General features: G+C 44.7%; 1 protein-coding gene across 5 annotated transcripts; it reads right to left on the bottom strand.

The window, feature by feature from the left end:
* Positions 1-19373: 19373 nt before the first annotated feature.
* On the bottom strand, positions 19374-201478 carry BEGAIN (brain enriched guanylate kinase associated). 5 transcript variants are annotated; one of them, XM_033139700.1, is made up of 8 exons: positions 201408-201478; positions 149506-149534; positions 97821-97910; positions 89852-90013; positions 85350-85416; positions 28395-28502; positions 24361-24444; positions 19374-21593 (listed from the first exon to the last, which is right to left on the bottom strand). In XM_033139700.1, the coding sequence occupies exons 2-8, from the start codon at positions 149517-149519 to the stop codon at positions 20223-20225; spliced, it is 1896 nt and encodes a 631-aa protein (XP_032995591.1). In that variant the 5' UTR covers positions 149520-149534; positions 201408-201478; the 3' UTR covers positions 19374-20222. The 5 variants fall into 5 exon arrangements, with proteins under 5 accessions (XP_032995591.1, XP_032995554.1, XP_032995581.1 ...); XM_033139663.1 differs by lacking the exon at positions 201408-201478 and adding an exon at positions 150115-150125; XM_033139690.1 differs by lacking the exon at positions 97821-97910 and having other exon boundaries at positions 201408-201426.
* Between the last annotated feature and the right edge of the window lie 34638 nt (positions 201479-236116).

Here is a 236116-nt window from a genome sequence, read left to right as displayed (position 1 = left end):
GGACTTGAAGTTAGGGGGGGATCTAACAGTTGGGCTTGAGGCAGGAGGTAAGAATTCCTGAGGATTTACGCCTCCCTTTCTGTATTCATCACTGACAATTTTCTCTTAGCCAACCTTCTTCAGCCTTGAGTCCCCAATAGCTATCATCCTCAGCTAGCTCAGCCAATAGCAAAGGTTGATGGGATCTGTGGTCCAACAGCATCTTTGGAACCAAGGCTGAGGAATGCCCGTAGTAAGCAATATTAATTTTCTTAATGAAGTTATCGTTTATCTGGTCCCTCCTTTGTTGTTTCAGAGATCATGGCAGCCATGGACTCCCTCTGTGTCATTCTTCCCATTTTCAGCAAATAGAGAATTGTAGAGTTGGAAGTGTCCCCAAGGGTCATCTAGTCCAACCCCCTGCAATGCAGGAATTTCAACTGAAGCCTCCATGACAGCTGTCCATCCAACCTCTGCTTCAAAACCTCCAGTGAAGGAGAGTCCACCACTTCCTGAGGGAATCCGTTCCACTATCAGAACAGCTCTTACCACCAGAAAGTTCTTCCTGATGTTTAGCCAGAATATCCTTTCCTTTAACTTGGTTCAAGTCCTACCCTCTGCAGCAGCAGAAGAGTAGCTTTCTCCACCTTCCATGTGACAGACCTTTAGATAAGGAATATGGCTATCACATCTCCTCTCTGTCTCTTTTAAGAGTGAGTGGATATTGGCAGTTGTCAGGGACTGGGCAGAGGAGGAATGGTGGAGACCTCCTCCCCAGCCTGACCTTTTCAGAGAAGAAAAAGACAGTTCAGAATTACAACAGGGGTTTGAGGGAGATCACAGCTCAGAGGCAGATGGAGGGGGAAAGCTGGGAAATAGTGGGAGAGGAGGAAGAAGCAACACCAGAGGGGGAGACAGCTGGTGAACACAGTGCCTTTAGAAAGCATTCCAGACTCCCTTTCCCAGAACCCGGTGGGAATTGAAAGTTGGAGAGCAGAGAGCTCAAAGGCAGAGGACACATCTCAGCACCTGTAGTGATGACACATAATTGGAGAGAGGGAAGGGATGAAGACTCACTCAGAGCAACACCATTACTCCAAGAGGCTGCATTTCTAAGCCTCTCTCTGTGAATATTGAATAAAAAGAATTGGTAAGAACTTTCCTTGTCTTATCTGTTCCTGGCAACCTACCATGGGGGTGGGGGTTGGATCCTCTGACGCCTGACAGACCTTTCGTGTGGCCCATGAATGCAGTCCCTTTGCAATAGGTTTTGCAAAATAGTGAAATGTCCAGTGTTTCAAAAATGGATAGGCGTCCCATTGTTGGTTGTGGCTTTATACCAGAACGGAACCTGAGATCTCATGCACACACATAATGCACTCCACCAATAGCCCAAGGGGCATTGCTCAAATGAAAGGTGTATCTCCCCCTGTGTACGCCCCCCCCAATCTCCGGGGGGTTGACAGAACCCTCCAGAGACTGGAGATGGGGAAGATTGCTCCATAGTGCAAGAAGCAATCCTCGTGCTAATGGAATGATCTCAATGCTCTGCTGAATACAACCCAAGATCCCTCGCTTTCTGTGAAATCAGTGCAGTTGCCAAACTGGTCTTTTTGAGTCACATGAAGCAGAATGAGCTTGCAATGCTGTTCTACTGGAACATGTTGCTTCTCTCCTGTGACTCCATTTTCATTTCTGCTGCAACATTCTCTTGAGAGAAGCATGTTGTGGGATTTCAATCACTAGTGTTTGCAAAGCATTTTGAGAGCGTCTACTGGAAGGCAACAAAGGCAAGTAAAGTATCATTATTTATTAATTTGTCTTACTTATGAAGCAATAATTGACTACTTTCTCTGGATTTGAATACTTAATAGAGTTCACATTTTGACCTTTCAATAGTTCAGGGTTTTTTTGTTTTTTTAAAAAACTAAAAACGCAGCTACAGTACAATGTCCTTGAAATTTGAAATAATTGCTAGGTACTTCAATTACAAAACGGGATATTTTAATGGCAGCCTGTAGATGACTCTCAGCATTGAAGCACCACTAATACCCAATGTCTGGAGTTATAGAGGAATTGAAAGCAATGATTACACTGGAGCTTCACACAATAAACATCATGACTAAGAGTCTTTGATAGCCTTATTATCCTCTGTGTTTTGGTTTTTTTGTCTAGTTCCTTTAAAAAGTTTTCCAAGTTGGTGACCATCCACACTTCTTGTGGTAGCAAATTCCACAGTGCTGTACAGCTTACACATTGTTTAAGGAAATGTTTCCTTCCGTGTTGAATTGGAGAAGGCCAACGTACCGGTATGTATAAAAATACATTGCTATTCAAGCCTCTCACTTGAGTTTCTTTTTCTTTTTTATTTCATTATTTTAAAAATCTTGAATAGGTGGTGACTTTCATTATTTTCCTGTATTTTACATTCTTTTTTTGCTGCTGGACACTGCCCTGATGCTTTGTGAGAGGCCAGAGTATAAATAGATGAGAGATACTTCGATAGACACTTTGATAGAGAGATAGATACTTAGGGGTTGGGAAAGAGATGATGATGATTTTATTTATATGCCGCCCATCTGACTGGGTTGCCCTAGTCACTCTTGGCAGCTCCCAACAAAATATTTAAAACACAATAAGGCATCAACCATTAAAAACTTTCCTGAACAGGGCTGCCTTCAGATGTCTTCTAAAAGTCAATTAGTTGTTTATCTGTTTGACGTCTGATGGGAGGGTGTTCCACAGGGTGGACACCACTACTGAGAAGATCCTCTGCCTGGTTCGCTGTAGCTTCACATCTCGCAGTGAGGGGACCGCCAGAAGGCCCTTGGAGCAGGACCTCAGTATCTGGGCTGGACATTGGAGGTGGAGATGCTCCTTCAAATATACAGGGCTGAAGCCACTTTAAAGGTCAGCACCAACACTTTGAATTGTGCTCGGAAATGTGACAACAGCCGCCCGGATATTGTTAGCCCAACATTGGAAAGAAGAAGAAGTCCCCACCAAAGGAGATTGGCAAACTAAGCTAACTGGGAAACTTAGAAATCAAGATGACAACAAATATAAAAAAGAATTGGAAATGTTTATTGCACATTGACAACAGCAAAGTACACAAGTTAATACATTAGCAGGATTTTAATTTTTTTTTAAAACCCAACTTGTAATATAGACAGTGTACAAAAATTGGAAGTAATCAGAGATAAAAGACTTTATTGACATGCATGAATGAAAATATTATAAAGGAACCAGGGGAGGGGGTGGAGGGAAGTCAGGGGATTCAAGTAATCCCATACTGTGGATTCAATACTGATTTTGTATATAGTTGTTCTAAATGTTTTATTTTATGGGGTTTTTTTAATCAAATGTTTTTGCTTTTGTGAAAATTAATAAAAAATATTATACAAAAAAATCATGTTCCCCAGGCAATGCCTTATTTACCATTGCAACATTCTTGGCAACATCGAGAGCCACAGAACCTGAAGCTATTCACAACAACTTAATGTTGGAAGGTTCAGAACAGACAAAAGGGAGTATATATTCACACAACAAACAGTTAAACTGGGATCTGTTTGCCACAGGAAGTGGCAAATGCGACTCACCTGCATGGCTTATCCTCCATGGCTTCTGGCCATGATGGCTATGCGCTACCTCCAGTTTCAGAGATGGCATGACTTTGAACACCTGTTGCTGGGATACGCAACCTGGGCAAGTGCTGCCATGCTCATGTCTGCTTATGGGCTTTCCATGGGCTTCTGGTTGGCCACTGGGAAAGCAGGATGCTGCCCTAAATGAGCCTTGGTTTAGATGCAGTAGACCAGGCATAGGCAAACTTGGCCCTCCAGATGTTTTGAGACTACAGTTCCCATCACCCCTGACTACTGGTCCTGTTAGCTAGGGATGATGGGAATTGTAGTCCCAAAACATCTGGAGGGCTGAGTTTGCTTATGCCTGCAGTAGACCAATGTTGTTCCTCCAGACACTCCTGGATTGCAACTTTCATCTGCCCAGATCATGCTGGCTGGGGCTGATGTAGTCCCAGCAACACCTGGAAAGAACTAAATTGACTTCTGCCTGATCTAACATCCTACCAGGAAGGGCAGGACCAGCAATAAGGATTGGAGCCTCTCAGTTTGTCCTGAGCTCTTACTGAGATAATAGCACCCTACTGAGTCCCCTGGTTTTGTTGGAAACCTATAAATTTCAAAACAAAACAAAATCCTTCCAGTAGCACCTTCGAGACCAACTAAGTATGTTCTTGGTATGAGCTTTCATGTGCATGCACACTTCTTCAGATATACTGAAACAAAAGTCGCCAGACCTTTATATATCGTGAGAGAGCTTTTCAGAGATCTACAACCTCTCCTAGACAATGACAGTTCTCTTTCTCAAGCTCTGGGAGGAAGTCCTTTCATCACCTACAGACAACCACTCAATCTTAAAACAACTCACCCACAATAATACAACAACAGGACTTAACATGGACACTGGTACCAGAGCCTGCAATAAACCCAGATGCCAACTTTGCTGCCACATACACCTGGACAACACCATTACTGGTGCTTAAGGTGTGCAGCAGAAGATCTCGGGATTATCAGTGAATGCTCATCTTCTTGCAAGATGTATTTTTGGAATCATCTGTTCAAGTTTTGGTAAACACTTGCTTTCTATTTGTAGTGCTTGCAGCCCTAGAAGTGTGCCTTGTTTACTGAAACAGCAGGTGTTAATGACACTATCACAGCAGCAGCAATACAGCTTTCCTTCTCTTCCCTTCCCCCAGCCTCAAAGCCTTTCAAGATAATAAGCACTTTTGGGTTCCCCTTAATAAAAAGAGAGTCTCGTCAAGGACAAACAGGCATGAAAACAAACAGATTGACTAACCTGGCACCTAAGCAAGGATGTGAGTTTTTAATTATCTGTGCTAGTCACAGCTCCAACCGAAGTGTCATCTTTGGCTTTAAGCACACCAATCCGATGCAACAGGAAGAAAGTGTCCACTGATTATTTTTTTAAATCATCAAATGCAATGTGGGTGTGTTTGTGTGGCATGGGTGAGAAGGATGTCTTTCTAAACCGATTCTAGGCTTGATTATTGACTCGGTGAATGTCTTCATCAGCAGTGGTTTCAGTCTCTGAGACCATGTCTGGGTGCGTCAAGCGTGAATGCACACATGAATGTTCATTACTCAGCTACTGTAGCATCAAGATCAAACAACGCAGCCAGGCTTTGATATCGCCTTGTTATTCCTCCAAGATAGTCCTTCCAAGCCTACTGCCCTCCACATGCTTTAGATGTAACTTCTGTCAATCCATCTAGTCTAGTATGCTGTTCTCACAGTGGCCAACCAGATGCCTGTAGGAAGTCAGTAAGCAGGACCGGAGTACTCTGTCCACCTGTGATTCCCAGCATTCAGAGGCATATTGTGGAACATAGCCATCATGATGAATAGCCGTTGATAGCCTCATCCTCCAGGAATGGTCTAATCTCATTTAAAGCTATCCCAATATAAATACTGCCCATTTCAATGGTCAGAGGTGATGGGCACTGTAGTCCAAAATATCTGTAGGGCACCAGGTTCAGGAAGCCCGCTCTAACCCAACATCAGTGGAAGCTGTGTGCTTGCTCAGAAGTAAGTATACAGTGGTACCTCGACTTACGAATTTAATCCGTTCCGAATGCACATTTGTAGGTCGAAAAATCTGTAAGTCGAAAAAAGCAATTTCCCCATAGGAATGCATTGGAAACAAAAAAAAAAATCGGAAAAATTCGTAAGTCGAGTAAACCGCATCTAAAATTCGTAAGTCGAGTAAACCCCATCTAAAACCGCCAACGGATGTCCTTCGGATGTCGAAAAATTCGTAGGCGTGCGGGCACTTTTTTCATTCGTAAGTCGAAAAATTCGTATGTCGAGTAATTCGTAAGTCAAGGTACCACTGTATTACCTTCAGGAGACACCTGAAGGCAACCCTGTATAGGGAAGCTTTTTTAAGGTTTAATGTTTTACTATGTTTATGCTGGAAGCCACCTAGAGTGGCTGGGGCAACCCAGTCAGATGGGCAGGGTACAAACAAACAAACAAACATGCATGTGTACCATAAGTCAGTCATCAAATATTGAGATGTGGAGTAATAATCGCCACCTGGCATCAGTGACTGGAAGGGCAGGTTTGGGGCTTCTGAATCTCCGAATCAATATGAGTGGGGTAAATAATAATAATAATAATAATAATAATAATAATAATAATAATAATAATAATAATAATTCTCATCTTCTGTCTACATATTTGCTAAAGAAGCCAGCACAGGTGAGTAGTCTTATTGAACTTTCACAGCACAGCCAAATGAATCCATCTCTCTGGGATATTTCCCCGTGCTTAAAAGTCATGGGCTACTCTTAGAAGAATACAAAGATATATATGATTAAGGTGACCCACTGTGCAAAGTCAGACAAGCCAATTGCTATGGCATGTCAGCTGGTTGGTAAGTCAGCGAGTCTGTCCATGAGTCCGAGTCTGTGTTACGTCTTGAATTGCTGGAGCAACAGAAATGCTGTGTTTGTATATATCTGTATCTGTATCTGCAAAGCCTACAAGCTGTATGTATATATAAACACCCAGAACTGTGTTACTGAAGCCTAATCTTCTACAGCAGTCAACTATTTCGAACCTTAAAAAAAAAGTCATAGGTTTCAGTGCACAATCTGAAGTGGGAGAAGCTGCCCGTGAGCCATAGCTTCAGTGTGTTTTGCTTACAATGTGAGTGACTGGGGCAGGGGGAAGACATCAGCAGCTGTTGCAATGCATGGTTTCACTTCAGATCATTACACTTCTTCACCTATGGCTTTGTCCCCCCAGCAGAAAACCATTTCTTCAGAGAGATATTCTTCCAATTAGCCCAGCTCAGTCTTGGGGCAATTTACTTTTCTAGTTCCAATGGCAAACCATGTCATTTTGAGCAAAGGCAAATGCCGTCCTCAGAGAAGGCATTGTTCCGTGATATTCCTTCCCCTGCTCCTTCCATCCAAAGGTTTTGTGCTTGCACAAAGAGACAAAGGGGCAAACTGGTGTTTGTGTTGCTAAAAGCTTTCTCTCCCAGAGACATGCCTTGAACGCGATTTAAAGATCAGGGCAACATAATAAATGTTTTGACTCGAACGTCTTCTTACAGTGAGGCTGTGCGCCAGCTCCCATTATCAAGCCCTGGAACATGTCAGTGGGAAACGACAGACACCAAAAAAAACCCTACATAATCAGGCAGGTTCGGAACAATAACTTGCAAGATGTTAGCTGAGGGAGCAATTATTTTTGGCCCCGAATGCACACTTCAAAGCAGACCAAGTGGAGCAGCTAAAGGGGGAAACGGAAGAGGAATCTACCATGGTGAGGGATTAGGCTGGGATTGAGCACAGTCTGCTAAAACTAAGGCCGGCACCTGGTTCCATATATATTGTGGTGGATTAATTTAGGGATGAAATCTGCGTAAATTTGCATACATCCCGTAGCTTTGATGAAAAAGATGCTTAGCTGCTGTGAAGTACTCCTCACTGATTTCAGTGGTGCCCATTTATTCAGGGATACATTTCGTTGTTTAATGATTGCCCAAATATTACTAGGTTTGGTTCGTCCAGCGATGGGAACCCTTTAGCCTTCCAGGTGTTGCCAGAATCCATCAGCTGCACCAGCACAGTCAGCGATGATCTGAGTTGCTGTTCAACAATATTGGTTAAAAGCACTGTTTCCCCATTCCTGGATTAGTTGATTAAACGCTGCAGCCCTGGTTAAACAGTTTTTTTTTAATACCAGCCATGATAGCTGTGCACCTTCTCCAGTACAATATGAATTGCAGGGAATACTTACTGCACTCAGGTCCTGCTTGTGTGCTTTATATAGTCATTTGGTTAACTGTTGCACAAACAGAATGCTGGGCTAGATCAGCTGTGGTCTGATGCAGCGAAGTCTTCATAAGAGAAAAGATGATAATATATTCAAAGGCTGCAAGGCTTCTTGTGAGAGCATTCACTTGTCCCTTTTATTTACCTGAAAGCATGCATGCACCATCCAGTAAGAGGTAAAGGTAAAGGATCCCTGGGCAGTTAAAGTCCAGTCAAAGGTGACTATGGGGTATGGAGCTCATCTCTCTTTCAGGCTGATGGAAACCAGAGCACACGGAAACGCCGTTTACCTTCCCACCGCAGCGGCACCTATTTATCTACTTCCACTGGCGTACTTTCAAACTGCTAGTTTGGCAGGAGCTGGGACAGAGCAATGGAAGCTCACCCCGTTGAAGGGATTCGAACCACTGACCTTCTGATCGGCAAGCCCAAGAGGCTCAGTGGTTTACACCGCAGCGCCACCCTCATCCCTACCATCCAGTACAGCATGCTGGAAGGGGAGAGTGCCTTAAAAGTTAGTATGATATCTAATTCTCTCTTTCTCTGATGCCAGCCAGCTCTAAAAGTGGGGAAGGATTGAAACCTCCAACTCACATCAACTCTGAGCCTTTTGAACCGGTTAGCATCCCTGCATGTTAGAATGCCTCTCTCCACCATCTCAGTCTGGCTGGATAGGGAAACCCTGTGTGTGATATTGCAGTTCTTTCAATGTGATCATCTGGACCTATGCATGTTCATTCACATGGATCTCTTGAGTCCTGTAAAACGAATCCGCTTCCTGCTTAGTTTGATTATTCTTTTGCATGCCCTCTGTCTTCCCATGGAAATTTCAGCAGCAGAATTGCCCACTGTAATTATGAGGAGGTGGGGGAGAGAGTTGAGAGATATATTTCCGTGGAATGGGGGATGTAGGCTGGATCGATGCAGCTACCTGCTCAGAAGCAGCAAACAAGTATGTGCAGTTGCGGCATCTTACTTCTATAATCTCCGATTTCTGCTTCATTGACACTGTGCCTCATAGCTAGCAACATAATCCCCAAATACATCTTCATTTAGTACAGCAGGTTGCATGTCATACATATATCACTTTGGTAATATATTGTTGCATACTACTCCTATCTCCACCAGAGTGTGAGATTTCAAGGGTGCATACCCAGGGTCCGTGTTACGATTGGAAAGGAGGCACAGCGGAGATTGTGGTGTCTTTAGGATATATAGCTTTATTTACACATATATACAACTTTAGTCTATATGGAGAGGGGGCAGATAATTCACATCACATTCCTGCCCTTGCTGAAGCCTCAGATTTCTGGAGCCCCCAAACATCATATTTGACCTTCTCTGCAGCATAAACAAACTTTGTTCCTGTGGAGAACTAGCCCAACACCATGTAGGGGTTAAATTTTGTGACAGTTAGAACCCTTAGGGGCGGGCTCAGCCTGGGTATGAAACACCCCTCCCGGTGGTCAGTAGGGAAGTTAGAAGTGTGGAGAGTTAGAAGTGTGGAGAGTTAGAAGTGTGGAGAGTTAGAAGGAGAGTTGAGTTAGTTGAGCAGCGTGAATCAGGAGTGAGAGCTGGGAGTTTAAGAGTCTGAGGTGGAAGTTAGCAGAGAGGGTAAACAGATTGTGAAACGTGTTGTTATTGGTATTTAGTTAACTGTTAGAGGTAATAGGCCGGTATCATTTAGAGGTAATAGGCCGGTATAGGACAACTGTTATAAGCTTATTGAACATCCTTTTATTTATCAGCAACCACAAGCTTTTGTACTCAATAAACAACTTCTTTGTTCACGTTATCCTCGTCGGTGGTATATGAAGCAAGCAGGTTCCAGCTAGCAGTCTGGTGGGTTGCAGCTGGGGACCGTTTGTCGTTGGTGCAGCACTCATAGACCGTGAAACATCCGGGGGTGGCTGTACAGGGTGGAAGGGCCTGCGACAGTTCCCCCCCCCAACCCTCCAGCTGGCAAAAGGGACACTTATTCCTGCTCACTTACCTCATCACCCACTGCAGTTCTGATTGTTGAGTGGTTACAGTTTAGGGTTCATTACTGCAGTGTTTTTCAACCTTTTTTGGGCAAAGGCACACTTGTTTCATGAAAAAAATCACGAGGCACACCACCATTAGAAAATGTTAAAAAATTTAACTCTGTGCCTATATTGACTATATATAAAGTAATTCTCTTGAATAGGAATCAAATAAACACAATTTTTCCCACGGCACACCAGGCAACATCTCGCGGCACACTAGTGTGCCACGGAACAGTGGTTGAAAAACACTGCATTACTGTTCCACAGAAATGTGTATCTCTTTAAAAAAAAGGAAATGAACTGACCTAGTTTTGCAGCTGTGGGGCAGTACAGCAGGTGATGTTAAGTTTGTATTGATTTAAGGCGTATCAGCAATCGGATACAGTATATAAGGAGGTCTGCGTACCTCTCTCAGTACCCTGGGTGGTGGGTCACTGGATGGGTCATGTTTCTGTAACGTTCTTGTACTTTATGTAACTTCTGTTATTTTTCTTTAATTAAAACAACTCCCAATTATACTTTGCAGTCTCCCCAGAATGCTTTTTGTTGCGCAGTTACTCAGTTTAAATACGCCAACACTGACATCTTCCCTCTGGTTGTTGTTGTTGTTGTTTTTGTTTTTGTTTTTGCTAATTGGCTAGAGCTCAGGGCGGGGTCTCTCCCATCTGTGTCTGACTAAGAGTTTTTTGCCTTTGATGGGCTAATGACTGGCCATCATTTTCTTTTGTCCACACCTAGCGAGCTCTGCCAACCTGGCCTGGCTCGTTAGAATAAGTTGAGCTCAGGGATTTCCGTGTTTGGCCCAGTTTAGTCAAACCTTGATTACTTATAATTCTCACTGAATCCAAGCATTATGGGTGACTTGAACCCACATACTCTGGCATCCAGACCCTATATCAATATGTATGCACATATAAACTGTGTGGGTTGCAGAGATGCTTTGCACACCATGCACTCCATGTAGATTGGATGATCTCTGCTTTCAGATACAGGGAAGTGGCTTTTCAGCATTAGCCACGTGACTGCGGGAGTCAGAAATCACTGGTGTCAGTTGTTTTTCAAATATTGATGTCTCAGCTTTGAAAGGGCCGTAGCTCAGTGGATTGGCATGCAGAAGGTCCCAGATTCAACCCCTGGCATCTCCAGGTCGGGCTGGGAAGGACTCTCTGTTTGAAATCCTGGAATGCTGTTGCTAATCAGTTTAGACAATGCATGCACCAGTGGTCTGACTTGGCATAAGACAGCTTCCTATATTGATTAGAATATATCAAACAATTCATTACTGTTATTATTATTTATTAAATTGGCATAGCACCCTTCCCCTGAAGATCTCAGACTACATAGAGACTAGGACTCTTCTTCCTTGGAGGTTTTTAAGCAGAGCTTGGATGGCCACCTGTTATGGAGCCTTTTGTTAAGATTCGTGCATTACAGGGGGCTGGGCTAGATGACACTTGGGGGTACCTTCCAATTACATAATTCTATGATAGCCACCTTCAAATATCTCAAGGGCTGTCGCATGGAAGATGGAGCGAGCTTCTCTTCTCTTCTGCTGCCCCAGAGGGTAGGACCTGAAGTAATGGCTTCAAGTTACAGGAAAGGAGATTCAGACTTAACATCAGGAAGAACTTTCTGACGGGGAAGAGTTGTTCGACAATGGGATGGACTCCCTTGGAAAGTGGTGGACTCTCCTTCCTCAGAGGTTTTGAAGCAGAAGTTGGTTGGCCACCTGTCATGGATGCTTTAGTTGAGATCCTTGCACGGCAGGGGGTTGGACTAGAAGACCCTTGGGGACCCTTCCAGCTCTATGATTCTATGATTCTTTTGAGCTAGATGGACCAGTGGTCCGGCTGAATACATGGCAGCTTCCTAAGTTCCTAGGTTACTATAAAATATCCGTCCCTTCGATCTATGAACCTAGGAACCTTCCTTATAGAGAGTCGGATTTCTGTTTGTTGACTATCTCCCTTTCTCCAGCATCCTGGGAGAATTCTTCCCCAGCCCTGCAGCCTGTGATTAATTGGGGGTTACGAGCACCACCCCTCTGGGACTTTTAAACATGCAAAGCACACACTCTACCACTGAGTTAGGGACCATTTTGCTCATTTCTATGCATTTATTCAAGGCTAAGGAATTTTCAAGTCTCCAAGTGTTCGCTCTTGAGCTCTGAACATTTTTTGGAAGCCAACCAATTTTTTTAAAAAAATGCACCAGGTTTCAGACTGGTTTCAAACTGGCCAAGCAGCAACCCTTGGGTTTAATTATAGAGGCCCTTGGCTCCTTTCCTGCTTTCCTCACTGCTTTGGCTCCAGGTTGGCCCTGTTACCGATTCCATGCAAGTCAATGGCTCCAATGGGTTTTAAATTCCAGCCATGCATGAGATGTGAAACAGTTGCTCTGGGTTTTGGATCCATGCGGAGTACTTTCTGTGTTGCTATGAAACACCCTGTGGGGGAGATAAAACGATGCAGACAACTATTGATGCTGGAAACCGAGGAGAGTAATTAATGGAGGACCTGCTGCTGTTTCTATTTTTAGACCATAGAGCTGTTGTGAGCATTAAGCTAGGCTTTACTTGTGACAAGCACGCACAGCCCCACACCCCCATCCTCTTAGTTGCTAATTTACATCTGCTGTAGGTACAAATCAGAGGTGGGCAGTCAGTGGTCTAGGGGGACTAGGCTATTCCCCTAAATGTTCCCGGGCACCTCTTTCCCAAAGCCCAGGAAGCTTTTGCCCGGCTTAGGGAGGGACATGCGATGCTCCAATGCAGGGGTCAGCAAACTTTTTCAGCAGGGGGCCGGTCCACTGTCCCTCAGACCTTGTGAGGGGGCGGACTATATTTTGAAGGGAAAAAAATGAACGAATTCCTATGCCCCACAAATAACCCAGAGATGCATTTTAAATGAAAGCACATATTCTACTCATGTAAAAACACCAGGCAGGCCCCACAAATAACCCAGAGATGCATTTTAAATAAAAGGACACATTCTACTCATGTAAAAACACGCTGATTCCTGGACCATCTGCAGGCCGGATTTAGAAAGTGATTGGGCTGGATCCGGCCCCCGGGCATTAGTTTGCCTACCCATGCTCCAATGGATCCAAGAACTCTCTTGCTACCTTTCTAAATCCCTCCCTGCTTTGGGAAGGAGGCAGGAGGGCTGCAGCATCCTTTCAGGGGCCTAGCACCTCCTTCCCAAAGCCCAGGAAGCTTCTACCCACCTTAGAGAGTGAGGCACGATGCTCACCTGTGTGCATGAACTTGCTCCCAGAGAAAACAACAGATGAAAGTGCATTGTTTTAGGGAGCTTTGTTTACAAAAAATGTGTACATTTGTAAAAACCACGTACAAAAATGTGTCCTGGGATAAAATCACACTAAGAACATGGATCAGAAGGTCGGCGGTTCGAATCCCTGCGACGGGGTGAGCTTCCGTTGCTCGGTCCCAGCTCCTGCCCACCTAGCAGTTTGAAAGCACGTCAAAGTGCAAGTAGATAAATAGGTACCACTCCGGCGGGAAGGTAAACGCCGTTTCCGTGCACTGCTCTGGTTCGCCAGAAGTGGCTTTGTCATGCTGGCCACATGACCCGGAAGATGAGCGCCACAACCCCAGAGTCGGACATGACTGGACCTAATGGTCAGGGGTCCTTTTACCTTTACCTTTTGGCCACACCAAACTCACTCTCATTTCACAGAAATTGCTTAGTATCGGCACATTTTGCTCCAAATCTTTCATTCTACGAGGGCTAGAGACTTTTTTTTAATTTTTAAAAGAAAGCTCAGAGTCTGGGACATATTAATATTGAGGATTTCAGTTTGTTGCAGGTCCCTCAATAAGATATCAATGGGAAATAGAAGCCCTTTAAAGACATTTCAAAACAAACTCTGGCAGCACTAGCCATGTTTAAATGATGAAATCTTGAAAAGCCAAGCTTTTGGAAGCAGCCTTCCATCGTGCAAAAAGACAGGCCACATTCTATATCACACTCCTTTAATTTTTCATGCTGCCTTCATCTTTCTAAAAAGAAGGCCACTTCTTGTTGTCAATCCGTGTTGCCAGCCTGCCAAGCAAAACCTGTCACCTGCATGGATGCTTTCTGAGTAGAAACCAAGGAAGTAAATGGAAAAACCCGCAAGGCATTCTGCCCGCACTAAGTGAGGACGTGATGGAAAGCCTACAGCGATCCATCTGTCCTGCTCACCACCCCTGGCAGCAATGTACAAACGGTCATCATCTGAAGGCAGCCTGCAAAATGTACGTGGAAATGCTTTTATCTCCCCCGGCCATCAACGCAGTTGTGACATTGACTGTTCCCATTAAGCGATAATGCCCCAAACCCTAACTATCTTTTGTAAACTCATGCTAGTAAGTTGTTTCAGTACAAGTAATTACCATGCCTCAACTCCTTCCAGGGAGGGTTTTTGGAAACCAGTTCTTATGAGCAGTAGGTGTAGGGTCAAATTCAGATGTGCAGGGTCCCTTCTTGACGGTCACCGCCATGTCCCTTTCTCAGATTTTATACTATCTAAGATTACACAAGAATAAGAATTAGGAGTGCATTGCAACCATCAATGCAGTCCCACCATGTGTTGCCTTTCAGCTTGATCTACTCTCTTCTGTGCACATAGAAACATGTTGTTGTTGTTGTTCAGTTGTTCAGTCGTGTCCAACTCTTCGTGACCCCATGGACCAGAGCACGCCAGGCACGCCTATCCTTCACTGCCTCCCGCAGTTTGGCCAAACTCATGTTAGTCGCTTCAAGAACACTGTCCAACCATCTCATCCTCTGTCGTCCCCTTCTCCTTGTGCCCTCCATCTTTCCCAACACCAGGGTCCTTTCCAGGGAGTCTTCCCTTCTCATGAGGTGGCCAAAGTACTGGAGCCTCAACTTCAGGATCTGTCCTTCTAGTGAGTACTCAGGGCTGATTTCTTTGAGAATGGATAGGTTTGATCTTCTTGCAGTCCGTGGGACTCTCAAGAGTCTCTTCCAGCACCATAATTCAAATTTCATAATTCATAGAAACATAGCATCACATAATTGCAGAGCTGGAAGGGACACTGAGGGCCATCCAATCCAACCCCCTGCAATGCAGGAATCTCAATTAAAGTATTCATGACAATCCATCTTCTGCTCAAAAACCTCCAAGGAAGGAGAGTCCACCCCACACCCCCGAGAGTCTGCTGAGCTCTTACTATCAGAAAGTTACATACATAGGCAAATGACTTGGAGTGCTCTAATATCTTATTTCAGAGTGATTTCCATGAAGTTCCAACGTACGTAACAGAACTTGTACATCATCCTCTTGAAACCGAAGCATCTTGTGTTTTCACTGTTCCTAAATGCTTAGCTTTGGAACATACAGAACAAGTCCTCCTTGGAGGTCTTCCTGCATGGCCTCTCCAGAATGACCCTAGGAGGCAATCCTCAGTGACTGACTGATTGGCTCTGATTGGCTTTTAGTGCAGGCTTCTTCAACCTCGGCCCTCCAGGTGTTTTGAGACTACAATTCCCACTATCCCTGACCACTGGTCCTGCTAGCTAGGGATCATGGGAGTTGTAGGCCAAAAACATCTGGAGGTTGGGGAAGCCTGTTTTAGTGGCTAAACCCCCCTCCCCTTTCACGCTGATTGGGCAGCTGTAGGATGATGGAGAAAGTAACCCTGCAGGGACCCTGCTGCAGAAATCATAATGGGACTTTGATGAAACCCACCATCAAATAACATAAAGGCAATAGGGAGTATTCAACTCCACCCCACCCCCCAGAGAAGACCCACTAAAATTAATGGAGCTAAGTTAGTCATTGCCATTGATTTTAATGGGTCTACTCTGAGTTAGTGGAATACAACTCAATATATAATGCCAGGCACAAAAGGACAGCATGTCACATGCTATATTTGAATTAATTTGCTTGAATTTAATGCTTGATAATGGGTCAGAAGATGTTCCTCTTCCCCAGACTTAAGGATCCTCCAAGAGTAATCTTCTGTGCAATATGGACAGTTTTTGTGTGTGTGAGGATGGAGTCACTATGGAAGCTGCTGATCAGTTGGCCTAGGAGAATGGAGAGAAAACTTGGCATATATGGGTGATGTATAGCTAACCTTTTGGAGACCATGAAAAGTATATTAATCTCACAGAAGTGCATTTCCCACCCCACCCACTTCCAATCAGATGCATCTTAACTTCTTTGAAACTTGTTTTTTGGCATGAAATAACTTACTGCGCCGAATGACTGCTCAGAGCCCGCAGATGGCTTGGGAATTGCAGCCAATCCGAAGATTTATTGATCTGGGAATAAAATATTGACCTAGACAAACTCAAAGTTAATTCTAATCTGTCAGGTTCTCTAAGCAGGAGGCTTTCAAAGGCAAAAAGGGCAGTTACAAACTGAATCGTGGGGAATATTGGATAAAATTATTGGCTTGATGGAACCGCAAGTCTAGTCAAACTGTCCTCAAGAGGCTGTGCTTCTGGATTTGGCTGGCACAGGATTTATGCCGTAGGAGAAGCTGTAGCTGGAGAATCTTTGGGGTGATGTGGACACATAATCAAAGCACATTTTAAGTTCAGAGCAGCAAATTTTATATATCCTAAAGTTGTGCAAAATGGGGCCTCCCATGTCCGTCCTTCCAGCATGACAAAATCGAAAATTCTTTCTAGTAGCACCTTAGAGACCAACTGAGTTTGTTCCTGGTATGAGCTTTCGTGCATGCACACGAAAGCTCATACCAGGAACAAACTCAGTTGGTCTCTAAGGTGCTACTAGAAAGAATTTTCGGTTTTGTTTTGACTATGGCAGACCAACACGGCTACCCACCTGTAACTTCCAGCATGAGACTGTGCATACGAGGTAGATGCTCATCTGCTTTCTGTTCTTTCTCCCCCTGTCCTTTTGAATTGTCCTGTACATCTTGCACAATGAATTCTACATTCAGTTTTGGTGGTGTCACTGCGAGGAATGTTTAAACAGCTCACGGTGGCAGAGCGTAACATTTGCGTACTATGAACCCCAGTTTCAGTCCCTAGGCTTTCTTGTCAGAAAAGAATCTGGAGCTGGGAAAGACCTACGGTGCGGTGTAGTGGTTAAGGTGCTGGACCAGAACTCGGGAGACCTGAGTTCAAATCACCTCTCAAGCATGAAGCTCACTGAGTGGCCTTCAGCTAGTCGCTGCTTCTCAGCCTAACCTACCTCATACAATGTTTTTGTGAGGATAAAATGGAGGGTGGGGGGAGACACCTCACATTCACAGCAGATTTGGGGAGATGGTTTGGCTTAGTGAAGAAGAAGAAGAAGAAGAAGAAGAAGAAGAAGAAGAAGAAGAAGAGGAGGAGGAGGAGGAGGAGGAGGAGTTTGGATTTGATATCCTGCTTTATCACTACCCGAAGGAGTCTCAAAGCAGCTAACATTCTCCTTTCCCTTCCTCCCCCACAACAAACACTCTGTGAGGTGAGTGTGACTGAGAGACTTCAGAGAAGTGTGACTAGCCAAAGGTCACCCAGCAGCTGCATGTGGAGGAGCGGAGATGCGAACCCGGTTCACCAGATTATGAGCCCACCGCTCTTAACCACTACACCATGCTGGCTAGAGTGCAACAGGGAGGGTTTGCACCCCGACTCCATATCCTTTGCACCCACTTATGGAGTGGGGAGCATGGGGATTTCACTCAGACCGCATTTCCCTGGCCACTGCAGGGTGCTCTCTGCCCCTGGTGGCCGTTCTCAAGCCTTCTTCATCTACTGTAATTTTCTAGTATTTGGAGACAAAGTCAGACTTTTTTTCACTCTTTCCACACTGCCAGAACTGGGCCTACCACTAGGCAAAGTAAGATGAATGTTTCAGGGAACAGAAGCTAGTACGGGGCAGGCAGCGAGCAGAAGTGAGGTGTTGGAAGTTGGAAGACAGGGTTGTTGTTTTTTTTGTCCCCCTAAGGTACTTTATCCAGTGGTGGAGGATGGTATTCCACTGCTGGTGTTGAACAAAGAAACAGCTGCTAGTCTGGTTAGCTTTGGTGCACTGAAATGGATCGGGGGGGACGGACGGACGACACATGCTGTTTTTCACTTTAGGCAACAGTCCACACTATCTGTCTAGCCCAGTATTGTCTGCTCTGATTTCCTCAGCTTTTTTGAACACGTGAAGCCAGAGATTGAACCTAGGACTTTGTGAGTGCAAAACATGTGTTCTCTGGTGAAGCTACGCACCCTCCCTGAAGACCAGTCAAACACAGAAAGTCCTGTTTCAAAGTGTGAAGTGCTTCTTCTTGAAACAGACTAAGAGACAGTGGTGCATAAAATGCGCTATTGACCTAATTTATTTAGCTTATGATAACTTTATTGTGCTGGAGCCAGAACACATAGGCTGCCCTTGGATTGAGCAGGCTGTAAAGAGGTAGGTGGACCAGTGGTCAGATGTAGTTCGGGAAAAGCAAATGTTTCAATTCAGATTTCTCATTTGTTCAACATTAAGCTGAGGTCTCCACATTCCCTCATTCCTTTGCAACTTAAAAAACACAGCATTTAAGTGCAAATTTCTCTTATTTGGGTTTTTTTTTTTTTGCAAAGCTACTTTCCCATATATAATACATCTTTGTATATTATTTTCATTAATACAGTCATACCTTGGAAGTCAAATGGAATCCTTTCTGGAAGTCCGTTCAACTTCCAGAACATTCAGAAACCAAGGCGTGGCTTCTGATTGGCTGCAGGAAGCTCCTGCAGCCAATCAGAAGCTGCGGAAGCCCCATCAGACATTTGGCTTCCAAAAATCCGGAAAAGTCACTTCTGGGTTTGTGGTGTTCGGGAGTCAAAACGTTTGAGAACTAAGCTGTTCAAAAACCAAGGTACAACTGTATATGCATCTAATACTTTACTGTAGTATTTGCATTTTTCTACACATTACTTGGCTGGAGAACTGCAATACAAAATTCAGAGATGTGCAATTTCGTGGGATGGCTGTGTTTCAGTTCACATCTTGTTCCAGAACTTGAATAAAATATTGGGGTGGGAGTGGGCAGGTAAGCCCCACCCTACATAATTGATTGCCTGATGGGACTCACCCAGACCATTTGAACGGCATTGCCCATCTACTTTGGAGGGGCCCAATTTTATGGGGTGGGACGAAGGGACTTCAGCCCAGGAGTTGGCTCCTATGTTCCAGAAAATGTGAATTGGGTCGGTTCACCTTTAAATGCAAACGGAATTGTCTCCCCCATACCTAGTTGTGACTCCCTCTTAATTGCTCATCTTGATTTGAATCTTTGGGCAGAACCAAACGTAGAGTGGGGGAGTCCATAGGGATAATGAATCAAACTCCTCCTCCATTGCTAGATGCAGTATTTACAACTTCACATGACTATAAAGATTACATCAGTACCAAATTGACCCTGCTGAACACAATACTCATTAACAGCATTCTCTTAGAACATCTTTTAATGACTAAAAAATAAAAAAACAAATAAAAAAAAATTCAAAACATTTCCACTGGTGTCTTTTATTAAGTAATGCAAAATACAGTACTAATTATGACACTCCATGCATTTGAGACAATATAAATGCAAGCCTACAGAAAAATAAGTGACAAAGAAACCCTCAATTAATTTTGAGGTAGTGTACAGGGCAGAAAAGTAGAAACACAATGGGACAGACCAACCAAAATATCTGTATCATTTTGTGCATTTGTCCCCACCCCCCCAAAATTGTTCATACTCTGAAATACATTTGTATTAAAGAACTTAGTGGGTCATTTTTGTTTCCATTGCATTTTAAAAAATATACTTCTTTATAACATCACCATTCTTGTACATCCTGCACCACACACAACCCAAACTTTTAAAGAATCATAGAGAGATTTGATTTGTCCTTGTGATAAGGGTTCTCTCTTTCTCTCGCCCCCCTCCCTCCTCTCTTTTTAAACCCTTCTCCTCCAAGAATTCAGGCACATGTGGCCTCATGCACAAAAAATAAATAAGAAACCTACTTGAAGGGGACAAAAAAGTGTCACTCAAAGCGCTTGAGAGTACTAAGGACAGTCTAATAAATACTGATTTGTTTATAAAAATATCTCAGGATATAAAAGTGGGCAAAGGGTTGGTATCCAAGATGGAAAAGTCATCGTGTGAAAAGTGCCGCGTAATTATTTTTTATTTTTTCCCGTTTTAAATAATCAGATTTGGGTTTCCCCCATCCCTTTAAAACAGTACTATTGTGAATATGAATATATATTTTGTAATACTGTTGCTCAGAAGCCTACCGTATGCTAGAAGTATCAAATGTCACCGTTTGTCATTGTGATGTTTGTCTCCTTATTGCAACTTTGGAAGATGTTTAATTGAGGAGGGTCCCGTACAATTGTGCTTTCGTGAGGCTATCCTTCCGACTCAAGCCTGTACTTCCAGTCCGTTGAAACTGTTGCTGCTTGCTATGGAGGCTCGAATGGTTTCCTTGCTCAATGGAAGACTGGTGGATCTCCGAAGCCTCCATAGAACTCTGGTTGAGGGACTCAGCTGAGCTGTTTGGACTGACATCAACGTATTCTCTTTTCAACGCTGGGCTCCCGTCAATGCTTTTACTACTGCACACCTGGACTGTGATCCTTTCGTTCATTTTGTCTCTCGGCTCTTTCGTTTTGTAAGAGGGCAGCTTGTCCTGTTTGCAGCTACTGCTGATGTCAATGTTCAGGCCACTGTCCGTCCTCAGGAAGCAAGAATCCACAAGCCTGCTCTGACAGATGTCGTCTCCCTCTGAGAAGCTATCACCTTTGTAACTGGCATAAATGGGACTCGACCGGCTGTCGGCTTTCTTGATGGGGCTTCTGTAGTACTGCTCCGAGAAGCTGCAGGGCGAAAGCCTGCCACTGTTCCTGTAAGAATACGCACCGATATCCTCAACGCTCAGCTGCCTCCAACGTCCCGGGAGGTCCTCTTCGGACAAGTTGGTGTTCCTGCACTCGCTGTGCATCTTCTGCGATGCTAAAGCTTGTTGGGTAGTTATGGCCGAGAAATGATAAGGCTCACTTGCATAAGGCGACATAGTCCTAGTGAAGGTCGGGGAGTTGTTGTCGTCAGCCAGCTCCATGTGCTGGATGGACTTAGACTTTGCAAACCTCGGGCTCCCCTGGTGGTCATAACCTGAAGATGGCTTTCTCTCAAACATCTCATCCCGGCTGCTCAGGTAGATTGCTTGCTGAGAGGCGGTCAGCGTGCTAGCCTGGGCATTTTCCTTCTCCTCGGATGTCACGCTGAAGCTGGAGTAGGAGCTAGAAGTTGGCAGAGAGGTAACGTATTCTGGGAAAGCTTCGTGGGAGAAGCTGGAATGGAAGCCGTCTTCTTCGACAGTGCTGTCCGTGGAATTCTGGGACCTCAGGAACCCAACATCTTTGACTTGCATGTCAACACTCTGCCTCCTCTCCCTGCGTCTTTCATCAGGGCAGTAAAGAGCTGTATCGCTGCAGTAGATGTCGGACTTGTACTGAGGCCTCTGGGCAAGCTTTCCGACAGAGTCCTGGAAGGCGAGATCTCTGTTCGATGAGCTTGACAAGTGAGAAGAAAGGCTGTTTGGGTCAGGCTTTTCCAGGACCTTAGCAATGACACAAGTCGGTATGTTGTCTGCAAAGGATGTATGACACAGAGGTACTGAGAGGCTGCACCCGTGCTTCTCCAGGTGGATGCTGACGCGTTCCTGAAATTCAGATGGCAGCTGTAATAAACAGGAGGTGGGAGGAGAAAGGTGGGTGAAATGTGGTCAAATCAGGAGCCCACTAAGGCAGCGGTGGCCAGCATGGCGGTTTTCAGATGTTCTGGAGTAGAATTCCCATCATCTCTGACCATTGGTCATGCTAGCTGGGGCTAATGGGAGTTGTAGTCCACAACATATGGAGGGCACCAGGTTGGCAACTACTGTCTTAAGGCATAGTTTGTGACCCAGAAGCCCTAGCTACTGAAGGCCACAAATCTGACTTCTTTTTTTTTTTTAAAGGAAAGATGGAAACAATATAGTTGCATTCACCAGCGAAATATTAATTCAGGCCCACAAACATGGTTAATTGCCCTGCTTAGTTAAGGATTTTAGCTACTTATTTGAATTATTATCAGTAATTTGCAATATTTTAACATTTCTGCCCTCCCTTGCTCCCCCTCTTCTGAACTCATACACTCTGCTGAGCCTTCACTGTTGAACACAGAAATGCACTTGCAAATTGTCAACCCAGAATTGCAAGCTTCTGTTTTCACTTGTTTTCATTGTGAATGTAAAGCTTGTAGCTCTCATGGTTTGGAACAACACACCAAGGACACAATTGCACTCAATTTTTTTATAAGTGTGGGACTCAGCAATGGCCCCGACTACGGTGTGGGGAGGAAGGCAGGGAGGATAAGCCAGGCACCCCCAAACTCAGCCTTCCAGATGTTTTGGGACTACAACTCCCATCATCCCTGACCACTGGTCCTGTTAGCTAGGGATGATGGGAGTTGTAGTCCCAAAACATCTGAAGGGCCGAGTTTGGGGATGCCTGGGATAAGCACTCACATTGCTTGTGGGTTTGTGGCGTTACAGTAGCAGATTTTTGTGGCATCCGTGCAGAACAAAATGCCGAAAGCAGCTTTCAGCAAAATGGCTTGTTGCCATGACAAATATTTGCAAGAGAGGAGCTGTCCGTGGCAGCAGGATTTCTTTAAAAAATAAATAAAAATGAAGCGCTTTGCAGGAGCAATGCACTGATCTTAATTTGAGTTTTAGAAAAGCTCTCACCTTGCCAGGAAGCCACTACTAGTGTTAAGGCACCAAATTCATTGCAGGGTGTGTGTTAAACTACACACAGTGCTTTTCTCTCTCTCTAGAAAAATAGGTGTCGGTACTCACCATGAAGTTGTTACAGTAGACCTACTTGCCATACTTTCTAACAACAACAAAAAGTGGTGCCAGCACTGTGTACCCTTGAGTGCCCCCCTGGGAAAAGAACACTGACTACACATTATTTTAGCACGTGTGTGTGTGTGTGTGTGTGTGTGTTAAATTACACAATCATGCGGGTTGCCCTTGAGTGGAAAATCTTTCTTTCACAAACAACCAGTGTGGGTCTCCAGTCCAGATTCAGATCTTGGTACATATGAGGTGAGAGTTTAACCATTTTCTACCCAATACAGATGGGGGGAGTGGGATCTGCTATTTGCATGGGGGAAGAAACTCTCAAGGGGTGCTTTGCTCCCTATGCAAATAATAAATTTGAGGTGCCTGATCCAGTTTCAGACTGCAGCAGGAGACAAAGAGATAAAGCTACCATTAACACACACCTGTTGCCAGGGTGCTGAGCCATATATGCATGCACAATCCTATGCACTGAAGTATCTATAGGGTAGGACAGGTGCAATGGACCCCACCTATGAAGGTAGTGGTGGGCTTGTGGCTACAAGACTGCCCTAGCCTTCTGCTGTCTTCTCCTCTTGTTCAGCTCCTTACTCTGACCAGAGGTTTCCAAACTTTCCATGTTGGGGAAACACACATCACACATCATTTTGCGACACAGTGATTCAGTTTTACTAGCAAACAGGAGGTAAAACCAACCCTCTTCCAGTCCCAGGAAGGTGCACGGGGAGCGTTTGGGTAACACACTTCCACACCACAGCCGACACACTCATGTGTTGCGACACACAGTTCGGAAAGCTCTGCTCTGGACCCTGTGGTTGCTACTGAGCCTGTACCACTGCTAGCCTGAATAAAGACCTTACTCTGAAGCAAGTGCTGCTGTGTTCTCGGATGGGAGCCTGACAATAAGTACATTAGAACTGGTAAAAGCTTTTGTGTGGATGCAAAAAAGAAGAAGTGTGCATGCACACGAAAGCTTATACCAGAACAAACTTAGTTGGTCTATAAGGTGCTACTGGACAATTTTTCTATTTATCCCCCCCCCCCCCGACTGCGTCAGACCAACACGACTACCTACCTGGATCTACGTTAGAACTGTACATGCTATGTCAGACTAAAGGTTCAGCACTGTGTCACTAACAGCCAACTAGACACCACCAGGAAGTTCACAAGAAAGATCAGGATTACCATGGCCATCCCATTCAGGGAGAGAATGTTGGGTGGGGTTGAACTTAATTTCTTTTGGTCCAACAAGCATCATTGGGCTTGTTGGACCCTCTTCAGTCTTCCAGTTTGGCCTTTCAGTCCTTGAGTTACGAAAAGACTTCCTTTACTTCCACCCTATCCCTGCTGCCTTGCCACCCAATAATTCCAATCCCAGGAATCCTCTTCCCCTCTAGGACTTCTGATGAGTGGTACACCATATCCCACGGACTACAATGCGCACGTGTTCATATGTTACCCTCCACTGATGCTGCGGTTGCCTTGTCATTCTTTGCCCCAGCCTGCCTGCCCTCTCCCTTCCATTGCTCTTGGGGAGTAGAAGCAATTCGCAGCAGCAGCTGCTTGAGTGATTTTCAGAGATGCGTTTAGTTTACATTACCTCAGAAAGCTTATGCGCCCTGTCGTAATTCTTGCTACACTGGAGCAGCTGAGCAGCTAAATTGCAATCCTTCCTATAGAGCTCCTGTAAAAAAAATAAAAAATGAAAATGATGTGGAAACAGAGATATAAACATTGAACAGCCTGATTCCTACAGCCAGCAATGAAATGTATGTATCTATCTATAGATATAATACCCCATGTATTGGGAAATACACTTATGGGTTTATAGTTCAATATAGTGTGCATGGAATGGTAGAAAGCCACTTCTGCCTTTAGCAGGAGGTGGTGTTGTGGGTGGTCACGATCTCCCCATGTGTGTGTGGGGTGGGTGCCCAGCCGCTACGCAATAGGGGGAATCCCAGCTGCGTCACTTGCCAGGCCGACCAATCCTGTTGGACTGGGGGCGTGGCCTGCCCCATTTAATCAGGGTGCAGCCAGGAGATCTTCCTGTTCCTGGCTTCCAGGGTATTCTGTTAAGGGTTTCTGGGGGGCGTGGCCCTGTCCAAAACCTAGGGAGGTTAGGGCCAAAGGCACAGCCCCTATCGGTGACCCCAGGGGGAGCTCCTAGTTGATGTGCATCAGTGGGATTCCCCCTACTGGTGGTTAACCCTTCCCGGACTCCCAGCGGACGGGCTGGAGTCAGATATAGTCGGTTAGATCCAATGCCTAAGCCAATATCGCTCATCATCTGTAACCAATAAAGTTGTGGCCTTTTTTCTGCCCATTAACCTTATATATTGTGTCATTATTTTACCACGGAGGGTCGGGACATCGCCACACAAAACTATTTTCAGGAACCTCGTGGTCTGAGGATACATTGGAGTCCAGAGAACGTCACTGGACTGCTGTGTGTGCTTTCGGGCTTCCCCATTTTAACCCGGCAACTTGACAGACACATCCTTCCTTGTCCATGTGGGCGGGAAGAAACAAGGATGACATCAAGGGGTTTATTGTCATCATGACCAAGTGCAATGGTTGCCATGGCTATCTAGTAGCCTTGTTTATTTTCGTGATTCGATGCAGTGTTGTAAAACATGCCTGCCGCCCACAATTTCTGTTTCCAAAAGGAGAACGGCAAGCTAAATACTATGCATTGCTTTGCTACAACACTACTCAACTTATTTGATTAAAGAAACACACCATACAAAACAAAACCATTTGTTGTCTCCAGAGGCTCCTGTTTTCCTCCTTTAATGCTTTGTTTGGGGAAAAATGAAAGCCACACTGATTGAAGGTCGTTTGGACGCACACAAATCTGCTATCACAGAAAATAGGGGCAAACTGGGTTCACGGCCACTTTCCTAGTCTAAAGTCTCAGCATCTATTTGGCTGGCATGACCACTCAAACCCCTGTCTCGGGGGCAGCCAATGGGGTGCCCTCCACATGCTTTGGAATACAACTCCCACGTCAGTCCCAGCCAGCCAGCATGGCTAGTGGTCAGGAATGATGCTGTTATCTCTTCTTTACTCTTCATTGCCCATCTGAATATTTTGTTAAAGTAAGTGATAAAGTCCAGACACTGAATTCCAGATCTTCAGGGGCCCTAGTTGGGGGGTTGAAAGAATATGTGATGGAGGGAATAGAAAAATTCAGGGGTGATCAAGCTATCAATCAATTCTGGTCATGAGGACTGTGTAGAGTGCTGTTGCATGCAAGTCTTGCTTGTGGGCTTCCCATGGCCACTGTGAGGACAGGCTGATGGAGTAAATAGGAATTTGGGCTGGTCCAGTTGAGTTTTTCTTCTTTATTTTGCTCTTCTGTTTTAGACTCCAGTTCCTGCCGTCCCTGACCACTGGCCACGCTGGTTGGGGCTGATGGGAGTTTAAGTCCAACAACATCTGGAGGGCACAGGGTTGGGGAATGCTGTGTTAACTTCAGGAAGTTCATGGCAGGGAGGTTTCCTATCTTGTCCTGTCCCAGGTGGTGGTGGTGGTGCTGCCGCGGTGAAAGAGGGAAGAAGCGATGGGAGACTTTTCTTCCATTTTGTTCCTTAATTTAACTTACTTTTAGGATCCAGAGAGAAAACAGGAGAAGCCTCAAGGGCTGAACATGTTCCACGTGCCCCTCAAAGGGCAGAGGGATGCTGTTTACTTCAACCAGTATAGCTGCTGGGAATCTTTCTTGAGTAACAATGAGAACAATGATTTTGAATCGAACGAGCACATGCTTTCTGGCCTGAAGAACTGCTCTTCTATCACTTCCATCTTTCAGCTTGATTCACACATGTAATTAGCACTGTGATTGAAAATTCAGCTTGGGGCCAATGGAGAGACTACGCCCCCCCCCCCGTTTGTTAGTAAAAACCTACTCCTTGCATGGTATTCAACATAGCCAGGAGTGTTTTGTTTCAATGAGGCTAACTGTGCCAGTTTGCATAAATTCAATTGCCATCCCTGTGTAGCCTGGGTGTGTATGGGTGATGCAAGCAGCTAACAATGGTGCTACCCGGGGGTGCCAATTTGAATAAAATATTGGGCGGGGGGAGGGGGGGAGGCAAGCCCTGCCCTGCATAATCAATCACAAGATGCGGTGTACACACACCAGTTGAATGGCAATGCCTATGAACTTTGAGGAAGGACTGGCCCCCTCAAATATTTTATTGATTGGGCCCCCCCCCGAAGGGACTTTGACTCCTAGGAGTTGGCTCCTATGGTGCGACCACCATGCTTCGACTGGAGAATGCAGCAGGGGTCTTCTATGTTTAGCTTGGAGAAGAGAAGGTTAAGGAGTGATAGCCATGTTCAAATATATAAAAGGATGTCATATAGAGGAGGGAGAAAGGTTGTTTTCTGCTGCTCCAGAGAAGCGGACACGGGGCAATGGATTCAAACTACAAGAAAGAAGATTCCACGTAAACCTTAGGAAGAACTTCCTGACAGTAAGAACTGTTCGAGAGTGGAATTTGCTGCCAAGGAGTGTGGTGGAGTCTCCTTCTTTGGAGGTCTTTAAGCAGAGGCTTGACAGCCATCTGTCAGGAATGCTTTGATGGTGTTTCCTGCTTGGCAGGGGGTTGGAGTAGATGGCCCTTGTGGTCTCTTCCAACTCTATGATTCTATGATTCTAGGTGTCCCCACTGTGTGGTCAGTGATAGGACCACGAAAAAATATTGCATGGGGAGGGAACACACCTAGAAGAGATCAGATGCATTTCTGGGGGTGGGTAAGACTTGTCCCACATGTTATATTTCTGAAAGAGAAATAACAGTACAGTACATTGATGGGGGGGGTATGTTTAGCTCCCATAGTAAAGATTTTCCCTGAAGCAAGTCCTCTTGATCCATCCTTAGGATTGCAGCTCAGCACTGTCTTATTTCAATTTCCAATTTATGGTTCAGTTTTTTATTATTATTTGCCTATGCAAAGTGACCACAAGGATCCAACAAAAGAGGTAGAGGATAGAGAGAGGTGAGTTATACCTTGGGGGGGGGGTCACCTCCTTCCTCTGGTGCCACCTATGTGTGTGGATTTTTCTCATGCATAAAAGATTTTTGGCAGCAACCGACTGGGGGTGGGTGGGGGAGAAGAAGAAACACCTAAATTAGTTCTGGATTAGTTCTGGTGATTTTCACCCCCGCATCACACACACAACAAATAGGACAGGGAAGGGGGACTTGCGGACCTCCTTATGTTGGTGTATTCCAGCTCCCAGAAGCCTCAGCTAGCATGGCCAGTGGTTAGGGATTTAATTAATTAACTTATGAATTGCTTCCTGCGAAGCAATTTCCAAAGCAATTTCCACAATAGAGGATAAGGGCAATAAAAGCGTTGACAATGAAGCAGATGTAAAATAATTTCATATATATATATATATAAATGAGATGATGATGATGATGGAGTTTGGAGTGCAACAACATCTGGAGAGCCACATGTTATCCACTCCTGAACTAATAGACAAAACTTCTTAAAGCAGCCACACTGATACAGGTAAGCGGGATAGTTGAATCAGAGTAGTTAATCCAGCAACCCACAATCTCAGATAACATATATTTCCATACGTGATCATGACAAATAGCCACTATTCAAAGTACTTACATTATCTTCTGACAATTTATCAATTGTCACCTTGGCTTCTATCAAATGGTTATTGAGGGCTATTATTTCGTGGCTTAAAGCTCTTTTTTCTTCTTCGTAATGTTGACCCTGCGTACAAAGACAATTCAATCAACATCTTTCCCCTCACAACACGAGCTGTCAAATGCTGTTTCCCCAAGGTAAGAAGAGTTTGGATTTGATTTCCCGCTTTATCACTACCCGAAGGAGTCTCAAAGCGGCTAACATTCTCCTTTCCCTTCCTCCCCCACAACAAACACTCTGTGAGGTGAGTGGGGCTGAGAGACTTCAGAGAAGTGTGACTAGCCCAAGGTCACCCAGCAGCTGCATGTGGAGGAGCGGAGACGCGAACCCAGTTCACCAGATTACGAGTCTACCACTCTTAACCACTACACCACACTGGCTAAAGAGCAATTGTATGAAATGCCATTTCCCCCCTTCCAAATATTTCTTTTCCTCTGCTGTGTTCTCTTCCCCACTAAGCAGCATAAGACGGAGAACTGAAAGCACACTCTTTTTGCTTTTTAAAAGAATGAAACCTTGATATGGGGCATTTTCACACATCTGTTCAGTCTGATTCCAAAGTTGGATAGGTGGAATTGGTCTGTAATTAATAGGTCGAACCTTCATTGACAAGAAAATATACAGGCAATGCTCAACTTTATGCCAGGTTGCCTTTCTGGGGATAGTGCATAAAGCCCAAATTGTGTATTGTGGATTCAGTGGCGGGTGGGGTTGCCAAATTTTTTCCCCCAGATGCCCGCCCCCCCCCCTTTTTAAAAAAGACTCTTTTTTGCCAAGTGTGTAAAGCTAAATGTGCACAAGTTAAATTCATGTACGTTACAACCGTACCTAATTTTTCTCCCATTCATGGTAGACACATTACAAGCCATTATTTCAGCCTCTGATCCAAAGTGCAGTTTTATGTTCCTACAGAAAACCTGTATACTCCATGGAAGTTCCTAAACCACCAGAGTAAAATACGAGTTGACCTGCACAGCTGGATTAAAAATGTCCCAAGGCTCCTGAAACAAAGTTCTCAGTCTATAAAGCAGGTAGAAGCTGAGCCACATGGCTGCTGAATCACATGATTGGACTGTACCATTTCAGGCTGCAGGTAGGGAAACTGCATGTTTGGGTGTTCGTAGTTCTAACCCGCATAGAAAAGGGTTCCAGACAAGCCTTCACCTAACACCCTAATTCTCTATGTCTAGAATTAGATAGGAAAGGCATTGGTAGAGGCAACAGATGGACTGCCAGCATTAGCCTGACCCAGTCAGCCACTGGCACTGTAAAAGGAGACCGACTCCTTTGCTAAGCTGAAAATTTGATAGTATAGAATAGATAACAAACTGGGAATTTAGTAAATAATGCCTGGCTTGGTGACCACCTCTTATCAGTAGATGTCATTGGGACGATCCCTAGGATGAAGAATGTTGAAGCCCATTGCTTAAGGTTCCCTTTCGAATCAGTTGTTTCCCAGTCAAATAATTCATTTACACACTTTTTTTTTTTTTAGTGTGCAAGAGTTATTGTGAAAATAGACTGGACTGGTTCTCTACAGTCAGCCATTTGCTAAATCTGGGAGTCTGCAAAGACAAAATTAGGTTATCCATTCCACACATTTGCTTTCAATATGGATGGCTTGTTTGCTGAAACGTGCTAATTCTGCAAAGCAGGGTATTCACCTGAAGTGTCTTGGGATCTGAAATATCTATTCTTTCTGCTGACACACACATCTATACACTCTATAATTCTCTAGATGACATTTTCAGATTTGGGGGTGGAAGAGAAAGAAACAGAAATTGAGGGAAGAGGCACGTGCAAAATTCAGCAAATTATACGAATACGAAAAAGAAGAAGAAGGGTGTATATTTAAGGCCATTTGCTGTGACTTTCTTTTGCATACATTACAATGTCTATATTAGCATTAGAAGCAACCTTCCTTTTCCCACCCCATTCTCTTTATTGCTATCTTCATTACTCAAAGATGCACCAAGGATACCATCCGTAATGTAAAGCAAAGGAAATAAAAAGAACTATACATTAAAAAGATAAACACAGTAATGGAAGCACAATTCACAATCTGTTAAAACAGAAACTGGGCTTGCAATGTTCACCCAATAATCCATGTGGATTTCTGTTCTCTCGTACTTCACTGCACCAGTAGCCAATTTTTCCAAGCGTCCCACCTGCTTTCTTTAAAGGAAAAGGAATTGATGCTAGTGCAAGTCTAGATAGTACAATTACTCTTCAGCCTAGAAGTTCATTGAGGACAGGGGCTGAGGTCTCCATTCTACACTGCGTTTCACATTATGGAGGGTTTTTTAAAAAGAAGAAGAAGAAGAAGAAGAAGAAGAAGAAGAAGAAGAAGAAGAAGAAGAAGAAGCCTAAATCCTCTAGGTGAGGAAACACTTTTGTTATCTCACTAAAGAAGAATCCCCAATTGGAAGGCACACCATAATTGAAAGCCTGCTTCCCCAAGGCAGCACTGTAGGCAGAGCATTTAATTATGTAGGGCAATTTTAACCTATCTATCTATGCTGTACAAACTCAGAAAAAGACTTCCTCATTTCCACCTGCATGAGAGTGTCATTTTTTGCAGTTGTGTCTTCCCTATCTTCCTTTCCCTTTTTTAACCTCCCTCCCCCTCCCACAACTCTCCACATGTACTTATATTCCTACGGGCGACAACTCTGGTCTCCTCAGGGAAACGTTCCTTAAACTTTGTGAGCTCTGTGGAATTTGTAGTAATATTTACTCTTGATTAAGTATATCAGCAGTTTTATCTGAAATTCACCAGTGTCCTGTCTCCCCAGCATCCGTCTGAGATAAGCATGGCTGAAGATGTGGTTTTATTTAATTGATTTATTCCATTCTTGTTGTGCCTTTCCTCCCTCCAAGGAGACCAAGGTAGCACAAGTGTTGCCCTGACCCCTGCATTTTTATCCCAACAGCCCCGTGAGATAAGATAGGGTGTGAGATAGTAACCAGCTCAAGAACACCCAGTGAACTTCATGACTGAACTTCATGACACGGACCTGGGTTTCCCCACTCTTGGTCCATCACTCAGACCACTATACCATACTGGTTCTTTCCTACATGGCATAAAAGGAGAGCCCACCACCTCCTGAGGGAGTCCGTTTGACTGTCGAACTGCTCTTAATGTCAGAAAGTTTTTCCTGGTGTTTAGTTAGAATCTCCTTTCTTGTAACATAAAGGCAGTGGTTCAAGTTCTACCCTCTGGAGCAGGAGAAAACAAGCTTGCTGCATCTTCCATGTGACAGCCCTTGAGATATTTGACTATCATATCTCCTCTCAGTCTCCTCTTATTCAATGCCATTCTACTCAGAACAGGTCTGCTGAAGTTACCGGACATGACTGAATTAGGTTCACTTATTTCAGTAGGCCTACTCTGAGTAGGGTTTAGTTGAATATACAACCCTCCGGTTAGAAGCCCTGCTTTTGGTGGACATTTGGAGTCAAAGCACTTCTATTTATTACATATCTATCCTGACATTCTTCCATGGGGATTATCTCCCATTTTATCTTCCCAACAACCTAACTTCTGCATTTAACCTACCCAACAGGGTTGTTGAGAGGATAAAATGCTGGAGGGAGAACTATGTTTGCCACCTTGAGCATCCTCAGAGTAAAGATAGGGCATGAATGTGATAAATAAATAAAACCATTGCCCTTTAGCAACCAACTGAGTTTGCCAAAAACCAGTCGCCTCTTCAGTCTTCACTTTGCGACAGTAACATTTTCATTGCCAGTGCCACATGCTGACTATCCCTATACTTTCTTAGAAGAAGCTTTCTTGCTTCGAGAAGTTCAGGGCCCCACTCCCTCCAATATTTACTATTAAAATGAAACATGAAAGATTAGGTATGATAAGCAAACCAGAGTATGCACCAGTCTTCTCCCAAATGTCTTGCTTTGTATCAATATGACACAGCCCTTCCATCATCACCTTCTGTATCACTGATAACTGACAGCGTGGGGAATTATTTGTACTGTGGGCCCTGAACAAATATCAAGGTTAATTATCCATGTGTGTGGAACACAGGGCTATGATATAAAGGAGATTATTAAAATCGGAAAGTGGCAAACTGCTCACACTAAGCAGCTCCGGGGTGATTTGAAAGCACGTCAGAGAGTGATTTCTGCTTCGTTCTCACCCACCCACAGATTGAATTGGCTTTGTCCTGGTTAACAGAAGAGGGACAATTATGGCAATGACAGGTCATGTTGCTCCAAACAAAATCATAGTATATGCATCATAAAACCCATGATGTTAGTTCGGCTTGATGTTTTTCACACACACACACAAAAAGGAGACCCAGCCTTGTTTCAAGCAGAACAATTTCAAGGGGAGAAGGCAAAATAATGGGAGTGTAATTGGCAGGTTATTAGCTCTGCAGACCGGCTCAGAATTCACTCCGCCTGTAAAGAAGCCGTCTCAGAGTGAGCAAACAGTGGTTTCTAATGTTCCCCTGGATGTTAATTTTTGAGAGGTTATAAGATCCGGAAGCCACAAGTGAGTGCATGCAACAGATATAAAGTGGGGATGTGTACGTTAATGAGAGCTGAGGAACTGACCCAGATAAGAAGAAGAAGAAGAAATTGGTTTTAGTGGCTTGTTCTTAGAACATAGGGGTAACTTGGACTTGGGGGAGAAATTCAGTATGGCTCATGTATAAAAACACATCTGCCCAAATTGTGCTTCCTGAAACAATACATGAACTGATAAACAGCTAGACTTAGTAATCTATTTTTTTCTGAATTTTGTAAATTCATTTTTTATGTTATTGCACCCACATTTTTTCTCTCTAAGGTGGCATACATGACTCTCCCCCTTCTTATTTAATCCTCACAGCAAATAACCCTGCCAACTGGACATTTGAACCTTGCATTCCCAGGTCCTGGTCCAACACTCTAACCAGTAAGGCACATTGGCTCGAATTTAGTTCTCTACAATGTAGCTCTCCAACCAAAAATGTGCATGGCAATCCAAGTGTTACAGGAAAGTATGAGTTGAAATGCCTTTACTGGTTTGAATTCAAACCTGCCAATGATATGCAGTCCCTGAAACAATAGGCAAACTGTAACATGGCTATCCTAAGTAATTCACACTTCTCTGAAATTTTGTAATTTAGTTCTCCAACCAAAAATATGCAGAAAAATCCACATAGTTGGAGAAAGTGTGTGCGAAAGTGCCTGCAGTGGTGAAAGTAGATACAAAAATGCATTATGTTATAAATAATGTGCATATTAGGCAAAATGGGATTTTAAATGTATACTTTAGTGTGCTGACAAATTTTTACAATGATTTTTTTTTGAGCAAACTGATGTGGAAATATGGCAAACTAGGGTTGCCATAATTCAAAAAGTGAAAAGTGGACACAAAAGCTGTTGAGCTATTTTTCAGGAAATTCGTCAAAAAATCAATGCTTCCGATGTGGGCTGCCATACGCCCAGACACCATTTCCAGCGGACGAATCCCAGCATACACCCGGGACATATGGCCGTCCTAGGCAAACTGAACTTAAGATGGGGAAAAATAAGAACCAGGAGAAATGAAAAATGAGAGATTTGCTAGTTCCTGGTCAGAGCCCTCATATGAGACGAAATGTGCTGCTCCACTAGCACCACACTACACAGGTACTTACCATGAGGAAAGGCCATAGCAGAAGGTCCCAGGTTTAATCCCTGGCATATCGAGGTATGGTTGGATGATATTCCTCAACCTAGAGAGACACTGCCAGACAATACTGAGCTTGATGGACCAATGGTCTGAATCGGGAGAAGGCAGCTTCCTCTGCTGTTGTTATATATATATATATATATATATATATATATATATATATATATATATATATATATATATATATGAATTGCAGAGGTCTGATTGCATTCCCATCTATTTTGGATGCATTACAGTGGGGAGAGTATTTGGTAGGTTGATAGGATGGATTGCATCATGTTTGTTAAAATGCCCCTACAGTGGTAGATTGGAAGTGAGAGCTGGACCATAAAGAAGACTGATCGCCAAAGAATTGATGCTTTTGAATTATGGTGCTGGAGGAGACTCTTGAGAGTCCCATGGACTGCAAAAAGATCAAACTTATCCATCCTTAAAGAAATCAGCCCTGAGTGCTCACTAGAAGGACAGATCCTGAAGTTGAGGCTCCAGTACTTGGCCACCTCATGAGAAGAGAAGACTCCCTGGAAAAGACCCTGATGTTGGGAAAGATCAAGGAGAAGGGGACGACAGAGGATGAGATGGTTGGACAGTGTTCTCGAAGCGACTGGCATGAGTTTGGCCAAACTGCAGGAGACAGTGGAGGATAGGGGTGCCTGGCGTGCTCTGGTTCATGGGGTCATGAAGAGTCGGACACGACTGAACGACTGAACAACAACAACACAGTGGTAGATTGGCTGGCTAAACGGGGAGTTTGAACCTTGTGGAATAAAGATTTTGTTCCATTTGCTCATGCTGTTTAGAGACATCCTCATAAATATTTGCATAGCTTCTGTAAAATAATTGAAAATTGCTGAACAAATCCTAATCATGTTAATTTCTGTTCGCAAACACAGCAAAGCAACAAAAGCAATGTTTTCACTTTGTAGCTCTGATCTGGAATTGCTAATGTTTAAGTGTCTATTAAGGTGGTAGAACAAGCTAAGATTTATGACACAGAATTATAAACCCAATCACCACTCATATTTCCGTTTTCATCCTATCACCTCATCCACAAGGCTTAGGAACACAATTCTCTCTCTCTCTCTCTCTCTCTCTCTCTCTCTCTCTCTCTCTCTCACACACACACACACACACACACACACACACACACACACAGTTGCTGCCGCCATCCTGTCTGTAATATGGGGAAAATAATAATGGCCTACCTTTCCACATTTTTTTTTTTGCAAGGATCACAGAGAAAATGCATGGGAAGCTCTTAAACTGAACACCTACTATATAGCAAACCACATAGCCTCCTCTTTGGCAATCAGTATTGTACAATATCAGCAATTCAATGATGTCACTCCCAAGAACATCCTGATTTTGTCTCTGGCAAAATTGGATTTTGAGACTACTAAGTAAAAGCATTCTCTCTAAGCCAAAACCCCAGACACATCTAAAACCATTCAGAGCTTTTGCCATTACGGTTAGCTCAATGCCAGTTGTAACTGGGAATCCTATGGAACTCAGACAGAATCTGCTTATTATAGCTGTACACTTAGTGACTTATGCCTACAGGTTTGGCTAAGAAAGGTAATATAATACAAGGCACTAACTTCTCTCTATTTTTTTTTTATATGCATTCCTTTAAAATGCACATCCCACATGACAGTTGAACCCTGTGTAATTTGTACTTCTCCTTTACCTAAACTTATGATTACCCAAGTGATTTAAGCATCCTCCGGGCTATTTGGATAAATGGGGTCATGGTGTTCTGGCCTTTTCTCTTTATGCTAATGGAAAGATACCATGAAAGACATTCCGAAGCTTGCAAATTGCTTCCACTGAAGCACTTAAGTGAGGAAGACTCATAACCTTCACAAGTCAGCTTCTTGCTTGGAAGAAGACAGGAACCCTGGCACAGTCTCTGAAACCTGAAGAGTTGTGAAAGTTAAAGGTGTACAGAAGACAAACACACAGTTTTGAAGCTCCATTCATCTCCTGCAATCACCTGGGTAGGGATGAATGAATCGGACAATTTCAGTTTCTTTCAGTCTCGCATTTCCCCAATTTTGAGTTCTGTTTGCCACATTTCCTTAATCAGCTTGCGATTTATTTATTTTTAAGTCCTGAAGAAAATTTGTCAGCATTCAAGAGTTTCTTTCTCCTAATATACACATTTATGTATGGAATTTTGCCGAATATAAACAATTCGGGCAGGCTATTTCCCCTAATATAATTAATCTTTGCTTGCCATTAAAAGAAAAATGTATATTTTAAAGCATGCTTCCCCCTATTACAAGCATTTTGGGTTGGAAAACTTCCTGGAATGGAGATAGAAAACACGTAGTGTTTGGCAATAGCTAAACTAAATAAGTGAACTATCCATGTCATTCAAAATTACCCTAAATATGCAATTCAGAGTAGAAACGTTTCCGTGTCAAGACCCTCAAACCAACCCCCATTGAATAAAGAACATCACACAGACACAGAATTTAAGTTTAAGGTTATTGGGCAAATTTTGGCCACAACTTTATAGAATTACAAATGTGAGTAATATTGGCTTAGGCACTGGCAAAAAACTATATCTGACTCCTGTCCCCTTTGCAGGAAGTCTGTAAGGGTAAACCACCCAAAGGGTAACTGCTTCGGGGGAACCCGCCAGCAACTCCCTGGTGTTCCCAGAGGCCTGGCATGGCCCTAGCCCCTCAAGCAGACTTCGGACAGGATCCAGGCCCTGAATTCCTTTAACGGACAATGGGAGGGGCGGGCGATGGCTGACCTCCCCTCCCCCACTCAAAATTAAGCCAGTGCCTAACCACCACACGAGCCAAACGCTTGCCGCCGGAGCAAAAACGTTTGCATGATAGCTCAGTTGGTAGAGCATGAAACTCGTAATCTGAGGGTTGTGGGTTTGAGCTCTGTGTTGGGCAAAAGATTCCTGCATTGCAGGGGGTTGGACTAGATGACAGTTGGGGTCCCTTCCAACTCTACAATTCTGTGATTCTATGTACCTGTCATTGAGCGTTTGGGATGCATTCAATTCAAGGCAAAGAACACCAAGATTGCAGGTTTAATCCTTATATGGTATGGCTGCAAATTCCTGCATGCAGGGGGTTGGTCTAGATCAGTGGTGTCCAAACTTTTTTCAAAGAGGGCCAGATTTGATGATGTGAAGGGCCGTGGGGGCCGAACAAAGGGTCAACCAAGTTGCTGAGCTTCTTTTAGGATTGAAGTTGTTGAGATTTTTTTTTTTTTTTTAGGGTTGGAGTTGTTGAGTTTTTTTTTAGGATTTTACCCCAGGAAATAAACTGCAACAGGGGCCGGATTAAACCGACTGGCGTGTCGAATTAGGCCCCCGAAATGGACTTTGGACATGCCTGGTCTAGATGATCCCTTACAACTCTACAATTCTATGATTCAACCTTCATTTTACTCAGATCCCCAATGTGTTCTTATTGTGGATTATAGTAAATAAATCTTGAGATCTAAACAGTGTGCATTCACTGCCACATTTATACTGCAATCCTGTACATGCCCATACAGATGTATGTCCCACTGTGTTCAATGGGGCTTGCTCCCAGGTAAATGGATATAAGATTGCAGCCTAAAAATCAGTCCAAACCCGTGTGAACCTGAAAGGCAATGTGGTGTAGTGGTTAGACTGTTAGAGATTAGGACCTGGGAGACCAGCCTTCAAATCCCCAAGAAGCTCGTTGGTTGACTTTGGGGCCAGTCACTATCTCTTAGGGTTGTTGTGAAGACAAAAGACAAGAGAGGAAGAACTCAGCATGTTACTTTGTGCTCCTTGGGTACCTTGTACCCTGTTGTTGTTAAACTGTTTTTTGTTTTTTGTTTTTAAATATTTTGTTTTGATTGTTGCAACTCACCCTGGGACCTTACACTGAAGGGTGGGCAAATAAATATATAAATAACTTGGAAGAAAGTCATAGACTTGTTGAGCTGTAGAGTCCGAACGGACCCCCAAAGGGCATTTAGCCCACCCCCAGCAACGCAAGTCCCACGGAGGGAGATGAGACTCACACTTGTATATCTTATTGGGGAAAGTGTGTTGTGAGCTTAAACAACACGGAGATAGTTTGTAAATTAACAGTAGCTACAGACCTCATAAGCAGAAGTAGCGCTTTTACACTTGGGAGGATAACACGAGCTCCTTCTCTAATCTATTGTGGTCCAGTTGATTATAGCAGCTAAAATAGCCTCTTTGATGAATAGTGGTTATTTTTGTATTTTTAATTCTATAGAAGGAAGCTCTATTTTCAGTTTGACAAAATGATGGAGAGCCCTAGATTTGCTGCACGACTACTTTGCTGATTGCTCAAAGCTGGCAATTTTGTTGCAATCTCAGCTTTTAACGGTGATGGGTTAATAGAAAGCTGATAGCTCATGGGGAGATTATAACAGCAATGTAAAAACAGGTCGCTTTTTCTCTTTCCCTTTTGTAAAGCAAGAGGGCTCATCCCCTATTTTAAGGATTGCCCTGGATTTTAAGCCTTCTGCTTTTACAGAATAGCATCCCCATAGAACATTTTTGCTTCCCTTCATTTCTACATGCTCATTGGCTTATTATATTCACCGTTATAAATTCTTTGGATGATTTATAGACTACCCCTTACACGAACCATGGAGTGGTCAAATAAGATAAAAAGAGCGCATCAAATAACACCATCCTTAAAATGCACAACTCGTAACAGCTCACTAAATACCAATTTACAAATAACAGCAGCTAATCCATTTATCAAAAAGAGTCCTGAAACTATAAAGACAAGAGGCCAGATGCACCTTAAATCAGAGGTTGGATGGCCATTTGTCATGGACGCTTTAGATGAAATTCCTGTCTTGCAGTGGGTTGGACTAGCTGGCCCTTGGGGATTTTTGTTGGAAGCCGCCCAGAGTGGCTGGGGAAATCCACCCAGATGGGCGGGGTAGAAATAATAATAATAATAATAATAATAATAATAATAATAATAATAATAATAATAGGGGTCCCTTAGAGAAGATTCTATGATTCTATGATCAGCCAGGGACTCAAAGGTGCCATGGCCTTCCAGATATGCTTCACATGACCTCTGGAAACACAGAATATCCATTCTGGCGTTTTGCGTTTGGCAAAGGCAGAAATCCAAATATCAGCTGAAGATTCCTTGTCACCTTCAGTCGTCTTTGCACAGCTATGATCTCGGCTGATCAAGAGATACCAGGAACTTGTGCTTCTTATTAGCACAACAATGCACATTCCTTGAGTATTACACCGTTGCTCAACTCCGTCTTTAAAAGATATGCATGTCTTGTGATTTTTAAATTACTTCTTTTTATACGAATTGATTAAAGGCTACTTTCTCTATCTAAGGAAGGCCTGAAATGACTTCTGTAGATTGGAATCAAAAACCCCAACTGCACCTTATGCTAAGTGCATGGTTTGTAGCTTTGCCTCCTAATTCTTTTTAACTTCTAGACATGTGAGAGGTGGCAGTTTGCTGCTGCTGCAGAAGTCACAGCATGCGGTGAGGGGACATAAGAACATGAGAAGGGCCAAAGGCCTATCTAGTTCAATGCTCTCTTCTCTCAGTGGCCGGTCAGGTGCCTCTGGGAAGCCCCACAAGTTGGACCTGAGCACAACACCCTCTCCACCTGTGAGTCTCAGCAACTGGCGTCCAAAAGGCAGAATACTTCCAGCTGTGCAGGTAGCACATGGCTACTGGGTCTAGTAGCTATTGATAACCTTACCCTCCATAAATGTGATCACTCTACTCCTTCCAAGTTAGTCAGCATAACTCTCACTTGTGGAAACGAATTCCTTAGTTTAACTAGGTGCTGTGCGCACCTTTTTGCCTGTCCTGAATCTCCCAGAGTTCAGCTTCAGTGGGTGGCCTCAGTTGGTAGAACATGGGTCTCTTAATTTCAGGGTCATGGGTTCGAGCCCCATGTTGGGTAAAAGATTCCTGCATCGCAGGGGGTTGGAGTGGATGAACCTCATGGTCCCTTCCAACTCTACAATTCTACGATGCTATGATTTCTATGAATCCTATTGGTTCCCCTTTTCCGGACTTTGTAGGATAATGCTTCAGCTCAGTGTGTGATTGCTTGTAATCCCGTTACATTTTAACAGAAAGTTAAAATAATACGCAGCCTGACATTGATAAATAAAAAGAAAATTTATCTTTTTTTCAAAGCAAATAATAATATTCTGAATTGCACTTGTGTAGCATTTAAATAACATTTGTAGACATGGAGATAGGCGAATTTAATTTTCATTATATATTTTTGCATTTGACAATGTTATTTAACATCACATGAGAACTCTAAGATATTATCTGACAGGAAAAGCACTGTGCGCATCTGAACAAACCTTTATCTCTCCCTTTTATATTAGCAAAAGAAAAAAAAAGAAATGGTTTCTTGAAGTCTGATGCATGACAGGTTAAGTAACTTTGGGGAATTCTGCTGGGTAAGCTAAACTCTATCTGGAACCAAATATAGGAAACTCTCTTGTGATGTATTTATCATGGCCATCATTAGACCTTTAAAAGTTGTCTCTACCATGCCTTTAAGAAGGAAGAAGAAGACAGAATTTCATCCCTAGCCAGCTCTCCCACCCCTGCTATATGCAGTCTGCAGCCAGAAGAATATTAGTGTTTGAGCATTTTTCAGGATGTCAATATGTAGGCATCTGACCATTTGAAGGGGTTATTCAATGTGGGAGAATGACAGGGCAAAGTCATCAGACGACAACTTTTTTTTTAAATTGCCAGCTGTTATTGTAGACGAGCTCTTTGTAGTTTCTACAGGAGGAGAGAGCAGAATAACACAAGGAAGAAGTAGACGCAACGGTCTCGAACTGTTGCTTACCAGTGGGCCCAGAATGTCCTTATATGGGGGTTGCAGACCAATTAGAAAGTGTTTTTCTTGACAGCACTTTAGAGCTGACAGAAGCTGAAACACGCTGAAAAGGGCACCAGTATTATAAGTTTCATGCTTTTGTCAGTTACCTGCTTTTACAGCCCTTTTCCCGATTTTACAACTGAATGATTTGAGGTGCTGTGGGCACATTTGAAATTTTGAGAGAGTGCCGCAGGTGCCAGACACAAACTGGTTGCCATGAGGGGGCATGGCATAACCCCAAATGGCTGCTACCGAGGTGTGGCGCAACACAAAATGGTTGCCACACCTGGAATCGTAGAATTACAGAGTTGGAAGGGACACCAAAGGACATCTAGTCCAACCCCCGGCAATGCAGGAATCACAGCTAAAGCGTAAAGCTTGTTCAGGGTAGGAGCTGCAGAGTCAACGCAAACAGGAATGGAGCAGGAAGAGCAAACTTGTGGATTTTTGAGGGGATATTTTACTGAGACCTTTTGTGGGTGCTACAGCAGGCACCAGTTGGTGCATCGGCACGTCTAGAAGAAGAGGAAGAAGAGTTTGGATTTGATATCCCTCTTTATCACTACCCGAAGGAGTATCAAAGCGGCTAACATTTTCCTTTCCCTTCCTCCCCCACAACAAACACTCTGTGAGGTGAGCGGGGCTGAGAGACTTCAGAGAAGTGTGACTAGCCCAAGGTCACCCAGCAGCTGCATGTGGAGGAGTGGAGACGCGAACCCGATTCACCAGATTACGAGTCTACTGCTCTTAACCACTACACCAAACTGGCTCCTGCCTTATAGGATGACGTGAGATGTATCATCAAGCAACAACTATGCTCCTTATCTCTCTGTTGCGGAGATCTTCTGATGGGGCCCCTCTGGTGGTTCCTTGTGCCTCCAATGTTTGGTTCATGTTCACTAGGCACTGAGCCTTTTGGGTAGCAGGCCCTGCCCCACGGAACTCCCTCTGAGTCGAAGTTCAGCAGGAGCCACCTGAGGCGACACGTCCCATTTCGCCACCTGAGGCGAAATGGGAAGGTGCCGCCCTGATACTGCAGCCTCCCATACCCGAGCTGCAAGATCTCACTGGAAGCCACTGCTGCCGCCACTGCTTCTCTGATAGAGGTGGAAGCGGTGGAGGCAGTCAGGGTGCCTGCAGGCCTGCTGCCTCTTCAGGTTTCATTGCCTGAGGCAAATGCCTCAGCTTGCCTCATGGGTGGGCAGACCCTGACTGGAACCGACTGCTTTCTTTCAGGTGTCTACTGCAAACGGTATTGTTTGGACAGGCCTTTGCAATATTATTTTCTGTTTTTAACAAAACTGCATTAATTGATGAGATTTTTACAGTGGTACCTCGGGTTACAAACGCTTCAGGTTACAGATGCTTCAGGTTACAGACTCTGCTAACCCAGAAATAGTACCTCGGGTTAAGAACTTTGCTTCAAGATGAGAACAGAAATCGTGCGGCGGCAGCAGGAGGCCCCATTAGATAAAGTGATGCTTCAGGTTAAGAACAGTTTCAGGTTAAGAACAGACCTCCAGAACAAATTAAGTTCTTAACCTGAGGTACCACTGTATTTAAAAAAAGCAGTGTTAATATAGATGTGCTTGCTGATTTCATTGTAACATTGTATGCTGTATACCACTTTGTTATACTTTTATGAAAAGCAAGAATTATAAGAGGCAAACAAACAATCTATAGTACTGCACACAAAAGAGGTCATCCTATTTTCTGGTTTCAGTTTTGCTTTTTCTGCATTCTCCCGCTGCTAAGGTCCTGAAGATGTGCATCCCGTTTTTCAGCATCTCTTCCTCATGCTTATTCCACCTTGGCTCTCAGGAAGACATTTAGGGATCTCATCAAGGGTAATTAGCAATGCATTCTATTTATTCTGTAGCATACCAGCTATTTGCTTAAAGAGCTTTGCTGTTTTGCTGTAACTGCCAGAGCCCAAGACATGTAGCCTGTGGAGACAAGTTCTGGGCACAGAAGATGCTATAATACACACTTTTCTTTTTGCAAGGGTCAGGGAAAACAAGTTGTTGATCTGTATTCAATCTACCTCAGGGCATTTATCTATTATAGGAATCTGTTTCCTGACAGGAGCAAAAAACAGATGAAAAGGAAGCAGAAAGAAGCTCTTGGCCAGAGTTCCAAAATGGATTCTCCTCCTTAAACCCAACTGAAGATATTAAAGCAGGGGCGGGGAATTCTTTTCAGTCCAGGGGCCCCATTCCCTTCCAGACCACCTTGTGGGGGGAGGGGAGGGAGGGCATAGGCCAATAGTGGGCGGGACCACAGGAAAAAGTGGGCGGAGCAGTAGATGTGACTCAAATCTTTCTAAAACAGGCTACTTTCTACACATTGACACACCCTTCTCTATCCTCTATCCAGAGAAGCGGTAGGCATGATGAGATTTCAAAGACATAGTCTAGCCAGGCAAAAACATTCAAGGACGGCCTGCTAGGGATATGGCCAAGGAAGAACACCAAGACCCAGATAGAGGGGCCAGGAGGGATGCATTTGGTCCCCATGAGCTTCTTCATTCCCGTGTTACAGAAATGTCATGTTACCAACCCACCACGACTGCTATCTGCCGAGCTTTAAAGTAAAATTGGAAGTCCCCACCTATTGGTTCAGGAGCTACAGAAAATCTGGACACGAAAGTTGAGCTTTTTTTTTTTGGTTTTGATGTTGAACTTTAAAAAATCGTTGTGGAGCTATTTTTAAGGAAGTTCATCAAAATCTAGACTTCTGACAGGGGTTGCTGTACATCTGGATTTTCCTGGACCTTTCACTGATTTCCACCAAGACACTGATTCAGACTGCTTTATTCTGGCTAATACCGTAGGTGAGAGCCCTCTAGATGGTTGAAGATGGCAATCATATTAACTCTTCTCCAGGCGAAACAGACCCAGCTTCTTCCATCTCTCTGCAAAGGACTTGGTCTTCTGGTCCCTCACCCCCTTTGTCTCCTTCTTCCAGGCATGTTCCAGTTTGTCAGTATCTTTCTTAAACTGCTGCGCAGTGGACACAGGACAGGTGAGAAATGACCAAAGCATAGTGGAGTGGTACTACTACTTCTCATGATATCTGGACCCTATACTATGCCAGAACCATAGGTTTTGGGTTCTGGAAACCCTGATCTCTTGAGTAAACACAAGGGGTTCCAGCAGATCCAGGACATCACACTACATAGGCTCAAGTGCCTCTTGGGCTGATGCACATGGTGTAGTGGTTAGAGTGTCAGACTAGGACCTGGGAGACCAAGGTTCAAATCTCCACTCAGCCATGAAGCTCATTGGGTGACCTTGGGATACAGTGTCTCAGCCTCACCTACCTCACAGGGGTTTTGTGAAGATAAGATGGGTCGGGAAGAAGCATGTATGCTGCCTTGAGGTCCTTGTAATAAAAGAGGGCTGTAAATATAAACATGTAAAATGTGATCTGATCACTCAACTGCAGGCTTTAGCATAAGCTTGGTGCAAATACATCAATACACAAGATTATCCTATTGATGTTTTAAGGGGAACAGAAAGAAAGAATGACTTTATTTTGTTTGGGGAAAAGATGAGTGTGTGCAGTAACATATACTGAAGGCAGCTCTGTTTAGGGAAGTTGTTAATGTTTGATGTTTTATTTCTTTAAAAAAATTATTATTAATATTCTGTTGGGAGCTGCCCAGAGTGGCTGGGAAAACCCAACCAGATGGGCGGGGTATAAATAAAATATTACTACTACTACTACTACTGCTACTACTACTACATGAGTTGATCTGGTCAAACTTAGGGAGTTTTAAGCCCCATTTATTTTGATTTTTCTCATGGAACTCTGTCGGAATGTATAATACTTAACTTGGGTCCACATCCATTCTTGTTAAATGAAGCACATATCACATTCTTTTTGTTATACATTATGGGAACACTCCACAATAACAAGTCCCCAACCCCCCTTAATCAGACAAATGAAAACTACAAGCTGAACATAAAAGAGCGTTCTGCTCTGTATACGGTACTATTGTGAAATTTGTATCTCATGGTTTTGTTTTGTTTTTTTGACATTTTGTAGGCAAGGGCAACCCCCCCACCCACCCACCCAACCCAGCAACTTGAGTTAGGCAAAAGAAAAGCTCTGGACTAACTGATATCTGATTCAATGGAAATTGGGGTGCTTTTAGGATATATGGTTTTATTTACATATATATGCAAGCTGATATATATGTAAATAACATATATAGGTTTGATCTTCTTGCATGGACTGCAAGAAGATCAAACCTATCCATTCTCAAAGAAATCAGCCCTGAGTGCTCACTAGAAGGACAGATCCTGAAGTTGAGGCTCCAGTACTTTGGCCACCTCATGAGAAGAGAAGACTCCCTGGAAAAGACCCTGATGTTGGGAAAGATGGAGGGCACAAGGAGAAGGGGACGACAGAGGATGAGATGGTTGGACAGTGTTCTCGAAGCGACTGGCATGAGTTTGGCCAAACTGCGAGAGGCAGTGAAGAATAGGCGTGCCTGGCGTGCTCTGGTCCATGGGGTCACGAAGAGTCGGACACGACTGAACAACAACAACATGCAAGCTGAGCATAGGATGGAGAGGCTCACTGCATGGACACCCCAACAGATCTTGCCTCCTCCTTAGGGTTCTGGGAAGCCCCAAGCAACAGCAGAGCAAAACATGTATGTGTGTCTCCAGCATCCAGCATCACCCCAAATCACTCACACAAAACTCTGGCTTTTGTTCGTCTACCTTACAAGGGGATGTTGCTTCCAACTAGGTTACCCCATTTGTCTCTGCGGCAACAGGGCAACCTCTATAATGTAAACAGAAGTACTCAACTGGCTGGCTGAACTGAGCATCTTGGGCTTGCCAATTGGAAGGTTGGCGGTTCGAACCTGTACAATGGGGTGAGCTCCTGTTGCTCTGTCCCAGCTCCTGCCAACCTAGCAGTTTGAAAGCATGCCAGTGCGAGCAGATAAATAGGTACCGCTGCAGCAGGAAGGTAAACGGCATTTTGTGCGCTCTGGTTTCCATCATGGTGTTCTGTTACGCCAGAAGCTATTTAGTCATGCCACATGATCCAGAAAGCTTTCCGTGGACAAATGGTGGCTCCCTTGGCCTGAAAGCGAGATGAGCGCCACAACCCCATAGTCGCCTTTGACCGTCCAGGGGTCCTTTACCTTTACCTTTTTACCTATCACCTAAACAAGGGAATTGGTTTGTCTGCTTTCCTCTTATAAATTCCACCCTGCATGGGATCACGGGTTCAGAGGGCACTCATTGGGTATCATCAGGGCTTTCTTTCAGTTAGTGTGTGGTACGTAGTGATTTGAATGTTGACTGTGCATAAGCACCAACCATCACACACATTTATTAAGCGTGCACAAAGGACTTGCACAAGCGGAAGATGTCTGGATGATGTGCATAGTCCAGATATAACACAAAGCAAGTTGGGGAGTGACAGTAGGAAGGGATGTCGCCTGGGGGCTTCACAAAAGCATCTAGTTGGCCGGTTGTGTACGAAGATGCTAGACTAGATGAATCTTTGGTCTGATCCACCAAGGCTCTGATGCTGATGCAAACCCCCACACTAACACTATGCAATAGGACAAAAGAACAACACCCCACCTCCCTCTCTCCCTCCCTCCCTCCCTCCCTCTCTCCCCTCCCTTTCCACCCCAATCGCAAGATGTCTATGACAAAAGTTGCATGTAAACAAACTGTGAAAAAGACTCTATGTACTGAAAGTGGAGACAAAAGATGTACTTTCCCCCGTTTGTTTGCTTGTTTGTTTTATAGCACAAGCACAACTTTAATAAAAATCTTACCCACCCTTCATCAAAAAATTCCAGGGCAGTGTGCAAGCGTATGAATAAAATCTATTCGCAAAACAAACAGATGGACAATTAAAAAACAACCAGCAGGTTCTTATTACAATCTACACAATTCCCAGTTGGTTGTGCTAATCCGTGCGCATTAACTGCAACTTCACTTTAGGCTCAGCCAGCTGTTATATATCGTGTTAGGCCAATGGTCCATCTGGCTGAGTATTGCCTACACTGACTGGCAGCAACTCTCCAAAATTACAGAGAGGAAGTCTCTCCCAAGGCTACCTGGATATGCCGGAGATTGAACCATTGATTTCAAGCCCTTTCCCAATGTCGTCATGGATATACAGAACCCATTTTATCAGAGTTTTTACTGATCAAAGCATTTTTGATGCCCACCAGCTACGTACTTAGTTTAGGGGCTGTATTGGGTAATCAGCCAATTGCAATTTTTGCCTGTGCAGCAACTGAGCTTTTCTGTTCTTTTTATTATTCATAATTTCTGCAGAGCTTTCCTGTGGACTATTTCTGTATCTCATTAGTCCTCCTAATCAGGGCTGCCATTTCAGTAGGAAGAGGAGCAGCATTCAGCCATGTCCAAGGAGCAGCTTGTAGATGCATTCAAGGTTAAATTGTGAAAAACTGCAGCAATCTATTTTAGGAGCATCCGTTTCCCCCCATACCTCACAGGAAATCAATAAAGAAGACAGAAATTTGGTTTAGAACAGATTGGCTTGCAATTGGATTTTGGGTGCATGAAGAGTCTCAGCGATTGTACCCAGGATCTGGAACATTTTCCTCTGGGGAGACCTGCCTGCTGTCCTTGTTCTTTGGCTTCCCTAGACTCTTCTATTACTACATTCATTTCCCTCAGATTAGCTCAAGGTGGCAGACATGGTTCTCCTCCCTCTGCATTTTACCCTCACGATAGTTCCCAGGCTGGTTTAACAGTGAATCGCTCTTCACAGGGAACTCTGGGAATTGTAGTTCTGTGAGGAGAACTAGGGTCTCCAAACAACTCTCTCAGCATCTCTTGTAAATGACAACTCCCATAATTCTTGGGGGAGGGGGGGAGGAAGCCATGATTAGATGTGTTGCTTTAGATGTGTGGTGCAAATGGGGCTAAAACCAGGGATGAGAAATCTGTGCCCTTCTTGATGTTACTGAAGTACTACTCCTTCATACCCTCCATCACTTTGAAGCCAAAATATGAGATGCCATTTTCCCGGACGCCATGTTCCTGTTTTTTATTGCAATTTTATGCCATGGTTCCCACCCAAAAGTGCTTTTATGGGGGCATGGTGCCCCAAAACGTGCATTTTGGGGTATTGCACGAGATCGCAGACTGGGGAAAATGCTTTTTTGGAGGGAAACCGCGCCATGAAATCATGCAAGATCACACCAACCAAGATGGCTGCTGTCCTCTCACCATAACAAATGGGATGTCCCTGTTTTTCTGGGACACCCGTTGGGTATAATCCCTGCATCCCTGAACCTTGACTATGCTGGCTAGGGCTCATGGAAGCTGGAGTTCAATAGCGTCTGGAGGGCCACCCCTCCTTTAAAGCACATAATGAAGATTCATGATCATACCATGAAAGTTATTTGCTGTAAATAAGCATAACAAAATGTTTTTAGATTTGCACCCAGATTCACAGTTCACATCTGCTTCTGAACAGAATTGGAAGTGCATGTAAATTCTTCATGCAAAGTCTTCATGTAAATTGCTCATCCCAAACAGCTTTTGGTATAAGGAGTGTCTGGAGTTCTGAAGTCTTTCTTATATGTAAATTGGTCTCTGTGGTCTTATAAAAATAATAACAAAATCTTCATTACAGGTATTCTTTTTGAAGAGCTTCAATCCAGATGATGATATTTAAGTTTTTAAGATTTCGGTGCCCCACCCCAATCATGTGGAGCTCTCTAGGATACAGAGAAAAATAAGTTCATAAACATTTTTCACTACCCAAGGGAGAGAGAGAGAGAGAGAGAGTGAAATTCATTAATATAAATTGCTCCGTTCCGTTCTTCTCTCCCCAATCCTCTTAATTTGAATCGTGTTTTTAAAGCCAATGTGTCAAATAAATGAAACCTCTTTAACCCAAGCACAATAACTATATTAAATAACTTATATTGAAAAATATGTAAGTGTTAAAGCGGGGTTTGTGTGTGGAATTATGTAAATTGCAATCCTGGGAAAGAAAGGAAGAAACAGATTTGGCTTCCGAAACCTCTTTAATATGTTACTCAAGTTCCTTTTGCCTCTGCTTGGTTTCCCCAGAGCAGCCTGTGATCCCAGCTGCTCGTAATAATTATTCCATGATGCTTGTATTAATGGTTAGTTAACACACAGAAGAAGACCAATAATTCAGCTCCTTCAGAGGTGCGGAACACACAGTGATATACAGTACATCATTATATAAGACAGGGGACTGCCAACCTTTTGGGGGGCCACAAGGACATCGGTAAACAGGAGAAACTATTGTGGGTCCCTCCCCCCCTTTTCTATTGGCTACAATGGAATGCTTCTTTCAAGCCTAATTTCAACAGGAACAGAGGTCCTAATGGGCTCTAGTGAATGACTCGGAGGGCAGATGAGAAGACAGCACATTGGCAACTTCTGACGTAGGCCATGAAATTGCTACTGAGGAATCTGTGTGTGGCTGCCCGGTGTGGCACATCACTGAATTGCTCTCTCGGTAGTGAAGGACCTCCTAGACTGAGTCTGCCCACCCACTGGATCCTTCTCGGTAGGTTGATGAATGTAAACTTCTGCACGAACCAGAATTCTGGAGAAGGTAGATCTTGGTTCAACCTTGTGAGGAAATTCTTACATACCACCGAGTCCTCTCAATTGACTTTGCTGCCGCATACGCTCCCACATTTCACAAAAAGGAATCAAGGCATTTCTTGCCCAATCACGCTGCCAACGCCAAAGTTTGCCAGCTTGCACCCCACCCACAATCATGCCAACAATGCTTTCTGACTTGTACCCCCACCACACAACTACGGCGCCTATGCTTGCCCGCTTGCACCCACACCCACATACAACCACGCTGTTGGCACCACTCTCTTGCCCACCACCTTACTGGCTCGTGCATGTGTGTGCCTGTCAGTGTGTGCCACTCTGAACCGCCACTCACCCGCACACAACCAGCAGCCCCCCCACTCGCTGGTACACATGCATGGGGAAGGCCGCAGCGATGTACTTCTGGAAGCAGCACTGTACTTCAGGAAGCTGCACCCCTCCTTGCGCGTCTGTGGCATGTGGTGACCAGATGGACAGGAAGCAAAGAGTGTGTGGAACCAAGAGAGAGTGAAACCAAAACACATGTGTATTTCGGTTCCGTGCTCTTTTGGTCCCCCTTAACTGAAATCCTGGGACATCCTGAGATGGAATCAGAAGCTGGGTCAGCTTCTGTAATTCTGGGGTGTCCTGGTAAAAACAGGACAGTTGGAGGGGCTGGTGTCCTGCTAGAGGGCTTCTCAGAGGCATCTGGTTTGTCACTGTGGGAAATGGGTTATTGGACTAGAGAGGCCTTTGGTTTGATCCAGCAGGGCCCTTTGTATGTTCTTATGCCATGTCGTTAGAAACTTGGGAGAAGAAGAAGAGTTTGGATTTGATATCCCACTTCATCACTACCCTAAGGAGTCTCAAAGCGGCTAACATTCTCCTTTCCCTTCTTCCCCCACAACAAACACTCTGTGAGGTGAGTGGGGCTGAGAGACTTCAGAGAAGTGTGACTCGCCCGAGGTTACCCAGCAGCTGCATGTGGAGGAGCGGGGAAGTGAACCCGGTTCACCAGATTACGAGTCCACCACTCTTAACCACTACACCACACTGGGAAGCTTCTTTAGTTGGGTTATTGGTCCATCTAACCCGCTATCCATCTAGCACAAATGGAAAGCAGCTCTCCAGAATTTCAGACAGGATACCTTAGCCCTACATGGAGGTGCCGGGGATTGAACCTATGACCTTCTGCATGCAAATTATGTGATCTGCCACTGAGCCACAGCCCTTCCCTTCTCCTAAGACCATTCAACAGTCAAGGAACCAAGTAATTACAGAGTCGTGTATCTTCTCCATCTGCCTCACGCCATGCTAAATGAAATTGTTTTGGCTTGTTTTTAAGCCGGCATGAAGGCGGTTTCTAAGGACGGGTCTTGGCTTAGAAAGAACAAAGAGGCATTTGCCTGACAGCTGAGGCAAATGAGCTGCCCGCTTTTCATCTTTGTTTCAAGGCTGGTTCAATGTGCAGGTCGTGTTCATGCCTCATTAGCGAACGAGTGCAACTTGCAGAGGCCATTTCAACGGTTTCTTTGTGCAGCTGTGATGGAGGAAGTTGCTTTCAAACATTTCAGGGCAGGGGGAGAGGTTGGGGGTGGGACAGCGCAGGGGCGAATGTAAAGCAACGCAGAACAAATGAGGTTGAGAGACAGGAAAATGAGAACAAAATGAAGCAAGCTCTAACGAGCCTTGGTGGTGGAGAGACATTGTCAATGAACTGTCCGTTTTTCTGAAAATGTATTGGAAGTTGTTGAATGAGGGAATGGGGATTTTTCCAGCCCACAAATCTAGCATTTATTGTGAACCACACCACTTGAACTCACTTTAAAAAATCCATTTAAAGGATTGCTAAGCTTTGTCTCTTAAACTGCTAATAAATTAAGGAAGGCCAAATCTACGCGCAGGAATCTGGAAACGAAGGCACTCTCATTGTGCAATAAGACCCTGATGCCTGCAAATTATTTATTTGATGCATTTGTCCCTCAATTTATAAACTGCTTGCCAACCAAAAATTACCAAAGCGATGCACACTAAAATCAAATAAGGTATACAATATGAGATACAAAGGCTCACAAGCTCAGTGAATCAAAGGTGACCAAACCATTTCTGCAGTTGTGTGATTGTGGTTCCATATGTACAGGTGAAACTCGAAAAATTAGAATATCGTGGAAAGGTTCATTTCTTTCAGTAATTCAACTTAAAAGGTGAAACTAATATATGACATAGACTCATGACATGCCAAGTGAGATATGTCAAGCCTTTATTTGTTATAATTGTGATGGTTATGGCATACAGCTGATGAAAACCCCAAAGTTGAGATTGTTAATTTGGGGTTCTCATCAGCTGTATGCCATAATCATCACAATTATAACAAATAAAGGCTTGACATATCTCGCTTTGCATGTCATGAGTCTATCTCATATATTAAAATCCAGTAGCTAATGAAAACAATTGCTTACATTAATGGACTTTTCCACGATATTCTAATTTTTTGAGTTTCACTTGTATGTGAGACACCATAATCTCTTCACATCTACTGAATTATAGGGCAGAAGATATAGGCAGATGCTTTAGAAGGTGCTTTTGGGTCCCCATCTGATTAATTTCACTCGTTTTGAAACCACTAATGGTACAGGAGCCATGTCCTCATTTGCACCTGGTCACCCTGCCAGACTGGTGTCCTTTGAACACCAACGGCAACAGGATTGGTGATTCTCTGTTTTATGAATCACATTCTTCTACTATATTGTTACAGCTGCTGGTGGACCTTCCCTTTTCTAAGACAGATTGGTAGCTAATAAGTCCAGGGTGGTCAGCTGCTGCTACATCTATAGGAGCTAATGGTCAGGTGATGGTCTCCTGATAGCCGAGGACCTCTTTGTCTCTTGGAATATGGGATCCATCACAGCTCGCAGAAGCTGACAACCCTCCAACCAAGGGGAGGTGACAGGTGTTTGTGCATTTGAGAAATAGTAGTTGGCAGTTTGGAAGAGGTAATGAGAGAGAAGCTCTGCCTGTTTCAAATTAGCTGGACCTTGGAGGTGCTGCTGGGGGCAAGTGCTGCCCATGTTGCCCTCTAAGGTATCTTCTGCCTTGTAGGAAAGCTTGCTTGCTTCCAATTATGTTCTGCTTATATATTTGTAAACAAGACAGCGACTTAGCCTGTAACTAAGCCCTGAAGCACATGTAACTGAAATAGCTGTATAATGTTTCCTTGCTTGCCCCTTGCTGTCAGTTCTCACCATCCTTGGTTTCCCCTGTATCTATTTTTAGAATATAATCTCCTTGGCAGGAACATAAGGAACTGCCTTATATAGAGTCAAGACGTTGCTCCATCTCTTGCTTAGGGCTGATGAGAACGACAAGCAGTGGCTTTCCAAGGTTTCAGGCAAAGGTCTCTCCAAGCCTTACCTGGAGATGCTGGAGAATGATCCCGAGACCTTCAGCACACAAGGCAGATACTGTGCCATTGAGCTGTTGTCCTTCTCACTGATCCTAGGGTTTCAGATGAGTGGTCTTTCTCAGCCCAGCTGGAGTTGCCTGGGACAGAACCTAAGACTTTCTGCACACAACATGTGTGTATGTGTGATTCTTTTGTACTCTGTAAAGCAGACTTCCTCAAACTCGGCCCTCCAGATGTTTTGAGACTACATTTCCCATCATTCCTGACCACTGGTCCTGCTAGCTAGGGATCATGGGAGTTGTAGGCCAAAAACATTTGGAGGGCCGAGGTTGAGAAAGCCTGCTGTAAAGTACTATGAATGCCGATGACATATTATTGTTATGATATGCCTGGTGCCTTCATTATATATTTTTAGGTGCCAGGCGAACATTTGCCTTCAACCAGGCCTTTGGCTAATTAATATTAAGGTAATATTCTACAGCCTTTTAAATGGGTCTGTGGGAAGGGGGGTTATTGCTTTGTTGTTTGGTTTTTAATTATTTGCTTGTTTTTATGATATATTTTATTCTTTTTGCCCTGAGATCTTTTGATGGAGGGTGGTATATAAATATTATTATTATTATTACAGTGGAACCTCGATTTTCGAACACAATCCGTTCTGCAAGACTGTTCGACTTCCTTTTTTTAAATGAATTTTTAAAATTGTTGTTCATTTATCAAATATACAATATTTACCATAAATGTCTGACTTCCAAAATGTTTGAAAACCGAGGAGCAATGGGCGGTTGGCAAAATCCATTGAGAAAAAAGAAAAACATGCACCGTTTGACTTCTGAGACGCGTTTGAAAACGGAAGCAATTAGGTACTTCTGGGTTTTCGGCATTCGGCTTCCGAAATGTTCGGCTTCCGAGACGCTCGAAAACCTAGGTTTCACTGTAGTATTATTATTATTATTATTATTATTATTATTATTATTATTATTATTATTACAAAGCTGCCATAAGTGAACAACAACAACAACAACAACAACGTGTTAATAATTACTATTACAAAGCTGCTTTAAGTGTCTAGTCCCTTTCATCCAAAGGAAATGATAAGTTCATCCCCGAGCATGTCTACTCAGAAGTAAGACCCACTGACTCCAATGCTCCTGACTCCCAGGTAAGTGTGTGTAGAGTATTGCATGGTTCAGCTGTCAATGGAAATTCTTACAGCATGGGAAGCATTTAACAATCCTGTCTATCCAATAGCAGCCTTTGAACAGAATATTTGCTCTCCTCTGATACTGGCATCGCTCCCCTCCCTTCATATGGCTGCCCTTTGCCTTCCTGTGATTTAGGCACTGATGTACACTATTATTATTATTACTACTATGACTAACACTTTAACACATATACATTGTCAACAGCAATGTATTACCAAAATTGTGAGCCATTTGCCTCTGTTATTTCTTTGCTCCAAGACCTGATATTTAACACTTAGGTTCCATCACTGCACCAAATAACAATGATAACAATAATTTAGACACCATTACCTCCTTCACCCCAGCTACTCCATCCCATTATTCTGGCAAATAGGGCCACACTCTTGCCAATAATTGAACATTAACTCCAATACGAGGGTTGCTCCAGAAAATAAGTAGAGCTGCTTCCCTTAAAAGTCGGAGGCAGCTTGGGATGTTTGCAAGCCTGTCCACCCATCACAGGAAGCTGCCTTGCACCCAGTCAGAGCGTTGCCAACATCTCTCCAGGGCTTCAAGGCAGGAATCCTTCCCAGCCCTACCTGGAGATGCCAAGGACTGGACCTGGGACTTTCTGCATAAAGAATTATCTGCATCCAACCTGCTCCCCATGGGTCTTTCCCTTTCCGATGGCCACAATGGTAATGCTCTATCATTACTTTTGGAGGCAGAATACCTCTGATTACCAGTGTTGTAGTGTGTTGAGGGCCATAGGTGCAAAATTGTTAGGGGTGCAAAATTTCAACAGCTGGTGCTGCCTCAATACAGGCGCACACTTCCATCACTGGTGTCCATTGAAAACGGCTTCTCCATGCGGACCAGGAAGTGACCTCTCCAGACAATGGAACGGCTGCAATCTCCTGGGTGATGTGGATGCCGTTAAGACAGTTGAATGTGCATGTGTACTCTTATCTGTTTCCCTCCCTACCAGCCCGTTCTGTGTGGCCCTGGGTGCTGGCAACCCATGGTATGCTGGGGGTCACAGGTGGGGAGAGTGCTGTTATGCTAAAGTTTTTATTGAGGGCTTCCCATGGGCATCTGGTTGGCCACTATGAGAAAGAGGACCTTGGACTAGATGGGACTTTGGCCTGATGCAGCATGACATTTCTTATGTCCTCCATGCCGTCTGGAGCACAACCGCCCCATGGACTACTTTAAAAGGGGATCCTGGACAATAAAGCTATCTATGGTTATGATGATTAATGGCATAAGTGGCAAGATAAGCTGATTCCGTCTCCCTCACCCCACTCCTCTGCCTTATCTCCCCAAGTACATGGGGATAGACAGATTTGCACTTTATAATGAGTTAAACTGTGCTGTTCAGATATTTTTTAAAATAATAATAATAATAGAGGTCCCTTACTAGAACTGCAAGTGGCTGTGAAGTTGCAGGGTAGTGGTATAAATTGGTTACATGTTAAGCAAATTCCCCTCCTTATTAGGGAACCAAAGATACGGGCAAGAGGTACACACATTCTGAAAATATTTGAAACTTTTATTTCATCTTGGGACTCTGAAAATGGTATCACCTCCATTTTAAATTTTATAATCCTAGACTCACAGTTCTCCCTATTTGAGAATTCATGAATGGTCTGGGAAATGGACCTTGGAATGGAAATCAATCCCTCAAAATGGGCAAAAATTGGTCATCTAAATCCTTTATCTTGGAGTCTGCTAATGTACATGAAAATTCATTAAAAGCACTTCATAGGTGGTTTCTGATTCCAGCCCATTTGAATCATATCTCAAGTCCCCTCCTTTGTTGGAGGGGGTAAAATTCCAGAGGAACCTGCCATCATATGTGGTGGGACTGCATCCCCATAAGTTCTGGGGTTTGATAATATCAGAAATTTGGACCATCACTGGACTGGATCATTTTAGAGTCATAACACAAGGATGGAAGGATCCTGTCATCATATCCCATGATGAACTGGCTCCACGAGGCTTTGTAAATTGCAACTTCTGAAAAAGTCACTGGACTTTGCAGCAAAGTGGTGGCTCTTTGTAACCAATTTGTTGTAAGAGACACTGGGTCATCAGATCCCTTTAAAATGTGATTTTATTTGGAAATGCTTATGATTTGGGGCTGCACAGGTTTTTCCTCTGCTTTGTATTTTATGTTATGGATTCAAGCAGTACTCTTTCTTGGTGGCTAGCACAAGTGTTTATTTTCTGACCCATCTTTTCTCAAGTTTACAAATAACTGAAAAACAAAACCTTTTCTCCGACAAGAGAAGAGATTCAAGGCTGTGTACAAGGAGGCAGTAATTGATCTCTAAATCTGAAATCAACCAGAATATGGAGAATGCAGTTTAGGTAATCAGCCCTACCTCAAATCCCTGTTGCCTTTTGTTTACTGTGGAAATAAGCCTGGTAAGACCTTGATCCTCAATAAAGTCTATGTGCAAAAGCCAGTGCTGATGTGAAGGTTTTGCAGATAAGCTTCTGCTTGGGGAAGACTGCTTGTCGACGGCTATATAGTTAATCTCAGAACAAGCATGCATATTTAACTCTTCTTAATGTGAACTTGCCTTGATGCTAAATGATTATTTGGAACATTAAACCAAAAGGGGAACATTTGGAATAGCTTTGCAGCAATAATGCCCAAAAAACCTGGTCATCGGTGATAGCTGATTCCAATTGGAACCAGTAGAAGAAGAAGAGTTTGGATTTGATATCCCGCTTTATCACTACCCGAAGGAGTCTCAAAGTGGCTCACATTCTCCTTTCCCTTCCTCCCCCACAACAAACACTCTGTGAGGTGAGTGGGGCTAAGAGACTTTAAAGAAGTGTGACTAGCCCAAGGTCACCCAGCAGCTGCAGGTGGAGGAGCCGAGACGCGAACCCGATTCACCAGATTATGAGTCTACCGCTCTTAACCACTACACCACACTGGCTCTCACACCACACTGGTAGGGTGGAAGGCAGGGTGACCAAGAATAGATGGAGCCAAAATTAATGACAAGCCAAGCCAAGCCAAGCCAATTAATTCTAGTTTTGTCCCCATCCTCCTCTGTTTCCCACAAAGGCAACCCTAAGGAAGAGGAAGCCAACTGCCCTGGACTGGCTATATGTAAAAAGGTAGGCAAGTGGGGGCTAGCTGAGTGCAGTCTGAGTTTGTAGGGTCAGTGCCCCACTTGCCTGAATGGACCAGCTTCCATTGCTGACCACCTTCGGCAAGCTGCAACACTGAAGGGAGGGCATATAAAGTGTTCATACCACTTACTGTCAGTGGTACACATGCTCCCTGCTTCTCTCTGGCACTGCCAGAGCCAAGGAAATTGGCTTGTGCTGGGTCAGGTCATTAGTCTAGCCTAGGATTGTCTCCTCTAACTGGGATCAGCACTCCAACATCTCAGGTGGAGGTATTTGCAACCCTGACCCTGGAGACCCACACCATGCAAAGCACTATGCCATTCCACTGCAGTCCTTTTCTCAGTGTTTTCTACCGAGGAGATGCTGGAGTGAGGTCAGGAAGCATCATTCCCTGCTCCTGTACAACTGGTGCTCAGTGGCCTGCTGCCTCTGAAGTTAGAACAAAATCGAAAATTCTTTCTAGTAGCACCTTAGAGACCAACTGAGTTTGTTCCTGGTATGAGCTTTCGTGTGCATGCACACTTCTTCAGATACCGACTGAAGTTAGAGCTATCTGAAGTTAGAGCTCGCCAAGGTAGGTTTTGGATGTAGAACATCTCAAGCACCCCTAGTTGGAAGAGGTGAGAGATGCTTGGGGGAGCGGGATGTGAGCCTATTCATGATGGTGGAATCACAGTCTAGTTTGAGTATTAATTTGGTCAGCGGAGAATACGCTGAGGCTGAGATTTTGGACATGAAGTTTCTTAGGGCACCTAATGAAGTTTCCAAGGCATTTGCCCCTGTAGCAGCATCTCGAGAATCAGGGAGGGAGAGAACGAGAGAAGGTGGAACCCTTCCCTGCTGCATCACTGCAGGATCAGCTGCTGCAACAATGATGATAATGATACAAGTGGACGTGGCGACTTTGGAAGGGAGGAGGTGTTGGGAGGTTATGAGACTGGGGGAGGGATTCCGATCCTAGCAAGCTCATTTACTTCTTTCTGCGTTTACAGCAAGGTTAGGGTGAACTGTAATATAATACCTGTGCACTGATGCCACCAGAGGTGCCAACTTCTGGAAAAGATTGTGGGGCCCCGATGCAACATCTTGACTTCATGTGCACGATGTCACAAGGATCCAGGGGATGGAGCTGAACATGGCAGCAACACAGGCCCAGCAACCGGGGAACCCCATTCCCCCTGCTATGCAAGGGAAAGACGGGAGAAGACACCCCTGGCCAAGGGCGGCAGCATCAGCAGGAGAAGCTCCTGGCCACCAAAACCGTGCTGAGCCTGGCTCCGTGTTCGCTCCCCTCCTCCCTCTGAAAAATGGAGGGCCCTGGCCCCTTCAAAGCAACATTGGGAGACCCCAAAGTGACTCAGTTCCTAGGAGTTGGTATCTATGAGCAGGATAGAGACTGAAGCAGGCTTGAATTGAAATTAACTGAGCTCCTTTTCAAGTTTCAAGGAAGCTTGGATTGCTGAGCCCAATTCCAGACTGTTTTGGATTACAACTTCCCTCCTCCATAACAACTGACTGGCGAAAATTGTAGTTCAAAACATCTGGAAGGCACCAGATTGGGGGCGGCAGCCCTATATACTGACTTTTCTGCCATTAGGAATGAAGATGGCAGGGAGAGAGTTAAGGGGGGGGGGGGCTAAAATATTAAAATGAGCAAGCTCACAGCTTCCAGGTGTTCTTATTGCGCTGGTGCACTATGACCCCCCCCTTTTTATCTCATCCGGAGCTTGCTTGGTAGGACATAATTTTATTTTATTTTTTTAATCAAAGACAGCATTTACAAGATCCTTTTCCAGGCGAATTTCAGCTAAATAGCCAGCGAAGAAAGCAGCTCTGCTAATGTCTGAAGCGAAGCTCTTAGATCCAGCATTAAAGGTGTCAAGACAAATGAGTTTACATTGAAACCCAAAGCAAGAGTGGAGAGAGCCGCTCCCTAAACGAGAACTCATTGTTTCCTGTTTCTGCACCAGAAGGAAGGAAGCAGGGAGGGAAAGAGAGACTGCACAACACCCAAGGGCCACATTGGGCTTCAGATTATAATGTGAGGCAGAAATCATTGCATCGCTGCAACCGCCGAGCCCAGTCTAATTTTCAGCTTTTGGCGGGGAAGTGGGGGGGGGGGGGCGGAATGGCAAATGAAACCAACCAATAACAAGTGGATATCTTTGAAACTCTGTTCGTTCCCCCCCCCCCCATTATCTGTTCTATGTTTGGTCCATCTCCTTAGTGCTACTTAGGATGCTGGTTGTTAGTTTCAGGGACAGTGGGCATGTATCTGCCTGCAACAGCAACAGCAACAGCAACAGCAACAGCAACAGCAACAGCAACAGCAACAGCAACAGCAACAGCAGCAATCTATTACTTGTACCCTGCCCATCTGATTGAGTTGCCCCAGCCACTCTGGGCAGCTATAGCATTTTCGTGAGGTAGGATCAGGTATGATGGCAGGATTGGGAGTGTAAGAACTTAAGAAGAACCTGCTGGATCAGGCCAGTGGCCTATCTAGTCCAGCATCCTGTTCTCACAGCGGTCAACCAGATGCCTGTGGAAAACACTCATGCAGGACCTGAGCAACAAGAGCACTCTCTGCTCCTGTGGTTTCTAGCAACTGGTATCCAGAAGCATTACTGCTTGGGACAGAGCAAAGGGAGCTCACTCCACCACAGGGATTCGAACCACTGACCTTCTGATCAGCAAGCCCAAGAGGCTCAGTGGCGGCAACTCTTTGCAACCACCCACAGATTTCCCGAACTGCAGCCCAGAGAACGTGCATCGACACTGCGATGTGTTATAAGGCTGCCTGCCGCTACTTCCCCCATTCCTTCCTTCCTTCGCCACATCATAGGCTCTGCTGCATGGCAAATTGGGAGTCCTGCTCATTACAGCAGGTCGGGGGAGAAAGAAGGAAGGGAGGATGGCAAGGGGCCATAGGCCAGAAGCAAAGCATATGCCTTGCATGCACGGGGTCCTGAGTTCAATTCCCGGTATGCCCACTCAAAAGGAACCGAGAGAGCAAAATCTCTGCATTGGCTGCTGTTCGTCAGAATCGACAACACTGGGGAATGTATATGCTGGGCTGTGGGGAGTCATTTATATGCCAGGTCACCTTCCAGAGATCTAAGGCAGATTCTTCAGTATGCGTTCAGGCGATCCAAGTTATCCACAGCATTGGGCTTCCATTGAGGAATCTTTCATCTATTTCCTCCTCCTTCTCCACTGCCTGCATGCTGTTCCATTCTGCCTTTTGATATTCCATCCGTTGCCCGTCTCACTGTACTGTGCTATGTTAAAGCAGGACGGGGAAGCCACCCAGGTTTATAGGCAATGCCACTGGAAGCAAATATTTATCATTAGCTCTGTCAACTAAGGAACGGTCTCTTTCATCCTGTTGGCAGGGAGGGAAAATATTGCCGCTCAGCTGATTTCACACATCTCTTAATTAGGCCACTTAATCAGAGTGCTTTTTGATCTGAGCATTATTGTTCCGCTTTGCAATCTATGGGGGATTTGTTGGGCTAAGATTGAACCTATGGAAACCCAGCCGTATTTGCTTTGAGGCTAATAAAAAAGGGATGATCCTTAAACCCACCCCCCACCTGTAAAAATTATTCCCATAGGTGCTGCCTCACAACTACAGTGGATTGCATAATTCAGATCTATTTGAACTGTTTAACTCTTTACAGGTAGGTAGCCGTGTTGGTCTGCCATAGTCAAAACAAAATAAAAAATAAAAAAATTCCTTACAGTAGCACCTTAGAGACCAACTAAGTTTGTTCTTGGTATGAGCTTTCGTGTGCATGAACACTTCTTCAGATACACTGAAACAGAAGTCACCACACCCTTATATATAGTGAGAAAGTGGGGAGGGGTATTACTCAGAAGGGTGGTGGGAATGGGTGAATGGCTGATAGGTGTGGAAAACCTGTTGACGACTGTTAATGACTGTAATTGGTCTTACAGGAAAAAGCAAGGGGTGAGATGGCTAAAAATAGCTTTATCATGTATAATGAGACAAGAATCCAATGTCTCTATTCAGACCGGGTTTCTCCATGGTTTTAAGTTTGGTACTGGAAGGAATTTTTTTATTTTTTTATTTTGTTTTGTTTAACTCTTCTTCACCATGTTGGGAGAGAGGCTTTTTTGTTTTTGTTTTGTTTTACGTGTTGTTTGCTGTCATGGTGAAACTAGATGTTTCTGAAAACACAGGGTCTGCTACCCAGACAGCACCCCCATGATAAGTCCCCACACAGAGTAATGTTTCTCTTTCTCTTCAGTGGTTCTCCCAGCAGCCAATGAAGTGGCGAGAGATGGGGGAAAGGCACAAATTGATGCGATGACAATCTAGAATGCAACCACACTGAGTACAATTCTGGTCACCACATCTTAACATGGATATCATAGAGCTGGAAAGTATAAAGAACAGGGCAACTAAAGTGATCAGTTTCGGGGTCTAGAGCACCCCCACTACAGGGAACAGCAACAACAATTGGAACTTTTCCTTTTTACTTTAGAAAAAGCCAAGTAAGCAGGGGGACATGGCAGGGGCATATAAAATTATGCTCAGGGCAAAGGCAGTGGATGAAGGGAATGCTTTTCCTCCCTTGATGATCATTCTAGAGAAGGGTTTCCCAAACTTGGGTTTCCAGCTGTTATTAGACTACAATTCCCATCATCCCCGACCACCGGTCCTGCTAGCTAGGGATGATAGGAGTTGTAGTCCAAAAATAGCTGGAGACCCAAGTTTGGGAAACCCTGTTCTAGAGCCAGCAGTCATCCAGTCAAAGACTGGGAGATTCGGACCAGACGAAAGGCTGTACTTCTTTGTACAGTACATAGCTAAACTATGACATTCTTGAAAACAAGATGTGGCAATGGACACCAGTGTAGAACCCAGAAGGATCTGGATCACCATGGTTGGAGGCAAACTATTGGGATGACTAGGCATTTGAATAGGCATTTGGTCCTGGGAGAAATTATGGAAAAAAAGTTGGAATTTTACAGCATGTACTACATTAAAAGAAAACTTGATGAAAATGATGTATAGTTAGCAAAGATGTATCATATTACTGTTAATAAGTGCTGGAAATGTAAAGAAAAAAGAAGGAACCCTTTTCCATATGTGGTGGACATGACCCAAACTAAAGGCTTCCTGGGAAAAAATTTATAATGAAATGAAAAAGGTGTTTAAATACACTTTTTTGAAAAAACCAGAGGCCTTTCTTTTGGGGATTGTGAGTGACGAGATTCCCAATAAGGACAAGGATTTCTTTTTGTATGCCACAACGGCAGCTAGAATTTTAGTTGCAAAGGACTGGAAGACTCAAGAAATACCAACGATACAGGATTGGCAGATGAAGATGATTGACTTTATGGAACTTGCTGAGCTGACAGCGAGACTGTAGGACCGGAAGGAAGAAGCGGTGCAGGAAGAGTGGAACGAGTTTAAATTTTATTTAAAGAAATATTGTAATATATGGATTTTGGAAATTCTAAGGAAGTATTAGGGGTTCCTGGGAAAATTGGGGAGTAAAGAAAATAATGAGACATAGAGGATAATGATATATGAAAATAAGTTAAGGATAGTAAGGATATAGGATAGAGTTATTAGAGGTAAAATTTAGAGGTTTAAGTAATTGAAATAGAGAGTAAAAAGGAAGATGAAATTGCGTAAAAGAAAGATTTATATGGGAAACCAGGAGGGAGTGGATGGAGGAAGTGCAACAAATATGTGAGAGCGAAATTGAGATAAATTTTAGATTAGTGTAGTGTTTTGTTTTTTTGTATTGTATTTGTATTTTTTGTATTATTGTTGTGATGTGTTGTTTTCTAGTTGTTATGTATGTTTAGTTTTAAAACATCAATAAATATATATATTTTAAAAATGAATAGGCATTTGGTCTGATCCAGCAGGGTTGTTGTTTTTTTTTTTATTAAAAAAATAATAATAATCATATAAGCACTTCCAAAAAAGTTTACTCCTGCTGTAGGTGACAGAGGAGCTATGATGAGCAGCCTATCTGTGACTTCTCCTATACCTATAGAATGCCCAAAGTGAGAATGGCAATCCTCAAAGTTGTTTCAAAGGGCATTCTGGGGCAGGCTGAAATATGTAGCTCCGATTTTGTCCCAGCACTAATCAAGTCATGTCCTAAGATTATACTTTTAAATAGGCAGAGCTGTTTCTATTGTTTGCTTGGATACAACAATGAATGCACTTTGCATTTTGCCTGTTATTAGCTCATTATGCATCCTGCCTGTGCCAAATTATAATTCCAATGCTTGTGATTAGTGGCTGTATTCTATATTTTTCTTGCATTGTCTGGTCTCTAGTTCATCAGGCTTCCCTCTTCTGTGTGTCACACAGAAAATCTTATTCAGCAACTTCTCCGGCTTCTGAGATAACCAGCAGGCATGGCACACAGTGTTTCAAGGATACCTTTGCCAGTAAATGGCTGTAAATGTTGCTGTCTTAAGAATGAAATCAACCCTATTGAAATGGGACTTTATGCCCCTTGCCACACTTTTTCATGTTTTCAGTACTTTGGAGAAACTGTGGCATACACACAATGAGGGATGGGGGAGAAAATTGATCCAGTGCATATTTAAAGGCAAACCTGCCCAATACACTCTTTCTGAAGAACAGGTGGAAGTAAACACAACCATCTTTCAAAATTTGCACTTCTCTGAATTTTGCAGTTGAATTATACAGAAAGGTGATATGCTCAACAAACAAACAAACAAACTTGGGTAAAACAAACAAATAGAAATGCTTGTCTAATAAAATGTGGGCATATAGTAGTTGTTGGAGGATGAGTAACTTTGAGGCCTTAAGCAGACCTTAGTGAAACATGGTAGATCCTTCAGGGCAAGACAGAAAAACACAACTCTCTCAATGCTAAAGTAAAGTATGACATATTTTTGTGCAGTTACAGGTAGGTAGCCGTGTTGGTCTGCCATAGTCAAAACAAAATAAAAAATAAAAAATTCCTTCCAGTATTAGAGACCAACTAAGTTTGTTCTTGGTATGAGTTTTCATGTGCATGCATGCACACGAAAGCACACCTTTGAAGGCTACCTTTGAAGGTGACCCGGAAACTGCAATTAATCCAGAATGCGGCAGCTAGACTGGTGACTGGGAGTGGCCGCCGGGACCACATAACACCGGTCCTGAGAGATCTACATTGGCTACCAGTACGTTTCCGAACACAATTCAAAGTGTTGGTGCTGACCTTTAAAGCCCTAAACGGCCTCGGTCCTGTATACCTGAAGGAGCGTCTCCACCCCCATCATTCAGCCCGCACACTGAGATCCAGTGCCGAGGGCCTTCTGGCGGTTCCCTCACTGCGAGAAGCAAAGCTACAGGGAACCAGGCAGAGGGCCTTCTCGGTAGTGGTGCCCGCCCTGTGGAACGCCCTCCCATCACAGGTCAAGGAGATAAACAACTACCTGACATTCAGAAAATACCTGAAGGCAGCCCTTTTTAGGGAAGTTTTTAATGTGTGATATTTTTGTATCTGATTTTTGTTGGAAGCCGCCCAGAGTGGCTGGGGAAATCCAGCCAGATGGGCGGGGTACAAATAATAAATATTATTATTATTATTATTACCAAGAACAAACTTAGTTGGTCTCTAAGGTGCTACCGGAAGGACTACATTTGTGCAGTCCAATGAACCTTTTGTGTACTCTGAGAGAAGCATATGTTTGACCCAAGTTAAGTGCAGGGGAATGTGTGCAAGGTTTATCTGAGTTTTAGGCACATTAGTGGGGTTAATGCAGTGATGCACTTGGACCTTGGTGCATGGCAGTGAAGTCTACCAGCTAATCTTCTGCTCACCTAAGTGATATATCCCATTGGAATTCCATCCCAGAACAGAAATCTGAAGAGAGGCTGCAAAACTATCACACCCCAATTAATTGGAATGAGCTTAATTAGGATCTCTGCTTTTCTGGCAAATCTCCCAGGGAATCCGGACTAATGAGAATGGATGCTGGTTGACTACTGATTAACTAGAAGAAGGTTAGCATGTGTTTAGCTTAATGAGCCTGGATTGGCCAGCATCTTTGTTGTAATGTGCACCTTGGAAACCAGGGTGTCTGGCCCTGGTTTAACAGTTCTGCTGTGCAAGGCAGCCTCACTGATCTGAATAGTCTAGGAGACATTAAAACTGTCCAATAAAATGGGGAGACATTAGTCAGTGGTGCTAAAGCACACACTTTGCAGGTTAAAACAATCTACAGGCAACGTTTTTTTCTGACTACAATGACTTGGCTTCTGCTTCCATTTCTACTCCTGCACATCCATTTCCCTACCTACCCAGGTCTGGTCACTGCATTTGGGTCTACACAAGCAGGAAAATGAGGTGGTGGAATCAATTGTGCTACTTCAGGCTGCAGGTGGGGAATGTTGTTTTGAATGTTCCTCACGTAAAACAAATCCCTGTAGGAAAAACAAAACCTTGCTGGCATATCAGAGAATGAGATTCTTGCTTAGCATATTCCTCCCTGTGCTAGTTTTCTGCTTGCATGGAATTCACCCCCAGGAGCTGTCAACAATGTGGTATCCGCTCCCCTGTTGCTCCCCTGTAGTCCTACCTCACAAACACAGAGAAGCATATGTATGTTGCCTTGAGTTCTACAAGAGAAATGCAGGCTATAACTAAAATAAAGTGTATCATTAAGATACTTGATATTCTTTCAGACCTGCCATATTTGAAGTGCTGTAGATTTTTTTTTTAAAAAAAATATATCTTATGCTTTCCAGCAAACCTTTATTTTTACAGGTACATAAGCAGGATCGCTATAGGTTAGCGGAAGTGAACTCAAGACTCCAAATTCATCATCTTAGCAATGAAGACGAGCCTGCAAAGGCTTCCATTTAAGTCTTTTCTCCTTAATTTGGCACATACTTAAAGGTTGGTGCTGTTGCACTGTAATGTAATGTGCCTTGCAATCCCTTGCATGAAAGCACAGTAACAATGTAGTCTGAAGGATTGATGGCGGCTGTTAAAACACCAGTCCAATGTTACCGTTTGCAATTCCAAATGCTGGCATCATCTATAAAGTTGTCCAGCAGGCCTGCTTAGGATCATATAGAATAATCCTGGATTTTACAGTGCTATGACCAACCATGGTAATTAGGGGAATTAGGATAGGCTCTGCCTCTTCCCTTAGGAAGAGAGGGTTTCAGTGGAATAGAAGAAGCTGCCTTGTACCAGAATGGAATAGATCTTCATCTAACCAGAACCAGTGCCAACTACTGGCAGCAACAGTGTGAGCTGTAGTGGGCAGTTGATAGCTGTCCAATGTTGTACTGAGTAAGACCATTGGTCCCTCTAACTCAGTACTGTCTAAACAAAATAAAAAAAATAAAAAAATTCCTTCCAGTAGCACCTTAGAGACCAACTAAGTTTGTTCTTGGTATGAGCTTTCGTGTGCATGCACACTTCTTCAGATACACAGTGTATCTTCAGTGTATCTTCAGTGTATCTGAAGAAGTGTGCATGCACACGAAAGCTCATACCAAGAAGAAACTTAGTTGGTCTCTAAGGTGCTACTGGAAGGATTTTTTAATTTTGTTTTGACTATGGCAGACCAACACGGCTACCTACCTGTAATCAGTATTGTGTATACACTGACTGGCAGCAGCTCTCTAGGGACCCAGACAGGGAGTCTTTTCCACCTGTACCTAGATTCGCTGTAGCTGTATTCATGGAGGAAAAGGCTATCAATGGCTGCCAGCCATGGTAGTTATACTCTGCTTCTACAGCTGGAGGCAGCAATGCTTCTGGATATCAGTTGCTGGAATCATGCACTCATAGAATAACAGAATTGTAGAGTTGGAAAGGACCCCTATGGTCATCTAGTCCAACCCCCTGCAATGCTGCAATCTCGGCTAAAGCATCCATGACAGGTGGCCATCTAACCTCTGCTTAGAAGCCTCCAAGGAAGGAGAGCCCACCACCTCCCGAGGGGCAACTGTTCCATTGTGAGACAGCTCTTACTGCCAGAAAGTTTTTCCTGATGTTTAGTCGGAATCTCCTTTCTTGTAATTTGAATCCATTGTTTTGAGTTCTACCCTCCAGAGCAGGAGAGCCATTGAGATGTTTGAAGGTGGCTATCACATCTCTTCTCAATCTCCTCTTTTACTTCTCTTGATCTGGACACTATACTTCTGTTGACGCAGCCTAGAAGAGCTTTATTTATTTATTTATTTATTTATTTATTTATTTATTTGCTGCTGCAGCATCACGCTGTTGACTCATGTTAAGCCTGTGGCTCACCAAGACCCCTAGATCCTTTTCACATGTACTGCCAGTAAGCCAGGTGTCCACCCCCCCCATACTACCACAGGAAGGAGAAACCACAGGAGGGAGAGGCTTCTTGTGCTTGAATCCTGCTTGCTGGTTTCCCATAGGCATCTGGTTGGCCACTGTGAGAATAGGATGCTGCTCTAGGTGGGCCATTGGCCTGATCCAGCAAAGGCTCTTGCAGCCTTCCACATGCAAAGCAGATGCTCTGCTGCTGAGCTATGTCCTTTCACTATTGTTGACCACTGGTCCAGCCAGCTCAGTATAGTCTATGCTGGCAGGCAGGAATTTCCCAGGGGCTCTGGCAAGAAGTCTTTCCCAGTCCTACCTGGAGATGCCAGAATTGGACCTGGGACCCTCTGTGTGCAGGTGCATTACTCACAACACCTCAGTGTAGCATTGCTCACTCCATGTTTTAAGCTACAGCTCTCTTCGCCCCTGAATATTGGCCATGCTGAATGGAATTGATTGGGAGTTGTAGTGCAGAACATCTGGGTGATGCCAGCTTGAAGACTGATCTAGGGCATCATAGGCAATATGAAAGGGTGGCTTCCCAAACGCTTGCCTCTGTTGCTTGGATCAGCCTTCACTGGGTGGGAAGCAGCTCAGCATAGGAAAGAGACTGCTCTCCACAATAGCTTTACTTTTCTGTGCCAGCCGAGGTTTTACAAACAGGGCACTGATCCCAACACCATCCTTTCCATATTTATCTTGTATTTACAAATAAAGGTCCCCGCCTGGTGGAACGCTCTGCCACAAGAGGCCAGGGCACTGCGGGATTTGAAATCTTTCCGCAGGGCCTGCAAGACGGAGTTGTTCCGCCAGGTCTTTGGTCAGGGCTCAGCCTGACTCACCTTCTCTTTTTGTATAAGAACTAGTATGAAAGAGGCCTCCCAGCATTCTCACAGGCCCATATAAGAACAGCGTAAACAGTTGGGCCAGATGAGCATTTACTGTTCCCAACCCTAATCCTGTGGAAAGCCATCTATTTAGATTTTAATTTGACCCTGACTTGTTTTTAGGAGGTAATTTAATTATTGCTTGATTTTATACCAATGTTTCGGGTTCGGCCGGGGAGGGCGGGATACAAATAAAAGTTGTTCATTATTATTATTATTATTATTAGTAGTAGTAGTAGTAGTAGTATCCATTTAGACACCATCTCTCCAACATTTCACATTAGGAAATATTAGGATATTGGGATGTGGAGGTACAAGGAGTTCATACCCCCAAACCTCAATTTTCCTTCATGCATGTCACTTCAGCTAATATTCCCCACCCCAGTTGAGAAACCTGTTCCTGTTTTTAGCAATCCGCTCAGTTAAGTTCTGCCAAAGCTCTATGCAGTTTGAGTCAAGTCTGATCTCTCGTTTAATAATGCATCAAAAAATAAATAAATCTTGCCATCACAGCCCAGAGCTAGCCAAAGAAAACGGGGGATGAAAAAGAACTTGCAGATATAACCGGAAAGCGCTACACCAGGAGGAGGCAAAATATGGCTTTTTGTAGCATGCCATGTTCAAAAACAACTTTTCACACATCAGAGAGCCAGCAACATCTCAGCACTAAATTTTCCATGCCATATTTCTTGTTGGTCGGTGGGAACTCTTTTTATCTAAGGATATAATTCTCTTGGGACAAAGATATATATTTACAGAAGGAGTATTCCTAAAAGTGAAAGTTATGGACCAGAGGTTGCCAATGTACCAGCAGCAGGCATCAATAGCGCCTGCAATGGCTTCGGTAAATATCCACTCAAAAATGCACAATGCACGAGAGTTTGCTTCTCTTGCTCAGTTCTTGTTTACACTGGGTTCTCCTGCACTGAACACCCCTTAAACATGTTGAGCTTTTATTGGATGCCTGGACTGAACACCATTTCTGGACAGAGGAGAGATGCAAAACAGCTTCTCTGTGAGTGAATGCAGCAGTAGCTGCCTCCACTACTGATGGAGGAAGCGCATTTCTTTGAATGCCAGCAAAATGACAGTAGGCGTAACAAAGAATCCTATGAGATAAAACCAAAGTTCCATCTGGTTCCTCACACCGACAAGCCAGATGATTCCAGTAGGCTTAGAAGCATGAATGCAACAGTTTCCCCACACTGCTCCCCCCCCTGCAGCAACTGATATGCAATGGCATCCTACCTCTGCATCCCTTGTTCTTGTAAAACTATTTTTTCATTTCCCCTCTCCTCCAGGATGGACAAACAAAGCCTTCAAATGTCAGCAAATCTCAGCATCATATTTTGTTAACAAAGTGCCTAAGGTGTATTACGAGCATGCATACAACTCTATCCCACGTAAGTAACCCACCATCTAGATGCATCTATTGTAACATTGACACTTGCATGTGACATAGAAGCAAAGTGGATTCATTGCTTTGAAAAAAAACATTCCTGCTCACAAACTGGTGGGAGAAAAATGAATTGCTTGCCCCACCCTATGATTTGTCATTTTCATTCCCAGTACCCAAACATACTCACCCTGTCTTTTTCATTTTGGGGCCAATCATTGCTCAAATTAAGTGTATGTGGTCTCTCTCTCTCTCTCTCTCTCTCTCTCTCTCTCTCTCTCTCTCTCTCTCTCTCTCTCTCCCATCATCTATCTATCTATCATCTATCTATCTATCATCATCATCTATCATCTATCATCTATTATCTATCTATCTATCTATCTATCTATCTATCTATCTATCTATCTATCTATCCTCTCTCTCTCTCTCTCTCTCTCTCTCTCTCTCTCTCTCTCTCTCTCATCTCTCATCTCTCATCTCTCTATCTGGTGCTTCCATACCCATTTCTTTGTCGGCACATCTCAGATTCATTCATGCAATCACTGTTCAACCTGCTTTTCCATCTGTGTAGAACTGCCTTTAGGGTGTGCTTCTGGCTTTCTAACATTTGGATTGACAGCAGACAGCAAGATCTCCCCACCCCACCCCATTTGCTAGCAAGATGGCCAGCAGTTTGGATAGTGGATAGCACCAGAACTGTCTGTTCAGCACCTCCTGTAGGGACAGCGTCCAGAATGATCGTCACAATCATCTAATGTACAGTTTGGCTCTGGTCCAGCTACACCTACATTGCATTGGAATTGTCAGTGGTGCTCAGTTATTTGAAGAGCTGGAGCTATCAGGTTTGGAGCTGTAAATAGGCAGATGCCTGAGTTCCATGCAACTTTATTGATAGAGATGTTTAAAGAGCATAATTTTCCCTCTTCGTTTTTGGAGACATTAAAGCCACAAGTAATTGAGTTTGAGACACTTCATTGAAGAGGTTGGCAATGGCTCAAATGCTCTTTGTTTCTGTTATAATGGTACTAAATCAGCACTAAACAGAGTTAATTATAGAAAATGTGTATGAGGATAAAATGTCACCAGCAGAAACAGCTGGTATATCTACTTCCCATTCTACTTTCTCATCGTGTTATAGCTCTTCTTTTCCTTCCTTTTCTGTGTTTAGGCATCTTGGATTTCATTCCTTCTGACAAAATAGGGGGGAATAATAATTTTAAAAACCTAAAGGAATTAGGGAGTGAAGACAAAGGTGGATGAAAGACAGCACAACTTTGGTTAAAATCTAATTTGAAGAAATAGCCAATGTTTTCACCACCATGGTGAACCACCACGGAAAACCCCAATTTATGATAAACAATTAATCTTTTTTAATTGCTCCAGAAGACTGGGGAGAGTAACAATGCCAATAATCCTGCCCTGATAGGCTTGTTGCTCAGATCCAGCACACAAATCTTAAATTCAAAAATGAACTTGTTACTGATAGACACACACACATGTACTGTGCCCAGTTCTTAGCACCTCATTTTAAGCAGGACATTTACAAGCGGGAAAGTGTCCAGGGGGTGGTAACCAGGATGGTGAAGGGTTTTGGAAATCAAATCCTGTTAGGCCCAGTTGAAAGAGCTGCATATGTTTAGCATGGAAAAGAGAAGGTTGAGCACAGATATGCTAGCAGTCTTCATGCAGAAGATATACCAGGCTTGTTCTCTATTGGTCCGAAGGATCCTAGCTGCTGCTGCTGCAAGCATGCATGCTAGAATCCAGGGAAATATAGTTTCCGTGGTTCCTGACATTATGAGCATGCATGACAACAACCAGATTCAGGAACCATGGGAAATATAATTCCCATGGACCCTGATGACTTGAGCATGCTCGTAGAATCATATTCTAAAGACATCAGGAACTACTTCACATAATTACTGACACCACTGCTGCTCTGTATCCTTGTGGTTCAATGATCCCATTTAAAAAATCATCTATTCTGAGCATGGCTTCTTCAAGGATCAGTCCTGTTTACTGAGGCTACTTAGGCCTAAAAAGAGTATTGCTTGGACAGCAGAAATGATAGCTAACCCCTCCCCGCCGCTGCCCACAAAAGGAAAGGTTGCAGCATTCGGGACTTACGGTACTAGTTTAAAGAATGATACAGGTTACACAGTAGAAGTTTATAAAATTATGCAAGACATAGAGAAAGTGAATTCCGAAAAGTCTTTCTCCTTCTCTCATAGCACTACAACTTGTGGAAATGCAATGAACCTGAATGTGGGATGACTCAGCACAGTTTTTGTTTTGTTTTGTTTTGTTTTAGTACTTCTTCATGCAGTGCATAAACTATGGAACTCATTCCCACAGGAGACAATGACAGCCTCCAACTTCAGATAGATTTAAAAGATGATTGGACAAATTCATGAGGATAATGCTATCAGGGCCGTCTTAAGACTATCCGGCACCGTGGTTCAAAGATCCCTCCGGCGCCCCCCCGTCATTTCCCAGAGTTGCTGACCTTTTTACAGCACTGCCAGCAGCTTTGTGGGGCTGGAGGAGGTGGACAGTGGCTGGAGGGCGGCTCCTCTAGCGGGGAAGAGGCGGAGGCTCCGGGCGCGGCGCTGCTTCAGTGCGGCTGGCGAGGGCAGTGAGCTGATGCTGGGAGGTGCCACGTCCAGCCTCCGCCTCTTCCCAGGCGCCCTCCTGAACGCAGCGCAAACTTGGTGCCCTGGTGCCCTGTGCCACTTGCCTCTATGGGCAAGACACCCCTGAATGCTATCAATGGCTACTAGCCTTGATGGCTTGGCTTTGCCTCAGAAGGAATGCTCCTGAACACCCATTGCTGTAGACCACAGGAGGGGGAAAGGCATTTGCGACTGTGTAACTGTTAGCTGGTTCCATAGCAAAGAGCTATATTTCTAAAATATGATGCCAATTTTATGCTGCTTTTGTTCTCAATGGTTATGTGCAGCTAAGGGGATTTCAGTGCACCTGAATGTGAACACACGCACAGAGCTAGAACCCACCCACCCACAATCCCCTGAAGCTACATCTCTGGAACAGACAGACATAATTTAATAATGAGCAAGAAGAAAAAGAAAAAGAACTTTGAACAGCAGAGCTCCAACAAGTATTTTACAAATAGAGAATATTGAACTGTGTGTCCTACCACACAGGGAGACACCACAGACACCTGCAGCTCAACATAATCTGGGGCAATCTAGGTGTGTCAAGAGGTGGGTGGAAGGGATGAAAGAGAGGCAGACAGAAGTCTCTACAAAAAGCAGTATGGGGCTCTTTGCAAGAGGGCTTTCAAATAGCCCCTTGTTGCACTTTGGCTTCATTTTCATGTTCCCTGCAGGAACAGCCATGAGTCAGTGGCATCGCAATGGGGGAGCGGGGGGCGGGCGGGCAGTGCGCCCGGGTGCCATGTCTGCGGGAGTGACAAGAAGGCACCCTGTGGGGGCTCACGGCAGTGCAAGCAGCCATTGCACCACCGCAGCCGCATGTGGAGGATCCTCCGTTCGTGGCTGCAACTGCGAGCAGAGGATCCTGGCACCATCCGTATGGCGCTGGAGCGGTGCCTCCAGCAAACCGCTATGTACAGCGCATGTGTGGTGTAGCTACGTACAGTGCATGCGCCCTACGTAGCGACACCCCGCCCCAGGTGTCACAACACCTTCATTCACCCCTGCCATGAGTATACAGCCAAAATGAGCAAGATTGAACCCTCTGCTCACTGAGGTGTCCTGGATTGGATCTGGGGGCATGCACTGCCTTAGCAGTTAGCACCCAAGCTTTAGGGCTTGAGTCATCAGCTAACTGTTTTCCAGTTTATGGTGGTGAAAAAAATGTGTTGTAGAAAACAGGAGGTCTATGCTTTCCTCCCGTATTCCCACCCAGCCCATCTTCTCTCCACTGTGCTAGTTATGGGTGCTCTGGAGTCATTCTGAAGTATCATCTCTATTTTCAAAAATTAAATGAATTGAGCAGGGTCTGATGAATTTATGGAGGCTGCTGCTGTTTTTATGCTTCTGGAGATTGGTAAATTGGCTATGCCTTTACAAGACTCAGTCAGGTTTTAACACTGATGTGTATTTTCAAGGTGCTCATTTCAGAAGCATGTACAAGCACCTACTGATTAGCAGCTCCTTATTGTATTGTGTACTGATTAACTAGGCATAATAGAAATAAGATTTCCTGGATGCACAACAGCCAACCATTAGCTAAATGACAAGTGATAAGGAGAAGAACTGCTGATTGGTACATATGAATGATGACCAATTTGGTCTTATTTAGCCTAAGTTTGCCAGATGTGGAACCTTCAAATATTTCTCCCTCTCCCATAATACTAGAACTTGGGGCCATCCAGTGAAGTTGAATTTTGCAAGATTCAGGACAGACAAAAGAGGAAGGACTTTTTCACATGGTGCACAGTTAAAGCATGGATTTTGATGCTGGTGGTCACCAACTTGGGTGGCTTAAAGGAGGATTAGACAAATTAAGGGAGGAGAAGGCTCTCAATGGCTGCTAGCCACAATGGCTATGCTCAACTGTCGGAGTAACCTGCTCCAACAATTCCAGTAGGTCGTGAGATTTGAGGAATAGAAAATAGGAGGTTCAGGGCTGAAGAAGCAAAAGCGGCTGAAGAAGCAAAGGTGGCCGAAGCAGCAGAAGGTGGCCGAAAATAAAGAGACTGCAGTCAAACTTGTAGTGCACTCAATGGCTGTGAGTGAGCTCTCTTCCCCTCTAACGGAGGCAGGGGCTATTTATTGTGAATTTGTACAGCAACGTAAGCATAAAAGCAACCAATAATAATTAAGCATAAAGCTCCCTTCTGGGTGGGAAACAGCTCCAGGGACCGTTAGTAAAGGGGGCTTCCTGGCACGCTTTTCCTGGAGCGGAGGGAACTCAACTCCAGCTCCGTGATCCTGGCCGGATCTTCTTTCTTTCCGCCGCACGTGGCAGCACAAGATCGGCAGGATAGCGGCTGCGCGCGTGGGAGGCATCAGAGCGTATTCCCACACTCAACCTCCACTGTTAGATATCAGTTGCTCCAGGCTGCAAGTGGTGATAGCCCTGTTGCACCCAGGTTCTGCTTGCAGTTTTCCTACAGGCATGTGGTTGACCGCTGTGAAAACAGGATGCTTTACTACATGGACCAATGCCTTGAGCCAGCAGTGTGCATACAGCTAAAGGTAAAGTTAAAGGTGGCACTGTCGTCTAAACCACTGGGCCTCTTGGGCTTGCCAAACAGAAGGTTGGCGGTTCGAATCCCTGTGACGGGGTGAGCTCCCGTTGCTCTGTCCCAGCTCCTGCCAACCTAGCAGTTTGAAAGCACACCAGTGCAAGTAGATAAATAGGTACTGCTGTGGTCAGAAGGTAAACCATGTTTCCGTGCACTCTGGTTTCCGTCACGGTGTTCTGTTGCGCCGGAAGCGATTTAGTCGTGCTGGCCACATGACCCGGAAAGCTGTCTGTGGACAAACGCTAGCTCCCTCATCCTGAAAGCAAGATGAACACCACAACCCCATAGTCGCCTTTGACTGGACTTAACTGCCCAGGGGTCCTTTACCTATATAGCTAAAAGATCAAAATCACAGCTCTCAGAAGAACCTAAATTTCCTGCAGCTGATGGCTCAGCCCTAATGCAGTGATATGTAATTCTAGACTCCAGCCTTAATAGTCTTATTAGACTGTTGTTGTTGTTGTTCAGTTGTGTCCGACTCTTCGTGACCCCATGGACCAGAGCACGCCAGGCACGCCTATCCTTCACTGCCTCTCACAGTTTGGCCAAACTCATGTTAGTAGCTTCGAGAACACTGTCCAACCATCTCATCCTCTGTTGTCCCCTTCTCCTTGTGCCCTCCATCTTTCCCAACATCAGGGTCTTTTCTAGGGAGTCTTCTCTTCTCACGAGGTGGCCAAAGTACTGGAGCCTCAACTTCAGGATCTGTCCTTCCAGTGAGCACTCAGGGCTGATTTCCTTCAGAATGGATAGGTTTGATCTTCTTGCAGTCCATGGGACTCTCAAGAGTCTCCTCCAGCACCATAATTCAAAAGCATCAATTCTTCTGTGATCAGTCTTCTTTATGGTCCAGCTCTCTACTAATTGTCTAAAGACAATTAGATGGGGAACACATACTACTACTCCTATTTCTGCTCATTCTGCTGAGGGGAGTCTTAGACTTCTGTCCCTAAGTCCTAACCTGACAGCACCATCCCTGCCATTATATGAACGAGGACAGCTTGTGACGCAACCTATATTTCCCACTCCACCCAAAGTCTAAGCCATGGCATGGTGAACTGGAAGGCGATCAAGCAATGGTACGTGCCAGCTGGATCATGCAGAGCCACTGATGTTTGTTCTGCGGGTGAAATTGTGCATCTATTGCAGAGCATGCATGGATAATGCGGCACAGCACTGTAAGGCAGGAGATAGTCTATAACAATGCATTATACAAGATATTTCTAGTTGGAGGGAAGAGATGGAACTAATTCGCGGTTAATTCCCTTGAGTCCCTAATGTGATCTTCGGAGATGAGATTGCATTGACAGTAACTTGTACAAGGGAAAGGGCTGCTTCCCCCAAATGCAGCAAATAATTAAATCGATAAGTAACTAGAGGTGAACTAATAACACTGCTGACAGTAGATGTCATAACATTACGGATTCTATTTGCTCCAAATACTGTTGTAGGAGCGTGGAGGGCCCAATTATAAAAAATCCATATCCACGCAGGCCGTCTAGCCACACAAACAGCAATACTCATATCTTGATTAATGTCATGCCTTCCTCTAGGCCTCCCAAGCTCTAGACTGTCTTATCTAAGCAGGGAGATGTCCCTCACCCACCCTTCTAGGCTGAGAAAATGAGAAAGATTTAAGGAAAGATTGGCAATGTCTTAGGAGCCAGAGACACATCACACATGAATGGGTCCACGAGAGCTCTGATTTCTCTTGAGAAGGGGTTCATTTGGGTGGAAGTGTGGGGTGGGGGAGGTGCTTAGCTCTCCCTCTGCCAGGAAGAAGCATTTTGCCTGGTGGAAGCAGGAGCCACCATGCTAGTTCCCCAGCAACAACATTGCTGCACCTTAGTGGGAGCAAGAGGTGATGCTGTGAGGAGTTTGGTTCCGTCTGGCGCAGGTGGCACTGTGGTCCAAACCACTGAGCCTCTTGGGCTTGCTGATCAGAAGGTCAGCGGTTCGAATCCCTGTGATGGAGTGAGCTCCCATTGCTCAGTCCCAGCTCCTGCCAACCCAGCAGTTCGAAAGCACACCAGTGCAAGTAGATAAATAGGTACCACTGCGCCGGGAAGGTAAACGGTGTTTCCATGCGCTCTGGTTTCTGTCACAGTGTTCCGTCATGCCAGAAGCAGGTTTAGTCCTGCTGGCCACATGACCCAGAAAGCTGTCTGCGGATGAACACTGGCTCCCTCAGCCTGAAAGCGAGATGAGCGCCACAACCCCATCGTTGCCTTTGACTGGACGTAACCATGCAGGGGTCCTTTACCTTTTACCTTTTTTAAAAAAACCTTTCTGTGTGGCTACACTGGTGGAGGAATTTGGCTCCCCTCTCCCTCTTATGTCACAGGGACACAACTGCCATGGAAGCTAGGCCACATCCATACCATACATTAAAATCACTACGATACCACTTTAAACAGTCATGACTTCCCCCAAAGAATCCTAGGAGCTGTAGGTTGTTAAGGGGTGCTGGGAGTTGCTGGGAGACACCTTCCTCCCCTCACAGAGCTACAGTTTCCAGAGTTCCCTATGAAGAGGGATTAGTAGTTAAAGCACTCTGAGAATTGTAGCTCTGTAGGGAACATAGGTCTCATCACTGTTAACAAACTACAGCTCCCAGAATTCTTAGGAGGAAGCCATGGCTGTTTAGGTATCATTGTGCTTTAAACATACGGTCTGAATATGACCCTAGTGTTGTGGCTTCTTGCTGCCAGGTGAGCCATTTCTGCTGCTGGGTATTTATGCTCTCCAAATCCCACTGACTCTGAAGCTTCTCTTTCCCATGATATCAAACTCGAATGTGATTCATATTGTGTGAGTGTTTTGTAAGCTGCTTTGAGTGCCTCTCAGAGCGCTAAAGCAGGATATAAGTATTCTCTAAGGCTAATAATAAATAACGAACCTAGGTAGAGCAACTGTATGCGGATTCAAGAAAGAGATTCCCACCCAAAACTGAGGCTAGGACCAGAGCCTCTGAGGGTTAAATTTAGTATATTTTAAAATTTAGCATATTTTAAAGTTTTTCAAAGAAGTTTGTTTTTTTTAGTGGGTTTGTCTGGGATCATCATCTGGCTTTCCATTTACTGAACCTTTGCTTCCCTTTGTCCAAGCAAGCTAAAAGCACTCGGATATTGATATAAAAAATGAAAGCTAAACAATTAATGGGCCACTTGTTCATTGCAGCCAGATTGACATTGCCCAAACACTGGAGAGACTCATAATGTGTTCCATTGGACTACAGGTGTGATATTTAGCCCTCATGGAAATAATGACTCAAAATGATATTTCTTCATTGTGTTAAAAAACAACAACAAATAAATTTGTTCTGCAGCCCTGGTTAAGACTTGCTACTCCCTGGTGAGCATTCAGATCTCGAAGAACTGGTCCATGTTTGCTTCCCCAAGTGCTTTGTGGTGTAGTGGTTAAGAGTGGTAGACTCGTAATCTGGGGAACCAGGTTCGCGTCTCCGCTCCTCCACATGCAGCTGCTGGGTGACCTTGGGCTAGTCACACTTCTTTGAAGTCTCTCAGCCCCACTCACCTCACAGAGTGTTTGTTGTGGGGGAGGAAGGGAAAGGAGAATGTTAGCTGCTTTGAGACTCCTTCGGGTAGTGAAAAGTGGGATATCAAATCCAAACTCTTCTTCTTCTTCTTCTTCTTCTTCTTCTTCTTCTTCTTCTTCTTCTTCTTCTTCTTCTTCTTCTCTGCCCATGATCCTGTAGATTCTGATTGCACTTGAAATCTATGTCTTATCTGGGATTTTAGCAATAGTCTCACTCCTGGGAGGAGGAAAGTTGGCTAGACTTTTGCAGTGTCAAGTTGGCAGACCTCATGCATTTTTGTTCTTTTATAAAGGGCGACGACTTTGAAGATGACTTTGAGCAGTTGAAGTGATTTAAAGCATCTCGCTTACTATTTCTTTTCTGAGAACAGCTTTTTTTTTTTTAGTATGCCCTGTGAAAGTTAAGCGTGGATGACCTAAATATAGGCTCTAAAGAGGAGCTGCAACTCAAAAGACAATCAAAGTTTAGAGTCATCCTGACAAGCTCATTTTTCCTAGGCATTTGGTGATGATAGCCCTGAATTTTCTGATAACATCCAGAGTAAAGTCAATAATTTGAAGTGGGACTCAGGGATACTTTGCCTTTAGTGGAGAAGATTCTAGATTAAATTTCTCCCCATCCCAAAGCATTTTTTGAACATCTTTTCTTCCTTAAAAGAATGGGGTTTCTTTTCTCTGATGGATGTAGATGATGACCACAATATGTGATTTCATATTTGAGTGGAACTGCACATTATAACAGGCTGGCATGGGGTCATTTTTTTTTTTTACTTTCGGGAGAATTTTAAAAACATTCTGGTGTGCGCAGGCATTGACAGATCTTGGGCATGGCAAATGTGAAATTAATAACTGTAGGGGATGTGCTTGCACTTAAATGTTTTTAAGTGTTCTAAATACTTTTAGATGGTTTCAAAATGTTTTAAATGTTTTTACTTTATTTGAAATTGTAACATTAACCTTATAAGAACACAAGAAGGGACTGCTGATTCATGCCAATGGCCCATCTAAATAAATAAATCGTTGTATGTCTTTGTCTCTTAATTTGATCCTTTTACATGGTTTTGTATGAATTGTGGTATTTTATGCATTGTGATTACAGTTATTTTTATTGATCATAGTTTAGTAATTATTTATTATAATGGTTAAGAGTGAATTTCTGTATAATTATTACTTGTTTGTTTAATTATTAATTGTGTTCAATATGTATTTTGTAGTTGACCTCCTTTGTAATAACAAAATAAAAAATTCTTTCCAGTAGCACCTTAGAGACCAACTAAGTTTTCAAAATCTTTAAGATAATATTTTAGTTTTCTGTGAATTATGTTGCTTTGACTGTACATACATTTGACTTTCTTCAGATTGTTTTATTGGTTTTATTGAAGTTTTAATATTCTGTAAATCACTTTGAGATTTTTCTTAAAAACATAGAACACTATAGAAATGAAATTATTACTATTATTAATAATAATAACAATACTTGCTGATGTTCTGAGAGTTAATTCTATTGTGTACTATTATATTCACAATAGAATTAACTCTCAGAACATCAGCAAGTATTATTATTATTATTATTATTATTATTATTATTATTAATTTCATTTCTATACTGTTCTATATTTTTAAGAAAAATCTCAAAGTGGTTTACAGAATATTAAAACTTCAATAAAACCAATAAAACAATCTGAAGAAAGTCAAATATATATACCATAAAGAAGGCTGATCGCCGAAGAATTGATGCTTTTGAATTATGGTGCTGGAGGAGACTCTTGAGAGTCCCATGGACTGCAAGAAGATCAAACCTATCCATTCTTAAGGAAATCAGCCCTGAGTGCTCATTAGAAGGACAGATCCTGAAGTTGAGGCTCCAGTACTTTGGCCACCTCATGCGAAGAGAAGACTCCCTAGAAAAGACCCTGGTGTTGGGAAAGATGGAGGGCACAAGGAGAAGGGGACGACAGAGGACGAGATGGTTGGACAGTGTTCTCGAAGCTTTTGTTCTCGAAGCTTTTTTTTGGGACACTTTGAGCTGAAGTATGTCTATTGATGAAGAGAGCTTAAAAAACAAACTCATAAGAATAGTTTATGCCTGTTATATGTGGGTAGAGGTTGCGCCATAAAACATTGCGTAATAGAACCCTCCAGGGATTTGTCACAAAGATAAACCTGTCACGCCCTTGGACAAGGTAATTCAAGATGCTGTTATTAAGCCTCAAAAACAGAATGCAGAACATGGAGAAAGTGAGTGATATATAAAATTCCTATGGCAGCCTGGATGTTCGACATTAATCTATAGGGAAGAACAATCCGCTCAACATCTAATATTAAGATGGTGGCTGTGCGGAACATTGGAAAGACAAATTCCTCAAAGGGCCAAAGCAACCTTTGTAAAACATAAGAACTGTAACCAGCTTGGCTTTGAAAATCTGTGGATTTTCAAATCATAATAATCATTGTTAGCACAATAAATCTCAGATATTTTAAAATGCATTCCTTCATGGAAGTCACACAAGGAACACTCATACGCAGTTAGATCAAAGGCAGTCTCCAACCCTTATCGTTAACATGACTGAAATATAGTGAGCCATCTAATAATAGACGTTCTCCTAATGGCATGATTGCTGTTGCTGCTACAGTTTCTTCCATGCCAAGCAGAGGATGCCTTAAAAGCTCTCTTGCCCTGGGTTGCTGCTAGTTGTGTTAGCGATTAGATAGGGCTTGGGGAAGTCATTTTCTGTCTGAGCGCCACATTCCCTTTTAGGCAGCCTTCTAGAGGTCACACACCAATGGTGGGTGGGCCTTGAGGTGAAAGTGGGGAGAGAAACAAATATTAATTTACCCATTATACAGCGGTCATGTGTCAGGGACTGTCAGGATGAGTAGGAGTGGTAGGAGTTCTGTGCCTGGGAGCCCCCCCTCCAGGAGGACAAGAAAGATGAAGACTTGTGGTGGTGGGACACTGGGGAGGAGGCTGGGGAAGGGACGAGCTGGGAGGTGCTGGAAGCAGGAGGTTGGAGCAATCCAGGCGGGTCTGAAGAAGAAGGCCTTTCCACAACAGTGGCTGGAGGCTGAATGTCTCGATGTGAGCGCAGACGCAGACAGGCAGGAATCAGAGGGTACACCTGCCACCCTGCAGCAGGACAGTCTCAGTCCTGCTGGCTCTCCTTCTCTCACACCCTGCTCCAGGAGAGTCCTGCAAAGGGCCAGACAGGCCCAGAGGAGGAGCTCACCCCTATGTCACAGTCTCCGTCTGTTGGAGAGGGCTCCAGAATGAGAGGCCAGAGGAGAAAGGTGGGGCCTGAGGTCAGTTTCCAGCAAACTTCTCGAGCTGAAGGAATCGAGCCAGGGAGACTCCGCTGTGTTACTTTTTGGTGAATGAAAGTCAATTGCATGCCAAGCCTCTAGCTTTTTCCTGGCCTGCAGAGAGCCAGCATTTCCCTGCCAACCTCATGACATCCTGTTTCTAGACCTACTCACAAATTCTTATCTGTCCTCCTTCCAGGCAAGCAAGAAGCGCTCACTGCCAGAGGTCAAGGACAAGTTCCACTCAGGTAAAAACTCTGAAGAAAGGTACAAAGCAGAGCTGGTGAGGGGTGTGGCTCAGGAGGGTATGTCACCTGGGAAGAGTCTGAAGGACCAGTTAGAGTGGTCTACAGGGTCATATTTGGCCCCCAGGCTTGAGGTCCTGCATCCCTGAGATATGGGTGTGGGCCCGACAGAGATACAGAGGGTGGTGTAGAGAGCCAGTGTGGTGTAGTGGTTAAGAGCGGTAGACTCGTTATCTGGGGAACCGGGTTCACGTCTCCACTCCTCCACATGCAGCTGCTGGGTGACCTTGGGCTAGTCACACTTCTCTGAAGTCTCTCAGCCCCACTCACCTCACAGAGTGTTTGTTGTGGGGGAGGAAGGGAAAGGAGAATGTTAGCCGCTTTGAGACTCCTTCGGGTAGTGATAAAGCGGGATATCAAATCCAAACTCTTCTTCTCTTCTTCTTCTTCTACTATGGCCCCACATTCATACTATACCTTTAAAACCTCTTTTAAACTTTAAGGAAGTTCAAACTCTTAAACTAAAAGGAAGAATTGCACGGTGTCCCCTTTAGATGGTCCCAATTAAGAGTTGTTTTGATAAAAATCTCAAGGTTCTCCTTCGCACCAGCTGGAGATCTCACACAATGGAGTGAAGGGTCTACTGTTTTGTATGATCCTGTTTGACGGCACAGCAGGGGATGCAGTTGTGTCAGGCATCTAAATTTGGTGATGTCTTGTGATAAATTAGCAAGAATAATTTCTCGAGGGGAGGGGGAGTTTCCATTAAACAGCAACACTCTGAAGTCTCTTCCTTGCATTTTGAACCATTTTATAGGTGCCTTGTGCTTTATAAATATTTGCCTACGCAACAATCCTGCAGGATAAGTCACTGCTGTTCCCATGCAGAACCTTGAGTAAATGATAGTTCCTTGTTTACGGGTATGCAGTGAATTTTATTGCAGAGCTAGGAGTTTGAACTCCAGGTTCTAAGATTTCTTTTCAAAACCCTCACAGCCACCCCCAACCTGATGCTTCCCAGATGTTGCTGGACTACAACTCCCATCTGCTCCTGCCAGCATGACCAATGGCCAGGGACGATGGGTATTATTGTTGCAAGCACTTGGAGGGCAACGGGTAGAGATGGGGAAGGGAAACCTGATCCTGTTCACATTGAAAGGCCCACCTATGTCAGTCACACTTACTGAAACAATATATGAACCGAAACACAGCCAATCCTTCAAAGTTCACACTTCCGCTAATTTTGGAACTGGGCAAAAGTGTCAAGCCACCTGAGGTTCAGTTTGTTTCAAGATAGATATTGCGAGAGATGGAGGACCATGTGGATTGATTCGGGAGTTTCGATGTCTCTAGGTGTGCTGGATTGATTTTGCATAATATGTCTGTTGTGATCCATTCCTGTGATGGTTCTAGGCCAAAGGACCCCCACCCCCAAAGAATAAAATAAAATAATAAAATAAAATAGCAGGTTGCAGCAATGGCAAAAATGTTGAGTTGGATGTTAGATGTACAGATTGAATGACTCTTCCCTCCCCACTCAGTACCCCTGCAGAATTCCCAAAGCTTATTCTTCATTAAATTTATAGCCAGAGCCTGAAAGCAGGGGCGTCGTAGGGTGGGGGCGGTGGGGGCGGCCCGCCCCTGGTGCCGCCCCTAGGCGGGTGTGTGCAGTGCTGCTGCTCCCGGGGTGACGGAGGGAGCGGCGGCGCGTCCCACCACTCCCATGCGCCGCCGCTCCCTCCGTCACCCCGGGAGCAGCAGCGCTGCACGGACGAGGCTCCCGAAGTGGCGGCCCGGCATACCCCAGGGGCGGGGGCGTCGCTGCGCGCGCGTGCGTCATGACGCACACGCAGTGATGCCCCTCCCCCAGGGATGCCGGGCCGCCGCTTTCCGGAGCCTCGGTGGGCTGCAAAGAGCCCCGAAGCCGCAGCCTGGCAGCCCTTTGCGCTATGGCTGCGGCTTCGGGGCTCTTTGTAGCCCGCCGATGCCCCCAAGCCCCCGCCCGGCATACCCCAGGGGGCGGGGCGTCGCCACGCGCGCGTGCGTCATGACGCACACGCAGCGATGCCCCGCCCCCGGGGATGCCGGGCCGCCGCTTTCCGGAGCCTCGGTCGGCTGCAAAGAGCCCCGAAGCCGCAGCCTGGCAGCCCTTTGCGCTATGGCTGCGGCTTCGGGGCTCTTTGTAGCCCGCTGATGCTCCCAAGCCCCCGCCCGGCATACCCCAGGGGCGGGGGCGTCGCTGCGCGCGCGTGCGTCATGACACACACGCAGCGATGCCCCGCCCCCGGGGATGCCGGGCCGCCGCTTTCCGGAGCCTCGGTGGGCGGCAAAGAGCCCCGAAGCCGCAGCCTGGCAGCCCTTTGCGCTATGGCTGCGGCTTCGGGGCTCTTTGTAGCCCGCTGATGCTCCCAAGCCCCCGCCCGGCATACCCCAGGGGCGGGGGCGTCGCTGCGCGCGCGTGCGTCATGACGCACACGCAGCGATGCCCCGCCCCCGGGATGCCGGGCCGTCGCCGCGCGTGTGTGCGTCATGACGTCATGACGCACGCACGCGCCACGATGCCCCGCCCCCCCAGGGGTGCCCCTTGGCTTCCCGCCCCGGGCAGCCGAGGGGCTAGGAACGCCCCTGCCTGAAAGGAAGGATGTTGTTCTGTTGACCAAGTAAGGCCTAGCCAAGGTTATACACCCCCTTTCAGCTTGAGAAAGGCTCAATGATATAAGAAGACAAGCCAATGGCCCACAGAACAAACGCAGTCAATAATATATGAAGTCAGACCATCTTTGCCACCGCCATCTCTGCTATCCCTAAAATGAAACCCAGGTCATTTCTTCTTTGCTGGCTCTTTCCCTTCCCTGAACACTTGAATGCCAAGGCTGCAGTCCAACACCTGGACCACAACTCTCACTGCAGGCTATCCATTCCTGCCCTACAGTGATACAGTTAGGATCACACTGTCAAAGCCAAAATGCAAGTTTCCTCAGTGCCAGCTCTCTGTCAATATGTTATGCGCTTGAAGAATCATAAAGATATATAGAATAGTAATATAACAATCCCCTGTACTTACCATCCTGTACAATTTGTCTTCTAGGTCTTGATTAATTCTTTGTAAGGCTAGGTAATTGTTTTGTATCCTAAAACAAAGATGAAATAATATAGTTAACATACCTCTGCACATTCAGCGACACACTGTTTAACGTCAATTTTTGCATAAGAGATTGCAACTTACTTTCCCCACTAACAGTTCTTAGCTTATTTGATCCTTGCTTTCTGCCGCTTAGCAAAGCCTTTTCGATTAAAAAGGTAAAGGTAAAGGGGACCCCTGACCATTAGGCCCAGTTGCGGATGACTCTGGGGTTGCGGCGCTCATCTCGCTTTATTGGCCGAGGGAGCCGGCGTACAGTTTCCGGGTCATGTGGCCAGCATGACTAAGCCGCTTCTGGCGAACCAGAGCAGCGCACGGAAACGCCGTTTACCTTCCCGCCAGAGCGGTACCTATTTATCTACTTGCACTCTGACGTGCTTTCGAACTGCTAGGTTGGCAGGAGCAGGGACTGAGCAATGGGAGCTCACCCCGTCGCGGGGATTCGAACCACTGACCTTCTGATCGGCACGCCCTAGGCTCAGTGGTTTTACCCACATCGCCACCCGCGCTTTTTGATTAACAGAAAGCTAAGATTTGCAGACTTCAAAATCCCACCCAGTCTTTGAGAGAACTGATTTGTAACAAGGTGCTTTGAGGTTTCAGTCCTGGCTCTTGAGGCAGGGCCACAGCTCAGTGGTAGAGCACCCACTTTGCCTGCAGCCTTGGTTCAATCCCTGGCCTCTCCAGGCAGGGCTGGGAACATTCTCTGTCTGAAACCATGGAGACCAGATGCCAGACAGTGTAGAAAATACTAAGCTAGACAGACCAATTGTCTGACTTAGTAAAAGGCTGCTTCCTATGATTATGAGTCTATTTACACATAAATCATTCTGGAGGTTCTTTTGGGGGGTAAAATGCAGGTGCCATTTCTAATATATTGATAAACTTGCCATGGTGCCAACGCAAAACGGCTTACCATTTTTTAAAAATAGGTATACATCTAATATGTTTTCAGTTTACCCCTCTCATGCCAATGCAGAGACTGATGCAGAGCTAGTCCTGCCATTAGGCAAAATGAGGCCGCAGCTAATTATTAGTTATTTGATTAATTGGTATTGTACTTTTACTTCCAGGGAGCAGGAGAGAGTATTGTGGGATTTTCTGCTTCAGGTGCCACAATAATTTGGCTTGGTTTTACTACTATGCACTCTTATTTTGGGGTGTGTGCCTGTGTGGTATTTACTGCTTTGCTTCAGGCCCTGAGTGAATGTGTGCCATGTAGATGCTGGGAAACAGGCACATTGGTAAATGGGAGAGCCAGCTGGGGTATACTTAGGCTAGTTAGCACCTCTCAGCCCAACCTACCACATAGGCTTCTTGTTGGGGTTAAAGGAAGTGAGAGAACTGTGTATTATGCCGAGAGCTCCTTGGAGCAAAGGAGAGATAAAAAATGGACTCCATAATATTTCAACCATCGGAGAGCTTGGATTGTGTGTAGCTCCCTGCTGAGTATATAAACCCAGATTTGCTTTTTTTTAATGAAGTGTCCCTGAGGAAACAAAAGACAGGTTGAAACACACTGATAGTAGTGTCCTGGTGCTCTGGCATTGGCAAAACCCACCTTTTTGAAGCATTTACCGTATTTTTCGCTCCATAAGACACACCTGAACATAAGACACACCTAGTTTTTAGAGGAGGAAAGGGGGAAAGCCCTGTTTTTTTTTTGAGGATAAGCTGAAAGTGGTGTAGCTTTTTTTGCAAAGGGAAAAGCCCTGTATTTTTGAGGATAAGCTCAAAGTGGTGCAGCTTTTTTGCAAAGGGAAAAGGCCTGCTTTTTTGAGGATCAGCTGAAAGTGGTGCAGCTTCTTTTTCAAAGAGGAAAAGCCCCGTTTTTATGGGGTCCCACTTACAGTTCTGCAGCTTCTAGCCATTTCTACAGTTTCCAGACAGATAATCTAATCAGCCAGTCACATGTCGCCGGGGAAACAAACAGCCTCCCTCTGCATTCAACAATGGAGGCCTGGGCAAGGGGGCGGGGCTGGAAAGGGAGCTGGGACTCTTATCTCTCTCCCGATCTCTTGCTGATCAGCTGCTGAGCAGGGTCCTTTCAACACCCCCTTCTCTCTTTGTAAAAAAAAGGAGCACAATCTGCTTTTGGCCCCTAGGAAATTCGGCTCCAGGGACCATGCACTCGCTCCGTAAGACACACAGACATTTCCCCTTACTTTTTAGGAGGGAAAAAGTGCATCTTTTGTGAAAAATACGGTAGCTTCGCCAAGTCAAAATTGTGTGCGGGGACCATTTCTGAGAACAGTTTCAGCCCTCTTCAAAAACCTGGCCCCTTTTTGTGGTGAGGTAACAATGTTTTCAGCATAGCTCCATGCTGACAACCTTTCAGAAAGAGGATTGCCCAGTTGGCAATTACGAGAGGAAAACATCTTTCCAACATATTTCAAAGAAATCGTCCTAATGGAATACATTTGGATTAAATGTGCAGTATTTTGAATGCTACAAGATGGGATCCACAACCAAAGCCTAGACCCAGCCTTCCACTGAAAAGATGTAGCACGGCAAATCTTATGATCAGTTCCCATTGCTCATCACTGTGAAGTTCATTTTCTAGTAACATGGCAAAAATGGCCTCTTAGCAGACAGCAGGGGATTGTAAGATATGTCCTCTCTTGATGTACTGAGCCCCCAAAGGAGTCTTATTGAGGCGATGCAGAACTCAGGTGGAAGCATAAGAAATGTTGCCCATGGTGAAGTTATTGTGAGGGAAAGGAAACTTTTGCAAGTAGTGAAATCCCTGGAAAGCCCACGTGAGACAGGGTTGGTGCTTGGTCTTTGCTCAGAACTGAGTTTTGACTTCAGAGTTTCACTTCTATTCTGATCCTGAAGCAAAAAATAAACAAATCAAAATCAGCCACACCCTCTGCTAGAGATCCGCGAGGGAATTCTATCCTTGCAAATCCTTCCTACTGATCAGATCTGCGCCTCCCAGATGAATGTGCAGATCAGAACATAGCTAGCCACATTGGAATTTTCCACTTCCACAAATGTTGCAATGCAGTTCTAAATGCAGCAATACATTTCAAGGCAAGATTATGTTACAAAAATGTGTAATTGGGTATTATTATTATTTTGTTAGGATCTCTTTTAAATTGCCGATTTAAAAACAGAAACGAAACAGAATGAACAAATGCAAAAGTGACATGGGCCAGAAAGAGATGGATCTGTCCATCTTATCCACTTTTGAAAATGGACAGAAGATCTGCCAAGGAAGATGGAAACCATCTGGGCAAAAGAGGCCTTGCTGCAGGGTCTTCTTGCTTGCTGAGCTGTAGAATGTCCACCCGTGGGCTGTATATTTAGCACATTTCCTTCCAGAATTCCACACGTCTTCTACTATTTTACTGCTCACTTTTTTGGTGTTCTATTGGATTATTCTAAACTTGTTTTCCTGCCTACCTGTATTCATTTGACTGTTAACTGCTTTTAAACTATTGGGGAAAGGTAGAATAAAAAAGATTGTGAATGGATGAATAACTGAAAGGGTTTAGCCACAGAACCTTTCCCACCACTGGTCTTGAGCATCATTCACAACCTCTGAAAACATTAATGATGGTAGTTACTAATGATTTGGAGACTCAAGGTATGATTATGGGGACCCTCATAATAAGCCACTCTTGATGGGACAGAATATGCCTCATGGAGGCTGTTTTTCTTCCTGTCTTGGTAAATGTTGGTACTTACTGGTCAATGAGCAAAATTAAAGTGTGATATTTATTGGTGTGTCTTAAAATGAGCCAGTAGGGCTGAAGTGCTCTGTTAAGTAACTTGAGAATCAGCCCCATGAAGTTAGGTAAAGGTAAAGGTTACCACTGACCATTAGGTCCAGTCGCTGATGACTCTGGGGTTGCACACTCATCTCACTCTATAGGTCAAGGGAGCCAGTGTTTGTCTGCAGACAGCTTCCAGGTCATGTGGCCAGCGTGACTAAGCCACTTCTGGCTAACGAGAGCAGCGCACGGAAATGCTGTTTACCTTCCCGCCAGGGCGGTACCTATTTATCTACTTGTACTTGATGTGCTTTGAACTGCTAGGTGGGCAGGAGCTGGGACCGAACAGTGGGAGCTCACTCCATCGCGGGGATTCGAACCGCCAACCTTCTGATCGGCAAGCCCTAGGCTCTGTGCTTTAGACCACAGTGCCACCCGCATCCCATGAACTTAGATGGGGCTTATTTTTGAGCAGACACATATACGATTGTGCTGCTAATCTAAAAAATGGGCCATGATGAAGGTCCAAAAGAGGATTAAGTACGATCATTTACTGAAGGAAGTTGCTTAGAAATTTGCCAGTTAATGTTAGCATTTCCTGATGGCCTCCTCCAGCATTTCCAGCAGATGTCAACATTTCCCAAATTACCTAAAGTGAAATATGACGTTTCTTTTGCGGAAATGTCAGTGAATTCAACAACTAACCGTCTCAGCTTTTCAGTCACTTTTTCAAGTTCTTCCTGAGCACGTCTGAGTTCTACTTCAAGATATTGGCGTGTAGAATCAAATTCTGTTTCAAGCATTTCCAGTTTGTGGGTTGTGTAGGAGAGACGCTTGCGAAGTTCTCCCTTCTGTTCCTGCAACGTGCTGGAAAGACAAAAGATTTGCATCTGATTAACAGCTTGACGGAGGTCCTAGTGACAGAAGTGGTCACAGTCTTCGTAAATTATACTACTTTAATGTAATATAATGAATCATAGTACTTAATTGTTCACATTCAGCACTGCTGTCATTATAGCTGTCCTGTGGATCAAGATTACAGGCTTGCTGCTATATGACATTTGGAAAATGTAAATCACCGCCAACGTTTGTTTTTGGAATTTGCTCAGGAACATATAAGACTGACTTACTTATCCCAAGTCAGAATGTTGGCCTATCCAGCTCAGAACAGTCTATTTTGGATTAGCGGTGGCTCTCCATTGTGTCAGGCACAATTATTTATCAATTTATCCATTTGTTTATTTATTCAATTCACCCCCCCCCACCGCTTCCTCCAAAGGGAGCCCAAGATGGAAAACCCACAAGAAGTAAAACAACCAAAACATTTAAAAACAATTCCTGTACATACGCAGATCGGTAAAGATCTTCATTTTAAAAGTATTTTTGAAAGATAAAGGTCTTCAGTAGGAATCAAAATGACAACAGAGACTTTTCCCAGTCTGGTTACTTGATAGGAAATGCCAGCGCATGGATCTGGGATGTTTTTCACAGAAAACGCAAGAGGCTGGACAAAACTGAAACCTACTTTTCATGGAAAGAGATTGTCCATAAATGGGAAGCTCTATGATGAAATGGAGACTCCCACCAATGGAAAGGGGGAGGGGAGCTGATTTTTACTGATTCTCCCTTCCCACTGTGCTAACCTAGGCCCAGAGAACCACCAACTTCAGCAAACTTTAGTGAACAGCAGCCATGAAGGACTAAAATGAATGAAAAGGATGGGGGGGAATCCTAGGTCCCTTTGTGCAGGCTGCTTTTTGCTAGCTCTCAGTTACAGTCAGATGAGACACTGGACTGGCTTCTTGAGTGATAAGTATGTGTATGATAATTATTACCTGCACATCGCCCTAAGGTCTCAGGGCAGGTTACAACAATTGAAACACAACATTAATATTAAAACACAACGTTATCAACAGTTTCAGACAACTTAAAATTACAGAGATAAGGTGGGTCGGTCCATGAAATATGCCTCGAAAGTGTCAAAAGCCAGGGTAAAGAATTCATGAAAAGCTTTCTAAGGAAGGTGTTCCCTGGTCCTGAATGGGATAGCTGTGCCCCTGGAGGACCAGGTGCGCAGCCTGGGAGTCATTTTGGACTCACAGCTGTCCATGGAGGCGTAGGTTAATTCTGTGTCCAGGGCAGCAGTCTACCAGCTCCATCTGGTACGCAGGCTGAGACCCTACCTGCCTGCGGACTGTCTCGCCAGAGTGGTACATGCTCTGGTTATCTCCCGCTTGGACTACTGCAGTGCGCTCTACATGGGTCTACCTTTGAAGGTGACCCGGAAACTGCAATTAATCCAGAATGCGGCAGCTAGACTGGTGACTGGGGGTGGCCGCCGGGACCACATAACACCGGTCCTGAGAGATCTACATTGGCTCTCAGTACGTTTCCGAGCACAATTCAAAGTGTTGGTGCTGACCTTTAAAGCCCTAAACGGCCTCGGTCCTGTATACCTGAAGGAGCGTCTCCACCCCCATCGTTCAGCCCGGACACTGAGATCCAGCGCCAAGGGCCTTCTGGTGGTTCCCTCACTGCGAGAAGCAAAGCTACAGGGAACCAGGCAGAGGGCCTTCTCGGTAGTGGCGCCCGTCCTGTGGAGCGCCCTCCCATCAGAGGTCAAAGAGATAAGCAACTACCTGACATTTAGAAAATACCTGAAGGCAGCCCTGTTTAGGGAAGTTTTTAATCTGTGATATTTTAATGCATTTTAACATTTGTTGTAAGCTGCCCACGGTGGCTGGGGAAGTCCAGCCAGATGGGCGGGGGTATAAATAAATAAATAAATAAATAAATAAATAAATAAAATAATACTAATAATAATTAGAATGCACCTCTGTGGGAAGTGTGTTCCACAACTTAGGAGCTGCCACAGGGAAGTTGAGCCACCCTTCCTGAGCTTCTGATGGCTCCCTCCACTGATCTTAGCTCTCAATAGGATGTGTAGGGAAGGAGAAGGGTCTTTCAGGTATTTGGGAACTGAGTAATACTGGGCTTTAAACACTAATGTGAGTGCCTTGAATTGAGCCTGGAAATGAGCTGGCAACCAGTAAAGCCCTAAATGGCCTCGGCCCAGTATACCTGAAGGAGCGTCTCCACCCCCATCGTTCAATTCGGACACTGAGGTCCAGCTCTGAGGGCCTTCTGGTGGTTCCCTCACTGCGAGAAGCGAAGTTACAGGGAACCAGGCAGAGGGCCTTCTCGGTAGTGGCGCCCGCCCTGTGGAATGCCCTCCCATCAGATGTCAAGGAAATAAACAACTATCTGAAGTTTAGGAGACATCTGAAGGCAGCACTACTTAATGTTTTAATGTATTTTTTTAATTTTTTTGTTGGAAGCCGCCCAGAGTGGCTGGGGAAACCCAGCCAGATGGGTGGGGCATAAAATATTATTATTATTATTATTATTATTATTATTATTATTATGCTAATAATGCACCATCACATTTTATTTTCCCTAACATATGCATTGAAACATACGTTTTGCAATGGTAGATTTTTGTAGACCTCTCTTGGCTGAAGAATGGCCCTGCAAAATTCGGAGAACTGCAGATTTTGAAGGATGGCTGCGTTTCAGATCACACATATCGTTTCAAAAGGAGTGAATTAGGTGAGATCTGAGATCCGGTGGTCTGAGTCAGTATAAGGCACCTTCCTGTGTTCCTATAACAGGCAATGGGCAAAACGGTTCTCGTTTCTTTGAGCAAAAAAAGGGACAGCATTTAGCTAAGGCTGCTAAGTTTTCAGCCAGCTCCCATAGCTGGGATTTTAATAGCAGCTTCTCCTGGAAACATTTGGAGGTGAAAATGCTTATCTCTGTGCCCATTTCTGATTGGGGCAGACTTCCACCAGGGTCGGCTTCCTGCATGTATAATTTGGCAGCAAGTCATAACTAATGAGAATAGCAGTTCGACCTCCTGGCTCCCTCAACTGCAGGGGCTATTTAAGACACAAGAGCAGGTCAGGGTGAGGTCTTCCACCCCGCTGCCCCCTGGCCAGCTGGCTATGCTACGGCCAGTTTGCGTCTAATAGATAATTTGGTTAAGTAAAGCTGAGATAAAATGAAGTCAAGTACATATATAAGAATACACAGAACTATTGTTGGCCTGTATTCGCATTCGTGCTTTTACATTTATGGATTTCTTTGCTGTTCTCTCTCTCTCTCTTTTTAAAGAGCTTCAGTAAATGCATTTCAAATGCATATCTGAAGAAGCGTGCATTCACACAAAAGCTCATACCAAGGACAAACTTAGTTGCTCTCTAAGGTGCTATTGGAAGATTTTTTAAATTTTTTTTATTTTGTTTTGCATTTCAAAAACAATCTTAAAATTAATAGCAAATGGAGCACAGTGAAAAGATTCCTCCTGTCTAAATCCTGAAAAGAATGCATAGCAACACAGAGATGATGATCAAGGGTTGGCTTTCTGGAGGTAATGTTCCTCTTGAGCATAGAGGAGCTAAAGCTTGGTCTCCACCCACTTCACAAGAGACTTCTAAGAACCTAGGTGCTAAGAAGAGCATGCTGAATCAGGTCAATGGCCCATCTAGTCCAGCATCCTGTTCTCGCAGATGCCTATGGGAAACGCAAAAGCAGGACCTGAGCGCAAGAGCACTCTCCCATCTTGTGGCTTCCAGCAACTTGTATTTCAGAAGCAACTGTGGAGGCAGAGGCATGGCCATCTTGGCTAGTAGCCATCGATAGCCTTGTCCTCCAGGAATTTGTCCAGTCCTCTGTTATGTATTCATTGGTCAGCATTTGCCAGAGCTTGAGTGTTCTGATTTGATACATGATATCCAATCACAGAACATTTCAGGATTTGGGCCACTGCCATTGGCCCTTAAACTCTTGAGTTATGATTCGCAGCTTGGGAGTTTAGACAGCCAATCACGTTGAGAGTGGGAGTGGCCCAGGCCTTCAGAAATGTATATGAGCAGTTGCTTTGCCCCTGTTGTCCAGTTCTGTTAGTACTTGCTGTTATCACGGTGTCTTGCTTCGTGGGAACACACCTACACTTCAAGAACCATCCCAGCTTGTGGCCACCATTGCATCCTGTGGGAGTGACTTCCTTTTATCTGACCTAAATCTTCCAATATTCAGCTTCACGGTATGTCCACAAATTCTAGTGTTACAAGAGAGGGAGAAAAGCCCCTCTCCAGCCACAGTTTTGATGCCATGCATAACTTTGTGTTCTATCATGTCCCTTCTTGCTCTCAAACTTTCCTCACTCGATCCCCTTGGCTTCCCTTTTCTGAACCTAAAAATACTTCCCATAGACATTACGTTGGCCACTGAGAACAAGATTCTGGGCTAGGTGGCCTTGTGTGCCTTCATGGAGTCATGTTCCCCCAGCAATAAAACATTGTGAGAGGAAAGCCTGCAGCGCTACAGGCTTCTAAACAGAGAGAACACCATTGCTAACCTGACCTGGAGTCTTCATAATGCATTGCTAGTTTTTATTAACAAGATATCTGGTTTTGCTGAAGAGACAGTTCTGAGGGTTATATATCTGGGGGAGGTGAAGCTGCATGCTGGAGGAAGATAAATTACTCTGCTCAGACCAAGACATACAGGGGAGTTGCTGCCAAATTCAACAGTGACTAAGGAAATCTAAAGAAGGCTGGACACGTAAGGAAGCTGGGATTGTCAAACATCAGCCTTCTTGGCCTCTGTAGTGTGCATTTCACTTCAAATTATACTAGATGATGCAGGCTGCTTAATTCTGGTAATCTGACAGGAAAAGGAAGAGTGTGGCATCATCATCAAACTTAGTTGGTCTCTAAGGTGCTACTGGAATGAATTTTTTATTTTTTATTTTGTTTTATCATCATCACCATCACCATCATCATCACTCTTATTTGGATTTCTTACTCGTCCTTCACCATAAGGTCCCAGGATGGGTAACAACAATACAATATTACACCCAAATTATTCCCTTCCTCAGTAACTCCTTAACCTTTTTTGCCCCGTTGGAGTATTGTATTTCCGAAAGACCCATTTCAGTACATAAAGCCAGAAATTCTCTTTCTCGGTGAAATGCTCAGGTGCCTTTGATGTCCCCTTGCTCCCACCAAAAATAAAACTTTTGTATGTCCATGTCTGAGCCTAAGAAGGACAATGACAATAAAACACAACGTTAAAATCAGTTAAAGCATTTTGCATTCAGAAGAATAAGGCATATATCTTGCCATAGACATACAAAAGTAAGGCGCCATCATGCTCTGCGGTTGTGAGTTGCAGGGGTAAGGTAGGGGGGTGGGTGGGTCAAGCAGTGCAAGAATAGGCAAGGGGTGCCTGTGGTGTAAAGGGAGGTGGGCTTGGTTGAATATGGGGGAAGGGCAAAGGGTGGTAACAGTCACACACACACACACACACACACAGAGAGAGAGAGAGAGAGAGAGAGAGAGAGAGAGAGAGAGAAGGGTATAGATGTGCCTTCTCAGAATATGACGAGAGCTACCGTATTTTTCGCTCCATAAGACGCACTTTTTTCCTCCTAAAAAGTAAGGGGAAATATCTGTGCATCTTACGGAGCGAATGGTGGTCCCTGGAGCTGAATTGCCTAGGGGCCGAAAGAGGATCATGCTTTTTATTTTACAAAGAGAAAAGGGGGTGTTGAAAGGACCCCCTCAGCAGCTGATCAGCAAGAGATAGGGAGAGAGATAAGATTCCCCGGCTCCCTTTCAGCCCCGCCCTCGTGCCCAGGCCTCCATTGTTGAATGTGCCGCAGAGGGAGGTTGTTTGTTTCCTCAGCGACATGTGACTGGCTGATTAGATTATCTGTCTGGAAACTGTAGAAAAGGCCCCCTTTCCTTTAGAAGCTGCAGAAATGTGAGTTGAACCCCATAAAAACGGGGCTTTTCCTCTTTGCTTTTCCCCCTTTGCAAAAGGAGCTTTGCTTTCCCCCCTTTGCAAAAAAAGCTGCAAAACTTTTAGCTGATCCTCAAAAAAACAACAACAGGGCTTTTAGAGGAGGAAAATCAGAAAAATATTTTTTTTCTTGTTTCCTCCTCTAAAAACGAGGTGCGCCCTATGGTCCGGTGCACCCTATGGAGCGCAAAATACGGTATACAGTGAAGGAGTGCATGTTTAACTTTCCTCCATCCCATTTTCTGATTCTGAATTGTACCTCTAAAGCTTTTACCAGAAAACGAAAACTAGATAGATAGATAGATAGATAGATAAGATAGATAGATAGATACATGTTACATGGCCATAGCTTTCAACACTGATGACGAGCACCAGAAACAGGGAGTGTGTCATCATCCACCTCACCTGCCTAAGGAAATGAATTATTGCATAAGCTCCCTGAGAATGGAATCCTAGAAGGAACCAAGGAGCTATTCTGTTGCTACTTTTTCCACACGGGAGAACCGAATTTCTGGGAGGTAAACACCTTTTAGAAAAGCAGCAAACAAGTAAAAAGAATAAAGCAAGCTATCCAACCAACCAACCTCTGGCTATGAAGGGATGGCTTGAGTCCAACATCAGTGATACTGAGAAGTGCTTATCTTCAATGCTACAGTTGCTAACTGACCAGGTGGGCTGGGCTGGGGTTGGGGTTGGGGGAAGACTGCTCCCACACTTTTAATAACTTCTCAGAGAATCTGATTCCTTTTCCAGAGAGACAAATACCAAGAGTGGTTTAACAATCAATCCCTTTCCCCAGGAAACTCTGCGAGTTATTATTTATTATGACATACAAGGAGAAGGGGACGACAGAGGATGAGATAGTTGGACCGTGTTCTCAAAGCGACTAGCATGAGTTTGGCCAAACTGTGGGAGGCAGTGGAGGATAGGGGTGCCTGGCATGCTCTGGTCCATGGGGTCTCGTAGAGTCGGACACGACTGAATGACTGAACAACAAAATTACCTTTATATCCCTTCCTTCCTCTGTGGGACTTGAGGTGCTATACATACTGTCCCTCCTTCCCATTTTATTCTCACGACAACCCTGTGAGGTAGGTTAGGCTGAGAGGCAGTGACAGATCCAAGGTCATCCACTGAGCTTCACAGCTGAGCAGGGAGTTGACCCCTGGTCTCCCAGGTCACAGCCCAGCACTCTAACCACTAGGCCACACTGGCTGTCCCACAGAATTGTAACTCTGTGAAGGAAATGGGGGTTTCTCTGGGCACCCAGAATTCTCTGAGGGAAGCCATGACTAAAGTACTACCAAAGTGCTTTAAATGTATGGTGTGAATGGGACCATAATCTCAATACTGCCCAGGTTGGAAGCTTGGAGGAAGACAAAGCTAGAATGAGCTGGCTTTGGCTCCATCTACTGCTAGGCCTCCTGCTTCCAGCATCCTACTAGTCTCATTGAGCACCAGCCACTTCTGCAAGAGCAACCCAAACATGGAGCTGGTGCTGCCCCATTGTGACCTCACAGATTAACGAAGTTGCACACTTTTTTTTTCTACGAAGCAACGTTCTTGCCAGCACATTATCATGCACTGGTATTAATTATACTGCAAAGTGCTGCCATGAAATCTGTGGTGCATGCAATCAAATGGAGCTGCTGTCGGGTCCCTAATTTCCAAAACGCTGCATCTTTTATCTGAGCGGCTGGCAAATGGCTGGCAGGGGAAGAGAGGAGTTAAAAAAAATAAAAATAAAGCAACAGCAGAAAGTTATAAAAGAAAACATCAACTTGACAAAACATCACTGTTTAATTACCTGTCCCAGAGGGTAGGTGAAGATTTTGCGAGCCTGCCCTGGAGAATTCTAGGTTGCCATAGGCAGGTTGGCACCCAGGAATTTCGTACCCTGCAGTATGAATAGAGGACAAACCATGGCTAGGAAATGGGTCAAAACAGACATCTGCATGGTCACCTAGCTAAAAGCCCTGCTATAAGCAGGCAGCAAGCGGACGGGATCCATATATTTTGATATATAGGTACATAGGATTTGCTGGTATGTCTTGGATTAGGGATGGGTGAATCTATCCATTTGGGTTTCTCCCAGTTTCTCATTCTTCTTAACTTAAGTTCAGTTCTCCACATTTCCTCATCATTTTGCGAAGTTTTATTTTTTTAGAAGTCCTCATGAAAATTCATCAGCATTTTAATGCTGAATTTCTCCCGATATGCTCATTTTTGTATGCAGTTTTGCCTCATGCACACTTTTTTTTGCAAAGCAATGCATTTCTCTCTCTCTCTCTCTCTCTCTCTCTCTCTCTCTCTCTCTCTCTCTCTCTCTGTGTGTGTGTGTGTGTATGCATTTTTCTGCACACTTTACCCTAGTGCACGCAGTTTCAGATACATCACTTGGAGAACTGCATTGAAAAATTCAGACATGCGAATTCTGAAGGCTGGCTATGCTTTTGCTCACAAATTGCATCAGATAGTGCAAATTTAGGTAGGTTTGCATTTAGGTTGAATTTCTCTCCCATCCCTAGTTTTGATACATACAAGATGCAAAATTAGCATGTGATTTATTCAAGCATTTTAACTTCAACAAGATCTGCTGTCTATATCACAAAGCAGAAGTTCACAGTGCAATCCTATGCATGCCTTCTTTGAGTTCTCAGGCAAGTGAGTTTAGGATTGCAGCCTGAAGGCCTCATGCAGTTTGGAGAGCATCTCTCCTCCTCAGTCCTGTCTTTTTGCCCCCCTCCTCCCGGCTAAGAATTAAGGTCTCATCTCAAAATACATACAGCATTTCTTCCTAAACCTAATCACCACACAGGGTGGGGATTTGTGGGGGTATTTGCGTGTGGCAGTAGAGAAGGACCTCACACCAAATCATCCCTTCTGTGCAGCAAATAGGCTTAAAATCCCATTGATTTGAACAGACCGTTTCCCACACATACCCATAATTACGGGGTGGAGGAAGGTTGTTTTTGGAACTGGTGGCGGCGGCAGATGGTGGATTGCACTGTATAGGATTGCAGCGTTAGACTTAAGATAAGGGATGGGCTTATGCAACCTTTGAGCTTCTGGCGGACATCTCCCCCACCTCCCTCACCTGCCAATAATCAACCAGAGGGGTTGTAACGGGTCACTGGGATACCTCGAGGTACAGCCTGGTTTATTTTTTGAAGTCCTTTCACATGAGCCACAAGAAAGGAGATTGTTTCTGTTACTTAAGGTTGTTTAGCTGGGTCCTGAAATTCTCTTATTTCCAAAATTACAGTAGTACCTTTGGGTTGGATTCAGACAATTGTTTTCTAGTACCTGATGTTGCCTTGCATGATACTCATGGGAACCAAGTAAAACTAGGTTTCCAAATCTGTTCAATACATGATGGACACTACAGATAATACTGACACTTTTTGCCTTTGGGTCGGATTCTTGTTTTTGTTTTTTGTCTTGTTTTTATGGGATGGCATTCAATTTCGTTGTACTTGTACTTATACAGTGACAATAAAGAAACCTTATCTTATCTTATCTATTCTTTCCAGGCCCTCATTTAAGCCCTTGAATGCCTTAATCTTAAATGTGCATATATGTAAACAAATGAATGTGTGAAACTGAGTGATGGCTGTATTTTATTTATATATACTGATTTCCCCATCCTCACTGGAATGGTGTCAGGCCTGCCAAGAGAGCATCAAGGCAAACACACTGATGTACTGCAGTCTTCGCCAACCTGGTGCCCTCCAGGCATCAGCTGGGGCTGATGGGAGTTGTAGTCCAAAGCATCTGGAGGACACCAGGTTGGCAAAGGTGGATGCACTGTGTCCACTGCTCCAAAGGTTTGGGGAAGGCAACCTCAAAACTTGGGAGAATCAAATTCTGCATATATCTCCGACTGTGTGCACATCCAGCAGCAGTGGCAGAACAAGAGCTGTGAAATGTTTAAGCAGAGGAAGAAGAAGAAGAAAAAGAAGGCACAATGGGGATCAAACCCTGAAGAAGCAAAATATATATTAAGGCATAGCTAAAGCAGGTTGGAAACCTAACAGAACACCAACAGGAAGTACTGTATGAAAAGTAGCGCAGCATCAACATCAAGCACTGGTCCTAGAGTTGAAGGCATAATAATAATAAGCCAAAGTGCAACAAGGGGCTATTTGAAAGCCCTCTTGCAAAGAGTCCCGTACTGCTCTTTATAGAGGCTGCTGCCTGCTTCTCCTTTCCCCCCTCCACCAGCCATTGCCCCACCTTTTGACACACCCAGATTATGTTGAGCTGCAGGTGTCTGTGGTGTCTCTCTGTGTGGGAGGATACATGATTCAATATTCCCTATATGTAAAGTACTTGTTGGAACGCTGCTGTTCAAAATTCTTTTTCTTTTTCCTCTTGCTCATTATTAAATTATGTCTGTCTATTCCAGAGATGTAGCTTCAGGGGATTTTTTGGGTGTGGGTATGGGGTTGTTCTGGCTTTGTGCATGTTTTCACATGCAGGTGCACAGACAACCCCTTAGCCACACATAACCACTGAGAACAAAAGCAGCATAAAATTGGCATCATATTTTAGAAATATGGCTCTTTGCAATGGAATCAGCTAACAGCTACACAGTCCTAAATGACTGCAACTGTTAGCGGATTCCATTGCAAAAAGAAGAAGAAGAAGACACAATTGCCTAGAAAATGCCCAGAAAAGGCATTTAGTACAGACAAATTACAGAGTAGGTAAGCAATAATAATCTTGAAATATCTGCAGCTACCAAAGGCAAAATGTAACTTAATAACGGGGGATGAATAAACAAAGCAATTTATTATAAAGCCAAGATCCTTTTCTCAGTCTGGCTTTAGAAGACAAGGCTGCAATTTTAAAGGCCTCGCATTGCATTCTGTGAGTGCCTGACAGTTTGACTCTTAATGGAAAATGAATGCTGTAGTGAGAGGCAACTTCAACAAAGACTAAATATCTGGGGTCTCTAATGTGTTGGGTTTGGGGGCCGGGTTTATCTGCTCTGTCTTGATCACCTGCGTATGTTTGCAGGGCTGCTCGTGGGATCACAAACTAGCAGGGATTACATGGAGTGATCAACTGTATAATGTAGCCCCTCCATATTAAATACTCCCTGTATGAGTTCCATCAGGGATGAAGACCCATTATTGCCGCCTGTTTGCTTCCTGGTTCATGCACAGAAACCAGATGAATCTTAGTTCAGTATCGAAAACAGGGCTACACCCACCCTATAAATGACTATAAACATTCATGGCGTCCCCCAAAGGATTATGGGAAGTGTATTTTGTTAAGGGTGCTGAGAGTTGTTAGGAGGCCTGTCTTCCCCTCACAGAGCTACAATTCTCTGAGGGGTCTAATTCACAATCCCTTTTCAGAACTCTTGAAATTATAGCTCTGGGAGGGGAATAACAACAAGAGTTTGGATTTGATATCCCGCTTTATCACTACCCATTCTCCTTTCCCTTCCTCTCCCACAACAAACACTCTGTGAGGTGAGTGGGGCTGAGAGACTTCAGAGAAGTGTGACTAGCCCAAGGTCACCCAGCAGCTGCATGTGGAGGAGCGGGGACGCGAACCTGGTTCCCCAGATTACGAGTCTACCACTCTTGACCACTACACCACACTGGCTCTCTCTCAGCACTCAATGAAGACGTGGAGCAGGAGCAGTGATAGAGTGTGGCCTGAGGAAAGTCTTCAGGGTGGGTGGATACAGGCATTAGAGGCTATGTTTGACCTCCGAGCCTGAGATTCCTCACCCCCTTTCAAGCATTATAGCAACTCAAGACCCAAGTACGGGATGGAGAGCCTTCTACCCCCCCGTGAGGAAATTTGCCATGCAGCTTGACAATCACCTGACATCACAATGACATCAGGGGATGGGCTGAGCTCCGTCATGGAGTTGGTCATACAGCCATTTCAGACATATCTCTACTTGTGCCGTACGATGTCAGGTGTGGGGGACTGGTAGGCATAGTTTGGGGAAAACAGCCTTGCAAGCCAAATTGGGGGCCAGATTTGGCCCATAGGCCAGTGGTTCCCAACCCCTGCTTTATAGATAACCCAAAGTTTCATAATAATAATAATAATAATAATAATAATAATAATAATAATAATTTGTTATTTGTACCCCGCCCATCTGGCTGGGTCTCCCCAGCCACTCTGGGCAGCTTGCAACAAATATTAAAATACATATTAAAATATCACAGATTAAAAACTTCCCTAAACAGGGCTGCTTAAGCATCTCTCTTTGCAGGTAGGTAGCCGTGTTGGTCTGCCATAGTCAAAACAAAATTAAAATATAAAAAAATTCCTTCCAGTAGCACCTTAGAGACCAACTAAGTTCGTTCTTGGTATGAGCTTTCATGTGCATGCACACTTCTTCAGACACACAGTATCTGAAGAATATTGTATCTGAAGAAGTGTGCATGCACACGAAAGCTCATACCAAGAACAAACTTAGTTGGTCTCTAAGGTGCTAATGGAAGGAATTGTTTTATTTTTTATTTTGTTTCATCTCTCTCTGGTGCAGCTCCTTGTATTTCCACTAAAACCCTTCTGCACTGAAATGAGGAAAACAGATCCCCCTTATTATACACATTTTTTTTCTTTATGGTTGACATTTCTATCCCATCTAACGGCTTTGCAAAAGCAAACAAAAGCAAGCAAGCAAACAAAAACGAAACATAACCTGGGGCAGGTGGGGGTGTTTAAAGAATGGATACCATTCTATTGCTAAAGGTTAAAGCAAAAACAACATCATTATAATAAAGAAAAGCCACCAGCATTTGGTGGATAACACAACTGTACGTGTTAACCACTAGGTGGCACTAGACTTAGTTGCACGAAGAGTCAAGAGTTTTCTTGTTCCTGTCCTGCTCATGTTGGAGAAAGGCAACAAACTTCCTGTATGGCTTCCTGACCCGTGTGCCCTCAGCAAACTTTTTCAGCAGGGGGCTGGTCCACTGTCCCTCGGATCTTGTGGGGGGCCGGGCTATCTATCTATCTATCTATCTATCTATCTATCTATCTATCTATCTATCTATCTATCTATCTATCTATCATCTATCTTTATTTATTTTGGGGGAAGAATGAATTCCTATGCCCCACAAATAACCCAGAGATGCATTTTAAATAGAAGCACACATTCTACTCATGTAAAAACACGCTGATTCCTGGATTTAGAAGGCGATTGGGCTGGATCCGGGCCTTAGTTTGCCTACCCATGCCCTAAGCCTTCCATGATAGCCACCATGCTTCCCCATCAAAACACAGTGGATGAGATTCCCATGACAAACCCCATCAACACAACCTGTGCAACAGGAATTCCCCCCGCATGCCCTCCTCACCCCTGAAATTGGTTCGAGGGAGGGTGTTGGGAGAACTCCCCCAAAAGTGCATGGGAGGGGGAGAGAGGGGGTCATTCTGTTTGGCAAATTTATACATGCAGATGGAATGTTTGTAATGGTGTGATGTTGAATTCCACCTTCTGAGACTGAAATAATATTTACATGACAAATAAACTAAACATCTGCGCACTCGAAAAAGAGACTTTCACTACTTTCACAAAGACCACAATAGGGTGGGCCTGCTGAGTTTCGCTGTGGGGTGGGGTGTTCCAATATTCAGGTACTATCACTGCGGAGAAGGTCCTGCACCATAGGTTCAGTATAGTCCTGCACCATAGGTTCAGTATAGTGGCCAGGTGTTTAGCCTGGAGAAGAGAAGGTTAAGGGGTGATATGAAAGCCATGTTCAAATATATAAAAGGATGTCATATAGAGGAGGGTGAAAGGTTGTTTTCTGCTGCTCCAGAGAAGCGGACACAGGGCAATGGATTCAAACTACAAGAAAGAAGATTCCACCTAAACATTAGGAAGAACTTCCTGACAGTGAGAGCTGTTCGACAGTGGAATTTGCTGCCAAGGAGTGTGGCGGAGTCTCCTTCTTTGGAGGTCTTTAAGCAGAGGCTTGACAGCCATCTGTCAGGAATGCTTTGATGGTGTTTCCTGCTTGGCAGGGGGTTGGACTGGATGGCCCTTGTGGTCTCTTCCAACTCTATGATTCTATGATTCTAAGAGGACCAGTCTCCTGCATCTTTCATAGTTTTGTTTGTGGAAGAGGAAATGTGAACAAGTGTAGCTTGCCATGCAAATTGCATTGCAACCATGTTTAGCAATCTAGTTAGTTTGTATGTCAAGTTGCACGTGCTGGCGTTTCCACTTCTATGTAACTATGAAAGGTACAAGAGCCTGGTTTAATTTTTCAACCTGGCTACCCTAAAATTCAGGTCATGCTGGTGCTTGGAGCACAATCCCACTAATGGCCTTTGCACATGGGGAAGCATTTATTAAAAGAAGCATTCCTTGAACTGCCATGTGGGAAACCATCCAATCATGTGGAGTCCCACCTCGAGTCAAGGGCTGTTCCAAGACATTTTGCTGCCTGAGGCAGGCTAGCATATGCTGTCCAGAGACTGCTCCTTCCTCCAGCCTTGATGTGCAGCCATTCTACTCATCTAATGCCCTGAAAAACGATCTGGGGGAAGGACTGAGCCCCGCTGATCACTTTGCTGCTGCAGAAAATTCTGTTTAAATATTGTTTGCATCCACAGAATAGCAGAGGTAGCACAGGTGCCCAAGTAATCTCTGATGAAGGACCCTATGCCATGTTGTCCACAGGCCTCCGACAAGCCCACAAGCAATATCCCTCCCATGTGGTTGTTGCTCAGTAACTTCTATCCACTGAGCTTCTATATATAAGAACATAAGAGGCTTGCTCAGTGAAGCCAAAGGACCATCTAGGCCAGTATCCTGTTCTTACAGTGGCTTGTGGGAAGCCTGCAAGCAGGACCTGCGTGCAACGGTGCTATCACAACTACAACTGGTAACCAACAGTGGAGGTTGAGAATAGCCATAACAGTCATTGAGAGCCTTCTCCTCTTTTTAAAGCCACCCAGGTTGGTGGCCATCACCAGCGAATTCCTTGGTTTAACTGTGTACTGTGTGAGAAAGTCCTTCCTTTCGTCTGTCCTGAATCTTCCAACATTCAGCTAAACTGGATGGCCCCAAGTTCTAGTATTATGGGAGAGGAAGAAATACTTGAAGGTTCCATATCTAGCGAACTAGGGCTAAATATGACCAAGTTGATCATCATTCATATTTAATAGTCAGCAGGTCTTCTCCTATCACTTGCCATTTAGCTAATGGTTGGCTGTTCTGCAGCCAGGAAATTTTATTTCTATTATGCCTAGTTCATCAGTACGCAATACAACAAGGAGCCGCTAATCAGCAGGTGCTTGTACATGCTTCCGAAATGAACACCTTGAAAGTACACACCAGTGTTAAAACCAGACTGAGTCTTGCAAAGGTAACCATGGCTTAGCTAATTTAACAGTTTCCAGAAGCATAAACACAGCTGCCGCCGCCGCCAATAAATTCATCGGACTGTGCTCAATTCATTTAATTTTTTAAAATGGAAATGATACTTCAGAATGACTCCAGAGCGCACATAACTAGCACAGTACAGAGAAGATGGTCTGGGTGGGGATACGAGAAGAAGGCATAGACCTCCTGTTGACTACAACTATCTGGCATGTGGGTGGAAAACAGGGTGCTGATGACTCAAGCCCTAGACTTTGGGTGCTAACTGCTAAGGCAGTGCATGCCCCCAGATCCAATCCAGGACACCTCAGTGAGCAGAGGGTTCAATCTTGCTCAGTTTGGCTGTATACACATGGATGTTCTGCAGGGAACATGAAAATGAAGCCAAAGTGCAACAAGGGGCTATTTGAAAGCCCTCTTGCAAAGAGTCCCGTACTGCTCTTTATAGAGGCTGCTGCCTGCTTCTCCTTTCCCCCCTCCACCAGCCATTGCCCCACCTTTTGACACACCCAGATTATGTTGAGCTGCAGGTGTCTGTGGTGTCTCTCTGTGTGGGAGGATACATGATTCAATATTCCCTATATGTAAAGTACTTGTTGGAACGCTGCTGTTCAAATTCTTTTTCTTTTTCCTCTTGCTCATTATTAAATTATGTCTGTCTATTCCAGAGATGTAGCTTCAGGGGATTTTTTGGGTGTGGGTATGGGGTTGTTCTGGCTTTGTGCATGTTTTCACATGCAGGTGCACAGACAACCCCTTAGCCACACATAACCACTGAGAACAAAAGCAGCATAAAATTGGCATCATATTTTAGAAATATGGCTCTTTGCAATGGAATCAGCTAACAGCTACACAGTCCTAAATGACTGCAACTGTTAGCGGATTCCATTGCAAAAAGAAGAAGAAGAAGACACAATTGCCTAGAAAATGCCCAGAAAAGGCATTTAGTACAGACAAATTACAGAGTAGGTAAGCAATAATAATCTTGAAATATCTGCAGCTACCAAAGGCAAAATGTAACTTAATAACGGGGGATGAATAAACAAAGCAATTTATTATAAAGCCAAGATCCTTTTCTCAGTCTGGCTTTAGAAGACAAGGCTGCAATTTTAAAGGCCTCGCATTGCATTCTGTGAGTGCCTGACAGTTTGACTCTTAATGGAAAATGAATGCTGTAGTGAGAGGCAACTTCAACAAAGACTAAATATCTGGGGTCTCTAATGTGTTGGGTTTGGGGGCCGGGTTTATCTGCTCTGTCTTGATCACCTGCGTATGTTTGCAGGGCTGCTCGTGGGATCACAAACTAGCAGGGATTACATGGAGTGATCAACTGTATAATGTAGCCCCTCCATATTAAATACTCCCTGTATGAGTTCCATCAGGGATGAAGACCCATTATTGCCGCCTGTTTGCTTCCTGGTTCATGCACAGAAACCAGATGAATCTTAGTTCAGTATCGAAAACAGGGCTACACCCACCCTATAAATGACTATAAACATTCATGGCGTCCCCCAAAGGATTATGGGAAGTGTATTTTGTTAAGGGTGCTGAGAGTTGTTAGGAGGCCTGTCTTCCCCTCACAGAGCTACAATTCTCTGAGGGGTCTAATTCACAATCCCTTTTCAGAACTCTTGAAATTATAGCTCTGGGAGGGGAATAACAACAAGAGTTTGGATTTGATATCCCGCTTTATCACTACCCATTCTCCTTTCCCTTCCTCTCCCACAACAAACACTCTGTGAGGTGAGTGGGGCTGAGAGACTTCAGAGAAGTGTGACTAGCCCAAGGTCACCCAGCAGCTGCATGTGGAGGAGCGGGGACGCGAACCTGGTTCCCCAGATTACGAGTCTACCACTCTTGACCACTACACCACACTGGCTCTCTCTCAGCACTCAATGAAGACGTGGAGCAGGAGCAGTGATAGAGTGTGGCCTGAGGAAAGTCTTCAGGGTGGGTGGATACAGGCATTAGAGGCTATGTTTGACCTCCGAGCCTGAGATTCCTCACCCCCTTTCAAGCATTATAGCAACTCAAGACCCAAGTACGGGATGGAGAGCCTTCTACCCCCCCGTGAGGAAATTTGCCATGCAGCTTGACAATCACCTGACATCACAATGACATCAGGGGATGGGCTGAGCTCCGTCATGGAGTTGGTCATACAGCCATTTCAGACATATCTCTACTTGTGCCGTACGATGTCAGGTGTGGGGGACTGGTAGGCATAGTTTGGGGAAAACAGCCTTGCAAGCCAAATTGGGGGCCAGATTTGGCCCATAGGCCAGTGGTTCCCAACCCCTGCTTTATAGATAACCCAAAGTTTCATAATAATAATAATAATAATAATAATAATAATAATAATAATAATAATAATTTATTTGTACCCCGTCCATCAGCCTGGGTCCCCCCAGCCACTCTGGGCGGCCTCCAACAGATATTAAAATACATTAGAATAGCACAGGTTAAAAACTTCCCTAAACTTTATGCCTTTCTTCTGCATCTCAGTAGTACTGGAGACATGTTTTGCTAAATGAGACCTTAAATAATTGCTCCTAAGTGAACCAATGCTGAGAGATGCACTGTGTTGTAATAAATGTGGCATTTTTTTAAAAACCCACCCAAAGGGATTAAATAACTTCCTGTCAGAGATAATCAGTGTCAGTTGTACCCACACTAATCCAATTCAGAAGTGTAAGGTTGAGAGATAATGAGCAATTATATGACTTATTTATTTGCCTGGCATATTAGAAATATGAAAATGAAGCTACCAACGTTGTGAAATTACACTGGAAAATGGTTTCATCTCCAGCAAAAGTGGGTTTGGAGGGGGGAAGAATCTGACACAATCTGGAATTAATTCTCATCTGGAAGAAGTTTTTCCTTGAAAAGCCAACTTGCTGATTTCTATTTGAGCAATATTTTTATTTTGTCTTTAGTATGAAGCTGGTGAGATTTCCCGTAGGGAAAGGGCTTCCTTCTATAAATAGATCTGCAAGTGCTGAATATACTGTATTTCAGATTAGAAATAAGGGAGCTTTTTTTTATTACACTGTGGCACTATAATGCAATTTGTCTTTTCCCCTCCCCTCCCCTCCTCAACCTCATTATTGATTCACTTTTAGTATTTTTCTATGCTGCGATGCGAGCTTGGGATTTTCTCAACCCACCCTGCCGCAGATGAGATAACCAAGGGAAGTTCCAGGGTCAAGCGAGGCCTTGATCAATGCGATGGCTGTGTGACATTTTGCTGTGACACCCATAATAGGGTAGTTCATCATCTTTGGGGGTGTTCCTGGGCCACATGTGCGCAGCAGGGCGGTCACTTATGCATTGCCAAGGAAGGGAAATTAGCTAGCATAAAACATGGCGGAAATCTGCACCAAATTTACATCTGATTATTTGTATATATACATGCACATTTAGAAATAATTCCTGGGGGAAGGGCCTTAGCTTGGCGGTACAGCATTTGCTTTGTATGCAGAAGGTCTCAGGTTCCATCCCTGGCACTTCCAGGTGAGGCTGGGAGAGAAGCTTAACCTTCTGAAGTGCCTCTACACTTGTGGAATGCTCTCCCCAGAGAGGCTCGCCTGGCACCTTCATTATGTATCTTTAGGTGCCAGGCAAAAACATTCCTCTTCTCCCAGGCCTTTGGCTAATTAAACCATCCAGAGCCAGTGTGGTGTAGTGGTTAAGAGTGGTAGACTCGTAATCTGGGGAACCGGGTTCGCGTCTCCGCTCCTCCACATGGAGCTGCTGGGTGACCTTGGGCTAGTCACACTTCTTGAAGTCTCTCAGCCCCACTCACCTCACAGAGTGTTTGTTGTGGGGGAGGAAGGGAAAGGAGAAGAATGTTAGCCGCTTTGAGACTCCTTTGGGTAGTGAAAAGTGGGATATCAAATCCAAACTCTTCTTCTCTTCTTCTTCTTTAAACAGGAGGGGGAGATTATTGCCTTTGTTTGTTTTTATGCCTTTTTGTGCCTTTATATTGTAAAAAGCCCTATGATCCTCCGATGAAGGGTGGTACAGAAATTTAATAAATCATCATAAATAAAAATGTAGATCCTATTAAACCCATTGATCCCCAGTAAGCGGAGCTGGCTGACAGTGTCCCCTGCTTGAGGCCCTGGACAGAAGTTACCAATCAGTGTGGACGATACTGAGCAACATGGACCAAAGGTCTGAGTCGGTGTAAGGTACCTCCTAGATTCCTATTTGAATACCGTAAATCTCACCATATACCATGGATTGGCTGAATGCAGAGGACTAGGGGTAGGCACCGGGACCCAGGTGGCACTGTGGGTTAAACCACAGAGCCTAGGGCTTGCTGATCAGAAGGTCGGCGGTTCGAATCCCTGCAATGGGGTGAGCTCCTGTTGCTCGGTCCCATCTCCTGCCAACCTAGCAGTTCGAAAGCACGTCAAAGTGCAAGTAGATAAATAGGTACCGCTCTGGCGGGAAGGTAAACGGTGTTTCTGTGCGCTGCTCTGGTTCACCAGAAGCGGCTTTGTCATGCTGGCCACATGACCCGGAAGCTGTACGCTGGCTCCCTCGGCCAGTAACGCGAGATGAGCGCCACAACCCCAGAGTTGGGCACAACTGGACCTAATGGTCAGGGGTCCCTTTACCTTTAGGGGTAGGCACTAGCTGGGGAAACCCCCAGGGAACCCCATCTTCCTCCTGTAATGGAAGGCTAAGGAGGTGGAAAGTGACAGCCAGGACCACCCCTTCAACTGGATGTAAGCAAGAAGGTTGATGGGTGAGGGTCCATAGAATCATAGAATTGTAAAGGGACCCTGAGGATCATCTAGTCCAGGCATCCCCAAACTTGGCCCTCCAGATGTTTTGGGACTACAGTTCCCATCATCCCTGACCACTGGTACTGCTAGCTAGGGATGATGGGAGTTGTAGTCCCAAAACATCTGGAGGGCCAAGTTTGGCCATGCCTGATCTAGTCCAACTTCTGCAATGCAGGAGTATGCACCTGTCCCATAGAGGGATCAAACCTGCAACCTTGGTGTTATCAGCACTACACTTTAACCAACGGAGCTATCCAGGCTGTTGGTGAAGGTCAGACTGTGGTTGGTGGGGCAGTGCCCAAGCTAGCTGTCAAGGGGTTGTCAGGAGAATGCAGGTCATCTACAAGTCTGGAACAGGGGCTTGAGACACTTCCTCTCTAGGCCTGTTTGGCTTTTTGTTCAGCAACGTGCAGGACTCGTGTTCTGGGGGTTAGTGGAGGAGGAGAGCTAGTTGGAATGGAACTGTCTAGTTGCTGAGCAATAAAAGCAGAGTCTGTACTCACATTCAGACTCAGCATCCTGCCCTGTCCTGGAATGTCTTCCTTCTTCTGCCCACTGCCCATCCCTGTGTTCACTCAAACCTCCTGCTTCTAGTCTCTCCCAGCTTGCCTCTTCTGCAAACTGGTCCCCTGTATCCCATCACCACTGCCCTGGGCCTAAGTCTTCTTCCTCTGTGTCATCCCTGGGGTGGGCAGTGACAACCACTCCTCCTTATCCAGCCAGTCCCTGACACTAGCCCTAACAGACCAGTCTCCATGGCAGTTAGGTGATTTTGGACTTAATAGTCTCATTCGAAACACACACACTGGTCTAACTCTGTATAAGACAGTTACTTACGTTCCTAGTGATTATAAATGCCAACTCAAGAGACTCTCCTAGAGCTGCCTTGGCACCCTTAAAGTTCAGTTGTTGCCTTGGAGTAAAGCTGAAAATCTGTGTTCAGTTAAACATGCAGAATGCATTCATTTCCCCCCCCCCCTTCCAGGGATTATATCTACCCACTTCCTCTGAGTACTGAATGCGGAAGCCGACGGCTCCTTTTATGACTGGGATGGGTTCCTAGAGTTGCTTTTGTTGCGAGGGTGTATTTTTGGAATAATATTCAAAGGGGGAGTGGAAGCAATGTAAGAAGGAAAGACAAAGGAGAGGGAACAAATACCACCAGTGTGAACAACAAGCCCTGAATATGGGTAGAAGCCAAGGCAACTCAAGGCATTCAGTAACCAAGGCATTGGCTTGGCTGAGACATTTCTCCTCTACAGATGTGATTTCCTTTTTTATTATTAAAAAAAGTAACAAATAGTAATTAAGTATTACAGAGCTAAACAGAGAGAAAAAGACTGTGGCATTCAAGTCTTTTCAGTAACAGTGCTTGACATATCACTTTGGTTGGTCTCCAACTGACATGTTCCATCCAAACCAGGATTTATCCTTGAGCAACAGAGTTTATCCCCTCCTGCCTCCGTGTCCCTTCTAAATCTGTTCTAGGGGTTCCTCCAACCCGCCCCGTGAACATATATGGGGAGGGTTCAGGGCCTGTGTGTGTGTGTGTGTGTGTGTGTGTGTGTGTTGTGTTTGTGGGAGGATAGTTCCATTGCTTAAGTGTAAATCCTTACATCTAGGATAGCTCAACTGGTAAAGAATGAGACTCTTAATCTCAGGGTTGTGGGTTCAAACCCCCACATTGTGCAAGAGATTCCTGCCTTGCAGGGGGGTTGGACTAGATGATCCTCGTCAGGGCTCCCCCCCCCCAACCAGCATTCCCCGGAACTCAATTCTGGCACCTCTCAGGTGGGCACCATTGCCATTATAAAGAGAACAAGGGAGGCGATCATGGTGAGTTCAGGCACCTCTTTTTCTATCGCTGATCCTCATGGTCTCTTCCAACTCTACGATTCCATGATGCTATGATGGAATGCATTATTTGGATGCTGCCATTTGTACTCAAAGTGCTTTCCATATTCAAAACATGCCGCATGTGTTACCTAGCTGCAGTCCTTATAATGATCCTGCAAGGAAGTCAGTATTAATATTCTTCCGCACAGGCCCTTTAATCCCACCCCATCTCCTCACTGCTCCTTCAACTCACCCGGCCCCTTCACATGGCCTTCAATTCCGTATCCCTATCTGCCCACCCTACCACCCCATTCTGCCTACATTTTTGGGGCCCTTAAGCTTAAACTGCTATGGGGCCCCTTTGCAACCAGCAATGAGGTCTGGGTCACCACTGTTACCTTCTTTAATGGGATTGTTCCACAGCAGATCATCACAGCTTTACTATATCTGTGCTACTGACTCTCAGACTTTGGGATCGTTGAAATTTATTATTATTATTATTATTATTATTATTATTATTATTAAATTTGTGTCATGTGACTAGACCCCCACAATTTAAGCAATATGGACTAAAGTAACTTCAGGGGCCCTGAAACTTAAGCTTCATTAGTTTCATAGTAGATCTGGTCCCAAACTCCCCCATTCCCCACTCCTATTCCCTCACAGTTTGTCCCAGTTCCAAGGTTCTGCTCCCGCTGCTGTTCTCAAATGAGAAAGGAGTGAAAAGGAGAAAGTCTTTCCCCCCTTTGCCTCATTCTCTACCACCAACAAAAGAAAAAGCTTCTGTCAGGTGAAGGGGAGAAATACTTTCTCCTCTTCATTCCCATCTACTCCATGAGCATCGTTCTTACAATTACAATTGTCTAAAGAGTTGGCCAAGTACTGATGTGCTGTCATTGGAACAACTGATCAGTGATGCCTCTAGAAGAAGGGGATAAGCCTTTCTCCTCTTACCTGGCTGGAAGCCACATCATCCCAGAGGTAGGAGAACAATAGGCTAGTGGCTAGTCTGCGTTAGTTGCTGAGATCTAGGAAAACATAGAGGCTGGACTTGCTGTCTGTGCTGAGTCCAAAGCCTGGAAACCCAGTGAAGGAGCAAGATTTGTTAATGCTGTGAACCCTGCTATCTTCTGCTCAGCTTGTATATACAAGTGTGTGTAAATAAAATCATTTATCAAAAAGATACCACGGTCTTCTGTGACCTTCATTCCAAGGAAACTGAACCTAAGGTATATGTCTCACTGTTCAGAGATTGGAGTGTGTGTAACAAATGTATTTTTTTTAGATTAGACTAGACTTAATTTGTCACATAACACAGAAAAATGCCCCTAGGTGACTTACAATTTAGAAAAAATAATAATAGTACAAGAGATATAAAACTTTTAAAACAGAGTAATGACAATGACAAACTCTGAAATATTCAAGCTGTTTCCCCTGCAGTTACCATTGGCCACTAAAGCTTTGAAATCTAAAATGCCTTGGTGAGAACGAAAGCCTGAAAGCTGCAACACAAAATTCAAAGAAGTGTGTATTCTGAAAGCTATCCGCCTTCTGATCTTATGCAATAGTCCAGGTGGTACGAATTAGGCAGCTTCCTTTAAAAATGCAGATGGAACAAAATTCTCCTCCATCTGGGTGGGCCACCTGATAGATAGTAGGAGATGGGGGAGATGGTGGTTCACTTCACATTTTAAGGAAAACCTACCTAATTTGCCCTTCCGAAGACAATTTGCGAACTGATGCACAGCCTTCCTTCGAAAGTCACGCTTCTCTGAATTTTACAATGCTGAAACAATGTGTAAAAAGGAAGACCATGGTGCTGGAAAGGGTGAACAAAAATGCATGTATTCATGAAAATAAAATCGCACAATATTACTATATTCATTATACCTCTTCTCATCCTCTGCAATGATCTGGAAACCTAGAGTTGTTCTAGTGTGTGTGTGTGTGGAGGGGGGGAATGATGGTCAACCTCAAGAAATATTTGGAGACAATTTTGCAAAGTAGCCTTCTTTTTCTGCATGTGTATGTGCGGTGCGGGTTGGGGAAGATAAATCTCAGAAACCTTTTCAGAGAAATGTTTTGGTTTGGCTTGGAAAGATCTGCTTGGTTGCTACTGCAGCTTTCTGTCCAGTTATCTAATGCAATAACCATAGCTTTGCCAAGAAATTAATCAAACGAAAGTGTACCAGTCCATCAGAAATTCTCAAAACCTGTTTCTTGCATGTCCTTGACATTTGTCAAAGGGTATAACATGCAAATACTCTTAGCAAACGTTAGTTATTATATTATAGATTCTTTATTTTATCTGAAAAGATGCCGTCTGAAAAAGAAAGAAAGAAAAGATCCCACCAGGTGCGAGCAATCACTGCACAATTAATTCCATTATGAACTAACTGAATTATCTTCCCTTCCATCCTTTAAGCCCACTGTTGTCGAACATGTCACATTTAATAATTAAAAAACCCTGTAAATTCAGGTGAGGTTTAAAGCCACCTGGCTAAGTCCTGTCAGCTGCTCCTTTGTGCTTTCTGCTCAAATTCAAAGAAGACTTTGCAGCAAAAGAGAGGCATCAATCCTTTTTCTTTCTCATGCATATAAAATCTGGCGGGCGTGGAGGCTTTGATGTAATATATATAAAACTTAAAATGACTATATTAGAGCAACATTTAAATTTAAATGTATTTAAATTTAATGCAATGACACACAGCCTGCCCACATTTGATAGAGAGCTTCTCAGAAAGTTCTGACTGGTTACAGAAAAGACGGAGTGGGTTAAAGGCAGAGTTTCTACTGTAATCTGTAAAGTAGCATCATGCTGATAGTTTTCAGGGGAAACAACCGTTTGTCCCAGGATGGGGAGTCTCAGTCCCGGGGCCAATTGTGGCTCTCTAGGTCTTTCTCTTGGGACTTTCCCTAGTTCACATCTCTTACCGACCTTGCTTCAGAATCCTGGCTGGGATGCCAAAGCCCTGCTAGCTGCTTTAAGACTTTAGATGACTCAAAGCTGTTTGCTGAGACAACGCCTCCCCGAATTCAGCTAGCAGGGTCCACTGAGAGCTCTCCAGGGTCCTGCTTTTTGACTGGTCTTGGACCTTATCTGACAGAGGCTCTGGTACTCAGTGCCAGTTCCCCTGTGGTCTCCAAGCAACGGGAGAAAGAGGGCAACTGATATCCCTGCTCTCCCTTCCTAACTAAATATGGACATACTCAGGTGGGCACTGCTGCAGTGAAGCCTTCTCTAGCAACTATTGGTGATGTGTTCACTAGTAATGATTCAGAGTCCAAAAGAAGTTCAGCATCTGCCCTTCCCTTCAAAACATGGAATCAGAGTTTGAATGAGACAGAGGATGCTCTTCCACCCAGATACCTCCTGTATCCCCTGAGAAACCTCTCTGGAGAGCTGCAGATCTTCTTGAACAGTGTGGACTTCGTTACGGGGAACAGCTGGGAGAAGAGCAATTGGCCAGAGTCAGGTAGAGGAGCTTTGAGCGAGTAGGACTCCACTAATGCAATATTCCTCTGCCTGACTTTGGGTAGTTCCTCCATACCACTGCTACCTCTGACACAGCCCACACCATTCAGGAGGGGTGTGTGTGTGCAGGGAGTGCTGGGGGGGGGACTACAAATCGCTTACTGTTTCTGCAACCTTGGAATTCAACCCTCCTCAAAACACTGCCAAAGACATGCTGGTGAAGAAGACAGAAAATCAAAATGGTGGTAAAAATAGAACAGCAAAACTGAGCAAGCAACAATCAGCTATTCTGTAATGCACCCCCACACCCTGGGGTGTTATGGTTCCCCCTATGATAGAGGGCACTATGTTGGTTAACGCTGATGTAGACCAGGTCTATGTGCATTTCAGTTCATACCGGCAGGCGGGGGGGGGGTTAATATATGGGTCCGAGCAGCTGATATCTTCCAAAGTAGCTCTGTACTAACCACCCACATCCTTCAGCAATTCCCGATTCTTTTTTGTTTTTCCCCTCAATAGGAATATCTGAATTGTTTCCACAGATGTCACAGAACAGGGTATTTTGCTATCTTTCAAAGGGTGAAACAAAACAGAGGACATTAATCCTGAGCAGTGCTTCGCAGCTAATGCACTTGTCTCAGAGAATCATCTGGTGGCAGATTTAGAGATGAGAGGAAGGAAATTGAAAGATTAAAAGTTGGGAGAATAAAATGGAAAATAACAATTAATGAAGTAGCTGGCTGATTATAAGCTGCAGACATTCTGGCTTAAAATGTGCATTTTTAAGAAATGTTACGTGTATTACTGATAAAGCAATCTTCAGCAGTTCAGATTTAATATATATTAATTCCCAAGGATTAAAATATTGATAGAATTTATCCTTTCCACCCCTTTAATCATATCCTCTCTCTCTCTCCCCCCCCCTCTCTCTCTCTCTCTCACACACACACACACATATATATATGACTGCCATCTGCCAAGAAAGTTCTCCCTGAGCTGCTGTCAGCTTGGTTACTGCTAACTTAGCATATGCTTTCCTCTCAGAGAGCTGGGTGGTAATTTAAGAAAGGGACTCATAGGCTGAAAAACCATCTGAGTTATTGCTGTGATTTTCTAAACACAGACAGAGCTGATGATATTACCTCATTGGCAATTTCACTGCATAGTCTCCCGCTGGTCTCCTGTTCATTCTGACCTGACAGGTTAAATAAGAATGAAAACTGAAACATAAATGTGTGGCAAATTGTAATCTTCCAGAGTTACAGAGTAAACTCTATAGAACCAGTGGTGTAGGGTGGAGTGCATGAAATGGTGCAGGGTGGAGTGGTCCTGATCAGTGTCCTGGTCAGATAGCCAACCATGCCCTCTTACAGAATCCTTTCATTCCTCCACCTCTTCTGTACCCCTATCCAAAAAACACTCAAAACTGTGGTCACCTGTTGCATCTGCAGCAGCACAACCGGATGCCTTCGTCTGTCCCAGCTGCAACAAAACATTTCTCTCCTACATCGGCCTCTACAGCCACAGCAAGCGCTGCAACCTCCCAACACTTTGACTTCACCCCCAAAATCACATTCCTCCATTGTATTCCAAGACAGATGGATGCCATCTTGCTAGCTGGAGCTGTTGGAGTCCAACAACATTTGGGTGACCTCAAGCTCCCCATCCCTGATGCAAAGCCATTGTGAAACACCTCTAGTCATCTCTTTTTAGCAGGCCTCGATGAACCTGCATGCTACTATGTTAAGTTGTCTTGGAGAAAGGATGTCTTGTCACCAACTGATGGAATCATAGCACTTTCATCGCTGCTAATAGCTGTTAGGCTCATGTAGTGCTTGAGAGAAATCAGCCTCTGTGTCTAACAAGACTGATATAGTACCTGTGCTCCTTTAATGTGCCCCTTAAGTGCATTAGGAGCATGTAAATGTTGGATAAACTAAATGAGCCAAGCTCAAATACCCATCGCAGAGAATGCACTATGAATGCAAGTGAGCTACTGACACTATGTCATCTGCCATTGCCCCAAGCTGAGGCTGCAAAACACTGAATATTCAGAACCACAGGCTTTTTTCCTGTTTAGGAGACCCACACAGAGGCACACACCCCATTCATCAACCGTGGAAGCATCCAGTTATGGTTAGTAGCATCATAAGGGACACCTGTAGCTTCCAACAGCACCGAACCATGTTCAGAGCAGCATCAGCAGTAGCAGTTTGTTAATTAAGTTAACAGAACTTCCAAGATTCCATTTTTGCACATAGTAGAGCATAGGAAGCTGCCTTAGGGCAAGCTGAACTATGAGATCATCTGGCCCTATATGTCTCAGGAGAAAGTGTGCATATAAAAATTAAGGAAAAGAACATACAGAAATGCATTATATTAGGAGAAATTGTGTGTGTGTGTGCATGCCAAAACTGCATACGAAAATGTATGCAGGAGAAATTCACACTAAATTGCTTACAAATTTTCATAAAGATTGAAAAAAAAAACCAACCCCAATTCCAACAAATTGCAGCAGAAATGCAGAGAACTGAATTTAGGATCGGGAAAAATAATGAGAAACTGAGATAACTGAATCTGACAGTTTCATCCATCCATCCATCCCTATTGGTAATTTCCTTTCATCATAATGTATGCAAGACCACCCTAAAACTTCTCCATGCAAAGGTCTGCACCACTGACCTTTCAAAAATAAGGAGAGGCTCTCTCCCTCTCCCTCTCCCCTCCTCCCCCTCTGGTCCCACTATAATTCAAAAGACTGGCAGGTGGGCTCCTTCAGTAAAAAGCTCCAGCAAAGGAAAGTTCACACTCAACTTGAAAGTTCACACCTATGCCTGTCTTTTACTCTACACCAACTTCTAGAAAGCTACTTTCTCCTTAGCATTATTTAACCTCCGCGATTACCATTTGGAAGGGGAGGGGGGATTGTTCCCCTGCATTTCATGTGCAATTTCAACTTCTCTGTACCGAATGTTTGCATGGTGACCCAGGTCCAGCTTAAAATTGTGGAATTGTAGAGCTGGAAGGGACCCTGAGTTTCATCTGCTCCAACCCCCTGTTGCTGTGTCTTCCGTTGCTTGCTAGAAATTCTCAGAGTTTGGTCCGAGGCTCTGTCCGCTACTGAGAGTGGCGAGTATTTGTCCTACATGGTTTCATTCATTGACCGATGGTCTCGTGAACTGGAGAGACTTGCTGGTTGTTGACTGCTTTTATTTTTAGACTGATCTTTGACCCTCAACGGGACGGGGAGAATATTCTTGGCAGTGCACACATCTCATGGCAATTTTTAAACAGAAGTTGGTAGTAAAACTCCTGCAGTGCCAAGCTCTTGTTATTGACCTCACTCAGACAATAAGAACATCACAATTATGTTCCTTTGAGGCAATGTGTTTTTGCAGAAAGAAATGGAACCGTTCAGACTCTGTGATGAAACGAAAGAGTAGAACAAGCATTCAGCATTTTAAACTGGTAGTTTCTGCATTTTAGATCTGCATATTTTTTTGTGATGCGGAGTACTGTTCTGTGCTGCTTTACTCTCTGATGATGACATCTTTATGCTGAAATCTGTACGCTGAATTTATTGTTTTGTGGTTTATTGACTTTGATATTTCGATTGCTGTAAGTCCCCCCAGAGCTTATGCTAATCAACTTCACCATCATGGATGGCGGCTGACAAAATCAATCTCAGAGTAGACTGATGGAAAATGCTCAAAAATAAGTTAAGCCATGATTAAATAAATAAATAAATAAATAAATATAAACAATATCTCTGGTGTGTTGAAGATTAATATTGTATGTTTGGGGCACTTCTCCTAAAAACAGATATGAGGACTGAAATTTCCGATTTTTTTGTTTTCAAATTAGTTCAGTTCCTAGCATTAGTCTGCATTGAGGCCTTTTAAAATTATCTGTTTTTTCTGCAGAAGTGCATATGTGCATGTCCTTTTTTAAAAGGAAACAAAAATACCCATTACAAAACTGTTCGGGATAAGGAGAAAAATGGCACTCTTGTGCATGGTTCTATAGTTAAAACCAGTCTGCTATGCTCATCTGGTTCTCTATTGAACCTCTTAACTGGGCGCTTATCAGAAGATGCTATTCAGAGCACTGCATGGGATGCTGCTGTGCAGAGTGAGGAGCTGGGGTTCGGTGGACCAAGCTTAATTTTGCAACACCAAGTGCAATGAGGCATTGCTTTCCCCCCTCTTTGTGTGTGTGGAAATCATCCATAATTGCTTGGAACACATTGGTTTTCTTCACAGTACTTTTAGGTGCACACCTAAGTGTTTATTATTATTATTATTATTATTATTATTATTATTATTATTAATTAACATACCACTATAATTCAAGAAAGTAGACACACATTTCCCACATATGCATCATAGAAGTATATTTTTCAGAAAACCAGGTTTGGCTACAGCTTCCTTGTGATCATATACTCCACATGTACTAATGAACCTGAACGGCTTAAAAAAGTGTTTAGACAAAATTCAAGTGATAATAAAGGTATCAATGACTGCTGGTCCTTATGGCTACGTATTACCTCTGGTATCAAAGCTGCTATACATCTGAGAAAGCCAGTGTGGTGAAACAGTAAGAGTGTTGGGTTCCGACCTGGAAGACCTGGGTTCGAATCCCCACTTAGCCACATGAAGTGCACTGGGCAGCTTTGGGCCAGTCATTGCCTCTCAAACTAACCCACCCTACAGGGTTATTGTGGGGATTAAAAGAGCAGAGGGAGAACCATGTACACCGCCTTGAGCTCCTTTTAGGAAAAGGTGGAATTTAAATTCAACCAATAATGATAATAATAATCCGAACACCAGTGGCTGGGAAACACAAGTAGGGAAAGTGCTATTGCACTCAGGTTCTTCTTTGTGGGCTTCTCGCAGGCATTTGATTGGCCACTGTGAGAACAGAATGCTGGACTAGATTCCCTGATCTAGCAGGGCAATCTTACGATGAGACCTGTTTGCAGCTTTCACTCCCTAAGCCAAAAGCTCATGGGTAGTCAATGCTTCCATATTAAAAACTAAAGCAAAACTGCAGTTATGTATTCTAGAACAGGAGTGGGGGGGACCTGTGTCGCTCAAGGTGCAGTTGGACTGTAACTCCCAACACCCCTGGCTATTGTCTATGCTGGCTAGTGCTGATGGGAGTTGAAGTCCAACAGGATCTGAAGGCCTACAGGTTGCCCATGCTTGTTCTGTAGGATGGGATTCACCTAGCGAGCCCCATCAATGAAAGCCTGCATAAGGACTGCATGCACAATGCGGCTTCCCCCACCTGTTGCTCCTGTAAACACTCGCAAGACATTGTGACAAGGAGATAGTGGCATGTATTTGAGTTATCCCCATGTCCGAGCCGCGCCTCAAACTCAGCCTTTGCGTGGGTGTCTCTTTAAGGAAAGAGAGCTGGGCTGTCTGACCACAGCTGTTGCTCATTAAGATCAAGCTCTCCATAAAAGGCAGGCTTTTGGGACGGGAGGGAGAGCCTCACCACAGACCCAAGACTAGAGTGCTGTGAGTATGTGTGTTGGCTGACCACTTGAGGGGCTCCTGGAAGCGAACTGAGGGCATTGGGGGGTATGTATGTTTTGTTTGGTATTTATTTAATAAAGCTGTTTTTGTTCCCCTTCCATCTCCTCGTTTCTTTTGTCCTGGTATCCTTAGCTGCATTTGGCAGAACAGGAGGTTTGGGAGAATTGTGCACAGAGGGAAAAGACGGGAGATCGTTCCATTTGTTGCCTTTCAGCTAGATCTACTATTTTCTGTGTGTGTGTACATGGGCAAATGATTTGGAGCGCTCCAATATAGTCTAACCCCCCACCCACCCAGGACCACAGACAACTACACCACCGATTCCTAGCACAAAGGTAACCCGTGCTCACTGATGGACAGAACTAGTTTACAAGCCACTGAACTGGCTCGCGGTTTTTGTCCCACAGGTTTGGGATTTCATTTCTGCTACGAAGATATGCGAAAGAATACTCACACAATGGAGCACATCAGCCCCTCATAAAATTGGTTCTTTTTTGCAGGAGGTGGTGGAGGAAAGACTGGGTAAGTTATCATTAGGCGCAGACAGTTTTGACATTCTGGAAAGACGGATGACAGGTGCCTGAGTTTTGATTCCAGCTGCTCCACTGACATGTAGTTTTGAAACTATAGTGTCAGCTTCCTACAATGGAATAATTAACGCAGGCTTAATGCGACAAAGGCATTGCCCATTAAAGCCACTGCTAGCAATTAACTTGACAGTTTTACTCTAAGCACTCGTTGCAAGAGCTCTTCTCATGTCCTCACCCTGAAGCCCCATTCAGTGATTATATGTCTGATTAAGATGGGTGGGATGGAATAGCTGTTTGGGAGAACCCAACGGGAATAGCCTTGGACAGCATCGAAAGAGTTATCAAATAAGAAAATGTTCAGTCAATGCCAACTTGGTGAAGACGGCATCAGGGCAAATAACAGAAGGCTGAGCTAATTGGGCAGAGAAACTTCAAGGGAGGAAGAAAAGAAAGGTATGACATTTGTCAGGTTCTTTAATCTAGATCTATGCACGGTGCTGTATATAGGGAAGAGCCGTAGCTCAGTGGTAGAGCATTTGCTTTGTATGCAGAAGGTCCCGGGTTCAATCCTTGGCATCTTAAGGTAGGACTGAGAACGGTCCCTGTCTGAAACCATAGTTTAGCTCAGTTGGTTAGAGTGTGGTGCTGACAATGCCAAGGTTGCAGGTTCAATCCCTGTATGGAACAACTGCATATTCCTGCATTACAGAGGGTTGGACTGGATGATCTTCAGGGTCCCTTCCAACTCTACAATCCTATGTTCATGCAATATTCCATATACCAAGGGGTGTCTACACAAGTATGGTGTGCTCCCCACTGCAGACATTCAGGCCCCAATATATGGAGAGGAGTAGGGACAGACCATAAGGTATGCTGGAGTGTTTTGGGGCCAACAGGCTTGTCCTCACTGCCCCCCCTCATGTGGTCCAAATTGTGTACAGGTGTGCATATGACAACAGGGCTAAAGTTCCTTTCATATTTGTGCCAATGTCTCCCTATCAACAATTTCAGAGGCCCAGCTCCTTTGGAACATGGTTTGGAGTGCTCTTCCTTGCCAAACGGTGAGCAGTGGTTTGGTTATTAGGAACACAAGAAGCTGCCTGATTCTGAATCAGTCCATTGACATACCCTCCAACATTACTCAGAAAGTCAGGACATTCTATCGGTCCAACTTGTTTAATATTGTCTACTCTCATCGGCAGGGACTTGCTAGTGTTTCAGGTAGGAGATTTCTGCAGCCCTACCTGGAGACACCATGGATTGAACCTTGGAGATCTGAAGGCAGCCCTGTATTGGAAAGCTTCTAATGTCTTATGCATCGTGTGTTGGAAGCAGTTCAGAGTGTCTGGGACAACCCATTCAGAGGCGCAGCGTACAAGCAATGAATTATTTATTATTATTATTATTATTATTATTATTATTATTATTATTATTATTATACCTTCTGCGTGCAAGGCAGATGTTGTAAAGCTGAGCTATGGTTTTGAGCTTTTGGATTTGAATATAAATGTTAAAAACATGTTTTTATTTAAAGGAATGACTTGAAACGATGTACTTAACTCACTTGTGAAATAATGCTTATTCCAAGAGCTGAAAGCAGCAGAAGTTAAAGTGGTGTTCACAATGATGTGCTGTGATTCCAGGGGTTTCATTATACCCCACAAAGCCTGTTGCATACACTTTCTTGTGTTCTGTCACTTTAAGCATCCTTACAGCTAAATCTTGTGGATTCAGAACACACCATGACACAGTGCCATGTGAGTTCCAGTTCCCCTAGAAGGTGCAGGCAGAAATCCATTCATACTTACGGTAGTTCTTCGGAATCATGTTATCGCTTTTCCTAATTGACTATAGCACAACGGAATTGCTGTATGCATCTCTATCAGGTCCCAGCTTACTCTCTTTTTAATGATAAAATAACCCCAACGTTGTAATGTTTCCCCATAGAGGAGTTGCTCCAGACCCCCTGATCATTGTGGTCATCCGCTTTCCTCACCTTTTCCAACTCTCCAATATCCCCCCTTTTCACATATTGACCATAATTGCAGTATTCCAAGCTGCCCGTTATTCACTAAAGAATTCAGCTGACTTGCTAATTAGTTACATTGCTGCTTAATTGTTCTAAGACAATATTAAGGCCTTATTGGCTTTTTAAAAAGGCTGTTTTCACATTCTATGAGTATCTTGGGCTTACAGTTGCCAGCAACTCACATATTTCTTTTTAAACTTCCCACAATGCAGTGGGTGAAAAGGTCTGCACAGACAACCACTGAACTGGTTGCTATACAAGCCCCGCTGGTCTGCTGTGCGCTTTGCAAGCTGATTATCAGCTGACCAGGGCTTGCAAAGCACTGTGTATGATTTTCTTTTTTTAAATTTTTTTATTAGTTTTCCAATATGTACCATGTATGATTTTCATGGAGGCCTGCATAGCCAGAGATTCCCGATCTCTGCCACATGCAGAACTCCCTGCCCCAAGAGGCAAGAGTAATTCGTCTTCCGTGTTCCACTAGTGACTTAAGCCATTTAAAGGAGACAGATTCTATACCACTAAATTGGATTTGCTGTTTGCTCTGGCTACCTGGGTCCCAAATGTTCTTTTTTTGTCCTCTGTTGGTATTCAGTGATGAAGTGATCATTCTTCTTCTTTTTGAGTGTGTATATTTTGTTAACAAACTCCTTTGGTGAGGAATCAAAATCGGTGTGTAAAAAATGTAAGTGTAGGTCATTAGCACCTAAGGCGAGTCATGCTATCTTGGCACATGAAACAGACAATCCTACAAGCACCTCTTCCCTCCCGTCCCTGGCAGCAAAAGTATGAACAATAATACAAACAACAACAACAACAACAAATGAAATAAGTAGCAATTTGCTGCCCTTTCATGACAACCCAAATTGGCTGCAGGAGGCAGGTTCCCCATTCTGCCTAACGACAGGACCAGCTCTGCATTTTCTTGTACACTGGAGTCCCCCCCCTCCATCTTTTAAAAATGTGCATTTGCTTTGAACTTCCTTAAAGGATAGAAACATAGAATATAATTATGGCAGACAGGCAGATGGAGGAATTTAAAGGCAACAATTTGGATCTTCAGCTTGGTAAACCTGTTGGTGCGGTCCTTGAAGAAAGCCAGTGTGGTGTAGTGGTTAAGAGCGGTAGACTCGTTATCTGGGGAACCGGGTTCGCATCTCCGCTCCTCCACATGCAGCTGCTGGGTGACCTTGGGCTAGTCACACTTCTCTGAAGTCTCTCAGCCCCACTCACCTCACAGAGTGTTTGTTGTGGGGGAGGAAGGGGAAAGGAGAATGTTAGCCGCTTTGAGACTCCTTCAGGTAGTGAAAAGCGGGATATCAAATCCAAACTCTTCTTCTTCTTCTTTCATTCTGAGGCAGAGGTGCACACCCTGTGGCCCTCCAGATGTTACTGGACTCCAACTTTCATCAACCCTGGCCAATTTGGCCAGTAGTTAGGGATGATGGGAGCTGCAATCCAGCAACAACCGAGGGGCCAGAGGTCTCCACCCCCATTTTGAAAGCATGCCAACATAGTGCTGATTGGGGGAGCCAAATTAACTTCTGGGTAGGTGAGCTGTTTATCACTCGGTGACTGCAGCAATGTGATGCTCTGCATTGATGAAACATGAATCAGATCAGTCACCAAAGGCAGAGCTAGCCTGGTGCCTGAAATCATCTTCGACAACTGATTGAGGCAGTTCATAGCCAATGGAAATTGAGTAAGTTCATTGGTTTTGGTTCCCACAGCCACAGGCCTTGATGCAGCTCTATGGGTGACTGTGCACGTTGTTGTTTAGTCGTTTAGTTGTGTCCGACTCTTTGTGACCCCATGGACCAGAGCATGCCAGGTACTCCTGTCTTCCACTGCCTCCCGCAGTTTGGTCAGACTCATGTTGATAGCTTCAAGAACACTGTCCAACCATCTCATCCTCTGTCGTCCCCTTCTCCTTGTTCCCTCCATCTTTCCCAACATCAGGGTCTTTTCCAGGGAGTCTTCTCTTCTCATGAAGTGGCCAAAGTATTGGAGCCTCAGCTTCAGGATCTGTCCTTCCAGTGAGCACTCAGGGCTGATTTCCTTAAGAATGAATAGGTTTGATCTTCTTGCAGTCCATGGGACTCTCAAGAGTCTCCTCCAGCACCATAATTCAAAAGTGACTGTGCACAGTCCTATCAAATAAATGGTGATTTGTCCTCATCCTGAACAGCTGATGAGTATGAATGTACCTTATTTGAAAGGGTTTCTGATGGCCAGGCATGCAGAACCCTGCTTCAGCACAGGAAAGGTAGTAGCTAGAATTTGCCAACTTTCTCAGCTGTAAAATTCCTTGAAACTGCACAAAGATCAGAAAACACTTCTGATATCTCTCTCTCTCTCTCTCTCTCTCTCTCTCTCTCTCTCCCTCCCTCTCCCTCCCTCCCTCCCCATGATCATAATCATACACAAGACAGCTACATTTTTTTTTGCACTAGGTATATGTGCTAAAGGTGTACATGATGGCTGGTTTGCAGATTAAATACATTTTTGTCTACAAAAGTTCTAAAAATCCTCTCCAAATCTCTCGCCTCAATATTATCTTGAGATATGGGTCACTCACTTGCTGAACCACTGCAAAATGAAATTAGCCCTGGATTATTGACCCTTTATTAGTGGAGCTTAATTTCTTCCATGATATGCGAAGACCTTGTTGCTTTCAACATTCCATGGGTCATTTCTTTATAATGAATTCCTGCTCTAGCTTGAGGCATTGACTTGCTGAGTAGCATTAGAAGTTAGATCACCAGTCTCAGCTTTCCCAAACCGGCATGCTGCTGTAAGAGTTTTCTCTCCTGGTCAGTACTGAACTAATCACCCCATTAATATTCATTCTTATTACCAACTGAAATTTGACCTGAAAATCAGTTAAATTGGTGCCTGAAATAGAAAGATCACATAGGCAGAAATGGCAGGAATATTTCCTATCCCATATTTGAAATTAGCATTTAAAAATACATTCACCTAAGTAAAGTGAAGTGTCATAGTTTAGTGGTAAGAGTACTAGACTAGGCCTGGGGGGACCTGAGCTCAAGTCCATCTTTGCTGTGACTCCTGCAGGACCTGGTCTATTTCCACCTGGCCTAGGAGGGCGGGACCCTGGATGACTCCAGGTATGAACCTTGCACCTTAGCTGTGAGCAGTGGCGGAGCTTCATGCTCCGGCACTGGGGGGCGGAGAGCAAGCGGGGGCGGGGCTGGCGCGTGTCCTGGGGGTGGGATGCGCTGCCTGCAGGGGCGTGTCATGTGTCCTGGGGGCAGGGCGCATTGCTTGCGGGGGTGTGGCGCCCAGCGGGGGTGGGGGCCGCCGCTGGGATTGCGCTGCCGGGGATGGTGCACTCCCCTCACACTTCTCTTCCTCTGCCAGTGGCTGTGAGTCCTGCAGGAATTGCTGCTTAGGATGCCTAGAGAGACTACTGTATTGAGGTGGGACATTGTTTAAGAGTTTGTCTTGGGGTTAAGATTTAATTTTGGAGATGCTTAAATTTTGCTGTTATTGATGGATTGCCTTTATATTCCACCTTCTCCCTCCAAGGAGGTTGAGGTGGTGTACATGGTACACCTTCTCTTCATTCAGTGTGGTGTAGTGGTTAAGAGCCGTGGACTCGTAATCTGGTGAACTGGGTTTGATTCCCTGCTCCTCCACATGCAGCTGCTGGGTGACCTTGGGCTAGTCACACTTCTCTCAGCCTCACTCACCTCTTGGGGGGAGGGGAAGGGAAAGGAGATTGTTAGCTGCTTTGAGACTCCTTAGGGTAGTGATATAAAGTGGGATATCAAATTCTTCTTCTTCTTCTTCTTCTTCTTCTTCTTCTTCTTCTTCTTCTTCCAACCCCTGTAAGGTAGGTTAGCAACTGGCCTAGTGAGCTTCATGGCTGAGCGAGGATTTGATCCCTGGTCTCACAGGTTTGAATCCAACACTCTGACCACTTTACTACCACTGGGTCTCTAAATAGTAAAGTTTTAGATAGAAGTGCAGCACATCCAACAACAGATGGGCCAATGGGCCTGCTCAACAGTGCCAGATTTAGGGCACAGCCCATCAAGGGGCCCCAACATTGTGAAGATCCATAACTGAGAAGATCTATTTGGGGGCGCCAAATTTTGGCCTTGCACAGGGTTGCCATATTATGAAAGAAGACGACTAAAGTCTGCTCCTGCTGCTCAGTCTGTCCAGGTTTTGGTGGACTATCTTCTCTTCTCCTCCACTTGTATGCCCCCTAAATCTCCCTAGTGGTCCCCTTGACCCCCTGGAGCAGATTTGGACAGGGTGTGGTGCACACACAAGGGGAGGAATAAGTCCAATTGCACATGTGGAAATCCTTCAGCTGATGGGACTTGTTAGCTGAACCTATCCAGAAATAAAAACTCTCAATATCCCAACCGTTGATTGTGGTGGCTGATGGGAGTTTGAGTCCAAGGACATCTGGAAGGGGCACCAGCTCTCAATATCTGCTTTTGACAAGCAGCACAGATGCTTTAAATGGTAATAATAATTTCCTGGGGAAATGGCAGAAGGTGGCGTGTAAACCAGCCTGCCTATGACAGCCTGGGAGCAGACAAGCCACCGGCAGGCTTACCACCATAGCTTGCTTATTTCAGATTACTTCTGCGTGGGTTTGTTTAAGTATATGTCTTGTTCATTTTAGATTAGCTGAGTGGAATGATCACCGATGGCCCTCTATGAGGACTTGTCATTAGAGGAAAATGTTGGCAAAGTCGTCCGGGAACAGGGGACAGCGCTGTGACTCATCCAGGGAGGATCTTGTGTATGCAGCAGGCACAACATTTTAATGACGAGAAATAGGAAGCAGGGGCAGCCCGTGGAATCGCAGAGGGTTTTGAGTCACAGGTGACAGGTCCCCTCTGCCTTAATTACTACAGTCTCACAGCTTACAGGGGAATGCAAGCTGGAAAAGGCTGACAGGCCTCCAGTATTGTGCCATTGTTTTTGTTTCCTCTTGCAGCCTCTTGCAGAAGGATTGGCAGCCTGAGATGGCAGCAAAGTGTTCCTAGGATGGGTTTCCTCCATGGTGTGCGTGTTTTGTTTTTTAAAATGCCAAAGCTGGGCCACAGAGCAATTCCTTTGCATGCAGAAGGTCTCAGATTCAACTCCTACCATCTTCAAGGTAGGACTGGGATAGACTCCTTGTCTGCAATCCTAGAGAACTGCTACCAGACAGTGTAGACAATGCTGAGCTAGATGGACCAACTGTCCTTTTAGGGCAGCTTCCTGTGTTCCTGTGTTGACTGGTATCTGTCTGTCTCGGGAGACAATGGAAGACTGTGCCTTCTGGGGTGAAGTCAAACTGCTGAAGAGTTACAATGCCTGCTGTGGCTGTAGAGACCAATTCAGGAGAAACAAAATAGGAAATTCTTTCCAGTAGCACCTTAGAGACCAACTGAGTTTGTTCTTGGTATGAGCTTTCGTGTGCATGCACACTTCTTCAGATACCGTGCATGCACACGAAAGCTCATACCAAGAACAAACTCAGTTGGTCTCTAAGGTGCTACTGGAAAGAATTTCCTATTTTGTTTCGACTATGGCAGACCAACACGGCTACCCACCTGTAACTGGAACAATTCAGGAGAGACATGTTTTGTTGCAGCAGGGGCAGATGAAGGTGTCCGGCTGTGCTGCTACAGATGCTCCACGATGTTTCTTCTCACTGTTCTCTTCCCAGCGGTCATTTCTCCTCTGGTCACTGCTATGGATGCTCAACCTATCTTGTCTGTCTCCAGACATCTGCAAGGGATTCCCACACGGCGGGGTTGATGTCGCCAGGCTTCATGCCATGTTTGTAGACATCTTTGTAATGCAGAGTTAGTCTGCCAATGGTTCTGTAGACCACGTCTTTGGGGATCCGGCCATCTTCTGTTCTGTGGACATGACCAAGCCAGTGTAGATGTCGCTGAGACAGGAGTGTGAATGTGCTGGGAATGTGGGCTTGAGAGAGCACACCTTTGAGACTCTGTCCTGCCATGTGGAACGCGGGTGGCGCTGTGGCCTAAAGCAGTGTTCCCCAACCTTGGGCCTCCAGCTGTTTTTGGCCTACAACTCCCATCATCCCTGACCACTGGTGTTGCTAGCTAGGGATGATGGGAGCTGTAGTCCAAAAACAGCTGGAGGCCCAAGGTTGGGGAACACTTGTCTAAAGCACTGAGCCTAGGGCTTGCCGATCAGAAGGTCGGTGGTTCAAATCCCCGCGATGGGGTGAGCTCCCAATGCTCGGTCCCTGCTCCTGCCAACCTGGCAGTTTGAAAGCATGTCAAAGTGCAAGTAGATGAATAGGTACTGCTCCGGCGGAAAGGTAAACGGCATTTCCTTGTGCTGCTCTGGTTCACTAGAAGCGGCTTAGTCATGCTGGCCACATGACCCGGAAGCTGTACGCCGGCTTCTTTGGCCAATGAAGCGAGATGAGCGCTGTAACCCCAGAGTCGTCCGTGACTGGACCTAATGGTCAGGGGTCCCTTTACCTTTACCTGCCATGTGATGTTCCTGTGTAGATCCTATTAGACCAAGGGTGCAGAACCTAAGGAACAAATGCAGCTCTCCAGGCCCATCTTGGTCCGACTCTCCTTAGATCACACCCTCTCCATAAGTCACCTTCTCAATAGCCTTGCTCCATGCCTTCATTGGCTGCTTTTTCCTCAGTAAATTGTCCTTGAACTGTGATCATGCTACTTGCTTGCCTGAATGGAGAGTGGCATGTCTCTTTAGGCAGGAACCCCTGGTGTTTTTTTGTATGGCTGGAATGTACCCTACTTCGGAAAGGGAGGAGCCATATCAGTCACTCTGCCCCACTTTTGCCTTTGGCTCAACCAACTACCAGCATGCAGCGCCCCACCCCCACCCAGGTTTCCTATGATGGGAGTGCTGAAAAAGATCCCCCCCCGGCATTCAAATGGTTGCTCCCGGAAAAAGAGACCGCGCAAGCCCCTATCCATAGGGTTAAGTGAGTAATTGTGTTTGCTGCCCGTCCTTGCAGTGGCCTTTTAATTGTGGCTTGTCAGCACAATTTGCAGGCTTCGAGTAATTGCGGAGCTATTTTCTTCCCGAAGGATTATTTTTATATGCATACGCTCTAATTTCGGTTTCCAAATTGGGAAGTTCTAAGAATGGAAGCACTCATCTTTCCCCCAAAGATGCACAATTCAAAAACAAAAAACAAAAAACGGGAGAGGGAAGGAGGATAGGGTGGGTGGGGAGAGAATGTGAATGGGCAAGTCTTTCGGGGGGGGGGGGGAAGGATGTAGGGCTGTGCCAATACACTCGCAGCCAATTAGCAGGAGCGAAGCGGCACTCTGCTTCAGTAAACAGAGAAGGCAGGCTTGGAAAGGGAGCAGCGCAAGGAAGAAGCTGCTCCCTGGAGTTTGTACATTGTCACTGGCTCTGTTGCAGGTGCCACGTAATATGCATTTGGCATCTGTAAGAAATCAGTCTTTCAGGGCAGTGGCAGCTAGACTTTGGAACTCCCTGCCTCTTGATATCAGGCAGTGACCTTCACTGTAACTGCTCAAAGCTTTTTGTTTGCCTGTTTAAGCAAGCCTACCCAGATGCATAAAATTGACAAGTATTTTAATCTGCAATTTTACTTTATAATGTATGCTTTAAAACTGTTGGTTTTATTTTGGGGGGGGGAGAGGGAAAGCAGGCTAACCTGTTTTTAACATTGATTCCCCCCCCCCAGTAATTTTAATGCATATTTTATGTAAAGCACTTAGAAGTTTTGATGATCAAGCACTATGATGTTAAATGAAATTGTGAATATTTTTTCCCCTGTCCTAGAATGCTACGTGGTTATGCCAACCTGGGACTCAGGGAAATTAATATGGCTAAAGAGCCCCACATAAAAGACTGGGGATTAATTATAGAATTGTAGAGTCGGAAGGGACCATGAGGGTCATCTAGACCAACCCACGGCAATGCAGGAATCTTTTGCCCATTGCTCTTTTTTTTGCCTGGGGGTACTCCAAGGTATGCAGTACCTGCACCTTTTTCCCCTAGAAGAAAGACACTGATTAAAAGTGTGGCACTTACTGTAACAACATCATAGTGAGTGCCACCACCTTTATTTCTATAAGAAAAGCACTGCTTTTGCCCAAGGTAGGGTTTGAACCCACAACCCTGAGATTAAAAGTCTCGTGCTCTACCGACTGAGCTATGTCAGAGCACTGTGGCTGGAGCTCTCCTATTCTCAGTGGTCAAACAGGAGAAGTGATGGGATTGCAACTACCACCTTTCCTATGGATGAAGCTTGTGGTTTGCCCTTTGCCCTTACCCTAAAAAATAATAGATTCAAAAGTGACTCGACTGCGTTCTGGGGAAGGTGAGGCCTATACATTTGATCGGACTCACTTGGCACACATTCACAACATCAGGGCCAGCCCGAGACAGTTTGGCGCCTGAGGCGAACCACAAAATGGTGCCCTTCCCTCCAGGGAACAAGGGGCGAGTGAAGATCTACATCAGGAACGGGGGGGGGGGGGAATTAAATAAAGATACACATTGGGAACCAGGGTGGGAGGAGAGGCCACCAGAAGCTCCTTATCACCAAGAGGCTGTTGTAGAGGTAGCATGGGAGGCCGAGGTCTGCTGAGGCGGTGACAGATTTGGCCTCCAAGGAGCACAACAACAGCTGTTGTTGTTACTGCAGCAGGGGCAGTGGGTGATGTGTTCCTTGGAGGTTGGATCTGCTGCCCTATGGATCCTGCCGCTTGAGGCAGTCACCTCACTTTGCCTCATGGGTGCGCTGGCCCTGCACACCATTCATTTAAAGCACTAGAGCCAGTGTGGTGTAGTGGTTAAGAGTGGTAGACTTGTAATCTGGTGAACCGGGTTTGCGTCTCCGCTCCTCCACATGCAGTTGCTGGGTGACCTTGGGCTAGTCACACTTCTTTGAAGTCTCTCAGCCCCACTCACCTCACAGAGTGCTTGTTGTGGGGGAGGAAGGGAAAGGAGAATGTTAGCCGCTTTGAGACTCCTTCGGGTAGTGAAAAGCGGGGTATCAAATCCAAACTCTTCTTCTTTTTCTACTACTACCCTTCATAGAGTTACAATTCTCAGAGTGCTGGATTTACGTATAATCTAAACAAGCTATAGCTTAGGGCCCCACACTCTTCGCCCCCCCCCAAATTTAGCATTTCCAAAATATAAGATAAATAAAATAAAATAAAACCTACATACAGCAACAGCGTTTTGTGTTGTGTAGGCTCCTATGATGTAAGTAATGGGCCCCGCCTGCTAGCCTGCTCCCTAAAATATCACTGGTTTGCTCATTTCCATATAGCATATATTCAACACAAAAAAACAGCGACAATTTGTTGTTGACAAAGGACAGCTGGACATATAAAGGGCCCCATTACCTCCAGTAGTTCAGGGCCTCATCAAACCTAAATCTGGCCCTGCTCAGAGTAGTCCAACAATCAACCTCTCTTCCAAGGGAGTTCTGAGAACTGTAGCTCTTTGAGGGATCTGGGGGGGGGGGGGTCTCCTCTCAACTCTCACCATGCTGGACAAACTACAGCTCCCAGAGATCTTTGGGGGAAGGCAGGACTGTTTAAAGCGGCGTCACTGGTGCTTTAAATGGATAGTGTAAAATGTGGCTTGATCCTTGCCCAATTTGTAGCAGACATAGTCGCAGTGGCTGGAACAAAATGAAACTGTTCAGACTTGTTCTTTTTACTGTTGCCAGGAGGTGTAATGTTGCTACGTTTATAACACTGAGTATTTTTATTTTTATTTTATTTTTTTGGCACGCTGTTGTATTTACCATATGTTGCTGTTTTGTTATTGCTGTTATTATGAAAGGATTCTTGCAACTGTTAGCTTTTACAGTTATGATATATTCCATCCAAGGCAGTTAGCTCAGTTGGTTGGAGTGTGGTGCTGATAATGCCAAGGTCAAAGGTTCAATTCCAGACACACATTCCTGCTTTGCAGCAAGCTGAACTAGATGATCCTCAGGGTCCCTCCCAACTCTACAATTCTAGTTGTGCTGACGAAATAGAGCTGCTTGAGCAGTAAGTGGCAATCGCCCAGGGAGGCTCTGTTTCCCATTGCTGGTATGAGAGCATCGTCTTTTAACCTTTGCATTCTCCTGCTCTACGAATGCAAGTAGCAAAGTCCCATTTAATGTTGGCAAAATAGGTTGCTCTGATGCAGCAGGTAGCTCAGTCTCTAAGCGATAACTTGGCAGGTGCAAAAAAGTCTTGGGGTGGCTAGATTGATGGAAGCAATACGAGTCACGTGGAGATGTTTGTGGATCTTGTAAATAAATAATAATAACAAAGCTTCTAACAAGAAGCTGATAAATATGTCCCTGGCCTGCAAATACCAAAGATTTATGGAGCACATTCATACCTCCCCTTTCTCCTAACCTCCCAGGAGCTGTATAACTCAAACTATCTACACATCATCCAGGGTTCACCCACAAAGTATCCTTCAAGTAATGTTGGACTACAACTTCCATCATCCTTGGCTACTGGCCATACTGACTGGGGCTGATGGGAACTGGAGTCCAACAGAATCCGGAGAGCACACACACCCCGCCCTGTTTATATGCCATAAAAACAACTACAGGTGCCAAAGGCTAAGCCTGTGAGCTTGTACATGCTGCTGTTGTAATTCCCATTCCACCTTAATAACAGACTGAGGATGGGAGCTTGTCACATGTCTGTATAGTGTTCCAGTGTGCTGCTGGGAACTTCCGTTCCTCAGTCTGTACTTTCTCTTTCGTTTTTCCGAACATGGAGGTGACTGCATGTGTGCTTTCTTTTGTCCTCATGTTCGCCTAATAAATGCTTAACTATAATGCTCATGCCAGCCTCTGTAGTGCATCTTCTGCTGCTAAATGGTCAGAAAGAGTGCCTGGCTTTCTGAAGCTAGGTCTCTGGTTTCTGCTGCTGTTCCAGGGCTTTGAAGTTCAACCGGCAGTTTGGCCAGGGGTGTTTGGGCCAGCAGGGAGCATGCCCGTTGTTCCCGTTTCCCTGGACAAATTACAACAGCTGCGGCATGAAATCTCCCCCTGAGAAAATTTAAAGAGGCCCAGCGAATTTCAGTTTCAAAAACGAACCTAAGAAAACTTCTTCTTTTTAGTCTGGAATGTGCTAAAAAAATTTTAGTAACAATATATGACAGAAAGTAGAAGAAAGCCAACACTGAGTTAGTTTTGTATATTCTAGCCAATGATGGAAATGAAATTATGGACTTCAGGAATGCAAAAAAGAAAAAAAGAGAAAAAACCGACATGCATTTCAATGCTGTGCACGCCTACCTAGAAGCAATTCCCATTGGGTTCAACAAGGCTTGTTTCCCAGTAAGGTGGTTCTAGGGTTGCACCAAACCGGTCTTTCAAACTTATCCACTTGAGGTGGAAAGCAGAAAAGAAAAAGAAAAGAAGAAACTGGTAATTTCAAAGGCAACGAGATACGCGTGTGAGATAAACTTTCACTTTGTGTTTTGACAGCTAAGGGAAACGCTTTCAAATTCTGGTCTGGATAAAACGTTAATTGGCTTCACTTGTTAGTCTTCAAAGCACTTTGATGGCAACATGGCCTGCTGCAATGAGCAGGGCTCACATGAACACAGAATGGCTTATGGATTGCAGCTCAGGTCTCTGAAGCTGAGCATGGAGTGGGGTTTAACAAGCTATCAGAGGCAGCAGAAAACCTACAGTAATAAACGTGATATTGATTGGAGGGAAACCGAAGGCTGTATTTCTTAACTTGGGTTACCAACAAAAATAACACAATATATTTGGGGGGGGGGCATGTGGACAGTACCAAATAAAGAAAATGTTGTGGTGGATTATTTCTGGTTCTAGGATATTCCACCCCCCCCCCATCTCTCTCACACACATTTCACTGGCGTATTGTTGAGTCACCCAGGTACTTCAAGGCATTGGTATACTTAGATGAAACAATTCAGGTCTGGTTCCAGCACACAGCACTCTTAGACAGCTGAGGCACTGTGGGAAATTAAAAACGGCCACCATTAAAGGGTATAGATTTAGTACTGATATTATAATGTGAGATGTGATAAAATGCAAATTATTATTATTATTATTTTAATGGCCACCATTTGGTGCCTATGGGAGCATTGTGGAAACTGCCACCAGCAGGTAAGTTTATCAGAAGTAACTGACATAGAAGTGGACTCACCAGAGGATACTTTATCACTTCCCCACTCAATGAGGAGCCAGTCCTGACTTAATTAGGTTAAGTCCTGATTTAATTGTGGCCTCTCTACCAATTTTGCTGCCCTCAGAGTAGCTTGACTTCAGGGGATAAACAAGGACTCATCGGAGCTTTGGAGGCCATGTCAAATTCAAAAGCCCAGGTCAGGACTGGGCAATCTGTGGGCCTCCCAGGTGCAGCTAGACTGCAACACCCATCATTCTTGGCCAGGCTTGATGTGGTTAATGGGAGTTGGAGTCCAACAACATCTGGAGGGTCACAGGTTCCCCACTTCTGCCCCAGAAACTCTAAACCTGCTGCGGGCTGCATTGCAATGCAGTGACTTCTCAAGAACATAAAAAGAGTTTGCTGGATTTGACCAACAGCCTATTTGGACCAGCATCCTGCTCTCACAGTGGTCAACCAGAAGCCCACAAGCAAGACCTGAGTGCAGCTGCACCTTCTGAACTTGTGATTCCCAGCACCCTGCATTCAGAGGTTTACTGCCATTGATAGCCTTCCCACAACACAAGACAACTCGCTACGAAGAGAGAAAGAGTCTCAAAGCACATACTTGTTTTACCAGCTAAGGTGACTTTCCTAATAGCTCACCCTTGCTCACTTCAATGGCAGCTGTCACAAAGTGGCACTTCAATAGGTTTAGTATTTCCTGCCGGTGCCTAATGTTATCATTCTGATCTACATTATACTTGTGCAAAGGTTAATGATTCTTACATTCATCATCACTGTGCAAGACATTTGGGAGTAAAAACCTCTGACACCAATTGGCTGAGCTGGTCTAGTGGCGCTGAGTGTTCAGTTGCCCAAGGAGCAAAGCAGTCTGCATAGCAAGGGGGGGAATTGTGTTAAAACCCAGGGGTGAACCTTGGCAATATGGCACCTTGTGTGAGACCAAATTTGATGCCGCCCACCCTCATGCCACCTTCCCAAAGCCGGCTAAGGGAGGTGCTGGGCTTTGGTGTAGTGGTTAAGAGTGGTAGACTCATAATCTGGGGAACCGGGTTCGCGTCTCCGCTCCTCCACATGCAGCTGCTGGGTGACCTTGGGCTAGTCACACTTCTCTGAAGTCTCTCAGCCCCACTCACCTCACAGAGTGTTTGTTGTGGGGGAGGAAGGGAAAGGAGAATGTTAGCCGCTTTGAGACTCCTTAGGATAGTGATAAAGCGGGATCTCAAATCCAAACTCCTCCTCCTCCTCCTCCTCCTTCTTCTGGAAGGAGGTGTAAGGGTTCTGGCAGGGTCCTAGAGTCCTCCCGTCTCCTTCCCAAATCTGGGCAAGCATTAACTAAGTGTTGGGAAGAGGAGGGAGGGCTCTAGGATCCTGCCAGATCCCTCATGCTGCCTTCCCAAAGCAAGCGCTTACTAGGCCTTGGGGAGGAGGCAGGAAGGTGCCCCCTCAGCTCGGGTCTGTGTGAGAGTGAGCCAGTTACGCTGCCCTAAGTCTGCCTCTGTAAAACCTCACACAGGAGCAGGCTGACTGGGAAGAGATCCTGGGACATAGTCTAGAAACTGGTACACTGTAAGTCTAAGTCGGGATGGGTTAAGGCAGATGGTTCTGCCTGCTGGAAGGATTTGCTGAAGCTTGTCTTTTGGTCTCCCTAACTCTGTGATTCTATCATGACACACATTCAATATTTCTAGCATTATTTATTGAATTTGTACTCTGCCCTTCAAGCCAAAGGTTCCCAGATGTAAGCAAGTGATAATATTTATCTTCTGGCTGTGAGGAGTTTTCACTTGCTGACTTCTGCAAATCAAGAGGCTGTTAGAAGTACAAGAGCAGATCGGGCTGTGCTGCAGCTTCCCTCCGCACCCCCCCCCCAAACTCCCATCACTTGGCACCATAACAGAACTTTGCCCATGATGGCTAAACCAAAAATTAAATATCACACTAGTTAATAGTGCCAGCATTCCGTGCCAATGCATAATGTAATGCCGAAGCCCTTAGAGGCTGACCATCTCCCCCCCCCCCAAAAAAAATCCAGCTTCATCCAGCTTTGTTTTGTAGGAGCACTAGGTAATTAAATTGCAGCTGGTTTTTATTTATTGTAAATGCCTCGCCTGACTTGGCTAGGAAAGCAAAGTGTCTGTACCTCTGAATTATCCATCTGTACGGCTGTGTTCTGCATCTTAAAAATGGTCTATTATTGCAGATCCAAACATTAAATATTTAGAGGCCTAGAAGTTCTTGCATTTGTTATACTTTGGGCTGGGTTTTGGAGGGTGGAACAGGCATGGTTCAATAGATGCTTGAGAAGCCTCTCCCCCCCCCCCGCCCTTTCCATATTTTCAGTCCCAGGCAGGCATCAAAGAATAGGATGTTCATCCATTCCTTTGTGGGCCATACTCACTTGGGGGGGGGATAGGCTTGATTTTAACGCAGCTATGTAAAGCGTTGTTGCAGATCAAAGTGAGCAAGAACAATTCCAGGAATAAATATGTATAGGGTACAAGGCAGGAAAAACCCAGCTGCCTTCTCACTTCAGTAGTTAAGGGCCTTGTTAGAGTGAAACATAATGTATTTGTACTTTCATTGCACTCAAAGGACTATGTTTGTTTGTGGTTTTTTGCACTTGTTTGTAGACACGGTTTGGGCTGTGCGCTTTCGAGTCAGCTGTAATTAGCGGGGGGTGGGTGGGTTGCATTTATTTATTTATTTATTTATTTATTTATTTATTTATTTATTATAAAGCATCGTCAATGCAAACATACACAGCCAACCTACATAAATGCAGATCCTTTTTTTTTTTTTAAAGTAAAAGTTTGTGATTAAGAAGTTTAGCCTCGCTCCCAAGCTCCGAGAATGCACACTCAGTCTTGTAAACACAACCCTGCAGCCTGGCAAGTCTCTAATAATTAGGCACACTCTAATAATTAGGCACAGGTATTCTGGCAGCTGGGGAGGAAAACAGCACATTGGCATTTCAACAAGGAGTTTCCCCTGTACTCATGGCTCATTTCTGAGGATTTCCCAATTCTCTCCCCGCCAAAGTTATCTTTAGGGCTGCAATTCAAAAGGATCAGGTGTGACACAGGAGGTCTGCGCACTTCCTCCACCAACAAGCAGAATTGTTGCACAGAGATGTACATGCCTCTGTGTCTGTTCATAGAATCTTCTTACACCAGTTTCTGACTTTTGCCCCCACACGGCTGATTTCATTCGTTCTTTCCCCTAACACCATTGGACAAAACCAAATGAAAGTGAGAAGAATTCCAGTTTTCAAAATGAGGGAGCTCGGCAGACCCCAGTGATGTCATTTGCTTAAAGAATTTTGCTTTTTTTAAATTCCAGTATGAGCTGACCTGATCCCTGCCTCTGGGACTAATGTGCTGGTTTTTCTTCTCTCTGAATTTTGCAACACAATTATTGGCTTTGAAACATAACAAACATGCATTTTAAATGTGCTTTTGAGATCAAATAAAACATTTTTTTCCTTTTATTAATTTCATAATGTTTATATACCTTGTGGTTTGCTTAAAAAAAAAAAAACCTCAAGGCTGTTCTACATATCAAAGTAGGCTTGCCAGAAGAAAACCTGATTAAAACACTAAGCTAAAAACCTGATTAAAACACATGTCAATATTCTACATATCTAGGTAGGCTTGCTGGAAGAAAACCTGATTAAAACGCATGTCAATATTCTACATATCTAAGTAGGCTTGCCGGAAGAAAACCTGATTAAAACACTAAGCTAAAAACCTGATTAAAACACATGTCAATATTATACATATCTAGGTAGGCTTGCTGGAAGAAAAATGTAGCAGGTGCTGAAAAGAGTACAAGGACCTGTCTGATGTCAAGAGGCAGGGAGTTTCAAAGTATGTGGGCTGCAACAATAAAATATCAATTTTCTACAAATGTGGAACTCAGAGAAGTATCATGACTGAGAAGGCTGGGCGCAGAAGTCACACCTTCAGAGAACCTTGCAAATACCAATTGTACGGGAGATTCCTACAAGAGGGGAGTCCCAAAAGCTGGTACTGCCAGTATCTACTTTCCCTGAAGACACCATCCAGAAACAGTGAATGGCTTAAAAAAATAGTTTTCATTAAAGTGGTTTTAGTGTTACAAAACAAACAGATAAACAGGGAAAGGTACATCTATTGTCTCCACTTTCAATTCATATTCTTTTTCACAGTTTGTTTATATTTAGTGGGAGATGCTTTTGTCATAGACATCTTGCGGTTGGCTTCCATCAGAGCGAGGGGGGCAATCCCTTGGCTTCAGGACTGTTTGAGTTCACAGTGGCTTCCAGGGAATTGCTGGAGCAACAGCTATTGCTAGGAATGCCTTGTGTGTTCTACAGGGATCTGTCCAGGGTCCTGAACTACTGCAAACTAGCCTGCCCTGCAGCTGTTGGCAGCACTCCTGCAGGTTCCCAGCCTGGAAGCCAACAGTGGTAGATTTGGGGGTTTAGCCTTCCAAAGATCCATTTTGGACCAAACTCAAGACTTACCAGAGTCTGCTGTTGGTTTAAAAGTGTTTCAAGACTGGGAATTTCTAGGAAGTTTGCCAAACTGAGTGCAGACATTGATCTATAATGAATGTCCTACTTCAGAGAAGGGCTTGAACAATCCACAGGTAGGGTTGCCAACACTCGACATGAAAAATTATAGCACCTGGGAGGTACCAAGGTTGTTGGTGGAGCCAGGGGAAAGAGACTATGATTTCTGGCAGAACCAAGACCAGACTCTGGTGCAAAATCTGCCTAATTACCAGAGGTATATGTTTTGGACTCCAGCTCCCATCAGTCTTGGTCATTGGGTCCAAGCTGGCTGGGGCTAGTGGAAGTTGTAGTTCAAAGTACCTGAAGGACACCAGGTTGGGAAAGGATGAAGCCAACAATTCAGTTATTGTTAGGAAAGAGATATCAAAGACAAAAGAAAATAACAACTCGAATTTCAGATTTAAGTGTGCTATAAATATTTATGAAGTCTCATATTTGGTTCAAGCTTCAAGGGCTTATAGAACTTAACTATATATCATGTGGTCAATACTGAAGCTAGCATTCCAATTTAATATGGACAGCTGTGTGCATGTTTTATTTCAAGAAATATACCAAGAGATACGAAACAGCTTTGGTGGTAGATTGCAAAATAATTTCTGTTGGTGGAAAATCATGCAAAATGTGGCAGTAATTCCTTAACTTTCACCTGCATTTTTCTATAAATATGACTGTACCCCTGTGTACAAAAATATTTTTTGAGTTTGTATTCAAATAACTTTCACTTGGAGTAGACTCATTGAAATTAATGGCCATGGCTAACTTGGGTCTATTCATTTCAATGGGTCTACTCTGAGTAAAAGTTGTGTGAATACATCCCATAATATCCACAAATATAATATTGTTACCTGTGGAATAAATGACCTTACGCTTATGCTCTCCATTGTCTAATATATTGAATAAAGTCTGTATACCATTGGTCTCTGGACAGAGGATTATCTTTTTATTTTATTTAAGACATTTTTATACCACTTAATTATTCAAATTTTTAAGTACAATGGAGGCTAGTTCATTAGGGCAAATGAGGCTGTGCCACACCAAACTCAGTCTGTTCTCTGCCAACCCCTGACCTGCCAACCTTCAAAATTCAATCAATCCAAGGAATTGCCCTGCCTGTCTGCTTCCTCCTCCTCTTTTGTCTCAATGTTGCCCCTTATAGAACTCATCAGGGAGGAGGATGGGAACAAATTTAGAACAGGTTGGCTCCATCCATCATTTGCTCTGGCTCCACTCACTATTTGGGCTCCCTACTTTCTGCCCCACAAGTGCCAACAGGCACCAGGCACCCCCGCCTGAGTGGTGTACATAAAAGCAATCCACAATAAATGGGACAATAAAACAACAAAAAAAATGTATCATAAAATCCTATTTCATGCTGCAGAGTCAGCAAGAGCCCAAGTTTACCACTGAAGCCTGTTTGCATCATATATATTTAAGTATTCTTAGGTAAGACACTGCCTTTTACACACTTCCTAATAAGTGCTACTCAACCTCTGCTGGGAAACTATCATCCTTCCTATTCTTCACACAATGATGAGTCTCTTCTATGTCTATTTTAGAATGGCAAATGGAATACTTCTGATTGACTCTCTACCATACAACAAGCCCATAGTATCATCTGACTCTTAATAGCAAACAATCCTGTTTTGCATGAAGTATGTACCAAGGACTACTGGACTGACTTCAGTCTTGCATACCTGAGCAACTGTTACAATAGACACCAAGCACAAGAAATGAACTTTGATTCCAGCATGCATTGGTGATATTCTAACACCTTCTAACTTCAAAAATCCCTTCCTGGTTTTTTTAGATGTCTAAAGATAAATTATCACACAGTGAATCTAGAGTGATTTGTAATATATCTTTTATTTTCCTGCAGTTTTGCCCTGTTTTTTCTGGATAAACTTTCCCCGACATTCCAGAATATCGTCTTGGGTATAATGAAGTTCTAGCTTCAACCTTACTGACTCTGCTCCTTAAATAATATTTTTTCAGAGCGCTCACTTGTATGAAATAAGGAATGTATTTGCCATTGTGGCAAATTCACCTCCTGTTTTGCCTTATTAATCTGGTATCTTTAACTACTGGGATACAAATATCCCAGAAAAGTGATCAGATAATAATTGTATTCTGAGTGGAGCACGAATGTGAAATTTAGTCAGCCTAGCCCAGTTCCTGCATGATGGAAGTCATCCCCAAGAGCCTCAGATATGTTAACTCAAATAGATAATCCCACCCATCTCTATTATCTATACAACACCTTTAGATTTTTATCCATCATTTGGACTGGCAGCAGAAATCCACCAGAAGCAGGGAGAAGAATGGCATATCCTAGCCTCCCCCAACCTGGTTCCCCCAGCGTGTTTTGGATTCCCACCATTCTTTACCCTAACCTCTGACCTTGGCCTTGGACAACTTCTCCTTACTTGGAATCTCCTAGTCTCTAGGCTCATCTAGACTTCCTTTTGTGCAGCGCTTTCCAGATGCAGGTCCACGCCTCAAAACTATGTGTCCAAATGGGTTTTCTTTGTCCCAGTGCTTTCTCCATAGAAAACCTGTTTGCTGTTTGCTCTGATTCAGTGGTAAAACACACCATGTGCCCCCACACTGTTCCCACATCTGCTCCAGAGGGTTGGGGGGGGGAACCCCAGAATGGATTTAGGGGACATATATGGAAAGCTGAGGAGAATATTCCATTGTGGAAGGAGAAATCCTTTGCTGACAGTAAATGTAGCCTTAGTGTTATGTTGAATACAACCCATAAATAAGCAAAAGGTCCCAGCTCCAAGAAATCTACAGCCTAAACCAGCCTTTGCCAACCTGATGCCCTCCAGACGGTGTTGGACTCCAACAAACGTAAAGTGAAGCATGTCAGGGCAAAAATGTTTAATTCCCCATATATACTCATAGGGCCTGAACTGACAGTGATGGACCAGGAATGAGAACCTGGGGTCACTAGGATAACTTGACGAAGATGTTGGCCCAGTGTGTGGTAGTTGTGAAAAAAATACAAAATCCATCCTTAGGAAAGGAATGGAAACTAAAACTGCTAATATCATAATCTATGGTGGGACTACATTTGGGATATTGTCTACAGTTCTGGTGACCTCATCTCGAAATGGATATTGCAGAGTTGGAAAAGGGTCAGAAAAGCGCAGCCAACATGATCAAGAGGGTGTCATGGCTCCCCTATGGGGAAAGCTTGCAGTCCTTGTGACATGCATGGCATGGAGAAAGCAGATAGAGAAATGTTTTTCTCCCTCTCTCGTGACATTAGAACTTGTGGACATCATCCCTGACCGCTGGCTATGCTGCCACTGGCTGATGGGAGCTGAGAGTCCAAAACTACCTATTGAGGGCACCAACTTGGTCAATTCAGCCCATCCTAAACTGAAACAAAGCAAAATTTCAACAGGATTTGTTATGGCAAGGGGCTCGTCATCCCCCCGTGTTTGTGGCATAAAGCAGATTTAAAATATAAAGTGTTTTTTTTAAAGAAATGGTTATGAATAACTAAAATACCCAAGACAGTAAGGAATAAGAAAATGTGGTACTGACAAAGAAAATATCAAGGCTTCCTCTCTGTGGTGCTGCTCAGTTCTTCCACCTGTACCAATCTTTGATGGCGTATAATCATTCTCCTGACCCACTCTCCAGCAAAGAGATTATGATATACAGGATTACATCACAGTATTGAAGCACTGCTTCTTGCTGAGAAGGTTTGATGTGAAGAAGAATTCTGACCCAGCAGTTGTTCTGGCTGCCATGGAAGCAGACAATGGAACCCTACCCCTTTCACTGGATGAGTGCTGAGATCACACATTTTGCTTCTTTAGAAGAACCAAGCCCATATGACTCAGGCTGAATTCATCCCTGAGCGCATTTCTCTGGGATTGAGTCCTACCAAATTCAACATTACTAGAGTTTCCTGAATAGACGTACCTAGGATTATGCTGTTTGGGCTTTTGCAAACTTTGCTTGCTTTTTAGACTATTTGCTACTTTCTCGTTCATTTGCACTGTTCGTTCACCTTATTCTCTGAATTGCCTTCACTTTCCCACAGCAACATCATGGCATAACAACATCTGATTGGCTATTTAGTTTTTTGCAAAATCAAATCATTCAGTGCAGGGCCCCAGATTCAGTGGGATCACTCTTTCAACTAATCCAGGAAGGAGAAAGTAGCAGCCAAGTGAAACAAGGGTGAATGTTGAAGATTGGAAAAGAGATGAATCTCAGTATCCATGGGACTTACTTCTGAGTAGACAGGTTTATGAATGCGCTGTAAAACTGCTACAGTAAACCTCCACATTGAAACCAAAGTATATTAACCAGAGCTCTACTATTTAGTGTTCCCATCTGGCTTCTCCCATTTCCACAACTTTACAAAGATCTGTCTTGGAGTTCATGGTCCATCATTTATCTTTCAATTTTCTACAGTGGGAGCACCTTTCCAGTATTATTAGCTTTTAGTAAATAAAAAAGGAGAGGTAGAGAGTTTAAATGAAGCCCTGTTAATGAACCCTTAACAACCCACTCACATCTGCATGCGCTCTCTGTTTTCCTTTTAAAGCTGGGAATCTGTATAGTTGTCACTGAAACTCTCTCATGACAGGAGGAAATTATCTCAATTTTTACTTGTGATGATTTTGTGGGTAGCTGAGATATAGCAGGGACAGTCAATATGGAGTCCTCCAGAAGTTGTTGCTGAACTATGGCTCCCACAATCTCTGGCTCAGCTGATTGGAATTTTAGTCCGGCAGTTTCTGAAGGCCACCATGTTGGCAAACCTCCTGAGCTACAGGAGAATGATGCGATTCACACAGGTGGTTGTGATGTTGTGATGTATATGTAAATGATGTTGTGTAAATATCAGAGTAATTACAGTATGTATGTGACAGCATGTATTATGTTAAATGTGTAGGTAAGTATATCAGGTAAATTAGAATAAGTGTTAGGCTGGGGTGATAGCGTTGAGAAGGAGTGGTGGAGAGGGTTTAGAAGATTGTGGCAGGGTTAGTGAGATCATAGTATCATATAGTTGGAAGGTACCATGAGGATAATCTTTAGTCCTGTGGTTCCCAATTAGCGAGCCCCTTGTTTTTCAAAAGCCAAGCCATGGACCCCTTACTTTTGAAAATGTTGTTATCTCTATGGTAGTTTTTTTGTTATGTGAATGGGGTCACCAATCCCTTGGGTGGGTTATGTGGACCCCCTGGGGTCTGAGGGCTATCAATTGGAGACCACTAATCGAGTCCAATCCCCTGCAATGCAGGAATCTTTCAACCAACATGTGGCTCAAACCCGCGACCCTGAGATTAAGAGTCTCATGCTCTACCAGCTGAGCTATCCTATCAATATTGAAGAATGTGGGGCTCTTGGGCCCACCACCAGTGGTTAGGTGGATGTTGACTCTAAGTAGCCTGCCCAGGCACCATTCGTGAGGAACTCACTGACATCACTCTTGATAATTAGGAGGTCCATTCCTACCAAAGGAAGTCCAAGATGAATCTGTCCCTCTGGAGTGGCGAGTCATGGCTGCACTCAGCCAACACCTCCATGTTCAGGATGCCCCCACCTGCCAACACCCTCAGCTTCATGCGGTGGCCTGAGCACTGAAAGCTCATCCAGGCCAACAGGATCCGGCTGAGGCTCCCTCAGCATCTTTGTGGTAGCCCCTCCCGCCTGCCTGGTGGGCTTGGCTTGCTGCCCCAGCTGGGGAGGCTGCTGGTGGATGGGCCGTGGCATGGCCAGAGCATCCTGAATATGAAGGCACTGCTGGGTATCCTGGTTGGCCTCTACACCAAGTGCAGCCACAGTTCATTGCTCATCTCGGACTTCCTCCAGTGGAAATGGACCTCCTGATTATGAAGAGTGATGTGGGTGAGCATTATAAATGGAAATGCGTTGCTTAAAACAATATATTAGAAGAGCACCACACGACCTGGATGTGATAACTACGGTTTGTGCTCGCGTCCCTACTGTCTGTTGGGACAGCACCAGAGGCAAAGAAACCCAAGTATCTATATACAAAACTGTCTTTTAAGCCAGGATGGCAAAAATAAAGAGAGAGCTGGTTGCATATCTAGAAGCAGGATGCTCTTTCAGATTTTCAGGAGACAGAGAAGCCTGTCCCCTGCTCCAGCAAGGTTTTAAAAGCCCAGTCCTTGCATACACTCAAGATGAAATGGCCCCAAAAGGAAAAAAAAATAAGCATATTTTTAGGGAGTGTATTGCATTTACTTATGAGTGTATTGTCTCATAAAACTACAGGTATAGCTATTTGCACCAGATATCAGACAGTCTGTTTTCTGCAGGAAAGGGGACCTGTGCCTTTGGCATGCATGCTGAGTATATCAGCCCACTTTATTACTTTAAGAACAGAATGCAATTGTCTCCTTCTTGCAGCTATGATGTAACCCTGATGTATTGCTGTTGTGGTTTGGTTTTTTTTAAAATTGTTTTATCATGTAGTATATATTTCCACATTCTGTCCTGCTCTAGGATTGAGTTTAATGATGAGTAGAAGATGCCTAAATAAATAAAAATGTAGAACCAGTCAGTTGAACAGAAAAAAGAGGTACCTTTGACTAACTAAAGCAGCAGTAGCCAACAAGGTGCTCTCTAGTCATTGTTGGACCACAACTCCCAGCATTCATAGCTATTGGCTATGTTGGCTGGGGCTTGGAATCTGTGTTGGCTGCTCCTGAAATCAGGGCTTGAAGCTCTGGGGCTATGAAGCCTGCTTAGCTCTCCGTGGTGCTGCTTTGCCCCAGAATACCTTCTGTTATGATGTTATTGCTTTGTTTGGGGGAAACTCGTTTTCTTTCAACTCCACTTTCCCATTTGCCAAAGGGACAGATCAGTGATCATATCTTATGGTATGTGATTGCAGAAAAATGTACAGCTATGAAAATTTGGGCCCTTCTTGAGCTAATGCCCAACAGAGTCTTTGGTGGGTGGGTGGGTGGGAGTTGTGTGAGAAACGCATTGAGCTGTGGCAGAAGCAAGAATTAATTTACATTGAATTCACAATTCAGTGGCTTTTCTGGCTGAATAATGAGGACTGGAGCATAATTCTGTTGACAACATTTCCCTTCGCTTGAAAAGGCCTGGCCAGCCCATCTCTTCCCATTCCTTCAACCTCTTCAGTTGAGGGATTTCTCAATATTGCCAGACCACTGACTCCGATCATCCCTGAGCTTTGGTCATGCTGGCTGGGGCTGGTGAGAGTTGGAATCCAACAACATAGCAGGCTGCAGGTTAGCCAACCCTGTTCTGTATGGTATGGAAATATTGAAAGGAAGTGTAACATCTTCCGCAGTTAGGCATGCTTAGAGGCAATATCCTATACTTGGGATTCGATTCAGTGTTGTTCTTTCCCTGACTGGTGGAATTTGATAACTAGAAGGCAACATGCACAATGGCGGGTGAATAATGCAACCCTTCCCCAAAATGGTGCCACCCAGATGTTGTTGGACTACAACTCCCATCATCCTCAACCATTGGCCATGCTGGTTGGAGCTGAAGGGCCACAGGTTGCCTTGAATCAACGGAGGACACAGAGGAGGACCCTTCGCTCAAAGCTCTTCACAGGAAGGAAAGTAAATACTTTTGGACTACACAGACTCTTCCCATCACCATGTATTTGTAGACCACCAATGAACCATAACGAACCTCCAGGCTAGTCCCTGATGGCCATGAGGCCAAGCAGTAATGAATGAGAAATAAAATAAAGCTACCAGTGTCAAGGGTGTGTTCAGAAGCAGTGTCTTCGGGAATGCTAATCCTGCCTGCGCTTCCCCCAACTAAGATCCAGCTAAAGGAACCCATTCAGTTTTCCTCTTTCCCCTGTTTGTGTTCGTCTACCTTTTCATCAGAATCCACAGAGCTTTGCAACTTTCTGACACTTTTTAATAACTTTGTGGCCGCCCTTTTGACATCAGGTTTGAAAGCTGTATTCTGTTGGTTCTACCGACGGCAATGGCTCACTGGAAACTGTAGGAAAGACTCTTGATAAACCCCAGATCTTTAAACAGAAATGGAGAACCTGTTGGACTCCAAATCCCATCAGCCCCAGCCAGCACTGCGAATTGTCAGGAATGATAGGTACCATAGTCCAACAACAGTTGGAGAGCCACAGGTTCTCGATCCCTGGCTCAGAAAACAGTTGGATGGTAATATAAACCTTGTCAAAACACAGAGAGGATGTAACATAGTTCGCATATAACTGTATCACATACAATCCAAATCCTATGCATATTTACTTTGAAGAAAGTCCCATGGACTTCAGTGAAGCTTATTTCCAAGTGTGGACAAGATCATTCACACTTAATTGCGCACTGTACAAAAACAAGTAGTAATTGGTTCAATAAGAATCTATGGCTTTTCCTTTTCCTTTTTAAAAAACGCCTTGCAACGACACACAGAAACGAAACCTTCCCAAGCAACACTCAAAACATGAGCTCGGAAACTTGCACATTTTCCAAATGCCATCTCCCCTTTGATTGAAAGCAGGGGGGTGAATGCTAAGAAGAAACTTCTACAGGCAGACAACATTTTGAACACAGAAGAAATGACTAAAAACAAAACCCCAGCTAGAAAATAAACGTAAAACAAACAAAAAAACCAAACACCAATATCACACCATTTACACTGAAACAAACAACAGGCAATTGGATGCTTTGATGCAAAGTTGATTCCCACCCAGCCCCTCAACTGACAGCTCTCTCTTCCTCTCCTTTCCCTGTGAATTATTCGAGCTGGCTTGTTCTCACTGAGCAGAGGAAGCATGCTCTGGCAATAGACGCAAGTGGTGGCTACTGCATTTGTTTAATCGACTGTATCGCCTCCTATTTTATCTGGCAATGGAAACATGGCATTGTGCAGACAGAGGCTCCTTCTGAAATAGACATATTTGCAAAAGGCTCTCAACACCACCCATCACCCCACCCCAGTTTCCTCTAGACCCCTGGCATTTCCAAAACCAGGCAGTCGAATCTACTTCCAGATAGCCAAAGCATCCCAAATAAAGAAATAAATAGTCTTCAATCAGAGAGCCTTCAGTATAAGACCCAGCACAGATCGCCTGCCTTATAACGAGCAGTGCAGAAGGGCGGGTGGGAAGGGAGGGGAGGGGAAGAAGAAAGAAATAAAGAAAAAGAAGAAGAAGGGGAGACTCCCCAAACTGGTTGACTTACCTTATTTTCTCCATCTCTGCCGCAGAGGCCTACAAGAAATCAAACAAACAAGGTGCAAGTGAATGGAAAGGGAGCAGCAGCGTTCACTCGGCAGATTTATGCATAGTTCAGGCTATCCAAAAAGGCTGGCGGGCAGGCTTGGCTGGCTGCTGCCGCCGGCTCCCGTCTACCGAGCCCCGGCCAGACCCGGACCCCAGATCTGCATGGGAGCAGCAGGGGTGCACGTTGACTGGTGGTGAACTCCCGAAGAACGCAGCAGCAGTAGCAGCGGCGGCGGCAGCAGCAGCGAGCACGCTGCAGAAAGGCTGGCGAGATCCCCAGGAGACATGGGCAACACGGAATGACTCAGTTTGTAGCGCCCAGGCGAAGAAGGCAGAGGAGGAGGAGGAGGAAGGTGGAAGGAGAACCAGTAACAGGTTAGCGTACTGTGTCGAGCGGGTTCCGCAGGAGAGAAAGTTGAAAACGAGAGGTGGCCCCGTCCAACAGGAGCCAAGGGAGGGAAGGAGTCAGGCAGGCAGGCAGGCGCGTACCAACGTGGCACATAGACGCTGCCACGATCTCCACTTTCTCTCCTCCCTCGCCCAGCCCCCCCAAAACCCCCCACACCACCTTGGAGTTTTTAATTCATCACGTTTCCCCGAGATCTCGGCAGATGGAGCGCGCACACGCAGCTCGAGCGAGAGTTTCAGGGATCGCGTTAGGGTTGTTTTATTTTTATTTATTTTTTGCCCCCCGCCCACCCTGTAATTCATGGTCTTAATTCATCTCTCTCGCATTCCGCCTTGCCCTTTAAGATCCACGCCGGGGTCCCTTTGATCCGCACCGGCAAGAGGGTGGTGGGGGGGGGGGGAGTTTCAGGCGGACTCCTTTTTTTAACCCCTGTTCCGCCAGACCCGGTCAAGAAAGGCACCCCTCTCCAACAACGCTTGACTCTTTGGGAACCTGCTTAACCCTTTGCTTCTTGAGATCTGCCCAGATGAAGCCACCGGGATGGTGCGCGGGGAGGACGGATTCTGTTACAGCTTTTACCATACTAGGGTGCCCCTTCCTTCCTTCCTTCCATCCATCTAATATCTATCTATCATCTATCTATCTATCTATCTATCTATCTCTCTCTCTCTCTATATATATATCTATCCCTGCATCGTTTCATTTCTTTTGAATTCTTTCCCCTTTCAATGTATGGCATGCAACCATTTTATTCACCCTCGACACAATTATCGCCAATATTTTGAGCTGTCAGGCTTTTTTATTTTTATTTTGGCTCCGCCTGCCCTTCACACACATCTAGAGTGGGTGGGCGGGCTCTTCTGCTTCCCCCCCTTCCATCCCAGTTTTGTGAATTAGAGGATGAAAGCGCCAGGGCGAGTCTGGGAACCCGGCATTTCAAAAGTATATTCCCATCCTTTTTTTCGTCCCAGAAGACCAGAAGGCCTGTCGTTTCAAAGCCTTTTGTTTTAGATAGTCCTAAAGCACATTTCTCCCCCCACCAAACATAAAAAATAAACAAATAAACTGTGAAATGCTGTTTAAAGGTGCTAGGGATTGTAGCTCTGTGAGGGGGAAATATTCTTGGCGGGGTGTGTGCTTTAAATGTATGGTATGTACTTAGCCTGTGCAACAGATGGTGGTTAGGTAAGAAAAGGAAAAAGGAGGCATGATCAGAACAGCAAAAATGAAAATCTACACAGCGGCGTTTGTGTTCTTCAATTGCCAACAGATCCCCATTTCTCTCCCCCCGCCCCCCGCGTTCTTCTTGTTTTTTCTCTGGCCCAGTCACTTATGATCTCATGATGTGGAAGTCCTTTCCTCACGTCCATTGTTGCCTTGGCAATGCCTTGCAAAAATGCATCGAGAGGCAAACCGAGACCATTGATTGAACGGTGTCCCCCCCCCCCTCCCCACCAATTCATTAACATACAATATTGCAGCGCACAAGATGAGAGACGACTTTTCTGAACGCCACTCTGTTGGTTCCGATCCTGGGAATCCTAAATGCCATATGATAATTGCCAGTGTCCACTCTATGCAAGTGGGACCTCCAAAAATGGATGGGTCGGTGCACTGGGGAAGGAGGGTGTCTCCCTCTGTGCTCCACAAAACAACCCTCCTGTGCGGATGATGCAGCGCAACCCTGCATTCTCATCCTTTCACTAATGTAGAAGACAGAATCGTGGCCCCACTCTGCACTAGCAAACATCTTTCCTAAGCTGCTATGTAGAGCTAAAAGGAGGAGGGCAATGAGGAAGGGAAAGAGCTCAAAAGGACATGGCACTCAGCTATGTGCTTCATATCAGGTTAGCGGATAGTTAGAGTATGGAATTGCTCCCACAGGAGGCAATGCTGTCCACCAACTTGGATGGCTTTAAGAGAGGATTAGACAAATTAATGGAGGATAAAGCTCTCAATGGCTAACAGCCACGATAGCTATGCTCTACCTCCACATTCAGAGGCAGTAATGCTTCTAAATACCAGTTGCTGGGGGAGAGGAAGTGATCTAGGTCAGTGTTTCCCAAATTTGGGTCTCAAGCTGTTTTTGGATGACAATTCCCATCACCCCGACCACTGATCCTGCTAATTGGGGATGATAGGGGTTGTAGTCCGAAAACAGCTGCGGACCCAAAGTTTGGGAAACACTGCTCTAGATGTTGTAGTCCAAATCTCATGATCTGGAGGGCCACAGGTTCCCCATTCCTGGCATCAGCCAGTTCCAGGCTGGTGCTGGAGCAGCTTCTTGGTGAGTCTGGTATCTGGCTTGTTTTTTCCTAAGCTAGCTCCATGGGTATGCACCTTGTCATACCTGATTAGAATGTACCTTCTTGGTCTCAAGGCAGTTGTCCAGAAGAGGAGGACCAAGCTGGCAACATGACCAGGAGATTTTGCAAGTTTCTGCTGCGCCGGCAAATTTCATTTACCATGGTATGCTCTGGCTGGAATGCCAATTGCTGGACCACGACAGCCTGACTACAGTGGTCCAAGCACTGGTAACCTCAGGACTTGATTACTGCCATGCATTTTAGGTGGGTCTGCCCTCACAAATGGTCTGGAAGCTGCAGGTAGCACAGAATGCCATGGCCAAACTGCTCACAGGAACCATGCTACTCTGCTGTTGAGAGAAAGCTATGCTACTGGGCCAGGTTCAGGTTACTTGGACTAATTCACAAAGCTCTAATTAACTTGGGCCCAAAGTAAATTAAGGACCTTCTCATAGAATCATAGAGTTGGAAGAGAGCACAAGGACGATCCAGTCCAACCCCCTGCCAAGCAGGAAACACCATCAAAGCATTCCTGACAGATGGCTGTCAAGCCTCCGCTTAAAGACCTCCAAAGAAGGAGACTCCACCACACTCCTTGGTAGCAAATTCCACTGTCGAACAGCTCTTACTGCCAGGAAGTTCTTCCTAATGTTTAGGTGGAATCTTCTTTCTTGTAGTTTGAATCCATTGCTCCGTGTCCGCTTCTCTGGTGCAGCAGAAAACATCCTTTCTCCCTCCTCTATACGACATCCTTTTATATATTTGAACATGGCTATCATATCACCCCTTAACCTTCTCTTCTCAAGGCTAAACATACCCAGCTCCCTAAGCCATTCCTCATAAGGCATTGTTTCCAGGCCTTTGACCATTTTGGTTGCCCTGCTCTGGACACGTTCCAGCTTGTCAGTATCCTTCTTGCAATGTGGTGCCCAGAACTGGACACAGTATTCCAGGTGAGGTCTGACCAGAGCGGAATACAGTGGTACTATTACTTCCCTTGATCTAGATGCTATACTCCTATTGATACAGCCCAGAAATGCATTGGCTTTTTTAGCTGCTGCATCACACTGTTGACTCATGTCAAATTTATGGTCTACCAAGGGTCTCATCCCTTATGTTCCATCTCTGAGATCCTCTGATAGAGCACTTCTGCTGATTCCTGCATGTCCCTGAGGTTCAGTTCGCTTTCATGTGGCAGGTCCTGCGCCAAACAGGTAGAAGTTTGGCAGGAACCACAGAATCCTAGAACCATAGAATTGTAGAGTTCCCTCCCTCCCTCCAGACCTCTTTTGAAAACTTTTTTTGTTCAGACAGGCCTTTTGCAACATGATTTTTTTTCCTTTTAACCAATCAGTATTTATTGAAGTTCTTAATTCTTTTAATGGGTGCTTTGTATGTTGTATGCCAACCTTGTTATACTTTATGAAAGTGTGGATCATAAATATTTCACTAAAAATAAAATAAAGGTGTGTCACAAGTTGTGCAGGCGTTTTCTAGCGTGTTGCTCTATACATTTTGGAGTAGGCAGCTGTTAATGCCATGTCATCTTGCTTTATCGTGCAGCAGTACAGATGATAGGTGTTAAAAAACCATGTACAAATGCATACTTACAGATTGCTGCAATGTGTTTCCCATACAGGCAGAGAGGGAAAGTGCTTTTAGTGTTGTGCTAACATTTCAAAAGGCTTTTATGTTTCATTTGGCTTTAGCTTTTGCAAAGATGTCTGCATCAATTTTTTATTGTGTTCACATGCATTGTTTCATAAGAAAGCCCACTCTAGTAGTACAGAAGGTTAGGAGCAAAGTTGTTTGTGAACAAAAGTTATTGGGGAGCATATATGTGTGTGTGTGTGTGTGTGTGTGTGTGTGAGAGAGAGAGAGAGAGAGAGAGAGAGAGAGAAAGAGAGAGAGAGAGAGATTTTGTAAAAGCATTGGTGGTGTCAAGTGGATAGCCTTTTCTGAGTAGATATCCTGTTAAATGACTCAGACAAGAACTTTGATTGAACCAACGGCATCGATGGAGGAGAACACTGAGCTTTGCCATTGTGTAATAGTCGTGTAATAGTACATTTTAATGGATTGACTGTAAGAGTTTGAAAGCTTCTGAGATCACCAGCTATTTCCCATGCAGAAATAAGTAAAGGGACTGAGTTTACTCATACAACCAATCCCTTGGTATACTCTCTATAAATACCCAGCACTTATATCTCAATGCATTAGATGAATCTAGCCTTAGTTCCAGTTTCTCATCATTGGCTATTAAATGAGAGCCTGCATGATGTCATGAGTAGCGTTGGGCGATATCTGCTTTCCAACGTCATAATATACCGCCGGCTAAACTTCATGATATAGCAGTGTACTACGATGTCAGAAAGGAGGCAGAGAGGAAGAAGGCAGTTGACAGCCATGGAGACAATTAGCATCACTGTGCACAGTTTCTGCCGCTTCCTGTCAAGGCCAAGAGAGTGGCACTGCTCTAGACGGAGTACATCATCCGGTGCGCCACATGCCAGGGCACCGTGGAGCTGCCTGCCCCAGCCTCTTGCCTCCTCCTCCAGCACCTGGTGCATGAAGGAAGGAGCCCTGGCCCCACGAGGCATGGGGCAAAGCCACTTCCACCTGCAGTGCCCGGTGCACAGAGGAAGGAGCCCCTAGGGTGAAATTGTTCTCAGGCGTGCTGTTTTGAAGGTTGGTGACATGTGTGGAGTGCTGATTGGCAGAGAGCAGCACAGATCCCATGCATGCATCCACCTCTAGTCCTCCTGAATTTAAAGCAGTTGGCCTGAACCAAGAAGCTATATACTGCCAGGTCTAAAGTCAGGTTGCATAATAATAATAATAATAATAATAATAATAATAATAATAATAATAATAATTTGTTTATACCCCAGCCATTCTGGGTGACTCCCAACAGAATATTAATAATAATAGAAAAGCGATAAAACATCAAACATTAAAAACTTCCCTAAACAGGGTTGCCTTCAGATGTCTTCTAAAAGTCAAATAGTTGTTTATTCCCTTGACATCTGGTGGGAGGGCGTTCCACAGGGCAGGTGCCACCACCGAGGAGGCCCTCTGCTTGGTTCCCTCTAACCTCACTTCTCACAGTGAGGGAACTGCTAGAAGGCCCTCAGAGCCTTCTAGCTAGGTGACTTTTGGCCAATCTCTCACTACCTTACAAGGTTGTTGTGAGTATAACAACATAGGAAGCTGCCTTATACTGAATCAGACCTTGGGTCCATCTTAATCAGTATTGTCTACACTGACTGGCAGTAGCTCTCCAGCATTTCAGACAAGGGGCCTCTCCCATACCTACCTGGAGATACCGGGGTTCGAACTTGGGACTTTCTGCATGCAAGACAAGTGCTCTGCCACTGAGCTATGGCCCTTCCCCAGATAAAACCACTGAATGAGACAAGAGGAAGAGAGTGGTCCTCCCCACTTCCTTTCTCTCTTGCTAGGCTTATATTTTGAAAATATTAATCCATGATGACCTTTTGATCAGAATGGCTTCTACTTAAAATACGCAGAGGTTTAAATAAAGACGGGACATTACTACATACCACTCTCTGTGTTTGTAGTTCACCTTGGGGGGAAGCTTAACTTAGCATGACCTCACAAGGAACAATGATCTAAGAATAACATGAACTGAGAAAGTACCAGAAACCAGGAGAGTGTGAAATCAAATACCCGAAGGACTGTGCCTCTCTCTCTCTCTCTCTCTCTTGGGTGAGTGCACTGCTCTTTTTGGTATGTACCATACCTTGCTTAATAACTTGTGTGGGTGGGTGTTGAAACATAGCACAGAGAAGCAGATCGCTGGGATGTTTATAATTACACCAAGCAATTTAGGCACATAGGTTGCTGTTCAGGAAATCGGGGCATTTTGTCGCTGTTAAATCACAGCAGTATTTGGGATATGATTAAACTTCTGTGGGCATCCTGGATCTGTCCTTTCAAAAGCCCTTAGCTGATGGGACCTTGCGATTTGACCTCCTGGGCACCCCATCTTGACTCTGGCAAAAGAACTGTCTGTTTTTGAGAAACTGGGCAGATTGGTAGGTATTGAACTGGTGGTACTTAACAGAGCTGATGATCAGCAGCCTGGAAACCAAGCCTTACAAGGAAAGGTTGGAGGAGCTAGGTATGTTTAGCCTGGAAAAGAGGAGACTAAGAGGAGATATGATAGCCATCTTCAAATAACTTAAGGGCTGTCACATGGAAGAGGGAACAAGTTTGTTTTCTCCAGCTCTGGAGGGCAGTACTTGAACCAATGGCTTCAAGTTTCAAGAAAGGAGATTCCAACTAAACATCAGGAAATCTTTCTGACAACAAGAGCTGTTTGACAGTGGAATGGTTTCCCTCTGGAGGCTGTGGTCTCTCCTTCCTTGGGGGTTTTTAAACGGAGGTTTGATGGCCATCTGCCATGGATGCTGTAGCTGAGATTCCTGCATTGCAGGGGGTTGAATTGGATGACCCTTGGCATCCCTTCCAACTCTTACAATTCTATGATTGTATAATGGAAAAAGCAGGTGGGTTTTATTAGTACAGGTGAAACTAAAAAAAATAGAATATCGTGGAAAAGTTCATTTAGGTAAGCAATTGTCTTCATTAGCTACTGGAGTTTAATATATGAGATAGATTCATGACATGCAAAGTGAGATATGTCAAGCCTTTATTTGTTATAGTTGTGGTGATTATGGCGTCCAGCTGAAGAGTCTCCTCCAGCACCATAATTCAAAAGCACCAATTCTTCGGCGATCAGTCTTCTTTATGGTCCAGCTCTCACTTCCATACATTACTACTGGGAAAACCATAGCTTTAACTATACGGACCTTTGTCAGCAAGGTGATGTCTCCGCTTTTTAAGATGCTGTCTAGGTTTGTCATATATCTCATATATATCTCATATATTAGTTTCACCTTTTAAGTTGAATTACTGAAAGAAACGAACCTTTCCACGATATTCTAATTTTTCGAGTTTCACCTGTATATGTATACCCCAACTTTCCTCCAAGGTAGCATGCATGGCATTCTTCTCATTTTATTCTCAGAACGGCCCTGTGAGGTTGGTTAGACATAGGACATTCACACCATACATTTAAAACACTATGACACCATTTTAAACAGTCATGGCTTCCTCCCAAAAATCATGGGAGCTACAGCTTGTTAAGCATGCTGAGAGTTGCCAGGAGACCCCCGTTCTCCTCACAGAACTACGATTTACTGAGTGGTGCAACGGTCAATCCCTATTCCCAGGGAACTCTGGGAATTGTGAGGGATAGGGCTGACCAGAGCTTCAGCTGAGATCTAGAACATGTTTTCATATCAAAGCTCAGTAAGTGAAATAACAAGGATTATGGAAAAGGCAATGGCTGTTGTACAGACTGCTATTCCTTCAAAGCTGACTGTTGTCAACACCCCCCCCCCCCACTCTTACCCAGTCAAGGTCATAGTCCTCAAGGCTGGTTAAGTTATTTTGTTCCACAAATACCTACCTCACCCTCGTAGTAAAATAACACAACAATAAACAATGAACTAACTAGCGATTTACTGCTCTTTCTTAATTCCCAGCACTAGTTGCCTGAGGCAGCTACTTCACTCTGCCTAAAGCATACCTGCCAAGAGCTCCGGAAAAATTGGACAGCCTATTTTTTCCATGCAAGATCTCGGCGGCCATTTTGGGTGCCACAATATTGCATGCTCAGGGCCACGCTCTAGATCCAAAAAGCGTTTGGGGGGGGTGCCCTAGAGTGTGGTGTGGGTCACATGACTCACCCAGAAGCACTTCACAGAAGGCACGCGTCCCGGTTTTGGATCTGAAAAAGTTGGAGGGTATGCCAATGGTAGGGCCGGACCAGTTTCTTGATAAACAATGCATAGGATTAAGATGTTAAATTGCAATGAGTAGAATGAGTACTGCATACTCAATAATATCTTGAGCTTTGACTAGCAATAGATCCAAGCTCCTTGTATTGTAACAAATAGGAGCTGGGTAGGATAGAAAGGTGCTGTCTGTATGACAAAGCAGATAAAGAAAAGTCAATAATGCATTAATACAAAAGAAATGAGTTAGCAGATGTGGAGCAGCACTCAGAGTCATTTGGGCCAGATGTAACAAGGCAATTATTATGTTCTTTAGCACCCCTGAGGTCCCCCCTTTCTCAACCCCTTCCCCATATATTGAATTAAACGAATGTGTCAATATCTTTGAAATAGGAGGGTTAATGTTATCTGATTCCTTGAATATATCTGTATCTCCATGCCTGCCTGGCTGTCTACCTACCTATCTCAGTCGGTAGAGCGTGAGACTCTTAATCTCAGAGTTATGGGTTCGAGCCCCACGTTGGGCAAAAGATTCTTGCATTGCAGAGGGTTGGACTAGATGACCCCCGTAGACCCTTCCAACTCGACAATTCTGTGGAATCTATCTATCATCTACACACATTTCCCTTGAATATTCTCTCAGCTCTCCAAATGTTCGTTTTCGATCTTTTCCAAGCTGTGGGTTTGTGTGTTGCCTGGAAGAAACAGGCTCTGTTTAGCTTTATATTATATAGAAAGAGGGGTGTTCTACACGGCTCCTCTACACACACAAAAGGCTGAAGCCTGTACTGGACTGGGATGATATTTTAATAGCCGAAAGGTCACCAGAAGTCTCTCCGTGGTCCCTCAATACCCTCTCTGCGCTGCGCATTAGCATTCCTCTCCACAGGTCCCTTTCTACTAGTTTGAAAGTGTCGGCTCTCAACTCCTACACAAAATGTGGAGTTGTTAGGATTTGCAGAGGAGACATGAAATCAGCCTCTGGAGATTCCTTTGTCAAAAGGAAGCCATATTTATTAAAAGTGCAGTTGGCTCTTCACATGTGTCACATTCCCTCCCGCTCCCCTTGGCCTTTCCCCTCCTTCCGGCACATCCACCCCCTGCCCAGGGTGGTGGTGGGGGGGAAAGCCCTCTGAAGGAACATCCAGCGAATATTATCTAGTGGCTCGTGCTTGTCATTCTGTCCTGTGTGATACTATTTTTAGAAAGGGATTTTCATCCAATTGCCGTTCAGTAGACTAGCTGTCAAGGCAAACACCGAGAAGGTGGTTGAGGTTGAATTTGTCAATGATTCAGCAGTGCGGTCTGTTGTTAGCAAGCCAGACTTGCTTCTCTGATAATAATGTGTGCTCTGGTATTTCTGAGAGCCGGTGTGATGTTGATGTCTGGCCCTGAAAGTGAAGGGCCTGGCGGGCTCTAATAACTCCCCAGGGGTGAAGCTTACATCTTAGCGGTCCCTGGACCAATAACAATGCATAGCATCTGTAGCAATGCTTTAGAGCATTTAGTGCAAGGAAGGGCAGTGGGGGTTTGGGACTATGACAGGAGTCGGCAAGGTTTACCGGCCATGGGCTGGATCACTCCCATGGAGATCGTCCATGGGCTGGACTGGCGCAGTGCGATGCCGGAAATCACGTCTGCGCATGTCCATGGCACCAGAAATCGCTTCTGCGCATGCCCAGACGCCGAAAATAGCGCCTGCGCAGAAGCGATTTTCGGCATCTGGACATGCGTAGATGCAGTTTCTGGTATCTGCACGTGTGCAGGTGCCATTTGCGTGGCCAGGCGGAGTTCCCCAAACCCCGGGCAGCCCCTGGGGGAAATAACGACACGTGACAACATTCTATGGGGTTAAATTGGCCACAACTTTATTAATATTCAGATGTAGGGAGACCTTGGCTCAGGCATTGGGCGTTTATCCTTCCCAGTCCCCCAGCCGGGGTTCTGGGTAATATCAGGGTTATCCAGCATGTGTGGGGATTGGGCTAACTCTGGAGAACATATGTTCAAGCAGATAGCCCACCGCCCTGTTCGTTGCTGCTGGAGGGGGAGGGCAGTGACGACCTCAGGGCATATGGTCAATGCCTCCCCCTGAGATCCCTTTAACAGAAACCCTGTTATTGCCACTGCAATGGGGGTGGGGGTCACCGCCCCCCCCATTTTGTAGATGACTAAAGGATTCCGCCCAAGGCCTGCAACCGCCAAAGTTGTGACGAATTGCTATGGGAAAGGCGAAACCTGCCAATGCAGGGAAAGTCCTTTCCGGCCTTCAACAGTGACCTTGACATAGCAGCGCCTGCGTGCCTGTGTGGCTGTGGAAATAAAATGGTTAACCTGCATAGTAAACGTCAAATGAGGGAGTGGAGGGTGGGGAAGCTCTGAATCTAACAGGGCCACTTTCCAGCTATGATTCAACTCCTCTTGTGTGTACTGACTAATCCCTCCTTCTACCTGGCCAATCCCCCCGGCAACACCTCCCCAGCCTGGATTGGGCGGCTGCTTGAGTGGGTGGAGACCACAGTTATCCAACCTGGGAAGGTGGTGCCAGACCCAACTGCCAGGAGCTGCACCGTGATCCCAGGAGGCTACTTGCAATCATGCAAAATGCGCACCCCTTTTGATGCGGGGAGCGGTCATTCCGGCACCACTCAGCGAGTCCCTGCGCTGTGCTGCACTGGTATAGCACAGCACGCAGGGGACTTGCTGAGCAGGCAACTCGGTTTGTGGGTGGCTCATGGGCCAGTAAAACGGTCTTTGTGGGCCACATCCAGCCCATAGGCTGCAGGTTGCCGATCCCTGGACTGTGACAAACCCTCCAACATTTCTCTGATGAAAATAGGGAGATATTATTCTATACCTTCCAACATTTCTCCAGTGAAAATAGAGACATCCCCTCCAACGTTTCTCTGATGAAAATGGGGACATCCTATTCCATAGCCTCCTACATTTCTCCAATGAAAATAGGGATGTCCTAAAGAAAAGTGGGACATTCTGGGATCAAATCTGAAATTGGGACAGCTTCTGTAAATCCAGGACTGTCTCTAGAAAATAGGAACACCTGGAGAGTCTGCTATGACTCCCATCACACCAAGAAAGCATGACCAATAGTCAAGGAAGATGGGATTTGCAGTCCAAAACATCTGTAAGGTTACAGGGTCCTCACTAGGGGGGTTAAATCTGTAAATTTCAGTTTTTCATCGCGCACCCCCCAATCTTGAGTTCTTCATATTTCCACACCCCTTTGCATTTCCCCCCAGATACTTCATTAAAATTGTTCAGCATTTTATTGTGAATTTCTCCTAATAGACACTTCTTTTTTTTGCAAACCAGCATCCTGTAATGTAATGCACTTTCACATGATTTTCAGCAGTATATGCATTTTTATGCACACTTTGCCCTACTATATGCATTTTGTATGCACCACTTGGCATGTTTCAGAAGATGGCTGTGCTTCCATTTACAGGTTTGGGGAAGCTTGAATTAGGTAGAGTCACCTTGAAATGCAAACAGAAGCAAATTTGTTTGCCATCCCTATTCCCCTCCGTGCCCAAGTAGACATTACTGAGACAGATGGACCAATAGCCTGATTTTGTATAATGCAGCTTATGACAATCAAGTCACAAACTGGACTAGGTTATCATCTGTACTGTGTTGTACTGTGCCTTTCAAGAACATTCAGAAACTTCTGTGTCATAGAATCGCAGAGATGGACAGTATCCCAAAGGGTGACATAGCCCCAACCCTTTGCAATTCAGGAATCTCAGCTAAAGAATCCCAGACAGATAGCCAACCAACCTCTGTTTAAAAACTTCTAATGAAGTTTTCCATCACGTTCCGACGTACTCTACTCCACTGTTGCAACAGCTCCTACCGTCAGAAAGCTCCTCCTAAAGTTTAGTTGGAATTTCCTTTCTTGAAATTTGAACCCATTGGTTTCGGTCCTGGCTGGGTATCTGAATCTGGCTATCATATCACCTGTCAGTCTTCTCTTCTTCAGGTTAAATATACCCAACTCCCTCAACTGCAGATGGAACTATTAAGAAGGGAGTCATCGAAATGAACACATCTGCAGTTCATTTAGAGATGAAATTCAAAGTGGTGGGTTTGTTTCAGAAGGTCCAAAATGAACCAGGACCAGGATGATGGTGTCTGAGTGACCATCTTTGCCTGTATGGACTTGCCTATTCACAAAGATCACCATTACAGGCCTGCTAACAGAGACATGGGTGGCACTGTGGGTTAAACCACAGACCCTAGGGCTTGCTGATCAGAAGGTCGGCGGTTCGAATCCCTGCGATGGGGTGAGCTCCTGTTGCTCGGTCCCAGCTCCTGCCCACCTAGCAGTTCGAAAGCACGTCAAAGTGCAAGTAGATAGGTACCGCTCCAGTGGGAATGTAAACGGCATTTCCATGCGCTGCTCTGGTTCACCAGAAGCAGCTTAGTCATGCTGGCCACATGACCCGGAAGCTGTACGCCGGCTCCCTCAGCGAGTAACGCGAAATGAGTGCCACAACCCCAGAGTCGGACACGATTGGACCTAATGGTCAGGGGTCCCTTTACCTTTTACCTTAATCCCACCTACAGGTTCAGTATTTTAAATATGTCTAGCTCACTTTTTAGAGCAAGGCCCTCACAAAACGGCATCCATAAAAACATATACAATACTATCTATCTATCTATCTACCTACCTACCTACCTACCTATCTATCTATCGCTATAGAATCAGAACCTTTTTTAAAAAAAATTGAAACAATATATCTCCCAATTATATAAAAAATCAGTAGCACAAAATATTATGATATATACTCTCTTATTCTTGCTTCTGGCATTGTCAGATTGGTATTCCACTGATCATATATATATATACTATCATATGTAACAATACTGATTAGACTGTGGTTCCCACTGTTAGAAGACATATACTGTAAGGCACAAACCAAGAATTCTTACATGAGCTAGGATCATATTCCTGGGAACAGAGAAAGAAGTATGCACCAATTGTGAAACATCAATGCACTAACAAATGGCTGGGTCACCGCCCCCCCCCCCATTTTGTAGATGACTAAAGGATTCCGCCCAAGGCCTGCAACCGCCAAAGTTGTGATGAATTGCTATGGGAAAGGCGAAACCTGCCAATGCAGGGAAAGTCCTTTCCGGCCTTCAACAGTGACCTTGACATAGCAGCGCCTGCGTGCCTGTGTGGCTGTGGAAATAAAATGGTTAACCTGCATAGTAAACGTCAAATGAGGGAGTGGAGGGTGAGGAAGCTCTGAATCCAACGGGGCCGCTTCCCAGCTATGACTCAACTCCTATTGTGTGTACTGACTAATCCCTCCTTCTACCTGGCCAATCCCCCCAGCAACACCTCCCCAGCCAGGATCGGTTGGCTGCTTGAGTGGGTAGAAACCACAGGTATCCAACCTGGGAAGGTGGTGCCAGACCCAGATTCCAGGAGCTGCACCGTGATCCCAGGAGGCTACTCGCGACCACGCAAAATGCACACCCCTTTTGATGCGGGGAGCGGTCATTCCGGCACCACTCAGCGAGTCCCCGCGCCGTGCTGTGCTGGTATAGCACAGCACGCAGGGGACTTGCTGAGCGGGCAACACGGTTTGCGGGTGGCTCGTGGGCCAGTAAAACGGTCTTCGTGGGCCTCACCCAGCCCATGGGCCGCAGGTTGCCGACCCCTGGACTGTGACATACCCTCCAACATTTCTCTGATGAAAATAGGGAGATATTATTCTATACCTTCCAACATTTCTCCAGTAAAAATAGAGACATCCCCTCCAACGTTTCTCTGATGAAAATGGGGACATCCTATTCCATAGCCTCCTACATTTCTCCAGTGAAAATAGGGATGTCCTAAAGAAAAGTGGGACATTCTGGGATCAAATCCAGTACTGTCCCTGGAAAATAGGGACACCTGGAGGGTCTGCTATGACTCCCATCACACCAAGACAGCATGACCAATAGTCAAGGATGATGGGATTTGCAGTCCAAAACATCTGTAAGGTTACAGGGTCCTCACTAGGGGGGTTAAATCTGTAAATTTCCGTTTTTCATCGCACCCCCCCAATCTTGAGTTCGTCATATTTCCACACCCCTTTGCATTTCCCCCCACATTCTTCATTAAAATTGTTCAGCATTTTATTGCGAATTTCTCCTAATAGACACTTCTTCTTTTTTTGCAAACCAACATCCTGTAATGTAATGCACTTTCACATGATTTTCAGCAGTATATGCATTTTTATGCACACTTTGCCCTACTATATGCATTTTGTATGCACCACTTGGCATGTTTCAGAAGATGGCTGTGCTTCCATTTACAGGTTTGGGGAAGCTTGAATTAGGTAGAGTCACCTTGAAATGCAAACAGAAGCAAATTTGTTTGCCATCCCTATTCCCCTCCGTGCCCAAGTAGACATTACTGAGACAGATGGACCATTAGCCTGATTTTGTATAATGCAGCTTATGACAATCAAGTCACAAACTGGACTAGGTTATCATCTGTACTGTGTTGTACTGTGCCTTTCAAGAACATTCAGAAACTTCTGTGTCATAGAATCGCAGAGATGGACAGTATCCCAAAGGGTGACATAGCCCAACCCTTTGCAATTCAGGAATCTCAGCTAAAGAATCCCAGACAGAGAGCCAATCAACCGCTGTTTAAAAACTTCTAATGAAGTTTTCCATCACTTTCCGACGTACTCTACTCCACTGTTGCAACAGCTCCTACCGTCAGAAAGCTCCTCCTAAAGTTTAGTTGGAATTTCCTTTCATGTAATTTGAACCCATTGGTTTCGGTCCTGGCTGGGTATCTGAATCTGGCTATCATATCACCTGTCAGTCTTCTCTTCTCCAGGTTAAACATACCCAACTCCCTCAACTACAGATGGAACTATTAAGAAGGGAGTCATCGAAATGAACACATCTGCAGTTCATTTAGAGATGAAATTCAAAGTGGTGGGTTTGTTTCAGAAGGTCCAAAATGAACCAGGACCAGGATGATGGTGTCTGAGTGACCATCTTTGCCTGTATGGACTTGCCTATTCACAAAGATCACCATTACAGGCCTGCTAACAGAGACATGGGTGGCACTGTGGGTTAAACCACAGACCCTAGGGCTTGCTGATCAGAAGGTCGGCGGTTCGAATCCCTGCGATGGGGTGAGCTCCTGTTGCTCGGTCCCAGCTCCTGCCCACCTAGCAGTTCGAAAGCACGTCAAAGTGCAAGTAGATAGGTACCGCTCCAGTGGGAATGTAAACGGCATTTCCATGCGCTGCTCTGGTTCACCAGAAGCAGCTTAGTCATGCTGGCCACATGACCCGGAAGCTGTACGCCGGCTCCCTCAGCGAGTAACGCGAAATGAGTGCCACAACCCCAGAGTCGGACACGATTGGACCTAATGGTCAGGGGTCCCTTTACCTTTTACCTTAATCCCACCTACAGGTTCAGTATTTTAAATATGTCTAGCTCACTTTTTAGAGCAAGGCCCTCACAAAACGGCATCCATAAAAACATATACAATACTATCTATCTATCTATCTATCATCTATCTACCTATCTACCTACCTACCTACCTACCTATCTATCTATCTATCGCTATAGAATCAGAACCTTTTTTAAAAAAAATTGAAACAATATATCTCCCAATTATATAAAAAATCAGTAGCACAAAATATTATGATATATACTCTCTTATTCTTGCTTCTGGCATTGTCAGATTGGTATTCCACTGATCATATATATATATACTATCATATGTAACAATACTGATTAGACTGTGGTTCCCACTGTTAGAAGACATATACTGTAAGGCACAAACCAAGAATTTTTACATGAGCTCGGATCATATTCCTGGGAACAGAGAAAGAAGTATGCACCAATTGTGAAACATCAATGCACTAACAAATGGCTGGGTTTTCAAATTTGAAAATGGAACTGAGCAATTAAGCAAATTATAGACATTTAAGGCCAAGAAAAATCATCCATTGACTACCTCCCAGCCCCCACCCCATGGAAGCCATAGTTACCAGTAAAGGATGGTAACTGTGGAATAAAGCCAGCAAACAGAGACATCACCTGAAAGAGTTATGTAAAATCCAGAAGATCTGGGTTTAACTCTATCCCTTCCCATCGTTAGAAAACCAAGATGGTCGGGACACATTCAACACAGTCAATCAAAGGCATGTAACACAAACTGAATTTCAATAGGGGCAAATGTAAGCTTCTGCACTTCTGCAAGAAGAACCAGCTGCACAAATATAAGATGTGGGACACCTGGCTTACTAGTAGTACATGTGAAAAGGATCTTGGGGTCTTAGTAGACCCCAAGCTTAACAAGAGTCAACAGTGTGAGCAGTTGCGTGTAGAGGTCCCCAAGAGCAGAACCCAAATAACTCACACAGGACACAGGAATTTTGTTTAAGGTAATTGGCATAAATTTTGGCCACAACTTTTTTTTTTATTAAATTACAACATGTGAGTGCTTAGGCATTGGTTCGACTATCTGCCCCCTCCTGGGGACAGGCTGACTTCCGCCTGCTTAGTGGAAGTCAGCAAAGGGAAAACACATTGGGGAGAGAAACTCCACCTTTCTGTCATTCCTACCAAACGGAGAATGTGCTGGGGTGCCTTCCAAATGGGGCACTGGACTAGCAGTCCCACCTGCTGCCTTCTTACTTATACCCAGTCCAGGAGGTGATGCTGACTGTCGACCTCCTCCTCCTTTGACTCAGTGTTGCTATTGCAGAACTCAGCAAGGAGGAAGATAGGGGACAAGTCAGCATTAGTTGCCTCTGCCGGTCCTGGGTTCAACCTATTGTTGAGCTCTCTGCTTTCCGCCCCACCAGTCCCAATGGCTTCCAACCCATCATGAGGTCTGGAAAACTGGGGAGGCTGTTAGCATACGTGTCAAAGTGATAGATTGCAGACCTGGAGGTTCTTTGGATATGGGAAATCACTTCTGTTTCCTCCACCTCCTATGTAAAAGCTTCTTAGTAGGAATTTTGCAAACCTCCGTTTAAGCCCAGCAGCGAGAACCATTTGTTTGCTTAGAGATTATTGAGGGTCCCTGAAGAGTGAGGTTGACCAATATTGAATTTGTTAATGCAGATAAAACAACATACAAGACGCTGGTTTCTAATAATACCAAGGTGTTGCTTTAAAGATTAATTAAACTCTAACATATTGAGCCAGCCTAGTAGACTCATGAATAAATTCCCGGTGACATACTGGGTTTCCTTTGCTCTCAGGGTTCGTTGGAGCTTGATGCATGGCAGAAATGGCAAACTTCTGCTGATTATGCTCCCGTCTTGTTTGCTACGGCTCTCGCATCCCAAAGTAGTTGCTGCGTCCCAGCAGACTCTTGATTCAATAGGCTTAATTACAAAGTTGAAAAATTGAGTCATGCGCACAGGTCAAATTAGAATGTACTTAATATCCCTCCAAAGGAGAATTTGGACCAGTTTATCTACAGGGCTCCCAACTCCTGGGAAAATGAAAGCACAATCCGGATCAATAATGCTATTAAGGGCTGAATTAGAAATGAGTTCAAACAGGAATCGCAAGGTGATCATGTTGGGCCACGTGCTGGTTTGAATGGAAAGAGCTACAGTAAAATAGACTTCGTGACACCAATATATGGACTACTTAGGAACATAGGAAGAGGCCTTATATGGAGTCAGACCATTGATACTCCTAGCTTAGTATTGGCTACACTGACTGGCAGCAGCTCTCCAGGGTTTCAGGGAGGGGGTTTCTCCCAGCCCTGCCTGGAGATGCCAGGAACCTTTTGCATGCAAAATTCAGGCTGTGCCACCAAACTGTCACCTTTCCCAACACTGCACAGGGTATGTTAAGCTTAAGTATGTGCATAATTTCTCGTCTCCTTTTCTCCACCCCAAAACTAACTCTAACTCTTTGCTTGACATCTGTTATTTATTTGTGGCTCTCATCAGACGCCATCGCTTTACAACTCTGAAGATCCAGACCCATCAGTTGAAAAGCATCAACTTGAGAGTACAATACAGTGACACTGGATTTGTATAATGATGACACTGAGGCAATTCTGCTGTAAAATGATCTGTACCATTAAACTCAAGAAACGTATTCCTTGCAAAGAGAGAAAGGGGAGAGGAACCCCCCCCCCAACCTATGCTTTCTAAGGCTGCTAGACAACAATTTTTGATGCAAGATAATGTGTGCAGCATGGGAAGATTTGCACAACTGAGGCAACAGTTTCCTAGCAACCATAGATCCTCTACAAATCCTTTCACTGATAACCATTAAAATGTATGTTAAATAGCATTAGGCACTGAAAAAAAGAGAGAAAAGAAATGGAATCATGAGGAGATTCACGTCTTACAAAGACTGGGAACTGTTTAAGCAGTGCAGTGTTCAAGTTTTTGACGTAAAATATATCCATGCCTCAAAATAACGATGCCACTCTCAAAATAGCACTACTAACTTCATTTCAGGCTCATTCTCTTATCACTATTATTTTTATTACATTTATTTCCTGCCCTTCACCAGCAGCAATTTGAAAATGCAACCAACCCTAAATTAGGCTGCCACTTAGTAGTGGGTCCTGACCTACAGTACCAGTTGAAGATCAATGTCGTAGAGGACCAGGGATGTGCATTCTGCTTCCTTCCCAGACCAGTGCTTTGAAATAGCCAGGTAGAAATGCCAATGAAGGTCTTGACCCAGGCTCAGAGGAGAACTTTGGAGACTACAACACCTGGCCTCAAAGTGAGCTCTACAAGGTCTGAACTTCTTCTCCACCTCAGATCAAAATCTGAGCTAAAGAAGAATCCCTATCTTCTATGCCAGCTTTCCCCTAACCCAGTTCCCCTCCAGACATTTTGTACTGCAACTCCCCATTAGCCTCACCAGTGTTGGGGAAGCCTGCAGCACACTCTTCCTTTCCTGAACTTGGTGACAATGGGAGCAGCAGAAAGCCACATGCGGAGGAAAAGAAAGAGAGGGGAGGTTTTTCTTTCTCCTTCTTCTACCAACTGCCCATTGCACTGATCATACTTTACAACAGGGCATGGGGAACATTGGGAGATGTCATTCCCACAAAGGCTCGCACAATTGTATTACACTTTTAATTAAGAATGATGAGGAAGTTTGTCTGGGCCACTTGCAGTGACAAACTTCGGGGTGTCAAAATTGCAATTGCAGCAGTCTTTGGGAGAACTATACCTTCCATGAGTCACTGGGATCCGATACCAGGCACATTGCTAATCAGCCAATACAACAGAGCATCTGAGAAGGGAGTGAGGAAGTGGGGAAAAACCCCTTTACCTGGGGAGAAAGGGTGGTAGGCTGGCAGGGACCACTTCTGGAGATGGGTAGTTTTCCTGAGCTCCTTGAATTGGCTCAGATTCAGAAAATTTATCTGAGTTCTCCACACCCTCCCCCCAAAAGGGATAATTAACACGGTAATCTGAAATACGTTTTAGAGAGTTCACACATCCCCAATTTTTATTGGACAAACAGCTTCACATAATTGAAAAGTTTATGTTTGGGTGAGGTCAGCCTATCAGGGAAATATCCCCCCCCCTTGAAGGTCTATCTAGCCATTCCCTTCATGGGACAAGTTTTTAATATTCTAGGAAGTGGGACTAGTGTGATATTCAACCCAAAGACCTTCAGCATACAGATCAGGTGAGCGTTTCATGTGTCTTGAATAATATGCTAAAATTGCTTTCACTTTTGGGGATCTGTTTCTTTCAGTGACACCTAAGCCACTGCCCATATGCTGAGACCCATGGCTGAAAGAGGTCATCCTTCCATCCTTCTGGATGCCATATGGTGGCAATTGAGAAGACTCAAACAGAAGGATGAAACTTAAGCAGGGTGCTTTAGAGAAGTCTCGGGATATTGAGCAAATAGACTCTTCATATTATGAGATCATGTATCAGGATGATGCATTCTTCCCACGCTTAGGAGTTAATTATGAAAAAAAAGCAATCAATATTACACCAATGTTTTTCAATGGTTATTTTTTAACCAAATACCAAACTATACAAAACAATGAATGTCTGTGAATGGATCTCCCCACCCCCCATCTCTTTAAATTTTTCAGATTGGGAATGGAAATTCCAAGATAGGTGAGTTCACACACCGAATGCCAAACCCAAACATGAAGCTTTCGAGCATTACCCATTTTAACTGGTGCCTCCTGAACTCCTGGCTGAAAGAGAAATAGCCACTTTCCACAGAGCTGCTCAAGTAGCAACTCATATGGCGGAGAACTGTCCCTAAACGGCCTCGGTCCAGTATATCTGAAGGAGTGTCTCCACCCCCATCGATCTACCCGGACACTGAGGTCCAGCGCCGAGGGCCTTCTGGCGGTTCCCTCATTACGAGAAGTTAAGCTACAGGGAACCAGGCAGAGGGCCTTCTCGGTAGTGGCACCCGCCCCGTGGAACGCCCTCCCACCAGATGTCAAAGAGAACAACAACTACCAGACTTTTAGAAGACATCTTAAGGCTGCCCTGTTTAGGGAAGCTTTTAATGTCTGATGAATTATTGTATTTTAGTATTGTGTTGGAAGCTGCCCAGAGTGGTTGGGGAGGCCCAGCCAGATGGGCACGGTATAAATAATAAATAATAAAAATAATTGTTGTTGTTGTTGCACCTTACCTGAATGGGGCTGGAGCGAGCCAGGGTGGCAGAGAAGTCAAAGATGCAGGGGTGTACTAAGGAAGTCAACCCAGTGCTCCCACCTAGGCAGCCCCAACTTCACATCCCTATCTGACCCCCACCCCAGCCCCACAACACAGGCTGCTACTGAACCTGCTGTGATATGTGTGCCCATCACCATTATTATTGTTGTTGTTGTTGTTGTTGTTGTTGTTGTTGTTGTTATTATTATTATTATTATTATTTACCCACCCTAAGGTCCCAGGAAGGGCTACAAGATTACAATACAATATTCAAAGCAACCTACAATAGGTTTCAGTCTCTGTCAAATTGGGGGGGGGGGTGTGTGCTGAATTTTGTACAGTTGCAGAAATACCAAACTGGTTAGTACAACTATAATGAGAACAGAGACCCACTGAAAATAATAAAAACATTACTAACTTAGACCCATAATTTTTAATGGTCCTACTCAGAATAAAAAAAAAAACTACTCGGATACAGCTCAATATGACAAATATCATTGTGGGTCAAAGGAAATGGGCAGAGAAATGTTTCTGGCTGATCATACCAACTCTCGCAAAAATTATTGCTTGTCTGTTGCCCTTATCTAAAGGCAAACTCCTGGGAATAATCAGAAATGGTCTTTTAAAATAAAATTGATAGGCACCAGTGCTTTATTTCCCTCGATATTCCCCATGGAATATAGGAGCAGAGATAGCACAGTGTCTCAATAAGGCCAAAGAGCGAAAGTCAGTGAGATGAATTATCGGCTGCTAACAGTTACACCGCTTGACAAGGGAGAAAACTTATAATGCAGAGTCATGGCATTTCCACTGGGAAGGTTAGAATAGATGTAAAATCAATATGCTGTTATCTGTTTCTCGTTGTACTTTTCTGGACAGGCAACAATAATCTGAAATGGGGTTAACTATCCTTGCTAACTACCATGATGTCTGAGGGATGGGGTAGGAGGATGTGGGGAACTTCTTTATTCAAAAAATTGGCCATTTTGGCTGGGGATAAAACATAGCTCTTCCTGCAAAAAGCATGGAAAGGGGAGGGAGTTATTTCTGGAATTTTTTGTGAGGCGTTGCAATGTATAGTGCCCCATTTGCACTATACATTTTAAACTGTATCATAGAATCATAGAATGGTATAGTTGGAAGGGACCCTGAGGGTCATCTAGTCCAACCCCCTGCAATGCAGGAATCTTTTACCCAATGAGAGGCTCAAACCCACAACCATGAGATTAAGAGTCTCATGCTCTACTGACTGAGTTATTCCCCCCCTTATGCATGCGTTTCCCCAAAGAATCATGGGAACTGCAATTTGTTAGGGGTGATGAGAAGGACATTAGGCTTTCTGGGGAAGGGGGATGGTCAGTGGATGCTTTTGAGCTCTAAATACAGTATGGTTTCATACCCTCCAACACGTCGTGGTGAAAAACTGGACATGTGTTTTCTGCAGCCGTGCTCCTGCACGAGTCATACGATGCATGCAAGATCACGGCCCCCAAAGAGGCGCCTTTCTCAGGGCCATTCTTTTGCTGCACCCCAAAATATGCATTTTTGGGGTGCTGTGCTCTTGGGTGAAAAAAGAGATGTCCCAATTTTATCAGGACAGTTGAGAGCTATGTGGTTTTATTCTGTATATTTTTTGTGTTCTGAAACAAGCACAAACACCCTACCTCTTCCTTCCTATGCCTATCTATCTATCTATCTATCTATCTATCTATCTATCTATCTATCTATCTATCTATCATCTATCTATCATCTATCTATCTATCTATCTATCTATCTATCTATCTATCTATCTCTATCTATCATCAGGAGAAGAAAAGGCTATGGAATAAACTCTACGCAAATCCAGAGTGGAGTCCCTAAGACGGTTGGATTTTGCCTTGTACGCCTCTTTCCATCTACTCCGCAGCCAAGCTACTGCCAAATGTATTTCTCTGCTTTCCTTTGGACCACATCAGCAAGGTCGAGAGGGGGGTATTGTCATCTGGGCAGCACAGGACCTCCACACACACTGCCCAGGTTTGTGCCCTGGGAGGACACTTCAGTCCTGCTAAAGCAGCTAAAAACATGGGAGGCAGCAGTTATGAGTTGCCAGTCTCTGTAGCCATAGCAGGCACTGTGAGTCCCCCAGCAAACAAAATGTCTGGTCTATTGTAGCAAGGGATGAAATGGAACAAGTAATTGGAGCAACAGTAAATGCGCAGAGGAGTCAGTGCTCTCCCCTACATTGCGGCAGAACAGACGTTCTCCAGAGCCAGCCCAATCCCCACAAAGTTTGGATAACCCTGAAGTTCCCCAGATCCCCGGATAGGGGCTGGGAAAGATAAACGCCCAATGCCTAAGCCAAGGTCTGAAAGTTTAATAAAGTTGTGACCAATTTTAATCCCATAACACGTTGTCATGAGTCATTATTCCTACCGGGGGTCGCCTGGGGTCGGGGGAGGGGTCTCCACCTGGCCACACAAAGAAGAGCATGCCAACAAACGATGGCTGCTTGAGGACCACACACTAGAATGACGACAATAGTAACAAAATACGAATAAGTGTTGTTTATTTTGTATCAGAACTCTGAGACTCAGGCATGGCAGAAGTGCTGTTGCACTCAATTCCTGCTTTACTGGGCTTTCATTGGCCACTGTGAGAACCCCGTGTGCTTCAGAGAAGGTTATCTCCCACCTTAACTGGGAGATAGCAAGGGTGGAACCTGGGACCTTCTGCATGCAAAACAGATGCCCTACAACTGAGCTTCCCCAATGTGAAGCTGGCACCTTCCCAGCCAGATTTGACTGGGTGGACAGCCCTTTTTATGCTCACAGAGAGAAGCTATTTGTACCTCATCTCTGTTCAGAACAGAAGTGAGGGAAGGTGTCCAGTTCTGGCAACCAATGAATAGTAGGCATGTTTAAGGGGGCATGTTTAAGGTAGGAGATGCTGAGGCAGTGCAGACAGGAACTGAGCAGGAAGAGCAACTGGGGTGTGGATTTTTAAGGGATATTTACGGAGACTTTTTGTCTATGCTATAGGAGATAAAGGCACACAGGCACACGTGGGTCTCAGACTGGTGGCCCTTGCAATAGTTATACTCACCATATTATTATAGTAAGCAAGAGGAGACACAGGTAAACACTTGGCCACTGCCCAAAACCCCCCACTCAAGTATCATATGTGGAATTGGGGTAGGCTTTATTCCCTAAGCAGGGGAAGGGAATTCTATTTGCAAATGTTTCCCCCTCATTGTCCCTTCCCTTTGACGAATGCTTATGAGCATTCTCTCTCATGCTGAGCAGGTCTTGCTGCCTATAGCTGTTCTTTTGCTTCTCCTCAATCACCACACACCACTTTGCAGGCTGCTCTCCAGCTTCCTGGCTGCCTGTGACTGTGATTCAGAGCGCGCTCGTTTCCTGAAATAGGATTTGTCTCGAACATTGTGTGAGTTGCTCCACAGATCGCTCTTCTCTGCAAGGAATGCTGAATTCAACCGGCTAGCAGCTGCAGACCTGTGATGTGCATAAGAACAGCTTGCAGAAAAGCCTTGGATAATGTCCACCCAGACTATTTTTTATTGCTAGACATATTTATGGAGAGGCTATTCAAGGGGCAGCTTTTAAGTCCACTTGTAAGACTGTGCTAGAGACTTATAGAGGGGAAAACTGTGCTGTGAGAAAACCACACAAACACACAGTAAGCAACATGAGTCCCAAATAGGCCTTTTTTGAGACTCCAGCATCCGCAAACTTGAGATTCAAGAATGATGTCACGTGGCCTGGCGATGCCTCAAAGTGATGGTATTCGGTGGGGCCTGGTGATGTCACAGAGCTGTCAGCCCAGCAATAAAGGCGTGGAGTCTAGCAATAAAAAGGGGAAGCCAAAGGTATGAGATCCCCCTGAAATGGAAGATGGGAATAGATATTGAAAATGACTTTGAGGAGGCAACGTAACTGGTGTCATGCCTCCATGAGTCCTTGCAGGAGGCACCAATGGCAAAAAACAAGGTCAAGCTGGAGGGCATGCCTCCACTCTCAATGTACAGAGATAAAGTACAAAGAGAAGCGTGAGAGGTGATTTGATAGCCATCTTCAGATATCTGAAGGGCTATCACATGGAAGATGCAACAAGCTTGTTTTCTCCTGCTCCAGGACCTGAACCAATGGATTCAAGGTACAAGAAAGGAGATTCCGACTAAACATCAGGGAGAACTTTCTGACAATAAGAGCGGTTTGACTAGGGTTGCCATATTTCAAAATGTAAAAACCAGGACAGAAGTCGTTGAGCTTTTTTTAGACAAACCCCCAAAATGCCGGACATATGGCAGCTCTATGTTTGACAGGTGGAATCTCCTTTCTTGGATGGTCATCTGTCATGAATGCTTCATGAATGCATTGCAGAGGGTTGAACTAGATGACCCTCAGGGTCCCTTCCAACTCTTCAGTTCTGTTATACTTGGATGGCAGTCTGTGGTTGCCACAGCGCAGCAGTCATACCAACACTATGCAAAAGGATAGCTGTGCTCATGGCGATGGCCACATGTAATCTACCCACTCTTCAAGCATCTTCTTTGTCCGTTCACTCTCTTTTTTATATATCTTGGATCCATGGATCTCTTATGCTCTGGGAACCAGCCTTTTGCAGACGTGTTAGGGACAAAACTGTGCATTGCGCACAAAGGCCTGAAGGAATAAATATATTTTCCAAAGCATTGGAAGCACATGACTGTCAGGCCCTTTCCGATTTCCAGGAATTAATTAATTAATTGCCAGCATCCCCTTCAGGTAGGCTAATCCCTAGTTGTTAAGAACTTCGTTAGTCATGATCAAAAAACTTAAACCTTCCCTGGTAGCAAACTGATCCCATGGTGCATGGCAGAGAAAGAGAGAGCGAGTGCAAATTTGCACACTGCCGCATCATTGTCAGCTGCACGCTTCATCAGTGGCGTCAGCCCCTGGCAGTTATCTCTGCCTGCCACCCAGGAAGTAACCTGAAGCTTGTCCTCATTTGCATCCATTGCTGAGCACTGTAAGGTCCCTGGGTTGTGGGTCATGACCCAGTCTTGCTCAAAATTACCCCCTGAAGCTACTATTGGCGCAGAGAGGCAGGATTCTAATTGGAGCCTTCTCCCTGGAGCTAATAGCAGTTTCAGCAAGAGAGGAATTATTTTGATGTGATCACAAACTACAGGGAAAGTATTGACCCTCTCGTCCCTGTGCACACTGTTTTTTATATTATTATTATTATTATTATTATTATTATTATTATTATTATTTTAACGTGCACGTTAGATACTTGCATGCATTTAACATCATGTGTAGTTTGGTCCTTGGTGCTCATGAGATGTGCAAACTGTAGAGTCAGCACAACCCATGGTACATGCAGGCTTCCTCCACAGGGTTGCTGGGGGGCGGGCAGAGTCACAATGCTAGCTTTCCAGTAGGTGTGTCACTGCTGCTGTCCAGGAAGGGGATGGGTGAGACAGCAGGGAGGCCAGCAGGATGCAGCCGACCAATCTGAAGCTCTATTTGGCTTTTGAAAGAGAACTGCAATAGCAGGGACCCTTGTGTTGTAAGGCTAGTTATGTGAAGACCACCCCATCCCTTTCAGAATTTATCTTTGAGGAGGGGGTGGTAAATGAAGGACCAATTTACCGAGGGCTTGTTGGATGTCTCATCCTTCTGATACTTTTGGTTTCAGATTAATTCCAAATGGTAAAACCTTTATGTTCCAGAACGTCCCAGGTGATATCAGTGAGTTCTCTGCAGTCTGTGCCCACCCCAGTCTAGATCCCCATTGCTGCCTCCTCCCATTTAGCCTGGTTTGTCTGAGACACCTAGGTCAATGGGAAGTGAACTGTAACTGTCATAATACCTAGATGATTCAGATATACATGATCGGGAGCATGCACCTTCATGCAAACTTTGAAACAGGACTGAAAATCACGATGGAGAAGTTAGAGCCTTAGCTGCACATACCACAGAAAACACAGAATTATAAAACTGGCAACATGGAGGCCATCTACTCCCTGCTCAATGTAGAATTTACTAAGCAGGATGCAACCACAGCATACCAATCAGTCCTCAATCAGATGTTTTGGACTACAACTCCCATCAGCCATAGGTAGCTTGGCCAATGGTCAAGGACGGTCAAGGACAATCGGTTATGCTGGCTAGGGCTGATGGGAGTTGGAGTCCAAAACATCTGGAGAACACAAGGTTGGTGAGGACTGGTTGTATCCTGTTTTGTAGATGCTACGTTGAGCAGGAAGCTGGAGGTCCCAGCATGGCCAATGGTCAAGGATGCTTAAGGATAATCAATGGTCCCAGCTTTATAAGTCTGTGTTTCTATAGTATATTAAACTAAGGCTTCTTCATCAAAGGGATTGCTGTAAATGTGAAAACATCTGCACAGACATGAAAGCACACACATTCATTTGTGGGTGCTTATTGCCCAAGGATACAAGTATGTCCAGCAAAGGAAACATAAGCACCTCCCAAGGTAGACTGTTCTATTTTTGAATAGCTCTTACTATTAGCAAGCTTAAGTTTTAGCCCAAACCTGCTTCCATACAATTTTCATCAACTGGTTCTTGTCCTATCCTCTGAACAACAGAGAACAAGTCTGTGAAGGTGCAGTGCAAAATTAATCAGAGAATGGTTCTCAGGAGGCCATGATGTAAATCCATATCTTTGACAAAGTGCTGAAAATGCTAGAATTGTTCGCAAACTCTGAAAGGTTCCATTCATTTTGGATCCCAGAATAATGAAGTAAATATGAAAGTATATCTATTTGTTATTACAATAGATTTAAGTACATTTCCCTTGAAATCCATCAGCAGTTCCACTCCTATCGCATCTGCAATATTTGATACATGCATATAAAAAACAGAGCAAGATCTTAAACCCAGCCATGAAAGATATAGCACGTTGGCTGGAAAAAAAAGTATATAAGTGGAAAGTGATTATTTAAAATCCATCCTTATGGGCGGATTATGGGAGGCACGCTTTTCATGAAAGAAAACCAGAGTACTGAGCAGAAGAAGGGAATAAGCTAATGCAAACAAATGTGATCTTTCACAAGTACGCTCTGTCTTCCTTTTTCTATAATTAACTGTTCTTTTAGTTTGCAGGAGACTCATTTTGTTAATCTAAAAGGCTAATTGCTTTTTACCCAAGCAATGTAGGTTTCAATCGCCACAATCTTGCACCCTGCCTCCCTGCATGTATGGAAAGCGTGGAGCTTATTGCAAAAAAAAAAAAAAAAAGGTTGTAGGATCTTGCTTGTCCCAAGAGTTAGGACTGTGTCAGGGGCAGCATTCTAGAACAGTTAAGGAGCCAGGCACCCAGGGCCAGGCTCTAAGAGCAATCAGGATAATAGCTCAGTGATTAGAGCATCTGCCTTGCACACAGGAGGTCCCAGGTTTAATCCCCAGCATCTCCAGTTAGAGCTGCGAAAATCCAAGATCAGAGAACAAGCCAGAAGCACAAGACCCCCTGGAGTGCGGGTAGACTTTGTTGCTCAAGCACAGTTCCATTAAGACAGGGAGCTCTCTTATACTCCTTCCTGTCCCATAGGAGCCAATGACCATCCTGGGTGGAGTCAGTATGGAAAGTTATTCCCCGAGAAGCTGCATATGTGGTGGTGCTCAACAGTTCTTGACATCAGCACATGGGGCATGAAATCAGCACATAAAGAGGCATGAGGAAGAATGAGCTGTGGGTGATCCTAAGGGTGCATAAGGGTTTCAGCTTGATGTAATTTCCTTCTTACGTCAAAGCACTCCTAGTATAGCTGTACAGCCAGCACAATACCACTCTGACAGTAGAGTCATATCCAAATTAGTAAACCAAGGTTAAGTCACAGTTACCCCTTTTGGATAAAATGGGAGACTACAGTTTAAACAAACCACTCTAGAAGTGCCCAAGTATATCTGTGAGAAGAGGAGAGATGGCTGGAAGGGTGGGATGGGTGGAAGGAAAGCAAACAGGTCTCTCTCTGACTGTCCTCACTGGCAGAATGAAGCACCACTGATGAGGGAGGGCTCACCATGCATTCTCTTGACTTGATAACCACGGTTTATTAAGCTAATATTGCTACCTCTGAGCTCAGTCTATGTGTGAATAAACAGAGGTGAATCTGACATCACCACAGGAAGGTCTATAGGTCAAGGATACAGCAGGGGGGGGGGGTTCCTTGTTCATCTCCAGGTGGAACTGGGAATGTCCCATGCCTGAAATCACGGACAGCCGCTTCTAGTGAGTGGATGATAAATGAACTAGATGGACCAATGGTCTCACTTGTTATAGTGTTGCTTCCTATGTCCTTAAGTTCAGTATTCAGAAAGTTGTGTTACAACATTTCAATCTCCCCAAACACTTTGCTGCAGACCTCCAAGTTGCCGTAAGTTCAACAACAACAAACAGACTTCAGAGGGGCGCTCCTGTGAGAAACTGCTGAACTTGAATTTATTAGCAAATGTTATTCTGTTGACTCTGGACTCTAAGTGAGGAAGATAGCAATATAATCTTATCACCCATGACTGCTGTTGTGAATGAGTCATTCCATTCATATCGTTTATGCATTTGGCCAATGCATATAAATGAGGTGTAACTACTGCATGCCCTTTGCATTTCTTGGCCCTTTCTTTTGCTCCACTTTCGACAAAATTTTATATCTCTGCACGTGTGAATTGCATCCAGAATTCGGGTGTAACCCTAACTCATTGATGTTGTTACCTGGGGAGGTTAGAAAACCAAACTCTGCTGGATCCAAAATCTGGCATATCCCATAAGGGGCAGGGATTTGTATCTGTCACTATGTTCCATGATTCCTCAGCCTCTCTTAAGCTTTTTGTAGTTGGAGTCAGTCAGGGCCCCACCCTCCCAGGCCAGTTGGGAAAGGGCCTGCGGGACAGGGAGCATGTCTTCCAAGACTCATAGCCATGATCCCTTGTTGTGAAATTGATTCAAGGTGCTTTATAGGAATATTTCGTACACACCTACACACCAAATGAGGACAGCACAGCTTATGCCACAATAAATTTGATAGGATTTAAAATGCCACAGGACTCTTTCCTGGCTGCTTTGCTCCAATAACTGGAGTCATGCATGCAAGATGGGTTTCAGTGCATCATGCAAGAAGTACCTGGGATCCCTTGCACCCTTGGCAAGCAGCTGTATTGATGCCCCCACCCCCACCAATTATAAAATATCCATTTACTGCAATAGTCACATTATAAATTACTATATTTTATGTGACCCAAGTACTCAAATGTTCAGAGTGAGGGCGAGGCAAGGTGGAAGGGCAAAAACATTCACACACCTTTATGCCATGGCACAGGCAGGATGGGTAGCTTCTCCTGTGTTTGATCTTGCTGCGGCAGCGGTGGTGCAGCACTACAAACATACAGGTGAAGCTCGAAAAATTAGAATATCATGGAAAAGTCCATTTATGTAAGCAATTGTTTTCATTAGCTACTGGAGTTTAATATATGAGATAGACTCATGACATGCAAAGCGAGATATGCCAAGCCTTTGCTTGTTATAATTGTGATGATTATGGTGTGCAGCTGATGAAAACCCCAAAGCTGAGATTGTTAATTTGGGGTTCTCATCAGCTGTACGCCATAATCATCACAATAATAACAAATAAAGACTTGACATATCTTGCTTTGCATGTCATGAGTCTATGTCATATATTAATTTCACCTTTTAAGTTGAATTACTGAAAGAAACGAACCTTTCCACGATATTCTAATTTTTCGAGTTTCACCTGTTTGTGTCATATACTCCATAGTCTGATAGGTGATTTTTGCACATCACCGCTCCCCGGGTCTGCATCTCCAGAGGGTGCCAGTTTCCACGAATGCTGAAAACTCCCCCAATCACATGACAACTTTGCTTGTATGTCTCTGAACCATTGACACAACTGAGCTCGTGCAGGTTATGTAAGGTTGCCTGAAATTGAAATGTTCTGCAGGACTATGTGTTATTAGTTATATTATGAAACACCAAATACAATACAGCCATGGCAAAGTTGAAATTCCTGCATAGTAGCATTAGCCTGAGTTTATTGAAGACCTTGGAAATGTAAGCTTCAGGCAAGCTGCTAAGACCTTTTTATTTTGTCAGGCTTGTAGTGTGGGTTAAAGTTCTGTCTCCTGGTTTTTATCGCTGAGTTGTTTTATCATGCTCTTGGTTTTACTGCATGAAATTGATTTTAGTAATATGAACTGTTTTCAGTGCAGCTTGAAGACTTTCCCTGTATGTTATACTTAAGTTTGTTTGTGAACTGTTTTATCGTATACTCATTTATTTTACATGTTTTCTTTAATAAACTGCTTCGAGTTTATTTTGGAATACACACAGTTCAAAATAAATACATTGTCACAGTGCCCACAATATGCATTGCATTATTAAATTTTACATAGTGATCACCATTATTAGAATCAAAGAAGAGAACATTTAATATCTATTTTGGAAAGTGGTTTGCCTATCTGTCCCTGTTCCGCTGCCTCTCAAGATATTGTCACCAAACTCAGCTGAAGGGTTCCTGATGTGAAGAACAACAACAACAACAACAACAAATCAATATATTTCGGAGCTCTAGTTTTTCATTTCCCAACACTTTTTGAGAAATGAAATTCCCATGGGGAGCTCCAGGAAGGGGCCAAGTTGGAATTCTTGACCAAAGAGAAGAGGATCTACATTACTGAAGACATTGTGGGAATAAGTCCAGAAGTTCAGGGGCTGGAATTCCAAAGGAAACCCGCATTTATCTATTCATAAAATACTACAGCACCGAAGCAGCCAGAATTCAGTAGAGAATTGTTTCTATTACAACTGTCTTCTGGATTCAGCACAGAGAACTGAGGCAGAAAATGATCAGGGAGGGAATTTAGCCCAAGTTGAACATTCAGCAACCCCATCAAATCGCCTGTGAGAGAAAGAAGGTCGCTGCTGGCAGGGCCGGCACGTCCATTTAGGCAAACTAGGCAATTGCCTAGGGCGCCAAAATGGAGGGGGCACTGGCCAGGCTTGGGTGGGACGGGCTAGCCAGCCCCGTCTCGTCCATTGGGGCTGGTGGTGCAGCACGCCAGAGCGCCGGCCCCCCAGGAGCGCCCCCCCGCGAGCCCGCCGGCATACCGGGCATTCCCTCCCCAACACGCCCCCATGGGTGGGTGGGCGGGCGGGCGCTCGCGCACTGGCGGCACAGTCACTGCCGCCTATGCTGCTCCCGGGCGGGCTGCGAGCCGGCCGCCCAGCCCCGTCTTCAAGCGCACCGAGCGGGGGGAGCCGCGTGGCCCCGCCGGCGGCCTCCCCCCGCCCCCATGGGCGGCTGGGTGCTTGTGCTGCCTGCGCTCTCCCCTGGACGTATGGGGGCACCGGAAGGATTGCCGCGCTATGGCGGCAGATGTGCCTGAGACGGCCCTGGGGCTAGTAGCAGCTTCTCTGCTGTAGTGGAGAGGTGCTGCTTGCCCCCTACACCACCCCCGGCTCCCGCTAAACCAGGCTTTGGTGGGGGCGAGGGGTAGGATGGGCGAGCAGCAGCTTCTCCGCTACAGCAGAGAAACTGCTGCTTGCCTCTCCACCACCACCACCTCCCGCTAAAGCAGGCTTTGGCGAGGGGGGGTGCCAGAAGGTGGTTCGCATAGGGCGCAAGAAGCCCTAGCGCCGGTCCTGACTGCTGGACTTGTAACATGGTAGAGAGGGGCTTTTGCCATGTTAAAAGCAAAGTGGTTAAAGTTAATACGCAGGATGCAGCTGCTTGTCAGCTGCTGCTCACCCCAGATGTATGCTATAGAGCTCACACACCCCAAAAATTCCAATGGCAGCCCTTTGAACTGTGAGGAGGGGTCAGCTTTGTTCTTTTCTTTTTGCAGGACCTTCCATTTGCTATTCAGGGTGCTGACCTGTAATGAAGCATAGAGCTTTTCAGACGGAATTGCCTTCCATCCAGAACCTTGCCTTAAGGCCATCTTTGACATGGCGCAGACAGCCAAGGACACCTTGCAAAACTGCAGCAGCATGGATGCCTGGTACTTTTATTAAATGACAGCATTTATAAACGTGAACGGGGGAAGAGGAGATGTTACACACAGGTCTTCTGCCCTCTCATGCTGCAGACTCCCCCCCCCACACCTCTTTTTTTTAAATCTGTAAGGCTTCTCTTGACTTCAAAGTGACTTAACATTTTTCTTCCCCTAAGGGCTCAGCTTGAGGTCATCAGTTTGTGAATGGGCCAAGATTATTGAACCAGGAAGCCAGTTTGCTTGTGCCTCCCCTGAGTTAAGTTCTTAAGGTCTCAGTTTAGCACCAGCTGATGGGAGACAGGGGCAAGGGGAGGAAGCTGGCAATTGCATACATTATTTTAAAAATGAATTTTTAAAAGGGGAGTGCGAAGGTTTTCTTTCATGTTAATTGGCACCCCAGGGGGAAAGTAGCATGTGAATGATACTATGCAAGTGAAACTGTTTTTGCTGTCTCCAGAAAGTGAACCCGACATATATGAGGTGTCTTCTGAACATAGGAAGCTGCCTTATACTAAGGTGGACTGTCAGTCCAAAGAGCCCAGTGCTTTTTACACAAATAGGTGTAGAGGTGGATTTCTCCTCACTTATATTGCCTGAATTTCTTTACACTGAGATGCCAAGGACCGAAATTAGGATTTTGTGCATGTAAAGTCTATGTATACTTCCTCCACCCTTGCTGGCTCCCGGCACTCAGGAAAGGGGGATTTGAACCCATAGCTTCACAAGCACAGGTGGAGGGTAATGGAACCAAACTGAACCACTGTGCAAGACAAGAAAAGAGATTTTTCAGAGGAATTTGCTGAGGATTTTCCTCCCCTTGCCCCTCTGCTAAAGGAGAGGCAGTTTGCCAAATGCACTCCAAATATTGTCAACCAGTGTACATATGTGTGTCACCTTTTTCCTCCTCATAATGCCCCAGGTATGATGCTAAGTCCGCGGTATTGTGGAAAACTGCAAAATGGCAGCCAGATCGACAGGTGCCACTGCTGTTACTTTCAACAACAACAGGGTGATGGCGAAACTCTTAAGGAAAAGAAAGAAAGAAGCTCTGCTATTGCTGATAGTGAGCTCTGCCCTTATGCCCTATTTTGGGCTCAGCTGCAGAACATGGAAAGCTGCCTTCCACCAAGTCAGGCCATGGGTCCATCTAGCTCTGTATTGTCTACACTGACTGGCAGTGACCCCTCCAGGTTTTCAGGCAGGGGTCTTTTCCAAATGATACTTGGATCAAACCTGTGACCTACTGCAGACCCTCCAAGTTTTCCTATTTTACAGGGATGGTCCCAGATTTACAGAAGCCGTCCTTGTTTCTGATTTGATCCCAGATTGTCCCGCTTTTCCCTATGATGTCTGCATTTTAATAATAATAATAATAATAATAATAATAATAATAATAATAATAATTTATACCCTGGGCATCTGGCTGGATTTCCCCAGCCACTCTGGGCAGCCCCCAACAGAATATTAATAACATGATAAAACATCAGACACTAAAAACTTCCCTAAACAGGGCTGCCTTCAGATGTCTTCTAAAAGTCAGATAGTTGTTTATTTCCTTAACATCTTGATGGGAGGGCATTCTACAGAGCGAGCGCCACTACCGAGAAGGCCCTCTGCCTGGTTCCCTGTAGCCTCACTTCTCACAGTGCAGGAACCACCAGAAGGCCCTCGGGGCTAGACCTCAGTGACTCCTGAACGATGGGAGTGGCTCCTTCAGGTATACTCAAGGAATTGTTGGAGGGTATGGAATTATGCGACCCCCCAAGTCAAGGAGATAAGTAACTATGCAACCTTTAGAAGACATCTGAAGGCAGCCCTGTATAGGGAAGATTTTGTAATGTTTCTAAAAATTGTTTTATATATATATATATGCTGAAAGCTGCCCAGAGTGGTGGTGGTGGTGGTGATGATGATGATAGAATACCAAGTCTCTATCTCCATTGGAGAAATGTTGGAGGGTATGCTACTGCAGATGCTCCACCACTGAACTACGGCCCCTCCCCCCAAACCCATGAGAAACATGCCAAATAAAGTGGTTTTTGGATCGGCTCACCATGCTTGAACTTCGAGGCAAGGACGCAGATTTCCTAGCAGGCAATCCTTCGCTTTGCAAAATGATGGTTTCTCCTGGCAGGACAGGCCTGACTTCGCATGAAATCCCATCACCGTATCTCTCATGGGGAGGGCCTGTATCCAAAGACAAGGACTTCTCCAGCTTGCGCAACCGCGCTCCAGCCATGAGGTCATCGCTCCTCAAGCTCTCCAGGTCCGTCTCTCGGTGTGACTTCCGGGCCACAGCATCGGCTTTCCAGCCCTCGGGGGTCTTCTTCTTCATCCGCAAGTCATCCAGGCTTCTACCACCCGAGCCCAGACTACTCTTCAGCTTGGCAGCCCGGAAAGCTCTCAGGCTCACAGGGTCGAGCACCCTGAACGTGACCTCGTTCAGGAACTGTGAGAACTTGAGCTTGGCCTCGATCTTCTCTTCCACAACAGACAAGGAGCTTGAGGACCCTTGGCTCAGCACGCTGAGGTCAGAGGCCGACGAGCTGCTTCTCTTCTGCACCTTCCGCCTCTGCAGCTTCTGGCTGGTGCTCCCTGCTTTGGCTGGGTAGAGTGAAGTGTGCTCCAGACCATGAATGTTTTCACCCCATTTCTGGTTGTGTTTCAATCGATGGGATTGATAACCTTCATCCTTATTTTTGCTTTTAACAAAGCTTTTAGCCTCTGACCTTCCGCCGCTTTGGAGCTCAAAGCTGTCCTCGCTGGAGCTGCGGGGTTTGGAATAGCTCGCCATACCCAACATGCTCAAATGTCTGCTCTCTAGGCTGCTTCCAGCTTCAGAGGCACGTAGATAGGCAGCAGCACCGCAACATGGTCGTTCTTCAGCCATCCCCCTAGGCCCTTCTGGCTTGTGGAGTCTCCCGTGTGCCCCACTCTCCGCCTTGATGTGTGTTGGAGATCCTTTGGACAACAGCTCCATGGGATCTTTTCTTTTATGTATCAGAATGTTAACCTATTGCCAGCAAAATGGCATCTCCCTCTTTTTCTTCATCCATGCAAAACAGCCGTTTCCTTGGCAAAATACACCCCTGGTCCAGCTGCCACAGTTCACAATCCCTAGTCACACATATCCACCAAAATTAGATCAATAGCAAATTTGCATCATTTTAATTAGTTGTACCAATCAACTAAATCCATAGTACATGCCATCTCCCACCTCCTGCCCTGGTCCCCGTCGCTGAGAAACGTGGGTTTCCATCGATCAAGACAAGCATTTGATATATTCCTGCCTGTTGAACTGTGAACTCATCTACATTGATGTGAATCAATTCACACTAAGTAAGCTCTGGGGCAGTAACATTGCAGGGCTGCTTTTTTTTCAAAGTCAGATACTAAAGAAGGTCATATGATGGTATGAAATGCCCTGCTCTTTGTTAATGCACTCTGTTCTGTTATAAAACACACACACAAATCTATGAGGACCCATCCGGCCATGGAATAAGATGCTTAGGGGAATGATCTGGTCCATCCATCCCCCACTGCAGCAGTGTCCATGCACAGAGGATTCCCCTTCAATATATATGCAATGGGGGATATGCAAAGACACTGTTACCCATAATATTACATGGAATGGGAAGTCACATCCAGTCAGTCCACCCTCTGCACCCAATGTTCTGGTGCTCTAGGGAAGACGTAACTTGTACTGAGTGGAGGAAGAGGTCTGATCACATGGGAGGCCCACAAAGACTTCACGTTCTCTCTAATATTCTGATGTGTTGACCTTGTGCTTTCTTATCCCATAGGATCTACTGATCTTATGGGAATCTTCCATATGTGGACACTGAACCCTGGGTGGGGCTTCGTTTTGCCTTTAGTTTCTGTGCGTTATTTACCGTTTTTGTTGAAAACGTTGAGAATTATGATTATATTCACTGAAAGGATTCTTATTGCATTGGTTTAGAAACTCAAATGATGATCAGCTGTGAGTCGAACCAAAATTGCCCTTCCTGGACAGAGATAACCTGCTCACATCTTGTAAAAGTAAAAAAGCAAACTCTGTGGCACAATATTACCTACAGATCCAAGACTCTTGAGAATTGCCAGTCAATGTCAACATAATAATAATAATAATAATATTTATTATTTATACCCCGCCCATCTGGCTGGATTTCCCCAGCCACTCTGGGCGGCTTCCAACAGAAATCAAATACAAAAATATCAAACATTAAAAACTTCCCTAAAAAGGGCTGCCTTCAGGTTTTTTCTGAATGTCAGGTAGTTGTTTATTTCCCTGACCTGTGATGGGAGGGTGTTCCACAGGGCGGGCGCCACTACCGAGAAGGCCCTCTGCCTGGTTCCCTGTAGTTTTGCTTCTTGCAGTGAGGGAACCGACAGAAGGCCCTCGGCGCTGGATCTCAGTGTCCGGGCTGAATGATGGGGGTGGAGACGCTCCTTCAGGTATACAGGACCGAGGCCGTTTAGGGCTTTAAAGGTCAGCACCAACACTTTGAATTGTGCTCGGAAACGTACTGGGAGCCAATGCAGATCTCTCAGGACCGGTGTTATGTGGTCCCGGCGGCCACTCCCAGTCACCAGTCTAGCTGCCGCATTTTGGATTAATTGCAGTTTCCGGGTCACCTTCAAAGGTAGCCCCACATAGAGCGCATTGCAGTAGTCCAAGCGGGAGATAACCAGAGCATGCACCACCCTGGTGAGACAGTCCGCGGGCAGGTAGGGTCTCAGCCTGCGTACCAGGTGGAGCTGGTAGACAGCTGCCCTGGATACAGAATTAACCTGCGCTTCCATGGACAGCTGTGAGTCCAAAATGACTCCCAGGCTGCGCACCTGGTCCTTCAGGGGCACAGTTACCCCATTCAGGACCAGGGAATCCTCCACACCTGCCCTCCTCCTGTCCCCCAAAAACAGTACTTCTGTCTTGTCAGGATTCAACCTCAATCTGTTAGCCGCCATCCATCCTCCAACCGCCTCCAGGCACTCACACAGGACCTTCACGGCCTTCACTGGTTCTGATTTGAAAGAGAGGTAGAGCTGGGTATCATCTGCATACTGATGAACACCCAGCCCAAACCCCCTGATGATCTCTCCCAGCGGCTTCATATAGATATTAAAAAGCATGGGGGAGAGGACAGAACCCTGAGGCACCCCACAAGTGAGAGCCCAGGGGTCTGAACACTCATCCCCCACCACCACTTTCTGAACACGGCCCAGGAGGAAGGAGCGGAACCACTGTATAACAGTGCCTCCAGCTCCCAACCCTTCTAGCCGGTCTAGAAGGATGTTATGGTCGATGGTGTCAAAGGCCGCTGAGAGATCCAGCAGAACTAGGAAACAGCTCTCACCTTTGTCCCTAGCCCGCCGGAGATCATCGACCAGCGCGACCAAGGCGGTTTCAGTCCCGAACATCTGCTGATTGTGTGTGTGTGTGTGTGTGTGTGTGTGTATGAGAACAGGTGGTATCCAACAGCTATAAATCCCAAATCTTGGGATTGTGGTCTTGTGAAGGTTCTTTGGAATTTCTTACAAACTGCGTGCCCCAGGATCCCTTGTGTGATAGACGAAGGACCCTTCCTTTCGTCTTACAACTTCGTCCTCTCAATTATTAAAAGAGCTAACAGGGCTTTCTTAGGTAAAACTAAACTCCCACTTATCCCTTTAGCCTTTCTGTAAACCTTTCTCTTTTTAAATAAAAGAGAGTCCCTTTCCAGCACCAACGTGGCCAGGTACCCTTTTAAACTCTAGGCCAAATATGAGACTATCCCTTGTGTCCACAGTGTGAGGGGTTCAGCCACTAGAAATCCCCTCATGTAAAAGCTCACCTCTTCCCTGAGGTAACTTTGTGACACCCTGGGTCTGTCTGCCTATTTCACCCTCACAGTGCACCTCAAAGACACCCCCTCACAGTTCCACTCTTGAAGGAAGTTTTGTCTTTTTAATGAGTGTCCACACAAATGAGTTTCATGTACCTTTGCTGGAAAATAACACAGACAACTTTCTGACTGGCACTTTAAAGATGGAAATTTATTTGCTTAAGATCGTGATGGTTGCATTAAGGTGTTTTTTTTTTTTGCGTACAAGCTTAGTTTCAGTGGTAATATCTTTGTTAATCATATAATAGATAACCTTATAACTACCCAACCTAAACCTACTCTCACAGACCTTCTTTTCAACCACCCCACACTCCCTCTCCCAAGCACCCTCTCCACTGACAAAATGGCTGCCCATTCCCTTTAAACATTCAGCCGCCCCGCCCCTCATGGAATGTTCAGCCAGTTCAATCTGGAGTCTGCATTAACCCTTGATGGGCCGGGTTGAAAAGGATAGAACAAACAGTGCAAAAACGTCACACCAGATGTCAGAGCCAGTGTGGTGTAGTGGTTAAGAGTGGTAGACTCGTAATCTGGGGAACCGGGTTCGCGTCTCCGCTCCTCCACATGCAGCTGCTGGGTGACCTTGGGCTAGTCACACTTCTCTGAAGTCTCTCAGCCCCACTCACCTCACAGAGTGTTTGTTGTGGGGGAGGAAGAGAAAGGAGAATGTTAGCCGCTTTGAGACTCCTTCGGGTAGTGAAAAGCGGGATATCAAATCCAAACTCTTCTACCTTGCGACACAATGAGAGTGAAGGTATCTCCCTTGGCAAATCAGCATTCCACCTGCATAGCTGGGCACCTTGGAGGACTAAGAACGATGCATTCTGAGGCACTTATGGGGAATACATTGCCAGCTTGATCACGGAGGGTATATAAAGAATTTGGGCAAAGGTTAATTGAAGCTTATTTAGGTGCCAAATGACATTTGAGAGAACACCTCCAGGTCTGAGCAAAGGCAGAACAAGACTGAAGGATCCCACCACCGCCAAGATGAATTGATTCAGTGGGATGACTCTGCAAACCATAGATCAAAGAGTTTCAAATGGGCACCCCTGTACTGTGAAAAAAAAAGTAAGACTTTTGTGCTTGGGAGGTAGGGGCAAATATTTATCCTTTTCCTTTGAACTGGGCTTACATTTAATTTTTTCTTAAAGGGCTTTGTTTTCCTGGGAATCACGAGCAAATGAAATCTCCTGTAAAAGCAAAAGGAGGAGAACTGCCGCCAAGGTTGTTATGACAACTGGAAGTTTCCTAAAGAAGAGCTCAGAAAGATGTTTTCGTTTTGTGGCAAGAACTGTTAACCACCGCCTGCAGTTACCCTGTAAAAAAATATTTCCCCTCCTGGTCCTGCAAAAGTGCTGGTGGCAGCATTTGCAGGTTAAATCAATCAGCACCCTGCTCCTTATGAGTTTTGAAGATATGGTACCCAAGGCTATCACTGCAGCTCACTGGGCACCTGTCAGCTGGGCCTGTCACATGGGTAGTTTTAATCTCATTTGGCTATTATTTTTTACTAGCAAAAAAGTGGTCACTGTTATGATGTGTGTGGTGTATTTGCAGAAAGGGTTGGTATACGGCAAGATGCTGCATTGCTCTTGTCAATTCATTTTTATATACTGCATTTTCCACAGTAAATCTGTGCTCAGAGTGGTTCCGAATCAAAATCTCAATACAGCGATATAATGGCAATACATAAGAGGACTGCAACAGAACAATAAAATATTAATAATCAATAGCTGCTCATTTGTTTAACATGCATAAACATTTAACCAAGCATAGAGCTTACTGATATGTCAACTCAAATTACCTATGAAGCAACTCCCTTAGGAAGGATTCTTGGGATGGAGGGTGGAGGGGGGGGGGAAATAACGGTGAAAGACCCATGGAAGGTTAAGTCCAGTCAAAGGTGATTATGGGGTGGTGGCACTCATCTCGCTTTCAGGCCAAGGGAGCCGGCGTTTGTCCACAGACAGCTTTCTGGGCCATGTGGCCAGCATGACGGAACCACTTCTGGAACACAGTGACGAGTGCCAGAGCGCATGGAAATGCCGTTTACCTCCCTGCTGCAGTGGTAGGGTATAAATAGGTATATACTTGCACAGGTGTGCTTTCGAACTGCTAGGTTGGCAGGAGCTGGGACAGAGCAATGGGAGCTCACCCCATCGTGCAGATTCGAACTGCTGACCATCCGATCAGCAAGCCCAAGAAGCTCAGTAGTTTAGACTACAGCGCCACCCTCTGTGAGGGTGGAGCAGCACAGATGAAACCAACCATCCTCTGATGGCAACCAGATAGTCTCTCTCCCATTACCATTCTGGAAATAGCTCCTTTATTAGGGTTCTCATCCCTCTCAGAAGCTCCCTTTCAGAGGTTCCTAGGGCTGGAGGGGAGGGCAGTGTCACGGACCAGCTAGATGAGGAAGAGTGGTGGGCACCACCAGCACAAGAGCCCCCCAAGGAGGACACAGAAGAAGAAGAAGACATGGACTCCAGATCGTGGTGGTGTGACACTCAGGGCCAGTGCTAGGGTTTTTTTGCGCCCTAGGCGAGATCACCTTCTGCCCCCCGCCCCGGCTAATCCCTAGCACCAGCCCTGCAGAGAAGCCTGGTCCATGGGGTCACAAAGAGTGGGACACGCCTAAACAACAACAACAACAACCAAACAAATGCAAAATATCTTGTTATAGCAGGGAAGTGAGCAAGTGAACCGTGTGCTTGCTGTAGGTTTGCCAGACCTCCAGGGTTTGCCTAGCTCTCTCCAGGTGGCAGGGAGAGGGCTTGATTCCTCAGGTGGGCAAGAGTGCTGAGAGAGAGAGAGACAGAGACAGACAGACAGAGAGACAGAGAAACACATTTGTGTAACTGGCGAGCTTCAGGCAGGCAGGTGGCAGCAGCAAATTATCTTGGGAAGGGTGGGGCGTCTGCCCTCTTTTGCTCCCTCCACCCTTCTCCTAATTAACCTCCATCTCCAGGGTTTGGCAGTGGAAGGGAATGCAGAGGATGAGTCTCCAGGAACTGGCCCCAGGGGCCACCCCTAGGCATCAGGTTGGGGCCCTGAAATCTCAGGGTTTGGGGCTCTCCTGACCTGGCAATGCTGGCCAGTGGCCTGTTCTCCAGGTTCTGCTCACAGCTGATGGGCAACGCCAAAGGCCTCTTGCAGGAATCAGCGTGCTTTGTCTTTGAATGGGACTTTGACCAGACAGCCCTTCAAACAGAGAACAGTCCTCCTCAGAGGAGTCCTCCACCAATCGGCAGCTCCGCTTCCCCCTGCGCCCCCCCAGGCAACAGGAGGGGGAGCAAGGGTGCCTCTGAGCATGTGCAGAGCGCCCTCCCTTCCACTCCGCTGCGGAGCAAACCCCTCCGTCTCCAGCACATCTCTGGGGCGAAAGGATGGGGCGGCGGAGGGCAGGCGAGGAGTGTCCCAAGCGCTTTGGGAGAGAAAGGCAGTATCTGCCCGCCGGCCGCCTCTCCCTCCTCCGCCCGCTCCGGTGACGCTTCTCTTCAAAGAGTGTGGCAAGTTGTGCACGCGGAGGGGGCCATACCAAGGAGGGGATTGGGAGTAGGGGGAGTCAAGAGAGAAAAGAGCGGCGGGAAGGTGCCCCCCTCCCAACGCGTTCTTGCTCTCCTCCTCCTCCTCCTCTGGCCCAGCGAGAAGAAGAACCGCAGTGCGCACTCTGCCGCTGGCGGAGCGGCACCGGGCGGTGGCGGGGGGCGGGCTGGCCTGCGCCCCCTCCATTTTTGTGCTCTAGGCAGTTGCCTAGTTCGCCTAAATGGACGCGCCGGCCCTGATGACACTGGGGAGCAGTCTGGGGAAGGGCCGAGCTAGAAGCAGGAGAATTGAGTTATCAATGAGAGTCAGAAGATGGAGGCCCTTCCAGGACAGGGCTGGAGGCTGGGAGTCTCAATGTCAGCACAGACTAAGACAGAGAGGGATCAGAGATTAACCCTTCTACCCAGCAGCTGGACTGTCCCAGTCCTGCTGGCTCTCGTCCCCCTCTGACACCCCGCTCAAGGAGAGTCCTGAACAGACAGGCCCAGAGGAGGAGCCCACCCCCTTGGCACAGTTTCCATCTGCTTGGGAGGGATCCAGATTGAGAGACTAGATGGGGAAGGGTGGGGCCAGTGGCCAGTTTCAGAAACGCCTTAAGTTAAATGAGACGAGACAGAGGAACTCTGCTATGCTGTTCCTTTCCATGAACAAAAGCTAATTGCATTTCCTGTCCTGTGGATGAACTGTGCTAACCTGACAGCTCTTTGACAGGCAGGGCAGGTGGAAAAAGCTACCTGCTGGTGGCCAGTGCAGAGTCTCCTACCTCCAGGGGCAGCGTGTCCTGGTTTGCCGCCTGTGGCTAAATGGGAAAGTGCTGCCCTGCCACCAGCAGAGCCTCCCATACCTGGGTTGCGTGGCAGTGTCCAGGAAGTGGCAGCAAGGTCTCGCGAGATCTCATGGGGTGCATGAGATCTCACGAGATTTTGTGGGCTTCTACTGCCTGAGGCGGCTGCCTCAGCCCACCTCGCAGGCTCACCCATTTCTCCATATTGCTAATTCCAGTAAAACAGAAATTTCCCTTCCATGGCCACCATTTTGTAACTGGCACCTCCAGCATTAAAAATTCACACTGTGCCAACTAGTCCAAAAAGTTGGGTGATCACTGTTTTAGCAGAGGTTCAGACCATGGGGATCCAAAGTTCAGCCCAAAATTCTGTCTCCCGGGGTGGGGCGGGGGGAATGAAACCTAAACATGAAATGGGAAGAAAGGAAACCGAATAAATTATGGGAAATAGGAAATGAAAGAGAACTGTCCTGCTCTTCCGACTGACCACTATGGTGGGAAAGTGAGTGGAAATAATGTACCTAATTAAATACAGTTAAATGGGGCAAAGAGAGTTAAAGTGCTGTTGGAGAAAATAAAAATTGCTGAAATAAGGCCCAAGACTCCAGAAGCTGAACTGAGAGGGCTGGAAATGGCTCTGCTGATAAATAGACTAGACTAGAATTAGCTACATTATTCTGGTTTTAACTACTTTTATCAATTTAATTCCTATATTTATATTTTGTGGTTAGCAACAGTGACCCATCTGCCAGGAAGCTAGCCTATGGTTCTGCCCCAGCCAGTGAGCCGCTTCTGTTTTTGTGTTATATATGGGAGAACTGAGGTTGCAATTGTAACTTATCCAAGGGAGGCTATGATTAAGACCCCATCTCCCAATCCATGATGCTGTCAACTAGGCTAAATGGCTCTTGTTAATATTGAATGGCGGGGGTGGGTGGGTTGATTGGATGAATGAACGTTTGGAATAGTGAAATCGTCACTTCAAATATCTGCGGAGCGATTCTACAGAAATAGCAGAAGGAGAGCCAATTAGAATGAAACTGGCTCTGCCTGAATATAGTCAAGATGGGAGGGTTCACCAGGCTATCAAAGGCAGCATGGAAGTCCCCAACAGGAAAGAGTAATTCCACATGCCAATAGGAATGTCACATTGACGGGAAGAAACATTCGAAAGCCAAGCTGAACATCGCAGTGTTGCTTTTCCCCTGTTGCTTTTGGCTTGGCTCTCCTCCTTGAGTCACTTGCAGCCAGTTGGACTTCTGATTGTTCTCCTGAGTGGGGTAAAAATGTCAGAGCTCACTGTACGAGAGCATGTTAGAAATAAATAGCAACCGTGGGGGAAATGGTAGGTAAATGTCATTTTTGATTACTTGATTGTCTTGAGAAAGAAAGAAATAAATGCATGGAGGGAAAATAACACTTGACAAGCTTCTGAAAGGAAGTGATGTGGAGTTTGCTTCAAGATTCCCTCTAGCACAAGCAGTCGTCCACAGAGCAGTGAAGCACAGTTTCAGCACAGGACAAAGTGTTTTGAGTAAAGGTCCAGACCGTGGCATTCAGGCTGTCCACCAATCCTAAGAACCAATAAATAAGACTACAATATGCAGACATAGTGGGTGGACATAGCAGATGACACAGTGATTCTCCAAGCAGCTCTGTTTATTCTCAGGCTGGACCAGAACTGAACTGAAGGGCTCAGCAGCCTGCTTATATAGAACTCAGTTACAAGCAACAGTAACAACTTTCTGTAGTTACCCAATCCCTGAACGTCACTTTCAATCCCTCATTTGCATGTGCAGACCTGAATGAGAACTGCAGCCGAATGAACTATATACACACACCCCTAGTGGCCTAGGGTGAGAACTTCAATACATAACAATACTAATCTGTGGTGTGGCCACATTTGGAATATTGTGTGCTTTTGGAATATGCCTCACTTCAGAAAGGATATTGCAGAGGTAGAAAAAGGCAGCCAAAATGATCAAGAGGATGCAGCAACTCTTCTGCAGCGTTTCAGACTTTCAAGTTTAAAAGGCAAGCAAGAGGTGGCACGGTCCGTAAAATTATGCATGGCATAAAGGAAGAGGATACAGAAATGTTGTTTCCCCTCTCTCATAACACTAGATATTGTGGGCACGCAATGAAGCTGAATGTTGGAAGATTCAGGATAGACAAAAAAAAAAAAGTGACTTCTTAATGCAGCCCATAGTTAAACTGTGGAACCACAGAACTTGCAGCGATGACTACCAACTTGGATGGCTCTAAAAGAGGATTAGGCAAATTCACGGAGCATAAAGCTATCAGTGGCTACTAGCCATGATGGCTGTACTCTGCCTCATCTGTCAAAGGCAGTAATGTTTCGGAGTACCAGGGCTGAAAACTGCAGGAGGACAGATTTCTTTTGTACCCAGGTCTTGCTTGAGGGTTCTGGCTGGCCACTGTAGGAACAGGATGCAGGAGCAGTGGTGTAGTGTGGGTTGCCAGAGCCCGGGGCTGTGTGGAAGGGTGGGTGGGAGGGGAACAGAGAGAGTATACATGCACATTCAAGTGCCTGATGGTGTCTGCGTCACCCAGAAGATTGTAGTCGCAGAGATAAGAAAAGCAGAGTTGTTCCGTTGCCTGGAGAGCTCACTTCCTGGTTCAGAAGGAGAAGCTGTTTTCAATGGATCCCAGCGACGGAAGTGCACAGGTGTATTGAGGCAGCACTGGGTGTTGAATTTTTGCACCCCTAACCATTTTGTGCCTGGGGCAACCACTTCTGTGGGCTCCCCAACGCTACGCCATTGTGCAGAACTAGATGGGCTCCACCCAGCAGTGCTTTTTTATATTCTTAAATGGACCACAAGCCCATGGAGCTGTTTGAGAACTATTTATGAATTTTGAAAAACACTGATATTTACATGATGCCTACCTTATTCTATTTTCTGCTCCGGGCAAAGTCTTGGTTGGTTTTTTTTTTAAAATTTTCTGAGCCTTTTATTGTATAATTTTAAACACGCTGACAGTTTTATGCTGCTTTGTGATCTTCTGGCCTTTTAGTTTACTATGTTTTGCTTATACTTACATTTTAATTGCTTTATACTTTTTTTTTTTGTAAACCACCCTGGGAATATGGCATAAAAATACCTAGAATGGATAAATAAGGAAAAATAATTTGGCAAGATATTTCATCTCACTGGTCCCAGTTAGTTCAATGTGTACCGGTTAAGTTACTGAATTGAAGCTTCCAAAAAGTCTTTCGAGTAGGCATAGGCAAACTCGGCCCTCCAGATGTTTTGGGACTACAACTCCCATCATCCCTAGCTAACAGGACCAGTGGTCAGGGATGATGGGAGCTGTAGTCCCAAAACATCTGGAGAGCCAAGTTTGCCTATGCCTGCTTTAGAGGCAGCCCTGCAAGAACCTTCTTCTAGTTGGGAGTTAGCATTGCTTAATCTATGCCAAAGGTTCTTTGGCCACATGTGCACACCCCATGCAACAAATCATAGCAGTGGAAGGCAATCAAAGGTCTGACTTTTCCACACTGCCTTAATTATAGTAATATGAGCCCAAATTGCAGGTTATGGGGAAACAGGAGGCCTGGCTTGCTTATTCTCTCTGCAGCATGCAGATGCTGGGTTTGCATGCTGTCCTCAATTTCCTGCGACTACCCCAGTCATTGCCTCTGTAGTGTGTGCCATTTGCAGTATAGGAAGTATAGTATACAGGTGAAACTCGAAAAATTAGAATATCGTGGAAAAGTCCATTTATGTAAGCAATTGTCTTCATTAGCTACTGGAGTTTAATATACGAGATAGACTCATGGCATGCAAAGCGAGATATCATAGAATCATAGAGTCATAGAGTTGGAAGAGACCACAAGGGCCATCCAGTCCAACCCCCTAGATATGTCAAGCCTTTGCTTGTTATAATTGTGATGATTATGGCGTACAGCTGATGAAAACCCCAAAGTTGAAATTGTTAATTTGGGGTTCTCATCAGCTGTACTCCATAATCATCACAATTATAACAAATAAAGGCTTGACATATCTCACTTTGCATGTCATGAGTCTATCTCATATATTAGTTCCACCTTTTAAGTTGAATTACTGAAAGAAAGAAACCTTTCCACGATATTCTAATTTTTCGAGTTTCACCTGTATGGGTGGAAACAGAGAGAGAAAGAAATCAGGGTTAGGTTACATTATGTCCTTCCACAACGTTCAAGCACCTTTTCACAGGCATCGGTGCTGGCTTCAATTGCCCAGGAGCACTTGCCAGTTTCCATCAGCAAAATGGAAAGGAAAAGGTCAATTTGTGAAGACTCGACTCCTAATGAATATTATAGGAAAGAAGAGAATGAGCAATGCTAACTAGAGCAACTGAGTGGAGATGTCAGGTGGAATGGTGGAATTGACATCACCTGAGTGGATATTTCAGGATGGGATGGTGTCATTGACATGAGCTCTCCTCCTGCTTTACAACACTGCTCTACTCCTGCTTTGCATGTGTGTGTAGGGGGGCATGGTACTGTCATTTTCCTGTGCCTGCCAGCAGCAGCATACATCATCATGGCCCAGTGGAAAGTGACAAAATGCAGGGTGGCTGTCTGCCACCTCCGTTTGGTACAGCAGTTGAGACCCTACCTGCCTGTGCACTGTCTCGCCAGAGTGGTACATGTGGTAGTTATCTCCTGCTTGGATTATTGCAAGGTGCTCTGCATGGGGCTACCTTTGAAGGTGACTCAGAAACTACAACCAGTCCATAATGTGGCAGGTAGACTGTTGTGTGGGAGTGGCGACCGGAACCATATAACACCGGTCCTAAAGGATCTACACTGGCTCCCAGTACATTTCCGAGCACAGGTGTTGGTGCTGACCTTTAAAGCCCTAAACGGCCTCAGCCCTGTATACCTGAAGGAGCATCTCCACCCCCATCATTCAGCCCAGACGCCAAGGTCCAGCTCTGAGGGCTTTCTAGCAGTTCCCTCAAGATACAGGGAACCAGGTAGAGGGCCTTCTCTGCAGTGGCATCCTCCCTGTTGAACGCCTTCCCATCAGATGTCAAGGAGATAAATAACTATAAAACTTTTAGAAGATATCTGAGGGCAACCCCATATAGGGAAGTTTTTAATCTTTGATGTTTTATTATGTTTTTATATCTGTTGGAAGCCACCAAAAGTGGCTGGGGCAACCCAGGTAGATGGGTGGGATATTATTATTATTATTATTATTATTATTATTATTATTATTATTATCATGCAAGGCAGATGTTCTATCACTGAGCTGGAACCCTTCCCCTAGCATTTGCCTATCAGGACTGAAATCTGCACAGGCCTGTCTCTTTTAGCCATGTGTTCAAAGAATCTATAATTATTATTATTATTTTAAAAAACCATTATTGACCCTGTGAATAAAGCTAATTTAATAATGAATAACACAGCTTCTTTTGTAGGAGGCATCCGGCACCGATTCCAAGCACAGAATGCTAAAGGCTCACCAAACAATAAATAAACTAAATGATTAAATCCTGTCAGGTAACAGTGATGGAAGACGCTTTCATATGGTGGAACTGAATCTCAAGTGAATGCCACATTTTGTGGACCAGTTGTTTCCTTGCCTGAAGCAAAAGAAAGTAACTAAGTTTTTGATGTGTATAAATTCTCACGGATCTTCAAAAAGGCTTTTTTTAAAAAAAAGGAGAAGAAGAAGAGTGAAAAACAAATGCTGGTTGCTTAACAAACCTTTGGCATACCTCTTTCACCCAGGGAATTTCAATGCATCATTGTTTGCTGATGCATAAACACTCTTTGCCTCACACTCTTTCTCACATCAAGGTATGCCCACTTCACACGGCCAAATTCTGTACATTGAAGGAATCTTAACATGTCTCTGACTCTCTGCAACATCATCATAACTGCCACTTGCAAGGATCCACATTTTGACCATGCCACCACAGTGGTGTCTGGTGCCCATTGGAACTAGCAAGTACAGTGGTACCTCGGGTTAAGTACGCTTCAGGTTAAGAACTCCGCTTAAGAACAGAAATTGTGCTCTGGTGGTACTTCAGGTTAAGAACAGACCTCCGGAATGAATTAAGTACTTAACCTGAGGTACCACTGTATGTCTGAATTTCCCAGACATACTCGGAATACTGTACTTGGAAGCAGAGCCTTACCTAGGTGATCTTGCGCCCCTGGCAGAACCGTCCATATTGAGCTCCCTAGCCACGGACAAATTAGCTCTTCTTTCCACCTCTCCTCCACCCACCCACCCCCTCCACCCATTCAATTCACCCTCTATTTAAAACCATTTCTCATGAGGCAATAATCAATATTTACATTTATGGACATATTTTTAGCTGATTTTGCACACACGCCCCCATGGCCTCCACCCCTGGCAGTGGCCCACCTTGCCACCCCGTAGCTACGGCCCTGCTTGAAAGTAGTACTTGGGAGGAAATCGGCAAAATGTCTTGGAAAATCTGGATGTATGGCAACCTGTGTCGGCAGTGTCGATTTTGTGATTTTTGGGGAAAAAAGAGCTTTGTGAAATATGGCAACCCTATGAATCATAGAACTAAGGAGTTGGAAGGGACCCTCTGCAATGCAGGTTGTTGTTGTTGTTCAGTCATTCAGTCGTGTCCGACTCTTCGTGACCCCATGGACCAGAGCATGCCAGGCACACCTGCTTCTCCTAACACCTCATAACTTGGAAGCTCTGAGTTCTGCAGCAATTCAATTCTGTCTCCCTCTTCTCTTGAAACTACTGGAGGGGGGCATCCTCCTCCGAGGGAAGCAAAGGGGGTTGGATTCCCAGCCTTCCCCTTCAGTCCAGTCCCTGACACATATCTATTTCAGGCATCCTCAAACTCGACCTTCCAGATGTTTTTGGCCTACAACTCCCACAATCCCTAGCTAGCAGGACCAGTGGTCAGGGATGATGGGAATTGTAGCCTCAAAACACCTGGAGGCCTGCGTTTGAGGAAGCCTGATCTATTTCAACAATCCCAAAGTTTGAGAGTCAGTAGCACAGATGTTGTAAAGGTGTGGTGATCTGTTGTGCATCAACCCCATCAAAGAAGATAACAGGGGTTACCCAGACCTCATGGCTGGTTGCAAAACAGACATGCCCAGCCCCAACAGTTGAAGCTTCAGGTGGCTAAAAATATAGGTCTGCCACTGCTTGCATCCCCCCAAAATATTGATCAGCTGGAAGTCAGATGTGCATTATATTTCTACATTTGTTATATTTTATGTCTATTTGTGTCAGTAGCTCAAACGCAACTCTGACTTGCAGTTTTAGTATTTGACTAGTATATATGCTGATATACACTGAGAATATACACAATGCATGTCCAAGGAGCAAATCACAAAGCACACCCCCAGAGATGAACAAGCACCATCGCATATAGAGGCTGTTGTGCTTTCTCTTATCACACTGCCTCCTTGCTTAAATGTCATACTTCAAGATTTACAGACCTGAAAAGAACTGGGAAAAGAGTTACTGTCCCTAAATGAGGTGTCCCCTTCTCATTCCATCATCATGCCCCCGTAACAGCTGTTTGAATATCCTACAGAACAACAACAAAAATCTTTGGCAATCTTGCAAATCAAGTTGTGCTTATGTAGTTGCACGGTTATTTTATACTGTAAACCGCCCCATGATCCTCGAATGAAGGATGGTATATAAATTTAATAAGTAAATAAAATGATGTCATCTATGCATCAATCACAACATAGGTTGGGGGAGCTGTCAGCGATGAGAGACTAATGCCGTGCGTATTTAAGCAAACTATCCGCCAAGGAAATGTTCCTCAAATGTTTAATCCAAATAGCTGAACTTTGTTTTTATCGTGCAATTTCCAGCTCTCTAATTAATAAATTGGAGAGGGATGTCTGCCTGTGATTCCCCCCCCCCACAATTCACCTCCCCCGTCAAAAAATGACAGGGCTGGTTTCACTCTTGACAGCCCATAGTGCCTTCGCAACACACATCCCTTTTAAGATGAGATGGAATAGGTTTGCTTCATGACATGCATTATGCAAATGAACGAAGGACAACTCGGTTTTCTCCCCCACCCCAGCCTGCACACACAAACCTTACCCTGACACTCAGTTATAAATCATTACACCGTTTAGTTTCCTCTCGCCATGGCTGTAGCAAGCCATGCCCTTCTAATTTGCCGTCTTTTGCACCATAGTGCATTAAAAGGCTTCCTTTATTTCGGAGGCAGCAACCTCCGCCGAACGCAGTGATCGAGCATGTTAAATCACATTAAGGCAAGGCAATTCAGATGTCGTATTGCAGCGCCACAGTTCCCACACTGAAGACTCCCCCCCCCACCTCCTACCTGTAAGATTTCTAAACCCAAAGGCATGCTGTGCATTAAATGGGGTGGGGTTGGGGGTTGGGATGACGATACTCACTTGAGAAGGTTTGCTTAGGCTATGATCTTCTTTCCCACTGCCTGCAACAACAGTGCTGGAAAAACAAGTAGCTTATTAGATCCATGCAGCTTTAGCAGTTCCCACTGATATAGATGATAGATAGATAGATAGATAGATAGATAGATAGATAGATAGATAGATATCACATTGGGTAGTTTGATGCTCTAGTGGAGAATCTTCTTCTCCTGTCTATGGCAACCTGCATAGCAAAACTCAACAAATGGTTATTAAAGGTTGCTCGCTTAAAATAAATAAATAAATCTGGCAGGGCTTCCCAATGATGTAGCAAACTTTAACAGCATCAAGGAATCAACGAGACCCATTTCATTTATGTCCAACTGGTTTTGCTTGTTGCATCAGACACACGAGGATGATGTGAATGGAGGGGTTACGTGAAGTAGGGATCTGTGCAGTCTGCCAAAATCCGTCGTTCTTTCCACACGGAGTCTTCCTAACGGCTGCTGAGGAGAGCCTAGAATCTGGAAGGAGGCAAGTTTCTTATTGCCACTGATTTGGACTTGTACTCCCCAGTTCAGGATTTCATATGCTCCGGCATTCCTCGGATGAAAATAGAGACATTTCTCATTCCCTCACCAAAGGACCCTCCTCAACCCCCCCCCCCCCGTTTTTTTGTCCCCCACCCACAGAACATTTCCTATCACAAGAAGTGGGAGTGCTATCAGCACTAGGTAGAGGTAAAGGACCCTGAACAGTTACGTCCAGTCAAAGGCGACTATGGGGTTGCGGCGCTCATTCTCGCTTTCAGGCCGAGGGAGCCGTTGTTTGTCCACAGACATTTTTCTGGGTCATGTGGCCCAGCATGACTAAACTGCTTCTGGTGCAGCGGGACACCGCGACGGAAACCAGAGCACACAGAAACACCATTTACCTTCCCGCCAGAGCAGTACCTATTTATCTACTTGCACTGGTATGCTTTCGAACTGCTAGGTTGGCAGGAGCTGGGGCAGAGCAATGGGAGCTCCCTCCATTGAGGGGATTTGAACTGCCGACCTTATGATCGGCAAGCACAAGAGGCTGAGTGGTTTAGACCACAGCGCCACCCTCATCCCTACTGTTTCTACTACACCAACACGGCACAGCACAGCACATGCACCCTCCACCGTCCTGAGAAACCCCTTAATCCTGATTGTATTTTATTTTATTATTTGCTATATTTGGTGGAGAAACACACACTGATAAATAAATTTTAGAAAGGGGCAAGATTAGACATGGGCATACAAACCATTAATTTCTTTTTTTTAAAATAAAGACTCCTTGCACTCGGCTTCCCTCCTAGGATGGCCCGGCCCTCTGTCTGCACCTCAGACCTGGCGCCTCATGCAAGGCTGGGTCTCTGCAGCTTCAGTCTCTCCTTCTCCTTGCCTGCTCTCCAGCAGCTGCTACAAACTGCTCAAATGAGGAGGGTGCTAGAAAGATGAGACCTGTGCTGCCAGCGAAGATAATGGCACAACCCAAGCAACACAATGGCGAAGATAATACAAATAATTATAACCTAGATGATGTACATTATTTATCAAATTTATAAGACAAAGACAAATCCTCACACAGTGCCACAGAAATTAATGAATTACCCCCACTAAAATGAACTTATAAAGGACGCTATGCCCCCATTGGGGCCCGTTTATTGGGGCTTGTAGATAGCGCACTCCCTTGGCAATAGCGTAGCGATCTTGTAACTGGTCGGACTGCAAGGGCGCAACAGGTACAGAACGCCGGCACCCTGTCTCTTTCATTAGCATCCCTCGGTCATTGTGAACGACGAACTTACCCGTTGTTGGAATCCTCATGAACTTATCTACAAACATCAAGAAAACTAAAAACAGAATCCAGCACTTGAAAAACCTAGTGAAAACAGACTTTATAAGTTCATTTTAGTGGGGGTAATTCGTTAATTTCTGTGGCATTGTGTCAGGATTTGTCTTTGTCTTATAAGTTCAATACATAATGTATGTACATCATCTAGGTTATAATTATTTGTATTATCTTCGCCATTGTGTTGCTTGGGTTGTACCAAGGGAGGAGGGTGGCAGCAGCAGCCGCCATGGAGAGGCAACGGTGTGCTCCCTTGCAGCCTCCACAACTGTTATGTATTGAAGTTCTCACCCTAGCCCACTAGGGGTGTGTGTATATAGTTCATTCTGCTGCAGTTTTCACTCAGGTCCGCATATGCTAATGCGGGATTGAAAAAGGACGTTCAGGGATTGGGTAGCTACAGAAAGTTGTTACTGTTAATATGGCAGGGCGAAAAAATACAGCTAGTAGGAGTATACGCCCCAAATAATAGAAAAGCCAAATTTTACAAAAAACTGGAAGAAATAATGTTGGAATACGCTGATCAAAAACAAATCCTAATGGGAGATTTAAATGGGGTAGTGACTCCAATGATGGATAGAACATCAAGAAGTTCGGGTTCAGAGGGCAAATTACCAAAGACCTTTTTTACGTTAACAAATAATCTAAGCCTAATAGACATTTGGAGAGTAAAAAACCCAACAACAAAACAATATACACATTTCTCACAACCCAACCAAAGCTCAGGAAGAATAGATTACATCTGGGTCACGAAGGGAGTGATGCCAAAAGTTCAGAAAATAGAGATTCACCCGAGAACTGTATCAGATCATAATGCCATTTATATGGAGTTAAGGGGAGAAGGTGCCAAAGGTAGATGGAGAATGAACGAGAGTTTATTTAATGATGAAAAAGTAGTAGAGAAAGCAAAGAAGGTGATAAATGATTATTTTGAAGTGAATGCAAACAAAGGTACTGATTTGAACATAGTTTGGGATGCCAGCAAGGCCGTGATAAGGGGCTTTATGATTGCACAAGATATTGGAAAAAGGAAGGACAGAGAAAAGAAGAAGGAAGAAATTCTGAAAGAGTTAGAAGTCAAAGAAAGGCAATTAATTGTAAAACCACAAGATAAGGAATTGAAACAGAGTATCAAAGATTTAAAAAACCAATTTGATATTTTGATTAACTACGAGATTGAATGGAAGTTAAAATGGCTGCGACAAAATTTTTTTGAATATGCAAACAAATCAGGAAAATTATTAGCATGGCAGCTAAAAAGAAGACAAGAACAAAATATAATAAACAAAATTAAAAAAGAAGAAGTTGTGATAGAGAATCCAAAAGAGATTAAAAATGCTTTTCAGGAGTTTTATAAGAATTTGTATCAGAGAGAACAGGAGGAGGAAGAAGAAATGGATTTGTATCTAGAGGAGAACAAACCAAGGAAAATCTCAGAAGAAGATCAAAAACAATTAAATGCTCCAATAACAGAGGAAGAATTGAATTGCGCAATACAAAAATTAAAAGGGGGGAAAGCTCCAGGTCCCGACGGCCTTTCGGCTAAATATTATAAAGATTTGGCACCGCAATTAATACCGAGATTGTTGGAAGTGATGAATAAGATCTTAATCAGTGGAAGGATCCCGGACTCGTGGAAAGAGGCATTCGTAACGTTAATTCCAAAACAAGGCACAGATTTGCTGAATGTGAAAAATTACCGGCCGATTTCCTTATTGAACTTAGATTATAAATTATTCACTGACATATTGGCAGGAAGGTTGAAAAAAGTTTTAAACACAATAATACATAAAGATCAAATGGGGTTCCTCCCCGGACGTCAAATGAAAAACAATACAAGAATAATCGTTGATTTAATTGAATATTTGGACTTAAAAATAGATAAGAAAGCAGCCTTAATCTTTATCGATGCCGAAAAGGCATTTGACAATGTATCATGGCAATTTATGATAAAGACTTTAAGAAAGATGGAGGTGGGAAGGGAATTTATGAATGGGATATTGGCGATTTACAAAGAACAAACGGCAAAATTAGTGATTAACGGTTCATTGACAGATAAATTCGGAATAACAAAAGGTACAAGACAGGGGTGTCCGATATCCCCGCTTTTATTTATTATTGTCTTAGAAATTTTAACAAAAAAGATAAGAGATATGGAAAATATTAAAGGAATTAAGATTGGCAAAAGAGAATTCAAAGTAAAGGCATTTGCAGACGATATGGTCATGACGCTGGAGGAACCTATGCAAAGTTTGGGGAAAGCGCTGGAAGTGATAGAGGAGTTCGGAAAGTTGGCAGGGTTTAAGCTAAATAAAGGGAAAACAAAGATACTGGTTAAAAATTTAGAAAAGAAGGAAATGGAAGAATTACAAGAAAAATATGGCATTATGATTGTTAAAAAGGTAAAATATCTAGGAATATGGCTTTCTCCAAAAAACATAAATCTATTTAGTGATAATTATGAGCCAATGTGGAAGGAGATTAAAAGGGATTTAGAAATCTGGAACAAATTAAGTCTATCGATGTGGGGAAGAATAGCGAGCGTCAAAATGATGGTCCTACCAAGACTCCTATTTCTTTTTCAAACGATACCGGTAATTAAGGGTACAAGTCAGCTGAAGGATTGGCAGAGAAATTTGTCAAAATTCATTTGGCAGGGCAAACGCCCAAGAATTAAACACAAATTGCTGATAGATAAAAAAGAGAGAGGAGGATTTGGATTACCGGATCTCAAAATTTATTATGAATCATCATGCATGATTTGGTTAAAAGAGTGGATGATATTGAAAGATAAGGAGTTGTTAGACCTTGAGGGTTTTAACAACAGGTATGGATGGCATGCCTACCTCTGGCAGGACAAAGTAAGAGTACACAAAGAATTTCTGACACATGTATTTAGAAAACCACTTTATGAGGTGTGGCAGAGGTATAAAGACTTGGTAGAAAGAAGAACACCCAGATGGTTGTCACCCACAGAGATACTGACAATTAAAAAAATATATACAGAAGAGGAAAACTGGATAACGTATGAGGATTTATTGATTGAAACAGAAAAAGGATGGGGAATTAAACCATATGATCAGGTGGCGGATAATTTGACAGGATGGATCCAGTATCATCAGATATTTAATCTATTCAATGAAGATAAAAGAAAATGTAATTTCGATAATAAAAAATCAAAGTTCCAGACAGAAATACTAGAGGGAAAAGAGAAATTACTTTCAAAGATGTATAATTATCTTCTAGATTGGTATACAAAAGATGAAGAAGTGAAGGAGGTAATGGTGAAATGGGCTATGGATGTGGGTCATAATATACAATTTGAAATGTGGGAAAAACTTTGGAAGGAACATGTGAAATTCACAGCCTGTATAATATTGAAAGAAAACATCATGAAAATGATGTATCGCTGGTACTTAACGCCAGTAAGATTAGCGAAAATGTTTAGAAAATATGACAAAAAATGCTGGAAATGTGAGATCAAAGACGGAGAGTTCTATCATATGTGGTGGACATGTGAAAAAGTGAAAAATTTCTGGGAAGCAGTCTATAATGAACTAAAGAAAATATTTAAATACACATTCATCAAAAAACCAGAAGCCTTCCTGATTGGCCTAGTAGGGGAGGAGATCAAAAAAGAAGACCAAAAATTCTTTCTATATGCCACCACAGCGGCAAGAATATTGCTGGCGCAAAATTGGAAAGTAAAAGAAGTACCAACGATAGATGATTGGAAAAAGAAATTATTAGAATATGCAGAATTGGCGAAATTAACAGGAAAAATAAGAGAACAAAGAGATCAAAGGTTTCAATTGGAGTGGAGTAAATTTATAAACTATATGAAAGAATATAAAATCTGAAATCACTTACAGGTGTGATAGTAATCTTGTAACAGAACAAAACATGGAAAGAAAAATGTTTACAGATAGTAATTGAAATAAGTACAAAAGAAGGTAAAGCGAAGGAATGATGTAAATTTAGAAAACCAAAGTAAGGAAGGAAGGAAGTCCAAAAAACTCGGCGGAGTTTATGTATTACTGTAATTGTTTGTATGAGGATTTGTGAGTGTTTCTTTTTTGTTTTCTTTTTTGGATGAAAATAAAAAGAAGTTTGCAAAAAAAAAAAGAAAGTTGTTACTGTTGCTTTGTAGCTGAGTTCTATATAAGCAGGCTGCTGAGGCCTTCAGCACACTTCTGTTCCAGCCTGAGAATAAACAAGAGCTGCTTGGAAATCACTGTGTCATCTGCTGTGTCCACCCACAACTTAACAACAACCACCACTCAAGACAAGCGGTGGTTCATCCTCCTTCCCGAGCTTGGCACTGGCGGCACTGGCAAGAGAAATAGGGACATTCCGGGATCAAATCAGAAGCTGGAATGGCTTTTGTAATTCTGGGACTGTCCCTGGAAAACCGGGACACTTGGAGGGTATGGGAATTAGCCCAAATTCAGACAGCAGAAATTCCACCAAGAACGTCACCTCGCTGCGAAGTGTTTTGATAACCAGGAGAAGTTGGCAGTTGGCAGTTGGCAGCCATTCATGTCTGCAACAAATCATTTATGCATGCTGCTTTCCTAGGAGTGGTTCATACAAGCAGATGCCAACGTTTATGAAAGTGCAAACTCAGAGGGGCTATGGGAAGGGGCCATAGCTCAGTAGCAGAACACAGGTTTACCTGCAGAAGATCCCAGGTTCGATCCCTCATGTAGCCACTTTTAAAAGGATCACATCCAAAAGGCTTTCTTGGACAAGATCCTGAAGACCTGCCATTAACCAGTGGGCAATACTGGGCCACATGAATAAATAACACAACATGATGTACAGGAGCTTGACTTTAGGGTCAGGGGGGGAATTCAAATTGGTTTGCATTCTGTACAGCCACTACAGGTGCTGCAACCTTCCAACAGTTTGACTTGACCCCCACAGGCACTCTCCTCCATTGTCTCCCAAGACAGGCAGATGCCAACAACAATTCCCAGCATTGCCAATAGTCATGGGTGATGGAAGTTGTAGTCTAATACATTTGGAGAAGACTGAGTTTGGAAAGATTGCTTTCTCCTCTAAGACCCAGCCTGCATACCAAGGTTGGTTTCAGAGATATTTCAATGGTGGTGGCTCCACAGTTATGGAAACTCCCTTCACATTGATGAACACATTCAGTCCAGGCTGTCAAGAGAGACATGGAAACCTCTCTCCTCAATTCTGCCCTCCCTTAATAACTCGTGTGATTCAAAGCAGCTTATCTTGAATCATTCCTTATATATATGTTGCTTTGTAAGAGTTTGGTCCTAATGCTCAGGGTTGTTACACATGGGTGTTATGGCTCTCTAGATGTTGGAATTTAGCTCCCATCAGCCCCAGACAGCAGAGTCAATGGTCAGCGATGATGTGAGTTGCTGTCCATCAACATCTGGAGGGCCAAAGAGTCTTCACCCCTGCTATAGATGTTGCTGGGCTATACCTCCCATAATCCCCAGTGGGTCTGGGGCTGACAGGAGCTAGAGTCCAACAACATCTACAGGGCTGCATGGTCCCCTGCTAGAGGACATCAGGTAAGGGATATCTGCCCTAATTTATTATAGATATAGTGCACCTCCGGAAAACCAGAGGAGCAGCAGAATAACAACTATTACCCTCATGCCTTGCTTGTGGACTTCCCAGAGGTATCTGGTTGGCCACTAAAGAAAGCAGGATGCTGAAACTTTGGCCTGATATGACAGCACTCTTCTTACAGGAGGCAGAGGGGGGAAATGAGCGAAGCTCTTGCACACCTTAAATAAAGAGAGATTGAAAGCTGATGCAGGCAGGGCCTTCTGGGATGAGGGGAGGGGGTTTACAACATGCCATGATAAATGGTGCTATTAAGTTTCTTCGACAAAGGTGTTCATAATAAAAACATCTGGACAAAATCTCTCCAAATGAGAGGCATATTATTATGGCAGCTTGTGAGCTCCTTCTCAGATATAATCAATTCCATTCCTTCCTTCCATTTATCATTCCATGCACATAGCCGCCTATCACCACATCAGTCACACTCAGATCCCAGCTGCCTGGCTACTGCACACCTACACACCAACCTTCCTACACTTCCCATTCATTTCACATTATATTGGGCTCTGAATGGCTCTTGGAAAACCACACGGTGCACAAGAGGCTGGTGACATTTTATTATTGGGATTTCTTTTTTTTTTTTACTGCCCTATTATCTATGCTCCCACCTATGCACACTGGGGGAATAATAATACAAATAAAAATGTTTTTTTATAACGTTTTATAACGTTTCTGAACTAAGGCTGCAATCCTAAACTAATTTTCTTGGTGTGTGGATCAGCTCTGCATAGGGGGCCAACTATTATCCACTTCCCAGAGTTAAAGGTAAAGGGACCCCTGACCATCAGGTCCAGTCGTGTCCGACTCTGGGGTTACGGCACTCATCTCGCTCTATAGGCCAACGGCGTTTGTCCGCAGACAGCTTCCGAGTCATGTGGCCAGCATGACAAAGCCGCTTTTGTTTAACCCACAGCACCACCCCTTACCCCTTTCTACGCACCCATTGATTTTAATTTAGGAGGCAGGAAACATCAGGAGGGCTGGTTTCTTGAACTGATCACAACTTTCTGTTCGTTTTTTCTTGGGATAACCAAAGGTGCTTCCAAACTGTTGCTATCTTGCAGGTAGGATTCAGTTGCAAATTCTGGTTGCTCAATTAAAGTGAATTTTGTGCTCTTGTGCAACAGATTCACCCCTCCCCCCTCCCCTAAAGGCCTTTGTGTGTAAGGAAAGTGGGGGAGGGAATGCACTGGAAACTCAACATATCAATTAATGATGTCATATAGCCCACTTGCAAAACAAAGAAAAATTGAATGAATGCTCAATAAGCATCCATTATCATATGTTGCTGTTTCGAGAGATGATGGAGGGGGGGTGAAATCAAACCCCTGTGTTAGCAGATCCGAAGTGACCTCCCCAGGGCACAAGCCTGGGTAGTCCTGGGCCTCCCAGATGACAAGACCCTCCTCTCAGCCTCACTGATATGGACCAAAAGAAAGCAGAGCAGAACTACAAGAAAGAAGATTCCACTTAAACATTAGGAAGAACTTCCTGACAGTGAGAGCTGTTCGGCAGTGGAATTTGCTACCAAGGAGGGTGGTGGAGTCTCCTTTGGAGGTCTTTAAGCAGAGGCTTGACAGCCATCTGTCAGGAATGCTTTGATGGTGTTTCCTGCTTGGCAGGGGGTTGGACTGGATGGCCCTTGTGGTCTCTTCCAACTCTATGATTCTATGATTCTATGTTTGGCACCAGCTTAGCTGCAGGAGTTGCCAGAAGGAGGCGTACACGGCACGATCCAACTGTCTTAGGAACTCCACTTTGGATTTCTGTAGGGTTTACTCCTTAATCTTTTCTTCCCCCAAAGATATCCCACAAGGCAGCAGAAGTTTAGGATCAGATTTTTCATTCTTCTAGGTAGTCTCAGGTTGACGAGCACCATCTGCCCCTCCCCTCTGCCTGTGTGTATTGTGGTTAAGAGCGGTAGATTCGTAATCTGGGGAACTGGGTTCACGTCTCTGCTCCTCCACATGCAGCTGCTGGGTGACCTTGGGCTAGTCACACTTCTTTGAAATCTCTTGGCCCCACTCACCTCACAGAGTGTTTGTTGTGGGGGAGGAAGGGAAAGGAGAATGTTAGCCGCTTTGAGATTCCTTCGGGTAGTGAAAAGTGGGATATCAAATCATAGAATCATAGAGTTGGAAGAGACCACAAGGGCCATCCAGTCCAACCCCCTGCCAAGCAGGAAACACCATCCAAACAGAAATCCAAACTCTTCTTCATGCAGAAACTGTCTTCTTGGTCTCATCTGCTCAACCTGCCAGATCCTGTCATTGCATGCAAGGGAAGTTCCCAACTCACCAATGGTTTTAGACCCATTGGCTAGCTTCGACTGGCAGGCATTCTCATATAAACACCCCCCCCCCCAAATCAGAGGAATGCTCAATAAACCAGTTGACTGGAAGTAGGAATGGGCAAATCTGTCCAATTTTGGCTTCTCTCTGTTCCTTATTTTTCCAATCGCACCCCACATTTCCCAGTTGGCAAATAACTTCTAATGAAAATTCCATTAGCATTTTAATACAAATTTCTCCAAATATACACATTACTGTGTATGCCATTTCCCAAACACACACACCATTTTGCTAAGCTATTTCCTCTAATACAATGCATTTTTGTAAGTTTTTTTCACTAATGTATGCATTTCTGAGCATATTATTTGGTTGGAGAACTGCACTGCAAAATTCAGAGAAGTGCGAGTTCTGAAGAATTGCTGTGTTTTAGTTCACATATTGTTTGTGAAGCTGTGAGTTAGGTGGGTTTGCCTTTAAACGTGAATTGAATTGAATTTCTTCCCCATCCCAATCTGGAAGTGGTCCTCAGATTCCCAGAGCTGTGACATCTCTCTAGTGTGAATGCAGAGCGAAGCACCAGTTCTTGTGTGTAAATTGGCACCTTATATAACCAGAACAGTGTGCTACCTTGCCTGCTGCTCCTTTGCTTTCTCTTGCAAGAGCCTCCTTTGTGACAGAGAATATGTGCTTTTCTGACAGAATCCATAGCTGCCCTTCTGCACTATGATTAGAAACCAGATCAGCTCTCCGAAGTCGTAGCTAGATCCCAAATGAATGCCTGGCTGCTGTTCTAACAAGAGAACTTGCTGCCATCAGTTAACTCATTGGCACAGGACTCTGTCCCTATTTGATATTTAAGCCAAAGGGGACCTTAGCAAGCTACTAGAAGGTTTCTCAGATTATAGATTATGATCACCCCACACACAGACATACACATATCCCTGAGTGATGGGACACACAGGACAGCGTTTCCATTTGGAGTAGAAAGTGCCAAAGGCTGGTGGTATCTTTTTAACAATCTGTTTCTTTACCAACTTACAGCCTAAGCAGATATTATGGGGGTGGAGAAGCAAGCATACAGGCAAGCAGTGCTAGATTCATGACAACATCACTCCCAAAGCAATAGTGTGCAGCGCTCATAGAAACTGGAGCCCCAGTCTGTTTTGCTCCAGGAATTGTTTAACAATTATTTATTGCATCCTGTGTTTTCTCCAAGGAGCCTTAAGGTTTCTTCCTCCCTCTTTATCCTCACAACAACCCTGTGAGGTGGGTTGGGCTGAGACACTGTGGCTGGACCAAGGTCACCGGCGGAGTAGGGATCTGAACCTTCATTTTAGTTCAATGGTCTCTATATTCAGACTAAGGCTCAAACGAAGCATTGCATCAGCAGAGGCTGGCCCATTAGGGTGAATGAGCCACTGCCCTACCAATCTCAGCTGGCTCCCACCTGCCTGTCTCCTTACTAACAACCAATCAGGTGCTGACTCTGCTTCTCATGTACTGTTGGTGTCCCTGCCTCCCACCCTTCCAGTCTCAATGGACACCAACCACCACCAATGGACACCAATCACCATTTTTTTTTACCTCCAGAGGCAGGTTCATTTCAACAAATGGGACACTGACCCACCAGCCTCAGTCCATCATCAGTCAACCCTTATCTGCCTTCCTTCTGGCTTCTCATCCTTAGTGTTGCCCGTTGTTGCACTCAGAAGGGAGGAGGACGGGGACAAAAATAAAATTAGTTGACTCTGCCTATCATCAGCTCTGCTTCCACCAATCTGGTCTCCCAATGGGCACTGCCACCACCGACCACAAGTTCTTTCATGTCGGTCCTACATGTAGAGATTGAATTCCCACTTCCTGGCAAAACGGGTGGGAGGAGCCTACCTGGGAGTAGGTGGGGCCATGTCTGCATTGCCTCCTAATACACCAGAGGGGAAGTTTCCAGGTTGTGGCTGGCAGCCCTGAGTTTTCGCCCCCTAAAAAAATATTGGTGCTCTCTCTTTTCATCATGGTCAATATCACCATGTCTTTCACACCGAAGTCTATCACATCAGGCTTGGGGTGGAGCTATAAATAAAAGCACAGTAGCTGAATAACTCCCTGACCTGGAAATGTCTAGTAAATAAGATACAGGCATATGTGTGTGACCTGTCCCATTATAGTGCTTTCCTCTTTCAGATTTCATTAAAGTCCCTGGGCTTGGAAGTCCAAAAACGCCAGACCTCTTCCAGCCTGCAGGCAGCAGGTTTTAAAGCCTGCTTACAAGCAGAGCAATGCATTGCTCAAATGTGACAACTTCCTTAACACCTCCAAAATTGAGGGCACCTCTAAGGCGATGTTGAGAAAAATATGCAAGTTTCAGCTTTCTCCTCTTCCCTGCACTCTTGAGCCTTTACCCTTGGAAGCAGATGGTCTGTCCCTGATGCCAAGTGCCGTAAGGCCCCCAGTTCCTTCCCAAGCGATCTGAGCCTCCATCGTCTTGCCTGCCTCTGCTCTGCTGTCTTCATACCCCTGAGGGTTCTGGGAGACCGCTGGAAGGAGAGCTGCCTGTTGCAGGAAGGAGAGACAGCCTAGTTTCCTAATCTCTGTCTCTTGGCCTTCCCTCCTCTCCAGCCTCCACTTCTGCCTCCGATTCTGGACTTCACTCTGCTGCAGCCTCTTCCTGCTCACTAAAACCTCTTCAGCTTCCAACACCTCCTCTTCCCAGTCTGCTACCTCTTCTTCCTCTGACCACTCATCATCGCCCCATCACCAATCCCCTGGCTTTGAATCATCTTCCCTGGGGGATTCCCCTGGGGGTTGCCCAGTTGGTGCCTCCCACTAACTCCTCTGCATCCAGCCAGGCCATGACACAAGAGTATCACGGGTAACACAAGAGGGGAGATTGCTGTGGCCCTAATGCCCTGCTTGCAGACTTTGCATAGGCATCTGGATGGTTGGTTGAATTTCTCTTTAAAAATCCAGCTTAGCTTTTTTCGGGTCATATATACCATATAATATACATTTCCCACCACATATACTTACAGAGATCTCAATTCTCTCAGCTCTGGTCCTTATCTATCCAAAATGGCACCACCTGCACATATCAGGGAGGCATCAAGAGACTTGGGTTTTTTGCATTTATTTTACATTTATATCCCAATTTTCTTCCATCGTGGAATCCATGATGGCACGCATGTGGTATCCTGGCACTAACAAGACGTGTACCTGCTTAGCTTCAGCTAGGTAGTCACCTCATGTGCCATTCAAACCATATACTGGATTTGCAGAAGTATACAAAGTATTTAGGTGCGGGGAATCCTTGGGAGCTATTGAAAACAGCTCCATGAAGACTGAGCATGCTCAGTGGGCACAGAATGCTGGTGGCTGGCGGTGAATAGAACAGCGTATCTGAAACCCCCAGTAGAAAGAATTCCCACTGCAGCTTTTCATTGCAAGTCTTGCTGTATTTCCAGTGGGTATGATTCAAGGAAGGTGGTGTCTTTAGATAGCCCTAATATATGGTGTATCCAGTGAAGAACGCTGTTGCCAGTGAATGTTCAGGGCATAATTAATGTGATAGGTCCCTCTTTGTTCTCTAATCTCTGATATTCAACAGTGGTGTTCTTTACATGAAAGCATTCACATTTGCTTTGATCTGTGATCCATAATAATGGCAATACAATATTCCTAACTCTCCTCTCAATATCAGAATTGCACTTTGGTCGCGTTATGGCGAATCTATGGGGCAGAGCGCACATATTCAGGAGCTGACGCAATCATCGGGGTTAGGAATTTTTGCATTTGCATATAATGTAGTCGTATCAAAGATGTGCTGAGAGTGAGCAGCAATGGTCAGAAGACTACTGAAAACAGTCCCATAGGTTCAGCGGCGGGTGCTGACGCACAGGAAATATCAGCTGGCCCAGTTATTTTACTTTAGGCTATAAAGGATATAATTAGCAGTTGCCAGGGAGAAAGAACATAATTAAGCTCTTTGACAGGCTTAGTTTAAGGAATTGATGATCATGAGTGAGGTTGGGGAATATTTCCAAAAATCTGATGCCGAGCCTGCCAAAGAAAAGTTATTATTCATCATTTATATTGCTTTTTTAGCGTGCGCTGTGCTTTACAATGAAAATTGCATTAGCCTTCACAATGAAACAGTGAGGTGGGCCATGCCGACAATTATTTTGATTGAACAGATATGGGGCTACTGCTAAGAGATATTAGCTAGTGATTCCATAACTGGGTAGCTATTTCAGCCAATATCGAAGTCCATCATTTTATATTATATAGGCTCTCAGGAACACTGTTTCCTCATGTGGCAAGCCACCTCACTACAACTTCTAGGTGAATAACCTTCTGGATTGACTCCATCCAGACTGGCCATTGGCTCCTCATGGAGAAGAAGAAGCATTAGAGATGTTCCTCTCTGAATGGAAACTGAACAAGGCTTTGGTGAGCCTCTTGTATTTTCTTTGATCCTGAATCTTGGGTTTTCTGTCCAGCTTTGGTTCTGAAGGAGCGTCTCCACCCCCCATTGTTCAGCCCAGACACTGAGGTCTAGCGCTGAGGGCCTTCTGGCAGTTCCCTCACTGTGAGAAGTGAGGTTACAGAGAACCAGGCAGAGGGCCTTCTCAGACGCCCGCCCTGTGGAATGCCCTCCCATCAGATGTCAAGGAAATAAACAACTATCTGACTTTTTGAAGGGAAATGTTTAATGTTTGAAGTTTTATTCTGTTTTTAGTGTTTGTTGAGAGTTGCCCAGAGTGGCTGGGGAATCCCAGCCAGATGGGTGGGGTATAAATAATAAATTATTATTATTATTATTATTATTATTATTATTATTATTATTATTATTATTATTATTCCTGACTATTCTTTGGTGTAAGCTCCTGTCTTACTTCAGACTGCTGTCCACTTACATTGCCCTGACATTGGTTTTCAAAGGCACAGGAAAAGTAAGGTGAAGATTGTTCCTGTTGCTCATTTCAGACCTGATATTTTTATTTTATTTTATATATATACATGCAAATTTGTTTCAGTTGTACCAAAAGCCTCTTCTGACTGCCAAAATTAAGTCCCCTAACATGTCAAGTTGATAATGAGATAGAGCTCCTGGAAACAGTATTTTCTTCCTTAGCGAAGAATCTCAGCTCACATCTGTGACTGACTGATGGGACAAACTCAGCTGCCTGACTTTGTCTCAGAGAAAGTTAAGCTGCACCATGTCCAACTTTCTCGCTGTAAGCAGGAACATTGAAAGTTGCCTTATAATGAGTCAGATGTTACTGTCTACACCAGAGGTTCCCAAATTTATCTGGCCTACCACCCCCTTTTCAGTAAAAAAATAAATAAATACTCAGTGCTCCCTGGACATCTACCTTCTTTACGCAAACAAAAAGAAAGACACAGTGACAAATTTGCATTCTTTTATGTATATATATTTCTACCTAGGCAAAAGGTAAAGGACCCCTGGATGGTTAAGTCGTCAGTGGCAACCATGGGGTTGCTGTGTTCATGTGGCCAGCATGACTAAACTGCTTCTGGCGCAATGGGATGTCGTGACAGAAACCAGAGCACACGGAAACATTGCTTACCTTCTGTCTGCAGTGGTATCTATTTATCTACTTCCACTGGTGTGTTTTTGAACTGCTAGGCTGGCAGGAGCTGGGACAGAGCAATGGGAGCTCACCCCATTGTGGGGATTTGAACCACTGACCTAAGCCCAAGAGGCTCAGTGGTTTAGACCACAGTGCCACCCGTGTCCCTACATCCTGCTGGCTCAATCCAATCTGCCCCTGGGGTGGGGCCAATGCTGCAGCCCACCTGTCATTGGCCAAATAGGCAGGCAAGCTGCGATCCACTTCCTGGGCGTGGCTGAAGCCAAGAAGGGTTTACGCAAACCCAGGAAAATCCCTTGCCTCCAGCACGATCGCTGGATCAAGGGGAGGCGTTTCTTGTCATCCCAGAACGGCACCCAACCTGGCAGTAAGCGTCATTACACAACAAATGAAACATGTACAAATGGGTTTTCAAAATTTTCTTCTCTTTTCTTATATTCTTTCTTTATGTTTCCACACACAACCTATTTTTATTCAACAACAACAACAACAACAACAACAATTTATTTGTACCCCGCCCATCTGGCTGGGTCTCCCCAGCCACTCTGGGCGGCTTCCATCAAATATTAAAATACATTTAAAATAACACAGATTAAAAACTTCCCTAAACAGGGCTGCCTTCAGGTATTTTCTGAATGTCAGGTAGTTGTTTATTCCCTTGATCTCTGATGGGAGGGCGTTCCACAGGGCGGGCGCCACTACCGAGAAGGCCCTCTGCCTGGTTCCCTGTAGCTTTGCTTCTCGCAGTGAGGGAACCGACAGAAGGCCCTCGGCGCTGGATCTCAGGGCTGGGCTGAATGATGGGGGTGGAGACGCTCCTTCAGGTATACAGGACCGAGGCCGTTTAGGGCTTTAAAGGTCAGCACCAACACTTTGAATTGTGCTTGGAAACATACTGGGAGCCAATGTAGATCACTCAGGACCGGTGTTATGTGGTCCCAGCGGCCACTCCCAGTCACTAGTTTAGCTGCCACATTCTGGATTAATTGCAGTTTCCGGGTCACCTTCAAAGGTAGTCCCACATAGAGCGTATTGCAGTAGTCCAAGCGGGAGATAACTAAAGCATGTACCACTCTGGCAAGACAGTCTGCCCCTCAATTGCAGCACCTCAGGCTACTACCACCCCCTGGATCATTCCAGCACCCCCCAGGGGGCAGTGCCGCCCACTTTGGGAAACACTGGTCTACCCCAAGGGTGGCTAACTCCTAGTTTGGGGTTCTAATCTTTCCCATCTCAAGTAAATTTGCCCACCACCTCAAGACCTGATTTGGGAAGTTGTAGTCCAATTCCAAATTAAGTGTACACAGTGGGATGGGTGGTTCCTGGGGGGGGGGGGTCCTTTGTGTTGTGCATATGCAGGAATGTGGGGTGTGTCCCACTGCTGGCATGTGACTCCCAGAAGATCTGTCAGGAATGCTTTGATGGTGTTTCCTGCTTGGCAGGGGGTTGGACTGGATGGCCCTTGTGGTCTCTTCCAACTCTATGATTCTATGAAATAAGATAACAATTATAGTAATAAGTAACACAGCGAAAGAGATTAAAGTAAAATAGAGATTTAAGGAGATCACACAGGTGAGGGTGAGTGGGGAGTAGGGGGAAAAGGGGAAACAAGATGGGGAAATGTATTTTGATTATTTAATGCTTGTATGGTTTTTATCTTTTCTTGTATGGTTCTGAAATAAATAAAATTTTAAAAAAATTAAAAAGGGGAAAAAACAATTTAACTGTGACTTCTTGAAAACTTAAGTTAGGATGGAGGCATTGTTGGTATGGAAGAAGCTGTTTGGGAAAAGGAGAAGATGGAAGCACCTCTTTCTGTGCAGTAGATTCTAGGATATTGGAACTGGAATCTAACATCTCCATGATGAGGGGTGTTCCTGGGAGGGGTCACAAACCCATTTAAGGAGCAGGCTCGCATTTCAGAAATGGCGAATTCATCATCTCCCTTACAGTCTGGTCCCTCTTCTACCTCTGACCGCTCACCATTGTCCCACCACCAACCCCCTGGCTCTGAGCCTCCTTCCCCTGGGGGTTCCCCAGCCAGTGCTGTCAAGTATCCCGTTTTCCCCAGCAGTTTCCCGCTGCTCTCCCTTATTTTTTATTTCCCTTAAATTTCCTGTTTTTAATGGAAGCAGCTCCTTCCCTGCTGGCCAGGGACTGGGTGGGAAGACCTCGCCTACTTGGAGAGAGAAGCCTCAGCCCTCAAAGCAAGTGGGAGCCGTTTCCCGTGCTTACATGGGGGTGTATTCCTCCCCCTGCATCAGCCCCTATCCGTTGCCGCCGAGCCCCTCAGCCGGCCAATAGGGTTAGCTGGCGGGCGGAGCCTGGCTGCCTTTGAGCAGCTGCTGCTTCCTGTCCTGTTTTGATGGGATCAGACAAGAAGACGATGGGGCTCCATCGCGTGGAGCACATGGCTGCCCTCCTCTTTGCTCTGCTCCGAGCCCGGGAGAGGTGAGACTGCTGATCCCTTATTTTCAAATCCGAAACTTGACAGCTATGTCCCCAGCTAGTGCCTCCCCCCCCCACTCCTCTGCATCCAGTCCATGACAGACACACACTTAAGACTCCCCGCAATACTCTAGATGCCTTTCTTTTTTGTCTTGAGAAAACCTCTCTTTCAGGTGACGGAACCTATAAGAGCTATTCACTTCTAAACCTTAGTGTTCAATCCTGGCTGAAAGTTTCTTCTAATTTTAGACAACCTGAAATTTCCCTCCTTCCCCCCAGGGTTCCCAACTTCTCCTCGGTTTCGTTATTATTATTTCCCCCCATATCAGGTAGAGCTCCACAAGAGGCACATAGCACATGTATCTCCTTTAATGTCACAGAAGTCTCTTGCAATATGGAGCTTATGGAAGCTTACCAGGGTTAAGCCTCCCATCATCAGCTATTTTTCATTTCTCACCACTCCCAGTCAGACCTCCTGCACTTGATGACTGAGCATACTCAGTCCTTGTTGGGCTGTTTTGAGGGGTCTCTTCTCCGTCCTTTAGAGTGTTCCTCCTTTTTTGTACTTCTGCAAACTTAAGGGTTCCCCAAAACCTCCCTCTTATGCACAGAGGGCACCATTTTTAGCTGCAGAAGCAACAGCACTGAAACTTGGAAGCAGAAGGGGCGATGATCGGCTTCCTGGCAATGTTCCTCCAATTTTCAGACAGGTCAGACATGCCTTGTAACTGAAATATCTCCTTTTCAATCAAATAATCTCCCTGTCGATGCATGTTATAACTCACCACTCCTGCTTTCATCTGGACTCTGCAAATGAAAAACAACACAGCACTGTAAAGCTTTTATTTGGAGTACAAAAGAATGAAAATAATTTCTATTCCTGCTGACATAAAGTCAAACTGCTCTCTGAATAAAAGCACAGTTGCTGATCAAAAGCTTTTTGATATACTGCTGCCATAAAATAAGCTTCACCAAGGAGAGCATATTTGTGGTTGCCCCATGCGTTGGAAAGGGAAACCTGCAGCCAAAGTTGTTGTTTTGTGTGTGTGTGTGTGTGTCACACACACACACACACACACAGAGAGAGAGAGAGAGAGAGAGAGAGAGAGAGAGAGATCCTCTAAGTATCCCTATTTTCCAGGGTCGTCCCTGATTTAGAGAAGCCATCCCAGTTTCTGATTTCATCCCAGAATGTCCCCTTTTCCTTAGGATGTCCCTGTTTTCATTGGAGAAATGTTGAGGCCATGGAGTTATCCAACCCCTGAGCCGCCTGAAGGTAATCCTGTATAGGGAAGTTTTCTTTAAAAAATGTTTAATGTTTTATATATGGTGTTGTGTCGTGGGTTCTGGTAGCAATAAGTCCAGCAACACTTCTTAGTGAACAGCTCTTTATTATAAGGGATAAGACAAGACTGGGGAATAGGGGGTAGGGCAAGCTCTATTTATAGACACATTGGGACAGAGGGAAAAGATACATTTTAGCAGGAACCAATAATATTCAAACTTTCCGGCGGGACCCAATCAGGCTGTGGATTGTGATTGTACTCTTCAAATTGACCAATAACATTACTTTACCCGGCTGACAGACTATCTTATTTAATACACAATATATGGTGGAAGCTGCCCAGAGTGGCTGGGGCAACCCAATAATTTATGCACCTCACTGCACCTTTAGAATTCACATTTCCTTTGTCATTGAAAGAAGGCCTACCCAGGGCCAGACCAAGAGATTCTGCTGTCTGAGACGGACAAGATGGCGCCCCTCAGTTCCACATACAGAAGTCCACCAGGCAGGCATCTGAATCATAGGCCACATCCTCACCACACACACACACACACACAGACAGACACAAAGCAGCACAGGGGTATCTGAAGAAGTGTGCATGCACACGAAAAGCTTATACCAAGAACAAACTTAGTTGGTATCTAAAATGCTACTGGACAATTGTGTGTATGTGTGTGTGTGTGTACACACACACACCCCTTCACACACAAAATTGTCCAGTTACATACCAACTAAGTACACACACATTAGATACCAACTAAGTACACACACACACACTAAAAGCAGCACGGTGCCAACCCTTTCAGCAGTCGGTTCCCAGAAGCCTATTGGAATAAGCAAGTCTACATCTGTCAGTGGAAGTGCTGCAAGCAAACCAAAAACAACATGAGACAGTGAGTGGAAAATGAGTCCTTCTGTATTTTATTTCTGTGCAGAAATAGTTGGTTCAGTGGGAATAATTTCCACAAAGAAGTGGACCCAGAATAAAGGGTTCCATACCATTTTATACAGAGATTCCAATAAGTTTAAATTTCATATCCAGTCACAACACTCATTTCCTCTCACCCCATTTCCTTGTAAGGCACTTAACCCTGTGATTACTCTAAGTTTACTACAGTGGGAAGCATGCATACTACATACCAGTTTAGACAAAGAAGCTTCCTCGTGGTCTGCTAGAATTTTATTGGAGGATTAGATTTTACCTCAGTATTGTATTTCACTCCAGTTACTGAGCATAGTCCGACCACAGTCCAAGCATGCTCAGTGCCTCAAACCTTATTTGGTATGATTCTCTGTATTTCATTACTGCAGAAGGACAGCAAGGAGGGAGACAGTCTAGCTTCTCTAGGGAAGGAGTTCCAAAGTCTTGGAGCAACCACCAAGAAGGCCCTCTCCCACATCCCCACAAAGCATGCCTGTGGGGGTGGTGGGGCCTAGCGAAGAGCCTCCCTTGAAGATCTCGAAACCCGGGCTAGGTTCATATGAGGGAATATAGTCTGTCATTACACAAACTGAAAATAGGGACCTGTTTTTAGGAGCATAGGAAGCTGTCTTATACTGAGTCAGACCATTGACCCATCTAGCTCAGTATTGTCTACACTGATTGGTAGCAGCTCTCCAGGGTTTCAAGCATGAGTCTCTCCTGGTCCTACCCAGAGGTGCTGGGGATCAAACCTGCATGCAAAGCAGACGCTCTACCACTGAGCAGTGTGACTTCTTAGAGCTCAGTTCTCCTCTTGCTTGAAATTTTGTGGTCAATTGGGGTTCAAGGAGGGGGATTAGGACTTCTCCCCTGTGTACACTTGCAGAATAGCTCTTTTAAATAACAGTGTCAGATGCAAAATCTCAACCTGCAGCTGGTAGGTGGAATGATGCATTTAGCACATGGAAGCTAGATTACACACACACATATATATATATAATCACAAAAGGCGCTTCCAGATTCCAGTTCTCTCCTCCTCCCCCTTTTTAAATAGATTGCATGTTTCTGAGCATGCATATTTAAGTCATCGTTCAAATGCTAAGCAGGTAAATATAAAGAGCAAAAATAAACCTTTAGCAATTTTCCAACAGAAAACTGGGGGCGGGGGGTGGAGTGAGTGAGAAAAGTACCAAGAGCATTAGTTTAACGTCATGATTGTTCAGACCCCCCATGGGATTTCAGTTACAAGACTCCCATTGATTCTAATGGGAGCCATGTTGCTAAAAACACTGCGCAAGATTTGTGAAAATGTCTCCTTGAGTAGAAAATTAGATAATTCTGTACCCCCCTCCCCCCAGCCCACACAAACCTGTGCCTCCATCTATTCCTGCAGCAGATCTTGGAGAGAGAGAGTAAGAAGATGTGTTCACAGAACAGTTAGCGAGGAGCAAAGCCTCAATGTCCTAAGAGCAAATCTGAAGCAGGGCTGTTTCTTAATTTTTATTCATTTATTGCATTTCTCTTCTGACTTTCTTCCAAGGAGCTCACAGCATGACACAGTTGCCCCCTCCCTCCCCGACACACACTTTAAGCTCCGTACAACCTAGGATGACCGGCTGCAAAAGTGGAGAGCACTCCTGCACCTTTGATGTTTGTTTAGAAAAGTGGATTTCACAGGTGCCCTGTGTCGTACAGCAGGTGTAGCTTGCACAACTTTTTTAAGGTGTGGGGAACCTGTCCTCTTTTCCTCCTAGCTACAACAACCTTGCAAGGTAGGTTGCACTCCGATTTAGCTAGTGTTTGAAGTACTCCCCAGTGAGCTTCGAGACTGCATGTGGCATTGAACCCATGTCTCTTCACTCACAGTCCAACCATTATGTACAACCTTCCCCAGCAGGATTGAATCCTGCTCTTGGTCAGAGGTGACACAGCATCTCCTTCTTCCTCCTCCCACACATATGTTTAATTGGGGTTTTTACAGCCCCAGGTTAAGATTAGGCCCATCCCCAAATTGATTCAGGGCTTAATCTAGGATGGGTGTTCCCCAGGTCAGCTCAGTTTGGGTCTTGGGGTGGGGGGATATGCGCCAGTCTACTATGAATCCATTGGTTTGAGACCTACCCTCCAGAGCAGGAGGAAACAAGCTTGCTCCCTCCACATGACAGCCCTTGAGATATTTGAAGATGGCTATCATATCTCCTCTCTATCTCTTCTTTCCAGGTTAAACATACCCAATTCCCTCTGTTGGAAAACACCCTGGGGTGCCCCTGCAGCCCCTGAACTCCGAGCATCCTCCGGTATGTGCAGCTCTGGAAAAGGCATTCCCCTTCTTCTCCAGTGCACTTCAGCGACATATATCAAATGATATATGCACACTAATCTTCTAGCATAACACAGCAAGAAGCATGAGACATCGTAGAGCTAATCTACGTATTTATTTACACACCAAGGAGTCATGGCGTCCTCTCTCTCCAGCTCCTGTTAGGATTCATTCCCCGTGTTGCAGTCATGGGATTGTTTTTATCACATGACGGTGTATGTTTTCATTCCAGATTGTGGGAAGTGACGGAGACAAGATGTTGATATTACTGTGTTTCCATGATGTGGGACATTTGTCTTTCTATTCATTCTCTTTGCTGCCTGATGCTGAAGAGGAAGGAGCTGAGTCAGGATGCTCCGAGTGTGTATATGTAAATAAACGTAGTTTAGCCAATAAGCTGCGCTACTGAGTCTGAACGCTGACTGCCTATACTCTGCTGATCCTGAAGTGTGCTGATGTCTCTTGGTATCAGTCGCTGTGATGGTCGGGCTGGAGAAAGCTTTTGAAGCTCCCGAACGACTGACCAGGAAGGAGAGAACATGCCCAGTTGGGCATGTGTCTCTGCTGGATTCCTACTTGTGTGTAGGACCTCCTGACAGCTCTGAGAGAAGAACGGGCAGAAGTAAAAGCAAAAGTACAGTACAATAAGTACATACAGGGGAAGAGATAAGACTGTTGACTCAGGTTCAGCTTGTGGTCCACTAAGACCACAATAATGCCTAGAACAGCATTATAAAAATATCACGATAAAAGCTTTTGTGGACTGCAGTCCACTTCAGATGCAGGAAGCATTATTCTGAGTTACAGGTGGGAGAAAGCATGTTTGTGTGTGTACACACATGCACACACATGGTGGTGGAGTTTTGTAAACAGCGAGGCCAGGTGGCAATGAAAGGCAGAAATGTACAGACAATGTTAATTATGACAATGTTAATTATGTAATGGAAATTCACAAAGCAATTGCTGATAACACAAACACCCTTGCATTGGTGAACCAGTTAACATACTAAACCCCATAAATTTCATTGGTCTTGGTTCAAACCACAAGTAATGAATAAGAGAACAATTGGATCAAGTAATATAAAGAGGAATGGAAAGGAATGGAATTTTAAGGTTAAGGTAAATTCAACAGTATAACATAAACTAAAGGCATAATAAAAGGAAAAGAGAACTAAATGTTTATATAAGAATATGCAGAAATGATGGGAAAATCAAAGGAACCAGGGAAGGGGAAGAGAAGAGAAGGGAAGTCATAAACGATTGCTATATTATAAAGTAAGATATAAATGAGAAAAAATGTTAATCTCAATGTGAATGTGGTTCTGGAAATTGTAATAATGAAAAATATAAATAAAAATCATTTATTCAAAAATTACCGTATTGGCCCGAATATAAGCCGCACCTTTAAAATTGGGGTGGGGTGGGGAAGGGAGAAAAAGACAATACCTGAATATAAACCGCTCCCTTCAAATTCCGCAGGCACTCACACCCATTCCGTTTTACCACAAGTCTGTTTCAGCAGCGATATCGTAAAAGCCAATTTTTGTAAGGTCACAAATTTAAGCCGCACTTTAACTTTTCACGGTTGGATTTGGGGGGGGGGGGTGGCTTATATTCAGGCCAATACGGTAGTATCATGAAAGCTCTTGCTGCATTGCGACTGTGACTTTAATTGTAACTGTAGCCCATGAAAACTAATGCCGTGATAAATTCGACCGTTTTAAAGGTGCCACAAGACTGCTCTTTTTGCTGCAAGGAATTAACATTCTTTCCACTCTAGAAATAAGAGCTTTGTGGCTGTGTAAAGTTCAGGGCATTTATAGTGGTCTAAGAATGAGGCTCTTTTATTTGATGCAGGCTATAAGTCAAGATGCCACGGGACAATGTCATTTTGATGAGGTTTTTGCTTCATTCTGTTTTGCTTTTGTTGTAACAGGCTAAACCATTTTAGTCTTCTGGAACGTGCAGGAAACAGGACCGTAGCTTTCCATGTAACTTCCGCACGTTATTGGGAAATGACAATGCACCATCTAGTGGGCAGCATATTGAGACTCTCTTTAAGGGAGGTGATATTATTGTTTGTGCTGCTTTATATCTGCAGCTTGCGCTCTCTGCTCGTAGGGAAGGTTTGCACAGACGGCACTCTCTGTTCCTTGGCAGCGATGCTAACAAAGCCTAGCTGAGCTATAAGCAAGAGGCCTCGGCTGCCTCAAGTGCCATCTTTTCTAATGAGCAAGGACTAAATAAGCTTTGCTTGATAGGGCACAATCAGAGGCATGCAGTGTTTCTATATATGAGGCTTAAAGAATTCCCCTTGCATGCAATAGCCCAGTGCAGGTGGTGGACACAAACTGGCTGAGCTTGGCAGAACCATGGCAGCAGGTCCTGCCTCCAGACAGAGATTAAGGCACTTATTAAGTAGTGGGTAGACATAGCAGACGACACAGTGATTCTCCAAGCAGCTCTCTTTATTCTCAGGCTGGAACAGAGCTGACTGAAGGGCTGTGCCGGGCTGCTTATATAGTACTCAGTAACATGCAACAGTAACAACTCTCTCTAGCTACCCAATCCGTGAACGGCACTCTCAATCCTTCATTTGCATGTGGACCTGAGTGAGAACTGCAGCCACGGTGGCAGAGTGAAACTATATACACAACCCCCCCTAGTGGCCTAGGGTGAGAACTTCAATACATAACAGCACTGATTCAACTAAATCAGGCGTGGCCAAACTTGGCCCTCCATATGTTTTGGGACTACAATTCCCATCATCCCTGACCACTGGTCCTGTTAGCTAGGGACGATGGGAGTTGTAGTCCCAAAACATCTGAAGGGCCAGGTTTGGCCATGCCAGAACTAAACAGTTATGTCTTCGGCAGCCAGCACACTCAGTCCTGCAAGTGCAATGGGGCATGCTCTCTTCCTCTCCCCGTGTGACCCCCAAGCACCCCCAGAACAGTGCATGGAGGGAGGAGAGGGGGAAATTGTTCCATCTGGCAAGCAGAAAGGCTTGCTCTGATGGAATAATCATACAACAGTTAATACACAAACGTATGCCTGTAGGTTCTAGGTAAAGGACCCCTGGACAGTTAAATCCAGTCAAAGGCGACTCTGGGGTTACGGCGCTCATCTTGCTTCAGGCCTAGGGAACCGGTGTTTGTCCACAGATATCTTTCCGGGTCAAGTGGCCAGCATGACTACTAAACTGCTTCTGTCACAACGGAACACCATGACGGAAGCCAGAGCGCATGGAAACGCCGTTCACCTTCCTGCTGCAGCGGTACCTATTTATGTACTTGCACTGGTGTGCTTTTGAACTGCTAGGTTGGCAGAAGCTGGGATAGAGCAATCTGAACTCACCCTGTTGCATGGATTTGAACCACTGACAATATCAGCAAGCCCAAGAGGGTCAGTGGTTTAGATCACAGCGCCACCTGCTCCCTCTAGGTTCTATGTACTGTTTGTAATAAAGTTTCAGAGGTGCATGTGAGATCTGCAACAAGATGCTGCAGTGTGGAGTGCTCCTGTTCAGGGTCACTCCAGCCAGCCAGCCATGTCCTTTTCCAGGACACACCATTTTACGCTCTCCCCCACCTTGATCATGGAGGTAATGCTGCTGGGTGGAGCAGCCAGACAAAGGAAGCCAGGCAGGTATCGAATGTGGATTCTGGACTGGGATGGGGCACAGAAGATGTAGAAGCAGAGAGTGTTTATTGTGGGTTGAGAGACTTAGTGGGTTGGGAGGATTAGTAAAACAATCATATAATACATTCTAACCAATCATATAATGCATTCTAATCAATCAAAATTGATTGCAGAATGCCGTGGCGAGGCTCCTCACGGGGTCTTTGCCGCAGGACCACATTCATCCAGTGCTTTACCAGCTGCACTGGCTCCCGGTGGAGTACAGGGTCAGGTTTAAGGTGCTGGTTTTGACCTTTAAAGCCCTATGCGGCTTAGGACCCTCATACCTAAGGGACCGCCTCTCCTGGTATGTCCCAGGTAGGACCTTAAGGTCCTCAAATAATAATTTGTTGGAGGTCCCGAGCCACAAGGATGCTAGGTTGGCTTCAACTAGGGCCAGGGCTTTCTCAGTACTGACCCCGACTTGGTGGAACAGTCTGGCACAAGAGACCAGGGCCCTGCGGGATTTGGCATCTTTCCGCAGGGCCTGCAAGACGGAGCTGTTCCACCTAGCCTTTGGTTTGGTTTCAGTTTAACCCTGATGTTTTGTTCTTTTGGGGTGATTGGTGGGCTACTTAAAAATGAGGCTGAAGTTTAGATTTAGTTTTAAATTGTATTTTAATCTGTATTTTAATGAACTGTTTTATGTTTTTGTTGTGATTTTATTGGTGTTAGCCGCCCTGAGCCCGGTTTGGCGGGGAAGGGCGGGGTATAAATAAAAATTTATTATTATTATTATTATTATTATTATTATTATTATTATTATTATTATATCTGATAGTGGAGGAGAAAGGAGAGAAAATTAAGGGTACTGAATTTCTTCTATGGCATGCTGGGGCACTTCAATTTGGGGTGGCCATATATACTGTTTAGGAACATAGGAAGCTGCCTTATACTGAGCCAGCCTATTGGTCCATCTTGCTCAGTATTGTCTACTCTGGCTGGCAGCAGCTCTCTTTCAGACAGGGATCTTCTGCATGCAAAGCAGATGCTCTACCACTGAGCTGTGACCCTTCCCCAGTCCTTTACAGAAGACAGTCCTCTGCTTGACGGGGTCCCTATGCAAAAAACTATCTGGTCCAAAGTCTGATTTAAATATAAAGAACTATGAGAAGGGAGAACCTTTCTTATGGTTCTTTTTATTTAAATTGGACTTCGGAGCAGAACCCTGTTCCCCTCCCCGCACAGAGCAGGAGTTCTCAGAGTGGTTTAACAATCAACCTGTTTTCACAGGGAACTCCAAGCAAGAATTGTAGCTGTGTGTGTGGAATAGGCAGTGCTATTTTTCTAGAAAATGTGGTGCCACAACTCACCACGAGTGCCCCCCTTGTTCTCTTATAATGGCAATGGTGCCCACTTGAGAGGTGCCGGAACTGAGTTCCAGTGAGTTTCGGTGCAGAAAAAGCCCTGAGAATAGGAATCTACTAACAATTCTTAGAACCCTCAACAAACTACAGCTCCCAGAATTCTTTGCGGGAAGCCGTGGCTGCTTAAATTACTGTCATTGCACTTTAAATGTATGGTGTAAATGTGGCCTTTTAAGATGAAGCTATGGTAAGCTAAGTAAAAGTGGCTATGGTAAAACAGAGAAGCCCTTTTGAAATCATTGCCTTATGCAGTTGCTTGTCTCCGGCTCATAGAAATTCATCTATGCGGGATGAGGATACAGCTGGGGAAGGAAGGGGGCATTGCAGGAGCCCAGCATTCTGTTTCCTGTGTGCTGTTTGCCTGACAATGAAGTCCCAGCGATGTTGGGATGCTGTTCTCCAAAACTGTGCCGCTGAAAGGGAAATAGCGGCATTCTGTGATTAAAATCGCTATCAAATCCACAAGCTGTCTTCCTTCCAAATGTTTATTCAGGAGGCGTTTTCAATGCAGCTGGGAATCTGATTATTCACTGATGAGCAAGACAGTCTGTGCACTGAAACTCTCTCACACGCACCTATGATTGACAGATTCAGCTCCAACTCTTACTGAATATCCACGGCTGTTAAAACCTAAATGTAGTGACGAACTGCATGCAAAGTCAGTTTGTGACAGGGGCTTGTAGACCAGAGCAGAGATGGGGAACCTCAGACCCAGAGCCAGATGCGGCCCTCCAGACTTCTCTATATGGCCCTCTGAACTCTCTCCAGGTCACACATCCCTCCGCGGTCCTGATTTGCACCTTCCATCAGGGTTTTTGCCTGGCTAGAATGTGTCCTTGAACTGTGACCATGCTTCTTGGTTACCTGAGGTTACCTGAGGTACACAGAAAAAAAAAGCTCTATAAATAAGCCAGAAATTATATTGTTATAACAAAAGGGGGGGGGGAACCTGTATAAAAATTGCGTAGAATTTTTTTTTTTTGCTCTCTGGTGCCATCTGGTGTTGCATGTTTATAACACATTCAAAACGTTATTCATTGACTAATGTAGCTGAGTCCCTGGGTGGGGAAGATAGAGGGATGTATGATTGCGAAGCCTACTTGACAAGGGTAAAATGCACGCGTGTTCCTCTTGAATCAGATTTGTGGATAATTCCTAGTTCAGCCACTAACACTGATCAGACCCGGAATTTAAATTTCACACACAGCTCCTTTGTTGTGCAAAAACAAACAGCAAACATGCCTGGACATGCCCAGGGCCGGTGCGTCCATTAAGGTGAACTAGGCAATTGCCTAGGGCGCCAAAATGGAGGGGGTGCTGGCCGGGCTTGGGCGAGGGGGGCGGGGTGGGCTAGCAGCAGCTTCTCCGCTGTAGCGGGAATCTGCTGCTTGCCTCTCCACCCCCCCACCTCCCGCTAAAGCAGGTTTTGATGAGGGGCGGGCGGGGGGCGCCAGAAGGTGGTCTGCCTAGGGCGCAAGAAACCCTAGCACCGGTCCTGGACATGCCCTTGAAACTTTACAGGGCAGTGGTAAGATGAATGTAGAGGGGGATATTTTCCCCACTGCATAGCAACTGGACCCATCACACAGTTCCATGTACTACATGGAGGAGTGTATTGATTTATTGCCATAGACTCCAGAATGCATAGATCCCATGCAGTTCATTGGGACTGGCAGGAGGGAAGCCAGGGAAGCTAACAGGGAAGCCAACAGAAAACAGCTTAGTGCAGTTTTGACCCCTTCCTCCCCGCTTGCTCTTTCCCTCATCTTTATGCATCGCTTCACTTAAGTCTAAAATAACCTACGTTAATTCTTGTTGCCTAATCGGCTTGCTTTCTAGGCTTTGCTTACTGGCTGTCTCTCCTAGAAATGGTGAGAAAGGATGAAAATATGAATTTTTATTCCTTCTTTTATTAAGTTTGCTAGCCCACCCATCTAGAAACCCACTTTTTAACTTGTAGCTCAGTGTTTTGTAACCAGCATCTGTCAGCAATTGGTTCCTCGTTAGTCCACTGTTTTCACTAACTTTATTCCTATCTCTGAAAGAGTAAAGAAAGATTTTTAATGGGATTCCGAGGAAGGAACTTGGTTAAGCTCCATTGTCAGTAAGGACGCCTATTACAGTTTCTGTAGCTTGGACTTCCAGCTACAGTCAGGCTTGTTCAACTTTAAGAATACAATGTATTTGTATTCAGGATAGTGTGCTTAATTATTATTATTATTTTGAGGCAAACAAATCATTATTTGCAAAGTGTGGAACAAGGCGGCCCATAAATGATGGTGGAAGGAGAGAGTCACTAATTAGACACCAGAGTATTGTGCTTTTAATGACACTGTGCACTACCGACTAGCTAGGAATAATTCAGACCTTTTAAGCAGCAGGCAAGGGCAAGCCTGAATTCTGATGGTGTGTTTTAATATGGAATGTGAAAACGCTGGGCAGAATATCTGAAACTAATGGGATCCTTGGTTTTCTAGCATATAAATATCAGATCAGATCCACGTCCCTTGTACTTCATTACAGAAAATACTGCATGTTCGGGCTTTTCAGACTCTCTCTTCAGAAATCTAATAGGAATAATGCATTTGGGTTGACACCAAAGCAAAAGAGAAAACAAAAGAAAGAAGAAGAAGAAGAGTTTGGATTTGATATCCCGCTTTTCACTACCCGAAGGAGTCTCAAAGCGGCTAACATTTTCTTTTCCCTTCCTCACCCACAACAAACACTCTGTGAGGTGAGTGGGGCTGAGAGACTTCAAAGAAGTGTGACTAGCCCAAAGTCACCCAGCAGCTGCATGTGGAGGAGTGGAGACACGAACCCGGTTCCCCAGATTACGAGTCCACCACTCTTAACCACTACACCACACTGGCTCTCAAAGCATATAAGGCCACCCAGCCCTTGAAGTGCCTGCCTAGACCTCACAGAATTCACTTTAGATTCCATAATGGGAAAAGAGGTAGGATATAAATCTATGAAAATAAAAAAGGGGAATCTGTAGCCTATATACCACACCTAAAGATGACAGAATGCTATATCATGATTCCTCTCTGCTTCCAGCTGTGATTTCCCCATAGCTCCCCAGAACATATCTAGCACCTGTTTAAAGATAAACATCTCACTCTTGAAATATTACAGTGCAAACATGTCTCCCATATTGTGTGCCAAGTGTGAGTGCTGGACTAGGGCCTGGGAAAACAGGTTTCAAATCCCCATTCGGCCATGAAGCCCACTGGATGACCTCGGGCCAGTACAACTTACCTCACAGGGTTGTTGTGAGGGGGGAAATGTAGAGGGGGAGAAGTATGTAAGTCACTTTGAGGTCCCTGGAGCAAAAGGTGGAACAGAAATGTAATAATAATAATAATAAATGCCATGTCTGCCATGAACTAACAGCATGGCTTTGAATCCATCACTATCTGCCAAGTAGGAATAAGAGTCACTTTCCTCACAACTTCCTTCTTATGGAAAAGATGACAGATAAGATTGAAAATTAAAAGCATGCTGTAATTCATAAAGAAGCATTATCTAGGGCAGGTGTAGCCAGTGCAGTGGCCTCCAGGACTTGTTGGACTCAAGATCCCATCATCCTTGACGGCTTGCCATCCTGGCAGGGGCTGTTGGGGATATGAAGAGCGCCATGTTGCCTACCCCTGAACTACGGGGAGATGAAAAATGAAGAGAAAACTTTGGGCGTAACATCGAGCTGCCATTTGAAATCAAGTTTCAAGGGACAAAGGAGAGCTGGCATAAGCTGGAGGTGAAAAATAATAATTCAAAATATTTCAGAGAAAAGGCTAAGAAATGAAGGAAAGAAATAACTGTCATGGTAAGAGTAACATATACCAGAGGCCTTTAGTCTTTATCAACTTCTGAAGATAAGATGCGGGACACAAACTTGAGGTAGAATTGCCATTTGATTTCCAGCGGGAACACTAACTGCTCTCCTCTCAATAACTTCTTCTTTTTATCAAGGCACTCAAAGATTAAAACGTCTTTGAGAGTCGAGATAAAAACATTATTGCGAGATGAGCAGTTAGCTCTGCGCACCTGGAAATGAAATGGTTTGCGGAGCTCAAATACCGAAAACCCCGGAGAAATGCCGTAATAAGACAACAGGCGGGTTAAGCCGACATCTCTCCAGCATCTTGGAAATGACTTACGGTATTCAGTGCCGTCGCCTTGCCTCATAAATCGCATCAGAGGCAGGCGGCTTTATCCTATGACAAAATGGTGGCAGCTATCCTGTGCTCATTCAGGACCAAACTGGACGTGATGATTGTGACGTCATTTGACATTTGAGTAGCTGATTTAACTTAAACAAATTCCCAACATGGAGCGAGGGAACCTGGTCAGAACCTGTTGAGCTTTACGAGTACAGTGGTGCCCCGCTAGACAAAAATAATTCGTTCTACGAGTGTCTTCGTAGAGCGAATTTTTCATCTAGCGAAGCGGCAATGAAGCGCGGAGGTTTTCAGGCAAAAAAAAAAAAAATCGTCTTGCGAGGCAGCCCCATTGACTTTTTCGTCTTGCGGGGCAGCCTTCCGCTAGCGAATGCCATTCGTCTAGCGAGTTTTTCGTCTAGCGAGGCATTCGTCTAGCGGGGCACCACTGTAACTCAAAATCTTCCTGAGCTTTTTAAAAGGAAATTTGCCAAAATCTACACTGGGTTACCATGTCGATTTACGCCCAGGCACTGTTTCTGACGACCAAATCCCAACTATGTCCGGGAAATTGCCCTATAGTGTATCTAATTAAGGTTTATTCTTTGATTGCATATCCCTTGGCTGTGCGCTGGCAAAGAAGAATAGGGTTGTTCCCTGAACTATTTTAACCTTTCTTCTAGAAGTGTAAAAAGTCACCAGCATAGTTGCAGGTTTAATTACGAACACCACCACCAAATGTGCCTTGGCTTTTTATTTACACTTTGGGGTTCCCTCCCCCGCCCAAGCCAAAATTAATTAACATTTTCGTTGCATAATAATTAGGCTATCAATCTGAACGATCTGAACTCCCTCCAACAGCTATTGGGTAACCTCAATCGGTTACATACGTTTGTTTGTCTCTGAGTCTTGCTTTGAATTTTGCAGATCAATATAGCCTTTGAACAGCCTTGTAATTTAAAATTGCTCTGGATGCACCTAAGTGCAAATTCTCTTACCTTTATCTCATTCTCTGCTCATGTCTGCAGCTGGGCATGAGCCATACAATTAATTTCACGTCATGTCATGTCATATAAAATCCTTCAGGTGGCATTCTGTTGTATGTTTTAAAAAAACAGTGGGGTGGTTTTGGGGGGGAATGCTATTTTAATCTGTCTGTAGAAGACAAGAGGAAAGAAACCTCACATTCACATGCAGATGAAGAAGAAGAGTTTGGATTCGCTATCCCGCTTTATCACTACCCTGAGGAGTCTCAAAGCGGCTCACAATCTCCTTTCCCTTCCTCCCCCACAAGAAACACTCTGTGAGGTGACTGTCCGTAGTGTTTTCACCATCTTCACCTTCCGATATTCAAAGGGGTCAACCTTGGCATTTCACGCACCCTTGGTTAGACCTGGCTCCCAAAGTGAAGGGGGGCACCCTCAAAGGGATCTCTGATGTGCCCCCTCCTGGGTCATTGAACCAAGCTGGTGTGCTTTCCTGGCAGCAGAGGTGCTACCATTTTAATACCTAATAATAATAATAATAATAATAATAATAATAATAATAATAAAATTTCTATACCACCCTTCACCAGAAGATCACTGAGCAGTTTCCAATATAAAAACACAAAAATACATACCATAATAACAAACAACAACAACAACAACAATAATAATAATAATAATAATAATAATTTATTAAATGCCCTGGAGTGTCACTACAAGCCCTGGGTGAAATTAAAATGGCAGCTCCCAGCCCCAGCTGCTCAGCACAAACAATGCTTTATAGGAGAGACACGAGGGCATCAACACCAGTTTCTGGCCCATGTGGGGTGCTGTATCCCCAGAAGCTATCATCCATCACCCACGACTCGCTTCCATAAAGCAGCGTTGTCAACACTCAAGCCGCCAAGCCCGAAAGACCTTCATGTTGGCATTGGACATTACCGTGGGACCTTTTTTTTTTTTTTTTTTAGCAAATTAGATGAGTGGGAACAGTGCCTCATCTGTGGAATGGCCTTGCTGTCTTTTCATCTGGCACCACTTTTGTTTTTGTTTTTTTATAAGATTTTATTATTTTATCATGAAACAAAACAAACACAACATTAAACATACACAAACATAAAAGGAGAAAAAACATAGTAAACAATCAACAATAAAAAACACAACATTAGCATACCAGAAAAAGAAAACTTATACAAACCTTACCAACTTATCTTTGTTTCTCTACTTATTTCTACTTCTTAGGGGGACTTCCCCTGGTCCCTCCTCTGTCTTCAAAAACATATATACTCTTTAGGTAGCTTCCTTTCTTTTCCCATTAACTTATACTCAATATCCTCATGTTCTTTAAATTTATCTAAATCAATATATTTCTTAACTTATATTCTATATCTTAATACTTTCTTAAACAAATAAATCTATCACATCAAAAATTTCTTTTACACCGTTATAACTAACCTTAAACTTCTAAAGCCGGTTCTTCTATATATTTCTGCTCAAATATTCAAACGTTCAATTTAGCATATTTAAGTAAATAGTCCTTAAATTTCTTCCAGTCTTGCGACACCTTCTCCTCCCTCTGGTCTCGGATTCTGGCGGTCAGGTCTGCGAGCTCCATATACTCCATCAACTTCATCTGCCATTCTTCAATTGTCGGTATCTCTTCACCCTTCCAAATTCTTGCCAGTAAAATTCTAGCCGCTGTCGTGGCATACATAAAAAAAGCTCTATCCTGACTGGGTATCTCTTCGTTGGTCATGCTCAAAAGGAATGCCTCTGGTTTCTTACAAAAGGTAATTTTCATTACCTTCTTAAGCTCATTATAAATCTTATCCCAGAAGGCCTTCACCCTTGGACACGACCACCACATATGATAGAAGGTACCTTTTGAAGATTTACATTTCCAACACACATCCGACATTTTAGAATTCATTCTAGATAACTTAACTGGTGTCAGATACCATCTGTATATCATTTTCATTACATTTTCTCTTAAGCTATTACATGCAGTAAAATTGATACCTTTCTGCCACAATCTCTCCCAGTCATCCATCATAATATTATGACCCACATCTTTTGCCCAGTCTATCATTGTTGATTTAACCAATTCATCTTTCGTATGCCACTCTAGCAACAAATTGTACATTTTGGAAAGGTTTTTAGAATTTGATTCGATCAG

Source organism: Lacerta agilis, chromosome 1, assembly GCF_009819535.1.
Source record: "Lacerta agilis isolate rLacAgi1 chromosome 1, rLacAgi1.pri, whole genome shotgun sequence".
NCBI lineage: Eukaryota > Metazoa > Chordata > Lepidosauria > Squamata > Lacertidae > Lacerta > Lacerta agilis.
Note: the sequence above shows the minus strand (reverse complement) of the source record. Positions and strands in the feature narration are given on the sequence as shown.

Coding starts and splice junctions, on each gene's coding strand:
- BEGAIN (XM_033139700.1), bottom strand. Junction 90,014..97,820: donor TCACCTACCCTCTGGGACAG/GTAATTAAACAG, acceptor TTGTCTTTCCAG/CACGTTGCAGGAACAGAAGG. Junction 28,503..85,349: donor AAGACAAATTGTACAGGATG/GTAAGTACAGGG, acceptor CTTTGTACGCAG/GGTCAACATTACGAAGAAGA.